General features: G+C 41.5%; 5 protein-coding genes across 7 annotated transcripts; 3 read left to right on the forward strand and 2 right to left on the reverse strand.

Annotated features, from left to right (window-relative positions):
* The first annotated feature begins 24,937 nt into the window (after positions 1-24,937).
* Positions 24,938-27,853, forward strand: LOC130265416 (uncharacterized). Its single transcript, XM_056514504.1, has 6 exons — positions 24,938-25,180; positions 25,721-25,798; positions 25,908-26,036; positions 26,673-26,801; positions 27,135-27,282; positions 27,443-27,853. The coding sequence occupies exons 1-6, from the start codon at positions 25,069-25,071 to the stop codon at positions 27,831-27,833; spliced, it is 987 nt and encodes a 328-aa protein (XP_056370479.1). The 5' UTR covers positions 24,938-25,068; the 3' UTR covers positions 27,834-27,853.
* A 33,764-nt stretch (positions 27,854-61,617) lies between these two features.
* On the forward strand, positions 61,618-65,466 carry LOC130265491 (uncharacterized). Its single transcript, XM_056514592.1, has 7 exons — positions 61,618-61,879; positions 62,738-62,941; positions 63,483-63,554; positions 63,664-63,732; positions 64,369-64,500; positions 64,835-64,982; positions 65,151-65,466. Exons 1-7 carry the CDS (start codon positions 61,618-61,620, stop codon positions 65,215-65,217), a joined length of 954 nt encoding a protein of 317 aa, XP_056370567.1. The 3' UTR covers positions 65,218-65,466.
* Positions 65,467-81,042: 15,576 nt separating this feature from the next.
* Positions 81,043-87,972, reverse strand: FBXO4 (F-box protein 4). 3 transcript variants are annotated; one of them, XM_056514105.1, is made up of 7 exons: positions 87,883-87,972; positions 86,975-87,210; positions 85,149-85,369; positions 84,057-84,129; positions 83,368-83,546; positions 82,382-82,557; positions 81,043-81,850 (listed from the first exon to the last, which is right to left on the reverse strand). In XM_056514105.1, the coding sequence occupies exons 2-7, from the start codon at positions 87,187-87,189 to the stop codon at positions 81,761-81,763; spliced, it is 954 nt and encodes a 317-aa protein (XP_056370080.1). In that variant the 5' UTR covers positions 87,190-87,210; positions 87,883-87,972; the 3' UTR covers positions 81,043-81,760. The 3 variants fall into 3 exon arrangements, with proteins under 3 accessions (XP_056370080.1, XP_056370079.1, XP_056370078.1); XM_056514104.1 differs by lacking the exon at positions 87,883-87,972 and adding an exon at positions 87,636-87,695; XM_056514103.1 differs by lacking the exon at positions 87,883-87,972 and adding an exon at positions 87,333-87,524.
* RIMOC1 (RAB7A interacting MON1-CCZ1 complex subunit 1) lies at positions 87,720-91,236 on the reverse strand. The gene is made up of 6 exons (XM_056514106.1): positions 91,143-91,236; positions 90,708-90,808; positions 90,165-90,311; positions 89,648-89,779; positions 89,333-89,447; positions 87,720-88,075 (listed from the first exon to the last, which is right to left on the reverse strand). Exons 1-6 carry the CDS (start codon positions 91,213-91,215, stop codon positions 87,786-87,788), a joined length of 858 nt encoding a protein of 285 aa, XP_056370081.1. The 5' UTR covers positions 91,216-91,236; the 3' UTR covers positions 87,720-87,785.
* Positions 91,237-103,693: 12,457 nt separating this feature from the next.
* OXCT1 (3-oxoacid CoA-transferase 1) lies at positions 103,694-188,127 on the forward strand. Its single transcript, XM_056513220.1, has 17 exons — positions 103,694-104,168; positions 108,022-108,130; positions 109,266-109,356; positions 120,669-120,804; positions 125,018-125,167; positions 126,930-127,036; positions 133,502-133,562; positions 149,174-149,281; positions 151,861-151,972; positions 152,438-152,532; positions 153,208-153,256; positions 156,415-156,487; positions 157,254-157,329; positions 171,148-171,237; positions 176,072-176,152; positions 178,126-178,227; positions 184,400-188,127. Exons 1-17 carry the CDS (start codon positions 104,097-104,099, stop codon positions 184,433-184,435), a joined length of 1,548 nt encoding a protein of 515 aa, XP_056369195.1. The 5' UTR covers positions 103,694-104,096; the 3' UTR covers positions 184,436-188,127.
* The last annotated feature ends 47,218 nt before the right edge of the window (positions 188,128-235,345 follow it).

Here is a 235,345-nt window from a genome sequence, read left to right on the forward strand (position 1 = left end):
TTTGTAACTAAAGCTTGGGTGGATATCAGGAGGAAATTAGAGAAGTTGATGATTGGCAACAAAAGGGTCTGAATGAGTGTTAAGAGAGGCACAAAAAGGAGAGAGAAAGAAAAGACTAAGACGAAGGCGAAAATCATGGTGGCAGCTGCAAGAGAAAGCCAGCAGGGGCTAGAAAAAGTGAGCCAAGGGAAACTGGAAGAAGCGAACCAAAAGGGAAAGTAGAAGAAGAGAAAGAATTAGACGGGGGAGGAAAACATCAGGAATGGATTTGGTTTACTACAATTGTAATGAAAGAGGTCATATAAAAAGGTATTGCAGAAAAAGGGAACAGGATGAAGCAATAGAAAGAGAGCAGGACGCTTTGGAGAAGATCTTAAAAGGGGAAGATTAGGGGTGTCAGGGGCTCTGCGCTCTGAGGGATAAAACTGAACATCTGAATGAGCACCTGGTAAACTTACATGTTGGCCCTCATAGCAAAGGACACCGAGCAGATAGAACGAGTATCAAAGAAATACTGGAAGGGTATAAATTGAGTGATCATAAATGTAAAATAAATGGTGCTGAGAATAATCCCTTTGAAGTATCTATTATAGAAAGGGTGCAAGTAAAATGGAACTTTAGGGAAGGATATGCAGACCTATTGTGCATGCCAGGGCTAGACAGCAATCTTTTAGGCCAAGATTTACAAGTGCGATGGAATACAGGTGTGGTGCCAGAAGGAGGGCATATGGCGGCCAAAATAATGATGTTAAAAGAGGAAGATGAAAACGGTATAGATTCAAGAGTGTGGGCAGAAGAAGGAGGTCATGGATTGTTGAATATTCCTCCCATAAAAATTAGAATGAAACCCTATATACCCCCAATAAGGGTCAGGCAATACCCTATTTCTGCAGAGAGATAACAAGGGTTAACCCCAGTAATTAAAAGTTTAATTGAAGATGGAATTTTAGAACCATGTATGTCTCCACACAATACCCCAATATCACCTGCAAAAACGCCAGATGGTAAGTATAGACTGGTACAAGACTTGAGAGAAGTAAATAAACAAACTATCACTTGTTATCCAACGAGTGGTAGGCAACCCATATAATCTGTTGAGCAAAGTATCATCAAAGCATGCATGGTTCACTGTAATTGATTTGAAGGATGCTTTTTGGTCCTGCCCTTTGGAAAAGGAAAGTAGAGAGTGGTTTGCCTTTGAATGGCAAGATGAAGACACTGGGAGAAAGCAACAATTACAATGGACCAGGTTACCACCAGGGTTTACAGAATCACCTAATTTATTTAGCCAGGCCCTAGAAGAATTAATACAGCAATTTTAACCAAGTGAAGAAACACAGGTTCTACAATATGTGGATATTTTATTAGTTTCAGGAGAATTAAAAGAAGATGTCCAAAACACCACAGTCAAATTATTGAACTTCTTAGGGGATAATGATCTAAAGGTGTCCAAAAATAAACTACAATTTGTGGAACCGGAAGTGAGATATTTAGGACATCTAATTGGAAAAGGGTACAAAAAGTTAGACCCAAATAGATTGCAAGGGATATTATCACTGCCAGCACCAAAAACCAAAATGGATGTAAAGAAATTATTAGGGTTAATTGGCTATTGTAAATTATGGATAGATGATCATACTAAATTAGTTAAATTTTTATACGACAAGTTAATAAAAGATGAACCCGTAGACTGGAATGAAAAAGACGAAAGAAAACTGACTGAACTGAAAGAAAAATTAATGACTGCTCCAGTATTAAGTTTACCTGATTTTGTAACATATTTGTTAATGTTGGAGAAGGAGTAGCTTATGGAGTTACTGCATAAGAGTGGTGTGGAGTTTGGAAACCAATAGCCCATGTTTCCAAACCATTAGACCCAGTTGTTAGGGGATGGCCGACTTGTCTCCAGGCAGTAGCGGCCCCAGTAACCGTAGCAGAAGAAGGTTACGAGTTGACCTTTGGAAACAAAATCAAAGTGTACACTCCACATGATCTTAAAAGCATATTGAATAAAAGAGCCAGCCAATGGATCTCAGACAGTAAACTCCTAAAACATGAACTGATTTTGAATAACAGTGAAAATTTGGACTTGGCGACCACAAGAGCCAAAAATACAGCACAATTCTTATGTGGTGAAGCAGAAGAGGAATTAGAACACTGATGTCTGGAAACCATAGATTTACAAACAAAAATTAGAGAAGACCTTTTGGAACATCCATTAACTGGAGGGGAGATCCTCTTCATAGATGGCTCATCAAGGATCATAGATGGAAAACGAGTATCAAGGTATGCAAGTGCTGACGAACAAAATATGACCGTACTAGAAAAAGGAAAACTCCCTGCTATTTGGTCTGTGCAGTGTTGTGAGATCTATGTTCTATTAAAAGGATTAAAACGGCTGAACTACAAGAGAGGAACTATTTAAACAGCCTCAAAATATGCTTACAGAGTTGTACATACATTTGGAAAAATCTGGACTGAATGAGGGTTTATTAATTCAAAGGGAAAAACACTGATCCATGAGGGTCTAATTAAAGCAGTGCTGGAGGCCTTGACAGGCCCCTTGGAAAGAGCAGTTGTACATGCAAAAGAACACCAATAAGGGAATTCAAAGGAAATAAAAGGGAATAACCTTGCAGACCAGACAGGCAAGAGAGCTGCAACAGAAGACACAGAAAAGGTACTTCAGTTAAATCAAGTGGAAAACAAAGATGAAGGAGAGAAAGAGAGATGAGGATATATCGGTATTTAGTGAAAAAGACCAAGAAGAATGACAATAATGTGGTGTTATTAAAAATAGCAAGGGAGAATGGAAAATGCCCGATGGAAGACAAATATTAAATAAAGCATTGACAAGAACAATATTAGAAAACCTACATGCCTCAACTCATTGGGAAACACAGGCTTTATATGATCATTTTATGTGAACATATGTGTGTATTGGAGCATTTGAAATTGCTAAAATCATAACACGAGACTGCATGATTCGTCAAAGAATAAATAAGAAAATAATGTGACAACTGCCCCCAAGGGGGAAGAGAATTAGCAATGAGACCCTTTCAAAATACACAAATAGACTTCACAGAGTTACCCCAAGTACAAAGGTTTACATATTTATTGGTAATAGTAGACCATTTAACGCATTGGGTTGAGGCATATCCAACTACAAGAGCAACAGCAGAGGTGGTCAGTAGGCTCTTATTAGAACAAATTTTACCAAGATATGGGATAATAAATACTGTCGACTCAAACAGAGGTCCCCATTTTACAGCAAAGGTTTTATATCAAATGACAAATGCTTTAAATATTGCATGGAAGCTCAATATTCCCTGGAGACCACAAAGCTCTGGAAGGATTGAAAGAATGAACCAAACATTAAAAATAACCCTTATGAAATTAATAGAAGAAACAAAGATTAATTGGCTTAAGTGATTTCCTCTAGTCTTAATGAGAGTAAGGACAAAACCAAGGGCAGACATAGCAGTTTCACCCTATGAAATGATGTTTGGTTTACCCTTTTTAGCCACCTCAGGTAACACTGCAACATATGAAGGAGAGCAATGTGTAAAGAAATACATACAAGCTACAACAAGCACCTTAGAAGAATTAAGAAAGAAAGGCTGTCTCCCTCAAACTACACCTATTGATTTCAAGATCCATAAATTCCAGCCTGGGGATTGGGTTTTAATCAAGGTCTGGAAAGAGCAACTATTAGTCCCAAAGTGGGAAGGTCCCTTCCAAATTCTATTAACCACAGAAATGGCTGTCTGAACACAGGAAAGGGGATGGACTCATATCTCTAGAGTGAAGAGACTAGTCTCTGCACCTTGTGGCTACCCAGAAAGCCGTCCGGAAGATCTCGTGCTGTACGAGGAGATAGGGCCCCTTCCTCTCCATGATGTTGACCAATCACATCCTGTGTGGTGAACCTAAGGAAGTTACGCAAGCACCCCGCGGTTACTTAAGCCGGTGCTTACGGGAAATAAACGCATTTCGCCATCCACCACATTGGTGTTGTGTGCGTTTTGTCCGGCCAGGTTGTAAGTTCGCCGTGGTCTCCCTCTGAACCAGGTCGCCCTGCCTTGTCCACCAAGGCAACATAGTGGTGCCAAAAGCCGGGACCGCTCCCCGACACATGGGTTTGAGCGGCCGGGCGACGGGAGTCGCGCTGGAGGAGGAGAGATGGCCGGAGCAGCAGGACTGACTTCAGCGGAGAGGACACTCCCGTACCGCCAGGATGGATGCGCTTGGCAAGGTAGTTACCGAACTTTATAAGCAGTGGGGGATCGAGTGTAAGCTAAAAGATTTTGAATGCGCAATCATGCGACTGTTAAAATTAGGAGCCATTGACCGTCCCGTGGACATCCTGCATCCAGGATGCTGGGAAGAATGTACTAAAGCTCTTGCCAATGATGTTATTACCTCTGGTTCTAGCAAATGTCTCAAAAGCTGGGGGAGGGTCACCCAAGCTCTGGAAAAGGCCTTGTTGGAGCAAGAGACATGGAAAGCAGCCCAGAATTGTTTAAAAATTACACCGAAAGTGGGGGTGGGGGCCGCCACTTCGACCGCATTCGGTGATCGCGTTGCGGATCCAAGCCTGTCGTCTGAAACTAACAGCTACTCATGATCCCAGTCCCCTGATTCAATTACTAAACTGAAATCACAGCTAGATGGCGATGATGCTTGTGAGTCTCAGGGTGATTTTAACAATGCAGACCCTGAAGAAGTTTGGGAAAAGCCACCACCCTATGCGCCACAAAATGGCGCTGGCCTAGAGGGAGAGGGGCGGGGCAAGCAACACTTTCCCGCCATGGACACACGCAGTTGCGAGTGCAAGGGGGAAGGTGCAGTCGGCAAGTCTCAATCAGGGAGCGTGCCCCAAAACATGTCCTTATAAGGCAAAAGGCTCCCCTGAGGGGAAGCGGAGAAGGGAAGGGAAGGAACCCACCCACGGGAAAGTCAGAGGGCGGAGATCAGTCAAAAGGTACAACTGCCCGGAAGATTCTTATCAGTCAACTTCCTCTGAGTTAGACAGTGAACATGGTGGATACGGCGGCTGCCGTGGGATGAGTGGTGGGGAAAACAAAAGAATAGAAAGCAGTACCCATCCTTTGAATCTAGTTCCGATTCCAACAGCAGCAATATGTCAACTGCACCAACCAAAATTTCCAACCCGCTCGTCCCATGCACAAATAAAAAGGGCCCTTCTAAGTCCATGCTGCTGACAGACTGGAATGAAATTCAGACGGCAGTTGCCGATTTACCTGAAACAGCGGCGCAAATATTCCCAGTCAGAAGAATAGACAACAGTCTGCCAACCTATTCTCCAGTAGACCTCAAAAATGTCCAAGCTGTCGTCAAGGCCATTGCCGAAAAAGGCATCAACTCCGCCATGGTTTCCACTTTAACTGATGGCCTTTTTGGTAATGATGATATGCTCCCGTTTGATATTAACAGACGTGCCGCATTATTTTTGATGGGGCAGGGATGATTGTATTTAAGCAAGAGTGGGAAGATAACTTAGAAAAAATGCTTGCCGGAGTCAGTGGAGACCAGCACCCGCTCCGTCATTCCAGTCTGCCACGGCTAATGGGCCGTGACCCACAAATGGTTAGCCTCCAGGCCCAAGGCCAACACCTGTGAGCTTCCGAAATTGCCACCACAACCTGCACAGCCAGAGAAGCCATCTGCACCGCCTGTCGAATCGTAGTCAAGCCAGCCCCATGGACCACCATCAGGCAAAGTGAGAGCAAACGCTTCACTGAATTCGTGGACCGCCTTCAAGCAGCGGTAGATGCCTCCGACCTACCATCAGAAGCAAAGGGCCCAGTTCTCGAAGGATGCCTCCGACAGCAATGCAATCAACCCACCAAAGAACTCCTGTGCTCAGTGCCACCTGGTGCCAGCCTCGCGGCAATGATCAAACATGTGGTAAGAGAAGAAAACTTAGCCTCAGTCCAAGCTGCAGTCGGCGCCGCGTTGGCTCCACTCCCAGCTGCGGCTAGCGCCGCCATGGCCAAGGTCATGGCTGTCCAAAACCATCATGGCCACAGTCAACCACCACCAACAGGTCCTCCACATTTAAGACCGAGAGGACCCTGCTGGGTTTGCGGTAGGAAGGGTCACATTGCCTGTGAGTGCCGAAGCCAGAGGCAGGGAAACAGGTGGGGGAGAGGGCAGATGGGACATCTCCTCCCAGATGGGACATCCGGCAGCCCAGCTACGTGAACCCCACAGGAGCAGAGCATCTCCCGAACCCGCTGCCCCCCAGGGAGGTAACCAATTTCATGGCCCAGCCGATACCCAACTCCGTGGCTCAGGCAGTGTTCCAGCAAGGGTCAACTATGCAGAAAAATACAGCAACCCAACCTCAGAACAGCTCGGCGAATGGTCAGGTGGTAGCCCCTGGTGTGACATGTTCAACCCTGGAATAGTATGGGGAGTTTGTCAACTGTCTCGGCAACCAGACAGTGGCCCCATCGCTGTTCCCTTTATAGGAGACACTGGAGCAGATGTCACCGTAATCCCCAAAGCAAATTGGCCACCAAGCTGGGAACTAGAGGAGGCTCCAACAGTAGGTGGAATCGGGGGAGTTTCGATCGCCCAGAAGAGTGTGGAATTAATAGCGATAAGTATCCACACCAAAAATGGAGCGGAGAAGACTATCAACCTTCTTGTTTACGTCCTGTCAAATGCTCCTCCACTGCTAGGATGAGACACTTTAGCTTTATTAGGGTGCAGTGACAAAATTACCCTAAGGGCCACTGCAGCGTATTCGCCAATCCCGATCCAATTAACCTGGAAATCATCAGACCCTGTATACATTGAGCAGTGGCCCATATCAGAGCCTCGAATGTCTGCCCTTCTCTAATTGGTTCAATGAGAATTAGAAAAAGGACATATTGAACCATCCCTTTCTCTGTGGAACATGCCTGTGTTTGTTATACCTAAGTGCAGTGGCAAAGGCTTCCGCTTGCTCCGTGATTTATGAGCTGTCAACAGAAAAATCCAGCCAATGGGACCTGTGCAGATGAGACTACCAAGCAATTTCCTTTATTCCAGCAAACCAGCCCTGCGCGGTGATTGATATTAAAGACTGTTTCTTCTCAATAACCTTGCACGAGCAAGACAAAGAACCGTTTGCCTTCTCCATCGTGTTCCCCAACGGACAACAGCCTAACCTCCAGTTCCAGTAGAAAGTCCTTCCCCAAGGAATGGTAAACTCGCCCACCATCTGTCAAATTTTAAGCCAAGCCTTAGCCCCAATTCGATCTGCAAACCCCCAAGCCACCGTTATTCAATATATGGATGACATCCTAATAGCTGCTCCTTTACCTAGCCAAGTAGACAGCCTCGTGACAGCAGTCTCCGAAGTCTTGAGAGCTAATGGCTTCGAGATAGCCGAAGCAAAAAAAAAGAAGGGTCCTTCAGTCACCTTCCTGGGCGTGAAGATCAATGATTCCTATGTGTTGCCGCCTATAATCAAAATCCGTCGCGACATTAAGACACTGCATGACGCACAGCAGCTGGTAGGATCGTTACAATGGCTGCACAATACCGTCCTCATTCCACCCGAGGTGATGTCTCTGTTATATGACCTCCTTAAAGGCAAACACCCATGGGAGCAGAAAACCATTTCAGAAGAAGCCGCTCACTCGCCTGACTACATTGAACAACAATTGTCCACTGCAGTCCTTTCTAGGTGGAACCCAAGCCTATCACTGGACTTGTATGTACACTTCAGGAAAGAAGGGGGCGTTGGGGTGTTAGCACAAGGACCTCCTGACTCAGCCAGACCAATACAGTGGGTAGTCCTTGGAAGACTGTCGCGAGCCTTTACCCCAGGGGTGAAATGCCTAATTATGAAATGCAGGAAACTTGCCCTGAGTCACCTGGGCTTTGAACTGGCAAAAATATACCTACCTTTTCGGAAGCAGATCTCTCATCATCTGTGGCAGTCTCAGAGTGCCTTGCATTGGCTCTGTTCAGTTTCGTGGGAGAACTTTGTCATGCTGCTAAACCTCCGTGGACTCAGCTATTAGGTATTGTGGACATTGACCTCCCTCAAAAGGTCAAGGAACGACTCCTACCAGCCCCAACTGTATTTACCGTTGTGTCTTCAACAACTTCCACTGCAGTCATCGTGTGGCAGGAGCAAAACCAATGGCAGTGTGTTAAGAAGGAAGACAAATCCCTATCGGTCCAACTACTTGAAGCCTCAGCAGTGGTAATGGCATGCAATCTGTTCCAAACCGAACACCTTAACATTGTCACTGAGTCCATGTTCGTCGCAAAACTTTGTCAAGCAATGTCCAATCCGGGCGTTTCTACCTCACCTGCTGCCATCATGATCGAAGAAGCACTCTATTCTCGTCAAGCCACTGTGTCAGTTGTGCATGACAACAGCCACGACCCAGTTAAAGGGTTCTTTCAAACAGGCAATGATAAGGCTGACGTGGCAGCAAAGGGCCTGTGGACTCTTCAAGAAGCACACCAATTACACAAATCGCTCCACGTAGGGGAGAAAGCACTTGTCAAATGGTGAAATATCTCTATATCAGATGACAAGCATAAAAACCGACAATGGGACAAACTTTATTTCCAAATCAGTCCAAGAATTCGTCACCAAGTGGGGCATCACTTTAAAGCAAGGCATCCCATACAACAGTACAGGGAAGGCTATAGAAAGGGCCAATCAGACCTTAAAATCTAAACAAGAAACTCTGGCCAAAGCAGAAGGGTTTTCTAATACCATTCCCCCACCTGATCAGCCACGTTTGTTAGCGATCACCATGCTCGCGTTAAACCAGTTTCCCAGAGGGGACCAAAACCAGGCCCCTTCCCAAAAGCATTGGGCTGTGGAAGTCACCAAGGAGGGCCCACCAGTAAGTATTAAGAATGAGCTAGGAGAATGGGAAACAGGTTGGAAGCTGATCGTAACGGGTAGAGGGTATGCAGCAGTAAAAAGAGATGATGTTATTAAGTGGTGCCCTCTAAAATCTAAGCCTGTGCTACCCAATAAACTAATGAAACCTCTGAGTTTCTTTTAATAGGCTTGCCGCTGTGACCTGCCTTTTCAGCCGTGAGTTTTGCCCTTGCGCCTCAGCATTCTGCTGTTGTTGAGCCTGCCTCCTGTCATTCAAGCGAAGGTGGGCAACCATCCTTACCAGCCCTACGTCTGGACGTTTCGCAATCTTCTCACAGGAGAGATCATAGGGTGTTCTGAAACCAATGCTCCCAGTTGGACAGTACACGTACATTGTCTCCGATGACCGAAGCGACACCGTAAGTGGTCTATATCCGAATGGTGAGGGAACGTACTGGTGCCCTAGTATTAATCCCGGGAAAAACTATTGCACTTACCCAGGCTATTGGTTTTGCGGGTATTGAGGTTGTGAAACCATTGTGAACGGCAACCGGTGGAAACCACCTAAAAAAGACAACTTCTTAGAAGTAACCCATTGGCCCAAAGGCTGTGTACCAACCTCTTTTATTGAACACGGTCGAGGAGGAAATTACCCCGGAAACTGTACCCACCTTACAGTTACCGTTTTACAGCCCCAACACCAGAGCTGGACCTTAGGCAAAACGTGGTCAGTGTTTCAGTATCGAGGCCCATCCTACCCTGATCCAGCCACAGTTATACAAATTATTAGAGCCCTTCCGCCAACGAGGTACATTGCCATAGGACCTAACAAAGCCATAGCTCCAAGGAAAAGGGTGATAGCTACCGCAGTAACACCTAGCCCTATTGCAGCCATTCCCATATCCAAAGATGATGTACCACCTTTTAGCTTGACACCTGAAGTGCCTCCTCGCGATTTGTTCACTTGAATGCTGCATGCTGCATTTGTATCCTCAAACACTTCACGCCCAAACCTTACTAAGTCTTGTTGGCTTTGTTACGACGTCAAACCACCCTTTTATGAGGGAGTAGGCTTTGTTGCCCAGTTTACTTACTCAAGGAAAACAGTCCCAAACAATGCAGATGGGACACCCTTCGCAAAGGAATTACTCTAGAAATGATCTCTTGTCGAGGAATTTGTATAGGCAGTCAACAACTTATAAGCCAAAACAAACAGCTTCGCAACACCTCAGTTACCCTGCTCCAACAGCACCAATGGGCCATTCCTGCAGTTCCAGGCATATGGGCTTGTCACACCACAGGCATTACCCCTTGTATTTTGATCAGCCACTTTAACGAGACTAACAATTTTGTGTCCAAATCATTATCGTTCCCAGAATTTTGTACCATTCCGATGACGAAGTGCTCCTCTGCTTCGGAGACGAACCCTATCGGCAAAAACAAGAACTGGTGACTGCTGTTAGCCTCGCAGTGCTCCTGAGTTTAGGAGCAACGGGTACAGCAACGGGCGTGTCAACACTGGTGTCACAAAAGCAAGGCCTATTGCAGCTGCAGAAGACTATAGATGAAGACTTGCTTGAAATTCAAAAGAACATTTTAACACTAGAGGAGTCCCTATTTTCCTTATCAGAAATGGTTATACAGAACAGGCAAGGTCTGGATCTCCTACTAATGCATCAGGGAGGCTTATGCGTTGCTTTAAACGAGGAATGCTGCACTTATGTAAACCATTCTGGAATAATCAGGAAATCCATGGCCAAACTTAAAGACAGGCTCCGACGTCGCAGCCAAGAGCTCCAGCAGCAAAATTGGTTTGATTCCCTTTTCACCCAACACCCTTGGATTACTGCCCTTATATCCACCCTAATGGGACCAGTTGTGGTTGTTATACTCGCGTTTATGTTCGGCCCCTGTTTTCTTAATAAGATAGCCCAGTTTGTTAAGAATTGCTTGAGCAGAATTGACATTATGCTTTTAGAGCAAAGGCAGTTAGCCTAAAGCAAATTTAGCCACTTAATTTGTAAGTTTAGCAAGTTAAGAGGCCAAGTTGTAATCACATTTTAACATTCAAAATAGTTTATGCCTTTATTACTAACATGTTCTGTAAGTTACTACTAACAAAAATTTAACACAGTTACGGAACCTAGCTGTTCATGGAGAGGCGGGAAATGTGGCTAGCCAAAAAGCCGTCCGGAAGATCTCGTGCTGTACATGGAGATAGGGCCCCTTCCTCTCCATGATGTTGACCAATCACATCCTGTGTGGTGAACCTAATAAAGTTACGTAAGCACCCCGGTTACTTAAGCCGGTGCTTATGGGAAATAAACGCATTTCGCCATCCACCACATTGTCCGGCCAGGTTGTAAGTTCGCCGTGGTCTCCCTCTGAACCAGGTCGCCCTGCCTTGTCCACCAAGGCAACAGCACCTACTGAACCAACTCTGCTCCCACTTCTGCTCCCACTGAATGGATATCAACCCAAGTGACAGATACCAAATTAACCCTAAGAAAGAAGTCATGTGAAGGATTTTCTAAATAAACAACATGAGAGGGTCTTCCTTCTAAAATCTGACCCATGAGCCATAAAGATATCTATTAAGTGTTTGTAATCTATTTAGGAAGGATTTAACTTACTAGGATGTCTGCCTTTTTAAAGTTTTAAGTAATTTTTGTTATTAACAGTAAAATATTATATGTTTTTAACCTCTAGTATTTCTTGTTACAGATCATAAACTCTGGAAAAGACAGAACATCCTCCCAGACATCTAGCAAACAGACCCTAAAGATAGAAGGAAAAAGTTGATATAAAGAGGGAAAGCGAGCTCCTGTAACAAGAAGTATAATAGTATACGGTAAGAACATTGCAGCAGGGGACAAGACTGGATCGGGATACACTGCTGCCACATAGAGTCGCTGACCCTCTAAATATGATTAAAAAGTGAGGGGGAAGAGACATGAATTGGAAGGTGCCCTGTACCGGACTGCTGATTGTATTAACTCTCCTATTGATAGGCATTCAAAGAGGAGGAGCTATGTCTTGTGATAAATGCTACTATTCATAGTATGCAGAAGACTCCCGGATAGCATGCTCCATACTCAGAATCCACTCTAATCTGAGCCTCAATTGTGTCAACTTTTTACAACAACTTTTGTTGAGGATGGAAAAGCCTATTGGCTATACGAAAATATAGTGAATTTTAAACAAAAATTGCTGGGAGAATGTCCTATTAAAGAAAAGTTGATTTGCTCTGATCTAATGGATCTATCTGTAAAACAAAGAACTGATGGGGGAATTTATGAACCAGATCTAATCCGAGAAAGAGAAGTAAAGGTGATAATCAAAAAGAGACCCGAGAGTCAAGGAATAGGATGAAAAAAACTTTTCTTGGATTTGGCAGAAAAGATAACCCATGAACTTAACATAACTAATTGCTGGATTTGTGGTGACATCCAAATGGCAGAAATCTGGCCATGGAAAGGGATTCCTTTAAGTCCACAGGATATGTAAAGAGTATTAGAAAAGGAAGAATCTGGACCAGAGAGGAGACCAGAAGAAGAAATGTGGAACTGAAAGTCAGAAGTAATTGGTGAAGAGTGTATATGGAGAAGATGTTCCAAACACATCATTTATGCAGGTGAGCTACATTGTAAAAGATATTATGTGTCTAATGATACCCATCAATGGTGGATTCTGAAGGCATCAAATTTACACTGGTCCAGGAAACAGAAACAGGGCTGCTTATTTGTCGAAAGAGAAAAATTATGTGAATGTGTCACCAGAGAACCTAATCCCTTCTTAGATGATATCCAGGTCTCCAAATTCTGGAGTAAAAACAGTATTAATTTGGAGAAACAACCACAATATTGGAGGGCCCCAAAAGGTCTCTTTTGGCTCTGCAGAAGAACTGCTTATGTAACACTCCCCAAAGACTGGGCAGGTAGTTGCACATAGGCATCATCAAACCTTCCTTTTTCCTACTTCCCCCAGTTCAAGGACAACATCTAGGAGAACCCCTTTATGATGAGCTGACAAGAAAGAAAAGGGATATACAAACATCGGAAACACATAAGTGGGGGGATGAGGAGTGGCCACCAAAAAGAATTACAGCTACCTATGGCCCTGCCACCTGGGCCCAAGATGGGTCATGGGCCTACAGAACCCCAGTATATATGTTGAATAGGATAATTCGGTTACAAGCACTGTTGGAAATTGTTTCCAAGCAGTCCACCTTTGTCATGGACTTTCAGCCCAATCTCAATGAATGAGAACAATGATTTATCAGAACAGACTGGCTAGCTGAAGAAGGGGGCATATGTGGAAAATTTAATTCATCAGAATGTTGTGTAGCAATAGATGATCACATCGACATTAAAAATATAACTACCAACATCAGAAAACAAATCCATGTTCCTGTCCAATAGTGGACCCCATTATTTAAAACGAAATGGTGGGATAACGTTTTTAAAGGAGAATGGTGAAAAAAGGCATTAATAATTGCTGGAGGTGCACTAATTAGTATTATTTTTCTCTCTTGCATAATCCCCTGCTTGACCCGAGTTATCATGAACCATACTGCGTTCCCTTGAATTAAGTTTTAAAATGGATTACGTAATGAAGAAGTTGAGAGAATCTGACTGATGCAAGTAGAAAACAAGAGGAGAACCACAACTCAGAAACAGCTGAAGTTTATAGGAAATACCAGAGGCTCCGAAAACTATACCACCTTTAAGAAGAAACAGTTTGATTTAAATGGTTGATGTGGGCTTAAGCCTGACCAAAGTTTTAGAATGGGGAGTTGTTATAAATGAGTTGACGTCTGGGCATGGATTTATAAGTTACTGTTTAATATAGTGAAGTTATGTATGAATTGTTAATTAATTGTTATGTGCTGTGGGAGAATGGGGCCACTAGAGGGGCTGATGAGGGTTCGGTTGGTGGAGTGAGGGAAACTTTCTGGAGCATTGCCTCATGGGGTGATGACACCGGTTTGAGTTGTGGCTGGAGGATGAGCTGGTCTATGGGATCAGAGTATTCTGGAATGATTGGTCATGACTGAATCCCAATATGGGCCAACCAGCAGCCAGAAACAGGACCAATAAAACTGAGGACTGAGAAACGCACTAACCAGGAAACACCAGAGTCTTTAAAACCCCCGGGTGCCCAGGACCTTAGTGGCTCTTCTTCCATGGAACTCAGGATTCAGAGAAGCACCCTGTGCTGTGCACAATTATTTGTCTGTCTGGTTTGTCGAGTGGGGCCTGGGCTTATCCTGGGTTCCTGTCTTCGGTGTTATTACTAAAAAGAAGTGGAACTTCCTCAGAAAGTCTGGACCTCGTTCCTTATTTCAAGGGTGATGGATGGGGTCTCCTCCAACCTAGTGGAAAAAGTGGTAGCAGAATGGCTAGACAAAACATCCAAAAAGTGTACCAGAAGCCCTAGTGCACCCCCCAGTCAATCTATCTGGGGAAGAAGACATGCCGGTAAAATCAAAGCAGGTAAACTAAAAGCCCTGTTTCCCTTAAGTAGGTGGAGGAGTGGAGGCTAGATGTGTGTTAGGCAACACACTGATAACAGCCTCAGACACATTTCATTAACAACAGTTGTCAGACCTAAAAAACAATTAATAATATTCTTAGTTGACACTGGACCTCAGATATCAGCTCTGAAACAGCCCTTGCTTATATTAAATATGTTGGTGGTGTCACAATCAACAGCCATGGCTGCAGTCAATTTTATACTGCTAGGGGAGGAAACAAGAGTCACAGTTACCACAGGAACTGGGGAGCTCCCCCTGAGTTTACTGGGTCTGGATGTTTTGAATGGGAAAACATGGTATGACAACCTGGGGCAGTGGTGGTTCTTTGGATCCACCAACCACCAAATCAGATTCCTACAGATGGCCCCAAATCTTCTTACTGAGTTTCAAAACTCAGTAATTTAAAACCATATCTGGAGCCTGAAAGGGAACTAGCCCAAGTCCTGGAGGATTTGAGACAAATGAGAAATTATTCCTGTTGTTGGAGGTTAGTTTTTCATTGACTGTGGAATTTTTCCCATTGACTTGCTAAAGAAGCACTGATGACTAAGTACTTGAGATAGGGGAGGGGAGAACCTCTCTGTTTTTTGGGAGTTTCTCTCGGAGGGAGGAACAGAGACACCCCAAGATTAGAAACAGGTAAAAGGACAGCAGGGGGAGTGGGGGAAGCTGTTCTCTTGCTCTCTCTTGGCTTCAGAGGAGGAGGGTCACTGCTACCACAGCCATAGCCCAGCCAGGAGCTGCCTCTTCTGCTGCTGTACCCCACACCCTGGCCCTGCTAGGACACCTTGCCGCTTCATGAAGCAAAGCCTCTCTCCTCCATCCCTTCCTGTCTGGGACAGAGCTGCCATTACCCCAGCACCCCTGCAGCTTCACAGGGATCATCACACTTGCCCTGCCCACCGGGAGCTTGCCAGTGTTCCCTGCCAGCGTTCCCTGCCAGCTGATGGTAACTGCACCAAAAGGAAAAGTGCCTGTGGCCAAAAGGACTGTTACTGGTTCCTAGTTTTGTTTTGTTATTAAACTCCATAGTTTTTGTTGTTCTGTTTGCCTTATTATACACACTAGTTATTCCCATCCCCATATCTTTGCCTGAGAGACCCTTAATTTCAAAATTGTATTAATTCAGAGGGAAGGGGTTTACTTTTCCCATTTCAAGAGAGGGCCTTGCTTTCCCTAGAAGACATCTGTCTTTCAAACTGAGACACCTGTTCATTCACCACTCAACTCCTGAACGTGACCAGTGAGAAAACCAAATGGCAAATGGCAACTGACTAGATCTGCCTCAATGCCAACGCAAATCCTTTGACAGTAGCCATACTTCACATTGCTATGCTCATAGCCATCATCCAGGAGTTGGCACATTAGGGCCTCATGGCCACTACTGATATTAAAGACATATTTTTTATGATGCCTTTACCTGGGGTGGGCAGCAATATACATTTACTAGGCCTCTTCAGGGGTACAAGCATTCATCTACCCTGGGTCACCATGCCAAAAGAATTGTAAGACAGGCAGTTAAAGTTTGTCAATATGTTGATGATATACTCATAGGACGGAACAAGAAGGAGAAGGTCAGGACACTATCACTCACCAGGAAGGTTTAGGGCTAGAGGTCCCTCCAGAGAAAATTCAAACTCTTCCAGAAGAAGAAAATTTTCTAGGAATGACACGCATTCCCAAACACACTCTTTCCAATTTTGAACAAGTTAAATGCCAAAGAAGGAATTACAGGAAGCTTGTATTCCGGAGAAAGCATATTCTAGATTTTGCCATTATTGCCTGTTCTCTTTTCGATCTGTTACACATAGATAAATGCTGGGAATGGACCCCTCTCCACGAGGAAGCCCTGCAGCTGCTAGTGTTCAAAGCTGCAAACCACCAAGAACTGGGTCCTACACATCCTTCTGATCCTCTACAAATTGAATAGGGGGGTTGTTCAATCTGGCTTATTGGTGCACCTCTGGCAGAAGGCACCCAAGGGCCTTCCCAGCCCTTAGCATGCTACTCGAGGAACTTCAGGGATGCAGAGAAAATACACACTATGTGGGAAAAGGGCCTGTTTCAGGTCAGCCTGGCCCTGCAAAAAGCAGAGAGCACAATACAGCACTAATCCATTGTACTGAGGGTCCTCTCTTCAAGGGTCTTCAAGTCATAAAGCAGTTCTAGCAGGGAGACCTCCCCCTGATGGGGTGGCACAGGGACCTTCAGTAACAAAATGGTATGCACAAATAGAACGCTAGTGTGACATCTTAAAGTAACAAAAGAGACCACCAAATTAACCTTTAAGGAAAGGAGCACCTTAGGTCAGGAGGGTGACACTCCTCTCCCTCCCATAGTAAAAGCTGCACCACTGTTCTCCCCATACTTGCAAAATACATGGTTCACTGACGCCTTGGCCAAGAGGGAGGGCAAAGTGCAGAAGTATTGTGCAGTCACCCTGCAGACAGATACTGAAAAACAACTGGTCACTGAGGGTGAAGGTAGTGTCCAGGTCAGAGACCTAGTAACTGTTCTTAAAAGGAGAACAAATGGAGTGTTTTTAAACACAAATCTCTGCCTGCTTATCCTGTCTATATCTATACTGACTACTTTGCTGGCTTCAAGGGCTGTGCTGAATAGTTCCCATTTTGGGAACAAAATGGCTGGGAAGGAAATGGGATTCCACTTTGGGAAAAGGAAAATTGGCAGGATATCTTAACATCTCATAAAAAAGGTGACTTTGCGGTAGTGTGGATAACCACCCACCAAGCAGGGGACAATCCAGCTGGCAGATGGATCTGCCACAACAAAGTAGATTAATTGGCCATACTTGCCCCACTACATCAGAGGGCAGTATCCAATACCCAGGAATGCCTCCTGGAGTGGCTACATGTGGAGCAAAACCACACTGGGGTAAAAGACTTACTCCTAGAGGCACATGCCCAAGCTTGGCCTATCACCAGGGAAAATTGCAGTACTTACATTTCAGCCTATAAGGAATGTTGAGTCCAACTTGAAAGATACCCCCTAAAAGAGCCTCCACCACATTTAAGAGAAGAATAAGGATTATGGCACACTTGGCATGTTGATTATATAGGACCTTTCAAGAGATCAGATGAAAAACAATGTGTTACTAGGGGTAAAAATAATTTTGAGACTTACCCAAGTCACAGCTTTTGCCTGAGCCACAGGGGGAAATACTCTTAAGACCCTGAAAGAATGGTTTAGGATTTTCCCCAAATCCCAGGCTGTCCAATCTGACAATGGTATCTCCACTTTGCAGTGAAAGTGGCACCAGAGTGGGCTACCAAGGAGGGAATTCAGTGAGTATTTCACACACCCTACTACCGCCAGGCAAATGGGAGAGTTGAGAAGACAAATGGACTATTAAAAAAGGTAACTGAAACCTCAGAAACCAAAATTGGCAGAACAATTAGGGGAAGGGTGGCGCTTCTGAACAACAGGTGGGGGGTTAATGGTTGCCCCAAGGTTAATGCTTTTTTGTCCCCACGCACCAACAACGCCACCTGTTCATACTAGCCTGGAATATTCCAGCAACCCATCCTGGACAGCCAGGGCTGGCAGAACTCCTCACTATTAGAAAAGTACCATTAGTACCCAATACCTTTCTGAACAAATACGCCTGGAGGGCAAGAGATGCTTAAGGAAAAGAGCAGAAAATTAACATGAAATGGATTATTTCCTCATTTGGAGGTTATAGTTACTTTCTCAGCTTTGGGAGGACTGAGAATCTTTGTGTTGCAGGGTGAAGACAGGAGACACTAGGCAGTGTGGCTATGTTGATGTTTTTACCCTGCATTGTTCCACATTTAATCCATTTAATTCACCATACTGTTGGGAAAATGAGTGCCATAGTTGTGACATTGACCAACACTGTTAAATATGTAAGACTGCACTGCCGCTTCACCCCTGCATCCCTTCCTGCTGATCCAGCCCATTGCTCCAATCCTCACCATGACCCTCTCCAGTGTCCTGGACCTCCAGTCCGAGCACCCGCTCACCATGTGCCCCTTTGACCGTGGTGGTGGGAACCATGCCTGTGAAGCCACGCCTCTAAGAGAGCTGGGCAGGCTAGTTTAGTAGGCAGCCCATCAAACCCTGCTCCTGTCGCATGGATGATGGATGCCAAAAGCACTCCCTGATCCGCAGATGGTAAGGCCATTTTTACTCTCCATCTCACCTCCCTGTCTCTATTTTTCTCTCATTCCCCCATTTCTTTTCCATTTTCATTCCCTTCTTTCTGACTTTTCCAGCAATCCTTCATTTGGGTAAATACTCATTCTTTTTCTTTCTCCTTACCAATAAACTGAAATACAATACTGCCTTGTTTGGCTTAATTTTGTTCCTGATCATCTAAATCTAAAAGAACTCTTTGCAGTTTCCCTCAGTGGAATGTAACAGCTGCCAAAATATTGTTAGACAAAAATGATACCAAAGAAAGGCTCCTACAGAGGGGTTTTTTAATGAAGCCTTCACGTGAGGCTTTTGATAGTGATGTCTGGGGAGCAAGATCAGAGGGCCTCTGCATTCCTATTCACAGTGTTGCCGCCCAAAATACATCCACCCTCCTCTACATGTGAACCAGAATGCTGCAAGTCGAGGAAGGCATGGTCCTGACCCACTACCTCCTGCTCCTCTTTCTTCTGGCCCTGCAAGCCCAGAATGTCCAGAGTGCTCCAGTACCTGGGCAGAGAGCAGGTAGGCAGGCAGGGGCCAGCACACAGGCCTGGCTGGTGGCAGTGAGGCCAGGGCCAGCTGAGCCTGGAAGCCACCACGGTGTGGGCAGTGGGGCAGACACACCAGGGGAAGTGTGGGGGACTGCAGCTGCTTCAGGGTGCAGCATGGAGAGAGTTTCCTAAGGAGCAGGGAGCTTGGGAGGGGTAGCTCAAACCCAGAAGCTCAGCACTAGGTTATCCATCCCTCACCACTGGCTGGCCATCATTCAGCTCTGGTTATGCGCTACTCACGGCTGGTTATCCATCACTCAGCTCTGGTTATCCAGCCTCCAGGCCAGCTTCCAGGGCTGACCCGCCCACCGGTCGTGTGGGCATGGCATGGCTTTTCACTTCATGTGAGAGCTGCCAGCTCAGTGTCCCAAGGGCAGCCAGGCCCCCTGGCAGCTGTGAGAATACAGACCTGCCTGCGCGTGCCCTCTCAGTATCTTCCATAACCAGGTCTTGAGGTGTGATGGTGAGGGCAGTGCATGTGATGGTAACTTCTTGTGGGTGTTTGCTTGTAGCTGAGGCTAGAGAGGGTTCTTCTACAGTTCCTCAAATAGATTCTGAGCAGATATTTCAAGCATTAGTAGTCAGTCTGCATTTTACATCATTGAATGAGCACTACTTTCCTTGGTGTTTTTCAGTGAAAACATGCCTTAATATGTAAACGTTCTTTTATGAATCTAAAAAAGGGAAGGATTCCCAAAATAATACCTGTGGTTCCAAACAGGCTTCTAAGAGCATTGGTGAAAGCTGCATCCGGTTAGTGTATCCCACTCTGTTAACCCTGGGACCTGGGAAGCTGAGCTTTTTGCTTCCTGTAGGGATGGGCTGTATCCTGGACAGGCAGGAGCGCTCAGTCAGAGTCTTGCTGCAGGGATGCTCCATTTCACATCTCCTGGGGTGAGCCATAGAGATGGTCCAGCACAGTGTCTGCTCCCAGATGTGCTTCCAGATGACTGCCAGGGGCATCACTTGCTGCTGCTGCAGTTGTACCACTACTGGCTAGAGCTCCTGTGTGCTGACAATGGCATCCAGATGTTGGGAAGAGGCCTGTGCTGAATTTGCGTTTGCCTCACACGCAGCACAGCAATGAGGCAGAAATCATATCATGAAATCTTGGCTGCCCCTGCCAGACCTCAGGGCCAGGGATGGGTAAAACCTGAAGGGACTCCTTGTGTGGGAGTTGTTCAAGTCTTGTGTGGTTTGGGTCTGCATTTGTTGCATTGCAGAAAACCAAACTTGGCTTCCTTTTGTCTTTGGGGACAGTGGGCTCCTCACTGCCACTTGTCAGAATGCCCTGGCCATGGTACTTGATCCTGGTAAGGGACAGTGAGTTTTAATTAAACTGTCCAGTACTCTTTCTACCGACACAGATTCTGAGATTGTGCAGAAGACCTTTCTTACGGCAGAAAAATAACAGTGTGCCAGGCTCAGATGAAGAACAAGGGACAACACAGGACACCAGCACACCTGCTGAGCATCAGAGACATTCAGGAAGTGAGTACTTGCGAGATGTTTGCTTAGGCAAATATGAGCATTTCTGCTGCATCCCTGCATTGCTCTCCATGGATGAATTGCATGGTGCTCAGCACACAGTCCTGGCCTGCAGCCCAGAGGAAAAGACAGGGGGCAGGGCTGCTCTCTGGCACACACTGGGCTCTTCTCCATGAGAACTTCAGGGGATCCCTCTTGGTCCCTGGGGCTAAGACACCACAGCCAGAGGAATGGATTTCTGAAGACAGTAACTCTTGGGCATCTGAAAGGCACTCTGAGATAACCCCTAGTGCAGAACACAAACATTGTCTCTTTCCTTGTCTTTCTTCCTGCCAGGGTCAGCTCCTGGGCAAAAAGCCAAGACTGATGGACACTGTAAGCTGACCAAGAAGTATATCCTAGGGACTGCAGCAGTCTTGGCTGTGCTGCTGCTTGGGATATGGATTGGCATCATAGTCACGTTGCATCAGCTAAGCAGACAGTTTGCTTTCCTTTGAGTTACTTATTCCTGCTGTGGACAATAAACTATTTACACCACACTGGAGTGCCAAGGCAGCTTCTAGTAGTGCTGTGTGGGAAGCTCTGCAGAGCAATTCTTTAACTGTACTCTTAATTCATATCTGTGAGGAGTCTTCTCTCATCTTTCTAGAAGAGCTCACCGGGCTGTACAAATACCTAGGTGCAGACCCCTCACCTCAACCCATCGTTCCCATGGCTGACAGTGCCTCTTCATGGGACCACTGGAATTTGGACACACCTCAGCACACACCATCCTTCTACTCCTGCTACCAGAACCACCAGAATTATTTTAAATCACTAGAAATTGATAATTATTTCAGCGCTAGTATATATCAATATATTTCCAAAAGCAGTAAGTTCTTGCCTATTGTGGCTGTTTCTCTCGGGGTAGAATCCACAGATCTAGGAGCAGGGCTGGAGCTGTGAGAGGAGCTGTAAGAAAGCTGCACTCAAGAGCAAGACTTGTTTCTGCCAGCCTCAGCTTGCTTTCCAAGCAATGGCCATGAACAAGGCTCTCCTCCAGCAGAATAGGGACATGCTGGTGAGGAGTAACGTGCAAAAACTTCTCTATGAGCGCATTGGGATTGCTGCCCTGAATCAGGATAGTCTGGGCAGAGAGGGAAGGACAGTCTGGGAAGGATTACTGTCCAGTGCTGAGCACATCAAGGAGGCTTGACATGATAGGGGATGTGGCAGTCCCCTCACCAGAGAGCTGTGAGAGGATGAAGGACAGAAAGCTGGAACTGGGCTGGGTGAGATACAGAGGGGAAGGAATGTGATATTAGTGACAGAACTGGTATTAAAAATTCAATTAATAATAAAGACAACAATTATAACAAAAATGACAGTTTTTTCCCACTCACAAGGGGAAAAAAGCCGTAAGTGGAAAAAAGCACAGGAAAAGCACTGTGGAGTTTTGCTTGAGTGAGTGGGGTACTTGTACATTTCACATGGATTTTTAATTCCTATTCTGGACTTGACATTTGGTTCTCAGATGAAAGAATGAAACAAAATACACTTTGGTATTTCCTGGTTGATTTCTAAAATGACAGAATGAAAGGTTGTGAAGAAGGAGTCTTACCAGGTGGAAAGAAGTGACAGAGTGCCTGACTCAGATGAAGAAAGCAAGGCACTGCAAGAAACCAGCACGCCAGGAAATTGCTGTGCTGCACTCACGAGACATATTCACTGTGTCCTCCAGGCCTTTCCTCTTGCCCTCTCCTCTTCAGCCATCCACAGCTAAAGCTGGAGGTGTGAGTGCAGCAAAGCTTTTGTCCAAGTAAGCCAGAAAAGCTCTCTGAGACTGACGGGGACCTGCAGTGTGTGGGGAGGACATTTCCAGAAGCAATTGCCAGAGAGATGTTTGAAGGCAATGTCTGGACACTGCATGGTTTTGAGGGGTTTTGTATAATTCTGGCTAAGACCCTAAGTCGATGCTAATCCATTTGAAGTGCTGAAGAGGAACCACCGAGCTGCTCACCCTTGTCCCTACCCTCTCAACACCACCTCCAGCTCCGTCTCTGTCTCTCACGGGACGCTCAGCAGCCTCTGAGATTTACACCTCCTAGAGGGCAGCCCAAGGCTGTTCTCTGAAGACAAGACAAGAAGACAAGATTCAAGCCTTGAATCAAGCTTCACAAATTCCTGCCATACAGACGTGCACACTTGCAGCCCTGCAGATGCACATGTGAAGTGAGAGCTGTGGGACACACGCAGGGCCATGCCCCGCACCGCCATTCCTGAAATGCCTGTGCTGCTTCTGAGGGAGCGGGCATGCCAACACACTAGAGAAGCAGCCAAACAGCTCCGGATTCAACGGGATACAGTGAAAACCGCCCCTGCTTTCTCCTTGTGTGCTGCTCCGTTCAGCTGCCAGTCTCTTGGTTTCTCGCCCACTCCCTATCTTGCTGCCCCTCCAAAGCTGCTTCGTTTCCATTCCTCTCCAGCGCAGACTTTGCTGCCTCCTGCTCCTTCTGTCTCTCTCTGTCCCTGCTGCCTCTTCCTTCATTCCTGCTCCCATCTCCTGCCCTGCTTTCACCTTCGTTGTGTCTCTGTTCGGCTTCCTGGCCCTGTCTCTTCTGTCTTGATGAAATTCTCGGCTCGGCTCCGTGCGCCACGCTCAGCTCACACTCCCAGGCGAGCTGTGCCGGCAGCCGTTCTCTGCAGCGGGACACAGCGGGGAGCTCTCCTGCAGCAGCCCGAGAGCGGCAAACCGGGCCCGGGACAGGGGCCTCGGCCCTCGGGCCGCAGCGGGGCCGCTCCGAGCCGGCGCAAGCAGCTGGAGCAGCGCCCTGGGAAGCGGGGCCCGCACGGCCCCACAGCCCCGGCCCGCTGCTCACGGCCCCGTGCCAAATGGCGGCACGGAGGAGCAGGGAAGCCGCGGGCTGCGGGCAGCGCTGCCTCCCTGCCGTGCCACACAAGGCAGGCGGCTTCAGGAGCCCCATAGATGGTCTGTGCACCGTCTGCTCCCACACGAGCCGCCAGCAGCACAGTGTTGCAGAGTGCAGTAAGGGAGAGACTGGGTGTAGGGTGAGTTAAGGAACAGAGAAGGGGAAGGGTTCATCGTTGCCTCCCCTCGGCGAGGAATGGAGGCCCCGAGATGGTGCCCAGACCCATCACCGAGGCAGCTGGGCAGCCTGCCTGGCTTCTGGGTAGGAAATGTCACCAAGTGACCCCCCCAGCCCGGTACGGCCCTCTGCTCACTGTGTGCTGCAGCCTTCAAGGTGTGCCTGATTCCAGAGGATGGCATTGGCCGAGATTTGCAGCTTGTCCACTGGAGACTGCTTATGAGCCTTGGTGACACCCCAGAGGTGGAAAGCTCTCAGTGCCTCTGTGCTTGTGCCTATAAATGCCTGGGCTTTACCTGGTGCTTCCTGGACAATTATACCAAAGGTCCTTGCTCCATAGGGCCTTCCAAGAGATCCCGAGTCTAGGCTGTCCGGCACACATGAGTATTTCCTTCTCGGAAGAGTTGCACAGCTAAAAGGCCCCACCCATGTTAACTCTTTATTGCTGGGAACTAACACCTTTGTGTGTGACCCATGGCAGTGCCTCACGGTGTCCGAGGAACAGCAAGAGAGAGCTCAGGGCCTCTGGAGGATTGCTTGAGGCATCTGGGGCGCACATAGTATTTATTTCTGCCCCTAGCAGTGAACCAGACACAGGAGGATTCTAGAGGTGAATACCTGGCATCCTGGTGTTCCCAGCAGAAGTGTGGGGGTTTTACTCTGGGGGTTTTACTCTGGGGTACCTACAGCACACCAGGCCTGATGGTGGCACATGGGCTACACCAGTCTCAAAGGGAAAAAGGATCTTTGCTTAGGAGCTAGTGAGCCTCCTTCAGAGAGCTTTAATCAGGATTAGGAGAGGAAAGCCAATAAACAAGGGTCACTTGGGAGAAGCCTGAGCAGTTCACACCCATGTGAGACTGATGGTAGCTGAGGGAAGCAGTGCTGCCGAGCAACGTTGTGAAACTAGCAGAAGTATTGGGAGAAGCAAGCTTCTTGCCACAATGCTGACCAACACAAACAGTACCAAAGAAAGGCACTTGCAGCTGGGCTGTTTAATGCAGCCTTCATACAGCACTTTTGATAGGGATTTCTCGGGAGCATAATCACAGTGCCACTGCATTCCTATTTACAGTGCTGCCTTGCAGACTGCATCAAAATTTCTCTACTTGTACTCCTTCCAGGCCTGTGCAAAATAAGGAAATTCAGTAAAGAGAAGGTGCATGAATTCACAAGCAACATGGGCGTAGATTGGGGACTTCACAGACACCATTTTGTTATGACATCACAGAGCCCCATTTGATGTGAGGTTCCAGAACCCCCTGTGCTCTTCAGTGCCCACTCTGGGCAGCATTGCAGCAGCAGCAGCAGCAGCATTGCAGCAGCAGCAGCAGCAGCAGTGGTGGAAGTGGAGGCCGCAGAATGTTGCGAGCAGGGTGGGTCATGGTCCTGACCCACTACCTCCTGCTCCTCTTTCTTCTGGCCCTGCAAGCCCAGAATGTCCAGAGTGCTCCAGTACCTGGGCAGAGAGCAGGTAGGCAGGCAGGGGCCAGCACACAGGCCTGGCTGGTAGCAGTGAGGCCAGGGCCAGCTGAGCCTGGAAGCCACCACGGTGTGGGCAGTGGGGCAGACACACCAGGGGAAGTGTGGGGGACTGCAGCTGCTTCAGGGTGCAGCATGGAGAGAGTTTCCTAGGAGCAGGGAGCTTGGGAGGGGTAGCTCAAACCCAGAAGCTCAGCACTAGGTTATCCATCCCTCACCACTGGCTGGCCATCATTCAGCTCTGGTTATGCGCCACTCACGGCTGGTTATCCATCACTCAGCTCTGGTTATCCAGCCTCCAGGCCAGCTTCCAGGGCTGACCCGCCCACCGGTCGTGTGGGCATGGCATGGCTTTTCACTTCATGTGAGAGCTGCCAGCTCAGTGTCCCAAGGGCAGCCAGGCCCCCTGGCAGCTGTGAGAATACAGACCTGCCTGCGCGTGCCCTCTCAGTATCTTCCATAACCAGGTCTTGAGGTGTGATGGTGAGGGCAGTGCATGTGATGGTAACTTCTTGTGGGTGTTTGCTTGTAGCTGAGGCCAGAGAGAGTGTTCTTTCAGCCCCTGAACGAGAGCCAGATTCCACGCTGATTCCCAGCTGGTATTTGAAGCGTGAGTAGTCAGTCTGCACTGCCTTCACAAGAATGAGCACTCCTTTTCCTTGTGTTATTCATGGGAAATGTATCTTTATAGTTAGCATCCTTTTATAAATCTAACATAGGGAAGGCTTCTGACAAGTTCTCTGAAGAATTTCCTGGAAGATTCCCTGAAGGATTCCCTGAAGCATTCCTTGAAGGAATCCCTGAAGTTCCAGATGAGCTCCTGCCAGCCGTAGATGAAGCCCCATCTGGTTAGTACATCCCACTCTGTTAACCCTGGGACCTGGGAAGCTGAGCTTTTTGCTTCCTGTAGGGATGGGCTGTATCCTGGACAGGCAGGAGCGCTCAGTCAGAGTCTTGCTGCAGGGATGCTCCATTTCACACCTCCTGGGGTGAGCCATAGAGATGGTCCAGCACAGTGTCTGCTCCCAGTTGTGCTTCCAGATGATTGCCAGGGGCATCACTTGCTGCTGCTGCAGTTGTACCACTACTGGCTAGAGCTCCTGTGTGCTGACAATGGCATCCAGATGTTGGGAAGAGGCCTGTGCTGAATTTGCGTTTGCCTCACACGCAGCACAGCAATGAGGCAGAAATCATATCATGAAATCTTGGCTGCCCCTGCCAGACCTCAGGGCCAGGGATGGGTAAAAGCCGCACTCCAGGTGTGAGTGTGAACATGAAGGGATTCCCTGTGTGGAATTTGTTGATTATATCATCAGAGGTTTGGATCTGCATTTCTTGTTGCCATACAGAAAATCCAGCTGTGGTTTCCTCTTGTCTTTGGGGACAGCAGGCCCCTCACTGCCACTTGTCAGAATGTCCAGGCCATGGTACTGTGCTCTTGGCAAGGGACAGTGACTTCTGTTTAAAGTGTCCTGTTTTCTCAGAAGAGACAGATTCTGAGACTGTGTCGGGTACATTTCCTATGGAAGAACCAATCAGCCTACCAGTCTATGATGAAGAAACAGAACAAATACAGGACACCAATACACTTGCTGAACCTGAGCAATATTCAGGTGAGTGCTTGGGAGATGCTGTCATGGGAAAAGAACAGCATTTCTGCTGCATCCCTGCAGTGCTCTTCCATGGATGAATTGCAGGTGCCCAGCACACAGTCCTGGCCTGCAGCCCAGAGGAAAAGACAGGGGGCAGGGCTGCTCTCTGGCACACACTGGGCTCTTCTCCATGAGAACTTCAGGGGATCCCTCTTGGTCCCTGGTGCTAAGACACCACAGCCAGAGGAATGGATCTCTGAAGACAGTAATTCAGGGTCATCTGAAGCACACTGTGATATTATTCCTTGTGCACATCATAAACATAGTCTCTTGCATTGTCTTTCCTCCTGCCAGGGTCAGCTCCTGGGCAAAAAGGCAAGACTGATGGACGCGGTGATCCGAGCAAGTACTACATCCTAGGGATCATAACAGCCGCAGCTTTGCTTCTGCTTGGGGCACTGGCTGGCTGTCTAGTCGTGTACGTGCTGCTGAAGAGACGCATGTGAGTTATTTATTGCTGCCATTAGCAATTAACTGTTTGCACCGTGCTGGAGTGCCAAGGCAGCTCCTGGCAGTGCTCTGCAGAAAACTGCAGTGCAATCCTTTAACTGTGCTCTAAATTCCTATCTATGAGGAGTCTTTTTGGAAATCTCTTTCTAAAGGAGGACCCAGGAAGACAAAGAAGCACCAAGACAAGTTTCCACTGACTCTTCCTGGCCATGCCATGATCAGTCTAGAGACACAGGTGAAACTGAGTCAGAAGAAGGACCAGGAACGGGCAAGAGAGCCCAAGCCAACAGTTTCGGTGACAGCTGCCATTTGTTTCCTGAAGTCTTTGCGGCAGAGCTTGCCCAGCTGTACAAGAACATGGCTGCAGACCCTTCACCTCTGCCCACGTGTCCCTCCTGTGCTCTGGCTGATGGTACCTCTTCACGGGACCACTGGATTTCCCTGGACTCACCTCAGCCCACACCCTCCTTTTGCTTTTGCTACCAGTACCAGCAGAAACACTTTATATTAGAGGACAATGATTGTTTTAGTGCTAGCATGTAAATAAATATATTTCTAAATGCAGTTAGTTCTTGCTTGTTTTGCCTGTTTCCTTAGGGCCACCTCTGGGTTATCTCTCATGGGCTCTCAGCAGTCTCTGAGATTTACACCTCCTAGAGGGCAGCCCAAGGCTGTTCTCTGAAGACAGCTTTGCCTCAAGCCTTGAATCAAGCTTCACAAATTCCTGCCTTACAGACGTGCACACTTGCAGCCCTGCAGATGCACATGTGAAGTGAGAGCTGTGGGACACACGCAGGGCCATGCCCCGCACCGCCATTCCTGAAATGCCTGTGCTGCTTCTGAGGGAGCGGGCATGCCAACACACTAGTGAAGCAGCCAAATAGCTCCGGATTCAACGGGATACAGTGAAAACCGCCCCTGCTTTCTCCTTGTGTGCTGCTCCGTTCAGTTGCCAGTCTCTTGGTTTCTCGCCCACTCCCTATCTTGCTGCCCCTCCAAAGCTGCTTCGTTTCCATTCCTCCCCAGCGCAGACTTTGCTGCCTCCTGCTCCTTCTGTCTCTCTCTGTCCCTGCTGCCTCTTCCTTCATCCCTGCTCCCATTCCCTGCCCTGCTTTCACCTTCGTTGTGCCTGTGTTACAAACGTAGTCAGAGTTTTCTCCGGAAGACTAGCTCGTTTATTAAAAAAACCACAGCTGAGGGCGGGGACTCCAGATAAGCCAGAGTCCTACAGGGAAAGCCAGAAAGCAACAAAAAGACTACAGTGAGACACGAGACTCAGGTGACAGGCACCGTCGGAAGGCGGGGCTCGGAGCCCCGAACTGTCCTTTTATAGGGCAGGTGATGTCATTCTTCGATCTCTTTAAAGATTGGTCCCTTCTTCGCTGGAGGCCCCGATAGCTTGGAGGACCGTCAAATCTCTGATCAGGCTGATGCGCTCACTAGATGACATCACTTTTCCAGAAGGTTCTAGCCAGACCTGTCAATTAACCATCCATCGGCCCTCCCTCCCAACAGAGCCACCCCCATTACAACACCCACTCTACAACGATAGGCTACCCTCTGACCCTGCCCCCACACTGCAACTCCCCAACAACATTAAACACATAACTTATCAACATCTTACAAACCATTACTTAAAATTCAGCTTACGAATTATTATTTAACAAACCTTAAGCCCACTCCAGAACTTTAACTTATTCTTAACAATTCCCCCTCTAAAACTTTGATCGGAGCTAAGCCCGCATCAACTTAATTAGTCTTATTTAGTCTTTAAATAGTCTCTTCATTAATTTTGTCAATTTTCCAGAATCTCTGGTATCGTTCATAGGTCTCGTCAGCAGCTTCCGGGCTGGGGTTTTCTTGCATCAGTAGGATGTTTTCAGTCTTTTTACTATTTAGTCCAGTTTTTTGGCTTAGTTCAAGGGAGTTTAGCACTGTTTTGGTGACGACTCGGATTAGGCAAGGTATTATGCAGGGAAGAAGAACAACACTGATTAGAGCACCTCCTGCAATTACAAGCACTTTTTTCCACCACCCTCCTTTTACAAAAGTATCCCACCAATCCCACCAGTTTGTTTTTAGCAAGGGGGTCCACCTTTGAACAGGAACATGGTTTAGTTTACAGATATTAGTTGTTATATTTGTGATTACTTCGCTGTGATCATCACTCCGAAGAATTAAATTTTCTGCAGACACCTTTTTCTGCTGCTAATAGATAATCTAAGGCCAGTCGGTTTTGATATATCATGGTTCTCATTTGTCTGGCCTGTGCATTAAGGAGGTCTATGGTGTAGGTAGATTGGTTAGAGATAATTTCTAGCAAGGCCTGTAAACGAATAATCCTATTTAACATATATACAGGTGTTTGGTATCCCCATGACCCGCCTTGAGCCCAAGTGGCCGGGCCATAAGTAGCTATGATTCTTTCGGGTGGCCACTCTTCCTCTCCCCAGGTTTGGTTGCCTCTAATTTGTACTTCTCTTTTTCTTCTCATTAATTCATCATAGAGAGGTACCCCAAGATGTTGCCCTTCAGCCCGGGGGAGAAGGAAGAATGATGGCTGGATAATCCCCAAGGTGCAACTCCCTGCCCAGCCCTTTGGGAGAACTACATAAGCTGCCCGTCCACATAACCAATAAAGCCCTTTTGGGGCTCTCTAGTACTGGGATTGTTTTTCAGATTTTAGACTAATTTGTGTCCAAAATTTTGATATTTGGGGAGCATCAAAGAAGGGATTTGGGGTCTGACTAATACATTCATACAGCTTTTCCCTGTCAATATAAGCACATCCTAATTTCTGTGATTTTGACCAATACAAATTTGGGGGTTTAGGGATCCACCCTTGGTGGGTGTTATTTAATACATAGTACCTTTTACAGTTTATTTCACCGAGGTATATAGTGTACTTTGGAGTTCTTTTCCAGATACATTCTTTCCCAATCACTTCTGACCTTAGGCTCCACACTTCTTCCTCCGGTCTGTTATCTGGTCTGGGCTTTTCTTCACTTAGCAGTCTAAGGATATTCTGGGGTCTTAAGGGGATTCCTTCCCATGGCCAAACTTCAGCCATCCGGGTATCTCCACAAATCCAACAGTTGGATATATTAAACTCATGGCTTATCTTCTGGGCTAGGTCTAAAAACAAATTTTTCCCACCCACCATTGGGATTTCTGGACCCCTTTTAATTACCCCAGTTATTTCTCTTTCCTTGATTAAGTCTAGTTCATACACTGCATTACTTGTTCTTTGCTCTTTCGGTTTATTTTCTCAGCATATCCATTTTTCTTTCATAGGGCATTTCCCCAGCAATTTTTCTTTAAAACTTCCTATATTTTCTGCTAGCCAATAGGTTTTTCCGTCCTTGATACAAGTGGTTAACAAGGCAAAGTTGATACAAGTAGGGTCTGGGTTAGTATGAATTCTGAGGACGGCCGTTGGAGTTTCCCCTGCGTACAACGGATAATAACATCTGTCACACGAACCAGCAATTCCTTTCCCGATGTTTATTAGCAAGAGGAATGTCATTAATGGGGGTCCGGTACCGGTTGCCTTCCCAATCATGTCTCCCCTCTACAACCTAGTAGAGGATTCGCAACTCACTGGTGGGACTATGTTCCGGTCCAGCCTTGCCCCCTACCTTTTTCCTTTCTTTCTTTCTCTCCTTCTTTAGAAATGATCTTACCAGCTATTATCTGATTGCAGGAGTCTCCTCTCCTCTTTGTACCAACTTGCTTTTTTTTCTTATTTTGGGTCGAATCACTGAAAGCGTGGGGGAATGCTCTATCTTCTTTCTTTAGACCTGTTAACAAAAGATACCAGAGATTCTTAGTAAATACCTATATTACTTTTATACTAAAACATTGTACAATTTAAAATCTTTTAAAGTTAAGACTTACTTTAACATTTTAAACTTTTAATAAGTACCTTTACAACTTTTAATAAATACTTTTAAATTATAACACTCTTGAACACTACTAAAAGGAGTTCCAGCATACTTCATTTAATCTTTATGTTTTATTTGGGGATATTTTTGTTGGAGGTTTCTTCCTTAGTACTAGTTTAGTATCAGTCACTTTAGTAGTTGTCCACTCAGCGGGAACAGGGGATGACTCTAAAGGTGGGGAAATGGGACCTTTCACTCTAGTCACATGGGTCCACCCTCGTTCCTGAGTTCCAACTGCAGTCTCAGTGGTTAAAAAAACTTGAAATGGACCTTCCTATTTGGGAACTAATGGCTGTTCTTTCCATGATTTTACTAATATCCAGTCTCCAGGTTGGTATCGATGGATTTTAAAATCAATAGGAGTGGACTGAGGGAGATAGCCTTTTTGTCTTAGCTCTTCTAGGGTCTTCGTTATTATTTGTATGTATTTCTTTACACTTTGCTCTCCTTCTTCATATGTCCCAGCATTACTCAAAGTGGTCAGGAAAGGTAGGCCAAACATCATTTCGTATGGGGAAACTCCCATATCTGCCCTTGGTTTCGTTCTTACCCTCATTAGAGCCAACAGAAGACACTTTAGCCAATTCATCTTTGTTTCTTCTATTAATTTTGTAAGGGCTATTTTTAACGTTTGATTCATTCGTTCTACCCTTCCTGAACTCTGTGGTCTCCAGGGGGTATGGAGTTTCCACTTAATGTTTAAGGCAATTGCTATTTGCTGTAGAACTTTTGCAGTAAAATGTGGCCCTCTATCCGAATCAATGGTGTTTACTATTCCATACCTTGGTATTATCTGTTCTAGCAGGACTTTGCTGACTATTTCTGCTGTTGCTTTTGTGGTTGGATATGCCTCAACCCAATGTGTTAAATGGTCCACTACCACTAATAGATATTTAAATTTTTGTACTTGGGGTAGCTCTGTAAAATCTATTTGTATGTTTTGGAAGGGTCTTATGGCCAGTTCTGGACCCCCTTGAGGCGGTTGTCGCATTACTTTTCTGTTTACTCTTTGACACATTATGTAATCGCGTGTTATTATTTTAGCAATTTCATACACCCCAATGCACACATAGCTCCTCATAAAATGGTCACACAACGCTTGGGTCCCCCAATGAGTTGCAGCATGCAAATTCTTTAGTATTTTTCTTGTTAGTGCTTTGTTTAGTACTTGTCTTCCGTCTGGCATATTCCATTCCCCTTTTTCATTTTTGATGGCATCTTGTTTCTGCAATTCTTCTTGTTCCTTTTTGGTAAATACTGGGACTTCTTCGTCATTATTACCTTGGCTACTTCTTTCTTTTATTTCACTTAATTACAATACTTTTCCCGTATCTTCTAAGGCCGCTTCTTTTGCAATTCGATCTGCTAGGTTGTTTCCTTTTACTTCTAATGTATCATCTCGTTGATGTCCCTTTATGTGCACAACCGCAACTTCTATTGGCCCTTTTAATGCTTCCAAAACTGCTTTTATAAGACTTCCGTGAATTAGCGTTTTTCCTTTTGAGTTGACAAATCCTCTTTCTGCCCAAATTTTTCCAAATGTATGCACCACCCCATAAGCATATTTCAAGTCTGTATAGATGGTACCGCTTTTCTGGTTAAGTCTTTCTAGTCCTTTTAACATTGCATAAATTTCACAGCACTGTGCTGACCAATTAACAGGGAGCTTTCCTTTTTCTACGACTGTCATTGTGCGCCCATCTATGACAGCGTACCCTGATGCTTGCTTTCCATTTATGACTCTTGATGACCCGTCTATGAAAAATACCTCTCCTTCTGATAACGGTTGTTCTAACAGATCCTCCCTAACTTTAGTTTTTAAGTCTATAGCCTCGATGCATCGGTGTTCTAGTTCTTCCTTTTGTTCTCCATATAAGAACTGTGCTGGATTTTGAGTACTTGTAGTTGCTAGTTCTAAATTTTCACTATTGTTCAATATTAGTTCATATTTCAACAATCTACTATCAGAAATCCATTGGCAAACTTTTTTGCTCAAAATACTTTTTAAATCATGGGGGGTATATACTTTGATCTTGTTTCCTAGGGTTAATTTATATCCTTCCTCTATGAGGACTACTGTGGCGGCAATCGCTTGGAGACAGGTTGGCCACCCTCGGACTACTGGATCCATTAACTTTGAGATGTAGGCTATTGGCTTTCGTATTCCACACCACTGCTGGACTATTACTGCATATGCTATTCCATCTTCAATATTTACAAAAAGTTAGAACAGTTTATTCAAGTCAGGCAGGCTCAATACCAGAGCAGTAGCTAGTCTTCCCTTCAATTCATTAAGTCTTTCTTCATCACTGGTACTCCATTCTATAGGTTCACTTCCAATTAGTTTGTCATACAAGAATTTGACTAATTTGGTATGTTCATTTATCCATAGTTTGCAATATCCAATTAATCCTAGTAATTTTCTTACATCTGTTTTGGTTTTTGGCGCTGGTAAAGATAATATTCCTTGAATTTGATTTGCATCTAACTTTTTATATCCTTTTCCAATTACGTGACCCAAATATTTTACTTCTGGTTCCACAAATTGCAACTTTTTCTTTGCTACCTTTAAACCTTTTTCTCCTAGAAAATTTAATAGTTTTATTGTCTCTTGTACTTGTTCTTTGTTTTCTCCGGACACTAGTACATCATCTATGTACTGCAGAATTTGAACTCCTTCGCTAGGCTCAAATTGTTTTAATAGTTCTTGTAGGGCTTGTCCAAACAAGTTAGGGGATTCTGTGAAACCCTGCAGTAGGCGAGTCCACCTAAATTGTTGTTTCCTCCCTATGCTTTCATTCTCCCATTCAAAGGCAAACCTATTTCTACTTTCTTTTGCCAATGGGCATGACCAGAAGGCATCTTTTAGATCGATTACACTGAACCATGCATGACCCGATGGTACTTTGCTCAATAAATTATACGGATTGGCCACTACTGGGTAGCGAGTGATGGTTTGCTTGTTGACTTCTCTCAAATCTTGCACTAATCGGTAGGTACCGTCTGGCTTCTTTACAGGTAAGATAGGCATGTTATGTGGGGACATGCATGGCTTTAAGATTCCATCTTTTATTAGATTTTCTATTACAGGCTTTAGACCTTGTTTGCCTTCTGCCGAAATTGGGTATTGCTTGATCCTTATTGGGGGAATGCCTGGTTTCCTCTTTACCTCTATTGGAGGTATTTCCAACAGGCTTCTTTCTCCCCCTTCTGCCCATACCTTATTGTTTATTCTCTCTTCATCTTCGGCGTTTAACACTAATATTTTCGCTATCATTTTCTTCCCTTTTGGAATCACTCCTATCCCCAATTGCACTTGTAGGTCCTGACCTAATAGATTGCGGCCTGCCCACGGTATATGTAATAAGTTAAACTTTGCTTCCCTGAAGTTTGCTCTTACGGTAACCTGCTCTATGACTGGGACATTAAAGGGTTCTCCACTAACCCCTTTTACTTTACAAGTAAGTCCACCTGGTTGACAACCTTTGGGGAATGTAAGTACGCTTGACTGATCTGCTCCTGTATCAGTTAAAAATTCTAATGTTTCCCTCTGGGGTCCAACTTCTAAATTTATCAAGGGCTCTACTTCATCTTCATCTAACTTCGTCCCCAGAGGGTAGAGCCCCTGACACCCCTAATCATCAATCTCGGTGAGTTCGGTCTCCTTATAAACTTTTAGATCTTGATGCCACTTCAGACAGTCTCTCTTGTAATGTCCTTTCTCTTTGCAATAGAAACATTCTCCATAGAAAGTCTCTCTAGGGGTTCTTTGCACTTTTCTTTCTTTTCCTGCCACCTCTCCTTTGTGTTCACCTTTTTCTACATTTCTGCTTTCCCGGGCTATGGCAACCATGATCCTAGCTTTCGACTTTATTTTCTCTTCTTCTCTTTTTCTCTTCTTAGGTATACCCTTTGTGCTTCCTTTAACAGTTCATTTAGCCCTTTTTCCTGCCAATCCTCCATCTTCTCTAGCTTCCTTCTTATATCCATCCACGACTTCGTGACAAACTGAAACTTTACTAGCACTTGCCCTTCTGGACTTTCTGGGTCTACACTCGAATACAGTTGGAAGTTTCTTTTTAATCTAGCTAACCAGGCACTTGGGGTCTCATCTTTTTCTTGGTGTCCATCAAAAGCTAATTTTGCATTACTGGTTCAAGGTACTGCTTCTTTAATACCTTTTATTAACAATGTTCTATAGTCTTTCATATTTCTCCGGCCAATCTCATCATTTGCATCCCAATTTGGCTGATTTAAAGGCATCTTTTCTTCTCCCGGGAGACCTTGCTGATTTTCCCTTTCCCATATTTTTATCCCAGCTATGCGAATTAATTGAACTTCTTCCGGTGTAAAAAGGATCCCCAATATCGAATTTAACTCTTCCCATGTGTACACACTTGGGCCCAAGAACTGGTCAACCTGGTTGGCTATTCCAACTGGATCTTCTATTAAACTTTTGATTTCCTTTTTAAAATTCTGTACCTCAGAAGCTGTCAAGGGGGCATTTACAAAACCAATACCTCCTTGGGCACCTCCCATTGGCACTTCCCTTAATGGGAACAGATTTCTTGAACCTCCTTCCTGTATACTTCTTCCTGCCCGGTATCTAGTGTTATAGTTATGGCTTCTTACACTCCTTGTTGCTTCTTCTTGGTTTTCAGTTACTCGGCGTTCGCACACTTGGCATTTTACATTGCCAGACCCTGCTCGGATATTTTCTTTTACAGATATATCTTCAGGAATGACCTGAGGTATAAGAGGTAGTTAAGGCAGTGGCATTGGGATAGAGGAGGAACCAAGGGATAAGACTGAGAAGTTTGAGGCATAGAAGTGGGGGGAAGAGGCTGAGAAAGAGGTGGGGCCGGAGGAGGGAGAGGCTGAGAAAGAGATGGGGCCGGAGAAGGTAAAGGCTGGGAAAGAGGTGGGGCTGGGGGCTCTGGGGGTTGGGGCACAGGAGGGTAAAGTTGGATCACTGGAGGAACAGGAGAGGGAGGAGGTGGAAGACACTCTAAAGGGTCCCATTCCTTTTTGGATTCTATTTTTGTTTCTTTCTTCTTTTCTTTTGTCATTTTACATATTTTAACTTCTTTATTCCAGATTTTCTCATCGAGCCAACAGGCTGCATATTGTAGCTCTTCCTCACTTTTTGCTTCTTTTAAATGCACATATTAATTTAGAGCTACACATATCCATCTTTCTCGGGACCCATACCAAGGCCTTTTATACGGATCCTTCCTGTATAATTTCTTTTGGCCAAATTTCTGTACAATAATTTATTATTTTAATTTTATCCAATTTCCTCAGTTGTTTACTTTTTTCCCAATTTTCTAACATTTCTCCTAAGGGACTGTTAGGAGGAATATTTTTCATTGAGGTCCTCCCTTTCTTTTCCTTACTAGTTCTGTTGCTAACGCACTGACCCATTGCTTATAGTCTTCTACTGAGATTTACTTACTAATGTAACAAGGATGAACCAGAAAAATAAAACTACAAGCTTGATAGAGAAAAAGTTACAACGAGGGTGGGGAGAATTAGACAGAGGGATTGGGGTAAATACTAAAGAACTTAAATGTTTCTCTATGGTGGGAAAAAAAATCAAACCGTGGGAACTATAACTGAAACTATCTAACTTTTACAACCTGTGGGAACTTATCCCAATATTCCGGGATATTCCGGATATTGTCAGAACACACTCTCAACACAAGATGGCATCTTAAAAATAACCTCACAACAACTTAAGATAGTAACCCTTCGTCTCCCCAATACAAGATGGCGTGCTCTAGCTTTTCAACACCAGATGACACACTTTGAATATCAATGCCACAACCAATTTTCCACTTAGCACCACAGCTTCACTGCTTTACACAAGCAACTATGCTTTCACAGCACTTTTCCTGACTTAAAAGGTGGTTTGGGGACTTTTGGTGGCCACCTCACCCCAAAACCTCACCTTAATAAGCTCAATTTTAAAATTAAAAGAAAACTTTAAACTGACACAACAAAGTGAACTGGCAAATAAAACCATGGAGAAAAATTCTAACAAAAGCACGGACCCAACAAGAAAGGGGAACTTAGCTAACACAAGAGGTATATCTGTATAAATTTTTAAATTACAAAAACAATTACCAATGTTAACTTAACAGATAAATTTCTAGCCCTGACTCAAAAGGCGGTTTGGGGACTTTTGGTGGCTACCTCACCCCAAAACCTCACCTTAATAAACTCAATTTTAGAATTGAAAACAAACTTTAAATTGATACAACAAAGTGAACTGGCAAATAAAACCACGGAGAAAATTTTTACAAAAACAATTACCAATGTCAACTTAACAGATAAATTTTTAGCAAATAAAATGGTTGTCCCTACTTGACAAGTTCTAATACTCCGATACACCCCCTCCTAGTGAGTGGGTGGGCCTCTCCTAGCCGGCGACTCCCCCCCCATCCCCGCGCTACGAGGTAATTCCCCCAGCTGGTTCCCGGTTGGCCACGCACACAACCCCAGCCTGGGTCCTCTTCCCCCTTAGGTGGGACACCTACCTCCCCGCCTCGCCTAAAGAGGAGCAGTCTGTCAGCCATTGGTCCCGCCCTTCGGCATGTCTCCGGCTGACCGTCTTTGTCCACTGCGGTCCTCACCCACCACCTAAGGGTCCTAGTTCCCCCCCTTCTACTGGGAGACGTCTCTCCCTGCCCGGGGAACCACCCTCCAGGCTACCTCAGTTAGACCAACCTCACTCGGGTCCCACCCTGCGTGCAAGCTTCCAAGCCCAGGGTTTCCCTGTTCCTTACTAAGGTGCCTCAAGGAGCCTCCTCCTTGGAGAAAATGGGTCAGGGCAGCTCGCCCCTACTCGTAACTTACGATGAGCCCCGCTCCCTCTCGGAGGGCCCTCTTCTGGATTACCGGGTCCTCAGTTGTCTTCGGGAATGACCAGCGATCTGTCCAAGGTCTCACAAAGACCTGGTTCCAAGGCAGCTGAAATCAGCTGGACGCGTCTTCTAAGGTCCCATCCCTTTCTGGGACCACTTCAGGGCGTGGTATCCCGGACGAGCCCCCAAAGAGTTGTTACAAACGTAGCCAGAGTCTTCTCCGGAAGACTAGTTCGTTAAATACAAAAATCACAACTGAGGGCGGGGACTCCAGATAAGCCATAGTCCCACACGGAAAGCCAGAAAGTAACAAAAGGACTACAATGAGATATGTGGCGTTCACTCGGGTGACAGGCACCGTCGGAAGGCGGGGCTCGGAGCCCCGAACTGTCCTTTTATAGGGCAGGTGATGTCATTCTTCGATCTCTTTAAAGATTGGTCCCTTCTTCGCTGGAGGCCCCGATAGCTTGGAGGACCGTCAAATCTCTGATCAGGCTGGTGCGCTCACTAGATGACATCACTTTTCCAGAAGGTTTTAGCCAGACCTGTCAAATAACCGTCCATCGGCCCTCCCTCCCAACAGAGCCACCCCCATTACAACACCCACTCTACAACGATAGGCTACCCTCTGACCCTGCCCCCACACTGCAACTCCCCAACAACATTAAACACATAACTTATCAACATCTTACAAACCATTACTTAAAATTCAGCTTACGAATTATATTTTAACAAACCTTAAGCCCACCCGAGAACGTTAACTTATTCTTAACATCTGTGTTCGGCTTCCTGGCCCTGTCTCTTCTGTCTTGATGAAATTCTCGGCTCGGCTCCGTGCGCCACGCTCAGCTCACACTCCCAGGCGAGCTGTGCCGGCAGCCGTTCTCTGCAGCGGGACACAGCGGGGAGCTCTCCTGCAGCAGCCCGAGAGCGGCAAACCGGGCCCGGGACAGGGGCCTCGGCCCTCGGGCCGCAGTGGGGCCGCTCCGAGCCGGCGCAAGCAGCTGGAGCAGCGCCCTGGGAAGCGGGGCCCGCACGGCCCCACAGCCCCGGCCCGCTGCTCACGGCCCTGTGCGAAATAGCGGCACGGAGGAGCAGGGAAGCCGCGGGCTGCGGGCAGCGCTGCCTCCCTGCCGTGTCACACAAGGCAGGCGGCTTCAGGAGCCCCATAGATGGTCTGTGCACCGTCTGCTCCCACACGAGCCGCAGAGTGCTGCAGAGTGCAGTAAGGGAGAGACTGGGTGTAGGGTGAGTTAAGGAACAGAGAAGGGGAAGGGTTCAACGTTGCCTCCCCTCGGCGAGGAATGGAGGCCCCGAGATGGTGCCCAGACCCAACACCGAGGCAGCTGGGCAGCCTGCCTGGCTTCTGGGTAGGAAATGTCACCAAGTGACTCCCCCAGCCCGGTACGGCCCTCTGCTCACTGTGTGCTGCAGCCTTCAAGGTGTGCCTGATTCCAGAGGATGGCATTGGCCGAGATTTGCAGCTTGTCCGCTGGAGACTGCTTATGAGCCTTGGTGACACCCCAGAGGTGGAAAGCTCTCAGTGCCTCTGTTCTTGTGCCTATAAATGCCTGAGCTTTACCTGGTGCTTCCTGGGACAATTATACCAAAGGTCCTTGCTCCATAGGGCCTTCCAAGAGATCCCGAGTCTAGGCTGTCCGGCACACATGAGTATTTCCTTCTCGGAAGAGTTGCACAGCTAAAAGGCCCCACCCATGTTAACTCTTTATTGCTGGGAACTAACACCTTTGTGTGTGACCCATGGCAGTGCCTCACGGTGTCCGAGGAACAGCAAGAGAGAGCTCAGGGCCTCTGGAGGATTGCTTGAGGCATCTGGGGCGCACATAGTATTTATTTCTGCCCCTAGCAGTGAACCAGACACAGGAGGATTCTAGAGGTGAATACCTGGCATCCTGGTGTTCCCAGCAGAAGTGTGGGGGTTTTACTCTGGGGGTTTTACTCTGGGGTACCTACAGCACACCAGGCCTGATGGTGGCACATGGGCTACACCAGTCTCAAAGGGAAAAAGGATCTTTGCTTAGGAGCTAGCGAGCCTCCTTCAGAGAGCTTTAATCAGGATTAGGAGAGGAAAGCCAATAAACAAGGGTCACTTGGGAGAAGCCTGAGCAGTTCACACCCATGTGAGACTGATGGTAGCTGAGGGAAGCAGTGCTGCCGAGCAACGTTGTGAAACTAGCAGAAGTATTGGGAGAAGCAAGCTTCTTGCCACAATGCTGACCAACACAAACAGTACCAAAGAAAGGCACTTGCAGCTGGGCTGTTTAATGCAGCCTTCATACAGCACTTTTGATAGGGATTTCTCGGGGAGCATAATCACAGTGCCATCTGCATTCCTATTTACAGTGCTGCCTTGCAGAGTGCATCAAAATTTCTCTACTTGTACTCCTTCCAGGCCTGTGCAAAATAAGGAAATTCAGTAAAGAGAAGGTGCATGAATTCACAAGCAACATGGGCGTAGACTGGGGACTTCACAGACACCATTTTGTTATGACATCACAGAGCCCCATTTGATGTGAGGTTCCAGAACCCCCTGTGCTCTTCAGTGCCCACTCTGGGCAGCATTGCAGCATTGCAGCAGCAGCAGCAGCAGCAGCAGTGGTGGAAGTGGAGGCCGCAGAATGTTGCGAGCAGGGTGGGTCATGGTCCTGACCCACTACCTCCTGCTCCTCTTTCTTCTGGCCCTGCAAGCCCAGAATGTCCAGAGTGCTCCAGTACCTGGGCAGAGAGCAGGTAGGCAGGCAGGGGCCAGCACACAGGCCTGGCTGGTAGCAGTGAGGCCAGGGCCAGCTGAGCCTGGAAGCCACCACGGTGTGGGCAGTGGGGCAGACACACCAGGGGAAGTGTGGGGGACTGCAGCTGCTTCAGGGTGCAGCATGGAGAGAGTTTCCTAAGGAGCAGGGAGCTTGGGAGGGGTAGCTCAAACCCAGAACCTCAGCACTAGGTTATCCATCCCTCACCACTGGCTGGCCATCATTCAGCTCTAGTTATGCGCCACTCACTGCTGGTTATCCATCACTCAGCTCTGGTTATCCAGCCTCCAGGCCAGCTTCCAGGGCTGACCCGCCCACCGGTCGTGTGGGCATGGCATGGCTTTTCACTTCATGTGAGAGCTGCCAGCTCAGTGTCCCAAGGGCAGTCAGGCCCCCTGGCAGCTGTGAGAATACAGACCTGCCTGCGCGTGCCCTCTCAGTATCTTCCATAACCAGGTCTTGAGGTGTGATGGTGAGGGCAGTGCATGTGATGGTAACTTCTTGTGGGTGTTTGCTTGTAGCTGAGGCCAGAGAGAGTGTTCTTATAGCCCCTGAACGAGAGCCAGAGTCCACGCTGATTCCCAGCTGGTATTTGAAGCGTGAGTAGTCAGTCTGCACTGCCTTCACAAGAATGAGCACTCCTTTTCCTTGTGTTATTCATGGGAAATGTATCTTCATAGTTAGCATCCTTTTATAAATCTAACATAGGGAAGACTTCTGACAAGTTCTCTGAAGAATTTCCTGGAAGATTCCCTGAAGGATTCCCTGAAGCATTCCTTGAAGGAATCCCTGAAATTCCAGATGAGCTCTTGCCAGCCGTAGATGAAGCCCCATCTGGTTAGTACATCCCACTCTGTTAACCCTGGGACCTGGGAAGCTGAGCTTTTTGCTTCCTGTAGGGATGGGCTGTATCCTGGACAGGCAGGAGCGCTCAGTCAGAGTCTTGCTGCAGGGATGCTCCATTTCACACCTCCTGGGGTGAGCCATAGAGATGGTCCAGCACAGTGTCTGCTCCCAGTTGTGCTTCCAGATAATTGCCAGGGGCATCACTTGCTGCTGCTGCAGTTGTACCACTACTGGCTAGAGCTCCTGTGTGCTGACAATGGCATCCAGATGTTGGGAAGAAGCCTGTGCTGAATTTGCGTTTGCCTCACACGCAGCACAGCAATGAGGCAGAAATCATATCATGAAATCTTGGCTGCCCCTGCCAGACCTCAGGGCCAGGGATGGGTAAAAGCCGCACTCCAGGTGTGAGTGTGAACATGAAGGGATTCCCTGTGTGGAATTTGTTGATTATATCGTGGGAGGTTTGGATCTGCATTTCTTGTTGCCATACAGAAAATCCAGCTGTGGTTTCCTCTTGTCTTTGGGGACAGCAGGCCCCTCACTGCCACTTGTCAGAATGTCCAGGCCATGGTACTGTGCTCTTGGCAAGGGACAGTGACTTCTGTTTAAAGTGTCCTGTTTTCTCAGAAGAGACAGATTCTGAGACTGTGTCGGGTACATTTCCTATGGAAGAACCAATCAGCCTACCAGTCTATGATGAAGAAACAGAACAAATACAGGACACCAATACACTTGCTGAACCTGAGCAATATTCAGGTGAGTGCTTGGGAGATGCTGTCATGGGAAAAGAACAGCATTTCTGCTGCATCCCTGCATTGCTCTCCATGGATGAATTGCAGGTGCCCAGCACACAGTCCTGGCCTGCAGCCCAGAGGAAAAGACAGGGGGCAGGGCTGCTCTCTGGCACACACTGGGCTCTTCTCCATGAGAACTTCAGGGGATCCCTCTTGGTCCCTGGTGCTAAGACACCACAGCCAGAGGAATGGATCTCTGAAGACAGTAATTCAGGGTCATCTGAAGCACACTGTGATATTATTCCTTGTGCACATCATAAACATAGTCTCTTGCATTGTCTTTCCTCCTGCCAGGGTCAGCTCCTGGGCAAAAAGGCAAGACTGATGGACGCGGTGATCCAAGCAAGTACTACATCCTAGGGATCATAACAGCCGCAGCTTTGCTTCTGCTTGGGGCACTGTCTGGCTGTCTAGTCGTGTACGTGCTGCTGAAGAGACGCATGTGAGTTATTTATTGCTGCCATTAGCAATTAACTGTTTGCACCGTGCTGGAGTGCCAAGGCAGCTCCTGGCAGTGCTCTGCAGAAACCACTGCAGTGCAATCCTTTAACTGTGCTCTAAATTCCTATCTATGAGGAGTCTTTTTGGAAATCTCTTTCTAAAGGAGGACCCAGGAAGACAAAGAAGCACCAAGACAAGTTTCCACTGACTCTTCCTGGCCATGCCATGATCAGTCTAGAGACACAGGTGAAACTGAGTCAGAAGAAGGACCAGGAACGGGCAAGAGAGCCCAAGCCAACAGTTTCGGTGACAGCTGCCATTTGTTTCCTGAAGTCTTTGCGGCAGAGCTTGCCCAGCTGTACAAGAACATGGCTGCAGACCCTTCACCTCTGCCCACGTGTCCCTCCTGTGCTCTGGCTGATGGTGCCTCTTCACGGGACCACTGGATTTCCCTGGACTCACCTCAGCCCACACCCTCCTTCTGCTTTTGCTACCAGTACCAGCAGAAACACTTTATATTAGAGGACAATGATTGTTTTAGTGCTAGCATGTAAATAAATATATTTCCTAAAGCAGTAAGTTCTTGCTTGTTGTGGCTGTTTCTCTCGGGGTAGAATCCACAGAGCTGTGAGAGGAGCTGTTAGAAACCTGCACTGAAGTGCAGGGCTCATTTTTGCCACCCTCAGCTTTCTTTCCTAGCAATGACCTTCAGCAAGGCTTTCCTGCAGCAGAATTGGGACATGCTGGTGAGGAGTGACCTGCAAATCTTCTCTATGAGTGCATGGGAAACGCTGCCATGAATCAGGATGGTCTGGGCAGAGAGGGAAGGACATTCTGGGAAGGATGTCTGTCCAGTGCTGGTCACATCAAAGAGATCTGGCATGGTGACTTAGGTCATGCGGCATGTGGCAGTTCCCTCACCAGGGAACTCTGAGAGGATCAAGGTCAGAAAGCTGGAGCTGGGCTGGGTGAGAAACAGAGGGGAAGGAATGTGATAAAAGTCACAGGAGTCATATTAAAAATTGAATTTATAACAGAAACAACAATTATAATAAAAATTACAGTTTTTTTCCAACTCACAATGGGAAAAAAGCCATATGTGGAACAAAGCACAGGAAATGCGCTGGGGAGTTTTGCTTTAGTGAGTGGGGCAGTTGCATGTTTCTCATGGCTTTTTAATTCCTATTTTGGGACTTGACTTTTGGATCTGGGCAGAAAGAATGAGATAAAATATACTTTGGTATATCCTGGTTGATTTCTAAAATGATGGGATGTGAAGAAGGAGTCTTACCAGGTGGAAAGAAGTGACAGAGTGCCTGACTCAGATGAAGAAAGCAAGGCACTGCAAGAAACCAGCATGCCAGGAAATTGCTGTGCTGCACTCACGAGGCAGATTCACTGTGGCCTCCAGGCCTTTCCTTGTGCCCGCTCTTCCTCAGCCATCTACAGCCAAAGCTGGAGGTGTGAGTGCAGAGGGAGTTATTATCCCAGAAACCTTTATCTCTTCCATAAGCCATCCCTCTTAACTCTTGGGTGGATATAGTCTTTTAAGGGGCCAACTATTATAATCAGGTGGGATCATTTTCTTTATGTCTTCTACAACCCATCTTCTGTCCTGGGAGATATCTTCTGGTAATAGGCCATTAAGTCCCTCTGCATGACTGATAAAATTACTTCATCCCATGGTGAGATGCTCCACCCAGGGGGAGGAGCCAAGTTTTTCCTGCCTAGATAAAAATCAGAGATTTAGAACACCAATATAGCCTTTTTCCACTAGATTCCCAGAGGAAAACCAGGACCATCTATACCACCACTAGACCTTCAGAGGAAAACTGCACCCTTCTACAGTATCCCTGCTTCAACAAAACCACATCTGTCTCTCCAAGAAGACTGCAGCCACTATTTAATCAGACTGTTACCAACACCCTAACCTACAAGGTGTCAACTTGTATTCTGACTCTGTCAGTGGATTCTTTTGTATTATTTTTGCATTTTTATTTTAATTTTTGTGGTGAAGAACTCTTATTCCTATTCCCATATGTTTGCCTAAAAGTTCCTTAATTTCAAAATTATAATAATTTAGAAGGGTTTATATTCTTCGTTTTTAGACAGGCTCCTGCCTTCCATAGCAGACACCTATCTTTTGAAACTAAGAGAAATTTTGGTGCCCAGTGTGGGGCCATGAAGGCATTGAGAGAAAAAGGGTAAAAAACAAGGAGCAGTATTTCTTGCGCAACTTTATTTTTTTTCTACTGAATATAGAAGCCTCGTTAAGGTGACACCATGTAGTCTAGCTTACCCTGGTTCAAGTGGCATGTGGTCGTGTATTTCTCCCACTTGCAGGCTTGTATCTAAACATGGGTCCTCTAACTAAGGCTACTGTGGCTGTTATCCACTTTGCTTTATGGGTTAATAAGGTGAGAAATTAATGGATTTTTAACTTCATCTGGAAGGCCAGCACATGGATTCAGAGCTGTCATACACTAACTGTAGGCTTTTGGGGTTAATTTAATAATGCTACCTACTGGGAGGAAATGACACCGGGGAAATTTTCTCTCAGTCCTTCACTTAGCTTTTTGGGTCTACCCCATCAGTTTTTGAAGAGTTCAAATCTTCTCTGTGTTAATGATATGATACAGTGGCTGGTGTTGCTGATATGCCTGTTCTATTAACATTCAGAGATAACAGAAGATTAGATAACCATCCTAATACCTATCCTAGAGAATAAGGATGCTGCCCCATAGCTTGACCCTGTCCCACAGCCCACCTCAGAAATGAACCATCCAGACTGGGTGGGGCTTCTGGTGAAGGAGATACATGAGATGCTCCAAGTGCTGAAGGAATACACTTTCCCAGCTGCTGGGAAACCCTCCCCCTACCTATAAGAGTGAGAGTCTGATGGTGCAGCAGTGGAACCCAAAAGATGTTACAGCTGTCCAGGTTCCAGCTGAACCACAAGGGCAATCACAGCCAGCAGCAGTTGCCCCTGAGGAAACAAAGAAGTCTAAGATGAAATCAGAGCACCCAGTTACTAATGATGGGAAACGAGGATGCTCACAACACACAGGGGAGCCAGGGGTTGAGGTCATCACCGAGTCTCTGTCATATGAGTCTTTGTAATCTGCAAAAAGATACTGTGCAATGGAGGCGTGAGGTCTACACAACCTGGTTACTTCGGGTCTGGGACCTTATGGGTACAGGCATGCAACTGGATGGTACTGAAGCCAGGAATTTGGGATCCTTGACCCAAGATTCAAGTGTAGATCAGAAGCCAGGGCCCCTTTCCCTCTGGGAACAGGTTTTAATGAGTGGAAGAAAGAGGTTTGTCCACAGAGAGAGATTGCAGGAGCACTATCATAGAATGCGCTGGAAGATCCTTTAGGAAGGGATCCAACAGGTGAGAGAAGTGGTCTTATTAGAGGTACTCATTGGGAGGAAGAGACATGATCATGACCCTGACAAGGTCAGGTGCACAGAGCAAAATGTTGTAAAATACTGCAAATCTAAGGCCATCTCCATACACTACCTTCATTGCAGCAATTACTGCCAAAGACAAAAAAAAGACGGAGAGTTCTGTTGCCAACAAGCTCAAAAATTACAAATGTATAAGCAATGGCCCAATGCATACTCATGTCCCTGCTGTAATTAAGAGGTGCCAAAAAGAAATGAGGGAGACGAGGGAAGAATTGAGGAAGAACAGTTCCCATATAGCACCAGTGCAAGTCATAAGCCCCAGAGTCAGAGCCCAACGTCCCCCAGCGAGAGAGAGAGGGTACACCTCACAAGCTAACCTGTGGTTCTTTTTGCATGACCACAGGAAAGACAGAGATGGGGATGGGAAACCTACTTCTGTCGTGGCAGCACCAAGTACATCGACTCAAGGAGGGAAACTCTAACCAAGAGACTTCCACTAAAGTAGAAGTAGCCTCAGCCTCCCAAGACCAGATGTTACAGAAGGGAGGATGACTGTCAGATTCCCTTAAAGGAACCTCTAGTATGTATGCCCAAGAAAGAGATGATAACCAGGGCTAGAGGGGCTCTGCCTCTAGTCAGGAAGAGACACAGAAAAAAACCAGGTCTTTTAGATGGTGTGGATCCAATAGCCTGGCACACCAGAGCAACAGAAATATGAGGTGTTAGTTGATACTGGTGCACAGTGTACCCTAATGCCATTGGGACATGTGGGGGCAGAACCTGTTTCCATTGTTGGGGTGACGGGGGGATCACAGGAATGGACTTTGCTGGAGGCTGAAGTGAGCCTGACAGGGAAGGGGTGGCAGAAACATCCAGTTGTAACTGGCCCAGAGGCCCCATGTATTCTGGACATAGACTTCCTCCAGAACGGTTGTTGCCCAAAGGGGCTCAGGTGGCCTTTTGGAAGCTGCTGTAGAGACAGAGGGCATCAAGCAATTGAACACCTTGCCTGGACTATCAGAGAACCCATCTGCAGTGAACTTCTGAAAGTGACAGAGCAACAAGTACTAATTGCCACCTCAACAGTGCACCACCAGAAGTATTGGATGAATCAAGATGTCGTGACCCACATCCATAAGACGATCCGTGAGCTGGAGAGCCAAAGGGTGGTCAGCAAAACCCACTCACCCTTCAACAGCCCCATCTGGCCTGAGCGCAAATCTGATGGAGAATGGAGACTAACTGTGGACTATCGTGCCTTGAATGAAGTGACTCCACCGCTGAGCGCTGCCGTGCCGGACATGCTGGAACTCCAGCACGAGCTGAAGTCCAAGGCAGCAAGGTGGTATGCCACCATTGACATTGCCAATGCGTTTTTCTCCATTCCTTTGGCAGCAGAGTGCAGGCCTCAGTTTGCTTTCACCTGGAGCGGCATGCAGTAGTCCTGGAACCGACTGCCCCAGAGGTGGAAACACAGCCCCACCACCTGCCATGGACTGATCCAGGCTGCACTAAGAAAGGATGAAGCTCCAGAACATCTGCAATGCATCAATGATATCATTGTGTGGGGGAACACAACAAGTACTTAAGAGAGAAGATCATTCAGATTCTGTTGGAAACTGCCTTCAGCATCAAGAAGAGCAAAGTCAAAAGATTTGCCTGAAAAATCCAGTTCCTGGGGTTAAAATGGCAAGATAGACGGCATCAGATTCCCACTAAAGTTATCAGTAAGATCACCACAATGTCTCCACCAACCAGCAAGAAGAAAACACAAGCTTTTCTAGGTGGCACAGGTTTTTAGAGAATGCGCATTTCTAAGTACAGCCAGACTGTGAGCCCTCCCTACCTGGTTACCTGCAAAAAACCCCGATTTTCTCTAGAGCCCTGAACAGCAACAAGCCTTAACACAGATCAAGAAAGAGATTGCTCATAGAGTAGCCCTTGGTCCAGTTAGGACAGGATCAGAGGTAAAGAATGTGCTTTACTCTGGAGCCAGGAGCAATGGTTTGTCCTTGAGCCTTAAAAGGTAAAAGATGCCTGGGGAGACTCAAAGCTGACCACTAAAATTCTGGAGCCAAAGTTACAGAGGGTCTAAAGCTAACTACACTCCCACAAAAAAAGACATCTTGGCTGCCTGTGAAGGAGTCCAAGCCGCCTCAGAGGTGATTGGCACAGACGCACAACTCCTCCTGGCACTCCGACTACCAGTACCGGTGTGGATATTTCTAAAAAAGGCTCAGTGCCACATGGAGCAAATGGATTGATCCCATCACATAGCACTCCTGTATTAGAAACCTGAATCACCCTGGGATTTTGGAAATAACTACAAACTGGCCAGAAATTGAAAACTTTAGTCTCACTGACAAAACAGAGCAAAACCAAGTAACATGGGCAGGAGAAGCTCCACAGTACAACCAACTGCCAGCAGATGAAACACGCTATGCTCTTTTCACTGACAGTTCCTGCCGCATTGTAGGGATAAACTGGAAGTGGAAAGCAGCTGTATAGAGCCCTATATGACAGATGCACAAACTGCTGAAGGAAAAGGTGAATCAAGTCAATTTGCTGCGCTCAAGGCTGTTCAACTAGCCCTGAACAGTGCTAAAAAACGAGATGTGGACAAAGCTATGCCTTTGTATTGATTTGTGGATGGTAGCCAATGCTCTGTGGGGTTAGCTGGAAAAGCAGAAAAAGCCAACTGGCAGCCTAAAGAAAAACTAATCTAGGCTGCTTATGAGTGGAAAGACATTACCACTCAGATAGAGATGCTGTCTGTGAAAGTCTGTCATGTAAATGCCCATGTCCCCAAAATTCAGGCTAATAAAGAGCACCAAAACAATAAGCAGGTAGATCAGGCTGCAAAAGAAGAAGATAGATCATCTATTTTTAGATCAGCCTATCACAAATAGATTCATATTGGCAGCATACAGAGGAGTTGTTCCTAGCTCAGTGAGCCCATGATGTCTCAAGCTATCAGGGCAGAGATGCTACCTGTAAGTAGACGTGAAATTGAAGAGTGCATCTAACCACAGACTGTGGGAGTCAAGCTGCCTGAAAGCATCAACTTGAGACTGTGGTAATCCAATCTGTATCCAATCTAATTGATGCTTAGCTTAGGGTGAGCATGATTCAAGCAGTTTTGACTTCTGGGAAATAGTATGTTCATAGTTCTGTTCATATAAGGTTGCAGTTCTAGAAAGTTCCCCAGTTCTTCCCCCTAATTGGTTATTATTTGGTGCAGTGTTTTATATATTCTTAACTGTGGTTCCCAATTGGACCTTCACCCTCAGACTGCAACCTCAACTTACTCTTTATATGATATGTATCCACTCAGACATTGCTTTTTGAAGCGTTCCCATACTGCTGTTCAGATTGTCAAGTTTGTTATTTTTGTCATTAAATCCTTTTGCTTTTCAAGTTACTCCATTGAGCCCATCCTTTTATTTCATTGCCACATTACCCTCAGCCGATGTGGTCCCAAGGTGGCAGCAGGTCAGACTGCCTCAAGTAGCACCCGAACAGGAGGCTCTGCTGGGATCCATCAGCGAAGGCTCCTCTAGTCAGCTAGGCCACACCTTTCCCTCAAAAAACAGAAGATTTTCGGCTGTGCCAGGCCTGGCAGAAGTTCCAATGGCCCAGGTGTCAAGAGGAAGACGGCCTGCGGCGCTTGGTGGCCCACACAAACCATGGGGAATAAATCCTGCAGGTAGGGAAAGGTCGACATCCACCCCATCCACCTACTCTAACCAGGGGGGCATATCCACTCTATCCAAGTGTGGCTCATTGTGGGATGGGTTGCCAGATGTACCACATATAAGAGGACGTTTATAATCAATGTAAGTTAAAATTGGTCACCCAGGGGAAGTCAGTAAATAAAAAGGAGCTCAACTCCATCATTAAAAGGATGTTTAAAAATTTTCCTGGTACTGCAGCGCTTGAAATTATAAAGATAGATTTTTGGGACTCAGTCAGAGTAGAGCTGTATGATTTTACATGAAAAAGAGCCTGTGAATCTTCAAAGTCACTCCCAATCTTTAGAACCAACTTAGAGCCCCTAAAAATGGATGGGGACTGTCAAGAGTTCATCAGTAATTCAACTGGGAGTTCTTGTCCATCCTCTAATCCCGTGAGTTGGATGAGGGAAGGAACCCACAATGCATGGAAGAGCTACTGACTTTCCACCTTTTCCGTCCCCCTCCTTTTTGCCCCTCGGACTTCCCAGTAGGGAGATACAGCGTTGCTGATACTGATATGGTGTCTGGGAGTGAAGTTAATTCTGCTCCCACTACCCTATGTCCTCCTTCAGTCCCTACTTGTGAAATCCAAGAAGGCGAGGGCCGGCCTGCTACATTGGATCTACCCAATTCCTTGCACTCTGCACCTCCCTGTTCTCCTTGTCCCTCTGTCTCAACCTTCTTCCTCACCACCAGAAGCACAACAAATGGCATCGGAAGTACAACTAACTGCCATCTTGAAATCACCACTAATATACCTAACTCTGCTGCCAGTCACACTCAGGTTACCTCCCTTTACTCCTCCCATTCCTTTCTGGGACACACCCCTTCTGCTTCAGGCCACACGCCTTCTCAGGGAACTGGAACTGCTCCCATAGGCCACATCTCTCCCACAGAAACTGGAACTCCACCCATCAGGGTTCCAGAAAGGCCTGCCTCCAATATGGCAGCACCCAGGCAACTGACACCAAGGCCTACTCTCAAGGCCTATACTGGAACATCATGGCAGCCTCATATCTAAACACCATTCTAATAAAAAGATGTTTATGGTGTCCAGTCATTCCTCCTCTTCCTCCACTTTGTCGTTGCAAGATGACCTGCGATCACATGAGCCCCGAGAAAACCACTGGGAAAAAGTACACAAGAGAATGGTAAAGGAGGAGGATTTGGACATTGTTTCAAAACTCACTGTGATGCCTGTGTGGTACGGAATGGGGGGGTGTTAAGCCTAGGTGGGAGCCTATAGCCTGTGACGGGATTAAAGAATTTTGTAATGCCTCACGAGAGTACAGGAGGCAATCACCTTATTTTAGTGATTTTGTGCTGGCCACCTTCTCCACTCATGTGCTAATCCCGCCCAAACATGAAGTATATTATGACCACGCTATTGTTTCCAACTGAGTAAGTACTACGGGAAATAGGATGGAAAAGGCTATTAAATCAACTATTGAGACGCTATGAGGGGGACCAGGTGCAGGCAGCATTGACAATGGACCATCTAACCAGAGAAGGGACTCAGACAGACTGGGACCTTACAAGCAGAAAACCTTCCTAGGCCATGACATGAAGGGCGTGGCTAGAAAGGTTCTTTTGCAGGTTCCTGATGGCAGCAAACGTGGTTGGGCTTCACTGATAAAAGACAAGAACCTGATGATACCTATATGAAATTTATGAACTGGCTAAAACTCACTTTGAATTGGCAGATCATATTAGACAGGACAAGGGAAGAGCTGCTAAAGGGATTAACAGTCACTCATGCCTACCCTGAGTGCAAAAGAGTTCTGCGCTCCTTACCACTGGAGCCATGACCTCCTATCGCTCAAATGATTGAGACCTGCAATAAACTTGTCACCCCTGAACACTCAGCTCAGTTGCACGTGCAAGCACTCACCCAAGCACTGACTGCCATCCAAATTCTAAAACATAACAAAGCAGACCATGCTGTAAGTGTGGGAAGAAATGATAGTTTTCAAGGCATTGTCCCCAGCATGTGTTGAAGCACTCCTTTAGGATCTGTAGTTGTGGAGGATGATTTCACTGCAATAACAGATTTCATCTAGACAGGAAAGATACAGCCATAGGCAGGGAAACTGCAGACAGAGTGCAGGACATTGGCACACAGGACACAAGGAACCCTGTCACCCGTGCTAGAGACCACCAGAAGCTGGGAGGTACAGAACTGCAGCACTTCCTCTCCAATCTGCCAACCATCATGGCCCCAGGTACCAGATTGGAGCTGGCTGCAGAAGTCAATGATGCTCATGGACTTCATGGCTCATACCATTTTGATAGGTCAGCTAGGGCCAGAACAACAGCCACGTGAGTTTTTAATCCTTGGCAAGTGCACATCCATGACTGAGGCATTTTTTAGTTTGCCTTCTGTCCTCTCTGTCACTTCATCTCAAGAAATCACCACTCTCACCATGTGCCCTGAAGCCCCTTGTTTTATTCCTAAAGAAGTAATCATTGCCCAAGCATTTTTATTACCACAGTGAGGCCATGGCAACGCCTTTGCTATATGGACAGAAATGATTAGACATCATCGACCAAAATTAATCTGTACTCTGGAGTGTAATAACAAAAAGATCATTTTAACCGGAATGATAGACACTGAAGAAGATGCTACATTAATTTCAAAATACCTTTGGCCTTCTGAATGGATTTTCACTCCCTCTCTTACCCTTTCAGGTATTGGAGGTAATACTGCCAGCTATGGAAGCCTCCATCTTATTAATTTTGAATGCCCTGAGAGAAGAGTAACCATTACAAAACCTTTTATTGAAAAAAACCTCCAATTGTCCTATGGGGGAGAGACAAATATCTCAATGGGGAATGAGGCTGGGGACAAATTCTTGAGTAGGGCCACTGATAAGCCTAACACTGAACCTCTCTGGGTGGATCAGTGGCCTCTTCCACAAGAAATATTAACAGCACTAGAATTTTTGGTCCAAGAACAGCTAAAAGAGGGACTACTATTCCAACCACCAGCCTGTGGAACACCACAAATTTTGTTATTAAAAAATAGTGTAGTGGCAAATGGCGACTTCTTTAAGAGCTAATAAAACTGAATGACATCATAGAGGAGATGGGCACTCTTCAGCCAAGTATCCAGTCCCCGGTTACATTACCTAAAGATTAGAAGTTAGTCATCATTGATTTAAAAGATTGCTTTATTAATATTAGATTATGTCCGGACAATGCCCCATGATTTCTTTTCTCGGTACCATTCTTCAATAGACAAGCCCTTCTACTGTAGAGGCCAGAGGGCCTACAGTACAAGAGTCCATTATGGTCCCTTGGAGGGACAGACCCTAACTCGGAGAAATTTCCTCTGGTTAGGGTGATTAAATAGAACCACTCCAAGGATGCCTTTCTATGTATGCAAATGTACCCCAGTTCTACATCCCTGATTGGCCCATTGGTCTTTCCACCCCTTTTCCCCTTATACGCATGTCTCCTAGATTGTTCTTCCTTCCCTGCCTACCCATTGGCCCCAGTGCCACAGTGCTCCACCCTCTTTACACTATTGGCTGCTACCCTTTGCCCTGCCCCTGAGCCCTCAGCCTATTGGCCCTGATACTCTGCTCTGCCCCACCTGTCTCCCTATTCAAACCTGGACCCTCCCTCATTTCTCTGCCTTCAAACCTGGATTCCTTCATGCATGGCTAGAATAAACCTCCTCCTCAAAAGACCCTTCCCAGTTCTTTGTCATCAGTGATTCCACAAGATCTATATGGTGTGCATGTGTGAGTGTTTGTGTCTCTGTGCCTGTGCCACCTAGTGGCATCATTACTGGAGACACTTTCAGAAAGTTGCAGCACCATTGCCTCTCGCCCCACCAGTGAGTGGCTAGCACTCTGCAACACTCTACATAAAGATATCATTGGGCTGTTCTACCTCAGGGCATGAAAAATTCAAATGCAGTAATAGCGGATTCACCATCACAGATGAAAGGATTCAATGGGTCTCCCCATGCAAGTATCTAGGATTCCAAACAACAGAGCAAAATATGCAATGACAACACATACAACTGAGTGATAATCCTAAAACCCTTCACGACATCCAGAAGCTATTGGGCATTACAAATTGGATTAGACCCTTATTGGAGATTACAAATGAAGATCTGACACCATTGTTTGAGTTATTAAAAGGAGACACAGCTTTCATCTCACCAAGGCATCTAACAACAGCTCAAACTGCTCTCAGCAAGTTTTAACGTGCTATCCAGATGCATCAAGCCCATCAGATTAAACCTGAGATACCTTATTTTTTTGCTAATTTGGGAGAAAGTCCCCAAATTTATGGTTTAATTTTTCAGTGCGATCCTTGTGCTTATGACCTTGTATTCATTTTAGAATTAATTTTTTAATCACATCAATTAGGGAAAACAATAACTACCCCACCTGAAATTATGTCTCAGTTAATTATAAAGGCTAGGTCTCTTTTACTTTCCATTTTCAGTAAAGATTTTTCAGTTATCTTTTTCCTGTGACTTCTACGTATTTAAATTGGCTAATACAGCAATCTTAACACCTACAATATGCATTAGTTAACTTTGCAAAGCAAATTTCAGCTTATTATCCAAAGCACATGCTATTACATTCATGTTTTGAGTTTCTTTTAAAGCTGCTTAGAAGTTTGTTCCTCTTAATGCTGTTAGTTGGGGTCAAGCAGGACAAAGAGTTTTACGTACAGCCATGGGGAAAATCCCCTTAGTTATGGCGAGGAGAAAATCACCTGCATTGCTCTCTGCCAGTTCATATGTTAATGTTTCTAGTAAGTTCTTTTGTTCCCCAGGTGTCATTGGTTCATTTTGGTGCATAAATTTTATAATTCCTAATTATTGTTGCCCATTGGACTCTCATTTTCAAACTTCACCTCTAACCTACTTTATGTAAGTTACTGTTTCACTCCTGCCCTCGCCCTTTCTGGTGCACCCTACGCTGTGATCGCCCTCTATGCATGTTAGTTGTTTTCACTAGTAACACCTATTTTGCTTTTGGGTCACAGAATTGTGCCCATCTCTCCTTTCATTCACTGCCTTAGGTGTTTCACGGGTCCGAAGGTAACACTGGCTGTGCCATCCAGGCCTAGGCTGTTACAGGCGGTGCCCAAAAAGGAACGCCTGATATTCAGGGGACTTGCCAGGATTTTTTGGTTCCCTAAGCCACAGAGGACTGTTCTCAATTTTTGCATCCAAAGCAGACCTGGTAAGCAGCCAATGACAAAGCTTTAGTGGTTTGAGTGTTCAGGGAAGAGTAGCTCAAGTGATAGAGGAGATATTGTGCCCTTCAAATTCCCTGCAGAGATGGGTGGGTTACAGCTTAGCAAAGACACAAAGCCAACTAGATGCGGTTTCTGACAAGCCAGACCTTGGTTTCAAGTCTTGGGAGGCATTCATCAAGCTCAGGCTGAGCCAGAGATCTTCTCCCAGGAGCCTTTGCAGTTACTATGTTAATAGCTCCAAGTTCTGTTCCCCTATTGGTTGCCTGTGTTCCATATTTGGTAATCTTTCCAGAATCATCCAAGTCTGTATGTTGTCACTCCTCATTTGTTTCTAGTCTTTGGAGTTTTGTCCTCATTCAGCATGCAGTTTCTGGGCACTGTCCCTAATTTTTTTTTTCATTAAAGTGAATTTTCTTTTCCAGGCACTCCATCATACCCACTCCTTTCTCTTTGCCTCATTTGCCCTGAAATCAGGGAACTCAAAAGACGTGTCATAGCCACCCTCACTGCAACAACTGGCAACCAAACAGCGACCCTGATATTCAGGGCTGCCTATGTCACTCACGTCAGCTAGGGATAGCTGACGAGTAGGCTAGCATTCCCCGGGATTTTGGATTGTGGTAGGCCCAGCAGAATTGTCATCAAGAAGAGGGATGTCAGCCAGGATTGATGAGGACAACAACGATGGCTTCACCTGTGGAGGATTGCCATGTTTAGGAAAACACAGGATATTTATAGCCCATTTTGCCACTGTGGCTGAAAATCTGTGCCCAAGTCTCATCACTGATTTGGAGCATCCCAGTGACTGTTCTCCCTAAGGAGGTGAGAGAGAAAAATGGATGGTCAAATGTCCAAAATGCAGAGGAGAGTATATGGATACTTTAAATTCTATTTAATTGTTAAATTCTATCTAAATGTTCTAACAGAGCAAGACAAAAGATTCTCAAAGAAAGAACTGAGGTTAATTGTGAAGTGGATTTCTAAAAATTTTCCAGATGCCTCTGCTGATGAAATTTTTACCATCAAATTTTGAGACACAGTGGGAGTTAAATTATACAATGTCTCCACCAGAAAGGATCCCTAATTTTTGGCTCCCTATTTTCCACACCATCCTTGAAACCCTTCACCAGCAAGCACAGCGTAGATTCTCAATTCATCAGTCTTCTTCGACCCTCCCTCTCTTGGAGGGAGGTCCACCTTCCCCTCGTGGACCCTCAAAAGTGATCCAAAATGGGGCTGGCCATTGAAAAGCCCAGTACCCCAGAGATTCAAGGAGGGAAACACAAAGTGGCTCAAGAGTGTAGTTGTTCTCCCACCATCTTGTCTCCTTCACTTCCTGCCTCTACAACCTTCTCTTACTCTCCAAACCGATCCTCCAGCTCCACCCTGTCAACTATGATTCAGGCCTCCAACATCAATCAGCCAGCTCCACCCTAAGCCACTCCTCTGGAACTCCAACCTGGAAGTCTGCCATTTCAAATCAAGCCTCTTGTTGTTCCATGCCTGACAAAATGGCGGCATCCATGACCCCATCCTCTAGCCACAAAAAAGTCCTTATAAACAGATTGGAAAAACTTTGCTACTCCAATTCTAATCCAAATGCTGTTTCCCTGAGTTGCCTTTCTTCCTCAGAGAAGGATTTAAATCTCCCATATGCCAATGAACCTCCTCACCCTTCTGACTCAGGAGACTCCTGGGAAAAAATCTGGAAGCCTGCAATTAAAAAGGGGGACTGGAAAATGGTTCCAAAGTTCACTGTTGCCCTGGAAAGGCACCAAAGGGGGAAGGAATAAATTCCAGGTATGAACCAATTACCTATGGGAAAGTTAGAGAACTGTGCAAAGCAGCTAAGGACCATGGAAGGGACTCACCTTATTTCAACAACATGATGAGAGCTACAATCACTGTGCATGTACTAACCCCCATGATTTAAAATATGTAATGACCAAGTCACTGTCACCCACTGAATACACTCTGTGGGAGGGGGGAATGGAAGTGTATGTTGAACCACCTTTTAGCTGAATATGCAACAACCAAAGGCAGCATTAATTATCACCTGGCTGGAGAAGAACAATACAGTCATCCAGATGATCAAGCAACAAACATTCCCAGGCAGTGCTTCGTACTTCAGTTGAAGTACAAATTATGGCTCACAAGGCATTAGTTCAAGTCCGTGATGGTTGAACCCCTAACCTTGAATATGCTAATATAAAGCAAGAACCTGGAAAACTTAATATTAAATTTATAGATCACTTTGAACAAGGATTAGAAAAACAAATTTGGGATGAAAGAGCAAAAAATGTGTTGCTAAAATCACTAGCAGTAGCCAATGCAAACATGGAATGTAGAAAAGTGCTACGTGCCCTTCTACCAGAGCCAGAACCAGCCCTACTATAGGTGATCAAGGCGTGTAATCATATTGGGATAGCAGTACACATAGCTGCTGTGCAGACCATGGCCATTGGGCAAGGAGTTAACATGCCCTGACAGCCAAGCAATTCCCATTTAGAGGGCCCCAGCAACATCTGCAAAACCAAATACATGTTTTTGATGTGGCCAACAAGGACATTTCAGGGAAAATTGTACCCAGAGGAGGGGGTGGTATCCAGTCGCAAACAGAAATCAGAATAATTTCAAAACTAATAACCCGAGACAGTTTCCAAAAAACTACCAGCAGGTCTCAAGATGGGCTCGCACTACGACAAAATATTCAAGCTGACAATGCCAACCATTGCCAAAGGCCAAGTGGCGCAAGTGTCCATCTAACACAATATGAAACTGAACTTCAACACCGTCTCTCCAAGCTGCCAATCACCCTGCTTCCAGGAGCCAAGTTGGACATAGTAAGTGCGAAATCTCTTACGTTAACTGTGTTCTATGCACATAATCTTCACAAGACAATATGGGCCCAAGGACCAGTCTCATGAATTATTGATTTTGGGACATTATTGAGCAATTACAAAAGGATTTTTTGTAATACCATCCGTGTTGTTGGTAAATTCGACCCAAGAAATCAAAGTTTTACTAATGTGTCTGGATCCACCCTGTTTTGTACTCCAAGGACTAATAATTGTGCAAGCTGTTTTGCTTTCTGAGGATACTGATGAGACCTCCCATTCCTCTGTGTTGTTGGACAGGCAGTGTCCACCAAAATCGACCTAGAATCACTTGCAACTTACAGCTTAACAAGAAGAGAATTGACTTAAAGGGACTTACAGATACAGGCGTAGATGTGTGGGACTCAGCTTAGCCAGTATGCCAGGCCAGGCAACCATCACCAAAGAAGAATTATATCCTAACCCTAAACCTTGGGAGGCATTTGTTGTGATGATCCCAAAAGAAAGTTATGAAGAGTTATGGGATTGCCTATGTTAATGCGTCATGCATATTCTTGACTCTCATTTCCCAGTTAGTTATCATCACTCCCAGTTTCTAGAATGTTCTCCTTTCCTTGTCCATTGGCCCTCGTTTGATGCAGTGTTCCACCCAACCTATCCCATTATTCCCTGCCTTCCCTTACTCCACCTCTGCACCCCTTTCCCCTACACCCATTGAACCCTAAACTCAACTCCACCTCCTCTCTCGCCTCATAGTTATATCCTGCACCCTCCTTTGTCTTCGACCACTGGCTTCTGAAGAAAACTTGTTCCCTCAGTTATTGTGTTTGGGTTTTTGGGCCTCGTATCACATTTGCTTTCCTTATTATTAAAGGATTTTATGTTGTCAAGTTGTGGTCGTCATAGCCGCTCTTCATTTGTTTTCGCCATTCCTGCCCTGCTATTGGGAAACCCAAGATATCGTTGGGGACTACTCTCACCCTGATACAGATGTGACTGTCCTCGCCTAATGTAAGTGGCCTCCTGACTGGACTTTCGCATCTTTCTCGGGAGCATTGCTGGGAATTGGAGGTGACAGCAACAGTCTCCAAATCGCAGAACTAATTACATTCAAAGGATCAGACAGTTTAATCTTTAACACCAAATCTTTTGTGGTAAGGATGAGAACACCTACAGTTTTATGGGGGAGAGACCTTTAATATGGCAGGGAGACTGATTTGTATTTGGGGCCATTGAGCAGTGCAGCACTCAAGTTAACATGGAAGACTGATGACCCCGTGTGGGTTGACCGATGGCTCCTTCTAGTAGAAAAAATTGGCTGTGCTAAATTCCTTAGTAACAGAACAGGTCAAGAAGGGACATGTAACACCTACTACCTGTCCCTGGAATACCCCCATTTTTATTGTTAGAAAGTCCAACAACAAATGTCAGCTCCTACGTGACCTCAGGAAAATCAACAAGGTCATGGAAGACATGGGCACTCTCCAACTAGGTCTTCCCTCTCCAACCATGATCTCCAAAGATTGGCACTTAATTATTATTGATTTAAAGGGCTGGTTTTTGGATATCTCCCTACATCCAGATGATGCTCCTTGCTTCACTTATTTGGTAACAACCATTAATAAACAAGATCCTCTCCAGAGATATCATTGGACCATACTTTCCCAAGGAATGAAAAACAGTCCCACCTTATGCCAATGGTTTGTAGGTAAAGTTTTAATTCCTGTCCATGAAGTTTATCTGCAGGTCATCATGTACCATTATATGGACAACATTCTTCTTACTGCCAAAGACATCCCGATACTAAACACAGCATTATTAGATACCATCATAGCCATTCAAAGAGCAGATCTGACCGTCTCTGCGGAAAAGGTACAGAGGACTACACTGTGGAAGTATCTAGGGTACCAAATTACATCACACACTGTACGGCCACAACATCTACAGCTCAGTGAAAGTCCTCAAACTTTACATGACATGCAAAAGCTCCTTGGAACCATCACATGGGTGGGAAATCCTATTGGGGATTTCAAATGAAGACCTAGACCCTCTGTTTACACTATTAAGAGGAGATTCAGATTTGGACCAAATTCCCATTCACTGCCCTAATCATAAATTGTTATACCCTAAGTTTAATTTAATTCCTAAACCCTTAAAAAGCAATAAACCCCTTAAAGCTCTTACCCTGCATGCTGATTGGTCTGGAAAAATATATCAATCAGTAATAACTTGGCAAGACACTAAGACCAGTAATTGGCAATCAGATATCTAAATTGTTGAAGGTTCTCCCCAAATTGTAGAATTGGCTGCTGTTGTTAGAACAATCTCTAAATTTACCTCCCCTTTAATTACATAATTTTACCTAATATTTTTGAGCAGGTGAAGTTTAGTCATGTATTTTTCCATGAAAATAGCCATGCATTATAAAGAACATTTAACATCATCCTAGACCAAGCAAAAGCAATTGTAAGTACATGCCCTAGTTGTCAAAAATTCTCTCCCTCACCCATTGGAATGGGAATCAATCCCAGGGGACTCCATAGCCTGCAAATACGTCAAAGCGGTATAACGCATTATTCGTCTTTTGGGCGCTTTAAATATAGCCATGTATCTGTTAACACTTTCTCTGATGCCATCTTTGCCTCAGCCCACACTGGAGAAGTGGCTGCTGATGCAGTCAAACATTTCCTTCAGGCCTTTGCAACCTTAAGTATCCCTGAAGAAATAGAAACCAATAATGGGCCAGCCTATGCCTCTTGTAAAATAGTAAACTTTATTAATCAATGGGGAATTACCCATAATACTGGTATTACTCACTCCCCCACAGGCCAGTCTATCATAGAAAGAGCCCATGGTTCTCTCACATGACATTTGGATAAACAGGAAAGAGGGAATAAAGACCCTGTCCACAACAGAAAGATTAAGCAAGGCAGTATATGTTTTTAATTTCCTTCATAACTCATTTATGGAACCCAACCCACCCATTATTTGGTACTTTTCCAACACCTCACAGCCCAATTAAAATAAAGACGGCCAGCATTAATCAAAGACCCCAAAACAAACCAAATTCTCGGGCCATTTCCATTAATCACCTCATGGATAGTCATGAATTAAGTCAAGAGTATTTCCTTCTTGGAAGAGCTGCCCAGATAAAAGGGCACCCATGTTAACTCTTATCTGTGGGAACTGACACCTTTGTGTGTGTCCCAAGGCAGTTCCTCATGGTGTCTGAGTGTCACGATCTGCTCAACGCAAGTGGGAGTCGTGATGGTTCGTTTGAACTCAGGGACTAAAGTTTTTATTCAACAGCAAACAGCAGTGCACCTTTATTGAGTGCCAATAACTCAGTTTTGTGATAGAGGGGAGAGATATAAAGGAAACAAAGTAAAGAGAAAGAGAGAAAGAGGGGGATGGGCAATAGCTAGCAACAGAGACCTTGTGGTCCAGCCAATGGATGGGTCTTCCTTCTGCGGGGACGTCCCGGAGGTTTCTTCCAGAAAGTCACTTTCAGAGTCTTTTTCTAAACCAAGTGGATTCAGGCCAAAAGGTGGGGAGATATATGGACTATTGTGCGGAGGTCCGAGAAGCAGGCGCAGAAACACGGCGCTCCCAGCTAGTGCCTGTTCGAGAGCAGCGTGCCATGACAGTACAGCACAGCGCAAACACTCCCTTGGAAAGCATCCACCTCAACAAGAGAGAAATGCTGTCTGAAGCAAGTGAGGTCCCGGGGTCTTAGTCGCTGAACTTGGACGGCCATGAAGCAAATCAGGGAAACTTCAGATCATCTCTTACACTGAGGACAAGCAAGAGAGAGCTCAGGGCCTCTGGAAGATTGCTTGAGGCATCTGGGGCGCACATAGTATTTATTTTTTCCCCTAGCAGTGAACCAGACACAGGAGGATTCCAGAGGTGAATACCTGGCATCCTGGTGTTCCCAGCAGAAGTGTGGGGGTTTTACTCTGGGGGTTTTACTCTGGGGTACCTACAGCACACCAGGCCTGATGGTGGCACATGGGCTACACCAGTCTCAAAGGGAAAAAGGATCTTTGCTTAGGAGCTAGCGAGCCTCCTTCAGAGAGCTTTAATCAGGATTAGGAGAGGAAAGCCAATAAACAAGGGTCACCTGGGAGAAGCCTGAGCACTTCACACCCATGTGAGACTGATGGTAGGTGAGGGAAGCAGTGCTGCCAAGCAACGTTGTGAAACTAGCAGAAGTATTGGGAGAAGCAAGCTTCTTGCCACAATGCTGACCAACACAAACAGTACCAAAGAAAGGCACTTGCAGTTGGGCTGTTTAATGCAGCCTTCATACAGCACTTTTGATAGGGATTTCTCGGGAGCATAATCACAGTGCCTCTGCATTCCTATTTACAGTGCTGCCTCGCAGAATGCATCAAAATTTCTCTACTTGTACTCCTTCCAGGCATGTGCAAAATAAGGAAATTCAGTAAAGGGAAGGTGCATGAATTCACAAGCAACATGGGCGTAGACTGGGGATTTCACAGACACCACTTTGTTATGACATCACAGAGCCCCATTTGATGTGAGGTTCCAGAGCCCCCTGTGCTCTTCAGTGCCCACTCTGAGCAGCATTGCAGCAGCATTGCAGCAGCAGCAGCAGCATTGCATTGCAGCAGCAGCAGTGGTGGAAGTGGAGGCCAGCAGAATGTTGCGAGCAGGGTGGGTCATGGTCCTGACCCACTACCTCCTGCTCCTCTTTCTTCTGGCCCTGCAAGCCCAGAATGTCCAGAGTGCTCCAGTACCTGGGCAGAGAGCAGGTAGGCAGGCAGGGGCCAGCACACAGGCCTGGCTGGTGGCAATGAGGCCAGGGCCAGCTGAGCCTGGAAGCCACCACGGTGTGGGCAGTGGGGCAGACACACCAGGGGAAGTGTGGGGGACTGCAGCTGCTTCAGGGTGCAGCATGGAGAGAGTTTCCTAAGGAGCAGGGAGCTTGGGAGGGGTAGCTCAAACCCAGAAGCTCAGCACTAGGTTATCCATCCCTCACCACTGGCTGGCCATCATTCAGCTCTGGTTATGCGCCACTCACGGCTGGTTATCCATCACTCAGCTCTGGTTATCCAGCCTCCAGGCCAGCTTCCAGGGCTGACCCGCCCACCGGTCGTGTGGGCATGGCATGGCTTTTCACTTCATGTGAGAGCTGCCAGCTCAGTGTCCCAAGGGCAGCCAGGCCCCCTGGCAGCTGTGAGAATACAGACCTGCCTGCGTGTGCCCTCTCAGTATCTTCCATAACCAGGTCTTGAGGTGTGATGGTGAGGGCAGTGCATGTGATGGTAACTTCTTGTGGGTGTTTGCTTGTAGCTGAGGCCAGAGAGGATTCTTCTCCAGCTCCTCAAGCAGATTCCATGCTGATTCCAAGCTGGTATTTGAAGCGTGAGTAGTCAGTCTGCATTTAATATCATTGAATAAGCACTCATTTTCTTGTGTTTTTCTTGGGAATTGTGCTTTCATATGTAAATATTCTTTTATGTATCTAAAACAGGGAAGGATTTACAGAGGATACCTGTGGTTCCAAAGGGGCTTCTAACAGCATTGGTGAAAGCTGCATCTGGTTAGTATGTCCCACTCTGTTAACCCTGGGACCTGGGAAGCTGAGCTTTTTGCTTCCTGTAGAGATGGGCTGTATCCTGGACAGGCAGGAGCGCTCAGTCAGTCTTGCTGCAGGGATGCTCCATTTCACATCTCCTGGGGTGAGCCATAGAGATGGTCCAGCACAGTGTCTGCTCCCAGATGTGCTTCCAGATGATTGCCAGGGGCATCACTTGCTGCTGCTGCAGTTGTACCACTACTGGCTAGAGCTCCTGTGTGCTGACAATGGCATCCAGATGTTGGGAAGAGGCCTGTGCTGAATTTGCGTTTGCCTCACACGCAGCACAGCAATGAGGCAGCAATCCCTCAACATGAATGCCATTTCCAGAGCTGTGAGTCAGGGATGCGTTGAAGTTGCACCTCAAGCATGAGGTTTAAGTTGAAGGAATTACTTGTGTGGGTTATTTAGTTAACTGAGTGTTGGGTGGTTTGGGTCTGCATTTCTTGTTGCAATACAGAAAATCCGGCTTTGGTTTCCTCTTGTCTTTGGGGACAGCAGGCTCCTCCCTGCCACTTGTCAGAATGTCCAGGCCATGGTACTGTACTCCTGGCAAGGGACAGTATCTTCTATTTGGAATTTCCTATGTTCTTTTTGAAGAGAGAGATCATGAGATTGTGCAGAAAGAGATCTTGCCTATGGAAGAAAAAAGCAGTATGCCAGGCTTAGATGAAGAAACAGAAGCAGTAACGGATACCAGCACACTTGGTCAGCATGAGAGCTATTCAGAAAGTGAGTGCTTGGGAGATGCTGTCATGGGAAAAGAACAGCATTTCTGCTGCATCCCTGCAGTGCTCTTCCATGGATGAATTGCAGGTGCCCAGCACACAGTCCTGGCCTGCAGCCCAGAGGAAAAGACAGGGGGCAGGGCTGCTCTCTGGCACACACTGGGCTCTTCTCCATGAGAACTTCAGGGGATCCCTCTTGGTCCCTGGGGCTAAGACACCACAGCCAGAGGAATGGATCTCTGAAGACAGTAATTCAGGGTCATCTGAAGCACACTGTGATATTATTCCTTGTGCACATCATAAATAATAGTCTCTTGCATTGTCTTTCCTCCTGCCAGGGTCAGCTCCTGGGCAAAAAGCCGAGACTGCTGGACAATGGCAACTCAGCAAGAGGTACATCCTAACATCTATAGCAGTCTCAGCTGTGCTGCTGCTTTCAGCATTGATTGGGTACACAGTGATGTATCAACTGCTGAAGAGAGACGTGTAAGTTGGCCTTTCTCTTAAGTTATTAATTGTTGTTATGGTCAATGAGGTGTTTGCACCATGCTGGAGTGCCAAGCCAGCTCCTGGAATTGCTCTGCAGAAACCACTGCAGTGCAATCTTTTAACTGTGCTTTTATCTCATATCTGAAGAGTCTTTTATTTCTACAGGAAGAATCAGGGAGACGAAGGAGTATCAACAGAATGCAACACTTTCTCTTTTGGGGACATTGATTAGAGTAAAATGAAAGGCGAAGCAGACTGAGGAGAATGCTGAGGAGGGATCAAGAGAGTCCAAGCCAACAAGTTCAACAGCAGTTTCCACCTGTCACCAGAGATCTCTGCGGCAGAGCTCACCCAGCTGTACAAGATCATCTCACCTCTGCCTGCCAGTTGTCTGATGGTGCCTTTTCACAGGCTCTACGTGACCTATGTTGTTTTTATATATATTTGTATAATTATTATATTTCCTGTATGTCAGTCCATGTAGTCTGTGTCACTGTGTGTTTCAGACACAAAAACCCACATATCGGAACTTGTGTGTCTTGTCCTGGATTCATGGAGGGGGTATATGCTGGGTGCCTTGTAAAAGAGGGAATGGACATACATAGGTGCTCTTTTGTTTCTCTCCAGGCTCTGGAGGGGATTGCCTGGCACAAGTCTCCAAGTAGTGACCTGAGAAACTGCACTCTGCACTCTGTAAGAACTTGCACTTTGTAATTAGAAAATCAAAATCCTCTGGTACCTGTTAGATTGCCTTGATAATTTTAAATCTTCATTTCATCAATGGAGAAAAGACAGAAAATATAGGAGACCACGAGGGCTGACTTTCTGCTTCTGGGAAGGCTTTGATGCCTGATTCAAAAATCCTTTCATTGTTTCAAGAGTTTCACAGTATTGGAGGTTTCTTCCTGGAGACAGTGTCATTGCAGATTTCTAATTGCTGACAGAGGAAGGGGGATGAATGAATTCAGTCATTTCTGAACACTGATTTTTTTGTAAGTACATGCAGAATGTAAAAGCTGATGATAAGATGATTTGATTCAGAAGAGCTTTCTGTCATTCCTTTTGGTATCAGCACTCACAGAGGCAATGGTCATTTGCTTTACAATAGTATTCTGTAATTTACATCTACTTTTCTTTTTAAAATTTCATTTATTCTCATTTCAGAAAATTGGCTTTTTTTCTAGTTTTATTTCAGATTTTCTGATGGCCTTCAGAGAGGGAAAGGGAAGCTTGAATTTTCTGAACTCTGACAGCACAGGGGGATGGATGACCACTGTCTTGGTCTTTCTGGCCAGATGATTGCTGCTCTAAGCCAGATGCCTTTGCCCTTCTTGGCCTCCTGAGCACACACTGGCTCATGCTCAGTTGCTCTGGATGAGCACCCCCACGTCCTTTTCTGCTGGGCATCTTTCCAATCATTCTGCCTCCATGCTGTGCTGCTGCCTGGGATTGTTGTTACTGAAGGAGTTGGAACTTCACCTTTTTGAATTTCTTGCCACTGACTGTGCAGCCTGTCCAGAGCCCTCTGCAGAGCCTTTCTGCCCTTCAGCAGATCAGTGCTCACACCCAGCTTGGTGTCATCCATGTGCTGAGGGTACACTCAATCCCCTTTTCCACATCATCAATAAAGATATTAAACAAAACTGGATGCCAGGTACACTGACTTGACATTCGTGTAGTGAATTTCATTACAGACCCAAAGACATAAACCAAGGAGGGTCCTCTTGAGAGAGCAGAAAGCCACCACGCCTCTTGCCTGATATCTCTGTGCATTTTCTTTCCCAGTAGTAATATCATAGGGCACCTCCATCCCTAAAAGGTCAGAACAAAACAGCAGAAGAATAAAATGCAAACCAATCAAACATCCCACTGTAGGTAGGGAATTCCTTTAATTCTTCCTTCCTCACGAGAAGGGTTGACTAATTATTTTCTCCTCCTGTCATCTGGTGGTGAGACCCCACAAAGTAGAGTAGCCAAAGCTGTATACCTTGAACCACCTAACAGTTCCAGAAAAATACCAGAACCCAACAATTCCAAATCATTTTCTATCCTTGCAATCTGGTCATGCTGGATCACCCAGACCTAAGGTGATGGTAAAAAATATTATGAATAAGTGGGAAGGTCTATGGTGCGGCCACTCAGGGTCCGGCCTGGATGGACATACCCCTAGACTGCCTGGGAGATTGGTGAGAGGTCTCCGAGTTTGGTGATCAAAAATCAGGGATGGGCACAGATTGGTGACCCAAAAATAAAGAGACTTTATTAATATGAAAATAACAAACAGGACAAAGGCAATCACAGTGCAAAGGGGTGCAACAAAAAGGCCAAGGACAAGGGTAAACACAACTTATAAAAGGTAGGATAGAGGTGAAGTTTGAAGGTGAGGGTCCAATAGGAAAGAGAGATTAGGAGTATGCAAAATGTTGCAGCACTTTTAAATCAATAATCTTACAGAGAACAGAGAACTTTCTGGAGGTAATTAACTTGTACACACAGGGGATGTTGGGAGTGAACTATTCTCCTCACTGTAACTGAAGTGGGTTTTCCCACGCCCTCTGCTTCAGTCTTGACAACTTTTTTTCACCCCAGCACCATGGGACCTTGTTACATGGGAACGTGGGTACGAACGTATTTCTACGGACAGCAGAACACAGTGGAAACCTACCAGGTATGTTCATCCTGCCCTACAGTCATGCTCAGAACCAGAGACAATATCCTCATGATGAACTTCCAGCAGATGTTAAGGAGCAGTGACCTAAAAAACTTGCACACTTGCATGAATTTCTTGAGATGATAAACCTATTGAAGGATTTTGTCTGTTTCGGGCACCAAGATTTTATGTATATTTAATAGTGAGGACTTCACTTGAAGACTTTGAGACAGATTGTTTTTCTTGTTGGTTGTTTTTCCCACAGTTCTGAAACTTTAAAAGTTTCTCGTTTTTAGAGGTAAGCTGTAAATTTGTAAGCTTTAAGATTTAAGCCTGCAGCATGCCAATATGATAACTAGTATTGTTAGCGGTTGTGCCTGACAGCTCCCAAAAATGAATGTTACAACTTCAAGGGTAAATGGAATATATCACCTACTGAAAAGGGGCTGGGCCTGCCGAATTGAGTTGAAGGACTCATTCCATCTTTTCAAAGCCTAGGCCAAGGTTTTTACACTTGTTTGCAAGGGCGCTGCAGAGTATGACAGACGCTGCTTTTGTATTTTAAAAATAAAACAAAAAGAGGGAACTGTGGTGATCTGGAGGCCTCACAGTTATAAATAATTCCAATTTCATAACTGAGATGTGACTGATTATATAATTACCTTAGTTATATAACTTGTCCAGTAAAGCCTGCTGAAGAGCAGGCCCAGGCCATAGGGGATTCAGGCTGCTATTGGCTGTCTGGCCAGGTGGCAACTAGCTTGATCAATGAGGATTGGCCACATCTGCCTTCTGATTTATATAAGGAGATGAGGTCTCAATAAAGTTGGCTGTTGCTGCATGACTTTTGTGGTTGTATTGTCACATTCCTGCCTCCGACATATCATTGACATGGCATTGACCAGGATGGTTACAGCAAGCAGGAGTCCTTTAGGAATCATGTCTGATCGTGATCTTGAATCTGTCTTCTCTTTTGCAGGAAGCTGGGGCTTCCTACGGTGTCGTGATCTCCTGCAGCGGCTGCTAGGTGAGGCTTGATGTCCTTGGCAGGAATCCACTTGGGCCCTGTACCTCTGGAAACACAAGCTAATCCTGTTCCCCGATGGTAAGAGGGAAAGGCCCTGAAACTTATCCTTTATTAATATTGATGGTCTTTCTTTCAGCTTTGCTTGGGTAGTATTTGAGAAGGGTCTAAAAACTGGTGGGAAAATCTCCATAAATGAATTATTAAAAAAAAGAACCCAACATAAATTGCTTAGCACAGTCTTTCCACTATAAATAGAACCTCTACTCCCCCTTGTTGTTTTTCTAAGACACCTTTTAATGATCTGTGTGCCCTTTCAAGAACAGACTGGCCTTCAGAGGAGTGGAGTATGCCTGTTGTGTGTTTAATGCCCCATAAGTTGATAAATTCTTGCACTTCTTGAGATATATATCCTGGCCCATTGCCAGTTTTGATTTCTTGAGGAATGCCTAAAAATGAAAAGGGTTGGAGTAAGTCTTTTATTGTATCTCTGGCCTTTTCCCCATTATGGGCTGATGCAAAGGCTCCTGAAAACGTGACATATGATACATGTAAATGTTTATATTGCCCAAATCATTGGTAGTGATTTACGTCAGATTGCCAGATTTGTAAACTGTTTAGACCCCAGGGATTAACCCCACCTCCAGCTCATGGTATTAATTGTTTCTGGCAATCAGGACAGGAGTGGACAATCATCTTTGGCTGATCTTTAGTAAGATTAAACTGTCCTCATAAGTGCAGGGGCATTTTGATGAAAGAAGGAATGGATTATAGAGACTTGTTCGGAAAAGTTTGGCAATGTTGTTTGTATTGTCATTGCTAGATGGTCTGCATGTGTGTTGCCTTCCACCATAAATCCTGGGGGAGAGGTATGAGATTGAATATATGCAATAAAATAAGGTTGCTTTCTAAAAGAAAGAAGAAAAATTAATTTTTAAAGTAAATTATATTGCTTATCATTAGAGATAATTTTAAGCAGGGATCCCTCTGCTCTTTCCACCACACCTGCAACATGAAAGGAATCAGTAATTAAATTAAAAGGAAATGTAAATTTGGAAAAGACATGAACAATGGCTGCTAGTTCCACAACCTGTGGCAAGCCTTCTACTTTTTCAATGTCTGACTCCCATTCTTTTGTGTCCAGATCCTGCCAGGTGAGTACTGATTTCTGAGACTTCCCTGAGTCATCTGTGAAAAAGGTAATCGCATTAAGAGGCATATGGCTTCTAAAAGGTTTAAAATTAACTTGAAAAAGGAATGCAATAACTTATGTCTGGGACAGTGAACTGGAATTTCTTCCATAAAATTTACTAGAGCAAATTGAAAGTATTCAGATGGTTTAATTAATTCACTGTTTAAATACTTTCGAAACAGTTTGTCTTAAGTTTATTCTTTACTTTACAGAGTCCCCACCAGGTTTCTGATGGCGGCCAAACCATCATCCATTCATCATAATATTCTGGGTGCTCCTTGCCGTTCCACCAGTAGCAATGTGGATTGTCCCTCAGTCAAGACAAAACATCTGAGTCACCTTGGCAAAAATATTGCAAGATAGTCTATGCATGTCTATAGACAGCGTAAATGATCCTTTATCAACGTGCCTGGTGGGAATTCCCTTGACAGCAAACAATTACCCATATGCAGGTAAGAGACCCAACCCAGTGGACACCTGGAATGAGTGGACCAAGATTCTCCTGCATGCATCAAAGGAACCCAAAGAACTGGACTTACTGGGGTCCTCCCAGGCTATGTACTGTGTCCAATTTCACCATAGGAAATGAAATCAACACAGTGAAATTGGTAGAGCTAAGGCAGGAACCATCAATAGGAAAAATATAACACCCAATAATAAGATGTATACTCCTACCAATTGGTGCAATTACACCAGCCCCATTCTTTCTTGGTCCTCATTTCATCCCCAGGTGTTGCCCCAGTGGGTGTTTCTTGTCTGTGGAGATCCAATTAACAATTGGAGTAAAGGAAAGAGGGTCGCGGTCTCTGTCTTTTTACCCTGGGTGGCTGCAGCTAAGGCCTTTGGTGAGCTTACTCACCTGGGGTACTGGCTTGTAAGCAGGCCAACCCAACTTGTGCTGCCCTCAGTGATCTATTAGTTGACGAAAAAGCTACCAGGCACGCGATGCTACAAAACAGGGCAGCCATCGATTATTTACTACTTGCCTATGGACATGGATGCCAAGACTTTTAGGCACTTTGTTGCTTCAACTTGTCATGGCACAGTGAGTCAATACACATGAACATTCAGAAGATGAAGGAACAAATAAAGGAATTGAGAGAAGAACCCAGATGGAATTACTGAACTTTTCAAAGAATGGAGGCTGACAGGATGGGCTGTATGTTCTGTAAAAAGGATGTTGCGGATTTTAGTTGTCGTAGTCATAGTCTTACTTATGTTTTCCTGTATAGTTAAATGAATCTACTGGAGGATAGACAATTAGTGATGTCCTCAAAATGGCCACCAGTGTTAAAACGGCGGTCCTCTTTAAGACGACAGTCAGGGTTTATGTTGGCGGACTGCTTGTTGTTAGCAGGGTAAGAGGGATGAGGAGAACACGAAAGTTTGGGTACGATGGAGCAGGAGAGATCCAAGACGGCTTCTGCAGTGCCATCCTGGGCCTCAAGTGAAGAAGCTGGAGGTGGACACAGGGTGGTGGAGTCATCAGCTGAACCATTATTCCATCTAAGCCCACTACGGGATTATGCTTTACTAAGAATCATGGCCCCGTATCTATGTCTGGGATAGACTGAGGGGTGAAGAGCATAGGATAAAGGGGTAGCAATCCCAGGTTTTTCTGAATCATTTAATTTTTCCTTTTCTTCTGAATTTAGTGTCTCCAAGATTAGACAAAACATTGGTAGTAATTTTTGGATGGAGCTGTTTCTTTTATAGGCCAAATTACGCAATTTAACACTTACCAAGTCCCAAAATGCCACTGTTGTAAAATTGGATGCAGTAATGTTAAAAGAATTTTTGAACAATTTTTGAAAAACATTTTATGTTTTTTGGTTCTTGTTTTTGGAATTCCTTTCCCTGGGTCATCAACTTTAAGGGTCCATATATGTCTCTCTGCTCTAATGATATCTGCGAGTCCATCCTTTCGTAAACTACAAAATCGAACAACCAAACTATACTGCAAGCTATAGGATGGGGCAGATGAAAGGTTTCCCTTCTCCTACCTGCTCTGCAGGTCTTCCTGCCATACTTTGCCATCCCACTTTACTTTGTCTTCCTGCTGTCACCACAGAGACCTTCACTGGGGCCCAACACCTCCCCAGTTGCTTGGGCTGCTCTGCTTCAAATACCCAAGCCGTGGGCTTTGGCTGTTCACTAGGCCTGGCTTGGATCCTCACCCGATCCCAAAATTGAGAAAGGAAATTGGCCTAGTCAGCTTAAGGGACTTTCGCTGACTCCAGCAGGTTGCCTGAATACCAGGTGTCCCTGTTCAGGCACCACCTGTAGCACTTCAGGTCTGGATGGTATGGCCATGTGCTACCTTGGAGCAACCGGCAAAAGTCTGAGGGCAGCAAATAAGAAGAAGGTGGGTGTCACGAACCCCAAAACAGAACTCCGAAGTCAGTCAAAAGAGTGCGCTTTATTCAATCACAAAGCTTGTCTTTTTATACTCTTATTCGATCAGTAGCATTCTTGTTACAATGGATTCTATTGGTTACATGAAAAAAGTTTATATGCATTCTAACATACAATTGGTTAACCTATGATAAGCTATTTTTACTTTAACAATTAAGCAAAATATTCTTTGAAGTTTCATGCTCTGGCAATCCACCAAGGCCCTGTTTCCTCCAGATGTCTTCTTCTTTAACCCTGAGCGAAATTTATGGTCTTATTCTTTCCTGCTTTATCAGTCCAAGGATGCTCTGACCTTGCTGGTTTAAATCAAGGCACTTTACGGTAAATCGGAGCAAGATACAGAGCAGCTGCAAGGCCTCCAGCAGCTGCAAGGCCTCCAACAGGTGGGCACAATTTAGTGACCAGAAAACAAAACAGGCTCTAACATTCAAAACAATAAACATACAGAAGCCAAACAGTATGCGGTGAGCTAAAAAGGTGAGGGCCAGGGGGATACAGTGCATTTATAAGGTAGGCTGAAGGCACAGTCTGAGGGTGAGGGTCCAATGGGGACAACAATCAGGAATATTAAGATTAATGCAGCAAACATGAACCAATAATAACAGGGGAAACAGAGAACTTGCTAGAAGCATTAACGAACTCCCAGGGGGCAATGTGGGTGAGTTTCTACTCACAATAACTAAGGGGATTTTCCCCACGGCTTTAGGCAAAAGCTTTCCTCTTGCTCAACCCCAACACAGTACCTTCCTCAAGTTATTCCCATGCCTCTGGCTGAGAACAGTACACACTGCAAAAATTGAAAAAAAAAAAAAAAACCCAAAAAAAAACAGGTACAGAGAATTTGATAAAGAGAAACCAAGATTCACCTACATAAGGAAATTATAGATGAGCGGGGCTTTTAAAATTTGTAAAAAGAAGAGAGACAGCCACACAAAAAAAGACAAGGAGAAATTATTAGTCTGTTTCAATAAATGCAAGATATCATGACTGCTTTCATATCTGAAAAACAAATATGTTACAGGCCCAGAAAATATATTTCGTGTCCAGTCACTGTAGATGTGATGATCAGTCAGAGAAGGGTAAGGAGACTGGAAAGTCTGGAAAACCAGGGAAGGTGCAACTTTGAGAGGTACAGGTAATGGAAGAAAGTGAGAAAAAAGCAGCTGTTGGAACTGGCAAACAACCAGGATATGAAGCATATGAGATATGCCTCTCTTCATTCTGGTCAAACCCCTTGCAAGCGAGGTTGGAATTAAGGAAGAGGAGAATGACAGATACTGGAAGAGGTGTCCACATGCAGATAAATAAAAATGCATTTGGTTTTTTAATCAAAGTAAATAGAGTAAATAATCAAAGTAAATGGTCACTGTCACTGGTTTTGATTGGCGTCTATTTTTTTTTTTTTTTTTTGACTGGAAGTTAAACTGCTAATTCATTTTTATTTAATTTTGAAATCAAATTCTTCTAGCTTGCCCTGGTTACAGATATTCTTCATGCTGTAGATTGAGTTATGCCAATAGCCAAATAACAGGATTGAAGCAATTTGCTAAAGAGAGAAAATCACTGCACCAACCCCAAAGTAAGCAAAGAGTGTTTCTTTTTCTATCCAGAGGGGAAGTGATGATTAGATGTATTAGATGAATTGTTGTCCTCTGTTTCTGACATTGAAAACAGGTATACAGTCAGTTGTCCATACAATCAAATAAACCTAGAGCTTCAGCATCAGCCTGACTAGAACACTTCAACTGAATAATAAACAAATTCAATATTATATGAATTACTATATCTACATATATATATACATACAAATGTATGTATGTATTTTTATATGTATCTATATGTCTTCTTCATAATTTCTAAAGGAAAGGTAGGACTCATTTTGCAAAGGTTCACATGCTAAATTTCTAAATTTCAGGCATGTGAGTGTTATTGGGTTGGATGATCCTTCTCACATGTGGTACTTGAAGGGTCTGAATTTGGAGTCAGATTCTACAGTACATTAGGCCTATTAAAGGACTAGTAACACAAATTTTATTACATTTTTTGCAGAAATGCACTCTGATTTCCTAAACTTTAAAATAAACAATCTGTACAGGAACCTCTTACTATTCTCCAGACTGTGGGGTAGTTTGCCAAGAGAACAGCACTATGACCTCTGTGTATGACTGACAGCAACAAGCAGAGCAGGATATTACCAGTATCCAGACAAAGGCAGAGTATAAGCTGGGAGTATAAACTGAGCACTTTTTTACACAATTTTCAGTCTGTCTCAAACAGCTAAAACAAACAAAATAATCAAATATTATAAACCAAATTCTTACAAGCGGTGGTGTTGCAACACGCTAAAATAGCACAAAATCTTCAAAATGCTCCCTGGTGATCTCTCTCATTAACTATATAGGAACTTTGGGTCTCTAGATACTCTCAACAACATCCTACTTAAGTATCCTTGAATAGTTGTGCAATGAAAACTTGTCTTTAGAAACCTTGGGAACAAAGACAGGGGGAACTTTTTAGCAACTCCTTGAGCTACGTAAGTGAGTTGGAGGATCCCATCCTCTCTTGATTTGCACGAACGTATTTTAGTGGATTCAGGCTACATCTGTTCTCTACTTAGGAACTGATTCTGGCTCTTTATCAATATGACTGGGAATAAATTTCAGGATTTGGCCAGGTCCAGTGCTCTGGAACCTCAGAGGAGATGAGGCTGCATTGTTATGCACTCCTTGTTATGACTTGCTGCCAGCTGGGATGGACAGTTGAGCTGTAACCCTGTGCTGCCAAGGTACACACACTATAGTGAATCTCTTTGGGATGTGGTGCACCTGAAGTGCTCTGAAAGCATGGCCCACAGCTTGCTGAGGCCAGGATGTGTTTTTCACAGAGGCCTTGCTGTCACACTATGTCAAACAATGATCCGGAAGAAATAAAAAGACTTAATTCAAAGATTTAGCTAATTGCATCTCTATTTTGGAAATACAATATTTGTTTATCTTACAGGACATTTTAATTTAAGGCTTACCTTCTGTGAATTTACTCTGGGACTCTTTTACAGTACTTCATCCCAGAGTATAAATCCAGTGCGCTAGTGGTCTTTTCCCAGAAAAGGCATATGTCCTTCCGGCATAGTTTGACCCATTTCAAATTAACAAAGTACTCCTATTTTTGAATAAGGTTGGACTTTCTTACAGTTTTTCAAGAACAGCTAATTTTTTTCTGAACTCAGTATCTAATTGGAGACAACTTTCAAATGTAGGCAGTCTGGTTAGGTATTTCAGAGGTGTCAGGAAAATGATACCCGTTCTAATTGTTGTGCCAGCTTCTACCTGTACTCAGTATGAAGCTTGACAACCTCTGGGTATATTGCAAATCCCACACGGAAGCAACCTGAGCCTTCTGGCTGTTGAAGGGAATACTGTATCAACAGTGACAATCCAATATCCTTTTCTTCATTCTACTTTAATGTGCACAAAACAAAACCAAATTATCAACATAGAAATACACAGAAATATCCAAGAAGCATTTTCACTAAGAATGCAAGACCAGACTTCATGGATTTCACTGCATATTGCACCAAAATAATTGGAATTCTGTGGATGTGTTTCAAGCATTCCAAGACCTTAATTTCTTCTGGTGTATGCAACGTTCTCAAATATGAGGTAAATTTATATGCCCAGAAAGTGATTACAATTAGGATAGGATTCCTGGCATATAGCTGCACCTCTGAGTGCAGGATCTTACATAGTCCAGCTGAAGCACAGCTCTGCATTCTTTCTCACCCCTGACTTCACAGTCATCTACTCAGCTAATCACAAATCAGGCCAATGAATTTAGTCTGGTGCACAGACTAGAGAGCAGGAAGGAAACTGCTCTACTGGAGTGCTTGGAGACCAGAGATGCATGGAAGGTACCGCTGGGGGAGAAGAGAGACAGGAGCTGGCTCACAATGTTAGGCTTGAGGAGATCACTCAGGTGGCAGTAGGGACACCCACAGACAATAGGCTCTGTGGAAACATCAGTGTTAGGTAAATATTGAATGTTAGCCAGAATTTCCTGTGGTTGTTGATTTCAACTGTGTGCCATGAATCATGCTGGATACTCTGGCAGCAGTTTCCAATGCCTCCTTTTCAGCTGAGGCCCTCAAACTATTTAATCCTTCAGGCATAACAAGAAGTACCAAAAAAATCTTTACAACAACATGTCCTTTTAGTCTTTTATTTTTCAGTTTATTTCTATATTATTAGCTTCTTGTGACTGGAACAAGTGATCAGAGAATAGTGGAACATCAAAATCTGTGTTTGTACAGCACCTGATTTATATCAATCAGTTCCTGTGTTAAAATTCAAGTTGGAAAACATAAATACTTGGTAGGAATTTTTTGTTATAGTGAGTCTAAAAGCAGTTCAAGTCTCAGCCAAAAAGAAGGATATTGATATTGACTCAGCAGCAATTCTTTCCAACAGAAGACTGAAAAATGCTTGAATTCAAGTCCATAACTCAACTATGCATTGATTATACTCAGAGTTTCTTCTCTTGGTTTAGAGGAATATAGCAGTAATCAGGTAACTGGGTTCTTTGCTTTCAATAACACATATTTTACAAAATTTGAGTCTCTAATTTTGGAAAAAAAAAACCCTCCATAATATTATTTTAATATTATTGTTAGTTAAACTTGTAATTTGCATATATTTTCTTGGAGATAGGTTATGGTTTTTCAAAGAAGCTTAATGTGTAGCTGTGTCAGTGCATCCTTCCTTATGCATCTGCACAAGGTCTGGATGTGTGATGTGTGAAGGTTATAGTCTTAAAAGTAGTTTCTCAGGTAATTCATTTACTTAAATCCTCATTATTCAGATTCAATAAAAAATCTAATTTATCCCACCAATTTAATATTCAGCACACATGCAGATCAAATTTAACCTATTTCTTTCATACGAACTGAAAGTATGAACACTGTTTCAAATCTGCACAGAATTTAAGATGAAGCCAGCTGTATTTTTAAGGGATTTGGCTATTAACACCATCAGTCTCATAAGAGAAAGTTCTAAGCAACTGGTGTTTCTAGTTACATTTAGGAAACTTGTGTAAAAACCTTCTACAAAAGACCACTTGATTCAAATAGAGAAAAAGGCTTTGTTTTCTTGATGAGTAGCCCTTTTATGTTCACATTTATAGAATGTCTCTCCTATGGTATCAGGCATGAACTCTTCATAATTCAAGTCTGTGGGGAAGACATGAGAGATGCCACACCAAAATTACATTCCTTTATCAACACAGCACTACGACTAAGAAGTACAGCCCTTGGTTTCTGTGTAATGACATCAGTTCATTTATTCTTATGTGAGAAAAGTGCGATGTATTGTAATGACTTTGTAAAGAGCAGTATAAAATAATTTCATTAATATTGTAGGTCTTTCTGGATGTCATCAGGATTACTTCACAATGAAACATTTCACAGAGCTGGGTGAAATCTACTTCTGGAACTACATCAGAATTTCATACTTACAGCTGTTGTGTTGTCTACCAGTAGTTTGCATCCTACAGAAGAATTAATTTTTAGACTCTTAAGACTACTCTTGTTCAACTTTCTTTTGACGGAGCAAATGGCCTGATTGATCTTAGCCTTCAGGAGAAGAACGAATGCCTTTTTTTCTCCCATTAGGTGACTCATTCTGTGTGCTGTCACATGTAGGCTGGTGCTCCCAGAGACAGAAGGCTCCTTGCGCAAGGACAGCCAGAAATACTGCAAGGGAGAATATAGTTAGCCCATTCAGTGGGCTAACAGGGGATTCAAAAACTTCCTGATGCAAAGTCCTGCCTCCAGTAGGGAGCACTCTGTGCACATGTGCAGGACAGGTTTGGGAGCAGCTCTGCAAAGAGAAGCCACACAGTGTGTCCACACAGTGATAAAGGCTACATTGAGGACAAGTGCTCAATTCCCCTCTGCCCAGGACTTGTATGTCTGAATCTGGAGCAGGGTGACCAGTTTTAAGCCTGCACTATTTGAGATACAGACCAGAGAGGATCCAGAAAAGGGTCACTAAGACACTTAGGAGGCTGGAGGAAGGAACCCTGAAGACTGGCTACCCAGGAACCTTGGCCAGTAATGCCCAGACTGGTACCTGCAAACAGCTACTCAGCACAGATGGTAATACAGGAGCAGGAGTGAGCTGGTGCAGGAGATACCTAATCTCACTGGTCCTTAAGTATTGCCCTTATCCAAACCCATCATGTTCTGTTGTTTGCTACGTTTCTGCTCTATGCCTACTACCTTCATTCTTGGCTGCAGTTTCATCCTCATAAGACCACTGAGGGTAGCGTTTGTTCAGACATCCTCTGAGGTTTAGGCACAGGCTCTAGCTATAATATACCTTCAGTAACTGAACAAAGAATGTTATTTCTCTACTCATGTATTTGAGGGAAGTAATTTATCCAGTAATTTTACCGGTAAAACAGACTAAATCACAGACGTCAATCACTTTGCAATAATGCCAGCAATTATTTCCTGACAGTGACACCATCTATTCTTTTTAGCTGCAATATTCATGCTACCATACAAAGTGATATTGACAATACCCACCAAATTAAGAGGCAGCATATTCCCCATCTATAAGTCTTTGAAAAGCATTTCAATTTTTCCACAGGTTTTTCTATAACTACACTTGCTTCCTGCACCTCTGAGCAGGGAATGCAATTGATTACCTGTAACAATTTTGGCAAAGGGTGTAGGGATGCTGCCTGGAGAGCATCAGTGCACAATGACACACAGAGAGTCACAGCTTCCCTCTGAAGCTGCAGCTAGAGGAGTCCTAACACTCCTGCTTAGATCCAGGGCTGCTGCATTATCATAATAACCTGCAAGACCTCTCACCAGTGACAGTGCGCTGCCTCTGTCCTGAGAGCCTGACAGGTACCCCAAGGCACTGCTCTGGACCTGCAACAGGCATTTTTTGTTATTCAAAGTTTCAAAGAGTTGAAAATTAGCATCCCCATAGACACCTACTTTTTTGGAAACCTGCTCAAGTGAAGCCTCAGTGACTGAGTTTTTTTATAAATCACATGTATTGTCATTTTAACCTTTTATTTTGTGACCACTGTTTAGATAAATATCCTGCCTCAGTGGGCAGGAAAGTAGTATTTTTTCTAGTGCTGTTAGAATTCTTCATCCCTAGGAAAGCAAGATTCCCGAGATCCAGATCCTGGTTTGATTTTTCACAAATGCATCACAGTTGCATCTACTCTGATAAATACAAAACCAATTAGATTTTTTAAAAGTGGTTTTCTTTTTACATTAAAAAATTTTAAGGTACACTTAACTCATGTTCTAATATCCCATACCCAACGATTTTTGAATTTCTAACAATGAAAGACCCAAGCTTAAATGATTTTAATGCTTCTAAATTCAGGAATTTAAATAGTAGAAATTGTCAAATCTAAATTTGCAGTGCATTTCTGCAACTGTTTGCTGTATGTATGCTCAACAAGCTGGTTGTCTCCTCTACAGCACATCTCTTTGCACCTCAGCTGATCCTCTGGACAGTGTACATGCTCGTCTTCCCTGCCTGTACCAATCCACCATGGAATTTAGTCATGGAGCTCTGTGACTGCACTGACTTCTCATTCCCACTGTTTGTTTTCAAGACAGCACCCTTTAAACCTGTAATTCTGAAAGGTATCCTAGCTTTAAATTAATCTAGCTGATGTTCTTTAAGAAAAATTACATACTCTACATTATTCTAATCTTTTGAAATGACAGTGACTTAATTAAACTGGTAACATACAAAAACCTTGCTCATTAATAACTATTGATGACAATGGTAATTTGTTATGACAGTATGATTGCAGTGCGTGAGCACACGTGCACATGTGTAGGGGGCTTAACACACATAGGAAGACTCTAAATATCATTCTTTTAAAAATTATTTATTCCTTATGAAGAAAGTAAAAAGAGGATCTTCCATAACTCCCCCATATTTGAAGTAGCTAACACAGAATCAGGTTGCTGCATTCAATCCCCTACATATATACCACTATGAAATTAATGTGATTAGGATGAAAATCACATACACCCAGTCACAAAGCATGGAATTTTACCCCAAACACGCATAAATCCATTGTGTCTGCTCTATTTTAAAGGGCAAAACACACATACACTATTGGGGAAAAAATAAAAGGATAACCCATAGAATTTTCATTGTGTGTGTATATATATATATATATTTTCCTTTGGATTTTCCCCAGAAACACATAGGAAATACCTAGAAAGATGAATCAATTGGGCATAAAGATGAAAAAAAAAAAAAGAGATACTTTCTAGTTCATTAAAATATCCCAAACATCTTCTCCAATGGAATGTTTCTGACATGGCTGTATTGATCATCACTCAAGTATGCCAGATTGAGGGCAGTTACAGGTGTATGTGTGCCATGCAATCATTTATCTAGGTACCAAAAAAAAAAAATTGTGAAACACCTGAATTTTCATGAAGATAGGAGAAAAGAAAAAAAGGCCCAGAATAAAGCAAACAAATGGCCAGGCAATAAAAACAAGCAAAGTTTCTGAACATTATAAAATACAGTAATAAAACCATGAAAAGGTAGACGATTACAACTACCCCAAATACACCAATATGGAAAACACAATTACAACATTAAAATGTTGCTTTACTTTTCATAAAACTACTTGCAACTGTGTAGGAAATTGCAAGACAGGTATAATTCACAAATGGCCACAACTATTTGGAAAACTTGAAAGTCTGTGTGCAATAAAGTCCTCAGTGATCCTATTTAACATTTGTTTGTGGCGTCAGAGCATATCCAGTTCAAGCTAATGATTTCAGTGCAACAGAAAGCAAAAGATGCTGAAGTCTGTCATGATTGGTGAACAAGTAAGATCACAACAAAGAAACAACAATTCATACACAGCAGTGTTAGTTTGCTTCTAAGAAATTTGGTCTGGGCTGAAAATCCCCCCCACTCTTTTTTATCTAGACATGTTTTCTAGAAAAATACAGGGGAACTCACTTCCCTGAAATCAAAAGTTACTGTCTTTCTGTCAACCTCCTACTGTACAACCTACAGCATGTTTTCTTTGGTCATGAAGTGTCACTCTAAGGGACTCCACTGCATATATAATGACAATGTAATGTAGTGTCACATATATATTTACAGAATATATTAGACCATCAGATATATTGGGAAAGATTGTACTCTAAGCATCTGGTTGAAAGAAGAGAAAAACAACAAAACACACAGACTGACTCTCTAAATCACTTTTCATTGCAGCTGGAATACAGGCAATCTACTTGTACTTCTAATTCAGGACTATAGCTGGAAAGATGTTAAGGATTTAAGTATGTCCAGTGAAATATATGCAGGTTTGCCTTTTACTTTTCCCTTCTGACAGTACTCTGGCAGGAAGGACAAAATTCTTACTTCAACTGAAATGGAAAACACCAAAGAGTTTATATAGTGCAACAATAATGCCTAATTCTATTACTGAGCACTTTTACAACTTGCTTCTTCCAAGAGCCACTCAATTCCATTTAGCAATCCATCTAAAGTTGCAGCTACAGTGTCCTGCATCTGTGAAAATAACATTAAAAATAGTTAATGTATCAGAGATAACAGTTAACAGGATCTAACAGTACTTTTATATCACTCTGTGTCTATCTGTAAAGTCAGAAACACTCATATATCAAATCTAAATTTTTATCACTATTGCAAAGGTTCCTTAGACAGAAAAGGTTTTATAAGATTAAGAAAAGAAACAAAAATTATTGTAACTCAATAAAAATACTAAAAAATAAATGTGATTCAGGAAATTCACATTTAAATGAACTGAAGCTTCTTAACTCCCTTCAAGATCATCATTTGTCCTTCCTGACATTCTAGCTCAATCTGAAGACTCTTGAGTGCTTTTGGGCAAGTAACTTAGCTCTCTGTGTTCAGACAGGATAATGATTCATCTTAGAGGACAAAAGAAACAAAATCCTTCTCTTAAATGGAAAGCTCATGTACTAGTATTGAAAGCTGCATACTTGCTTAGCTAGGTATAGTTAAGGAACTTGAGAGCCTAAATTAAAACACAGAGAAACAGAAAATAAGAGCAAGTACCATCCAGGGCTGATGCAGCAGATTTAGTTGCAACTGATGTGCCACATAAACACACGGAATTCTTCTCACACCAACGTGAGACACACAGGACAAAACCAGCAGAGGTCTGTTTGGAGGCCCGAGGGCTGGATCAATCATTGCCAAAAAACGAGCCACCTCCTCCTGACGATCGTGCTCTAAGAAACAATTTTTAATATATGAGTCTGAAGTATATGCAAATACAAGGTGTTTTGGTTTTTTGACTTTTTATTTCAGAGACAGAGGGCTGGAGGGGCCAAATGCTCTTGTTTAGCTTATAACAAGACTTACACACCTGCCCTTATGTTAATTAAAGATCTCCATAGATTCTACAGGCAGCCTATTTCAGTCCTAACATCAGAGTGTTTTCTGAGTACCTCACAGAGATCAAAATTATAACAAGCCATTCAGAAATACTCATAGCTGCACAGTCAGCAGCTCTTCCCTACTGAAGGACTTTTCTCTTAGTGTATCCCTTCAAAGCTTTTTGCCTCTTCTCTAAGCTAGCCCTTTTCCTGCATTCAAAGCTTATGAATGTAAAGACAATTACCATAACTGTTATTTGGATTATCATTTTACAGAACTAAACTGATTTAGACTAATTGTGTTTTTCAGTGTTTTCCTGGTGAAGGTTATTTCCAGACTATTACAGCACAATGCATTTTCAAGTTTCCCCTATGCATACCCAAGGTTTTGTTATTTTTTTTTTATTTTGTGTTTTAATCCAGATAATTTTCCACATGTAATTTAGATAGCAACTGGATCAGTTTGTGCCATAGACAAAACAAGGGGCCATAACCCTTAACAGGTTGATGAGAGAGCATCTAGGATAGGAGACCTCTCCAACAGGATAAGCCATGAAGAAATAGCAGATTTTGAAAGGATCAGAATGTGGATTTTGATGTATTGCATATTCTTTGTAATATAACACTCTAGTTATTCACAAAATATAAAGAGAAACCCCTTACCTCTATGAGCTTCTGCATTAGCAACATAAATGAATCCATCAACTACTTCGCACACCTTCTTCACTTGAGCTATTACACTGTAGTGTGTGGCTTGCTGATTACCTACTGTGCTGTTCTCTTGGTAAAACATCTTATTCACAGCAACAGCTTGCTCCTCCCTTGCTCTCCTCCTTTCCACGCTGAAAGACATTTCAGTTGTCAGGTCAACTGAGAATGCCAAAACTGAATCTTCAAAGTCTAGCGCAGGAAAGGCACAGGGAAATGGGCTGAGCCAGAAAAAAAGTTTCATTTTTCCCTGCCTCCTCCTGCCCTCTATTCTTTCTGAGTGCACATACAGACATGGTTAGCAATCTGCAAGATGCTTATGAAAATATACTCCAGGATGAGTTTATAGAGGGTTTCAAAAGGGACTCAACCAAGGTATGAAGAGGGATAGAAGCACCTGTAATGTACCTGTCGTACACCTTTGGTACATATACTGTTTGGAAAAACTTTATTACTTCCATGTGAAAACTTAGTGGTTGAAAAAAGAAAGGAAAAACAAAGGCATGCATTGAAACTTCCATTTATAAGGGATATCCATGCATGAGAAAATGCACATGAAAGTCATATGACAAGAATATGAAGAAAAGTTGGAAATAAATGAGAAACTGCACTTTTTATTAGGTGGAGAACAGATCTTATCTTACCTCGTGGTGGAATACAGTGTTACAATATTGAATTTTTGATTGTTAAACTGAAAACTGACTCCTGATCCAATTCCTACAGTGGAAAAAATGAATCTATGAGATTACAGCCATTTGGTCACTGAATACAATTAAGCTGGAGTTCAAATATTCTACTGTTGCCACAAAATTAATATCTTCAAACCTAGATACTGCTGTTCGGGGTAGCAGATTTACTATTTTATAGTTAAACTTTTTACATGGTCCAATTGATTAGACTTTTAATTTTATGAAAAATCAAGTCAATGGTATTAAAACCATTTCCATATTTCTGATCAGTAAACTTGAACCTAGAAATCTAAATCAGAAAGGAGCCAGACTTGTTTATTAGCTGAAATGGCATAGAACAGGCTCCAGGTCAGCTTATGACGAGCTGCATTTGAAAAAAACATATGAAAACTTATGAAAAAAACATATGAGAGAAATAAAAAACCCACTAAAAATCATTGTCATGCTTCCTCGAAACACAATATTCAAGTTCTGCTGTACTGAAATAACCATTAGTTAAAAAGTAACACATTTTTGTCTCTGGCTTGGACTGAAGTCAAATTAGACTTTCAAAGCTACTCTTCTAAACACCAAAAAAAAATCCCTCACCTCCTCCCGTAACTCTTCTAAGTAAAATTTACATAATTTGATACCAGAATACCAAATCATATAAGAATCAGCCTTGAGTTCCTGTGTAGAATCACAAATGTGTTTTTTAGCCACTTACTGCAAGCAGTACTGAAAGAAAGGCCTGTCTGCATGTATCAATTACAACAGCAGCAGTAACATTGAATTTTGGATGGAAATAGAAGTACAAGAAGCAAAATTATTCTTCTGACAATGTCCAAATTTAATTGTAAACTCACTGAAGCTATTAGTTTGTTCCAAATGTTCATTGCATTTATCCTTCTGAACAAAGCAGAGAGAAAATGGTTTGTTTTTACCATGATTCTATGGAGTTTTAAGGATAGCAAAAAAATCATTAATTTTCTTCATTTCTTCCTTGGAGGTTTTTAATGTTATATCTATTTACAAAATAAGAAGTCCAAAATCCAAAACCATCATTACCATGAATTTGTCTATGAGGTAGGCCAGCTACCAGCAGAATTTCTGGGCATGTCATCATCTTTTGTACTAAAGAGTTGTCCAGCTCTTCCAAACCTGGCCCAAACATAGCAAAGCGAGGTTCCACCTGAGTGACCAGTGATTGCAAAAAGGAAGTCACAGTCCCATACCGGGGACGGCTCGATTTCAAACTTCTTCTACCCCGAGGACAGCTCCTTTTATATCTGTGTAAAATAGATGCAACTAGAAATTAAAAACAAAATACAAAAGATGTATTAATCAAACAAATTAACTTAGGTCCTGCACTTCTTATGCTTTGCTACTGCTACAACTCAAAGCATAAGTCAAAAATTATAAAGTTCCAGCCTGATGGTTTCAAGCACCAGTACAAAGCAGGCAAAAGCATCAGCTCCTTTGAAGTCCAAATACTGACTTTTTGGACCTTAGTACACTTCTATCTAAAAAATCTGTTTATTTAAAAAGAAAATAAAAAGGACGAATTCCCCATCTTCACTGAATACACAGTATAGGTAAAATAGCATCACAGCAGTAAGAGTCACATTACAAATAAAATTTAAAAAATGAGCCTTGTGAGTGCACTTTAAACCTTAATTAGACTGCTTTTGTGTTTATAACAAGTAACCACCTGAAAAGAACCTGTAGGTATAGAGCATGCAAGCTGTGGAAGGAGTCAAGTGCTGTCTTCAAACTTATATGCTCGTTTGGTGCAGATGCTAGAAGGCGTGGAAAGCCTGGTAATTGGGGAGAAGAATAACAGTCAGACAGACATCCTAGAGCAGCAGCTTCAGTCTGCTTCTGGAGTCATGGTAGGCTGCTGCTGGACAAACTTCTTCAAGAAACAAATGTGGGCTCCTTTATACCCACACTGAAATGTTTCAGTCGAGATCAGCAAAACTGCCAACTGCACGCGGACACGACAGAAATCAGTGACAGGTGGTTTCAAACAGGTGATTCAGACCCGAACAGATTTAAATCCAATATAAAAATCAGTATATAATTTGCACGTCAGATTCTGGGTGTACAGTTCCCATCTTTTAAGAGGGGATGAAAGGCATAGAGATTGCAGAAGTTAGTGCATTTATCACAAAGCAACGCGTTAAGGATTACCTTTGGAAAATGTAACTGCAAATGAATCAAAATTCCCAAACAAATCCACAGACCAGTACTGCAAACTAATGGAATTGAATGAAGTTTAGAAAAGAAATCGTCACAAAATAATCTATTTGTTTTAAGAGTTCTTCTCAGTCACCCAAACATATTTATTGTGTTGCTATGCTTTTCAACTATACTAGCTGAAACCAGTTTTGTCTTGCAGCCTTGGACAATCAGAGCTAAAACAATACAACTTGTTATTTTGTGCCCACTCTGTGCAGTTTATTATTAGGTCTTTCAAATAAGATGAAAAAAATGAAGAGTAATTTCACTTGCTGTATTTCGAAGACTTCTTGGTACTTTTATGAACTGTGGCACTGAGAGCAAAGAACACTTCTTTATCAAGATCAACAGTACACAGTATTTCTGTGCCACAGCAGACACACGGTTTACAAATAGCTTTAATTTTTTATACCATTAGTGTTGGCTTTTTTACAATTTTTTACATTCTTGTTGAGTTCCAAACAGAAAGAGCTTACCAGACCATGGAGCAACAGGAAATTGTATTTCTAAAATAAACAATGGATTTGAGACACAACGAAGTTTAAACAGCAGCTTACAGCAGTTTTGTTTCAGTGAATATGAAACATGCCTGTGGGCTGAATATTATTGCTGAAGGCACACTTGAAGTCATGTAAGAGAATACAGATACTTACACTGCCATGTAATCATACAGTGCATTGTCGCTGTCCTCGGAAAAGGCTTTATTAAAAATCTCCTCATCTGGAAGTGATTTCCAATCAACAGATGTCCAAGAGGGGAGATCTCGGAGGAGAAAATACCTCCACAACAATGGGTCTTGCACAGCTGCCCTCCAGTAACAACTCGTGCTTCCTAAGCGGCACAGGTCTTGGGGCGAGAGGAAGGACATGATGCTCAGCTGCACGTCGATCTGAAAACCATCGAGAGCAGCGCTTTAGCGACCCCCGGATTCAGCTGCGCAGCAGGACGGGGCGCGACGCAACGCTCTGCCCCGCCATCCCTGCCCCGCCCGTGCGGCCGGGCCCCGCTCACCGGCAGCGCCTGCAGGCCGCTCTCTCCCTCCGCTCCGTCCGGGGCCGCGGGCAGCGCGGCGGGCGCGGAGCCCCGCTGGCTGCCCCGCATCCAGCGCTCCCGGAGGACGCGCAGCCCGCCCCGCACGGCGGCCTCCAGGCCGGCGCCGCGCTGCTCCGCTCCCGCCGCCATGGCGCCGCCCCCGCGCAGCGCAGCGCAGCGCCGCGCACGCCCCGGCCCCGGCCCCGGCCCCGGCCCCGGCCCCGGCCCCGGCCCCGGCCCCGGCCCCGGCCCCGGCCCCGGCCCCGCCGCGCTGCACCGCACCTCGGAGCGCGGGTCGGGAGGCCTCCGAATGCGTGCTTTTAATGCGACACGCGTATACATTTAGGTCGGAAAAAGAAAAAGGAAGTCAGTCACGGAAGAGCGTGCTCTTGTGCCGCAGGATTTCTTCTAGCGCAGACAACGCAGTGGATCTTAGTTGTGGGATTTCACAAAGTAATGCAGCAGTTGTTTTGCAGTTGTTGTGTTCCACCCTTGACCTTTTAAGGGTCCCTCACATACGGCCACATACTTTGTTAACATGATTCTCCCAGTTTCTTGAAAATCCAGCGGTATGCTCTGTGGTCTGCTGTCCAGGTCACTGTTAGACACAGAATCTATGGACTCAAGGCTTTCCTGCTTCCCTTCTCCACAGTGTTTCAGTCCCCAGTAGCACATCTCTCCACTGTACATCATTGCCAGTAAATGAGTGTCACTAAATATACCTGCAAAAATAATTCAGATCAAGTACTTTATTGTTCTGCTATAAGCAAGTACACAGCTTGTTTTAATTTTTTTCAGTAGCATGAGGGAAAAAAAATAAAAAAAATCAGTATAAGTGTATAATTATATAACTATATAATGCCAAGAAGAAAACCTGGATAAAGACCATGGTTATTTTTCTGTCCAGTCTGGCCCTTCATAATGCTAAAATCTTTTAAGACTGCCATATATATATTATTCCTATGATTTTGTTTGCCTAATTATCTCATAGAATTTCAGTATTTCTTTACAACCTCTTTAGCACAGGCATGACTGTACATATATACTTTAGAGTATTTCAGTGCTTCCCACAGTTTAAGTCAAAAAGATACTGTTTGAGGTCATCTTAACTCAGGTTAACCAGCAGCAGCTTTATATTTAAATTCCAGGACACATGTGTGTCTTTCATAAAAAGAAAAATCCTGCTAAATAAATCCAGAACGTGACTTTGCACTATGGAGCTATATAGCAGCAATGCCACTTTCAGATGGAATGAAACAAGAAGGTGGTGCATCCTGCTACAGTTAAGAGTAGAGCTGTTTTTCAGTGTGCTCAACATGAGCATTATGTCCTCAGCATCAGCTGTTTTACTTTACAAATCCCCTCCTGCTGTATCACCCTACCTGCATTGCACTGACACAGTCTAAGATCCTCCTGGAAACACTTAAAAGGAATGAAACTTACATAAAGCTACCTCAAGTGGTAACACAGAGCATTTGCCAAATCTAACCAATTCTGCACATGGTTTTAACCTGCGAGAAGTCTGTAATTGTGTTTGTACCTGTGCTGTCCTAGAGCTCAAAGGGAAGATCAATTGGTGAACCTCTGGCACCCTCTGCAGTCATATTTGTGCCTCAAACATCTGTCAGTTGTGAACTGGATGGGTGTAAAATACTGTGTATAAACATTGCCAGCATAAAACACTACTGTGCCACAAACACTCATTGCCTCAGTTTACCTCCCTCCAGTGCACTCATAAAACACCAGGAAAATGAGCACTCACACCTCCTAAAATTCATGAGTCAAAAAAGGAAAGGGGGGGTGGGACTGTTGCCTACTTACTTGTCTCATTTATTATCTTCTTGTTCCAAAAAGTGTCAAGTCTTGAACATAAATTAAGTCAAATGATAAAAACACACAAAAAAGCATTTCATAAAGTGAAGCAGTTATTAAGAGAAGTGGGTTAAAAGGTATTTTGGAGTTGTTTTTTGTGTTTTTACCTTCACTGAGTAATCTAGCTGTGTCTTTATCTTGAAGAGAGACATCTTCATCTACCTGAAGAGGGCATCTGAAGCTAAGCATCTTCATCAAGTAATGAACTCCATCATTAAGACACTGAGTACAGTCAAAAATGAGGAAAAAATAATTTCTTGTTAAAATAATGATAGGCAGAAATACTTCTTCCTATGAAGTCCCCAAAATCCTAATTAAAGAAAAAATAAAACAAAACCAAAATCCCAGCCATATTTTAAAACTGAAGAGTCAAACTTTAAAACTGTATTCACAAGCTCATAGAATATTTCCATCTCCTTTACCTTTTTAAATATGGCAATGTTTCCTTGTAGCCATTCACTCCTTTCTTTAGCTGTGTGGCAATACATGTAAAGCAGGGCTCCTTTTCTCCAGTAAAGACATTCTAACAACTCTGCACCAAGGATGTTGATGGGCTGAAATAAAATCCAACAAAATGGTCTAACACAAAAATAAACCACCTGAACTATTCATATGCACATGCAGATACTGTGTAAATCTCTCATTTTGGGGCTGTGCTTGACAACAACACTCAGAGAGATAAGCCTAGCCTAGCCTAACACTGTAGGTCAAATAGAATTGCCAACTGCTTGTGGAATCATGAAATGTTAGCAAGAGAAATTCTGAGCACACAACAAGGCATTTGAAACAATATTTTCAGGAATCACTATTTAAATACCAAAAGATTTGAAAATTTTTCAAAATACTTCAAATTCTGCCCATCAAAAATACAAATACTACTGTCCCATTTTATATTTTTTGTTTTTAAATAGTAAAATAATTCTCCCTCTGGCTACTCACTTCTTCTTTTATGCTGCATTCCCTCATTAGGTCTTCTGGTTCTGAAAGAACACAAATAAGTTCTTTAAGTTTTTGCAAGGAATATTCTTCCGGAAAATCTTCATCCACAAGTTGGTTTTCCTCAAAATATGTAATGTCTAGGACAGCCTATGAAAAGAAGAACATATACAAAGCAGAAATGCTACCATCAAAATAATCAAACGGTGGTGTGTTGTAACATAGAAAACATGTTAGTTTATGAAACATTGCAACTTGAAGGTATTCTTTAACATTTAGTTTACAAAAGGTGCAAGTTAGAATTATTGAAGGATTGGTGATGGTGAATGTAAAGTCAAACTCCCTTCTGTCCCTAAAGTAACACCACAAAAGACTCCAAGCTATTCAAGTCAAAATAAAATATAAAAGTCTGCTTCACAGACACTCACCACACACCCCCCAAGTAATACAGGCGCCTTTCTGCCCCACCCTCCTTTTTTACCAAACCGTCTCCCACACCCTACACACATTTTCTTGAACGGGAGTTCGATGTCCATAACAAAGTACCTGGGTATAGAGCTGAAAAAGCGTGGAAGGATGTTCTTTCCCTTCGTTGCAGAGGTCCTTCAACTTGTCCAGATTAGCAGAGCCTTTCGCTAAGAAGGTATCTGAGGGAAGAAGACAACGCTCCCTTAGCACCGACGAGCACTCAGCAGAAGCCTTACTCACACTGTTTTCCACATGACTTTATCATCCATGCTTGGGGCTTCTACAAGAGCGGCTGAATAGTACAGCACTCAAGCAGGCCAGTCATGCTGACGGACCGCACCTTTCGTGGTTATATTAAGGCCATCCGCGGCCAGGCTCTGATGCTCCCAAGCGCACACGCCGTTTGCGAAGATACCCTGGGGCCGCCCGTTCCCCCGGGTCAGCCCGCGCCTCCCCCGCTCCCGCTCCCGCTCCCGCTCCCGCTCCCGCTCCCGCTCCCGCCGCGCCGCTCACCGCGGGCCCCGCTCCCTTCCAGCCGCCGGCCCAGCGCCGCCACCCGCGGCCGCAGCGCCGCCATGGCCGCCATGGCCGGCCCGCGCGCGGCGCTCCGCGCAGGCGCAGCAGCGCGGGGCCGGGGGGGAGAGCGGCTCCGGGGGAGCGGGATCCGGGCCTGCCGCTATCGCTATCGCTCGCTGCCGCTATCGCTGCCGCTCGACCCCCGGGACACCGCCGCCCGCCCTACCCGCGCCCATTGCCGGCTGGGACTGCAGCTCTGCGGGGCTCCTGTGGGCGTAAAAGCTCTTTCATAACAGACGCGTGTAGTGTCTGCAGTGCCCTGTCCGTCCCCGGGTAGAGTCCCTAGCGTGGACCTGTGTTTACAGAATTTACGGAACCGATTTACGGCTTGGAAAAGACCTCTGGTTCCAACCTATGGCTGAATATCACCATATCGACCAAACCATGGTACTGAGTGCTATGTCCTTCCTTAAATATCTCCAGGGACGGTGACTCCACGACCTCCCAGGGCAGCCTATCCCAATATCTGATCACCCTTTCCGTGAAGCAATATGAAACAATACTTTTTGAAATATTTTGTGAAATACTTTGTGAAATAGTATTATGTCCAGCCTAAACGTCTCATGGCACGGTTTGAAATTATTTCCCCTTTTCCTGTCGCTGGTTGCCTGGGAGGAGAGGCCAACCCCATCTGGGCACAATCTCCTTCCAGCATTTGTGGAGAGTGATAAGATCGTCCCTGAGCCTCCTTTTCTGCAGGATAAACACCCCCAGCCCCCTCAGCTGCTCCTCACAGCACTGGTGCTCCAGACCCTGCCCCAGCTCCACTGCCCTTCTCTGCACTCACTCCAGCCCCTCAGTGCCTTTCTTGCACTCAGGGCCCAGAGCTGGACACAGCACTCGAGGTGTGGCCTCAGCAGTGCCCAGGACAGGGGGACAATCCCTGCCCTGCTCCTGCTGCCCACACCATTGCTGATCCAGGCCAGGATGCCATTGGCCTTCTTGGCCCCCTGGGCACACCCTGGCTCATGTTCAGCTGCTGGCACCAGCACCCCCAGGTCCTTTTCTGCTGCAAAAATTTGATTGGAGTTTTGCCCCATCAATTAATGCTTTCCAGCCTCACTGCAAAATAGGTGAAACTGAAAAAAAGGCAGCAGAGATCAAATGCACATTTAATTTTCAATAAAGCTTGGTTGGTGTTTTTTTTTTAAACTACATTTTAGTATTTAGTTACTTAAAATGTAGAAGTAAAACTGTGAAAATATATTAAATCATGCTGAAACGACATACCTTTGATTAGAGAATTGAAGCACTTTCTCCAATGTTTTTCCATCTTTGAGTAATAACCTTCATGAACTTCATAAATAACAAAGAGTTTCCATATATGAGGGGGAAATGTTTTTATTTTATTTTTAACAAAATCTTGCTACTATTTGGCAGTCAATCATCAAGTATTTTGTTGTTTAGTTGTAAAAGTTTTACATTTCACTATATTGTTTCCCTAGCCTTCTCCATAACTTTATCTGCCTGGAAAAAGCTAAAACCTCAGTGCTATTGTTGTAATGTAAAACAAACTCAAACAATATTCAGAATTTTGTCAACTTGAATATTTTGAAAGAATAATTGACTAAAGATACTTGAGTCAATTGGGCATTTGACCTCCCATTTTGAGGTCATATGCTGTTCATTCTGTCACTGCCTGTGTTCCACCAAAGTACCTAAAAAAAACCAACCAACCAACCAACCAACCAACCAACCAACCAACCAACCAACCAACCAGCTAATCAAGCAAAAATTCACCAAACCTCCACCTCCCTGCTTCCCCTGAAAAAAAAAAAAGTGTCGTTTACTGGAGTACTTTAGAGGTGTAAAGCTGTCTTACAGCCAGAGTTATTTTTGCTGTTGTCTGCCTTATGTCTTATGGAAGAGTTGCCAAACAGATTAAATACAATAAAAAAGTAGAACCTGAAAAGAAAAATTGTGTTTTCTTCCCAAAATAGTTTGATTTATAGAAGAAATCAGTGTTTTTATTGGATATGTATTGTTGTTCATTCCTGCATAGTTGACATTCAGATACAATTTTTCATCAAAGTATTCTGGTAGCTAACCTGTGAGTGGAGGAGATGGTGCTTCATGCCTTAAGTGAAATACACTTTCCATGTTGTCAGCTTTGGGACTGAAAAAGGCTTGTGAGATTGATCCCCTTCTTCAGATCCTTTGCTTGCTTGGTTCTTATTTCTCCTCTTCAATTCCCAGCTATGATTTAAGTGTTCTTTTTTTCATACCTCATCAAGTGGACGGGTTCATCAGCTGTTAATAGTGAAGGAGATGTCACTATCAAAATGTCTCCTATTAAAAAAAAAAAAAAAAAAAAAAAAAAAAAAAAAAAAAAAAAAAAAATTAAAAGCCCCAAACAACCTAAACCGGAAGAAAACACCAGATGATTGTAAGTTGACTCATCTGATAAAGGAAGTGGTATTTTAGTTTCCTGTGCTTCAGGCACAGCTGCAACTTACTTTGGTTGTATCTGTTTTAAAAGCTGGATGTAAATATGCAGTGGCTTTTTTTTTGCCACAGAAATTGTTATCCTCTCTTTCTGTAAATATCCAGTGAAATTGATTTTGACCTTATCAATTGCTGAGATGAAGGAGGTGTGTTTCTGTTAATACCAAGCTGGTAAAATCGAAGCTGCTACAAAGGTTAAGAAAGGTGATGACATACGCTTCTCTTGGAAGATTTGTGGTGTTTGGTTCCCCGTCCCCCCCCCCCCCCCCCCCACTTGATTTTATCATTAAATCTGTGAGGGAGCAGAAGGCATCTCTAGTGGCATTTTTCTTGGTATTTGTTTCTCTCATATCCTACATACTCCCACTGGGATCTCTTTTGTGAGGAACAGAGATAACAGCATTTGTGGGTAAGTAGCTGAGATACTGCAGAGCCTGGAAAAGGGCTGAACTGGCATGGGGTGCTGCCTCCTCACTGCTATTGGTAAGCCTTCATCCCAGGCAGCCACTGCCTCTCTCCTGCCTGGATTGGGCTCTGAGCAGCCTCATGCCCATCCCTTCCACAAGCTGTATTCCCTTGGGCACTAAACCCCCAGCTCTGTTTTGTAGTTCATGGAGCTGTGCTAGCCTTTTCCTCACACCTTGCAAGGTGCTTTGGTCTGAAGTCTGGTGAAAGACGAGGTGCCTTATTTTTTGCTTTTTCTTAGAACCTGTTTGAATAAAATTCCTGTCAGTTATTTCAAGGACAATGGACTGGTTTGGGGTTTGCTACCTCTCACCATTCTTCTCAGAGCTCGGGAAACAGCATTCAAATTTCTAGAGTTTCACATGAAGGTGCATCAAATATTTTTCTGAATATTTCCATTAAAAATAAACCTTTCTGAGTGACACCATAAATTATGTTGAAGCAAAAAAATGTGTCACTTCATATTCTAGGAAACAGTTAATGGATAAAATGGTCTCTGATGAGGGAATTCAGGTAGGATTTGTGCTCTTTCAGTGCATAGCACTACCTGTTTTTAAGGCTACTGTTACCAATGTGGATGGGGTAAGGTGTTTTCTGTTTATAGCCATGCTCTATTCCTAAATTGTTGGAAGAATAACAAGAAGAGCGTTGCTGTGCGTCAACAGTGCAGTTGATGGAATAGGGAAAGCTGATATGATTTTGTCTATCAGGGGCGTTTCCACTACAGTTCTTCTGATATTTTGGGTTTGTATATAAATGTATCTCTATGTATATGTGCATATATGTGCAAATGTAAAGTTAATTCTGTAGATTGCTACATTGGATTCTGTTGCTTCTTTCCTTCCAAACCACATACTCCTCTTGTCCTTCTGATGTGTGTGCATAAATGTGTATGCTGCTAGAGAGCAGGCTGGTTGTAATGATACACTTGGGAATTATTTTTGTCCTGTGATATTCCACCAACATTTGCTAATTGGCCTGATATATGTAACTGTGAAACTGGGCTATCCCGACATTTCCAAATACCTAAAAACTTGAAGCATACAAGGTAAGTAATGTCTTGGATATACATAGTTACTCTGCTTTAGTAGTAGGGGCCATATATTATTTATATTGAAAGTTAAAGAAACAATGCTTAAATACAAGAGAGTTGTTAATTTGTGTATTTAATATTATTAAAACTAGGGAAATGCCTTTAGCTTTATCAAAAATACAGTATCATCTGAGAAATGCAGATTTACACAGCAGTGATTGATAAATTTTTAGCATTATTAGCAGCTTCAAGACATTTTGAATTGTGCAAATTTTCTTAAACTTAAGCACTTACAAATAGGTAATCTTTTTAATAACCTCACACAAATTGTTGGGGAAGTAGCCAAGAGAGGAATTTTGGTGGGTTCAAGTGAACTGTATTTTTTCATAAAATCACAAAATACCTCAGGCTGGAAGGGACCCATAAGGATCAGCGAGTCCAACTCCCTAATGCTTAACCTGAACTTCCCCTGATGCAGCTTCGTTCCATTTCCTCATGTCCTACTGCGTGTCACCAGAGAGGGGAGATCAGGACCTTCCCCTCCTCTGCCTCCCTGTGCCTGGTTAGGACGGTGCAGATTCCTGTGAGGTCACCCCTCAGCCTAGAAAGAAAGCTAATTTGCTTCCAGTTAATTAGTCCTCTGACCAGAGGTTATGAAGCCTGATGATCACTGCATTTCTTACTGCTTGTTTTGGTTATAAATTGACTCCTAATGTTAAAAAACGAACAAAAAAACCAAACAAAAACAAAAACAAAAACAAAAACAAAGAAAAGAGAGTAACAAAATGTTGTGTGCAGGTGGAAGCAGTTAGTAATGGAAAAAAAATTAATGGAATTAGAGAGAGAGAGAAAAGTTAGATCAGACCTGGTTAGACAAAACTCAGAAGTTGTTAGGTTTGTTTCTTAAGCAGCAGTTTCCTAATAGTTTTAGGGGTCAGGTTTGTTTTTTTTTTTTAACTAGCAAGGAGGGTATCATAGATGCTAATACAGATGTATTTGGCTAGTTTCTATTTGTAGCAAATAAAGCAGTATAGTATGATTCAAGTCCTATAGAAACTAGCAGAAGGTATTAGACTGTTTGTGGTATAGCATCTTAGAAAGACACTGAATTATTATGATTTCAAAAATAAGTACTTGCCCTTATTTTGCAAGCATGAATAATTAGTAGAAGAGTACAAGAAGAGTTGGTTACAAAATACTTATAAAAGCTAAGTTTATTAAAATGTGTTGCAGAGTATTTGGTACTCCACCTGTCTTTCATCAATGTATTTTTTTTTTTTTTTTTTTTTTTTTTTTTTTTTTTTTGTTTCTGCTCTAGAATATACATAAAATAAATATTTGTATTTCTGCCCAGAAAATATGAAACAGAAGTCTTTATTTATTGTATGTGAGCTTCATGTGTTTGTAGCTACTAATATCTGTAATAATGTCTGATGGTCAATAGTATGGTAACCACCTTTCAGACCCTCTTCAAGTTCCAAAAAGGAGGTATACATTCTGCCTCTTTCATTTAGTGGCTTTACAGGGAAGTGCAATTACCAGGGAAGGGGAGTAAAAGTGGAATTTATTCAGAATAATGCTAAGGAAGTGGAAAATCATTACCAAAGATTTCCTTTATGTTTATGGGATTAAGGACTGTGAAATTATTTCTAGAATCTAGAGTCATACGGAATAATGTCATGGGATTATTCAAAATGTCATTATTCATGATATCTTAAAGGGCAGTATCAAATTCAGTCATCCCTCTTTAAATTAGGCTCTGTATTTAGTCTGAAATATATCCGGGAGAGAGCATTTGATATTGATATTGTCGATGCCAAATGTAAAATCAGAGAATAAGGGTGATCTGTAATGGAATTTTTCCTTTGTATCAATAGATGTGAAATGTATTTATTTTGGAGAGGCATGTAAATGCCAAGGATTAGTAGAAATTGTAGATGTGTCATATTTCTGTTTGCCTGATCTTCTACGGCTGTTCTTTGTTCTACCTGGTTTCTGTTTTGTTTATAGTTCAGGTGGTGCCCTGACAAAATATGAGCCAGCAGCTTTCTTACAGCCTGCTACTGGAACAATGTGGTTCTGGATTTGAAATAGGTTCTGAACATAATTCAACAGTTTGACATCTGGTCGTTAGAGTAGCATGCACTGAACTTTGATGTTGGAACTGCTATCCTCTAAAATGACCTCCCTAGAAGAGGGGAGTATTAAAGATTGACAAATAGGAACTTTTTGCTGTTTGAGAGAGATCTGAAGAAATTTCTTTTAAAAAGGAATCGTAAATCCTCTGTACAATCTGCAAGTAATGAATTGGTTTACTGTCAACAGGCAAGGAAACCTAGGTTTTTCTATTACATGGTTAATGAACAAAGAATGGTGTGTACATGGTATGCTTTCATCTAGAGGAACGCTGTGCCTGCCACATCTCATTTATTACCTTCTTTTAGTTTTGGTCTTGCAGAACTTGCTTACATCAGTATTCATCTGCGTCTCTAAATGTTACAGATCACTGTGTTTGGAATTTATGGTATTATTTCACAGTCAACTTACAGCAAACACAGAAGTAACATTCTTTGGTCAAACCGACTTTTGTCAGTTACTGCATGTTCCAGTCTTTAATTGTATTAATTCTAGAGTCTTGTGATGGTTTGGTTCACAACATCAGCTCTCTTGTTTGACTGAACGCTACTAACTTCTTGCACAGACCTAGTGTGCTGCTGAATTATCAAGCTGATCTGAATGTCTGTAATATGACTGTAGCTTCCATCTGAAACTGTTACGTATGGCATCCCCAGAGAGAATCTTTATTTGGCTTTTACTGAAGTTTTTTGCCTCAGTAAGAGGTTTTATACAGTTAATTCCCTTGGATCATAGCAATATTAAATCCGCTAATTGAGGTGTTGTATTAATCTACATAGCACTTGGCACTAAAGCTTTTCTTCTGGGGTTTGTCTTGAGGGAAAAAACCCAAACCAATCAATCAACATTCCTGAAAGGATCATGCAATGGATAAGAATAAATGTTTACCTGACATGCACAAGAGAAGAAAACTAGTTTAATCAGCTACTTTGGTCTCTTGACACTGCTTCCTGCTCTCTATGACACCGACTTTTAACTTGTGCTTACGTGATTGCTTCTTTCAGATGAATGTGGCTGGAATGCTCATCTGTGTTAAAAGCCTCCTGACCCCTTTTCCAGTACTACAGTTGGATGTTCAGCTATGCAAATCGATGCACTGCCCTTGTTTGAGCAAGAAGTCTGTGTTTGTTGTATGTTAAGTGTGAAGAAGACTGTGAAGTGTCTGTGGTATTCTGGTCGGCTTGCTGGAGATCTGCTACCTGTGAGTGTGACTGCTGACCCTCTTGAGCCTATGTTCGACTAAATGCCCCATCTTTCGAAGTTATAAGAAAATAAATATAAACGTACTGATTTTGATGACCTAATCTTGTCACAGATAATTCCTCTGTATGCAGCTGTTGAAGTTGAACTATGATAATGATAATCAAGCTTTTACCCTGTGACGTAAACAAAAAAATTCAAGATTGATGACAAATTTCCTGATTCCTGTTTGCATAACTTGCAAGCTAAGTGAAATTCTTCAAGTCATTACTTGAAATTATTAACAATATAAATGTGCTACAAGCAAAAGCTATCATGTTTATCGCTTGGATCTAGTCATGTGAATTTTACATTCTAAAATTATGTGGGAGCCTTGAGATGTTTTCGCCACTCCCATAGCAATTAGTTTGCACCCAGCCTTACTGGTTACTGTTGCTACTTAATGTTCTCTATGCCAAACTTGCTACAGAAGTAGCACTTCATTGGTGCCTGCTAGCCTTAAGTGGGGACAGGTATTGGTGCTGAGAAGGCAAGTGTCAAAGACCTCAAATGTCGAAGCCAGTTGTATTAGAGTGTTCAGCAGGATACCACAGGGTGTCACCAACGTGCTCAGTACAGTCCAGCTTTTAACCAGGTAATCTCAGGAAGTGATGCCAATATGAAATTATTGTGTTTACTGAAACTGCAAAACTTGAAAACTAAAGCGTGGAAGTCTTCATCAACCTGGCCCCTGAAACAAACTATCAGGGTTTCTGATGAGACGGTAGATATGCTGAAATTGAGAGCAAGAAGCCCAAGAGCTTTGCAACAAGCAACGATGTGCTTGTAAATCTGCTGCTTAGGCTTAGCAAGCTTCAGAGCAGCTTTGAGTGTGTATTTGGTAGAACTAGTTTTAAAATCAGACAAATTTAGTTTACCAAAACCAGGGAATAGCTGAAGGAAAACATGGCACTCTCAGGCTAATGGATTCTAAGAGTTCTTCTAAAAAGATGGAGAAGTGAATTGTAAGAGTTAATTTTAAACCACCTTCCAAAAAAATTAAAAGCAAAAGTTCATATTTTGCCATATATCTTGTGTGCAAGTCATTATATTCCTTACTAATTCTGTTAATTTGTTTGTGACTGAGAAATAAAATGTCATGATAAAGGACTGTCTGCTTTTAGACATGGAAGTTTTGGACTGTTGAGAATACTAACCAAGCCATTAAAAAGCTGCCCACTGTAAAGGGGAAGCTGTTCTGAACTCCAGACAGCTGCTCTTTCTGCATTTGGATGGACTAGAAGGATTAGGCAAACAATTAGCATCCAAACCAGTTGGAAAATGGATTCACACTTGGTTCTTTCAATGCATGCATGGAATTGTCTCCCATGTCAGTAGATGATAAAGTAATTACAAAGGCTCAGATTATATGCATGAGTTTGCATGCTAGATTCTTGTAGACAAGGAATGGTGCTTTCTAATTAAGCTCCACACCCATGAAATAGATGGCAAAGTCCAAGTTTCAAAGAGGAAACCACAGTTGCAGGTGAAACCTGCTGACCAGGCAGGTGTTGCCTTTCTTCATTTACAGCTCTGGCAGCTTGGCTCTGTAGTCTTATTGTATACACTAGTGAGATGTGGGACAGGGTGTGTGCATGTGATCTGTTTACTGTGTCCAACCTCTGCAAAAGAATACCTGCATAATCTTATAAAGGCTTTGTATTTGTTTTATATGTTGTGTATCACATGGAAGAAATAAAATTGGTTCACTCTAGCAGTTTTACAAAATCCACTTCAGTTCTGTTTTTATGGTACATTCTGTTGCTCTTGAGGTTTATTTGGAAGAACCCTCTGCAGCTTATTAATGTAATGTATTGCAAAATCCAGAAAAGCCTGTTACAGCAGTGCTACCAAACATGAGCTGACTTGCCATGTGACAGCTGCTCAGGATTCCTCTTTACAATTTCTTGGTTCTGTAGCCACTTTTGCTATGTTTACCCTTACAGCACCATTGGTATGGTGGTAAAATGGGGGTAAAAACCCCTATTCTTCCAGTTTGACCAGAGGGTGTGGGGGAAAAGACTATTGCGTTCTTGCAGCAGAAAATTCCTGGCAAACATGAGGAGTCAGAGGGTAGTAGCATTTTCTAAATAGGCATTTATACCATCCATATATATCAATACAAACATACAGAACTTGTGCAGCTGATGTCTCCAAATATCTGCTGAATGGACATTTTGGGGTTTCCTCACTCCTGCTGTGAAGGAATGATAAGTCACTTATCCTTTCTCCAGAACTCTTAGACTTACTGACTATCCCTGTCAAAGCTTATTGCACTTAACCTATTTACACAATACTAACACCAGTTACTAGATGAGCAATATATAATTGTGAATAGAAGTGCCAAGGATCATGCTGAGTAACAGACTCTGTGGTTCTATCTAAAGAAAAGTGACACCTTAATTTTAAATGCTGTATAATTAGGCCTTGTAAGTACTGTGATTTTGAGCTGAGATGCAACATTTGCCGTGGGGAGAAAGTTTGAAGTTCTGTCATTTTTTTAAGACTACCAAATTGCAGTAACTACTTAACTGTTGATTTAATTGCTGATATTTCAGTGGCTGTAACACTCCATTCTCACAGTAATATGAGGATGCCATGAAATAATGTTTCAATTTTCTTTGACTTACCATCACATACCAAGGGAATCAGGTTCATTGCACTTTTCAAAGATGAGTTGCAAGCACTCTTAAATGAATAATATAAATAATACTTTATTATTTTGAGTAATAATAAAAAATACTGAAACATCAAATTATTGTTTCAGAACTGGGACCTATTAACATGTTGAAGATAAGTTTAGGTGTTGTCTCTGTGTTCTAATTGCTGCGTAGTTAAATGAGCTTTCCCTTCTCTGGCTCTATATGTGGTTTTCATGCCTCACTAACTGAATTTTCCTGCCATGTTCCAGTGGGTCTGAAGTAAAGGTAAATTGCTAAATTTTAATAAGCTAAAGCCTGGGTCAAGTATAAATGAATTTAAGAAATAAAAAAAAATTGAGAAACAAAGTTCTCTACTTCAGAATTCCAGTTCTTTCTCCTGTACAGGCAAATCAAAACTCTGAACTACCTGCTAACTCTTTGGAGGCTTATTTGGACAATATTATTCCACAGTATTGATGTGCTGACTTTGACATCTTATGCCTGGTAGTAGTATAAGTAAGCTGGTGTTATACAGTTTATATAATGATTAACCTGTGGTAGCTCGAGAATGCCTACCTGCTGACTTGTTTTTGGGCACCAAGGTCTCAAACTCTCCTCACTTGTAAATGCTGTTGAATTTGGAAAGTGTTTTGACTCACATTTACTACTGTCATGTGATTTACTTCACTAGACAAAAAAAATATTGAAAAATTTTTCATCATTTTAGAATTTTGTTTCACACCTGCTGCTTAGTGGAGTTCTCATTGTGTGAAGAGCTTTCAGACATCTTAAAAAAAAAAAAAAGTTGATGATCTACAATCCTTTCTAAGCTACTCCAGAACAAAATATTTCATCTACTTTTCCAGTTGTGTTTGAAGCTTTTCTAAGCCAAAATAAAATGCTTGCAGTCCAAAGCATGTGAACTTTGCAAATTTTTTTAAAAATTGGGTTAACATAATCTGTAGCACCTGATAAGGAAAATGTAGCTCATAAACTAATGAGTAAGTAGAGTAACAAGTTTTGCAAAATGGATAGTCCAAGGAAGTGTTAGTACTCATCACTATACCTACAGGATGCAGTCAGCTGCCTTCCTTCAGTCTGCAAAAAGGAACACTGTTGGAATCCCAAATAGTACCAACATTGTTGGAGTCCCTAACTCCATGCAAGAGAAATGCTAGCTGGTTATGTAACAAATACTCAATGCTGAACACTTTGGTAAGTTCTAGAATGCACACTGTTGGTTTAAAGGAAGATAGCTTACTGAACTGAAGAGAATAAACTTTCTTTAGACAAGTTTTTCTATGCCTTGGGAAGTTTTGTCATGAAAGGAAATATGACTTAAGGATTTGTCTTGTTTATACAAGATTTAGGTAGAACCAAGGTTCAGAAATCCAGTTAAACTTTTATACTAATGCTTAGTCCTGGAAGAATACAAGCTGTACTGCTATTTTGGTTTTAGTTCATTATGCCCCTGTAATTTGTAGCTTTTTTGCACATGGAACCATCCCAGACTTAACTGACTAGCTAAATATGGTAAATAACTAGAAAAGAAAAAAACTAGTAAAAACCTTCACAATAGTGAAGGTGTCCTTACCAGATTGCACTGGTATCTGCAGGTTTGCCTATAACGGGAACTTTACGAGCAGGAGCCAGCACTTTTCAAAATGCTTATATAAAAGAGTTGCATGCCACAGGCCACGGAACACCACCAGAAAGGCAGCACCGGTGTTCTGAATAAAATGGGCGGGTTCTGCAGAAATGCTTTGTGGACCAGCAGCACACTCTGAAGACCTTGTTTTCCTTGTAACTTGTCCTTCTGCATGTTGATTACCACAATGGCAAGCTACAGTGAGGCTGGCAGCTGCGTTGGAAACTGCCTGGAAACAAGACAAGGGTCAGCATGACCTGCCAGAAGTGTGACCCCCTGTCACGTGCATGAGGAGAATTTCTCTTTTCCTTCCTCTAAACGGCTTGTCACTTTTTTTAACCCCCCCATGAGTCTTTCTGTGGCTTTGGGCATTGTTAGAGCATGCACTGATCATCTAGGGTATTTTTAGGAAGGGTAAATAATAGCAGAGGCATACTTTGAATTTTCCTTCCAGTAGCAGCAAAAGGGCCAGCAGTTCACATTATGTGGCTGCCACTTCAACAAGTATACATCTATTCTAGTAACATTTTCCCACCTAAACATAGTATCCCGGCGCTCTGTGGAGACCACGTGCTTTTTGGAGTCTAGGTCACCCTGACATCTATGCACTGGAAACTTAACCACTTAGCCTCTGCCCTTCGCTTAATTCTTGTGCTGCTAGTCCTTGGTCACAGAGTGACAACACAGAAATTTAAGCCACCTTAAGTTTACAGGGGAAACAGCTGAGATGGCACATTAGAATTGTCCATCTGTGGAAATTGTGGAAAGAAAACCAGGAAAAAAGGAAAAAAACCCAGGAAATGCTTTTGTTTCCTGAAGTGATTATAACATTGTAACACTGATGTGTCGCTGGTTGACACAGTTCACCCACCCGCGTTTTGCGCTGGTTCCGACGGTTTTTATGAACAACCCCGCTGACGGCGGAGCGGAGGAATCAGTGGGAGCTACAGGAGTGGGCGCTGCTCCCTCCCGTGGGACAGCGCCCGGCCGGGCTGCCTGTGCCCGGCAGCCACGGGGCGGCTGGACAGCTCTCCCGGTCCCGGACGGAGCGCCCGGCCGGGGGACACCGGAGCGCTCAGCCCCGCGGCCCCCCTCGGTCGGCGGCCCCGCCTCGGGCGCACCCACGTCAGCGCACGTCAGGGCCGAGCCCCTCGCCCTCCCTCCGCCGCGGGCTCCGCCGTCCCGCCGCTCCTGCTGCCCCGTCCCGCCTTGGGCTCCCGCATCCGCCGCACCCGGCCCGGCTCCGACCCCGCTCCGCTCCCCGCCAGCCGCGCAGCGCGAAGATGGCGGCGTTCAAACTGCTGCTGCCGCCCCTCGGCCGCCGCATCCTGCTCCCCGCGGCGCGCAGGGCTGAGGTAAGGGCGAGGGGCGGCGGGCAGGCGGCTCCGAGCCCCTCCGCCTCCCGCCGACCTCGGCGGGGACCGCGCTCGCCGCCGCCCGCGCCGGGACCGGCTTGCGCGGCGAGGGGTGGGCGAGCCCCGGGAGGGGCGGCCGAGCTGCGGCCCCGGGGAGGCGCTTCCCGCCCGCGAGGGAGCGATGGCTTTGTTCTGGAGGGGTTCGTCCCGCCGCAGCCCCGGGAGGAGGGAAGGCAGAGCGCGGCCCCGCCGCAGGCCCGGGCCCGGAGGCGCTGGGGATGCGGTGACCTTGAGAGGCTGGCATGGAGGGTTGGGTTTGAGGATTTTTGTTCTTGTTTTTATATTCAATTTATTATTATTATTGTTTATTTAGATCCCCATAATTTCAAAAGGCAGCACAGTTACGGTGTTACCGTGTGCTCCCCTGCTGCTCTCACCCCCTCCTCTCCCGGAGGTGGGCAGCAGGTGTGCGCTGCTCGCTGGTAGCCCCGCCGTCTACTGCTATCCATAAACGTGTGCTGTGCCGCTGTGCAATTCCCTTCCTATGGGAAGCTTCTGCCAAACCTCACAGATTTAATGGTTTCCAGCCCACATGTAACCATAGCAAAGTTATTTTTTTTGTCTCTTCAGCCAGAAGTGTCTCTGTGGCTTTTCTTAATTTATTTAGTTGAAACAGCTCACCTTCTCATGCTTGTGTTTACTACTCCTGATATCCTTATGGACAAATGTTAGCACTGTCAGGTTTTGTTCTACTAAGTCATATTTTTGCTTTTCCAGATAATTAAATTCTGTTGATTATTCTAGGAAGGAGCTCATCTGTCCCCATGCTGCTTTCTTAAACCTGCCAGAATTGCTGCCAGTTCCAGAGGTTTTAGCTTGCTGCATTGGTGTGTAGGGAATCTTAGGTGATCCCTGGTGCCTCAGGTCCCCGAAAGCCCATTGCTCTCAAACAATGGGGTGGGTCAGAAAGGGACTATGAGAGGAACATATTTAGGGCAGATACACTCATTAGAGACATCCAACCTGTGAATGCACACTTGTGTAACTCGTTCCACTCTGTTCACCACCGTTGCACACAGACAGGAAGATTAAATAAAAGGTACCACGTGGCCTCTGATACATTTTCCTGTGCGTGGGTACAGGGACACAGCATAGGCCTGGCCTCCCTCCAGCCCTGGCCCTCGAGCCTTCTTGCAGCACTGTTGTACTGTGATTCCCAAGGCTGCCAGCATTAATACTCCTCTGGACCTGCTCTGACAGGTTCATATCTTTCCTGTTCAAATGATGCCAGAGCTGGATGCAGTGCCCCAGGTGGGTCTCAGCAGAGCAGACCAGAGCAGAGGGGCAGAGTCCCCTCCCTCAGTCTGCTGGCCACACTGCTCTGGATGCAGCCTAGGGCATGTTTGGCTCTCCGGCCTGTGAGTGCCATGACTGGGGCATGTCCAGCCTCTCATCCACCAGCACCAATTAGTCAATGAGTTCCTCTCCCAGTCTGTACTCAGGCCTGGGATTTCCCTGATGCAGGTGCAGCACCAGGATCTTTTGGAATCCTTTAAGATTCCCATGGGCCAACTTTTTGAGTTGTCCAGGTCTCTCTGGATGGCATTGCATCCCTCAGGGTTATCAGCTGCACTGGTTAGATTGATGTCACCTACAAACTGGCTGAGTGTGTAGTTGATCTCTTTTTGTCATTAATGAAGGTCTTGGTTGCAGTACAAACCCCTGAGGAACATCATGCATCACTGATATCCATCAGGACTCTGAGCCATTGGCCGCTTCCCTCTGGATGTGGCCATCCAACCAATTCCTCGTCCACCAAATCCATGTAACCTAATCCATGTCTCTCCAAATTATAAACAAGAATGTTGTGGGGGACTGTGTCAAAGGCTTTACAGAAGTGCAGATGAATCCATAGTGTTGTAATAATAATCAGCTGAGACTCAGGTTCTTCATGCAGAAAAGCCTATTCTTTATTCATGTAATGCATTTTTATACAGTTTTTACAGACCTCGTGTTGAACTCCTTTTGGTCAGTAGTTTTCTTGCTAATCAGTTCATTGGTTAGAAGGTGTTTTGAATGTACCTGCTAAGATACTCTCTTTCACTCAGATGTTTGCATATCTTCTTCAATGATTCTCAGGGGACGTATCAATTGTTTATGCAGGTGCAGAACAGAATAGATTGTTGACTAACTTTTCATTCCTCTGATTCTTTCTTGTGGGAACTTACAAGTTACTTCTAGCTTAGCTAGCATAGCAGGGCCTAAACCATATTTTCTAAGACCTTTCTTTTACAATACCTTGTATCTGTCTGCAACATCTGTAGCTCTTCCCTTGTCCACTGTTGTGGTCACTCCATTGCAGAAGGTCACTAGTATGATCAGGCAGGGTTTGCCCTAAGTGAAGCTGTGCTGGCTGTCCTGAATCATGTCCCTGTCCTCCATGTGCCTTAGCACAGCTTCCAGGAGGAGCTGTGCCATGGCCTCCCCAGGCACAGAGGTGAGGTTGACAGGCTGGTAGCTCCTGGGGTCCTCCTTTTTCACCCTTTTTAAAGATGGGCACAGTGCTTCCCTCAGGGAAATCTCAAGGGACTGCACCTGACTCCGTGACTTTTCAAGTACCATGGATCAGTGGAGAAACATTCATGGTATAATTTGGCATGCAGAAGGTGTTGGAAATTTCTTCGCATGACATTGTTTCCTATGACCCACATACTGATTTTTTAGTTGAGTCTATCAAAGCAGAGGAACATCAGTGTCTCCACTGGGAAGGAGGTAAGCTTCCATTCAGAAAGGTTTTCTTCATATTCAGTATAAACTCTTGCAGCTTTAATTATCAAGAGAACAGCTTGTGTGATATTAATATTGAGCTAAAATTTGTTGCCCTGGTTGTAACTGTGGGTAACTCTTAAAGTACTTCTTCAGGGAAGAACTGGACTATTGTCTTCAAAATGTATAGATTGCCTTGTTTATTTATTAATTTTTCTCCCTCTTTCACAATATAAATTTTTTTCACTCCTGCTATCAAGCTAGAACTTGAAACACCAGTAGCAAGTACTTTAGCTTCCAGATTTTCTGAATTTATTGAGACTGTTTCAACACAGTGACATAGGTGTCAGTTTTTCTTCTGGTATCTGAACAAATACTTGAGTAGTATTAATGGTAAATGCTTAAAGAGAAAAAGGGTAACTGTGACCTAAGTGCATAACAATACATACAAAAGTTATGATGACTACTGTGTAGTGTCTTTGCACTATGAGGTCCAGGTTTGAGGGTGGGATTTATATTGGTTTTCCTCTTGCCCTCCCTATTTCATGCATTTCTTGGAGTGTCCTTGATTCTGGGCTCTTCTTCAACAACATGAGGATCTCTAGGGCTACGTTAGAAAGCTCTAAGACTGCACAAGGAAACTGAGGGAAGGTTGACTCTGTGGAAGAGTGACCCTGCATTCCATACTGCCAGTGCAATACTATCCTTTCTCTTCAACTTGGTGGTGTTGTCATTCTTTCAGCAGTTTCTGTTTATGTTTAGTGTTTGGATGTCCCCGAAGCTCATGTAGCGATATACAGGTTTAAGAAATCTGTGGATGGCTCCAACTTGTGCTGAGGAATTTCATTTGTAAATATCTTCTGCGAGAGGCACAATTTATCAGTAATTCAAGAATGGAATTCTCTTGTTTTGGAGACCTGCACTGTACTTCCCTCCTCCTCCCCCCTGCTCTCCCTTTAGTATTTACTGCAGCAATATCTTTTTGTATCTGTTTCCCCCCCTATCTAGCCAGAGGCATGGTCTTCATTACGAAGCTACTATATAATGCCTTTTGTTCATCCACTTGTTTCTTTTATTATTGTTGCAGATTTGTGGATGCTATTTTTCTACCAGCTGTCATCGCAACACCAAATTTTACACTGATCCTGTTGAAGCTGTAAAAGATATACCCAATGGAGCAACTATACTTGTTGGTGGTAAATATTTAAATCCTTTATGGATGCAATCATGTTATGTTATCGAGATACTTTTTACTCATTTACTTTGTTTCTTTTACTATTAACTAATTTGAGAATCCATGGAATTCCACGATTTTTTAAACAAGTGGTTTCCTACTCTGCTCATGAGGGGCATACTCTTTCAGTGAGAAAATCCAGGTTGTGTCCTAGAGAAGGGAAAAAGCCTCAGAAAAATAGGGTTTTTTCCCCACTAGCAAAAACTCTATCTGTTTGAATCCAGAAAATGAGCTTGGAATTTTCAAGATAGCACTATTGTTTCACATGGTGAATAAATGGATTTTGGTTTGATTATTTTATTTTACCATTCTCTATACCCTTTGTTTTCCTTGTCTCTGTGTCTTTGTGACCTTGAACAAATTGCTCAACCTGTTTCTGTGTTAGGAAGTGAAGATAATACTTATCTATGTTACACTTAATGCTTATATGTGACATTTCCAGAAGAGCTGAGAAGTTGCATCATACTAACTTTCACTGTGACTTGAGCTTTTGGATATTGTAGATGCTATTCACAATTTTATGCTGTTCAATATGCATTTTTTAAAAAAAAAGTGATTTATCTATTTCTTAGGTTGTTTTAATATTGCATAAGTAATGAATGTAACATTGTAAAACACTTCAATGGAGATATGTAATGAGGCAAAATTACTTCTGCAGGAATTTTCTTTCTTTGTTTGTTTTTGTTGTTACTGTTGTTGCTATTTTGTGAAGAAAAAAAGATTTTAGGCCAAGATAGGTTGACCTTGATGATCTCAGGGGTCTTTTAGAACCTATTTGATTCTGTTAAGAAGGTTAAGTGGGTAGAAAGAGAAGGAGGAATAATGGGTACAGGGTTGAGGACACATATAAGGAGAGCCATGGCCCTGGAGTGCTTCTCTAAAGGCCCACTCTGATGGGTAAAGAACTTTCATCCAAACTGGGAAGTGTCTGGGGAGATTCCAGTGCTAGGGGGAAACTCTTTCTGGAAATGTTGATTTATTTGGTTGACTAAAGAACTTGTTCTACTCAGAAAAGATTTTTAGTTCCCATATTTCTGAATATTCTATGTTCTTTCAAACACTTCTTACGCAATCAATTTTTCTTTTATTTTGTGTAGGTTTTGGATTGTGTGGGATTCCTGAAAACCTCATTGGGGGTTTACTGAAGACTGGAGTGAAAGGAATAACAGCAGTCAGTAACAATGCAGGGTAGGTATTCATATGTCTGTGGTTTAATAAGTACAGACTAAAGATTCCAATTATGTGAAAATGCTGATATATATGAAAGAAATCTTTGTTTTCACCATTATAATTTTCATATTAACCAGACAACTTGATTTGAAAGTGTTATTTTTGGAAGGAGCCCAGGAAGTTCAGTACTATTTGTATACTCGACTTTGTCAGGGACCAGTTGTCATGCTGTAGAGAGTTGCAGTTATATTACTAAAGATATTTATGTTTATGTATATTTAACTGGTTGACTGTAACTGGAAACTGTAACTTAGAGGCTTTAAATGTAGTGTCAGTGATTTTGTGTGTATGTGTGTGTTTTGTTTTTGTGAAATTCCAAATAGGGATATATTTTTTAAACTCAGTTTGGTGCTTTCTGGTCCTCTTACTATTTCTATTTCTATAAATTTAAAAAAAACTCCAAGCAACACAAAAACAGCAGAGAATGTCTATGATGAAAAAATGGAGAGTCTCTTTAATGGGTCTTCAGATTTTTGATTTATTTATTAAAATATTTGCCCCTTAAGAAATTCGTGTGGGGTTGAAATATATTCTTTCAGATATAATTTCTCATCTCTCCTTCAGGCTAATTTTTACACAGTCAAATTTACAACAATGTTTACTGTTGATTATAGTGACCTCCACAATACCTAATGGTCACCATATAGAGAAATAACTACAACCACTTCTGTTGAAGTGCATTGATAAAAATGTAAGTGAAATTAAATAAAAATATTAATATGCATAATATTAATTGCACATTCATTGGATAACAGATGATTTGTATTTGTATTAGGTACATACACAGTCAAACTTAAGCTCCTTAGAATCTTATGGGAAACATTTTCTGCTGGGTCATAGAAAGGAGAAAGAGATGGAAATAATTCTGAATGGAAAGATCAAGCACTAGAGTAGAGATCATTAACTTTCCTCATAGTCTTCTTTTTGAATAACAGATTATATTTGCAGATATAGCAATTGCACAGGTGTTCCTGAAGGGCAGGTGAAAGTCTGAATATGAGAAAAAGTAGAAAGAGGAGCCCTGTGGAATAGAATGAAAAAGAAGACATTTTGTATTGTGTTCTGAATATAGTTGCTGTTGTTATTGGTTAGAATTAATTTTTGTTGAAATAATGTTAACTTTCCTGAAAGTTCTTTGGATTTTGATGTGGAAGTGATTTCTGTAAAATTCTTGGCTGCTGGGCAGAAAAGCAAAATTTAATTTCTGTTGTCTTGAAATTCATTTTGTATGAGCATTCATGAAAGCCGGGACAGTTTCTTACAGAACAGTGTAAAAATTTGAAAATGCTCAAGGGCATCTAGAGCTTTTTTTAAAAGTCTAGTTTGTAAAAATACAAGTTTTTACTCTCCTGTTGAACAATATAATTTATTCTGGAATTTAATTAGTAATAAAATAACTTTCATCTATCTTTTTATTTACTGTCTTACTACTGTGTGGAACTTAGCCTGCTATAGTTCAGCAGTATATGGGAACCAGGTTAAAACACAAGTGTCATCAGGAATAAAGTCAGAATTCTCATCAAGCAATTGATACCAATTCTAATCTTCTAATTAGCTTGTCAAAAAGCATGCTTTTCTAATACTATGCATCTTCTTAGCATCTTCTAATACTCTGTCCAAAAGTATAGTGTATTATCATATATTGCAAAACTAATAAATGCCTTTATAACTGAAGTAGCACAGCAATCCTATACCCTACAGCAGTCGAATTCAAAGGGTCAATTGTTCCTGTAATGTTGAGGTGTCAGGCACTTTGTGGCATGAGTAATTGGCCACTTTCAATTGCCATCTGGTTTAGCATGCTTTTCTTTGGTGACCTTGTGCTACAGTTGATGCCTGGCTGTGTTTCAGTTTTTTGACTGCAGCTGCTTTCTTTTCTCCAGCTCTTCCAGCAAATAGGAGGTAATTGGTTGTGGTCAGGTTTTCTCATGCTGTGAGGTGTAGCAGGCAGCTTGTAATTGGAGCAGGGAAGGGGCCAAGTGCACAGACAGACAGCCTGTTCTGGAGAGCAGTGCAGCTACATGGGTTGAGTCACATGCCTTTCAACATGCCAGAGCCAGGGAATGGTATACAGAGCTGTCTGTTTATAACTAAAATAGCAGCAATGGAGACAGCAATTCACTTACATCTAAGGGAAAGCAGTAATTAGGAAGTCCTGAAGTGTTCTTGCCAATTTTTCTAGCTGGAAACAAGGTTCAGCGGAGCCTAGAAATGCTTGGCAGTGCCTGGAAACAACTTTACAGGGGTAGGATATTCACAAGTTCACACCCTACTTACTGTTCTGTGCTGCAGTGTAATTGGGAGGAGATTCCTCCTGCAAAAGCTTGTGCAAATAATGTGATTGCTGGCAGTGAAGTCCTGTTTTTGGCCTGTTTAAGGCTTTTCAGTGATAGGTTGTACAGTAGTGTATGGGGTGCTCTTTGTCACACTGCTCAGCTTTCTGTCTGCTGCTGCACATTATCCTGTGCTCATGCTGTGTGCTAGCCAGTGAAACAGCTCCTTTAAGAGCAGTTGCTCTTTTGCCAAGCCAAACAAGGCAAAGTGTTTGAAAGTGAAGCAGTTCAAATATCCAGTGCCTCTGGTATTTACACAACTTGCTGGGGGGGGAACTGAAGCTTGTGAACCAGGCCAATAGTGCAAGATAACCACGACAGATAGTTGTGCTTCTAAAATACAACCTCTCTCACCTTCTCTTTTAACTGTTATGCTTATATTCTTCATACTGTAAATACTTTATTTTCACTGTGTTTTTGTAAGCCCTTTAAATTGAGAGTATTCTATCTCAGTAGGCTACCAAAATCCATTTTATTACAGGTTTTCTTAATTCATGTTTTAATTTAGTTTGTTCCCCATTTGCCAGTATTAAAATTAATAAAAATATATAAAAATTAGAAATAAATGAAAGTGAATGTATGGATAAATAAATAAATATTTTCTTTAAATCTTGTTTTAAACACTGATTCAGTAAATTACCAACATAGCTCTGATTAGTATACTGTACCTTTTTGGCCGTTTTCTTATCTCCATGTAACTTCATGGTATCTTGTTGCAACTGATTTCAAGTTATTTGGAACTTGGGACTTGGATGTTTTGGCTCAGCCTATGCTAAGGCTTTCCTAATGCAGGCTACCTGTTGTTTCAGGATCTTTGTTGCAACAAAAACTATCAACATAGCCAAATATTTAAAATCAAAGTTAAAAAAAGTGCGTGGGATTATTACTTTTAATTAGTTGTGCTTAATAAAATGGATATATAATTTTGGCTATAATCACATACTGAAATCAACATTTTTATTGTATCTACCACCTGAATAGGCTGAATTTTTCAGATTGAAAATGAAGCTCATTATTTGTGATAACTGTGTATATGGTCAGATCTTTTATCAAATTTGTGTTTTCTCTGCTTTTGAGACTTAAAAATGCATCTTTTCAATGCAGTTGTGTTGAACAAAAGCTTTTCACTTACACTAAAAATAGAGAGGTCACAGTTAAGATCTTAATTGCTTATCACCTGGGTGGTCATCTGAAAGGAGGTTGACAGCATCTGTCAGATTATCTCTGGTTCAGACTGTGTTAGCCATTAGCAGCTTTTTGAACCTTTGGTCTCTGTATTCTTTCTGAAGGTCTCTTAATGTTACAATGTTACAATACATTAGGAAGAAGAAGATGAATTTGAGATAAGCATTTGCACTTTTGAGCATGATGCTTGGGTGCCATTATTTAGCTCTGTTAAATGTAATACTCTCGTTTTCCAAATTGGTTGGGCTATTAATGGTTCCCAAATCCCCAAATAGCAGTACTCTATGGGATCAGATGCACTGGTGAACTTACTGGACCCCATATTCTAAAGCACAAAAGGTATCTTTATATTCTTAGCAATTAAATAATTTGGATTTAAGATAGGTTTGATAAAATAAATGTTCTGCAAGTTAAAGTTTAAGGTTATCTCATTTTTCAGTCATTGCTTTGAATAGTATATTTTGGTTAAAACCAGAATGTGTCTGCCATCTTCACTGTGGATTCCCTGGTTCTTCTTGCTTATAACTCATGTGGCTTAATTCCACTGCTATTGTTACTAAAATATCTATCCATGTATCTGTCTGTCTGTCTCTCTGTCTTCATATTGCTTACACTTATTAAAAACATATTCAAATGTAAATGTGTACATAAATAATAGCATCATGTGGAAATTGCATTTTAAATTTACAGAAGGCTGTAAAGTTCTTTCTTATAGTACTAGGTACTCAGTGGTTTTAGTGTAACAAATTTAATAATATCTTGATTCAGAAAGTTAAAATGTAACTGAAAATGTCTGTGGAACTGGCAAGGAAGCTTGTAGGTACACAGAGGTGTGATCAAGGTGGCACTCAGTCTTATATCATGTGTGTCATTTTTGTATATTCATAAGAAATTCTTCAAATATCCCAAATTAAATATACTTTCAGAAATAAAAAAAACAAGGTCACCAGTGGGTCTTGGTAGAGAGAGAAGAGTGAAGAAGTTATGTAAAATCCTGCACATGGCAAGTTGCCAAAATCAGGATGCTATATATTTTTAGTGAATTTAAGTATTTGAATTTGATTTTTAAAAAATTTTCTGCATTCTTTATAAAGAATCTAATGAGATACTTTATTACAGCTGTTAAATTCCTGACACTGTGTGAACTACAAATCCCTGAAAACCCGCCTAGGTCATATAGCTAATTTTAGTGTGGAGGTTATTTAGGATTTTGGCATGGCAAATTGTACTAACTTTGTACTACGTGTAACTATTGAGAAATCAGCTGTGGAGATAACTTTCTGGTTGGGATGACAAATGAGGAAAAAAAAAAATAGATGTAGAACTCAGCATGGTTGAGGAATTGGTTCTAGAAAAACAACAATGAAAGTTAAACCTATATTTCCACTAGGTGACTTTCAAAGTGTGATGCATTCATGATGAAATGAATGTATTTATCAGATTACTGCTCTACTATTTAACTTCTCTGTGAAAGAAAAATATGGTACATTTTAAAAATTCTGAATAGAGTTGATTTACTTGTTAACATAAAAACACAGTACACCATTTCATACCAGAAAAGAATGTGGAGAGAGGAGACTTTGCTGCTGATGTAACCATGCAATATACAGTATTTCTCCTCTTCAGAATTTATCTGCCTTGCATGGACAGCCTATATGCCTGCACCCATCATTTTCACAGAAGATGAGCATTTTTGGAGGAGGATGGTGGAGGAAGAATACTGCCATTTTGCTGTGAGACTCAAGATGAAGTTATGAGAGCAGAGAGGACAGAGTTCCCACCAGAATAGTGCAGTAGCAAAAGGACAAGGATTCAGTGACACACTGCAGAGAAGGAGTAGAGGGAGATTAAGGCTCAGGCACACCTGTTTGCACACAGGCTTTGTGATTTTTCAGAAGTGTGGCTTTCCTTTCCTTTCCTTTCCTCCCCTTTCCTTTCCTCCCCTTTCCTCCCCTTTCCTCCCCTTTCCTCCCCTTTCCCCTTCCCCCTCATTGTATCCTAAACAGGACTGCCATAGCATATGGCAACACACATACTACTCTCTTCCCCCTCTTTTTTTCAGTCTTCAGAGAGCTTCTTTTCTCTTTCTTCAGAGAGCTTTATCCTCTCTTTTTATGCTTCCATTAAGCATTTTACAATCAGACATTTGGAAAAATGCCCTACAAAAAAAAGGTGCCTGAAGATAGTGTCAAGACATTTGGCTAAAGACAAGAAAAAACAAGGCAAATAAGCATTACACCTCTGAATAATTTGCCTTTCTGTGAGGTGAATCTGTTTTTCTCTCTCTTTTAGTTAATTCCTATTCCTCATCTTGTTCTCATTCTTGATGCCCTTCTGGAGCTGAGGGACAGAGAAGGAGAAACACTTACAGTGTAACACATGGGGAAATTATTGTGAAACATAATCTCATTGTTATGAGCCAGCTGTAAGATTGGGGAAGATGAGTTAAAAAGAACTGTTACATGACTGATTGTCTACATTAATTTTGCCCTGGGTGTGCCTGCACTTTTGTTCAGTGTTTTCCAGCAAACACCATCTAGTAGGTGTTCACTAATTTTCTGCACACAGGCTGTTAAGGATCTCTCTGGTGCCGCCAGGATTACACTTCATTTTTGTTGACCTAAGAATGTGTGTCCCTACGAACTCAGGTGCTACCTCTACCCACATAACTTTCATGTTGTTAAAGTTTCATGCTATAGTCAGGCACCTTTGTGAGCCTGGCAGCTTAAGACTTTGTTACCATGAAATTCCGTGTAGGTAGTGATTGGTGCATTCCTTTTAAACGGGAATCATATCTGGTATTCCTGAGGAATTGTGGATCTGTCAGAAGGCATAATTGCATGTAACTTGGAGCAAATCCTTTTGAAGACTGAAAAGCTAATGTTGCAAGTAAAATCAGCCTCTCGTCCTCTACATGGAGAATGTCAGAGGAAATAGTTTCCTTTCCCCACTCCTAGCCTATTGCCAAGAAAATTTCCAACTCTGGAACAAGTCCATCTGTTATCAAGTTTCATGCTTCACTATGTAACACTTGGAGCTGAAGAAAGCCTAAAAAGACTGCTTGTCTATCTCCAGAAGCTGACTGGTGTCTTTACATAAAACGTTTTCCAGAAGTAGAACCAGCCATATACGAGCATTTTTTTGTAGGAACAGCTAGGTGCAGAAAGTTTAGTTTCTGCCTGAAATGGAACCTTGCCCCAGGATTCTTCTTGCATGCTTTTCCTTCTCAATCTATAGTCTTCAGGGATGATGTAGTTTTACCCTTCTATCTCTCCAGTCCCAAATTATGAAAGGAGAAAGATCAGGTGTGTATCATGCTAGGTCCTTGGCCAACACGTTTTAATTCTCCAGAACTCAAGATATTCATGTTAGTGTTTCATAACTAATGATTTCTGGTAGTCTGTAATCTTTCAGGAATATCAGCTTCTGGGAAGTCTTTGAACAATTAGTAGAGGAATCCATCTCTTTACGAAATACAGAAGGAGGCCCTCATTCTAATTGTTGCTGCCTTCTATCCAGTAAGGGCAGCTAGTCTGTTCTGACCACACCCACATTTTTTAGAAACAAATGTCTTTGCAAAGGCAGAGAGAAAGAACAGTTGTAATTGTCTTGTGATGTCTCCTTTTACTCACTGCCCCCAACAATAATGCATTGTATGTTTTGTGCCCGGAGGGTGTGGCATTCCAACTAGCCATTTTTTTTTCTGCATAAGAATGCAAATTTCTACTTCCTGCTTCATCGAGCTATGAACGGCTTGTTGGTGTGTGAGGCTTTTATCAGTTTGGAAACTTAGCTAATCTCTTCTTCTCTGTGATGTTGTAGAATGTGTTATGTTTGAGCCACTGAAGAGGTAGGGCTGAGAGCAGCAGATTGTTGTTTATCTGCAGTGAAACACCAACATGTTGCCTTTGACTACTTCCAGTATACTGGAAATGTGTGGACTAGATCTGTCTGGGAGTCATATTTGGCTAATTTTTTAAATTAGAAAAGGCAGTCAGTCTTTGGCAGGAAGTTTTTATAGATCTGAGAGGGACAAAACAATAGGAATGAATGTGTTGCTAGACAATCAGAGCTCCTTAATTTTTCTTGTCTGCATAAGTAGTTTGGGGAACTTGGGTCACCAACATCCTTGATGAGTGCCTAGTTAGATCTCTTTTCCTATATGCATTGCATGTATTCTGTTTATTCACTTTTCATCTTAATACAGAATGTTGAAACTTCTAGAAATCCAAACATTTCTGAGGGTAAAAGAATGCATTCACTGTCTAGCACTAATGTGTACTTTCCCTTTTCTGACTGCACACATAGCAGCTATGTCAACTTCTACCACGCCTTCTTCCTTCCTATCTAGGGCAGCACATTTTTATTGCATTTACCTTTGTTTTAATTTTTAAAGGACTGAATCTAGCTTTTGAAATAGGTGTATGAGGTATATTCTTTTCATGCACTCAGTAAAGATTCTTTTTTTCTTTTTATGGTTGCTGTTTGATAGGTGGAGCATTGCTTGCAATGAAAATATTTTATAGGGAACATTTTGAGGGTAAACATAATTAAAGGTGAAAAGTTCAAAAAGCTCTTGTGCTTAAAAAAACACAATCAAGAAAACAATACATAGAAGGAGAACTATCACTTAAAATTGCCATAAAACTGTTATATTGAAGGAAATATCCATAAACCAGAGGGCTTTCAAAATTTTTAATCTGGGGTAGAGATGTTGCAGGAAAATCAAAGGATAGGAAAATGTGAGTGAGAAGAGTATTTTCTGTATGAAATACATGTTTCTTGGGACATTGACATGTAAGAGAAAAACATAGGAAATATAGAAAAATAGGCTGAAGTGCTCAAAATGGATTTTTGGAGGGAGATGAAAACTGATGTATGTGAAAGCAAAAGGGTTATTTTAGCTGGAAATCTGAATACAGATTGCATCCTCAAAAGAGAGGGACGGCAGTGTATTTTTTTTTAAAGAAATGTACATCTAAAAAAACCCCCTATGAGTAATGGCAACAGGATTTTGTGCTGCTGCTCCGAAGATTAAATGCATGTGGGAGTTGAAGTAATTTTGTGTTACCAGGCAGGCAGAGCCTCCTGCCTGGTGCATGACTTTTGAAAGGTGGAATTCCTGTTCTCCTTGTGCTAGGGAAATAACATTGTATATGACCTGTGTGCTCAGTAACAGATCCTCACAGCAATTTTGTTTTTGAACAAATTGGCTACATTTGAGGAGAAGAGAAAGAAAAGTGACTTAAAAGGTGAAGAGCAACTTGGCATGACTGTGGCAGAAATACCTTTGTGCAACTTTCTGCTTAATTTCTTCATAACTACTGAGTTTCATTTGATAGAAGATACCTCACAGCGGTAGATCAGGAAATCAAGTTCCACATGGAATCCTGAAGGATGATACGCAGAATGCTGTTAAGGACAATATGCTTCAGTAGCTGCTTCTGAAAATGTAGGAGGAAGGATTATGGATCTTAGTGAAATGAAGCAGAAATTTCTTTAACTGTTACAAATCTGCTCTTGACCCTCTGTTGCCATCCTTTCTTACATCAATGCACACAGTATTTAATTGTCTTCATGCAGAAAAGTTAGTTGCTATTTGGTAACTTCCAAGTTTTGTAATGATAAAAGCAGTGTTAACCACCTGAATAATACATAGAAATCGTGAACTCTGGCTTGCAAGCAGTTCAGGAAGCTTCCCATTCTTGTACTAGAAAGCACTGAAGTTTTGTTTAAATTCTATACTTTTGCCACACATTGCCATAGTTACACCAACCCCTTTAATTGCCATCAGGTGTTGGCTGGTCTTTTACATTTGTTTATTACCTTTTATAATGAGAGGCCAGGATTTGATAGTTTTCGTGTAAGAGGAATTTTCTCAATTGCTTTGAATTAATCTATGCAGGGAATTCTGGCTTTGTAATTTCTATTCTTTTTTTGTAATCTTTTTTGCCCACTTTCTTCTCTATTTTCAGCTCTTCTGGTTTCAAACTGGATGACATTTTTTCTTGTGGGGAGTTAGAAACACAGGTTGTTTCTAAGCAACGCACATTTTAGTTCCAAGGCTTTGGCACCAGAACATGTTGGAAGTTGCATCACAGTTAGATTTTTAACTTTTTTTTAATCAGTCAGAGTTGGAGAGCGGGGCCAGCTTTTATAATAAATAATAATTAAAATAAATAATTCTTTTGAGTCTAGAGAACACAGAATAAATTCAGAGAACCAGATCAGAGAAGCTTGTTTCACTTCCTCTCATCCAGTTTCTAAAATGCTTGAGTGTGCACTGAAGTGGGTCATCTCCTTAAAATAGTTCTAACCTTAAAATAGTACTCTTGATGCATGCAGTTGTGAAGGCATTGGGACTGCATGTCAGTCCATGCAGCTCTTGGAATATTGTGGTTGGAGATGAAGAGCTGGTGCTGGTCCTTCTTGCTCAGCCCCTCTCCCTTCACCTGCAGCCTGTGCTATGGCTGGCAAACACTACACTTTTATACTTGAAAATGAATACTGCATAATAGTAAAGTCTTTTAGTCTGGTCTTTTTTTGGAGCTCTTCTTCAGGAAGGGTGTTTACAACAGGCTTAATATATTGTGACCATGTGTTAATTACAAAGTGCTGAATAATTGATATATTAAAGGATTATTTTAATATTTTTCGGTATTTCTTATCCTGAAATATCAAGCTATTGTGTGGGTAATTAGGTAATTTTGAATGGAGCCAACTCATGGCACAGGTACATCATTTTTTGTGAGGTAATTCTGGATTGTGGCATCCTTTGTATAGAGAGACTGGAAGGTCTGAGTTCTCTGCCTATATGATGCAGACACAAACATAAATGTGGAGGAGTTTCACACACATATACCAGTCTTCTGGCATTCTGCATAGTGTGCTGGAAAAGTGAAATAAACATGTCTTTATAATATCAGCTATGTTTATTTCCATATTTATATACTAACCTCATATTTCCTTGAATTGAAGTAGTATTTTTTATAGAGCAACCTTGGTTGCAGAAACTCCTGAAAAATGTTCCTAATCCATTATACAATATACAATTACAATCCAATATACAATATAGCATAACAAACATCATTAAGGATTAATGATTAAGGATATCAGAATTTTAGAAGCACTGGCACAAGAAAAATGTTGTATAATATCTCTGACATTCGGTTTCAGCTGACATAGACAAGAAAATCTTGTCTGTAGTGCCCAAATACTTTATTGGAATAGGTGGTTATTTAGTAAGGGATTAAATTATTTAGTATAATAAAAAAATTTAAATACAAACATTCTCTTACCTGGTATAGAAACTAGCATTATAAATCAATGTGCCTTTCTCCTTGGGCTGCTAAGCAATCACTTTTTCCCAGTGGGCAGGAGTGCAAACAAAAATATGTCTTTATTCACTCAAAGTCATGTCTAACTTTTTTTGTCAATCTGGCAAGGCTTTTTAAAAGAGCAGATATGTAAAATAACACCACTTGTCAGGATGATTTTTTTAGCTGTTAACATGTGAAAATGCTTTAAATGGAAGTTTTGGATGTGTTCAGTACCTTGGAAGAGATGAAGTCTGAACTCTGAAATCTTAAATTGCAGTTGTAGCTTTTATGCTTTACTTTCTAAAAACTGGAATTTACTTTTTGTTTTCAATTCCTTATGTGTGGGGAGATAATTATTCTTTCTTGTTAAGTCACTACAGCTTATCAAGTGCTTTGTTTACAACAAAACTGTATTGTCTGGCATTTTCTACAGTGTTGACAATTTTGGACTTGGTCTTCTGCTTCAGACAAAGCAGATAAAACGCATGGTGTCATCATATGTTGGAGAGAATGCTGAATTTGAACGCCAATATTTATCTGGTGAGCTTGAAGTTGAGCTTACACCACAGGTAAGGAGTGTCTCTAAGAGACTGGTGATTTCTTTTCATCTAACATATTGAGTAGAATAATGCTTAAGTGGTCATATAAAATTGTTTTGCAATCTGAATGTTTTGCTTGTGTGCAGAAGGCACTTGCCATCTGTGGTGGGCTGACCCTGGGTGGTCTCCAGGCCCACCAAAGCCTCTCTCAACTCCCCTCAGCTGGACAGGAGAGAGAAAATATAAAAAAAGACTCATGGGTTGAGATAAGTAACGGGAGAGATCACTCACCAGTTATTATCATGGGCACCATAGACTCAGCTTGGGGAACTTAATTTAGTTTATACCAATCAAATCAAAGTAGGCCAAGAGAAGTAAACCCAAATCATAACACCCCATTCCCCTACACACGCTTTACTCCAACCTTCTCTTCTTCCTGGCTGTAATTTTATTCACAATTTATTCCCTGCTAGTGGCACAGGGGGAGGAGGGAATAGGGGGATTGTGGTCAGTTCATTACATGTTGTGCAGCTCCTTCCTGCTCAGGAGGACCCCTCATGCTCTTCTGCCATCCAGGGTGGGTCCCTTACACAGGGACAGACTGCTTCAGCACAGGTCCCTTCCACACAGTGTGGTCCTTCAGGATCTGCTCCAATGTGGATCCCCTGTGGAGTCACAAGTCCTGCTCCAGCAAACCTGTTCCAGCATGGACTGATCCTTCCATGGGGACACAGGTCCTGCCAGGAGCCTGCTCCAGCACCAGCTTCCCATGGGGTGACAGCTTTCTTTCAGGCATTTACCTGCTTGGGTGTGGGCTCCTCCAGGGGCTGTAGATGGATTTGTGTTTCCATGTGGCCACCATGGGCTCCAGGGGCACAGCAGCCTCACCATGGTCCTGCTATGGGCTGCAGGGAAATCTCTGCTCTGACACCTGGAGCACCTCCTGACCCTCCTCCTTCACTCACCTTGGTGCCTGCAGAGTTGTTCCTCTCACATATTCTCACTCCTCTCTGCCCTGGATGGCACTTATATCTCTGCAAGAGGTTCTCCTTCTTCAATACACTGTCCCAGGGGCAGTACCACTGTTGTAGATGGGCTCAGCCTTGGGACCAGCTGGCACTGGTTCTGTGGACACTGGGGGAAGCTTCTGGAATATTCTCAAAATAAAACCACCCCTGTAGTACCAAAACCTTGCAAAGTCAATACACCATCTTAGGGTCATGCATCTGTTCAGAACTGACTTTTATTTCTGTAAATTCCTTTAATGGAATTAATAATAGATTATATTAATCTGAAGTTTACACACACACACACACACACACACACACACTTAGATTTTATTGAAGATTGTAGAAAATGGCATAAGGTATGCTCAGTACTGTGGCCCCATATAAAGGGAAGGAAGTCAAGGAGCTGCTCTGCTCCCGTCTTGGTGTCAGGTTTTGGGCACGTTGCATGTGCAATGCATGCCATCTAGTGGACAGGAGATTTTGTTCATTGTGAGACAAAACCCTTTTCTGCCTTGCTCATTACCTCTTAACTAAATTAATCTGTCATACTGTTACGAGCAAATGTAAAACTTTACTTTTTAGTCTTTTAGTACTGCCAAACTATCCAAATAGCATGAATGCAATGAAGTTCTAAAATCATCAATATCAGTTGTGTTCTATTGAGATCAACTTCTGCCAAGTTGGTGCTCTAACTTTAAAGCCTACAAACATGTTAGTGTGTGGCATTTTCAGAGGTGACACATAAAATTTGGGCTTTAAACAGCTATTTATATAAGTTTCTTGGAAAAACAACTGTGTTAATTTTTTATTAAGAATACTCTCTTGAGCTCCCTCTCTTGTGAAACACAGAATCACAGAACGGGTCGGGTTGGAAGCACCCATGCTGAGTGATCTGGTCCAACATGTTTGCTCAAGCAGGGTCATCCTGGAGCACACAGCACAGGTGTCCAGATGGTGCTTGGGTATCTCCAGTGAGGGAGACTCCATGACCTCTCTGGGCAACCTGTTTCAGTGTGTGGTCAGCGTCATAGTAAAGAATTTCTTCCTCATGTTCAGGTGGAACTTCCTGTTCATCAGTATCTGCTCCTTGCCTCTTGTCCTGTTGCTCAGGACCCGTGGACAGAGCCTGGCTGCCTCCTCCTGGCAGCCTTTCTTCAGACACTTTCAGACAGAGGCATTGATAAGGTCCCCTCTCAGTCACCTCTGCTCAAGGCTGAACAGGCTCACTCCCTCAGCCTTTCCTTGTAAAAGAGATGCTGCAGGCCCTTGATTGCCTTCTTTAACTTTCACTCCAGGACCCAGTCCAGGAGTTTCATGTCTCTCTTATCCTGAGGAGCCCAGAGCTGGACACAGCAGCCCAGACATGGCCTCAACAGGGCTAAGTAGAGGACCAGGGTCAGCTGCCATGACCTGTTGAAGATTCTCTGATGCACCCCAGCACACCACTGGCCTTGGCCACAAGGGCACTGCAGGCTCATGGTCAGCTTGTTGCACACCAGGACCTGCAGGTCCTTCTGCACAGAGCTGCTTCCCAGCAGGTCAGCCCCTGGCCTGTACAGGTGCATGGGATCATTCCTTGTCAGGTTCAGGACCCTGAATTTTCCCTTTCTGAATTTCATATTGCTCTTCTCTGATCATCTCTCCAGCCTGTCAAGGGTTCTGTAGGGCTGCACAGCTCTCTTGTGTATCAGGCACTCCTCCCAGCTTTGTGCTGAGGAGGCATCTGCCCTTCTCCAAGCCATTGATGAATAAGTTAAACAATTCTGGGCCCAGTATTGGCCCCTGGGGGGCACCACTAGTGGAAGGCCTCTTACTAGATCCTGTGCCACTGGTTTCAACCCTCTGGGAGCAGCTGTATAGCCAGTTCTCAATCCATCTCACTGCCCTCTCGTACAGTCAGTCCACTCTTCGTGAGCTTGCCTATGAGGATGCTGTAAGAGAATGTTTCTTAGAATTTCAGACTTGAGTGGAAAAATTCCTTTTACACCCAGTCAGCAGACCTGAAAAGAGCCAGACACTTATCATTTCTAATGCTTCAAACATCACAAATCTCACAATGCATTTTTTTCCTTCCTATTTAATGTTCAGTATTTCCATCTAGAGGACCACGAACTCCTTAAACATGTAGTTGGCTCTGTGGACTACAGATATGCTATGCAGATCCAACATGGAAATAATGGGTCTGCAGTACATAATGTGAAACAGTAGGGTGAATTGCTTGGAGAGGTGGGGATTTGAAATATTTGTGTCAAGAAAATAGTTTGGTATAGTTGGTATAACCTTAGGCAAAATGGAAGACATTTGTATTATTGTTGCACAGTAAGGAAGGGGTCACTGTGAGATCTGAGGCTTCTTAGAACACAGAACTCTGTATCACTCCATCTGCCTCTTGCCACCATTTTGAAAATAAACCAGAAGCCACTGTGCTTCTTGCAGGATAACTGGGGAAAATAAAATCCATGTTGAAGAGGCTGTTAAACTGGATAATTGACCATGATGTTCTTGTCTTGCTTTGAATCCAGGAAGCTATATAAAAGAAAAAAAAATAGGGAAATTACACTAATGAGAAGCAAACACACATCTTTGGCCATAACTCCATAATTAAGGCAAATTAGGAATTTTTGCTGTTAGTATCTTGTACTATAGCTGGATATAGAGAAGACTGGAAACAGAGTGGTCAAAGATAGTATAAAAACTGCTCTTTTAGCTTTTTGGTATTCTTGGCACAGGCAACCCAGATAATTTGACTCCCTCTTCCTTTCTCAATCTGCCATGCTTGGCTGTTTCAACTAGGAGTGGGTTTGGAAGCTTTTCTTACAATGTTGAAGAATGAACATCAATGTTTAAGACTGTTAGAGAAGAAAAACCTTCTAGGATATGTTGCCAGGTGGGAAAGAGAAAAAGAACTCTGTTCTCAAGACTAATAGGTTGGGAAACAAACTGAAGGAAAGGCGATATAGCCAAGTGCTGGGCCCTGGTATTTGGGAGGCAGTTGTATAACAGTACATGAGCAGTTAATGACTGTGTGTCAAGCACTTCTTGTCATATCTTGCACTAGTCCCATACAGGAAAGCTAAAATGTGAGGAAGAAATAGAGGATCACATCTGTCTACTGTGTATAGAAGGAAAAGCTACAAAAGACAGGATATAAAATAAAGTTAATTCAAGCCATTCATCAGAGTTTGATTTGTTGTTCCCAAACAAAGATTTCTTAAATTTTTTTTTTCCCATAGGGTACACTTGCTGAACGTATTAGAGCAGGAGGAGCAGGAATCCCAGCGTTTTACACCAGTACTGGCTATGGGACACTGGTCCAGGAAGGGGGTGCACCCATCAAGTACAACACAGATGGCACCATTGCCATTGCCAGCCAGCCAAGAGAGGTAAGAGGTCTGATTGCCATTAGGAAGCCTTCAGCATTGAAAAATTACTTTCTAACATATTTACAAGATAAACAGAAGTTTAAGAAGGAGTTAAGTTTAAGCTTCCGTTATTAAGTTAACTGAGTGTCTGTGGTACCAGACACATTAGCTTTGCTTCCACTGCTTACTGCTGTCCTCTGTGAAGTTTTTACAGTTCTAGAGTGATTTATCATCAAGACCTGGTCTGAGTTAAAGCCTGCCTTGATGAATTACTCCTCACTTAACTGTCTTCTGACCAGGAGGTCAAACAAAATTTTGTACCATGCCACTGAAGTGCATAGAGCTGTTTGAGAGCCATCTCCTGTTAGTGGGGCAGATGCTCTTTCAATACTGCACTATGCAGCAAGCAGCCCTGCAGCTGTACATGGAGCTTCAGCCTTATAAGAAACGGGGCATTCTCATGTTAAACTGGCAAGATCTCAGCTGACACAGATTTCAGGAAATGCATTTCCCTACATCTGAAATACAACTTCGTCTCAGATTTTACAAGTGCAAAGAAATAAAAAGACTGTGGATCTCAGGGGAGAAACAAGGGATTAATTTTGAAATTGGATGTAGAATTTGGAGAAGGGAAGAGATATCTCAGTACCATTATTTTTCTTGAAGAAATGAATGGGGCTAACTAATATTGTGTGTCCAATTAGGCTGCATGCAACATTAAATTTACCTCAAGAGCATTTCTGGGGTAAAGGTAATTCCACTCTAACCCATGGTTTTCATGTATTTTATACATGACTATTTGCAGTATCTAGGCATTGTCTTAGTCTTTTATATTTCCTTAATTTTTTTACTGCATACATCATTATGATGTTTTACCATTTGAAGGAATGTTTTACCATTTGGAGGAATGTTTTGTTCATTAAACAGCTTATCATTTTAATAATATTTTTCTTCATTTGTTTTTCTTTTGACATTTGTGGAAAAAAGTCTCTTACTCTTCTCAGTCTAATAACCATGGGGTGCTGATAACTAGCATGATTTGTTCAATTCCATCCTCCACATCCATTTTTCAAGGAAGTATCATTTTATAAAGGCCCAGATCTCCTTTTATGGTACTGGCAAACTGATGTCTGATACACTTACCTCATGCTTCCTTCCCTTTTCAGCAATTTTAAACCCTCTCAAGTAATATTTATATATCTTACCTTCTACATTGTTAAGAGAGGTAGTCTTTAATCTCTCTCTGTAGGATTAAAACACTAGCTCTGTCCCTGTTCCATATTTTGGCTTCAGACACAGTATAATTCATTGCAAATACTGATCATAAATGCAGGGAAAGCCAAATGAAACGCAGCCCGTTAGATGACATGATTTGAGTAGTCTATCTTGAATTGACTTTGTTTTGGATTTGGGGTTTCTGATGGTGGGCAGTGCTTATGAACCTTTTCAGTAATTCTGCTTCAGCTCTTCAGTTTTTGGTTAGCTGGTAGATGTGCAGGACAAAGCACGTCTAATTCCAGTAGATGGAGCAGAAGGAATATGGATTCTCATGATGTTTCACTAGAGACACTACGATAAAACTGGGGTTTATAGCCTTTCCATGCCTCTCTGTACTCATTGTTATCATAGTTTTTCAGTTAAAACTTTACAGAGTACAAAAAGAAGTTGAAATAGAATAACTAAATAATAATAAAAGAAGCTGAAATATGATAGCTGAAATAAGTATCACACATGAAATCTGTTGGAAGAAACCAATGTCTCAATTTTGTACTTTTTTCTGTAGGTGAGGGAGTTTGATGGTCGTCACTTTATTCTGGAGAAATCTATTACAGGAGATTTTGCTCTTGTGAAAGCATGGAAGGCTGATCGTGCAGGAAACATAATTTTCAGGTATGACTTGTTTACTGGTGGGAAAAGATTATTTTACAGTTTAGGTAATGAATGAGAAGGCGAATCCTGTCTCCTGTGTTATGACAAAATAATGTTTTACTGATTTCACATTCTTTCATATTGCCTTTCCCTACTGTAAAATTACACTGCTATAAAACACCAAAATATAATTGCTTTTTCTAATGACTTTTGAGAATTCAAACATGGCTATGAAATAAAGCATTCATAGTTAAAAATGAGACACAGCAGACCGAAGTCATTATGATGACTGTTGAGAAATTTAGTGACATTCTCTTTCTTTCGATTTTCATGTTAGTTTGGGTCCTTTTTCTTGAGCGATTAAAGGCTGACCCAAGAAATTAATGTTCATGTACGACAGAAGAGAAGGGAACTGAGTCAGTCTTCTGGCCAGTCAGTGATGGGAAAACTGATTATGTTTAAAGAAAACTGTGTTTAAAGTTGATTTCATCTCAGTGGCATAGGGAAAAGCATCACATGAATTTAAACATCTTTGCAATGAAAAGTTTCATGTTGCACTACTGAGAAAATCTTTTCTATGACTTGCTCTGTGTTCTAGTTTGTCCTGAACTGAAGCAGGAGAGAGGTTTGCTTATATTTAATGCCCGGTTTTTTATTTGTTTGTCTTATGGCTATCAGATGAAAAGGTATGTGTTTTAGTTGTCACTTGAAGTTTATTACAAGCACATGTTGATTGAGAGTCTGTATTCAAACAAACACGGAGTTTGGAAAAGCAACTGAAAAATATGTTTGTGAAATAATGCCTGTAAAGCAAGGCTTTTCATTATGTATATATGTGTGTGTATGCGTATATATTTATATATCCACATAATTAACGCTAAATTAAAAAAAAAAAAAAAAGTTTTTATTTTGTCCAACTCATGACATCATGACTTTTGCAGTGGCAAGACTATGGTTTCTGATTGAAAGCTGAACTTTTTGTGTGGGTGCAGATGAATTTGATGGCTGATACTTTCCTTAAGCTCTGGTACACTGAATACAGGAAACACTCTTCCCTCATGGACTTGTCTTTGTTTGATCCTGAGCCACTATGCTCTGTGTTTTATCCTGTGTCTTTCTACTGATGCTTAGAAGATGCCTCTCAAAAGTTCTTTCATCCTCCACAGAAACAGACTGGTTGTGTTCTCCTTTTACCCTCTTCCTTTATGTCCTGTTGTTTTCTATGCCTTTCCTTCTTCCTGTTTCTTTCAGAAGTCTTCATTATGTCTCCCACATTCACATAATATAGCTGATAACAGATAGCACTTCCATCTGGAGTGAAGACCTAAAAAATCTTGACTCCTCCCTTCAACTGTAACTAATTGAAGATGGAAACTAATCATCGTCTGGTGTCCTATTCCATATAGAATATTGCTAGATCAAAGGAATTTGCTTATGATAAGCAGTGACCTATTCTGTTTCTGGATAAGACATGATTATTTGCTAACATAGAACAGAGAAATATGGGATCACCTTATAACTTGCTGTCTGCTACCACCTTCACAGCAGTGTGGTACTATTCATAGTGTGTTTCCTGTGACTCTGCGAAGCCAGTAGCAATGGTGTAAGTGTCTGCCAAACTGTTAATCACCTTCAAGCTAAGAGCTTTTATAAATTCAGAGGATGTACTTTAGGTACACTTACTTGGACCACATGCTGGCACTAATATTTTTCCTATTCTCATACATCAAGCTATATTATTTTCTTGGAATTCCAAATGGCACCAACTTCTTTAGAAAGTTGTTTTTAAAACGGCTTGTTTTGTTTGTTTTTTGGGTTTTTTTTTAAGTTATACTTCATGAGCCCTAGATCCTTTGTTCCATACAGCATGTTGTGGTGGCTTTCATTTCAGTATTTTGCACCCCTTAGCAGTGGTTTACTTCTGTCTAACAAAGATCTTAACCTCCCTTGGGGCTTTGCTCATTAGGGACAACATCAGAGAATGCCACTGCTTCTGTGGATAGTCAGATAATCCCAAAATGGCCTGGAAGAGATTTTAAATATCATCCAGTTCCAGCCTCTTGCTGTGGGCTGGAATATCCTCCACTGTGTTGGGTTGCTTAGAACTCCATCCAGCCTGGCCTTGAACACTTCTGGGGATGGGGCATCCACAACTTCTCTGGGCAACCTGTTTCAGTTCCTCACCACCCTCAGTAAAGAATTTCTCCCTAATACCAAATTGAAACCTTCCCTCTTTCAATGTGAAGACATTCTCCCTTGTTTTGTTACTACGTGCCCTTGTGAAAAGTCCTTCTATATTGAATACTCCCTTCAGGTACTGGAGGGCCACAATCAGGTCACCCTCAAGCCTTCTCATGACTGAACAAACCCAGTTCTCTCAGCTTCTCCTTACAGCAGAGGTTATCCATCGGTCTGATCATCTTGGTAGCCCCTGGGCTGGCTCCAGCAGGTCCCTGTTCCTGCTGTGCAGGGACCCCAGCTCTGGCTGCAGTGCTCCAGGTGGGTCTCACAGAGCAGAGCAGAGGGGCAGAATCCCCTCCCTGCCCTGCTGCCCACGGGCTCTGGATGCAGCCCAGGACACGTTTGGCTCTCTGGGCTGTGAGTGCCATGGCTGGGGCATGTCCAGCCTCTCACCCACAGCACCCCCAAGTCCTTCTGGGCAGGGCTGGGCTGGGGCTGTTCATGCCCAGCCTGTGCTGATATCAGGGGTTGATCTGACCCAGGGGCAGCACCACACTTGGCCTTGTTAAACCTCATCAGATTCCCATGGACACACTTCTCCAGCTTTTCCAGGTCCCTCTGGATGGCATCCCATTCTTCAGAGCTGTCAACAGCACCACCCAGCTTGGTGTCATCTGCTAATTTGCTGAGGGTGCACTCAATTCCTTCGTCTGTGTCACTAATGAAGATATCAAATAACATAGTCCCAATACAGACTCCTGAGGGACACCTCACTGCTGTCCACTGGGACATCCCTCTGAGCCATTCACCATTAACCTCTGGATGTGACTGTTGGGCCAATTCCTCATCTACCAAACAGTCTATGCAATCAAATCCATCTCTCTCCAAATTAGAGACAATGATGTTGTGGAACTATAAAGCCATGTCAAAGGCTTTACAGAAATGCAGATAAATGAGATCTGTAGCCGTTTCCCATCCATTGATGTAGTCACTCCATCTTGGAAGACCACTATATTGGTTAGGCAGTACTTGCCTAGCTGATGAGAAGTTTTGCTGGCTGTCCTGAATCACCTCCCTCTCCTCCCCTGTGCCTTAGCACAGCTTCCAGGAGTATGGCTCATGATCTTCCCAGGCTCACAGGTCAGTAGTTCCTGGGGTCCACCTTTATATAATTTTTAATGTTGGGAATGATTTTTCCCTCTTTCTAGTCACCGAGTACTTCACCTGACTGCCATGACTTTTGAAATATCACAGAGAGTGATTTGTGTACCTCCTTTGGCTCCCCTCCCTTTTCATCTGGTACCATTGTGCTAGTTGTTCTGGCTCAGTGTACTTTGACTTTACAAGCAAATGTGTGACTTGTTGGTGATGAGAATAGACTACTGACAAAGAAGCAGAAATGAAGGAATAACCTGAGTCGGAGCCTCTTCTGCCACAGTCATGTCAGGTCATGCCTTCATGCTTCAACTGGTTCTGCAATACATAAATTCGGCTCCTACCTGAGGTGTCTCTGCACCTTCGTATCATTAGGTATGTCGTGGATGGAGTTTCTTGATTTAGTCTGCTATGAACTAGTTTGCTATCTTTTGCCTCTGGGTGAAAAGATGTCATGCCTTTGGGTCCAGTGGAACAATAATTTTGTAGATGTTGCTGAGTCTAGATGTCCAGAAAATTCTCTTAAAATAAAAAGGCAAAATTCTCTAGTTAGTTTTTGAATTTTCTACTGCTAATCTCTTAATATTATTCTGTGTTGGAAAATAAATGTAGTGCTTCTGTTTTTTTTCCTTCTGGATGATGTGCTCTTTAGAAATAAGGCATTTGATCCCATAAAACTTCTGGATGGTGTGTTCTTTAGAAATAAAGCCTTCGATCCTGTAAAAGACTGCTGAGTCTGAAACAACTAACTCAAGAACAGTTTAAATGGTAGAAGCTTTTATAAATTATGTCAGATTAGAGTTTTTTAAATGTCAAATTAACATTGAAATGCTTTCTTGTAATTTTTTCCCTATCTAAAAATAATTTTTATCAGTTTCTTTTGCTGGCAGAGTAGCCACTACAATCTTGAGAAAGTGTCTCAGAAAAGTAGTTACATGAAATGAGGGGGATGAAATACTGAATTGTTAGTTTTGTCATCTTCCTTTCCCCCATCTGTATCCATTTCTCAGCTATTTTAATTCATCTTTTATAACTATTTTTCTTCTCATTTGCTACTCTGCCTAGTGCAGGGTAGTTTTTCCTGAATCAGTACTAACTAGTGTTTTGTTCATCTCTCAGAGTTGAGTATAAGTTCATGTTGTGGGGTTTTTTTCTTTTGTTCCTTATTGTTACATCCTTCTTTTGGGTCTATATAGCCACCAAGAAGACCCATGGGCAGAAAATATCATAGAGTCATAAAACTAGAATCATAGAATTATAAAATCATGGAATATGTTGAGTTAGAAGGGACCCTTGAGGATCATCAAGTCCAGCTCCTGGCCCTGCACAGCACCATCCCCATGTCACACCATGTGCCTGAGAGCATTGTCCAAATGCTTCTTAAACTCTGTCAGGCTGGTGCTGTGACCACTGCCCTGGGGAGCCTGTTCAGTGCCCAATCACCCTCTGGGTGAAAACCTTTTTTCTAATAGCCAAACTTTTTCTAACCCTCCCCTGACATAACTTCAGGCCATTCCCTTGGGTCCTGTCACTGGTCACACAGAGATCAGTGCCTGCCCCTCTTCCCCTCACAAGGAAATTGTAACTGCAGTGAGTGTCCCCTCAGTCTCCTCCAGGCTGAACAGACCAAGTGCCCTCAGCCACTACTGATTTGGCTTCCTCTTAAGGCCCTTCATCATCCTTGTGAACTTCCTTTGGGCAATCTCTAATAGTTTAGCATATTTTTTATGTTGTGGGACCCAAAGCTGCCCCCGCCACTCGAGGTGAGGCCTCCTCAGAGCAAAGCAGAGCAGGACAATCCCCGCCCTTGCCCGGCTGGCGATGCTCCTGATGTCCTCAAGGCAGGCTTGGCCCTTTGTTAGAGGCCTCACAGCTGCTGTATGTTGGCGCTACCACGGCGTTTCCCCAGGATACGTGTCTCTGGGTGCGGGCTTGGCAGTGTCGGTGCTCGGGATCCTGCCCGAGCTGCGGTGCCGCGCCCGCCGCGGCCCCGCGGGGGCAGCAGCGCCCCGGGCTCGGGCTCGGGCCCGGCGGGGGCGGCGCGGAGCGGCCGCTGGGCCCCGGCCCCTGGGGGCTTCTTCCCGCTCAGATGTTCTGTGGGCCTCTGAAATAACCAGGGCGGGCGCGAAACATTGCTTCTCTGGAAAAACGATGTGGGAAGGCGGGTTTTGACTTCTTTTGAAACCTGGTTTCATGGATTTTGATGAAAAATTTTCAAGGATTCTGCTTTATGACAGAGAAAAATGCTGAGGAGCTAGCAGTGGAATACCATGAAAACCTTCATGGTATTTCTTAATTATTAAATGTACCACACGGTTTTGTTTTTTTTTGTTTTGTTTCTCAAAACACATAGAGTGGCTGATGCAGGTCACTTATTTCCTCTGTGCCTACTAGGATCTTGGTGCAGTTCCCAACACAGGTCAAGCGTTGCTTTTGTTCTCGAGAGGTTCTTTTTCCTTGGAACAGAAATGCTTTGTGGAAATAATTAGGGTGAATGCCAGAGTCTTACAGTGAGTGCCAAAACTGACACAGGTTGTTTTTGTTGTTGTCGTGGTTTTTTTTCTTTTTTTTTTTTTTTTTTTTTTTTTTTTTTTTTTTTTTTTTTTTTTGTTTTTATTTGTTTGTTTTTTGTTTTGTTTGTTTGTTTGTTTGTTTGTTTGTTTGTTTTTCTAAGATAATTTAATTACATTTACTACTAGTAAAGTGTTATCGCAAGTCCTAGTCTGGGTTAGGAAAGCACACTTGAGAGATTGTTAGGCCTGTGGAGATGGTTTTTATTCTTTGTGTGGTGAAATGATGGAGTCCAGCTTGCTGCTGCTTTTGGATCCAATAAATGAAAATATCAGTAACATACCCAATTTCAATTAAGCAGTGTGCTGATTAGAAATCAAAAGAGCTGTAATGAATACTTCCTAATGCAGCAAAATGTGATTTCATTTCAGATGCATCTTATAAAGTTCCATAATGCTTTTTTATACCTTGTACTTTTTTTCCATTAGTTCTCCAGCTATTTGGCAAAAAGCTTTGTGATGCTTAAAATACAGACATTTCTCTAGCAGCTGAAGTATAAGTTTTAGACTTTTCCTCTGAAAAGTCTTTTGTTGTACTGTTATGTCCTTTATTATTTATTTTTTTTTCTTTTTTCACCAGGAAAACTGCAAGAAACTTCAACCAACCTATGTGCAAAGCTGCAAAGACAACTGTAGTAGAGGTAGGAAATGATATAGCAGTATACCCTATACTGATATAGCCAACAGACCCCTTTATCTTCTATGGCATTCTGGAGACAGACTGGGGGGATTTCAGATCATTGCAGGATTTCAAATCAGGGACCGTGGTCTAACCTCTCTCCTTGGATTGCCTTCTCCTGCCACTATGCTCTGCTTTGGTGATTAATTCCTTGGTAGCTGTACATGTGATGCTGCCAGGACTTTGTGTTGATTGTGATCAGTCTTTGAAAGGGAAACAAAGCACAAGCCTTCAAATTTATTAAATAAAGTAATATGTGAATGAAAGAAGGAAAGAGTAGGCTTAGACTGTGCTTCAAAAGATTCACACAAGACTTTATGCAAAATTTCTTGAAAATAAAATCATGTATGTAACAACACCAATCAGGCAAACCATAGAGCTATCACATTTGTGGTCTCTAAAATTTAATACATTACATAAATATCAGTCCACAATGAGATACAGACATTTCGTGTGTCTTGAGAAAGGGGATGAATTAGCTGATCTAGAAGTTTCTTCCAGTCGTTTTGCTCTTTTTCTTTGTCTGAAATGATAATATTTAAAAACATGAAGCAGCCTACACTGGAAAAATATTGGTGCCTGGAGAGTTGCTAAGGCATAGCAATATGTAAAAGATAGACTCTTCTATTAACTTTTTCTTCACTCTCTGGTAAGTTTTTATATATGCCTAATAAAAGCTAAATACAGTTTGGCAGTATGATCAAGACAAACTCTTCTAGATTATTTCTCGTAAATGGTTTATGGAAGGGGCTTTTATTTCTTCAGGGTTTTTTGTTTGTTTTGTTTGGGGGTTGGCTTGGTTTTTGTTTGTTTGTTTATAAGATGTTATTTGGAAAATATATTTGTTATATAAGCATCTCTGGATAATACATTTGGGAACTTCAGTTATTTCTTTGTGCCTTACAGAACTCTCACAAAAAATACCATGATATTTGCCACATGACTTATAGTGGCAATGCAGCAAAACATTTTCCTGTTTTGTTTTTAAGAAAGGTTTCAAGCATTCTTCTATTTAAAAATTAAATAAAGAATCTTTCCTTCTAGACACTTGTCCTTTATACCTTGTTCAGTCTGGCATTTAAAGAATTTAAGTAAATCAAAGCCTTCCACCTACATTCCATCTCATTCTATCTTTCTGCTCTTCTATCCATGTATGATAGGGTAAAATTTTCTTGTCAGTGAGCAACTGATGTGACATCGTTCTTGCTGTAATTCCATTTATCAGTTGTTAGTAGATCTGCTGTGAACTGTGTCCACTTTGAGGCTTATTGCATTTTTAATACCATTTGAAAAACTGTCAATCTTTCTTCAAGAAGCATTATTAATATTACCTTACAATTCTGTTCTTTTATGGACAAATTAGATGAAGATGCAAATCCCCAGTTTTAGGACAAATATTTTGAACCATCCTTGACGTAATTTTAAATATCATTCTTTCAAAATGGAGTTCAGAATGTTGTGTTTGGGTTTAAGAGTTAAATCCCAGGGTAGCAGGAGGAAATATTTCTGTATGATGTCTAGTACATCCCCAGTACTGGGCACTATAATCTGTCTTAGCTCATCAATAGGGAACTGAGGCAACTAAAAATTTGAGCTTTGCCTGACTCCTTAGTTAATGTTGTTCAAGGCTGAAGATTGAAATTCTCAGTCCCATTTACAGGGAGAAGAAAAAAATTTGTGTAGGGTAGTATTCAGATCTTTCTTGGCAGTGGGGATTTCTAAATTCTGGTGTTTGTTCCTAGTTTTGTTTCTGTTTTTCACTGACTGAACATTTAATTGTATTTAAGCAGACAGTTTTAGTCTCTAGTAATAGAGACTTGAAGCCAGCCCTGCTCCTTTTCATCAGAAGAGCCACAGGCCACTCTTGAAAGATAAAGTGCTTAACTGGGGTTTTCAGGATTGTTTCCCACTTTCCTGAGATTTACTTTAGTTTCTAATCATTGATACAAATATGGAATGGCATTTGGCATAGCAAGATACTGATTGTACTAATGATGAGATACTAATGAAATATAAATTGGAAATCAAATCTCAATGTATCTGTGAACTTATTGAAAATAGGAATTTAACTGGAAATAAATTACATTTGTTAACATGTTCTGCTAAGTTAACCTGAGGAGCTGTGAAATCTGACATGCATACACAGCAAAAGACTTTTTTTCTTTACTTAATGCTGCTGTTCTCTAGTTTTAGTCTGTGTGGTGTTTTAGACACTCTTATCTGAAGTACAGACAGACAATAATTGTAACAATTCAGAGGCAGACAAATTTTGTGGATGTGAAGGTTAAGAGAAAAGAAAAAAAGACAAGAGATAAAAATCCTCCACTTCTCAAACTCAGACTGATAACTATTGTTTGCTTAAAAATTCTCCTGTATTGTGAGAAGATTGGCTGTGCATCGAGGCATCTGAAGAAGGAGAAAGTCAGACTGTACCATTACCTCTTATGTTTGGGACACACAGTGAAGAATTACTGATTTTTTAAATGTCAGATTAAACTTTGAGTCTTGTTTATTTTGAACAGGCAAATAGTCAGAAACAGCTATTCAGTACTCATTTTGGGATCAGAAACGCATTGATTGTAAGCTTCTAATGAAATGCAAGAAGTGCTTACTGATCTGCACAAATTTTTTGAACTGATGGATGCATCTCTTTTATTTATCTGAGTGAGAGGGAGTAGAACCTGATATCAAGATAATAAGGATGGGTTATCTGAGGAACAGATAACTGTCTGTAAAAATCTAACTGTGCTAAATCCAATGGAATTTCTGCTTTAATTTGAAGATGACCCATTATTAAAGGTCAAAAAAAACCTTTCATCTGAATTGCATGATTCCTGTTACTTGGACGTTAACCTTTGCAGAGACAAGTGCTAAATAATGTTGGGAGCATCAGTTGTTTTGACTTTATTTATATATAAAAGTGAAATGATGCAGGGAGTTCATCTGTTTCTCACTTCATCTTGCAGAACTTGCAGAAGCTAAGCACACAGTCAGACCTGTGGCTTTGTTTGAACCTGAGCTCTCACGCACACACTCAGCCTGAGGCTTTCAGGTTTTTTTTCAGATCTATAATCACTTTCCTGCTTCTGTAGCAAAGATGGGAGAGTTGAGATATTGGCCGATACAAAAGAAACTTGATGGTCAGAAGTTACATAAAACCTCCAGCCCTTGTAAAGATTGAAAGGAAGAACATGGCATGTGAAGTAATTGGTGTGGTGTTACAGATGTGGTAACACTTCCAACACTGTTGAGTGAAGGTCAGGCTGAATTGAGGAGGTGTCACTGCTGTCAGGACCCTCAACAGAGCCCTTGAATTTTGTGATGGGAAATGAACTGCGAGACGTCTTGGGTTTGCAGGGAGGCCTCTTGGATGTGTGCTAGACTGCTAGGGTGAGGACTGTGATAACAGGGTGCTTCTTAATGTGTACATCTCCCTGTAGAGACACCTCTGAGCAGAGCCCCACCAGGGCTTTTGGTCATGACACCTCTTTTTTGTATGGAACTGGGGCTACCCAAAGCCACAGGAGAAAACATGGTGTGACCTTGCCAGGTGTGGTGTCATGACGGCAAGGGAAAGGGTGATACAGGCATGGGCTCTTGCTTTCTGCCACAAAAGCATACATAAATGTCTATAACTGTCCCAAATGACCCTGGGCTCTTGTCTGTTTTCTTGTTATTCTCTGCTGTGAGACTTACTGAATATTTTTCCCTGGTGAAGTGGTTTGGGATCTCAGCCACTGCCACCGTGAAAGTGTTTGGTAGTGGCAATGGTCAATATGTTTAGAAATATTTATTGACTGGCTGTTTGAATATCCAGTTTGAATAATTTTCTTGTTCAGATCACAGAAGATGGCTAAATATATCTCCTTGGGTAAATAGCATTTACACCTCAAACAATATCAGGGGAGGGAAAAAAAGAGAGTGTACTTTCTCATAAAAATGCATTAAATAAAAATCATTAAGCCCTGCATTTTATCTCTGGTTGCCTAGTAACAACACAGCCACATCAGTGAGCACCATTTTCTCAGGTACAATGAACTGCGTGGCACTAAGGGACAGAATCAGACTGAAATAAGCTATTTGTATCCTGTTATCTGTGCGAAATCATGGCATTTGGTTTTATTGAGGAAACTGGAAATGAACCTTTTTTGTGTGTGTATGTCTATTCCTCCAAATGCTTTAACAATGGCAAAACTTTCCTCACATGCACAGCTCTGTTCTGAGGAATTCTTCAAGATTTTTGCACAGTGACAGTTTACTATAAAAAGCCTGTAAGTACCACTTCAAAGTGAAACAATTCACTTTATAGAATCACTTTAATATAAATTTTTTGTCACTTGGATCCTCCAGCCACGGAACTCAAAAGTGAACCCTGGTGGAGGATTGCTTTGGGACAGGCACAGATTTTATATTAGTGTGTGTTTCTGTGAAACCACAGATCAGATGCAGGACATAGAATTGAAGTCCTTCTGTGCAACCACTGAGCTTTTGTGTTGCTATAGCTTTTGTTGATATTATTTAATTGCTCAATGATGAGTCTGTGTGTGCTTAGGTGATAGTTGTGAGAGAGTGTCCTGTGGATCTGCAATGGGGGAAAGGCTTTTTTTGAGAATCCTATTTGTCACAGGATGGACACTGAACTCCTTAGTCCTACCACATTACCAGCTGCTTTTGGTAAAAGTGACAGTAGAATTCTAGTTGCCATAATATGTTCATATAATACATTTTATATATATATATGTAGATATATATATATATATATATAATAAATATAGAAAACTTTGTATCTTGAACATGGAAGTAGTTAGTTGGGGATTTTGACTGTGTAAGTGTATTTACATGCCTAGGCCTTGGCTAAATCCTGAGTCACGGATGCCGGTGAATCTGAATTTAGAGAACCCAAATATAATGTATAGACATTACAGAAAACTTTACCAGAAGAATCTTAGTTGAAAGACTTGAGTGAACACTTGTGGGAGAGCAGCTTTGAAATATGAGCTCATGATTCTTAGAAAGTATAGAAGGGGAAATAGCAAAATATCAGGAATGTCTCTTAAGAAGGCTGATGTCATAGGCTCAAAGACTTGGATTGATGAAGCTTTCTGGGAGGTACAGCAAGGAAAAAAGGAAGTTAGGAAAAGACTGTGTTAATAAGTTTCAGAATAAAATTTTCCAACATGGGGAAGTATTGAAAGAGCAGTAGGAGTTTGACCTTGATCACAATCATTGTAATCTCAAACACAAAATAGAAACATGATAGAAAGTGTGAACCAAGGTCAGATGTCTGAGGCTATGCATTACAAAGCCAAGGCAAAGCAAAAAGCTTAATCTTCTAAGAAATATCCATCCCAGTACAAAATAAAGAATACTTGAATGTAGCAAGAAATCTTTTTAAGCATGCATACATACTGGACTGGGAGACCAAGAATACTTCACCACTCAATGAAGGGAATAAAACTATCAGTGCAGATTACAACGAAGAATGAAGTGCTTAATGCCTTTTCTTGTACAGTTTTGAGCAAAATTAAATAGCAGTGTGGTGGCTGTAATGATGCCAGAAAGTTAAAGAACAAAACAGAGAAGGTTTGGAGTTGAAATTCAGGGACTACTAGTATCATTTTGGAAAAGCAGCTCTGAGAAATATTTGCACACCATTGCACCAACAATTTTAGTTTTCCAGAAAGAATCCCACTCCCAGACTTGAATACTCTTTTGTTGGTTTTATTTCCCTTCATTGTATTTGATTCCTTGCTTCTGTATATGCATGTGCTTGTCAAAAACAGAATAGAAAACCAAAACATTTGTACAGTTGTGGTACAGACTAGCTTAGAATGATTATAAAAGTACTAGAATATGAGCAGTACTGGGCTAGAAGGGAGCTTGTGTCACATGTTCATGTTCATGTTAACTTGCTTCTGACTCATGGTGTGATTATTGGGGTGTCTTCTGCTGGACCAGGAGTTGGACTTAATGATCCTAATGGGTCCTTTCCAGCACAGCATATTCTATTCTATGACTCTGTTCTTTTCTATGATTTTCAAGGAAGTAAACTTCTTTATTAGTTAATTTTGCTGTGTGGGGTTTGTTGATGTTTGTTTGGATGGGGTTTTTGTTGTTTTTTTTTACTCTTGTTCTTTTTTTTTTCTGGTTGTTGGGTATTTTTTCTGTACAGTTGCTTTTCTTTTATTTATAACATCTAATTAAATAGCTTCAAATTTGGCACTTCATTGCTCAAGTTGTGAATATTAAGTAGTTAAAATTCATAGCAGATCAAATTATTGCTGACTGCTATTCAGGTAGTTTTACCTGCTCATAATATACTGCTGGAATTTGTTTTTTTACATCTTTCTCTTATATTTTATTCCTTTCTAAATTATACTTTCTTGAATGCATATCATGAGTTTTCTCAGCATTCAGCATTATAAGTTCATTGCCAAAGTGAATATATTCTTCAATTAAAAAAATTCTTTTTTCCTTGCCACATATGTTAAGAACAAATATGATATTCAAAAAGAACAAGAAAAAGCAAGCTCCTGGTTAATCAGCAGATACTGTAGATTGCCAGGAAGTCTGTGCTGGAGAAACTGATGGGAAGCCTCTGTTTGCTTCTAAAGCTAAATTTAGAGGGTTTTTCATAATATTTTATGGAAAGCCTCATAGACTGTGCATTTGAAGTATATTTCACTAACAGTACTCATGTCTTCTATCATGAGAATTTGAAAATTAAATTTTCAATGCTCTAAATTTAACTTTTCAACTCTGCTTTGTGTATAAGATGTTGAATCAATCAATGATTTACCTGTCATCGCATTTAAAATCATGCATTTTTATAGCACTGAAAAGATGGGAGAGTTTTAGGCATGATTTAGGGAATCTACAAACATATATCCTGGTATCTTAAAGCATTAATTTGTTTTCTGTGCTATTAACATATTTGATGAAAATTTCTAGTATAGAATGAGAAAGATTTAACTTCCAAACTGAAAATCTTCCAAAAATTTGCTGACATGAAGCAAATGTATCTTTTCAGGTGGTAAACATAAGAGATTTGAAAAGCTGCAGCCTCATAACTCTTGCTAGAATCAAAATTTTTGAGTGATTGAATTGGTAGCTCAGATTTTAACAGCATCTTTTTAACACTTGCAGCATACCGCCCCTGCAAATGCTATTGAATTACTCAGTAAAAAAAGTGACTATTTAAGGAGAAGTAATGGGTTGAGGTACCACGACTGTCTTGACTTAAATCATGCTGATTTTTCAGGCTGCAGACAATGGCAAAAGTAAATGGAGTAGATTTCCTTTTCTGTGTCGTGAACAGTTTCCTAGGCTTCCTTTTTTTTTTTTTTTTTTTTTTTTTTTTTTTTTTTTTTTTTGTGTGTGTGTGTGTGTGAGTTTTTGGGGGTTTTTTTTGTGTCTGTGGTTTTGTTTGTTTGTTTTGTTTTGTTTTGTTTTGTTTTGTTTTGTTTTCTTCTCAAAACTTTGTTAAATTCTATTATAGAGAAGTCGCACTCAGGCTGTCCAGTGTATGCACTCCCATTTAAATCCCCATGAATTATATACTAAGATCCTTGGTTTGCCACTTCTAATTCATGTGGAGAAAGCAGTAACTAAACAAACTTTAAAGCAACTTCATGTTTGAGCAGGTGTTCCTGGGATTCTATTACGGAGAAACAAGCGCACTCCTCCTTCTTGATAACCTTTGGAATAAGTCAAATGTATTTTATTAGCTTTCTTCTTCTTGTTGTAAGAAGCAGAGAAAGTCAAAGACAGCATCAGATTACCTCAGCTGGTCAGACTATGGTGCTGGTAGTGCCAAAGTTGTGGGTTTGATCCTCATATGGGCTATTCACTGAAGAGTTTCCTTCTGTGATTCTTGTGGGTCCCTTCCATACTCAGATAATTCTGTGAAATAGTCCTGATTTGAATGGTGGAGATATGTAGCCAATTTGATGTGTAAGCAATGGGATAAGGAGCACTTGAGCTCAGGACAATATTTCACCATTTCTAGTGAAATAAAAATTTTCTCATTAGCCTATCATTAGCAAAAATTTCCAATTTTATAGTTTGATTGACTGATTTAAGTGTTTCTCCCAGCTTCAAATAATAATCAGAAAATGCTTTTATAAAGCACTTTATTCTTGGTTGTTTTTTTTAAATTTTCATATGTGTCTATTGCTCTTTTCTCCAGGCATCTTTTGGAAAGGATAATGATTAAGTGCAAGAAAACTTTATTTCTCCTTAAAACTTGTTACTGACCATCTTTTTATACACACATTTCTGTGGTCTTTTGAAAGTGTCTAAGCCACATAAATTGTTTTTCTTTCAAACTTTTCCTTGAAGGATACCCTGACTACCTTCTTCCTCAAAACTACGGAGAAGTTTATTTATCTTGCATATTTTGGGGAGTTGGGATGTCTGCTATAATTCTGAAGGTGAAATGGACCACATAAATTCTGTGTTGAGAAACAAAGCGGTAGCATGTTCTCATTTTCAGAACTCTTTGTAAATTACCATGGTCTCTAATGAACATCTGAAATAAGGAGAACTAAAAAATGTTTGCATAGAACATGCCATTTTGGGATGAAGTTACCTTTTTGATACCTTTCTTGAAATACCTGCATGGTTTCTTTTTCATACCAGAGAGAACCATCAACATAATTAGCTACAAACCAGCTACTAATACTGGCATTACTTTACTATATGTCTTCTGCTAACCATGCTCTGGTCTGATCCTTAGTTAGAGACTTTCTTTGAATCTGAGGAAGGTTTATTTGCACTTAAATAGGCTGGAGAGTACAAAAATCATCTTCTTGGAGAGTGCAATTTTTTTTTTTTTAAATTTTTATGCTACTTTTCTACTGCTCGCTTCAGCATTTAAATTCCACTTATTTAATTTTTGAAAGTAAAGCTTAAATTTATCTCCTGGCCTTTAAGTTACATTTCTTGGAATGTGTAGGATATAAAAGCTCTTCTAGTCTCTTTTCATTTGTCATTTCTATGATATTAGTAAGAAAATAAAATCTTTTGTTGTGATTGTTGTTGGGGTTTTTTGGGGTTCAGTTATTGCTGGTAAAATGCAAATAATTTTAATAAAAAATGTCAGTTATTTATTTTTACCTTCTAGTAAGTTCAAAGGCTTTCAATCTAAGGCAATTTGAAAATAATTGACAAAATACAGCAATAATATATTTAAAGCAACGTATGTTTTGTTTGCCAAAATTTTCAATTTTATCCCAGTAGAGTTAATATTGCTAGCAGCTGTTCTGTTCTGGAGTGGAAGTATGTGGGATGAAGACAGTCTCCTAATTCAGCAGAATATGGATTAAACAGGTTCTTCTGCTATTAACTGGCCCTTAGCAAATGAAGACGTATTCACTGATTGTGGGAGTTTTGTTTTTTGTCTTCTGGCTCTTTTCCCATTATTTAATTCTATGATAATGATTCTATGTAATCTAAAAAACTATTTCCAAAATTTCCATCTCCAGATGTGAAAAGATGATTTTTTATATATCCCACATGGATGGTTATGTTTTATTTTGAGTTCAGAGCCTAGGTATTGAATACAAATTGTGTGCTTTATCACCTCATTTCATCAAGAAGGTAGAAGTCACAAAATGTGATCACAGCCAGCAGGAGTTCCCTGATGGCTTATATCAGAGCAACCACAGGGTTTCGGAAGGAATCACTGCCTAGGTGTGCCTGCAGGAGGAGCCTGGTTTGTTTGGTAATGCTGGAGCTGCTGGACTGCCTGATCTTAAAGTAATCTCTCATGCTTTCAATTCGGGTAATTTTACCACAAAATAATGGAGTAAAATCCAAATGAATGAATTTAAGAAAATAAGAAGACAACTATCTTACTTTCACTTTTTAGTGGATACAGAACTGTGTAGACATTCTAGTGCAAGTCATCAAACAAGCAATCAAACAACAAACATTCCATCAATTTAAAGAAGGAACTTCTTTGAGAAATGTCAGTACCTTCAGACTTTGAACAAGTTCTTGAAACTTAAGACTATTGTGTATCCTCACTGTGCTAATATGTGACTAGCTTAAAAATTTCTGGAGTGTAATTTTATGCACTTTTATGGGAGAACCTCTTCAGAGACTGGTGGTTGAATTTTTCATATTCTTCCATTCATGCACACAGCTTTACATATACATACCTTTGCAGATAGTCAAGTATGCTTCCTTTTTTCTTTGTGGTATTTTTCCTGGAGCTGCTGTGTGTGAATACCTAGAGCAGGTAATTTACTGGTATCTGTTTTCTTCTCTGCTGTTGGCAGTACAACATGGAGGAAGATGTCAAATGCGTGGAATGGAAAGGGGTGTTGGAGGAAACAGGCAGCAGGTGCAGAGAGGTGTGAGAGGGGATTAAGCCTGAGGAAACTACAAGTGGTGGTGGTAATTGAGGAGATTTAGAACAGGGAAAAAAAAGGTGAATTGAGTATATTCTAGCAGGGGCTCCTGATTTAGGAGGATCTGTAGCCGCACGACAAAAAACCTGAGACAAATGTCGGAGATTTATGTCAGTTTTGCTTTCCTAATCATCAGGTACAACACACTGGCAACAGATCTCACTGTTTTTCTCTGTGATGTTTACGGAGGATAACAGTCCACTAGAAAGAAGGAAAACACATAAAGGTACATAAGATCTTCAATAGCATGAAAGAGACAAATAAAGAACGGCTGTGTGCTGTTCCTATGTGGCACAGAGAAGGGAGCACACAGTGAAATTACAAGAGGTAATAAGAAATGTTTTTCATAATAGTTACATTGAAGAAGTGCAGCAATAGATTTCTCTCTGAGAAAACAATTAGTTCCTGGCTCATCAGAAGCTATGAAGAAGGTGATGTATGTCCAGCCTCTGTCTGAGGACATCCTGCAACTGACACATTGCTAGCAGCTGGGAGAATATAACCAGAAATACCACACTGCCTTTTAAGATCCCATTGCTAAGAAGGGCTATTTGGCTAAGTGGACCTTCATTGTGACCCAGACTGGCTCACTGTGTGAAAGGTTTTCTAGCAAATATGAACTTTACAGGTTTTTACTGTTCTCTGCCCTGCAGTATGCTTATGAAAACATTTATTTGAAGTCTGATGTGACCATAATGTAATTGTTGATCAAGATGTGCTTTTATAAGGCTATTTCGTAGTTTCTTGGTTTTAAAGTTATATAAGTCTCTTTTTCGGGATGGATATTGACTGGCTGACATTCCATTGCTGTAGAATTTTGACAGGAATAGAAATTTCATGGTCTATCTGATCTTACAAAAGGAAAGAATTGAACTCAGAGGATCCTCTATTTCATTTCCCTGCTTGCAGTACTCAGTAACCTGCTTTGCTTTTTTCTGTAGTTAAGAAAGTTTGTATAGTTTGTTCTTAATTTCTAGTGAACTGTTTTCAGAGTGTATTTCACAGTTTTAAGATATCAAAGCTTTTTGAGAAATTTAGTCTAAACAATTAATATTAACTGTTTTTCCCCCTCTTGTTTGTCATTAACCGTCATGAATGGCTGATCACAGTTTCTCTGACCTTAAATGCAGATACATAAAATTTATTCCTATAGCTCTTACTCTCTGTTTTAAGTTTTCTCAAAAGATTTTTTTGTTATAATGAATTTTGCTGTTACATCCTGACTGTTCCAGTAGTAAACTGAAGATATGTACTGATGAGTTTGTCTTAAGCATCTAAATGGCTAAATTTTATTTCATTCCTCTTGTTGTCTTGGACATTTAACTGACTGTAATGTCTTATTTTACTAGCATTCTGCTAGGAATTATCATTATTTCAGTTTGAAGAACTGAAGTGAACTAAGATAATTAAGACAGTGATAGGGAGATTTAAAAAAGTTAGTGTAAAAATAAGCTACTTAAAAATTCATAGGATTGTTAGGCTCTGATTCTCCCCCATCGCTTTCTTTCTTTCTTTCATAAGCACATGGTTTTGATTTTTTTTTTCTGTAATAAGGAGTTATATTGTAATTTCTGGTTATAGTTTAGTTTTGTGAAAACTGAGATTTAAAACTAAAACAGCTGAAAACATTTAGCATATAATAAAGCATATAATTAGGCTGCAGAAATAGATAAAAGGAACATTTTGAAACAGAGGTTTTTTTATTTTTGAGTATCTTGGCATGAATAGTTTGTTGTTTTACTGGTAAGGAACCATAGTTTTTAATTTTTGTTACTGGAAGTCCATAACTATCAAGGTTCCCTTTTTTTCTCTGGAATCCTTCAGAAATTCTGAAACAAAACTAGAATAATAGCTGAATTTCTGTAATGAAAAGGAATTCAAATTGCTTTACAAAGGAAAAGTAGATGTAAATTACAGAAGGAAGTGTTATTGTAAAGCAAATGGCCACTGCCTCTGTGAGTGTTGATACCAAAAGGAATGACAGAAGGCTGTTGTGAATCATAGTGGAGAACGGCTTTGATGTTCTGGGTGTACTTACAGATAAACCAGTGTACAGAAATGACTGAATTCATTCATCCTCCTTCCACTGTCAGCAATGACGGAAGATCTGCAAGAGCACTATACCCAGGAAAAAACCTCCAATACTGTGAAACTCTTGAAACAATGAAAGGATTTTTGAATCAGGCATCAGAGCCTTCCCAGAAGCAGGAAGTCAGCCCCTGTGGTCTCCCAAGGTTACATTTTAGAAAAACGTAAACATTTTTTGTCTTTTCGCACTTTGATGAAATGATGATTTAAGATCATCAAGGCATTATAAAAGGATTTTGATTTTCTAATTACAGAGAGTACAGGAGGTGGTCTGCCCTGATTAGTTCCCTCTCTATGCCTTGTCAGACTTGATGTCTCTTGGGTGAGATGACATAATGATTTTTGATGTTTACAAAGATTCTTCTGTATGTTACAAAATAAAGCCTGAGGCAGGGTGAGTACAGAAAAGAAAGAACAGAAGCTTAGGTAAGATGAGATCAGAGCAGGAGAAAAACTCACACACATCCTTTGAATTATTAATATGGATGCACTCCTGCCTTTCTCCTTGAGGCTTCGTCTGCAGAGGTGTTACAGAGCCGACTCATAAAGAAATATGAAACCTGAAAGGGAAGTGAATACACCTAGTGATGAGACTGTTAAATTTGCAGAATCATTCTTGTCTAGGAAGACACTCGGACAATGCCTTGTGGTGGTCACAGGCACTAAGGTGCTGATTCCCATAGCAGTCAGATTTTCTAGGGTCGCTTCAGCTGGCACAGCTCCATCCCTGGCAGTGCTGATGGCAGACAGCCTATGTACCATGCCTCATCACCCAGTTCCCTGGGAGAGAGACCTGGAGCACTCAGATGCCCTTTGTACTTCCTCCTAGTGAATTCTCCCTTCTCTGTGTAAACTGGAAGACAGTTAATTTTTCATATATCACATGCAAATTCTTAATCCCTTTCCAAAATTCCTCTTTTCTGCTGTAGAGATATTTGAACATATTTAACTTTAGTTACATTTGATGCTTATTCCACATAATGGTAGAACATGGAAAGGTGTCCCAGTCATCAGGGATACTTACCTGAAATCCCTAGGACAAAATACAGTTTGCAGTGTTATATTCATTTAAAATAATATTTGGAAATAATAGAGTAAAACTATCAGGCTGACTGCTGTGTCCCAAGAGACAAAATACAAACCAATTAGCGGAATGGCATGACTGATAACAAAATCCAACAATTTATTGTTGGATGAATAATTTATTCTCTATATTCTGTGGGGGGAGAGACTCAGTGTGTCAAGTTTTCTGACAGCCTAATTCTGTTCGAGTTTGCTGAATTGTGCCAAGATTTTGGTTCTATAATCTCAGCTGCTGCAGCAAATAAATGCAGTTATTCTGTCAGAAAGTTCAAATCAGGAGCCATTAGTATTCCCCAGGCCTAATTTTCCATCTGATAAGTGAAGGCAAATTTAATTAGAAAGGGTGAATTTGGGAATTCTGCTGGTAGCAGATCATCTGCTTGCCTATTGCTTCATTGGAAAGTCTTGTCTCTTGCTTCTCCTCCCTTTTGAGGATGTTCTGACAGTAGTCACTGCACCAAAAGTCCAGCTGTGTGCTTCAGGGCTTTTTAATTTTACCTGTGTTTGACCTGGTCTCCATATAAATCTTAAAATGAGAGTATAAAATTAGAAACTTCAAGTGTGATGGATGAAACTAGCATTTTTTCATGAATACCCACAGCAGAATTTTCAAGATCCTGATTTGATTGTCTCTCCTTATATTGTGGGTAAAGGCTTTCTGGATGTGGTGCTCTCCATGAGCACTGAGACTGGTGTTGCTGTAGCTGTTATTGCCTTTTGCTTAGGATGTTTGCCTTGCAGATTTCACAGCACATCCTTTCTATCTCTTTAACCCAGGGCCTTTTTTAGGGATCATCTACACCTGATCCTCTGATTTTCAGTTTTTAAATTTTTCTTCTCCCTCTCCTTCTTTAGGGTGGATTGGTTGATTTCTTTGTTTATTGCCACATTTCAAGGCACAGTAGGAGGGTAATTGTCCATCAGATGTACTATAGATTTTAGTATTGATCATATTGTCCAGTAGGATGTCAAATTGAGTTTTAAACTCTCTAATGTTGATTCACTGGTGACAGATGTTATGAGATTTACCCTTACCATACCCCAGGTCTTGTTTTGAGCTTATTAGACTTTGGACATCTCTAAGAGTTTAATGAATCCCTGGTGATAAAGAAGTTTGGAAAATGTCTTTTAATCTTTGAGTACATTGTTATGTCCTGTGTAGCAGCTTGTTGTAGGTTACCTTTGACTGTTGCTCTAACATTGCATGTTTTCCCTGTGGCTGGATGCGACTGCAACAACACTAATATTGGTCTCTTTTTTGTGGCAGAGTGAGATTTGCTCTGTGTAGCTCAGACTTGTCAGGGAAAGCTCCAGCCATGGCTGAAGGTCTGTGTTGCAGGTATCTGTCTATAGCAGAGTCTCTAACAGGATCACTCCCAACTCAGGCCTAGAAGGAAGGAAACCTCTATTGCCTGTGGTGCTCCTGATAGGTGACATTTCAAATGTACTACCTGTGGATGAGTGTCATTTTGTGCTGGATGTCTGTTTCACAAACTGTAAAGACTTCTCAATCTTCATCTTTTATCTTCTTTCTTACAATCCATTATTACAGTTCAAATGTTTTCTATTATAGTTTTGAGTACACAATGGAAAATTTTTCAGCTTATGTGTTTGTATCCTCTAAATTAATACTTCTGCCTATGCTCTATTGTAGAGCATATTGTTTTCCTCTGTTTGGGCAGAAATTTTTTGTGGTTACAAACAACTCTGATGTAACTGTATACAGTATATTTCTTCAAGCTGGCCGTAAAAATAGACCTGTTAAAACATAACTTATCTTCAATTTGTATGAAGAAATATACTTTGAAAGAAGAGGACAAATCAGCATCTGAGTTAATCTGTTTTAAAGACTATCTATTTTGTCCCATTCCTTGGTTTTCTTGACGTGACCTGCTGTATATTTAATGTTTCATTTCAAAACTTCATTGGTATTAAAACCCCTAATTTTTTTTTCTAAATATTTTCTCTTTTCCCTTTAACTCTGTAGGTAGAAGAAATTGTTGATATAGGAGCATTTGCTCCAGAAGACATTCATGTTCCCAAAATCTATGTTGATCGTCTGTTACAAGGAGAGAAGTTTGAGAAGAGAATTGAAGTAAGTAGCTGAGGTTCTCAGCCACAACATATTTCAGATTGGGATGTTTTTAAAATTGGCATGATTTTTAGTCTAGCCACCAAGTCATAGCACTGAGAAAATAGTGTGAAAAAGACCCATCAAGTTTTGCTAAAAACTGGAGCTTAGATAGGTACTTATGGGGGCCTGAGGATTGAGCCTTCTTTCTTTCACCTCAGACTCAATGGTTCAGTTCCTGAATAATTTAGAGCAACTGCCTGTAGCTGTGGATGACTTCACTGCAGTTGAAAATCTAGTGGAAAATGCTACTAAATTTCGCTTCCCTCTCTCAGTTCACCTGCTGTAGACAAAACAAGAGGAATACCTAGATAAGGATCTGACTTTGACAAATGGATACCTTCTTTTTCACTGGGAAGCTTTTAATGTGGGCACGTGGGGCCAGCCTCAGCCCCTTTTGTGCCATGCATTGAATTACGTTGCAAAGGTCTTGGAAACCTTTGTTCCTTTTTTTTATCAGGAACTTTTTTAACTGGTGGACTTTCTGGTCTGAATAAAAGATATCAATAGCTATTACAATTGCTGCAATAGTGTTCCACCTCTGAAAACACCCAAGAAAATTATGATTATGTAATTGTTCTTTGTTCTTTCTGTGGCTTTGCCACACTCAGGCTATGTCCCTATATTCATTTTTGTGATGTGACAATGCTTTTAAAGTGCAGTTGAAAATTCTGTATTTCTTTTCTGTTTCCATACCCTGGAGGTGGAAGTTGTTCAAAATGTCATTAGAAAAGCTGGTAGAATGGAAGATATATGACACAAGGAAAAAAATCAGTGAGGAAAAACTGCAGAAAGGAATTGTAATAATTAAACTTCTGTTATTAAAATCAAGTCACAAAGACCTAGGAAGTTGTACAAGACCTTTTCTCTGAGCATTCTCCTTTGTGGATGCTAAGGTTAAGAAGCTTTTTTTTTTTTTATTATTATTCCATCTGTTCATTCTGTAAAAGCATGTTACATGTTTCTTGACCGCAAACAGATGTGTCAAACCTTTTTTTTTTTTCCCCCTATGGTTGTGTTGGGTTAGATTGTAATTAATGGCCTGTTTTCTTCTTCTAAATGGCTGCATTATCTCCCAGAAAAGCTTTTTTACCTTTTGTGACAGAAATATTTTTTTCATTTATTAAATTATTACTTCTGCTGCATTTTGGCTGCATAAGTGAATACCTATTTAGTCAATACCTACTGAATACCTGGTGAATACCTACCTAGTCATCTGTCCCCTTCCCTATATGCTTCAGAAAAAAGGTGAGGCAGGGGTGAGGAAGAAAGCTACTATAAAACTACCAAGGAAAATTGTAACAGAGATTCATTTCAATTATGCAATTCTGGTAATGGCACCTCTCACTAGGTATAGGTATAGGAAGGAAATGCCAGATTTATTTACTCTTCCATTAAATTTTATAAATGAGCTGGCTGTACACAAAAAAACATTGATTATGGTAAGTGGTGAGAGAAGGTGAGGAATATAAGAAATAAAAAGAAGCTAGTCTGTCATAATTCTTACTGACTTTAAATAGCAGTTCCTGCCTAACATGGCTCAGAAGTGGTCTCTCTAGAGCCAGCTGTAATTTCTATTCAGCCTTCTCTTTGCTCTGTAGAAACCCTCAGTAATTGTTCTTACTTTATCCATAATCCACAAGTGAAGCAATTCTAGGGAAAATAGCCAAGGCAAGAAAAGGAAGTTGATGGGAAATGCAAGAGGATTGATACTGACTGTTTCTGACTGCCTAAGGGGAAAGTGACTCTGCAAAAATTCTTTTGTGGAGATGAAAAGTAACAGGATAATTTTTTCTGATCTGTTAATTGTTGCCTGAAGTAGGAGAGGATATGAAGACATATGGAGGTGCAGGACATGATGTTTCCCAGAGGGATTTTATATGCATAGGAGAGATGTGCAAAGAACATAATCTATGTAGACAATAATTTAAAAGAAGGATGTTATGAACTTCTTGAATGCCATGGCATTTTCACCTACATGTGATTTACAAAACATGAACTAAAGATGAGAAAATATCAGGAAACAACTTCATGGGGTGTGTAAGATTTTAGAGAGTTATGTTTGAAAATTCTGATTCTTAGCTCCCAGTATCTTTAGATGAATGGTATTTGTCTATCTTATCCTTATAAATCTAGAATAGCTCATTGAATTGAATGAATGAAGAAAGAGAGCAGTATTTGTATTTTCAGCTGACATTTTATGAATCTATTAAGGTGTCTCTGGGGTAATGAATCTCAGACTTGCTAGTATTTGCACTTATGCTTGGTGCCTTCTTCAGCAATTCTCTATGTATCAGGCTTGGCAATACAGAAAAAGAAATAATATTTTGCTATAAGGCTGTCATTGGTGATATTTGATGACTCCATTGGCTTAGCTAAGCTCGAATGCATAAAATAAAAGGTTGCTTTTTTTTATAGAAGATGAATAAATAACTTTATTCTTAGACCAAGTATCTCAGTGCAATCACAAATCAAGCTTTTGTGTCTTGAGAAGCAAGAATCTGGATTCTAATCTTTACTTATGATTACTTCTTATTTTGCAGCGCTTATCAATCAGAAAGCCTGAAGACTCAACAGCCAAACAAAAAAAAGGAGACAATGTGAGGGAGAGGATCATCAAACGGGCTGCCTTAGAGTTTGAGGATGGAATGTATGGTATCCTTCAGCTCTTGCTATTGGTTCAAGTGATTGCTGACTAGAATATGAAACCCATCTGGTTTGGTTAGAACAAGTCGATTAACGTGCTTATTGTCTTTATTGGACCATGTGATTATCTCATTTTATTAATACTCAATTGAAATAGAAGAGATGCTAAGACAAGAAATGCATGGAGTTTTTGTGTCTAGTAGCTTGTCTAGCAGTTGAATGTGTTGCAAGGATTTCTTGGAAAAGTTCGAAAAGAAACTTTATTTGTACTGTCAATTTTTTTGCCATGTAAAAAATTGACAGAAAGCAATTAGACAGTCCAAGGCAAAATCATTCAGCACAAATCTAAGGTATCTAAGTAAAAATAAAAGTGGTTGTGAAGGGGATAGTTCTAATCTACTCTTGGTATAATAGTAATTTTTAGAAATTTGCTTGTTTACAGGAAGTATTTCTGCCTTAACCACTTCTTTTCAGCTAATCTGGGTATTGGAATCCCATTGCTGGCCAGTAACTTCATCAGTCCAGACATAACTGTTCACTTACAGAGTGAAAATGGAGTCCTGGGTTTGGTAAGAATATATCTTGGTTAGTTATTATAATGTTTTTATTTTGCTGTGGCTGGGTTTTATATCCTGCGCACCTCCAACTTCATTATTATATTACTGAAAATATATGTGCTATATTATGTCATCATAATATTCTCACTGTGCTGCAGGGAAGTTTTTTAGGAAATGCTCATTTTATGGTTATGGTGCTACTTTGCTAAGGATGTCCTTAAGAACATGTGTTTCTGGACTCAAAACCATCAGGAATTTGCAAGACCAGGCACTGTGAACCTTAGCAAACATAATTTTAAATAAAGCTTAAAGAAAATATTATTTTTACTCTTGTATGGCTTTATGAGGTTGTAGTTATGACCTTTTTCTGAAAAGTATCTGTCTCTTTGGTTAAGAACAAAAAGAAACCTAAATCAAACAAACCTCTTGCTTTATGGTATTTAGTAATTTTAAGGTCCTTGAACAACATGTCCATCAGCCCTGATATGTTACGTGATATAAATTGTGACTTGTAATGTCAGGATTTTTTTCTGATAAAATTAGAATTCTGTTTAAAAATATATTAAAAAATGCATGTCTGCCATTATATGTTTTTTGTAATTAGCATTAGAAATAATATGGCAATTATTAATTGTATTTGAAAGGCATTTTATTATAAAGCTTGACATACATCTGTATTGTTGTCAGGGTCCTTATCCACTTGAAAATGAAGTAGATCCAGATCTGATTAATGCAGGTAAATACTTTAATTAAATTTAATTAATGGAAAATGACTAACCATGTTAATTTAAACATTTTCTTTTGATACAGTATTTGAACCTAGACTCCTGTGTTATTTGATAATAAATATTAATGTATTTGTCTTCTTTTAAGTGATAGTCTTCTTCAGGGAGAGACTCTCTTCCAGGCCCACCAGTGAATTATGAAATAATCCTTTTCAGAATTGAGATTGCTTTGTGCAGCCTGTAAGGGAATATGGGTTTGTTTTCCTGCCACTTTTCACCTTGAGTCTTCTAGAAAATTGTTTTCAATGATTTATGCTTGGGACATGTTTTAAAACATCCTGTGTATAATGGCCTGGTTTATTCACAGCCAGGAATATAATTCATTTGCATTCAGAGTAGGAGTGGTAGCCAAGGCAGGGGGAAGGAGCTGCCCGGCTGGCACCTGGCACACGAGGACACTGCTGTGGGTGGCTGCTTTTACCACTTTTATCAGGGAATGGTAGTTCTCACATGCTGTTGTTGCCCAGCTGTTTTGGGGCATTTCACCTCAGAAGATGCTGTTGAATATAAAAATGTAAGTTTCTTATGATTTAGTGCACCTGTTTGATCTCTGTTTTTTCCATGAAAAAGTTGTGCCTGTGTACATTCTGTCTCCATGTAAAAATACACTTAAATATTGCACTATGACAAACAGAAGTAGGCTTTGTAACTTTGTTATTGATATTAATGGTATAGGTTGTAGACCTGACATTTTAGACTTGTTTTTTTCATATGGAAAATATACACATTTAATTTTTTTTTTTACAAGTATACACATGCATAGATACAAATACACGTATAGGTGTCTACATAGGTGTCTATACAGACAGTACCTTTCTCAATGACTGTTACCAAGTGCAATTAAACTTGAAAAGTCAAAGGAGATAAAGCACTGACATAAAATAATTTTAATTTAGTATCAGTCCAGCACTGACTTGAAACATTTGCTGCTTGGTTCAGCTAAATTATACTTATCATGGTGCTAGGTAATTGCCTCTGTTAGTATATTTTAAATGTTGAGTTATTTGAGGCCATTTTCTGATTTGAAATAAAAAATTATTTAAGAATCAAGTCCAGCATTTCACCAGTATATATGCAATTGTTTCAAGAACTGCACGAAGGAATATGTCAGAGGAATGATTGAAAAAAAAATTTAGAAGAAAAATATATTAAGAGTGAAATTATATGCATGCGCATTAGAACTTAAGTTTTAATATGGGTGCGTATGACAAATGAACATATTAACAGAATGACAAAGAAAAAGTATCCAAGAACGTCATAAATTCTCTGGAAATGTTGTGCTTTAACATGGAAATTGAGATGATCTTGAATTGATGAAAAGATGATCTTAATAGCTAATAAATATTTTTTAAGAGTTAATCTGGAAGGGATGAAGCTAACATGGCAGGTCAGAATGCAACATGAAAATAAGATTATTGTAGTAATGTTAATTCAGTGTTAAGCATCTTCATATGTCCCTCTGAAACTGCAGTAAACAGGACATGGGATAGACAAGCATCAGACCTACCACCAAAATAATTATTACTATAATTGCTGAAACATTCACATGGTTGGATTAGGACCATTCTATCTGCTTTCCAATCAAATTTGTAAAACCATGTGAAGAAAACAAAAGCTAAATGGCAGAGGAACAGAAATTAAATTTGTTCTCATTCATTAACTGGAATGATCCAACCTTAGCCCCTAAGTCCAGTTTAAAGTTTTTAACATATATTCTTAGCTTGGGCTTTTGCGAAATTTCTCTCTGCAATTGTAATTGTGTTGCTCTGAAATAGGTACGGTTTTTTTCTGTTTGTCCTATTTTCCTAATGTCTCACATGAAGTATATCTTGACTGCAACTGAAAGGTAGACTACTTGGTATTACAGCAGAAATATTTAAAAGAACTGACCTCCTGAGGGCATTTTAAGAAGTGAGTAATGTGGTGCTCTTTTTACATTATTTTGTGGTCCTAAGCCTTTGTGTCTTTCTTCTCATCAGTACCTTGTCACTTTATCCAGGCTTCTCTCTCCATGTTGCTGCCTGCAAAACCTGTTTTCTCTCTCACTGCCTTGGGTGGGTGCCCTGTAGGGGAAGATAATTCCGTCTGTCTCAGCAGGTCTGGATGTAGCACGATGAATTCTTGAGAAGTGTGCAAGACCACTTGAATGACCTTAATTCGATACTATTCTATTTAATTTCCATACAAGTGGCATAAAATATACTTCAGATCAGTTCAATTAAAACGCGTATCTTAGATATCTATGTTAAGTTTCATGCTCCGTTTCTTTCCCTTTTCTCTTTCTCTTAGTTAATCTCATTGTCTTTTTTCCTCTGTTTTCTGGAAACTCTTTAATGATACTCCCCTTTGTTGTTAACGCTGTTTCTTCATTATGTCAAATGTCTCCAAAATATTTCAGTTTGGTTTTTTTCTCTCAAATTTGCCATACTTGTTTTATAATTTTACCTTAATCTGTGTTTCTTCTGCCTTTTCAGAGGCACTCTGTGTGAATGTTTGTTGCTTAGACTGATTCAAAGAGCAGGCAGAAGAGGAAGAAAAGGGCCCTGAACAGTGCCAAAATAAGACACTTTCAGGTGTGCTCCATTGCTTGACTCAAGCATTGTTCAGAGAACAGTGCAGCACACACAGAAGCACATTTTCTCATGCGCTTTTAAAAAGCAAGAATAGACTAGACCTGTCTTTTTTTTTGTTTTTGTATTTTTCATCATTAGAACTATAAACTGTCCAATCTGACCTGCTTGCTTTTCTTTGCAGCCTCTCTGTGTCCTGAAGACTTTATTTTTCTCTCTTTCAAAAAACAGTTACTCCTCACTTTTTCTGTGAATGGAGCAGAAAGCTAAAGTCCATAGATATTTCACACTCCAGTGTTCGTGATGCCTGGAACTGCTGGTGGTCAAATAGCAGGCAATCCTATCATTAGAAACTCTAACAAACTGCTTCACAATTCAATAGGATTGATTAGGTTTACATGTGACGTAGTAAGTGTAATCAGGTCTGTAGCTGTACTGAATCCAAAGGAATTTGATAAAATGTCTTTTTTCTTGGTAAATAGCTGTGACTTCATTTGTTAAAAAAATAAAATGCATCCTGTATCTTATTTCTTTTACAGGTAAGGAGACAGTCACTGTTCTTCCAGGTTCTTCCTATTTCTCTAGTGATGAATCATTTGCAATGATAAGAGGGTATGTAGCAACACTAACTCTGGTCTTTTTGAAATAGGAAAAGAATAAACTGCGTCAGTGGCTGAACTCATTAGTATTTCTTCCAAATGTGGTTAGCATTTAACAACCTGCGAAATTATCATGGACTTATTCAGTGATAGTTTATAGAGGGTTTAGGTCTAGCTATTGGAAATAAAAAAACACTGAGCTAATAGATACCATGGTAATGTTTGTGCCTACCACCACCTGGCCATCTGTAAACACATTTATAACGATGTTTTAACAACTATTTTTTGGTCATTTCCAAGTATCTAATCTGTACTTGCACTTAGGATATTTTCTTTGCTCAGCTTGCAACTGTGATCCTCATTCCACCTCCTTAATGGAAATTCAACGTCTGCACCTGTCTTTTATTTGTTTTTCAGAAAAGAGGTTGGATGCAAACAAACACTAAATCCTAATGGCTCTGAAAAGATAATGGGTGCATGTAAATATGTTAAGGAGTGCACTAAAAAGTAGGAGTTCAGAGATGATTGACTGCACATGCAATTAACCAAACCAGACAAAAGTAGGAACATATTTGAGGCTCAGTAAGCATAAAGAGACATTTGCATCAGTGATACATCTAGTGGGGGGAAAACACGCAACTACGTGTGTGACAAATGGTTGCTACCTTTGTCATATGCCACCATTTTTAAATTGATATAATGAGAATGAACAAAAGCTTATTAAGTTTTGTGGGCTGTTACTTAACATAATATGCTAATTACACACTTTCTATTACCAGAGGCCATGTTGATTTGACAATGCTTGGAGCTATGCAGGTGTCTAAGTACGGTGACCTGGCCAACTGGATGATTCCTGTAAGTAGGTTTTTGAACTACTGTCAGTGTACTCTGTTTAGAATAACAAAAATGTAGCTGAGGACCAGGTAAAGGAAAAAGGGCAGAAGTAAAATGGGCGGTTGTGAAGCTAAAAGTATTAAAATAGAGGATATGTGTATTTTTCCTGCATACTGCTGGCACCAAGCAATCCGTTATCAAAAGTTAGCGTTTTAAAATTATGTTTGTGCATTGTGAAAAGCAAAATATTATTTAATAAGCCTTTTTTCCTGCCTTTTATGTCCATGCCTTCCCAATGTAATTTTTTTTTGCCTGAGGGCTGATGCTTTTTCTTGACAGTAACGACTTTTGTATGGTTATACCTGGAGCAGTGAGTTGAAGGGAAGTGTATACCAGCATGTAGTTAATAAAAAATTATAAAAAGAGCCTGCATTATTTTTCTGTGTTTCTGTCAAAAGATTGCAGCATTACTCTTTGAAATACATTAAGAAAGAAACAATAATACTGCATTTAGCCAAACAGACCTTCAGGTTTCAGTGATAGAAATATAAGCTAATTCCAGCATTGTTTAATCAGCTGATAACATTTAGCCATTCTTTGAACTTTGTGTTCTAACATTAAACATTAGTAACTTTCATACTGTTGACAACTTTGATATTTTCAATGGCTTTCAATATGGTGCTTTGAGGTATGTTTTGTATCAGAGGTGTCTAGAAGCAAATTTTCTTATTCGCCTTGTTTAAAGTAATGAGATATATTTGTATCTGCCTGAACAGTGTTAAAGGCCTTGGGAAACTAAAAGACGATTAGAAGTGGACAAAAACCCAAATGCAGGTTCTTGTGTCTTGCAGAAGCTTTAGTTGAACCCAGCAGTCTGTGACTTCTACAGCAGACCTTTGAGCATGGAAGTCATGGATCAGTGGCTGGAGCATAAGGTGCTTTTATTGAGAGGGTACAGTCTGACATGGGAGCCATACAAGCAGATGTGGGAGAAAGGGTTACGTGAAGGGCTGGTCCAAGCGTCTGTGTGAGTAATTGTGGGGAGTGAGAAGGGTTATGGCTAGGTTGAAATGCACCTTTTAAGATCTGAACTATCAAACGATGAAGACAGCATTTTGTACTAATAAAAAGATTCATTTAAGCATGCATTTCTTGAAACATTGACACTAAGATTGATTGTAATCTTTCTCAAAATGGTGCAGATTTTCATGTTCTTCCCTCAGTGCCTTATGTTCTCTAAAAGTTAGCAATTTTAGTTTTGCATTCATATATAGCGAGATGTTTATTTTTTATATTTGATATTGCTAATTTTACCTGTCAATTTGCCTCTCAGTTCTATTCAACCCCAAAATTATGAATAGCAGGTATGTTTTCAGAACAGGAAAGTATAAAATACAACTTTCAATACTGTGACTTTTTGCTAAGTTTGAGATATATCTTGTTACTACATACTGCAGTATACATCAGATGGATCCTCATAACTTTTTGCTGTCTTCATTTTCCCCTCTTACTAATCTTTGTCTGTTTGCAAATTTCCTCTGCAGTGAGTTTGTATTTACTTGTGAGTAAATTTGCCAGTGACACTTCGTAAATCCAACCAGGAGCCTTTTCAAGCAGCAATAATTTCTCTTTTGTTACTTCTATGAAGATCTGTTGGATGGATGATTCTTAATCTACTTTATTGATGTGTTACTACTATTCTACAGTACAGATTTTTTAAATGGGATTAACAGCCCATGGATATACAGATCTTCCCGCTTTTCCTGTAAATAAGATGATATATTATTGTCAGTTAAATTTAATTATGAGCAAGATGTGTTTCTTTTTTAGTCAAAAGATTTGTGTGTGGGTGAAACAAAGATTGACTTTGCTGAAAACTCATAGTGTAAGGAAATTTCAAGCTCTATTTTGTTCTAACATTTTTCACTTTCATTTGATTTTGGTTAAATACTTCTTATACACTGTAGCTTTTAGATTCTTGTATTGATAGTATTTGCCATTATTTCAGAGGCAAATGATAGCTCTGTATGTTTTGAGCAAGTACCATTATGAAGCAGTCCCTTCTGTTCCATAAGAGCTTGATAACACTTGAGCCCTAGTGTGTGCATGTATGTGTTTACTTGCACTTATTATTAGGAAGTGAGCTGAGGAAGTCTCATTGCAGTAATTACTGCCCTTTCTTTGCTCTTATCTGCTGAGTTTTAATGGAGAGAAAAATCCCGTGAGTAAAGGAAGAAGAGGGTGTGAATATTTTAAGCACATGCAGTAAACAATGCTGTTTGCTTAGGCAGAAGTTACTTCCTAAATACTGACATTTATTGGTAATTTTATTCCATTAAGCACTACTACGTAATGGCTCTTTGTCTTCCTCCCTTTGGTATTTCTCCAACTGACAAGAGGGTTTCTGAAGAGGGAAAGGAGAAGGAGGAAAATTTCTGTGAATCCCCTGGGAACAGAATGCAGTTGTGACAAGCTGGCCGAGAGAAGTTTTAGGAGAAACACAGGGGTCATGGTCATGGAGTAGGGCAGATAAGCCAGAATAGATATTCCATGGCTGCTGGTTGCAGCTGAATGGAGCCATATTTCATTTCATGGGTGCAGGACACTTGTGACCTATCTGTGTGTCTCAGTATCCGAGATTGCTGCCAGCAGGGTGGCTTCCCAGCATGTATAGAGTGGCAGCATTAGTTCTCTCACATGTGTTTTCAAAAGTTGTGGGATTGACTGCACATATCCCTGCATGTACTTGCTTTGTTTCTGTTCTTTTCAACTACTGACTTTTTGAAACCCTGAGAATAGAAGCATTTATGGAACAGTTTCTGCTGCCCTTCTGCAAGGGCAGAAGTTTGCTACGAAGTACTGCAGCTGCAGCTTGCACAAAATAGTGCTTTATTTTCCCCATCCTTCCCAAGAAAAGGCACATAACCATGTTGTTGTTGTGATGTGTGTCAGGGGCTGAGCATAGATCAAAACAAAATACCAGAACTTCTGCTATGTTCCCCTGTGACACCAAGACCTCTGTCTTTTTAGTAAGCGTTTCTGAACAACCCATAACATTAAACAACCCTGATATAACTACTGATACAGCTGATACACTGTACCAGCAGAAAAATTATTGAAACAATAGTGGAGGGTCCCAGCAGCTGGAAGTTGATGAATCTGAAAGCACAAAATGGATGAAATGTCCATGGCATCAGATTTCACTAGGCAGAAACTTCTTGCAGGGGAAAAATATGCAGTAAATCATTAATGAGAAAGTATCATACTTAGGAAGACTACAAAGATGTCATGAGGTTAAGTAGGGTGAGTATCAAAAGAGCCAAAGTCCAACTTAATTTGGCTACTGCCATAGAAGACAGTAAAAAGTCCTTCTATAAATACATCAATAACAAAAGAAGGGCTAAGGAGCTTCTCCATCCTTCATTGGAGGCAGAGGGAATCATAGTGACAAAAGACATGGAAAAAGCTTGCCTTAGTCTTTTATGGTAAGATCAGCTGTTCCCCAGGTACTGAGCCCTCTGAGCTGGAAAACAGGCACAGGGAGCAGAATAAAGCCTCCACACTTCAGGGGAACTGGTCTGACCTGCCACATACATAGACAAACATGTCTAGGGACCAGATGGGAGCCACCCCAAGGTACTAATGCACCTGGTGAATGTGCTCACTGAGACACTTCCTGTCATTTTCCAGCAGTCCTGGTTAACTGGGGAGGTCCCAGATGACTGGGAATTGGCAGGTGCGATGCCTGTCCTGTATGCCCTTTGGAAGGGCCAGAAGGAGGATTGAGGGAGCTGCAGGTCTGTCAGCCTGACCTCAGTGTCAGGGAAGATCATGTAATAGATTATACTGAGTGCCATCACTCAGGGCATACGGGACAACCAGGGGATCAGATAGTTGGGTTTAGGAAAGGCAGTTCCTTCCTTGAGACACCAATCTTCTTCCATGACAGGATGGTCCAGCTTAGTGTAGGGTGGAAGGGTTGTGTATGTTGTCTACCTGGACTTCGGTAAAGCTTTTGACATCATTTCCCACAATATTTTTCTGGACAAACTGGCTGCTCATGGCTTGGTTAGGGGAACAGTTGGCTGGGTAAAGAGCTGTGGGTGGCTGGGTCCAGGGAGTGGTGCTCAATAGTGTTACATCCTTCTGGGGCTGGTCACTGGTAGAGCTCCTCAGGGCTCAGTACTGCCCTGATTAATATCTTTATTGGTGATCTGGATGAGAGCATTGAGTGCACCCTCAGTCAGTTTGCAGGCGACACCAAGCTGTGTGGGAGTGTTGATCTTGCTGTTGGGCAGGAAGGCTCTGCAGAGGGATCTGCACAGGCTGGATCATGGCTGAGGCCAGTGGTGTGAGGTTCAACAAGGCCAAGTGCAGGGCCTGTGCCTGGATCACAGCAACCCCAGGCAGTGCCAGAGGCTGGGGCAGAGTGGCTGGAAAGCTGCCCAGGTCTGGAAAGGCTTTGCGGTGCTGGAGCGTGTCCACAAAAGGGCGACAGAACTTGGGCAGGGTCTGGAGCACAAATCTTGTGAGGAGCAGCTGAGGGCGCTAGGGGTGTTTAGCCTGGAAATAAGGAGGCTCCAGGATCACCTTACCACTCTCTACAATTCCCTGAAAATTCCCAGGTGGAATCAGCCTCTTCTTCCAACAACTGACAGTACAAGGGGAAAGCACCTCAAGTTTTTTTTCAGGGCAGGTTTAGATTGGATATTAGGAGCACTTTTCTCGCCAGAAAGATTGTCAAGCATTGGACTACACTCTCCAGGGAAGTGGTGGAGTTAGCATCACTGGAGGTATTTAGGAGATGTGTAGATACAGCACTTAGTACCCACCATCAAAGAGGACTGAGGGCTGTTGAATAAACTGAATTTAAGTAAGTTCACAAGGGCAGACAGCATATATCCAAAGGTGCAAAAGAAGCTGGCTGTTTCCTAAAGCAACAGGCTCAAAGCCTGGAGTCCAGAAGTTAACATGCAGCAGCCTCAGAGCACCTGACTATTTAGCATGCCTATTCTCTACAAACAATACAAAGAAAAAAAAAATAAACTTTAGCTTTGTATATTCTTCAACTGGAGTCTAAAATTCATGTTTAGATTGCTAAGGTAGTGCATTTAATTAAGTGAAGAAGAGAGTGATGTAATTTGTGCAGGAGGTGCAGTTTGGATACATAAATCTGTATCATTCTTTGGAAAAAGAAAATCCTTGTATTTTAGATTTAGCAGCGTGAGATTTCAGTGCTCTAACATGGACTAGCCAAACCAAAAGGATTAAAACATTAAGAATTAAAATTACAAAAAAAAGTCTAAGCTTTATCAAAGAAGATTATCTGAAAAGAAGAAATGACAAAACTCATTCAAATTCAAAAATAAATCTATTAATTTACAGTCCATAGAGCTTAGTATTACCTAAGGCATTAGGAATATAATTTTATATTTTATTGGTAGTTTTTTTACAGAGCTTCAAAGTACATATTTTGCACAGTTTTGGACACTTTAACCTCATTAGTAAAGATGTTTTAAATGTAAAGGTAAATTGGCAGAGACCAGCCTGCTCTGTGTCTCCATGAGGGTTTTATTTTTGCCTTTAACTATTTGTAGTGCCAAACCTGGCTCCATACCAGGAGTCTTTCTTATACAAAAATTGTTAATTTTAATGATGGAAGAAGAAAGGACACGTGACTCTGAATGCATCCCTGCACTGTGGGTCTTCTCTGAGGAGCCCTACTGCAGCCTGTTTGTCCCTTTGCTTGAGTAGGCGTGCCTTTGCACAAGGCATATTTTAAGTTTGAATCCAGACACATTGTCTATTTACTTTCCTAGTATATCTGTGACACTGAATGCATTAAACTCAGTGTTTCGTTTCAAGCTGTACAGCATTGCAAGAAAAGTATTTTACCTATTAACTAGAAAATGTGTGAAGGACCACAAATGGACTAAAATCTGTATGAATAGAAAATATGCCGGTTAAATATGCCCAATGACTGGATTTCTCTCAGTAGTAATATCAGGTTGTCTGACGTCTAGGACATGAGTAGAGCTACATCAGTAGTTTAACAGAGGAAAAGGATGGGACTTGCAATTACCCAGAGTCCTTTTGGAAATCTACTTTTCAATGGGACATTGGTTTAGTATGAAGATGTATTAGGTTTTTGCAGATGCACATCTTGAAATTACGCCTACAGTAATATATCAGCTTACTGCTTATCTCCAAAAAAACATGTGCCTGAAAGCCCTGTAGAGACTTTGGAAAACAAAATTATCACCATTGCTAAAGTTCTCCATCCAAAGAGAAGAAACTGACTGTATTGTGTTGGCACTACTTCTTCCATCTTTTTGAGGGCTTTTTCTATCAATTTTCTTAGTGTTTATTTCTCTTCAGACTTCATGGAAGTAAAGTAGGATCTCCCTATTGGTATTTTATTCATACTCTTAAATTTTCACTGTAGGAAGAGTGGCAGCTCTGCTTTCTGTACAATGAGAGCAGCTGAAGAAATTCTGCCTGTCTCAAAAATACAAGCATATGTCAAAGGACTTCTGATCTGTGGGTTAGTGGTGAGAACTGTTACTACGATATGGAACCATCATTTTCAAGTGAGACTAGTATTATGCTGGTGGTAAAATTTAATTATTGCATGCTTTGCTGTGTGTTTTGGAAATGGTATGCAAAGGTAAATGGACAGCTTAATTGTCCCATTAGGCTGAAATAACATTCATCACTGTAAAGCAAATCCATTTCAATGAAGCATGTCACAGACTGTTTTGCATTACTCCTGAGAGGCAGCATTTCAGTGTATTCATTTGAATTTTACTCTGTCATTCAAATTTGTTACCCATAGTTATTTCAAGTTAGGTTTATGGGAGAATAAAGGAATTGTATTTGCCCAACTTTTTATGCATATGTTTCATGCAGCCCTAATTTTCTGCTTATGGAGAATAAAAATATAAATATAGTTAGTGCACAGATTTATTGTATGTTAAATTTTAGGGAAGAGTTATTATTACATTTTTGCAGGAAAAAGAAGTAATTCAAGAGCTTATACTCCATTCTTTTAAAAATTAAACTTACTTTTTAATTTTGCATTTCAATATATATTTGTGTATGTCTTGGGAGACACACTTTTTTCAAAACAGGTTAACTTTTTTCAAAACCAGGCCCTTTCATATATGGGTAAACTATACAATAATGGTTTTTTTTGTATCTTAAAAAAAAATACATTTACTATGTTGTGCATGTAGAATGTGCTTAGTTTTGTTGTATTCTGCCAGTATTAACTTTTTGGTTTTTTGTTGTTCCATTACCCGCACTTCTGATTGAAAAATCCTGTTAATGATTTCTCACTTCGTTTTTCCTCAGAGTAAAATCTAATCTAGCTGTCCTAGTTGACAGTATAATTACAATAATTCTGTAAGTGGGACATACGTAAGGACATAAAATCAGTGTAAAATAGAAAGTTCAGAATACTTCAGCTTTTTCCATCTTTTTGATGCAATCTTCATGCGGTCTTTTTCACTGGAAAAATGGAAAGTGAAATCTAGAAGAGTTGTAACATTAATTTTAGAATCAAGTATAAATATACCTGTCCTTTAAATGCAGGACAGGACTGTTAGCAAGGGGCAAAGGAAACATCTACCATTTTATGAATTTAGCAGATTTATACATCTGGGTTTTTTTAATTGTTGTAATAGTTTTAATTTGTTTTAATTTAAATTTTAATTGTTATAATTAACTATTATGTAATTGTTGTAATTAATTGTTCTAACCTTCTTGTAATTGTTTTTTGGAGTTCTTTTATTTTGGGGTTTTTTTTGGTGTTTCTTTTTTTTTCTGAAACAAAGTTTTGAGCTAATATGCACTCTCCCAAACCGACGAGGTGTAACCCCACAACCACTGATGAGTCTGTTAGGTATGGATCTGATGACCTCTTTCACTGTGTTGGGCTGTTTGATGCTGACACATCTGTGCTGGCAGACAGTGCCTGTACAGAGGGGGAGAGCTGTGTGACCCATGTGTGTTTGCAGTACTGCAGAGAGGGGCAGAGATCTTTGAAGGGGCCCTCAGTTTATCCTTTTGACTGCAGCATTAGCACAGCTGATGGTTGTGAGGCAGTACCTTGTATCCTCTGCATTATCTTAGCTTCTGCTTTTCTCTGTGAAGCTCATATTGTTCCAGTTGCTCTGAATTTTAGTGTCTGTCCCTGGCATGATAAAGTAACTTCTTTTCACAAGGATGCCTTTCATACCTTTTTTCCTTTCATACCTGACGCCTTGTCTGTGTCTGTGACCATGAGAGACAATGCTGGCACTTTTGAATTCTTTGCTCTCTCATCCTAGGCATCCTGATCACAGTGTTCAGGGGGATGCCTGAAAGTGGAGGTGGAATGGGAAGCTTGCAGTTTAAACTAGAAGCACTTGTTATCTTCTGTAAGACTTTTTGAAACAGCAGTTTCACTGACTTTGAGCATAGTGTGAAGCACACATATTCTTTTATCTAATGGAAGGAAAGAGAAATTTCAGACTGAATGCTATTTATAGTATTTGTTTAATACTTAGGGCTGGGAACATAGGCAAGGACTCTTAGGAGGGAAGTGGCTTGATTCCTTTCCAAGCAGGTGCACATTTTCACCTTGCCTGTGCTTTGATATTCGGTTTTAAATGGAATTATTCAAGATGCATTTACCACTGACAAGTTTTCATTGTTTCTTGAACTCATCATTATCATCTGGGCTGCTGTACTGTTGATGCAATAGCTGTTTGTCTCAAAAGATCATGTTATTTTAACATAAGCATAGCAGCCCAGGTGCATTTTTCATACGATGTTGGGAGTAGTTATAAAATTCAATTTCAGAAGAAAAGTCTATCCCCCTGGGAGTATAGAGGAAGGTTTTAAGGCACCAGCATGTATTCAAGACCTTAATAATATTAGAAGGCTCCAGAAATTTTCTCTTTTTTCTCGGCTATCTCTTCTTTATCTGTTTGTCTGCTTGGATTTTCTTATAAATTGTTTCCTGCTTGCTGTAGCACCTTTATAGCTTGCTTGAAATACCATTTAGGCAAAATGTTATATTCTCTTGAAAAATATCTTGACTGTCTGGCCCACATTGGATTACTCACAAGTTTCCACTGGAACACCAGGTTCTCTTGGATGCCACATGACCAAAAAACCATGAAGGTTCCTGTTTAGGAATTACCATTAGGCTAAATTAATTCCTCTTTCATGTTATATTTTGACCATTCAAATAATGTTCAGATATAAACACATTAAATGAGAAAATACATACCTTTCTCTCATATTTTCTTGAAGATACCCCATTACCACAATAACAAAATAATTAATTTTGCAATAAGTGGGCATTATAAGAAATTCCACTAGTACTGTGTAGGTTTATGACCTACACAAAGAAGCAGGAGAGCTGATGACCTCAATTTAGAAAACCCAAAGCACCAGGTCTGAAATTTCTATGTCTTGCACTCCAGTATTATTTGGACTGAGACTTAGAAAAAACTGCTGATGAAAGCACAATGGGAAAAGAAGAATTCACACCTTGTATTGTAACTGAGAAGTTGCAAGGAAATTGTCAGCTTGTGTCTGCTCTCGACCCATCTACCTGTATAAATAACTGCCAACACTGGACCTCTCAGAAGTGCATAGCTAATTCAAAAATCTTTTATTCTTACTTCAAGCTCTGTCTGATGAAATGGATTTATAACAGTTCTTCAAATTACCAATGCTCTACCACCAGTGTCTTTCATTCTGAAAGGCTTCTTGAGCTAGCAGCACCGTTGTAATTAAGAACTAACAAAAATAATCTTAAATAAATGAATGGAGGGAGCAGGGTAGGGCAAAAATAAGCAGAGTGTCTTTTTGGAATCACCTTTTAGTCTTGAATATTTTAATTCAAATTTAGCATTCAGCTGTCCCCTTTTTCAGTATGGTCTGGGGAAAAATGCAGATTGTGGTAGTATAGAAGATGCGCTGAGAGTAATGTAAGTCTCTCATGCTTTGGATATTCCTCAAAATAAAAGCATGTAATTACTTGGCTAGTTGCATTTAATGCTGAATTGATTTGCTTTACCAGGAACCACCCTATAGTGATGAATATGTTTTCCTAAATAGGAAGAGCAGATGGAGCAATTTAAAATCCCTAAGTTCTTCTCTTCAGCTTGCATTTTCCTCTTCACACAAAAAGGGATGGTGTCTCTTCTCTCAGTTCTCTATGACAGCTTCTTCAGCAGTACATTTGTTTTTGACCTTCACCAGCACTTAGTTCCTCTGGAATTTACTTGTTTCTGTAGGTCTTTTGTAGTTAATAGAATGAAAAGTCCTGGAAAATGAGCTAATGGCACTGTCAGGATAGATGTATTGATAGCCTGATTGTCAATGCAAACATATTCTGAGTTACTGTGGAGATCATATGTCATCTGCAGCTGCCCTGCATTATCTTGTCATGGGGTTTCTGGCATGCAGGTTAGGGGTCACTGCAGTCTCTGTGAGAGCTGTGTTTTTCCAGGCAGGATGGAGAATGATCTGAGCAGTGCTAGGAAGTTAAGGACAGAGATAAATCCTTTTCACATTTGTATTTGCAAAGAAATATTTGGTAGTTATGATAATTTATGTGATAAATATTTAATATTAGTCTGACTGAACAATGCCAAAGGGCTTGTTTATAGATTTCGGAAGATGCGATTTATTCTTCACTATGCCAATAGTAGGAAAATAGGAATATTTGCGTGTGTGTGTGTGTGTGTGTGTGTGTGAATACTGCTGTCATGGTTTGACACTGGCTGAATGCCAGGTACCCATGAGAGTTGCTCACTCAATCTCCCCTGCTATGGCTGGGCAGAGGAGGGAAAAAAATTAACAAAGGATTAATAAATTAGATAAGGACTGGGAGAAAACATTTCAAGGGCAAAACAGGCTAAAGTAATGTTGCAAAGTGAAATTTATTACTAAGAGAATCAGAGGAGGATAATGAGAAGTAAAATGAGCCCTTAAAACACCTCCCCGCAGCCCCTCCCTCCTTCCCAGGGATGGGGCGTGGGGGTTTGGTCAGTTCATCACCGAGGTTTTCCTCCCCTGCTCTGGGAGAGGAGTCCTGCCCCTGTGAGGCTTTGGGGGTCCCTCCCACGGCAGACAGTTATCCCTGAGCTTCCCCAGCGTGGGTTCACTCCCATGGGCAGCAGCCAAACAGCACCAGCTGCAAATGTTAGTCCTTCCACAGGGCACAGAGCCCTCCCAAAATGCTGTGACATGGGTCATTCTTCACGGAGTACAGCCCTCCAAGGACAGGCTGCTCCAGCCTGGAAGCAGGGCCCTTTCTCCACGGGATCACAGCCCCCTCCAGGCATCCATGGGCTTTGCACAGGCACCTACCCCATGGCGAGTGGATCTCTGCATCCCCATGGATCCCATGGGCTGTGTGTGGATCTCTGCATCCCCATGGATCCCATGGGCTGTGGGTGGATCTCTGCATCCTCCATGGATCCCCATGGGCTGTGTGTGGATCTCTGCATCCCCATGGATCCCATGGGCTGTGGGTGGATCTCTGCATCCTCCATGGATCCCCATGGGCTGTGTGTGGATCTCTGCATCCCCATGGATCCCATGGGCTGTGGGTGGATCTCTGCATCTCCCATGGATCCCCATGGGCTGTGGGTGGATCTCTGCATCCCCATGGATCCCTATGGGCTGTGGGTGGATCTCTACATCCCTATGGATCCCCATGTCTGCAGGGGCACAGCAGCCTCACTGTGATATCACCATGGTCTCACCACAACCTGCAGAGGAATCTCAGCTCCAGCACCTGGAACATTTCCTCCCTTCCTTTTCCACTGACCTTGGTGTCTCCAAGTTGTTTCCCTCTCATGTTCTTACCTCTTCCTCTTCTCTGACTAGAAGCTAAAACCTTGTGACTTTGTTCAGATTTTCTTCTTAACTGTGTCATTACAGAGGCTTTACCAGCCTCTCTCATTGGCCCCATTTTGGCCAGCAGCATGTCCATCTTCAGAGCTGTCAGGGTTTGGCTCTGTTGGACATGAAGCTTCCAGCACCTCCTCACAGGAGCCATCTCTGTGGCCTCCCTGCTACCAAAACCAGACTATGCCAAACCCTCATTGCCTTCATTACATAAGACACCATAATGATCTAGAGGCTAACATGTAGCTGGTCTGCCAGTTCAGTGAGACAAGTATCTTCCATATGTTTTTTATCATGGACCATAGGTACTGATACTTGTAAGATATTGAATCACATAGCTGATGAGAGGAAACACAAAAGAAAAGCTTTGTACTAGGAAGTTTTCCAGGCATTTAATAATAAACTTTTAGTTTTTTTATCTGTAAGAGTAAATGTATTACTGTCCCTATAACCACTCAAAAGCAAATGCAAGCCATTTGAGGCAGAAATTAATTTATTTTAATCTGTAAAATTGAGAGAATCACAGAATCAGAATATTCTGAGTTTGAAAGGATCATTAAAGTCCAACTCCTGGCCTTGCACAGGACCCCCCAAGAGTCACACCATGTGCCTGAGAGCATTGTCCAAATTCTTCTTGAACTCTGTCCAGCTTGGTGCTGTGACCATTGCCCTGGGGAGCCTGTTCCAGTGCCCAAACACCCTCTGGGTGAAAAACTCTTTTCTGATATCAATCTAAACCTCCCCAGACACAATTTCAGGCCATTCGCTTGGGTCCTGTCAGTGGTCACACAGAGAAGAGATCAGTACCTGCCTCTCTTCTTCTTCCACAGAGGAAACTTAACTGCAATGAGGTCTCCCCTCCTATTCTCCAGGCTGACCTCATCTCACTCCTCATGTGGCTTCCCCTCAAGGCCCTTCACCATCCTCTTTTGTGTCTTGTTTCCTACTAACCTCTCTTCCTTCCCCTTTCTTTCCTCCTTGGCAACTCTTAATTGGTATGTGAGGTTGTTGCTGTCTTTGGTTATTGGGGTGTAGTCCTTGTTCGAAAATGTTGCTCTGCTCAGACTCATAGAACTTTGTACTTCTGATCATTTCCTGTGAGTAGTGTGTCAGGTCTAGACCTCTTTACCTTCCAAGATCAGATGCATCCAGTTTAAGGTAATGGAAGCAAGCAAGATTGTGTACCAGAGCATTATGGAAAGTAAAAATAGAGGTAACTGAATACCAAGCCACAGGATGCTTGCCGTGGTAATGTGCAAGTTGTAACACACTTTAAGAGAAGAATGAGTCCAGAAGCTGAAAGCATTGCTTGTTTTGAGGGACAAACAGAAGTGAATACTGAGCCACATTTATATATTTGCCCATACTCTGAAATGACCTCTACAGGCATCTGGAATAGAACAAAAAACATTGGTTTATGCTGATATAGTGATACAAGGCATGGCTTTCTGAAGTGGCAAGAGACTTTCTAAACTGTCAGGTGGATGTACAGTATTCAGATATTCTTGTTGCTACATTTCATAAATAGATATTTCTTTTGAGGAACCAGTGACTTTTCCATCAACAGAAAGATGTACACTTTGCTTTTCAAGGGACAAAACCATTGGAACTAAATCCATTGCTCCTCAGAGCTTCCACTAAGCCAATGATACTACTCAGATTTCGGTTACCCCAGGGAAACAGCCATGGCTGTGTCTCTCCTTCTACTCATCACTATTTGTATCATAAAGAGCTGATAAGGAGACAGCTTTTTTCATTCTGTTGGTGTTTGAATACTGTGGGTATGAAATAGGTGGGCTTTTGATACAGGAAAAGTTGACCATCTTGTGCTATCACTTGCAGCCACAATATTGTCTTTTATTTTCTAAAATAATAATAATACTACTAATAAATAATATTAAATTTTCATTAAAAATTTCATTTTAGGGTAAGATGGTGAAAGGAATGGGGGGTGCCATGGACCTGGTATCCAGTGCGCAGACCAAAGTGGTTGTCACCATGGAGCACTCAGCCAAGGTAAGGCTCTGCCACTTCTTTCTAAATCAGTGTTTTGTGATGCACAAAAGACAAAAAATAAACAGGAAAAGAAAAGACATATTAATTCTTCTACTTTGTGAGGATTTGACAATTTTGCTGTTGGTTATTACGGTGATGCAACTGGAAGCTAGGTTAATATGGTTCCTTTCCTCTTGTAAGTGCATCATTCATAATGGGGAAAAAAATGAAATATTAACTTAATGTTTAAAGGCTGCACACATTTTTTTAGCTACTTCATGCAAATTTAATTGGAGTGGCCATTGCCAAAGCTACAGTAGATGCTACTCTACTCTTTGCCCCAGAATAATTTGAAAAATGAGGTTTCCCATAGTTCAATACTTGTTATGATGGGAAGATATTTACTTTTGAAATTGCCAGTCAAATTGGTACTGACAGTTTAACAGAATATATTTTTTTAGCATGATGAGATACAGGCTGTCTTACATCATTATGTGTAAGTGGTTAATCTAGAGACACCTTTGTGAGGGAGTTATATAGGTATATGCTATAGATGTAAGTGCCTCACAAAAGATCATAGGAAACCTTTAATTTGAAACTTCTGGCACAGGAGAAAAAATGTACTGAAGGAGAAAAATCTCTATCCTGAATGTTTAATTTTTTTTTTTTTTTTGTTTAATTTTTGTGTTTTTTCTATGCCAAATTTATTACATGTCTGCAACAATAGTTAATTTGTTCAAAGTAATATCTCTTGTCAGAGTTTGCATGGCAACTATAGTAAATATGTAAATATGAGAGTAAATATATTAACAGCTATGTGTTTTTTTCATGAGATTTGAAGAATTAATTTTCACTTGAAAATAAAAGCATATATGTATTGAAAAATGTAGTAGTTTCACATTTTGTACTGAGCTGTGATCTCAAGAGGCACATTTTGACTAACAGAACTGAGTTTAACCTGATAGTTTTTATGTTCATATGCATAAATAAGTAAATTAAAGTATAAAATGAATTCATCTTTATGACTTGCATCACTAGCAAACAGCCTCCTAAAAACTGCAGCAGCATAGGGAGTTATCTATTTGCTCAGCCACGCACTTTAGGTATTAATGTATTTATGTAGTATATTTATAATGTATTTAGGTGTTAATAAATATTTATGCTATATGTCTACTTACTGGGGAATTTGGTTAAGGCTTAGCATCCACACACAATATAATTATTCAAATGAGTTTTTCTCCTAAAGGTAGTATTACTAAAATATTTTTCCACAGCAGTGTTAAGAAATTGTTCGCTGGGTTGTTTTTGTTTTGTCTGTAGGATTACTGAATCAGGAAATTTATGAAAACAGAGATAGGTTCACGGTTATGAAAAAGGTCAAAAATAAAATTATTTATTTTGTCATATGTATACCTACTTTGGGCACTTATGTGCATGTTGTACCTGGTATACACTTGTGGAGAGCCAGTTGCAGGCTTTCATAAATTATTTCTTCTGCATTTGTGTAAAGACACTGCCAAATTAACAATATGCAATATTTTAATTTTATTCTTAATTTTAAGTGGCACTTTTTCCTTTTACCTAGCCTCTTTCTGGGGTCTTCATATCGATGCTTCTTGCTTGCTCATATGTGAAGATGATGCAATATAGAAATCTATTATTTAGCAATCAAAACTGCTGTTAGAGTTTTCAGGTGTTCTTCCTTTTTTGTTGTCGCTGTTGTTGGGGTTTTGTTGTGTTTTTTTTTTTTAATAGCCAAGTAAATATAACATCCATGAGTCCAGTTCTGAAAGTCAGAAGCCTTTTGTGGGGGTGTCTGTATCTTCCAGAGTTGATTTTCCATTCATGGCTTTTCAATTCTTTACACTAAATATTTAATCAGAAACTTACTGCATCTGAATGTCTGCATCAGAGGAGCAATCCTTCATCCTGCTCGAAGCCAATGTGCTAACTGAGGGAAAGGGCAGTCTGCATGTACTGAGACAGTCTCTTGTACCTTCTGTCTCTTTTATAAAGGGACGTTTCTGTAATCTTATTCTCCAAGTAAATAAGAAATCTACCATCAGACATAAAAATTTCCTGTAAATCAGCAGCAGTCATGATTTGATGAATGGCAATATAGTGGAAGACGTGTATGGGCAGTGCCTTCAATGGATGTGTTCAAGAGGTGCTGCAAGAGGTAGTTCTTGTGCTAGATTTCTCTGATTTATATCTTGTGAAGGATCTTCTAATCCTTTTCAAGTCTAGTTGTTGGTTTTCTTTTAATAATAGTGATGGCTCATTACACATTAAAGAAAGTTTTCTAAGAGTTTAATAACCCATCTCATTTCAGTACACATGTTGCAGTTTTTAAACATAGAAATAGGCTGAGTCCTTGCAGCACAGGCAGAATATAGTTTGCACTGAATTATGATGGTAGAACTAGTAACTGCTTTACCACTGAAATAAATACTCAAGGAGTTTTACTCTTTTAAAACTCTGATATGCACTATCTTACAAATATAAACAAATATGCTCAGTGCCAAGTTAATAACATTTTTATTACTTAAGTTTTTACATGTAATGAAAACCATAATGTACAGAAGATAGATAAGAAAACATGAAATCAGCTTTGTAGAAGAATCTCCAGCTTAAGAACTGCTATTGAGTTCTTAATATGAGGTAACAGACAAGTACACAAAATGATGAGAGAATGGAGAAGATGGATGCAGAATTGCCACTGCCTCATAAACAAAATAGGGATAACTAACTGAAATTAGTTGAAACAAGAAGAAACATTTTCCACAGCCAGCTAGTGAAGTTGTGGATGATAGCAGAATGATGCAAAAATCTCAAGGTATTAAGTCTATATATAAGGGACTAAACTATTTTTATGAGGTTGAGCTCATCAATGACAATTACGTGCCACTGCCTGGAAGCAGTCTCTGCCTCAGAAAATGTGTGCATTACAGCATATGAGGAATAAAGAGGACATATCTGCAGAACAATATTTCAAATTTTGCTCTGTATGCTTAGGCCACTGAGAGACACTTGGCAAATGGACCTTATGTCAAATTCATTAGCTTTTCTTAATGTATTTTTTGCTAAATTACCTCTTCTTTCATAGCCACAAAGAAAATAATAATAGAATGTAAGCTTGCTATTTAATGTCTAAACAGTCCCTGTGCATTTGTGTCTAATTCACTAAATACTGCCTGAGAGAATTAGAAGTAAAGTTCTTACCCCTATAGCATCATTGACATGTTTTGCAAAACACGGTGAAGTAACAGCTGGTAATTGTTCCATGTTGTGAAATGAGTTGTCTATACTCTTCAGAAAAACAGAATGGAGATTGGTTTTAAGCGCTTGATTTGGGCATGACTGAAACTTGAAGCACTGAATTGAAAACTCTTTCCTTATACTGTGAAAAGTTCTGATTTTAATGTGTTGTGGAAGACTAAGGACATTTTTGTTCTTCAACAACAAAATTTTTTATTGAAAGCAGGCTGGAACACCTAAGGTTTTATGGATCTAGACAATAGTATTTTCCTTTATCTGAAGAAATCCTGAATAAATCTGAATAAATTCAGATGGTAAAAATCATGCATTTCCATTTAATTTGCTCTTCTTACACTGCCCTGATGGATGTCTTCTAAAAGTCACAGAATCATTTAGGTTGAAAAAGGCCTCTAAGATCATTAAGTCCAAACCTTTGTAAAGATCAGGAAATGCTTTTCATCTTTAAGGATTGCTAGTAATACAAGAATCTTCAGCTCAAGTGTTAAGAAGCTCAAATGTATCAGTTCTCAGGGTCACAGGAGCTGTTCAAAGCTGTCACCTCTGCAAGTCCCTGCGTTTCAATCTCAATTAGGTACCACGAAGAGACACTTCATTTCACAGGGCTGAAAAGTGTATCTGATATGTTACTGAAGATATTACAAGTACCACAGATTAATCTTGGCTCTTAGACAAATTACACATTCTCGTGATGGGCAGAATATAAGTAGATCAATTAAAAGTAACTAGAATGAAGAGATAGCTCCTCACAGAGAAAGACAAATTCAAAAGTGCATGGATTGCTCTTTGTGTTATCACTCAGGAGTCAAACTGGCTGTGAGATGGCCCCTGATTAAGCCTTAAGGTAAACTATGATTCTAAATGGTTAAATGAGACATGTTATACTCTGAGAGTTTTGAAGTGCATAACTGAAAATTGATAATTAGACAAAAAAAATAAAAGCATGGGGTAATGGGAGAAGTGTGCACTTAATGCTACTTCTGTAAAACACTTACAAATACTGACCAAAAAAGTAAGAATCCATCTGCCTTATATCCATTCGGAGCTCTTGCAGCCTACATTAACTTGGTATGATCCAGACCCATTTTTGAATTACAATTTTTTAAAAATGAAGAAAAAGAAAGAAAATAAAGACAAGGACTTTCCCAGAGACAATATGGGTAAATAAACTGGATTTACTGTTTTAAGAGCATGACTTGAACTCTGGGGATTTGACGTTCCTCTGTGTGTGGCTGATCCTGCCCATCCTGTTTGTGATAAAATAGAAGACAGGGAAATATGTTGCCTGTGATGTTGTTGCTTAATTTTTGTCCTTCATGTGTCATCAGTGAGGTTTTATGTGTCTCTTGTCCTCACAATGTAGCAGGAAGGGCAGATTATTAACCAGCAGTGTGCAGGACTTCCAAACTCAAGAGTCCACTCAGTGGTGAAGTAAGATTCTTACTAGTCAGCCATAGAAGTGAATTTGAAGAGTATTATGAGCACCTTGAATGTTTAAATAGCACTGGCTACATCTGTGATTTTCATGAACATATCTGAATTTTTTTTAAAGCTAATATTTGTATATTGTTAAACACAGGGCAATGTCCATAAAATCTTGGAAAAATGCAGTTTACCACTTACTGGGAAACAATGTGTTGACCGCATCATTACAGAAAAGGTAATGTACTTTTCTTGAATCCTTGTTAAAATTTTCCTCCTCTATTGCTAACAACAATAGCAAAGCTTAGCAAAAATTAAGAATGTCTTTTATATCTGTTGCCAAAGGGAAAAGATGGCCTTGGAGTACAGGCTCAGAGGTCTTGGGACTCATATTTTTACTTTAAAAGTTTTGACATGTAGCATACTGAACTGTACCCTTAGATACCTTCAGAACAAAGTTGCCACATATGAAAGGCATGAAAAGTGTGTATCTTCTTGTTTCCCCCCAAAGTATTTCTGAAAATTTGCTGTGATATGCAGATTTTCAAATATGGCTGTAATCACAGCTTGGGAGGTGAAGGGGCATTGTTATTTGCTTCTGGTAAGGTTTTTTGATTGTTTTTGTCCTTTTGTTTTGTTTGGGATATTTATTTTTTTTCCCAGCAAAGCCCACATAGGTTGGACAACTGGCATCTTTCATGTGTACTACATGCTGTTTCAGAGAAAACTGTGGCTGTAGCAGAGCTTTAGTTCTTTGTCCTTACTTGATTCCATTTGTGAAGCAATTTATACTCCAGTGGAAGCAGCATCTCGTACTGCTGCTCCTCAAAATACATTAGTGGATCTTTTCAGCAAAGGATAAGTGACTTAAGGTTTTTTGCTGTGATCATACTCCTTTTATTTTTGGTGTTTATTTTTTAAGGACTTAGAGTAGTCCTTCTGTGAGCCATCTATCACGCCAAGTAGAATGCATCAAAGGTGCTGATGAAGAATTTGCTTTCTCAGGGTGGGATATTGCTACATCTAAAGGATTTTTCTTCAAAAAGAAAGGGAAAATATATTAGAATATGGAAGTTTTCTCTTTTTTTAGTCTTCTACCAACTGGCCACATTCGAATGTAAGGTACAAAAAAATGAGAGGGAACAAAGACTGATAGAAAATAAGCAAGTAGAAATGTCTGTAATGTTTATCAATTACCAGATCTTGTGACTTTATTAGGAAATTATACAAATTAGCAACAACATTTAGATAGTGTTGCAAATTTTTTCCTCACTAGCATCCAGTTTTCCTTATGCCCAGCTTCTCTTTTAAGACTTAAGGAAGCTGTCCTTTTCCAATCCTATTAAAAGCAGTTTCATGTGTCCAGACAATGACTAGACTTTAGGACACTTCTTTGATGAGCTTAAGACTTTACTTTCATTTCAAGTTCCAGCTTCATTGGTCTTTTGCTACTAAACTTTTATTTTTAAGGAAAATTACTTTAGACCTTATGGTTTCCCTGGAAACTAGTTTGCAACCTGTGTATCTCCCTCTGGTAGGCATTATTAAGGTGCACATTGTTTTATTTATTTCTATTTGAAGCATTTGTAAGTCTCAGAGGTCGAGTGCATATCTTATGAAGACATCAGACAGTGTTTGCTCCTTCAGCTTCTTCCTCTCAGGCTTTCTTTTAAAAATACTGCAGGGAGTCTTGTCTTTCACCACTAGCTTCTAAAAATTCTAGCATTTCCATTGGATACACAATAGCTGTTGGAGAAAATTACGGTCAGCCAAAAATGATCTCTCTACTTGCCATGAAATTAAATAAAAGAATGGGGGAGATAGTCTCCTCCCTTTTTCTTTCTTGGTCTCTTGGTGGACATTTTCTTGCAGCAAAGAATATCTCAGCTGTTTTCTTTGAACGTCACCAGATTGGAGCAGCAGGCTTGGTCCACATCTCCTTCAGTTATGAACGATTGTACTTTTTCCTCACAAAACTAACACCTACTGGATTCAAGATAGTCTAACACATTCTAGATTATCTTTCTTGGTACAAATAAATGTAGCAGAAATCTTTATTGCACAGTTATGAAAATGAAAAGTAGCTTCTCATGTTACTGAAGGAATGCTATCTACTTCAGAGTATTATTTTGTACAGTGTTACTACATTTACATCCTCATTTTCTCTTTTGATAATAAAAAAAATAATTATGCACTTTTTTGACTTAATAGGCAGTGTTTGATGTGGACAAGAAAAAGGGATTGACCCTCATAGAAATCTGGGAAGGACTGACAGTAGATGATATCAAGAAAAGCACTGGCTGTGACTTCGCAGTAAGTAATTTTACAAACCAGTACAGTTTGGAGTCAGAACAAATATTCTGCACAAATACTTATCACTTAAAGGCTTGTAGTTGAAGTAAGTTTCATCTTCATAGGTGAGGACTGAAAATACCTGGGATATTTACAATGAAAGATAATTTGGGGCTAATATAGTGTGATGGTGTTGGAAGCATCAGAAGCTAGGAAAACCAGGAGAGATGGAGAAATAACTAAGAGTGAAAAGACAAGTGGAAAGGAAACTTCTGTGCTTTGGAGATGGGAACTGATTCTTCTTGGAGAGATGGATAAATAATTTTTTTTTCACTGTATAATTTAGTTTACCTAACTCTCTGTAGCTAAGCTTCAATGCTATCTTTAGGTGGAGTTGTGAGTCATCTTGACAGGAGTGACCACAGTTGTCCCCTCTGTGTTAGTAGTGTGAATTAATGAACTGCTCTAACACTGCATTGTACAAATGGAACTTATGCTCTTCATTAATTCACCTGCCTTTTGACATTCACATTCATTCTTAAGTCTCACCTAATGCAAACACAAAACTGCCGTATTAATGGAAAGCTATAGCATTCTAGAGTGTAACTGAATGCATGTGTGGTTTCATTTCAAAATATTTTTCTGTTTTATGAAATCTTTTGGGGCAGTTCAACCCTCCTTTGGCCAGGACAGCAAGTATGACAGTGTAAAAATTGTGCTGTAAAGATAGTTCAGGAGTATTTAGTAATGAAGTAAAATACTCATTTTTACAGAGTTTCGTGATGTGCTTATGGCACCTAATTAACAGTCTGCTGAGCATTTAATATGTGCAAAGGTTTTTTATTAAGGCTTTGAGCATATTCTTGGTAGTAATGAAAACTTCTGGAGCAGTGAACCTATGAAATTTCCTTTACTTCCTGTGTCCATAAGAGAGCATTTCTGATAACTAAATATGATTATGTTTCTCCTTAGATTTTTTAAATAAAAGTCTGATACCTGCTGAAATTACCTTTAATTACCTGAAAAAATTATATTGGACTAAAGACTAGTGGCCTACAGCTGCAGAATGCAGGAAGCTGCTACAAAATCAGTTTGCTGAACTTAACTATGCCAGATTACTAACATTCCATGTCATATTTTAGGGAAGTAATTTTTTTTTAATTTCTTAAATTTTAAGTAGAATCAACCTTTCATATACAGAAGTTCTGTGTGGAAATGAAAAGATTCGTTCAGCTTCTGACTTTGATCTAGTAAAAAATTATTAATTCTTTAGACGTTTTAATATCAGGACTTTTTCTTGGGCTGATCTGCCTGTCAAGCAGCTAGAATGCAGAAGTAAAACATAAAAATGAACTTTTTAGGTTTCTATCTCACTCAGTCACTTTGTTTTGTTCTTTCGGATTTAATTTGGTGAGTAACTTCATTATGAAATTGAAAGTGCAATGTTTAGTAAGCATTTAAATAGATGTAAACTACAGGAAAGGACTTCTGTTTCCAGGAGACATTGAAAACACTCCTTACTTTTTCCAAACCTGCTTGTTTGAAAGGACCTGGAGTTTTTTTGGTTGAGATGACCAAGAGATATCTATTCAATTAAGTAGTGTGTCTCAAAGTAGAGGCCAGCTGCCTATGCTCAAGGCAGTGAAAGCAGAAACAAACAAAAAATTCAGAGAAAGAGGTGATAAGTTTAAAATGATGGGCTATGAGATTAAACTTTGCAGCAGGTATGATAGGGCAAGACAATTAGGTCTGAAGAAGAGATTAACACCACCCGCTGTTCCTTGGTGCTTTCCTGGAAATGTTACAAAAGAGTGATAGAAGCTTCAAATCTTTGGTGTAGCCTGAAGTTCTGAGTTAATGAGAGGTGTTGGAACAATGCACTGTCTGGCTCCCTGGGATATGTCTCTCTAAGCTCAGGAAGGGACCCTTCACAGGCACCATTTCCTAGTTCTCGAGGAGACAAACTCCAGCACAGTCTGCTTTGTTGGGCTGCTGCAGTCATGCATGAAATCACGAGCTATGGGCATGAAAAATGTAGATGCTTCTTGGTTTATGCATTTTCATGTACTTACCTTGAAAGCAGTGGCTTGCATAAATGCTTGCAAAGCAATGCTTGTTTGCAAAGCATGTACCTCTGCCAGAGCATGTGCAGGTGTCAGCATGATGTACTGATGGCTCCTTACAAAAGTGCCCACAGTCCCTACAGATTGAAAGCATGACATGAACCTCAATTATTTGTTTATTAGACCTTTGGCATGGAAGCTCAGTAGCCCTTTCTTTCTTCCCCAACCCCACCTTGTAAAGAATGTTTCCAGGCCATAGTGTCTCAGTCCTGCTGTCATTGCTTGAAATCCCGACCAAATCTTCAGTTGAAATCTTTGTCAGAAAGACTGGGTTGCTGTTGTGTAATATTGGACCCTTGATGGCCTGAATTTCTTATATAGCAAACAACTCCAGGTTCTTTGCTTAGTTTTTTATTTTCTGAAATAGGAATTTGAGCATAGTGATAGGCAGTTATTCAGACTGCAGGACCATCCTTGGTCCTTTTTTTCTCATATTTCAAAACTCTGCCTCAGGCTTTCTTGCAAGAGTAACAGTTGTGCTTGTGATTATTTGTGCTCACTGAGTGCGACATCTTGGGTTTATTTATATCAATGACAGGAGCTTTAGTGATATTGTATTACCACAGTAAAAGCAGGATCATCTATTTTCCTAGTTTGAAACAGAACTAATCAGGGGAAAATGAGGAGCTGACCCCTTTTTCTAGTAGCTTTTTTTCAGTAGATGCAGTGTATGATCTGAACTAAAACAAATGTCTTTCTAAGTTCACTAGAAATGAGATTTCAGGAGATGGCTGTATCTTTATACGTAACTGCCTCACCCCATATCAGCTTCTTCTCTTTGGAGAGGAGAACTTCATAGTCTATAGGGCCATATTTGAGACACATTTGACTGTACAATTCTATTTCACAGCCTGCTTACTTACTTCGAAAAACATCTCCTAAAGAACATTTGCAAAACAAAATGCCAGAGGAAACATGATTTAGAGTCAACAATCTTCATAGTAGACTGGCATCATTTAAAAAATAAACAGTTCACCCTCAATTTTACTGTGCTGTGAAGACAAAATGTTGGCTTATCTTGCATGCTTAAATAAGATTTGCTGTAGCCGAGCATATAGATCACCTTGGCAGGCAATCTGTTTGGGCTTGTACTGCCTTTTACCATTGATGAGACCATGGCAGAACATACTTTGCAGATGTATTTAATTATAAAAATTATCAGGATAAGTCACAAATCCCCACCACAATCTTTTTTTTCCTTAATCTTAAAGCTTGTTTTTTCAAAATTTTCTTCAAAGCTAACATGGAGTATAGAAAAAGCATCTTCCAAAGCTAGTGTATGTTTAAAAAGGAATTGTCTGTCTAAGTTCAACCACTGAGCTCAAAATGATATAGGATATAGATTTTATTTTCTGGAAGTACATTTTACTTTGAGGAGCATTTTCTTTTGAAGATGTTTCAAGATTGAGTTGATTTTTAAATGGATGTTGTGGGGTTTTTTTCCTAATCAATCACCCCTGCTGCAAAAACAATTAAGAGTTTTTTGTACCAAATATATACATAAATATTTGATGTTAGGATTGTGGTTTACATTTCTCTGCATTGAAAAAATAGGTGGTAATAAGAGAAAAGCAACTATTATTAATTTAACAAATACTTTTTTTTTGAGGGGCTCATTTTGATGAAATTTTTGAACAGCAACTTGTGGCTTACTTCTTAAGGTCAATGGTACTTAACAAGATACAGCCTTACTCAGAATCAGAACCTGAAGGAATGCTCACTACATAGAAATTCAATTAAATAAGCATAGGGATGTTTGTGTAGCTGAAAAGAGTTCTTTGGGGTTGGGAATCAGAGATTCAACAGGCTTGAACTGCAGCAACCCCAGAGCCCATGTGTCTTCTTACCAGTTGAGAGGCCATGTACTGGGCTGCAAAGGCAAACTCCTCCCAGAATACCTACTTGTCCAACACTGGCAAAGTGTTTGAGGCTTCCAAGATAAGGTGTCCTTCCTGCAAGTGAAGTAATATTAAGAATGTGTTGTTTAGCAGATACTGTAAGAAAGCAGCAACTCTAAAGCTGTGCACTACGAGTACAGTCTGCATTAAACCCCTTCAGCCCTTACTAAATGCTGCGCTCTTAGCACAGGGTAACACTGGATTGACTGTCTCTAGTAGGATTTAAAGCACTGGACTCAGGGAGCTTTCTACATTTCAGGCTTGATTACTCCTTGTTTTCCAAGCACAAACAGTCTGTTTTGTCACATTGGCATTTTTCTGCTTATTTAATCACATTTTAGTTAGAGCAAAAGTTGCATTTGGGTCCAATTCTGAGTGGTGCTGGGCTCTCACCACCTCCATTATCTTGAGCAGACATTATGGCACATCAGGCTCACAGGCATCAGACCCATCTGAAGTGGATACTAGTACAACAAATGACAGCTGTTAGCATCAGATGTGCAGACACCACATTAAACGTAATGTGCTCATCAAATGTAAAACGCTTGATGTTTTGAAGGTACTGAAATCTACAACATCAGAAAAAATAGAAATCTCTACAGTAATTGCCTTTGTTGTTGTTTGCAGAATACAGATTTTAGTGCTTCTATTTTCATCCTCTAGTGTTTAGCTTTACTTCAATGGAACTATCTCTGGCTGTGGCAGAAATAAGCCCAAATAAAGTGAGACACATAGTAACTTGGACTCTAAAATGCTGAAACATTTCTGGAACTAATCCAGGAAAGCTGATGCATTTTACCTATTACATCTATTTATTATCCTAGTTCACACACAACTTTGAAAAAAATCAATGAATTGTTGCCATCCACTAAAAACATTTCATTAGCATTTGATACAGTAAACACATTCTTCATGAACTAAGTTTTCCTCAGTGGCTATTCTCATAAGGTTATAAATGATGATACATAGTGGCTGGAGGAAAGATCACATAGAAATCCAAGTGGTACAGAAAATACAGCTCTGTACCTCTAAAAGAAAGCAGCATTAATGCTTGAAAAGGCACTTATATATTATTCTTCCATGAGTTAGCTTCTTGACTACTGTTAACTGAAAAAGATGGGTTAAGGAGGCAGGAGGATGAAGTAGTGATGCTTCCATGGGGCACATTAATCAACTACGAGTCAGATTATCCAGGGAACTGTTTTTCATCCTGAAAAAGTAGGATCACATGAGTTATTTCTGATCTTCATCCTGGGGCATCAGGCTGGGAACAGGAGATGATTAAAGAAACTTGGATCTTCTGTGGAGACCTGATCCTCAGGGGTTTTGTGCAGACCTGGAGTGAGAGTTCAAGCAAATGTTAAGCACTTCTGCTCTACCAAGTCTTCTCTGTATTGTTTCTACTTACATCTTCTTTCCTCATATACCTTCCTATTTAAGCCTACTGTGTTTTATTTTTGGTCTGCTGTACATCTTATAATATCACTAATTGAATTTTGTGAATGAATGAATTAAAACAATAGAATGCATAAATGCGTCCTTACACAAAAATTAATGTGAATGGGAAAATGCAAGGTTTTTATTAAAAAAGTAAAATTGAAATTAATTAACTATATAATCATTAAACAAATGAAATTGAATGTGAACGGAAGAAAGACATTAACAAAATAGGAAATATTAATTTGATATTTTATTATACCATCATCAAACAAATCATCCTATCAAATGTATCCATATACAACAGTTGCAGAGTGTTTATTTTATATATATACCTTTGATTGCATATCCCCTGCTAGCATGCATGTTCCAAAACTCTATTGACTGTTTCTGACTGTTTCTGCGCAGAAGACTGTGCAAGGGCAAGTATGGGTTCATCTGTCTGATAATATGCTTGCATTCTTACACCAAAAACCTACCTGAAAATAAATGAAGCTGGGAGTCTGGCACCACACATATCATGTAAAATCAGAAAATTTAATTGTGGTGGTGTTTATCTCTGACATACTGTGAATATGGCAGTTAAGTAAATACAGTGGCTCCAGTCTTCAGTGGTACATAGTTGATGCAGGTGGAAGTGCATGGTGGGTTGTACTGCTAGATCTTATCTATATGACAATCTAAGTTATTTATATGACAACTGTTGTGGGTTTTTTTTCCCCTCCTTTCTGCTAGGTTTCACCGAAGCTAATACCAATGAGGCAGATTTAAATGTGAATTACAGACTGGGCTGAATTCGCAAGAAGGCTTGTTTCCAAATGGAAGAAATTGATGACTGTCTTGCAATTTTATTTTTTTTTTCCTTTTTTTTTTTTTTTAAGGGCTCTGTAAGTAGTTTCCATATAGTTAAACTCAGGCTGTGGCTATGAGCCTAATTGTATTCTGCTTTCATAACATTATCAATTTTAATGGAATGATGAATATATTCTCTAAGTTTTGAATCATGTTATAGTATAATGTTAATGATCATTGTGAAAAAGAAAAAATAATGCCTTGTAGTCTCTCTGCCAAATACTAGATTTTTTTTTACACTGAATTAGAAAAAACATGCAAAACTTATGATTGCCTCAGTGTTTCCTGATATCTGTTGCTCTGGAACTACAGCACTTATCATGTCCATTTTCCTGTAAAGGGGTGGGTTTTCTTTTCCTGGAGTGGCCTATAACAAATATATGTATCTATAGAGAGATATTGGGAATACAGACGTTCCTTTTCCTGAATCTTTTCATCAGTCCATAACAAAATTGTTTAATCTGGTGAAAATAATTGGGACCTAAATATATCTGCTTTTCCACAGTGTGTGTCTGTTGATATTGAGAAGCCTAAGCCTCCCAAAGTCCAACTGTGACCCTTCCTACTTCAGTCATACAAACTAGAATGGGGCTAGTGTGAAGGCGGAAGATGAAAAAGTGTCCGTCCTCATGCAGAAAGCTGGTAGCCGCACAATTTCCCACATGAACTGCTCTTATTCTCACCAGGTCCCAGTCAAAGGCAAACAAATATTTTCTCTGGAGTCAGGTCTGTCCTTCCAGTGTCTCATAGAGAAACAGGGGAAGAGAAGGTCGTGGACACTTTGAAGATTCTTTTGAAGGGAATACAGATAGTTAAGGGTAAAAGCATTATGCACCACTTGTCAAATCAAGGCACCTGCAAAATCGAAAGAGTTTGGAACCCAATTTTGACATAACTTGAGACAATCAAAATGAAAAGACATTATCTCAGATTCATTTTGATGAAGGCCTTCTTTTCCCTCTTAATTACAAAATCATTTTTATATTTTGTTACTTTTGTAAACAGATAAAATGGCAGCTTTGGATCTCACATACCGAATCAGTACAATATGGCTTTATCATAAGAGCATGAATTGACTGGAAATCGACATTTACTAAAATACAGTGTTCTCTCTAATATAATGGTTTCTGTCATTTCTGTCATTCGTATAAATAGGAGCATGTTAAACACTTCAGTTAAAATAATTCCTGATATAAATGTGTGACATCAGGACCGGAGCATATTAACTGACTGAAAAATAAGTAAAATGTAGGTGCACAAGAAAAAGTTTGCATAATGCCTATCATACATGTAATAAGCATGTTAAGCACATAACATAGAAAGGCATTCTAATATTAAGTGAATATGGGATTCACCGTGGCCAATGTATGTTGTGGAAGGAATGTAACACATTTCTTGGACAACTAGACAGAAAAATTGTGCAATATTTAGCTCTTGCACTAGCCTTCATACAGCATTTTTCCATTCTAAAATTCAAAATGCTTCTCTTTCATGGAACAGCTACAAAATTTTTCTTGATCCACACATGGGTTTTACAGCAGTAAAACTGCTTTGATTGGAGGTATTATATTGTATAGTTGCACTTACCCTAAACAGTTCTTTGATAATCTCTTGTCAGTACCATAACAGGCTGCCCTTCATCCCAGAAAGAAATAAACAAAATGCCTTTGTAAACACTGTTATGCCAGTACAAAAGTATTCCCATAATGCTAAGCTGTGGCTTGAACTCGCGGCTGCTAGTGGGTGGTAGGCCATTGTGTAGCCTCAATCTGTAGGCAAGACCTGATGCTGAGCCCATGGAAAGAAATGTGTTGTACAAAGACCAGTGCTAATTTCATGATTAACGTATACAAGTGATTTGGTTGATAGGTAATTTGCATTTATTGTAGTGCTCGAGGATATCTTAACACAGCATGTTAGCTTTCACATGTTTTCTCTGTTTAGGCTATTTAGCTATATTCCCTGTGTTACTCACTCATTCCACACAAGTTAAGTTTGACCATTTTTTTGCTGTGGAGGTGGACTCAAGTTCTGATCACAAAGGTTTTGAAAGTTAAGAATCTGTGTATAATAAAACCTGACAATTTTAGCTCACTGTAAACAGTTTCACTTTTGAATAGAGCAGCCCAGAGGCCCTTTCCCTAATCCTAAGACACTTCAGTGACAATTCTGACCCTTGTGGTACTGTACACAGCAAAAGGTGCCTGTCTTTGCAGAGATGGGTGAAGAGCTACTCTGAGGGGATGGGTGTAGTCCATGAAAGTGTTGTGTTCGTCTTCACTGAAAGCTCTTGTATAGAGTATCCAAAATGGGTGATGGCTTTAGGTGAGAATTATAAAAACTGTTATACAGGGGAAGGCAGTTACTCTTAACTTATCCAGAGTAAAGAAAACCCCACAAAAACAAAAAGATCAAAGAACACAAACATTTAAATAAATGGGCAAATCTTAAAGAAATCAATAAATGAAAATGTTGATCTATTGCAATTATTTATGTTACATTAGTTGTAGGTCTGATTAGTTAATTACAGTGGACATTTACACATCTATGAAGTACAGGATAGGTGTCTGCAGGCAGGATGAGGTGTACACTGATTCTGCCATAGAATTCCCTTTGCTGGTACACGCACAGAAGCCATTGTTGTCATTGGTACATGGCTCTAAAAAGACTAATGACCTGGTAATATCTGGGAGTTTAGCACCTTGGTTTCTGAATCAAAGAATTAGGACCCAAGAACTCCTGATTTCCAGTTCTTCTGGTTCTTCACTTACTGCCTTGTGGAATGACAGCTGTGTTCTCTGCCTTGTCTCTTGTTGCTGGAAAAGGGGATGTTTTTCTTCCTACCTCACAGGGATGTTGTGAGGAATAAGACGCTAAAGTCTGTGCAAAAGGTTATTTGTTTCTTTTCAACTTGGGGATCACACTTGATCAAGAGTGTGGAAGAGTACTTGAAGACTGTCATATATGCTATACATTTGAGTTCTCTGTCTTATTTGTGTCAGTTTTAAAGCAAGAGAGCAAAAGTATATGGTGCTGAAAATTGGGGATAAAAGGAGAACACGCTCTCTCCAAATAGAGCAATGATGCTGTAGCAACAGGAGACAAGATAAATATGTCACACTTGAATTTTTTATCTTGAGGACAAAAGATTGTAGTAAAATATTGGTATTGGTATGAAAATGTCGTGAGTCCGCACAAGCTAATTGCAACAAGCTTTGAATCCACTTTTTTAATTCATTTGTTGAGCAAAATAAAAATTAAAGCACTCCTAGGTATTTCCCTCTCTGTGGACACAAGTGTGGTTCACAGGTAAGGTATACTCTGAGCAGTAGTTGCAACAGTTGGTATTGCAGGGTTGAAGGTTTATTGGGATTGAAATCATTCCCTGCTTGACAGCACTTCACGAGACAAAGACAGTTGTTACTCTTTGTCCAGAAGAAGATGATTCTACTATATTATCACATTGGACTTCACCTTATATGTAATGATTTTTTTGTCCCTGATAAAGTAAAAAAAATAGAAAATATAGCTGTGCTGTAAAAACTCTGCAAACTAAACATCAAGTCCTTCCTATGTATTTGCAAAACATTCAATAAAGGTTTAAAATCACAGGCTTTCTCTATTAATTTATCTGTTACCATTTTTTGTAGTGTTTTGTCCTGCTTTTGGAAGAAGTAAGAGTTCAGCTGGTGTTCACACCAGCATGTCACACCTCAGTACACAGCAAAACCTCAAGGTTTTGTCTGAATCTGGATGGGTTTGATAAACAGAAATAATGAAGCTCAAAAATCAGTTAACAGCTGGATTCTACATGTTCTCTCTTCTCACTGATGTCTCTGTTGGGTCAATCTCAAACATAATTATCACATTCATTTTTGAAATGACTTGTTTTTCAATCAAGTTAAATAATGGACTGCATATGTAGTCCTTAGAGAAATGATTTTTTACCTTTTGATTAAAACTGCTGTAGAACTGATCACATTTGAGATGTTAATCATCGATGTTAGCGTGTGGCTGCACTCTGAAAATTGTACTAGATGGCACATGAAGACAAATTCCATTAACCACCTACTGAATGATAGAGTAGATGATTGCAAAGGGATGAAAATGTCTGTGTGTAGTGGGGTCATCCTTCCATACCTGTCATAAGGTCATGCATAAATGTGTCATAGAATCGTTTTCTCTACAGTATCATCAGGAAGCAGGTTGATAAATGTGAAGAAAAATTTTCAGAGTAATTTTTAAAAAAACACTGATGTTTTTCTCTGAAATGAAACTCTTCAGTAATTTATATGTGTGGTCAAAATCCAACATCTCTGTGAAGGGAGATACAAGGTAAGTGCCAAACCCCCAGAGATAATGCAGCAATCTTGCAGCTCTGAAATGCACTCATACAGATGTGCAAGGTTATGTTTTTCTCTGACAAGAGGAGAAAGTTAGTTACAGACATATCTCAGAAGTTCTGTGGTACCTTGTATGTCTTCCATTTTGCCTATTGTGCTGATTTGGGTTTGGGTAGACTAGATTTTCTTCACAGTAGCTGGTATGGGGCTGTGTTTTGCATTTGTGCTGAACACAGGGTTTGCAACTCAGGGATGTCTCCTTTATCTTGAGCAGTGCTTGCACAGAGCCAAGGCCTTTTCTGCTCTTCATCCCATCCAAACAGTGAGGAGGCTGGGGGGGTCACAGGAGTTGGAGTGGGCTCAGCTGGGACATCATTTCTTTGCACACCTGTAGCCTTCTGAGAGCAGAATCCCACTTCTGCACGTAGCCATGTGCTCCTGGAGACCTTAACATACCCATGCCACAGTGTATTTGGCAGCTTTAAATGGAAGGATTTTGGAGAACACCAGGATGAGGAATGAATTCCTTTTCTGAATGTATTTACAAAACATCAGGTTTTGAGACTCTAGCAAGAATAAAAGTTAGCTATTGTGTTTGTGTTATGAAAATTTGCTATGTCTGGTTCACATGTACACATTTTTGTTTATGTACACATTTAGAAGTAGTAAAGGCATGGGATAAATCCTTGCCTTCAAGGTGATTGGGTTCTCTATCTGCCTCCCATGATACTTTCTATTGATTTTATTTTATTGGTGTAATGGTTTGCGGAAGCAAGCAGAACATTACTTATTTGTGGGAGCAGTAGAGTCCAAAACTGGAATTTTTATTTCAATGTTCTTAAAACTGTCCCCTGAGCATGTAATCTAAAGAAAAACTAGTTAATTTCTGTAAATCTTTAATAGATTATTAGACTGCAGCTGCTGTAGTGCTGTTTGGCATTGCCATTGCTGCTACTGCACAGGTGAGAAATGCTGCCTTTGGTGCAGTGCAGATCATCATGCTTCTCAAACCTGTGCCTATAGGAGTTTCACAAGCCAGTGTCCACCCACCTTGCTAAAGGTTGCTAAAGGGTCCCACCATGTATGTAGGTCCTGTTTTCAGCACAGAAGTGGCACAGCCCCAGCTTCTTTGAACAATTGTGATGATGTTTCTTTCCCTGTATTAACTCAGCAGGGAGAGTTTTTGCAAAGGTTCAGCTCCTAACCCTGTCCATAGGATTCAAAGTACATCTTTCTTGTCCCAGGAAAACACCTAATGAGCCATGCTGCCTGGAGAGCTAGGTGAATAATGTCCAGGGACATTATTGTCCAGGGAATAATGTCTTCTTTTGCAGAAAGGATTACAAAAGTCACAAGGCTGTGAATGAAGTCAGGAAGGAGCAGGAGATGTTTCTGTAGTGTGCAAGTCATTCATCCACCAGTGGCAAGACTTGAATTATCCTTCAGAGTATGGCTCTTCTTTTTTTAACATGCACTTGCAAATGTGTAAGCAACTCCCTTCCCCTGCTTTCTGGCTGCCCTGTGTGTAGACACCTACCTGCAAGGTGTTTCAGGGCAATCAACAAAACTGTGAAATCTCTTAAAGAACTGGCAGGTCAAGTGATGTGCTGCTATGGCACCTCAGCATAGTACACAGAGGGGTTTTCTCTTTTAAGATTGGATTGTCTAAATGAATCAAATTTGTATGCAGATGCCCATGCCAGTTACTTTTATTATTTGGATAAATTCCTAAATATTCAATTTTGTTCTGTGGCTGAAAAGTATATAATAGACAGGTAGAAAAAGGAACTGAAAACTTCTCTAAATGGAGGGAAAACCTGTTTCAAGAAGAGCAAAAACTGCAGCCAGGAGGAGAATTAGTTGCAGAAACTGAATAAAAACAACATGAAAAGCAAACTTATATGTTACCACCCAAAAAACCAAAGGCAAGCCACGGAAGCAACGCATTCATGCTGCTTAAGAAAGCATACATTAATTTAATACAATTTCAATATCATCTGTTTAAGCAGTGAGTGAATAAAGACTATAAATTAAATCTCATGCCTATGTCCTGCAAAATCATTTTTCCTCCACCCGTTTGGAAAATTGGCTGTATGAGCAATTAACACTTTCACTCCGATTTGTCCAAAAACAAGGCAAGCTATGTGATGTTACAGAAGGCAAGGCTGTCTTGTCCAATAATATCTGTAAAAATCCAAGCTTTATGCAGACACTCTGGCTTGTCACTCTTATTTGTCTAATTCCATCATGCATTTGCTCCAATAAAACCCATTACCCATGCTTTCCTCTTTCTGGCACCCTACTAATCCTAAACAAGTAGCTCTCTCTGCTCAAGGAAGACTGTTCAAATTTCATGAGTTTTCCTGCTTGCCTGGGCTTGCTCTTAGGGGGAGGAGAGGAAGTAGAAATGTGTGTGCTGTGTTCTGCTGGGCCATGCCAGCAGGTGAACAGAGACCAGAATAGCAGAGGGGACGTCATGGGCAGAGATGGTGCTGGGGAGAGGTGTTAGAGAGCCACTGCTGAGCATCAGCACCTCTGGTACTCTGACCAGTTTCTTATCTATTCCCAGAGATGCTGAGTGCTGTACCCTGGCTTGGGTGGCCACACCTTAAGGCTTTCTATATATAGAATAATGCTTCTGACATGACAAATTTTGGAAGTACCTGACAATTTTACCCAAAAAGGAGCCCAGTTCTTAGTACAAGACAATATGCACAGCATGATGCCTTAGCTGGGGCAGGTGTGGTGTAGTGGAGGTTGCTCAGAACAATTTTAGCTACTTAAGCTTTAACTACTAAACATGTATTAATTTAGTGACATTGTGGCCTAAGATCCCAGGATTACTGCTCCCCAGTGTGGGCTTTCATCTTTGAGTACACAGTAAATATTTTAAGTATGTGGTTTTCAAATATTAGGAAGGATTGTATTAAAATCTAGAAATAATCTAAATATAATATAATCTGAAATAATATAATAATAACAATATAATATAAAACTAGATTTAATGTAATACGTTCCGCAAAAATCTAGTAAATGAAGGTGGTAGGAAGAGAATGGCTTTCCTGTTAATTTCTTGCCACTTACCACTCCAAATTTTGTATATTCACATAGTGCTTCACAGTTTAAGAGAACTTTGTCAAATCAAACCCAGCAGCAGACATTCATCTTCATAATTACTGGGGACAGAGAAGAGGAAGCAAGCTCTAATTTTACCACCACTATTCGCAGGTAAAGCTTTCAGTAATAAAAATGAATACAGCTGGAGTCCCAGTAGTTATACTGAATCTTTAAAGTGGGAAATGAAAAAAGATAACTGGGTTTGCTAAATCAGCACTGTCATCCCTGCTGGGGAATGTGCTTAAGTGTGTCACAGCAGGAGGAGGTCAGCGTCCTGCGCTCAGGCTCCTGCAATTACCCAGGGGAGTGGTGGGGATGCAGCTGGAAATGGGCACTCAGCACATCCTCACCCACAGGATAATATCCAAATGCTCTGAAATGACAGGAGGAAAGGTCAATTCTTAACTGGTTTCTGTCACTAAAGCCAGGTCTGCAGAGAAGGAAAGCTGTTATGCTCCCTCAGGTGACTTAAGTTGGTGGTCTAACATGAGCATTAATTCCTCCCCAGAGCTGATTTGCTGGACTGGTGTGAGTCCCAGGGTTTGGTTGCTGCCTCAGCTGTGAGGCTCTGGGTGGCAGGGTGCCAGCCAGCCCCCACTAGCACCTGCTGCCGGCTTTGTTGCTATGGCTAATTTTTAAGGCATCATAAAACATTAGAGGTCCTTAAGCATGATGTGGAGCTGTGGCTGAGATATTATTCAAAGAAGAGGGCTCTTATTGCTATTTGAGTGTTCACAGTAAGACTGCAGAGGTATTTGCTAATCCTAGTAAACAAATATGCCTTCAGCTAAGAACCATCTCCAGAAAGCACAGGCAAGCTTGGCTCTCCCACATTTTTCTTTCCCCCCAGTCATGTACAAATACGGTATTTTTTCACCCTTTTCCCTGTGTGAGGAAAAAAAACGAAAACTTTTTCTTATATATAAGAATATATATTCTTATAAAAAAATTTTTTAAATACCTCTTTTTCTACATGATCCTAGCTGGATCCTCACCATGTGCACACTTGTATGAGTGTAAGATGGAGAGGAAGAAGATGGTATGCAAACATGTTACAGTGATATTAAGTGGCATGGGATTAGAAATGCCACAGGATCATTTAAGCATAATTTAAAATCTCTTTTGGCCAAATCACTGTCTTGTTGCCTGTCTTGGGAAAGCTGCTGTGCATCTTGTTAAAATCTGTATTGGCTGAAAATCCTGCAGCCACTTAAAATGAGGGAAATTGACAGCAAATAGGTGAAAGTTCAACTTTCAGAATCTGAAACCTTTTTAGACCACTGAAGTTTAACAATCTGTATTTTGGACAGTGTTAGAACTGGCAAAGCACATGAAGTGCTGGCAGGGCAAGATCTGACCTCAGTAGTGGAGATGTGTATTACTTCCCGTGGGTTGTTCTTGGACAGGTGAAAATAAATATCTCTGATTACAAAATGGGGAATATGTGGGCCAGGGCCAGGGTACTGATGTGAGCCTGAAGCCACTGCTGCTCTTGGGGCAGCTGAGCCTCCAGGCAAGGACCTGCTGGGAACCAGGGCTTGGGATAAGGGTGCTCTATGTGTGCTCAGTTTGGACTCTGGCTTTTAATCCGGCTTTGGAATGGTCCCCAGAGGATCTTGGTACAATGAAAGACAAAGGAAAATATAAGACTTTTTAGAAGAGCCAGCTTGTTTTAAAAATCACAAGTTTTAGAGAGGAGGAGTTGCTGTACTCCAAAGCAGAGGAATAGAATTTGTTCCTTGCCTATGCACATGGCTGGGAAAAGTCCTGTGAAACTTGTTTTAAACAGAAACTTTAGGCCAATAATGGTAGCTTTCCTCCTACCAGAATAGTTACTATTTTTCCTGCCATGTGACAAGCATCATTAGAAGCTCACTCTTTCCCTTAACCTTCATGTCAGCCTTTACTGGGCATGAAGCAGGTTTGACCATTTGTACGTTCCCCCTATTAAATGCCCTTTTCATAATTAACTATACAGTAACTCTCCCAGGGTGATAAGTCTGGCAAATAATGGTGTATTCCAACACAAACATTCTTTTGAAGAGGGTAAACCAAGAGAGCAGGCACAAGGCACTGTGCAACCTTCACCTATGCCTCTACAACAGGGCTGTTTCTCTGATGTTTGTGGCTAAATGGACTTACAGGATACTGTTGTTCAAGGCAGTTTCTCAAATAAACCTAGAAAAAGATGAGGATATTACATGACTGTTTCTTGTGATTTATCATGCTGTGTAAGTACTGTGGGGCCAGTGGGAAGTGCTGCATGGAACATGGGTAGAGGTGTGTGTTCCTGAATTATCAGCAGGGCAGGTTTCCTGCTCTGCCACAAGGTAAAATGAGAGGAAAGTGCTTTAGTCTGGCAAACGAGACTGCTCTCAGCAAGAAATGCAAAAAAAAAATCACGACTTTTTACTTTTATCAAAGCTGAAAGCTGTGCTGCTGAAGCTGTGCTGCCAGTTTTGGTACCCACCCACCCCAGCATGCCTGGGGCCCCTCAACCCTGGCATCTCACACCACTCCAGCCAACACTCCAGCAAAAGAAATATTCCCCCTCAACACTGGCAAAAGCCAGGGAACAAGAACTGGAGGCAAACAAATGGGATTTCAGACCGGTTTTTTTCCCTTTAAGTAAGGGTCACTGGAGTGGCTGAGCGCCTCCCACCAGCTTTCAGAGCAGCTGCTCCAGGACCCTCCTCCATCACCCTCAGCAGGGCTTCACCCCCTTCACTTCCGCCCTTGTGCCGCAGTGGTGCTCGGTTCAATTTCTTCTCTTGGCAACCTTTCATGAAATGATATTATTTATAGTCCTGTGTCCATTCACATCATCATTACTCTCTAACAATAAACTTAATAATGCCTTTGCAAGCCTTTGTTATTTGCTGAATGCTGTGGGGGGCTGTGTTTCGGAGCTATCATGCACTTTACAGAGCCTGTGATTTGTCTCTTGGGTATGTTATCTTGCTATTAGCTGTAAATAGGGATCCAGATAATGTTTTACATCTGTACCATTAAGAAGCAACAAATTAGACTCTTCCCTAGCCACTTCTGCTAGCTCACTAATCTTTCTTAACTTCAGGAAAAATGGGGGAAAAATAATCACTGTTTGTAAAGATACTGAGAAAACTCCACAGTTGGTATACTTGAGACTATAACAAGTGACATTTTTTTAATCAGATCTGGTTGAAATGCAATACTCCTTTTCCTGGGAAAGCCACAGATTGTTGCTATTTGTTTTCACAGCAAAATGAAAAGGAAGCCCAAAACGTGAAATTTCCTTTACAAAATGAGATCAATATTAATTTCAAATCCACAATTTAGTTCAGAATAAACATCCAGTTTAAACAGTTCAGAATAAAAACCCACTTAAAAAAGAAAAAGATAAAAATATTCCTTCTTAGTGCAACATAAGCATTTCTTTTCAATGTATTTGCAAAATAAAATAAATGTTCCCTGGGAAGTTGTTTTCGAAGGCCAACCATACAGCAGCTTTCAAGATGCAAATAACTGAGCAAAAAATGCTGAAGTTGTTCATCCCCAGTGCTGGCGAGGTTTTAATCAACTCCAAAAAGGCAGGGGAACAAAAGCCTTTTAAAATTTCTTTCTACATTGAAAATTAATCAGCCTTTTGGGTTTTTGAAAGTAGTGATCCTGTAGCTGAGGTTTTGAAGCTTAAACAGCAGCTTACTTTTGGAGAAAGGAGCTTTCCAGATGGTCAGCCCATGCTGGACAGTGTGCTGAGGTGGTAGGACAGAAAAACTGCTTGGATCCCTGCTGGCCCCTGCCCTCCTGCCTGATTTGCCTGGGCTCTCTTTGAAGGGTGCATCCTGCTCAGTACAACACTTCCAAAGTGATGTATTCAGAGGTTTGAAGTCTTGGCTGAACACTCTGAAACACCTTGAGTAGTTCAGACACCCAAAAGGGTCAATATTACATCATTGCCTGGACACCAGGAAACACCCCACAGGCGGTGTTTTGCCTTTTTCTTACACAATTTGATTTTTCATCTTGAGTTTCTCCTTCCTGGGAGCACTGTCAGCAGCTGACACTAATGGAATAGAATATGGGAATTCACTGCCACCCCAAATGCATGAGGAGACCATTGGAGTGCACAAAATATGCTATTTCTTCACCAAATTCATGTTTTTCCCACTTCTTAAAATATTAACTAGCCTCATGAGCCAGCCTATTTCCTTACAGAAAACAGAGTGATTTGTTTGGTTGGAAACCATCACCAGGATGGAGAGCAGACCTGTCCACAGCTGAGCAGATAATGATGACTGTGAATTTGTTTGTGGTGTTTGGAGTAAAGGGAAATCTTTTTATCACAGGATCAGTGAAGTAATATGAGCAGGGCTGTGATTGCCTGATGAAGCTTAGTGCACTTTCACAAGATCAAAGTAACACAGGGGAAGCACAGAGATTGGGAGGGATGTAGCTGCAGATGGGCACCACAGGATGAAAAACTGCAAAACACTGATCTCCTGATTTCTCATGTGAAGGTATATGGGGCTCAGCACAGCTTAGCAGCACCTCTCAGTGGTAGGCACTGTCCTGCAGTAATGTCATGTTGCAGCCACATCACAAAAAAATGTCATCTGGTGGTGTGTAGGATAACATCCACTGTAGCAATGACAGATGGAAGCAAATCAAAGTTTTATGGAAAATTCATGGCTTTCTTAGCTTCTCCCTTTCTACCTTGAAGGGATGTCTTGACACACCAGGCTAATTTTACAGTGCTGGTTTCACTCCCTTCCAGTTCTCACTGCTGAATTTCACCTGCTCTTTCTGTGACTCCACAGCTGGGCAGTGATCCTGGGATCAATGGGAGCAACATCCCAGGCACCTGGTGAAGGTAACTGGCTGCTTCTCACTGAATACTTGCTAAGGAGACTCAGCCCCTTTTCTTTAAATTCTCCATCTTCATTTATCTCTGGGGTGATGGGTGATTTTTGCTACTTGGTTTTCAGTTCATAAAAGCCAGCAGTCAGAGGAGTTATCTGTGATTGCACTCTCTTCATGTGCTCAGAAATGTTTCTAGGAGAATCAAGCTAACATTATGATGTTACATATCTGAAGCAACGAGAAAAATAATTTTTTCTTATTTTTCTTCACAGAAATATGGGCTCTTATAGATCCACAAGATGAGTTACTGCACAGTAAGAGACTTGTGGAACCAGGTTTGTAAATGTGGAAAGAGAAACAGTAAGCTTTAGATCCTAGAGGAACTCAAGCCCAGCTCTGGATGTCAGTTTGTAATTGCTGAATGTGTAAGAGCAGGAGGGACTGGACAAATGCTTCCTTTATTTTAATACATCCAAATAGCCTTCTTCAAAAGGATGCCATTGTCCTGGTATATTCAAATTAAGAGATATAAATTCTTTCTGTCCTTTGTCTCTTTGTGTGTCTCCCCCTGCCACTTTTACTCTTCACCCCAGCTGGTAAGGCATTAAAACATTGCTGGAACATCAGGGAAGCAAGTAAAATTACAGCAAATGTCAAGGCATCAGCTGGAGGCTGGACTGAGCTGGGATCTAATGGAAGTGCTGGACCTGCCTCAGCCTCAGAGGCCTGTGAGGAGAGAGGCAAGCTGTCCCAGGTTTTACTGCTCCCCACCAGCCTTTACCCCCAGTCCCTGGCAGGGACTGCTTGGCAAGCCAAAACAGCAGGAGCTACCCTAGGGAAACAGGTCTTTCCAGTCCTGCATGGGCCTCTTGCAGAAGGCATCTGCTGTCCTCTGTGTCAGGCAGAAAAAGATCCTTTTTTTAAACTTAGACCTAAACCTCAGCACCTTTATTCTCCAAATCAGGAGCTGCACACTCCTGCACATCCAGGGGTGGTGAAACAGCAAGGAGATGGTGCTGTTCCCTGGTGTACTCCTCAAGGGGCTCACAGGTGTACCCAGGCTGTTAGTGTTATTAGTGAAATTAATGAACACCAAAGAAGGATTCAGGAAGACCAGCTGTATAACATGAGGGTAGTGATGGCATTGAGTAGTGGAGAAAGATGAATGTCCTGCTGTACTTCCTGCAAGCATCCCTTTCTCTGCTGGTGAAAAAGCCAAGGAAAGGGAAGCAAAGACTAACCTAAGCTCACCATCTGAGCTCATCACCTTTACTGGGCAGCACACACTGCCAGGGCCATGCCCAGGCTCTGCACTGACATCCTGGCTGCAAACTTCTCAGGCTGCACCATCCGAGCAGCTGCTCCCAAGGGCTGAGCTGACTGGTGGGGAAGGGACACAGTGGCAGGCACCTGCTGGGAACAGTGTTAGATAACTTTCCCAGTGTTTGGGGGAGTTATGCTGCAGCAAACTCTGAAATCTCAGCCAGTGGTTCCCCATGGGGCGGTCCTGTGTGCTGTGGAAAGCCGACAGGCTTTGTTCCACTGCAGGTACAGATTTATTGGAGAGGACAATGAGGCTGCAGCCATCAAGCACACTGCCAGCAGTGGGAATGGAATGCAGCAGTGCTTGAGTGCTCCTGCTAGCCCCTGGGATGGAAAGGCACCCTGCAGTGGAGGTCAGCTGGTTAGCTGGCTCTCTGTGCTTGGTATTATGACGAGTGTTTGCTGGCATTGAAGTCTCATTGTGAGACAATTCACAGAAGCATTAGTATTTGGAAAGAGCGAGCTCGAGCAAAAGACAAGATGATGTGTATGTAGTCTGCTAATGAACTACAGTCAGAATCTCAACTGGTCAGGATGATGTGCTCAGGCACTGCAGAGCCTGCACAGGTGAAGGCAGCTTCCCTTCTTGCCCTGGGGCTTAGCACAGGTGTCAAACACTGCTGAAAGTACCTTCACACCAGAGGAGTTGTGGATTGCTCACAGCAGCAAGCACTTTCTAGCTCTTTGTAGTCTTTCACCCATGTCTCTTAGAGTTGGCTCTTTCAAAGCTAAATGTTCCTCTGATTCACTAGTTGTGCTAAGCATTGATCTGAGAGAGAGAAACTACTTTCTATGTTTCTACATGTTAGAAAAAACTGAAATATTTATGATTTTGATGTCGTGCCTATCAGCTCCTTCCTCATGCCTTGGGCAGCCCAGAGAGGGTGTGCAGCCTCCATCCTTGAGTAGGTTCAAAACTTGAGTGTATGCTGCTCTGAGCAGCCTGCCTCTGAGCGACCTGCTTGAGCAGGGGACTTTAGACAAGATGCCCTCCAAAGATGCCTTTCCAAGTCACACAGCCTGTAATATTACAAATCTTGAGCTTTTAGAACCTTTTTCATTCCTTCTATTTCTTGAGGTCATTCATATTGCCTTTGTATGAAAATGGAATGGTCTATGGACAGATCCCCCTTTCTGACAGGCCTCCAGCCAGTGCCAGCTCTGAGGGCAGCTGCAGCATCACTCCCTTGACACAGTTGCCAAGGACACCAAAAGGCTTTGAACCCCAGGGTCTGAGCAGCAAACTGAAAGATTGATGAAAAACCTCGACGTGAGACAGAATAGAAATGAGGGTTTAAAAGAAAAATCAACCAAACAAAACCTCCACCAAAATCCCTTTAGTCCCTACTGCACCCTGCAGTCTGGTCCTTCCAAGGCTCAGCTCATTCCATAGTGGCTTTACTGGTTTTCCACAACCTACCCACCCCTTGATGGGATGGGATCAGCTTGACAAGAACTTTTCTACTGAGGACAGGACTGTCAGCAGATAAACCCAGGTTTTTGGAAGTGGGCAGAACTGGGACTGTATTCCTGTCTGGCAGTGTGTCTGCCTTTGCACATGTACTACAGGGAAGCTGTTTCCATTAATTGTTTTTCTGTCTCTCACCCACAGCTCGCAGGCATGTTCGTGGGCAGGTGCTGCAGGAGGATGCTCATGACAGGAGACCTAAAAAACAGGGGAAAGGGGAGAAGGAGACCTGCCTTCTGGAGCAGCATTAGCTGCAAAAATCAGGCTATCCCATCTAAGGGTGTATCTAATTTAAAAAGAAAACAAAAATATTAAGAAAATAGATGCATTAAAGACTAAAATATTGACAGTACAGAAGATTGAGCTTCAGTCCTTTAAATGAAAGAAATGTAACAATTTGTGCCTGCCTTGCTTTAATACTGTTTTAAATCACCTACTTGGAAAATAAATTAATGTATTGCAATTTCCCCACAGTGTGGGGCACTGCTGAAAATATTCTTTGCTGAGGGAAAGGATGCCATTAACGTGTAGAAAGAAAACAGTTTGATTGATTTTTTTCTAGAGCCTGTTTTAACATGCCTAAATTACAGTGTTTTCTGGTCGTTTCTGTCATTTCTTAGAGGACGACCAACAACTGACATTTTTAATCATTGATTTTTCTCCTAAGCTGCCTGCTCATAAAAACTCTGCTTTTATCAGGAATTTGCTTTGAATAATGTGGAGTTTTAGCCTGTTTTCTCTAAATTGCACATTTTCTTGGCATCATCACATGAGGGAATTCCTCTATTATAGCACCTCTCCCAGATAAATCCCTTTGTGGCTGAATAAAAGGCAGATAATCTTTTTGCTACTCCAGGATATTTCTTCAGGGATTCAGGAGCTGCATAAAATTACAAGCTCCTCCAACTGCAAGGTCTTGGTTGGCCTTTCCTACTGCTGTTGGGTTGTTTTTCAGCAGGAGTGAAGGGGATGAGAATCATCCTCAGCCACACAGAAAATGGTGCATGTGAAACTCGCATGTGTTCTTGTGTTGTCTGGCAATCTCAGGCTGCTCCTGTTGTGGTGAGGTGCTGGGAGGCTGCACAGAGCTGTGACCATGACCTGGGGACCTGGTGGAGCTCAGCGGTGAAACCTGGGTCTGCATTTGAAAATCCTGAAATGGAAAATATCATTCAATGCTGACAGTAAAAATGAGGCAGAAGGAAGGTTGTTCCCTTTTGGAAAACAATTTCTGTTCTTCATTTATGAGCTTATCCCTGACTTGCCATTTGAATTTTTAATGCATTAATTGTGCTATGTATATTGTTGGAGACTTTTGAAAATGTCAGTGAAATTAGATTATGATTAGAACAGAATATAAAGGCTAATTTAATTTAAAGTCATATCATCTTCAAACTGAAGTCCTGTGTCCAGGCTATATCCTGTTACTACTCACTGCTTATACTGTCAAGGTGCCTTGGAGCCCAAATGCTCACTGTGTGAAGGACTTTGGGAGCAGGGTCTTCTCTGCCTCTTTCTCCCCATCTCTTCCTCAAGGACCTGAGTTTTCTTTCACCTATGCATGGTTTATGAGCAAGACAGACACCACATCAGCTGGAGGCAGGATTAGCCCAGTGAGGAAAGAGCTGCAGGGATGTATTCCACAACACACAGGCCAAAGAGGCTGAAAGAGCTGGGGGTTTTCAGCCTGGAGAAGAAAAGGGTCTGGGGAGATTGTAGAGCACCTTCCAGTATCTATGGGGGACATCTACAAGAACATTGGAGAGGGACTTTTTACAGGGATGTGTAGTGACAGGACTCAGGGGAGTGGCTTTAAACTCAAATGAGCTAAGTTTAGATAAGATATTATGAAGAAATCCTTCACTGTGAGGTTGGTGAGTCACTGAAACAGGTTGCCCAGAGAAGCTGTGGGAGCTCCATTCCTTGAAATGTCCAAATCATGCTGGATGAGGCTCTGAGAAACCTGGTCAGGTGAAAGATTCCCTGCCTGTGGCAAGAGTGCTGGAACTAGATAATCTTTAATGTCCCCTTTTATTACATCCCCTACCAAACCAAACTATTCAGTGAGTGTATGATGAGTGACCAAAGCCTGCCCCTGGCACGTCCTCCTGGGCAGCTCTAGCACACATTGCCTGGGCTGTCCCCTTCCCAGGAGCAATGGTGCCCATCAGCTTGGGCAGCAAGCTACAGTGAGCCACCTCCCCTTATCTGCACAGCACCCTTCAGCCATGTGGTGACATTTGCACCTTCATCTATCACTCAGTAAATGAGAATACTGCATTTGTTTTGCTGCAGCACTTCTCTTCCATGAATGTCTTGACATTTATATACCACCAAGAGACATCACATTGTATCAGGATTTTATTCTTGTGGCATTATCTAACTAATTAAAGCTGTCACTGCCTGGCTGAAGCAGGTAGGAAAGCAATAAAGTTGCTTGAATTTCTGTTTCTGTTGCAGTTGCAATGTGGGCTCCACGTCCCTGCAGTCGGCCTTGAGCCCTGCACGATGCCTTGGCATGCAGCAAAGTGCTCACTGCATGTTAGCAAAGCTGTGTCCTCAGCTCTGGCTGGCACCCAGGCTGTGTCCAGAAGCTCCAGCACTGGAATGGGCACTGTTCCTGAGCACATATGCATCTCTTTCATAGATCAGCAACTATAAACCAAAAGAATCATTCTTTTGAAAACCTAGGAAAGACCAGGCTTAAATCATCCTAAGCAACACGAGAAAAACTTGCCATACAGATGAATGCAGGCAGTATCCATGAGTACACAAGCTTTTTTTTTTTTCCTGCCCCATCTCCCTTTTCTGGAGTGCAGCCTGGGCAGGCAGTGGGGCAGGCAATCAGTGAGGCAGCTCTGGGGTGATGCCCTAGGCTCTTGTGTGATTCAAGAGTCTCAGCACCTCCTGCAGACAGCCTAAGTGTCATCTGGAGCCATTTGCTCACCTCCAGCTTCTGCCAGGAACTTTTAGCTGTGTCCTCTCTTGTGGCCTCCCTGAGATGTACCAGGACTGGGCCAAAGGCCCAAAAGGCCATGCTCAGGATGTAAACTGTGGGTGGCTGTCAAAGAGCTGTAGTATTCCATTAGCACGTTTTTGCTCATGGATGAAAATGTAGCAGTTTGGGAAAAATTAACTACAGATGAGGAAGAGAAGTAATCTCCTACAGCTTTTACAAGCTTTATCAGACTCCAGGGCAAAGATATTTTTCTTCCTCTGTGCAAATGGAAGCAGTTTCTCTATAGCATTTATCAAATAAACTTTTTCCTGGCTTTGACTGGGACAATATCTTCTTTGTAGTTGGTACAGTGTTGTGTTTTGGATTCAGTATGAGAATCATGTTGGAGGCACAATGGTGTTTAGATTACCCTGTGTTGAGGACATTTCAGTGTCCTCAGGTGCCCAAGAGGCTGGGGGAGCATGGCCAGTAGAGCTGGCCTGACCTGGCCAAGGGGTATTCCATGCACAGGATGACATGGCCAGCACATCAACACTGGGAATTACCTGAAAAGGGGTCAATCAGGTACTGGGGACAGGGTTTGGCATTGGTCAACAGGTGGTGAGCATTTTATTGTGCGTAACTTGTTTTCTTTTTGAGTTTTATCTCATTTTATTATTATTGTTATATTTTGCTCCTTTTCAGTTATCTCAACTACAAGTTTTACTTTTGATCCTCCTTCCCATTCCACCAGGGAAGGTCTGGGGTGTGGAGGGTGAGCAAGTGTCTGTGTGGTGTTTAGCTGCCAGGTGGGCTTAACCCATGACAGGGTTTCACACAGTCACGTATTCTCTATCTACATATGATACATTTCTTGGACACAGAGAGATGTTCTAACACTCTCCATGATTTAGGCACATGTAGAGAGGGTAGAGGGTTCAGCAGCTGATTAATCCTCCTTCTGGAGTAGGTTTTTATTAGTGATGTGCCCATCACCTCTGCAGGGCTCTCATTTGAACAAAGAGACAAATGCCTTCAGGATGCCTTCCCAGGACACCTCTTCCCAGGTGTTGGTGAGCAGTGCCATGGCTCAGGCACAGCTTCATGTGCAGTTAGTTCAGCCACTGACTTCTTGGAGGAGATTGTTATTTAAATCAGATTTTTTTTTTCCTTCTATTCTTTCTTGGAAATTGAGTGTTTGGCATATGGACTGCTTCTGGTTTAATGACAGGCCCCTTCCCCAGTGTGGGGTCGGATTTCCCAGTTAATTTTTAGCTGCCATACAACTTCTGACACACCAAAGTTAAAACATAAGTGTCTTAACATCACAACTTGGCTAAAGCAGAAAAATTGGGGGCAGAGAAGAGACTCGATTGGACATAAAGCCGGGTGGGTCTAACAGCCTATGTCAGTGGAAAACAAATTCACCAACCACCTGTGGAACAGTGCTGCTTGGCACAGCCAGCATTGTGCCTCCTGCCACAGCTCATGCCCTCCTTGGCTGGAGGCACCTCCTGAGATCCACGCTGGCACAGACCAGAAGATGTGCAAGGTCCTGTTCCAGCTGGAGGCTGGCTGGATGCTGCACAGGTTTCACATTATGGAGTGTAAAGTGAACTACCCTTACCTTTAGTAGAAGACTTGTTCATTTCTGTGTCTCGTGGGGAAACACGTATTTGGGAAATTAATGATTGTGATGGCTGGAAAGGCTGACAGAGACTAGGCAGAGGAAAAGGAATAAAATAGGTGTTTATTGAAAGGATAAACCTTGGCCAGTGCATAAGTTTGGCCAGAGCTAAACCCAAATCAAATCCAATATGGATCCTGGTCAGGAATTTTTACACTTTTATAGGTTTTGGTTCATCTACATCTTGGTGTCAATTATCCAACCACAGCCCCAGGCTATGAAGTCTCAGCCCCCTGGCTTGCCCCCTTCCCTTAGCTGCTGTTTATGGTTTTTGGGTACTGCTGGTCCTTGATTCTCTAGCTGGGAAGGGATTGTTTTGTCTAACTACCCTGTGAAGAGACCTTCCTAACACCTAATAGGAAGTTTCAGAGTTACACACTAAGCAGCAGAGATTCTGAAAAATATAAAAGCCAAAACCCAAGGCATCAATTGTCTCCAGCTAAAACCTCTAAGGCACTTTCCAATTTTAATTGTTACTACTGAAGTCCCCTGACTTTGTAGTCTCTCTATTCTCTCTTGTTAGCAGAACTGGTAATTGCATTTAAAAACAATTACAACATTTCCTCTGATGAGCTTAGCTCCTTTAGCCAGGTCGCACAAAGGTCAGCGGAGATATAATATCTCTTAATAAATATGCTTGCTGGTAAATGCTGAGGAGAGGAAAAAAGCCTATTGGGCTGAATCATATTATTAGCTCAGGATCAAAAGACTATGTGTTGGTTATGGATAAATTTAGCCTTTCACACAGAAGGCAGTTTCTGGGTACCTGAAGAGGCAAGATGTGAAGAGCTGGTTTGGTGACAGAAGTGAAGGGCTTGGGCTTGTTTTAAGGTGGAGCTTCATGGCCCCATGTGAGGGGCAGAACAAGTGGAGAGAGGAGCTCTGAAGAGAAGGGATGAGGTTTGTGCCTCTGCTGACACAGTTTTTGTGCTGTCATTACTCATGTTTGAGCTCTCTGGGATTCTGAGAAGGACATTTGTCTTTGGCTTTACCCAAGACAGTGACTGGTGAGCCAGAGCAGAGAAACATGCACTGCTGCTGCTGGGGCTTTCAAAGGAGTCTCAGTGCATGTTTCCTTGCCTTGCTCTGCTTAAACCTGTGTGGTGGTTTAAACAATGGCAGGAAATAGTAACAGCTGCAGTAGAACTTCAATTTGCAGTTACTGGAGAGCCGCTGATATTCCCAGTATCTCCTGTTCTCTCCCTATGGGTGAATCCTGGTTTATCATCATGGGCTCTGAGCTGGCTGAGTCTGTGGCAGATGGGTGGATGTCCTGGGGTCCCTCTAAATTTGTCTGTTGCTGCCTGACACTTGGTCGTCATGACAGTTCCCCTGGCTTGGCACTCTTGTCTGAACTATCTGACCACTGTCCATTGCCCTGCCAATACCCCTGAAAAGTAGGAGATGCTGCTTTGTAAAATTTTTATTCCAGGCTGAATCTTCACAAAACGATCATCACTAAAATCACCCTCCCATGTCCATCTGCTGTGCACTTTTTTCCAGCCTTCCTTCATGAAACCATGAAGTTCTATTTAAGTGAAGTTTTTTGCTTAGAAACAACTTTCTCTTCAAACCTGTTCTCTCTTGTCAACTGGGCCTGTGATACTCAAAATATAACATCCAACAAGTGGGAATTGTTTGCAAGAAAGCTTCTTGTTTAATCATCTCACTGATGTTCAGCAGTGTGTGGTCTTTGCTTGGGGCAGAATTGTGGATTTTAGACTTCTCCCACAGTAAGTCATGGGACCTGCTAAGTGCAGTGTGTATAGCACTAATTGTGGAAGCTCTTGGGAGCAGAAAAACAAGTTTTAGCTATCTTCTTCTGTTATATTCTTGAAGGGTAGGAAAATGCCACTGAATAATCAATTCTGTGGGAAAAAAAAAAAGGGCTAATTTGATAGGATGGTGCACGCACTGAAACGATGAATTTTTTGGGAATTAAGGACTCCTGGGAGAATGTGATGCAGCATTGTCTAAGGGTATGGTCTGTTCTAGAAAAGTACATTCTTTTTGTTTGGTTCTGCACTGTTTGAATGTCTTCTGAAAACTTCCTAAGTAACCCACTACAAATCGACTAAAATCTCAAGAGGGTAGGGGTGCAGCACCTACAAATTCTAGGACCATGAAGGAAGGTAAATGAGGCAGCATGTGCATTTTCCTGCTACTCATGCTGCTGCTGTGTATGCTTTGCTTTCTCTGTATGGAAAGCAGACACAGGAAATATGTGATACTTCCCATGTGGCATCTGCAGCAACCCTGCTTTTTTATTTATTTTTTTTTTAATTTTTATTTTTTTTTTTTTTTTGTGCAGTAGTAGGAGGATGAAAATAAAAGCTTAAATGTGAGCAAAAATATTGTGGAAACATTGACTCAGTATCTGAATTTCAGGTCAGTCAATAGGTCTTCAGATCCTCACTGCCTAACTCTTTCCTTCTCTGTTGCAAGCAGGGTATCCTAGTGATCAGTTTTGGTTAACAAAAGATGAAAGACCAAACTAGTTAATCTGTCAGGGAGATTTCTTTGGAAATTTCTTTGCAAATGCCAGCAGGGTCAGGCAGAAGTGAGAGCAATGGCCCAGCAAGGAGACAAGTCTCTGAGCAATTCCAAAGCCTGGAACTGAGTAGATATATCTGTATATGTGCAGGCAGGTTGATGTGGTGTGGCAGTGGCAGTGGGTGTCCTTTTTTCAGAACAACACTTCCTACTGATGTTTTTATCTTTCAGCAGGGAATTTTTGTTTTTGTTTGAAAAACATTGTTAGGAAATAAATGTATTTACTTTACAATACATTTTTGGTTTTAAGCACTTTACCATGGGTAAGCTGGTAAAATAATAATGGCTAACTTAATAAAGAAATCCAAAATGTCGATAAATTGTTTATAACTATAGTTAATAATTATTTATAGTCATAAATGTCCGTAAGGACCATCTTTAATGGTAGACATGGGAGTCTGGCACGTTGTTTAGGGATCCTTTACAAAGAGTCTGCAAAGAAATTGTGACCAAGGATTATTAAAAGCTGCTCATTTCACAACCTGCCAGCTCCCTAAATGAGGAGCATGTGGATCTGTAATGTCAGCACCTTCTGCAGGGTGCACCACACTTCCATGTGTGCATGGAACTCCTGTGCCTTGGAACAGCAGGAGTTGCTACGTTAGGTGAGGTTTTCTGGACAGCTTTGTCATTGTCCATAAACAAAATTAAATCAGTCTGAATTGTTAGGAACATTTTCGCCACTCTTCCCAGTTTGCAGAAATCCTACATGTTCACTTCTTGCAAAAGGAATAATTGCCTTGTCCTTTGAGGGCAGCCTTTCATTTCACAGGAGCTAAGGTGTCTATGCTAGTAACCCCTAAGATGTAACTCCCTCTTTCTTCTCAGAACGTGCAGCAGTTGTGCTGATGGAAGAGCACAATCAGTGCCCTCACTCAAAGTGAAAAACTAAGACTTCTCTGGACTATCCAGGCAGTGAATGCACCCATTGTCACTTGTTTATTATTCAAAATCATGCAGTGTTCATGGATGTTTAGTCTCCCACACTCTAGGTCATGCATGCACTCTCAGCTGCTGGTGCTTTTAACCCTAGAGACCATGGCTGAGCAACAGCCTTCTGCCTTGTTATAAAGTTTTGCTGGTCCCATTGAACACCCTGACTCTCTCTGGACACCAATGCAGCAAAATCCACATAGTGCCCAGTGCTGGGCCAAAGCAGGCTGTGAGGACAGTGCTAGGAGACACCAGCAGCTCTTCCAGTGATGTGGCTGCAAAGATATTTTAAAAAGCCCTTGAGTCTACAGAGTTGGACTTCTTTGCACAAGGAACAGCTGACTTGTAATTAATTCTTTTATAATATTAATGACATTAAGCAGTGTTTTCCCAGATGATCTGAACAGAGAGTGCTTTTTCTTTCGCCACATTTAGATTTACACTAAAGAATAAACTTTAGAAGGTGCTACCAAAAGCAATGCACAGTGTGCCCCTGCAGAGGCTGTAATGCATGGTATTAACATCTCCCTTCTGTGTATGCATTTCTAATCAGGATTGTACAGATTTTATACAGGCTTTTACAGAGCCCCCATCAGTGTAGTATCTGGAGGGTTTCCATGGTGCTTCAGCCAGTTAGGGGTCATTCTGTAGTATGTCATCAGAGAGAAAAATGCAGTTGCAGAAAAGCATTTTGCTTTGTTTAGATTTGTACTGTTTTGAGTTTCGGGTTTTATTAAAGGCTACTAGTAGTTCTGGTGGCCTTAATAAAAAGTTGTGAAACGTGTGGTTGAGTTGCATGTGATGATGGGACTGAACCTCTTGCAGAGACAAGGATAAAAGCACCGTTCTTTGATGCCAATCCAGCATCAGCACCATGAAAAACAAAGTGAACTTCAGACTGAACTCTGCCTGCCTGCAGATGCGCAAATAGAAATCAAGTCTTCCTGAGCTATCAAATATATCTCCCACTATCCCTGTCTGTCACTTCTTGTTTTCCTATTCACATGTCTACCTAGCCTGCTTCTGCATGTCATCTCGCCTGTTGTACAGGCTGAGCGAGTGCTCCAGAGACTTTTGTGGCTGACCACCGTCCTCCCACTTTCAGCCTGACACTATTATTGGCAGTTTGCAGCTTTTGCTGGAGTGCCAGCCCCACATCTCTTACCCTTAAATGCCTCTTTCTGTTGTTTAGTTTATCCATCCTCTGTTTCAAGAGAAAAATTCCACTGCTCTTTGCCAATAGTTTCCAATGGCTAACTGCTCCAGAATACCCTCACAGGGACCAGATTTTGATGTATGCCTACTCTAATCCACATTAATTCATACTTCAGGCAAATTACTTTTGCTGTAATCTAAAAAAAAAAATAAAAATTCAGATTATATTACAACAGCTTTTTCTATTTTGTAATAATATTGTTTAATGTTAGCCTCTGGATGAGGTAAGACCATAACCCAATGGATATGAGCTCCAGTCATACTTCTGAGCATGGTTACACTCACCTCCTCCCCACCCTCAGGAGTATTTCATTATCCTTTGCAAAGTGGTGTTCCAGGTGAGTCCTTAGCTGGTGGCCAGGACACTCAGGCAGGTGCTGTGTGCTCACACCCTTCTAGGTCAGATTTCCTAGTGCTATGAGGATCTGGGCAGGCTCTTGTGGTTCACAGGGTCTTTACAGCTGACAGCAGGGACACAGAGTGCTGATGACCAAAAATGGTAGGTGAGGAGAGAATCACAGGGTTTAGATAGGTGACTGCATCCTGGAGTGGTGACTGGGAAGTTTTAGGGCTCCAGTGATGCAGTGATGCTCAGTGATGCCTTGAGCTGTTCCTGGGGCTCGTGGACACCAGGCCAGCCACAGTGACCTGGGTATCATCACCCACCTCTTGTGCAAAATGGAAGAGTGAAGGGAGCTCAACCTGTGGCTCCCTGACATGGAGTGGAAAATCTCCAGCTGAAAGGCATGAATGCTAGGGCAAGTATTTTTGTTGCAGCATCGCCATCAGGAGGGGGAATATCACTGAAACAGGATGAGCAAGTGGTTTGATGCTACCTGGAATACTTTTGTAGAAACCATGGAAACAGACTTTCTCAAAATTAACAGCAGCTTTGCTGTCTGGGAACCCATTCTGCACCTGCTTAAGCTGTTACTGTTTGCTAATCCCTTTCCTGTGGTAAGGCTGCCTGGGCAGGTGAAGGCAAGCATCTGAGTACTTGTCTGAGTTTGGTCATTCCACCACTAAGGCTTCAGAGGAGCAGCAATTTTGTCAGTGAAATCTCTGTGTGTACTGTAAGTGTGTGTGTGTAATTTCCCACCAGATAATTTTAATTTATTCATGCATAAAAGCTCCCACAGTTTGCTGTTTGTCCTGCATTGTTCTTGTACGTGGACAAATCACTCTTCAGTGCCGTGTCAGAAACAATTATTTATGGCCTGGTGAAGGTCCCATTTTTTCATTATATTTTATCATTCTGCTTCATACTAATTACAAACTGGAACGGTTTATTTACTCAAACCACAGGGGCTCAGCAGTATTGCTAGGTACTCTGCATGGCAATGTGAAATGCAAAGAAGAGGGTTGCTCTCTGAGTGGGCTTGTTTTCCCTGTGCACAGGCTGCCAGCATTAGGGATGCGTGGCAGAACCCACACTTCACTTATTCTGCCAACTTGTGTGTATTAGTGCTATTTAATATTCACTGTGAGGAGGGTATTTTGGAGGTCTTCTAGGGATCAGTTTAGTCTCAGACCTGTTTTACTTGATGAGGTCTGGTTCGTTGTGGTTTTTTTCATGGGGTTGGTAAATAACATCTTATCAGAAGCTCTTTCAAGAGCTTCTCTAGTTGTACCCCAGGGCTGTTTTGTACCTTGTGGGCTGTGGCAGAGCATATGCTGCTGCATGGTGCTGCCAGGCAGATGTGGGGGCAGCTGGGCAGTGCTGTGACAGCTCCTGTTTTGTCACCCAGCTCACACAGCAGGACCAAGTGCAAGGTGAAGCCACCAGGTAAGGGGTTATGATACTTCCTCCTTTCTTTGCTGCAACTTCCCAGGCAGCTGATCTGCTCTGCTAGCCTGAGGGTGAATAACAGCAATTGTCATAATATGACATTCTTACCAAAGATTTCTGTACTGCACTATCATATTCTAAAGGGAGAATAATTAATTAAAAAAAAAAATCCAAGCATTGAAGGCCTATACTTCTTGAGGATTTTTTTTACTAACATGAATCACTGAACACTGTTATTAAAATAAAAACCTTTGTCCTAGCTGCTGCAAACAAAGCCAATGTTTTATGGTGGAAGTTCTTTTTAGCTGCAGCTGCATAGAGCCTGATGCTTTTTATTGAGTCAGAGAGAGAAAGAATGTGAACAATACATTAGACAAAAGGAAAATCTCATAATTTTTTGGCTTGATATGGTGATCCATCTGTAATTCAATATCAGTCATATATCAGATGGTAATAAAATCACTGTGAGACAAGGAACAAATCTGATGGCTATTTTTTTTAACTGAATGGAGGTCTTTTCAGCCTTTTTAAGGGGCTCTCCCTGCTAAGAGTACAGAAATTGCTTTTACTTGATCCAATTTCACATTACTACAGAAAGTAAATTTCATGCTACATTTCATTTTCAGATGTAGGATATAAAATCATGAGCTACAAAAAGAAAGTTGTGTACTGCTCCTGTCCTCTGTCTCATAATACAAATAAACAAACAAAAAGCATGGAGAGAAACAGAGAGTTTCCTATGGAAAAAAGCCCTACCACACAGGGGCAAAATCGGGATTCTGTGTACCTTCCTATATCATATGTGATTCTATTTTTGAGGGGCCGTAATTTGCACAGTGCAAGGTCAGGAGTTTGCATACCCTGCCTGCCTGGGATCCTGCCTGTGGCTCTCACTGGATGCATGACCTGTCATTCACTCCTCTGGTCAGCTGATTAATCAATATAAACACTGGAAGACACCTTTAGTTACTTAGTCTGACCCACATGCCACATGCTATAAAACTTCACCCTGACTCACTGATCTATGTACAATTTATCTTCCAGAAAATACACAGTCTTGATTTAGAGAGACCAAGGGACAGCTGAACATCAGTGTCTCTTGGTGCTTTGTTCCAGCTGTCAGCACCCTCACCTGCCAGACGTGGTGTCCCCATCTCCCTAAGGTGGAGATGTCTGCCAACCATTCTTGTTTTACTATTGTCTGTGACAGAGATGGCTCATCTTTACCCATGTTTGAAATCCAGCAGGTGGCAAAGGGAGCCCTCATGCACCTTCTGAGCTCTGTAATTCTGTGAAACCCTGCATTATTTTATCCAGCCCAAAAACACATAGCGATTTTTAAATTATATAATGAATATATTATGCTAAGGCATCTAGCTGAGATCAGAAGTTTGCCCCTTATTTTTGCCTGAAGATTAAGCCTCAGAAGCAGATCTATCACCTAGTAAAGGACAAATCAAATAATTGACCTTTTATTTGAAAGTCTCGAGACACTACTTTGCAGGGAAAACATAACCTGAGAATTTTCAAGCAAAACGGAGATTAACATGCTGATATACCAATGAAATACCACAGAACCTGACCATATCAGATCAAACTCAGCTTCATTTCTTCAGGTATTTGTTTTACACAACCTCATTTTGATTGGGTGGTGTGTGGAGGGGGGAGGGTGGGAAGGGAAGGGAGAATTATAAAGATGTTTTCTGTGAGAAGTTGCCAGAAGCTTCCACCATGTCCAGCAGAGCCAATCCCTGGTGGATCTGAAGATGGATGTGCCACTGGCCAAGGCTGGGCCAACTAGAGATGGTGGTAACACCTCTGTGAGACTGTATTTAAGAAGAAATCTAAACAAAGCTTGTGGAGCAGTTTTAACTTCGGGGAGAGCAGAGCAGGGAGAGAACATGTGAGAAGAACATGGAGACACAAGGTCAGTGAAGGAGGAGGGGCAGGAGGAGCTCCAGGCACTGGAACTGAGATTCCCCTGCCCCTGGTGCAGCCCATGGTGAGGCAGCTGTGCCCCTGCAGCCCAGGGAGGTCCCAGGGATGCAGAGATCCACTGCAGCCCCTGGAGGAGCCACACCAGAGCAGGGGGGGCCTGAGGGGAGCCTGGGAGCCTGTGGGAGACCTGTGGGAAGAGGGCCCCGCTCCAGGAGGAGCAGCCTGTCCTTGAAGGATTGCACCCCATGGAATAATGACCCACTGCTGCTGCCCATGGATGGACTCATGGCAGCAGCTTGCAGGAGCTGCTGCCTGTGAGATGCACTCCTGCTGGAGAAGTTCATGGAGAGCTGTCTCCCACGGGAGGGACCCCAGGGTGCAGCAGGGCAATGACTCCTCTCCCCCAGCAGTGAGAGAAGCCCCGGGTGATGAACTGACCACAGCCCCCATTCCCTGTCTCCTTGCACTGCTGGGAAGGAGGGAGGAGTGAGGGAACATGTTTTTAAGGGTTTATTTTACTTCTCATTATCCTGCTCTGATTTTGTTAATAGAAAATTCATTTCACATCTCTAAGTTGAGCCTGTTTTGCCCATGATGATATTTGATGAGTGATCTCTCTCGATCCTTATCTCAACCCATGAACTTTCATTAAATTTTCTCTCTCCTGTCCAGCTGCAGCAGGGAGTGAGAGAGTGGCTTTGGCGGTGGCCTGGCATCTGCTCAGATGTTGTGGTTTGACATCAGCCAAATGCCAGGCACTCACAAAAGCTGCTCACTCACCCTCCTCTGTTATAGCTGGGCAGAGGAAAGAAAGTTTAAGAAAAGGTCCATGAGTTGAGAGTGGGAGAAGACACTCCAAGGGTATGACTTAAGAGATATGATGTGAATTTTTTACTAACAAAATCAGAGCAGAATAATGAGAAGTAAAACAAGCCCTTAAAAACCACCTTTTTCTCCCCAGACCTTCCCCCATCTCATGGACAACTCAGGGAGACAGGGCTGGGAGTTTTGGTCAGTTTGTCTCTCAGGCTTTTCTTCCTCTCGCAGCCTCCTCCAGGCACCCACCCTGTCTGGTGGGGCACCTCCTCCATGGGCTGCAGTTGGGTCTTTGCATTCCCAAGATCCTCCAAGGGCTGCAGGGTCCCAGCTGCTTCACCATGGTCATCACCACTGAGGAATCTTGGCTCTGGCACCCAGAGCACCTCCTCCCCTCCTTCTCCACTGACTTTGGTGTCTCTGTGTAGGTCTTCCCACATGTTCTCAGCTCCTACTCTTCTCTGGCTTCTAGAATTAAAACTGCATCACAACCTTTGTTTTGATTTCTTCTTACATATATTATCATGTAGGCATGACCACCATTCCTAATTGGCCCAGCCTTGGCCAGTGGCACACCCAGATTTGGAACCACCAGGGATTGGCTGTGCTGGACATGGTGGGAGCTTCCAGCAACTTCTCTCAGAAGCCACCTCCGTGGTCCTCCTACTCCTGAAAGCAGGCTGTGCAAAACTAATAACCCACAACAGTCTTTTTGGTGGAGAATGCAGGCAAGCGTGAGGATTTTAAGATAAGGATACTAACTGGGAGAAGTAAAAGGCAAAACAAGTACAGAGTAGAGTTATACAGTAGAATGATAGTGGGGAATTTTTGTTGTCATTTTGGTGAAGGATCAAGGGGTTGATTTTATGTAAATTGTTAATTTTTGATCTGTGTTATGTTATTTCAGTTTTGGTGTCCGGATTTTTTCCCTTTTGTTCAGTTTGATAGTTTTTGTTAAGAGAAGCATATGTGATGAATGTGGATTTTAATGATAATTCTTCAATACATGACTCACAGAGGCAAGGGGTGGAATGTATTGCCTTTACATGGCCTGGTTTTGGTAGCGGAGAGGGATTACAGGGGGTCTCCAGGGTCACCACCCTGTGGGCACTGGAGGGGTTTGATGCTGATGAGGGGTCCATGATGGTCTCCAGGGATCCTGTGGTCCCCCTTCTCTGGCCACAAGACTCCAGAGGAAGTTGCTGATAAAGACTTGCAAGTGCTGACCCTCATTAATGTCCAGGGGCACTGTGATTTCGGGGCTGTAGTGAAATGTTGGTGGATGTGTGTCATCCTTGTGCTCCTGGTCCCATTCCCACCTTTCCTGCAGCTCCTGACAGCTCCATCCACCTTGGCTTTGACCTCATACGGACCCTCAATGATGCCCTGGGCCTTTTCCTGTGTCTCCAGCTGCCACATTTCGATCTGCTCCAGGCTCTTGAGGCTGCAACCCAGCAGCTCCTCAGCCCCACTTGATCTCAGCACTGGGAGCAGATCCTGGATGAACTCTTCCAGCTCCTCCATCTATGGGGAAGCCTTTGCCCATCCTGGTTGATGGGCTGATGTCCATCCTGATTCCAATGCTGATGCAGCTGATGGGATGTTGATCATGGTTCCAGCCCTGATCCAGCTGATGGGATGTTGATCGTGGTTCCAGCACTGATCCAGCTGATGAGATGTTGATGGTGGCACCAGCACTGATCCAGCTGTGTTTGTCTGGGTGATGATTCAGGGTCCAGGGGATGCAGAGCTCCACCTTCAGCCCTTAGAAGAGACTCATACCAAGCAGGAGGCTGTGAGCCTATGGGAGACACATGGAGAGATGAGCCCAGTTCCCATGTTGGAGCAGCCTTTGCAGCAGCTTGAGAGAGCTGTTGCCTTTGAGATGAAGACATGCTGGAGAAGTTCATGGAGAGCTGTCTCCCATGGGAGGGACCCCAGGGTGCAGCAGGGCAATGACTCCTCTCCCCCAGCAGTGAGAGAAGCCCCGGGTAATGAACTGACCACAGTCCCCATTCCCTGTCTCCTTGCACTGCTGGGCTAGGAGTAGAGCTGGGAAGGAGGGAGGGATGGGAGAGGTGTTTCTAAGAGTTTATTTTACTTCTCATCATCCTGCTCTGATTTTGTTAGTAATTAATTCACTTCACATCTCTAAGTCAAGCCTGTTTTGCCTGTGATGGTATTTGGCGAGTTATCTCTCCCAATCCTTATCTCAACCTATGAACCCTTCATTAAATTTTCTCTCTCTTATCCAGATGCAGAGGGGAGTGAGTGAGAAGCTTTGGTGGGGGCCTGGCATCTGCCCAAGTTAATCCACTACACTTAAATGGCCCCACAATTCTTAATTGTTTTGTCATAAGTATATTAAAAGTAGAGGGCAAAAAGCATCAGAGATCAGCATCCCTGAAGAAAACTCATTTTGGCTCAAAATAAGCACAGCTGAAAACTCTTGATGTCTTTCTGTGTTGCCATTGCAACAGGCATATAAATAATTTCTCTCTGAGGCACAACTGTATCAGACAAATCCTAACTACTCTAATATCTCTGTGTGGCACACACAGAGTGATTAGTCCTGCCTGACAGTTATGCCGTCAGTGTTCTCTTCTTGTTTCTAAGGCAAAATTACAGTGATTTTTGCTCAGATGTAACAAACTCAAGAAATGGCCTTACTGAAACTGAGATCTGCCCTCTCCCAACAGAAATGCAGAAGTTCATGGTCTGCTGAATCTCTGTCCATAGCATGGGAAATCAAGAGTACCTACACCTCCGTGGAAAGCTGTGCCTGACCTGCCATCAGCAAACCTGTAATATCAAGGCGTGTAATGGACCATAAGCAAGGACTTTAAGATCTCCATGCACAGAGAGAAAACTTTCTGGATCCTGGTTAGACAGACACTTCTGTTTACGTAGGTCTATGTATTAGTGAGTCACTCAGGCTCTATTTTCCCCACTTTGTTCCCTCCCTCCTGCCATGCATTGTCAGGGATGTGAAGCAAGATATCTATGCCATACTTCTGCAAAGATTACAAATAGCTTTCCATCCTTTCCTTTTGGCAGAAACCCCAGAGCTTGGAAATTCTAAACCTATGGGAAGAGAGCAGTTGATGGAGCTTTTACCTAGACAAGACTTACGTAAGCAGTAGTAGTTTTGTACCAGTGTTAGGAAACCCTTAAGGATCCAAATTTTGGTCTCACCAGTATCTTCAGCACCTCAAAATGGCTAGTGAAGTAAGGATATCATTGTGTTCATGTTTTGGTCAGGAGGTTTTCATGTAGTCCAGAAACTCTCTTCTTATTTTGTTTTTCCAGGAAAGAAACATCTCTATTGATCCTTATTCCTGTCATGTCTAGTATAGGTTCTCACAACTTCTTTTTCCTATGTCTTAGCATGAACTCTGTGAGGAGCCTGTGATTATATAGCATGCAGCTAATGTCTCAAAAACAATGACATCCAAGGTGAGCAATTCAAAATCCTCATCTTCATGGACAAAGTCATTGCCAGAGTAATCATAAGCTTTATGCTTGAGGGACTTCTCCACCATCCAGAAAATTCCATCCTCCAGGTAAGATAATACTTTTGGGACAGGTTCTTGAGATGGAAATCTTCAGTTGAGTCTCCCTGTGGCAGAGGGAGGAGTGGGCTGAACATGAGCCTTACTGTGAAGGGTGTAGCACATTCTTCTTTAAGACCAGGGATATGTATTAAAATCAATACCATGGCAGAGGGGTTGGAACTACATAATCTCTAAGGCTGATTCCAACCCAAACCATTCTGTGGTTCTTACACATGCCAAAATCTACAACAACAACAACAAAATCACAAAAAGCAAAAAAGCCAAGACACCAGACCTCCTTCTACATACGTTCACACAGTAGGTCAAGGAAGCAGGCCAGGCAAGCAGGAAGCAGATCTTGTGATCAAGTTACTGTCCCCAGGCTTTTCTTGTTCATTTTCAAAATCTTTCTGGACCTTGCTATCTCATTTGTAAAATTACAGCTTGAAATATTGCTTTTGTCTTTTATTCACAGGAAATTAAATTATGTCAATAAATCATTGTTAGGGACTGGGATAACATAATGATGGGAAAAGTACCACTAGCTTTTGAATCTATAGTCTACTCAGATAAAATCAAACTTAATGCGTGAACATCAAAGATTGTTTTCTGAAATTACAAATGTTGGACAAGTAAAGAATTCAAGATACATTTAATTAAATCCCTTGGAGCACCTTGGCTGAACATCACCATAGAACTGTTCATTCTCACACTTCTATACTAGGTTGGGGAGTAGCAGCTTTCCTATTTTTCTCATTCAGCCCGTCTTTCTCAGGAAGGCACATTCAGTGCTTTGATACTCTTTCTTTCGTAAATGATAAGACCATGACTTCTAAAAAATGGCACAAGTCCAGAGCATATGCTGAAAGGTTACCACAATGGTCTGTGTCACACTGTGCTGACAAATGTGACCAAGCCATTGTTGCCAGTAATAGTCCATGCCTTGGTTAAGCCTCCAGTAACAACTGCTGCTGAAAAATGCAGAGCTGAAGAAACCACATGCTAAAGCTACTTGTCACAAAACAAGCCATTAGCTCTAGTTTTAGATGTAATAGTGCTATCAATGTATTTCAAGTCTGGGGATATGTTCAGCTACTTTTATTTTGTCTTGGAAAATCATGTTGCTAGAAATTACTTAGTCTAGCTGAGATTTAACAAAGCAGTTCTATTATATTTTATGTTGTAGAAAATCATGTTGAAGGAAAAACATATTCAGCAGGAAAGAGGCTGTGCCCTTTCCTAATAGTGGTTTCCCTCAGGAAAGAGGCTGTTGACTGCAAGGACTTGCCATTCCACAGCTCTCCGGGAGCTTTGGGATCATGATTCTTATTGCTGTTAATTAATGGGAGACCCTTGTCTATGTGAAAGCAAGTCCTGCTGGCAACAGGAAAATTCAGCTCATTCCTTTTTTGCTCTTTCCTCTTCAAAGTTTCTGTAATTTTGCAAATGACTGCAATTACTATTTTGAAATCAGCAAGCACCAAAGATTTCAGGTTCCATATAGACCAATGTTATTAAAAAAACCCAAAAAAAACCAAAAAAAACCAACCAAACAAAAAAACAGTACAGTAGTGAGAAATTAAATCAGTCATGTTACTACTAGAAAATCTGTTATGATTATTGAGCAACTAGAATGTCTGGGGATTATTCTCAATTAATATAGCATACATAACATTTGACATACATGACTTTCATCCCTTTGCTGTACTGTGGCTATTTCCACAGTAGCCAATAAAATTAAGCTGTCCATACACCTGCAGGCTCTGGTCCCATATGCAGTTTAATTTGCCCATAAAAATAATGCAGTTTGCTGAGGATGAATCACTCAGGGCTTGCTGGGTCAAGGTGTGCACTGACAAAATCACACCCTTCTGGTCATTACTAGCTGGGATCAGCATGTTCTGATTATTACTGTGTAATTAGTTAATAAGGCCCCTTTCAAAGTGGAAGAGAGCTGCTTTCTCTGAGCACAATGTGCACTGCATCTATCATGGCTTTATTCATTCTGGGAGAATCTGATTCCCATTTAAGAAGATGTATTCTGGGAACGTAATATCTCTATTGTAATGTTTCTGTTGTTTCCAACACTTAAAAAATGAAAGATGGTGACAATTATCAATTATTTTAATCTGAAGAAAAATTTTAAGAAGCAACTTACATTGGGCCCAGTGTTTTAGCTTGAGCATAAAAAAATAGAGGTAAAGGAGGAAATTGATATTTCAGAGTAAGAGATTTGCATGTGGGACTCAGAGAAGATGACACATATATAGAACAGCATATTTTCACTTTCTGTTATCCTGAAATGGAGATTTGATTTAATTCCTATTTACTATTAAATGCATTTTTTAAATAATTGAAGAGTAGATAATCGTGAAAAGTAATTATCTTGAGTTGTTTCAATATAATGCATATGTTGCATGTCATTTAAGTCTAAGCTGTCATGCCAAAGGTTTTGCAACTCCAAGCACCTTAACATTAATGCTTTTCTTGTCAGACTAAATTAATTAATTAGAGAGTAAATTAATTCATTAATTTATTTAATAAATATATTAATTAATTGTATAGTAAATTAATTTAACAGAATACCCACAAATATTGTATTCATAAATGCAAAGAGACCCCATTGTGGTCAGGTGAAATTATTGTACAATCTTAAATGAATATTCACACATAGGCTGGTGATGGTGGTTGTTTTTGGTTGTTTGTTTTGTTTTGCTGGGATTTTCTTCTCCTTGGCAGCACTTGGCCCAGAATAACTGATCATCTTCCCAATTTAGAAAACAGATCTTACTCATTACTCTGAAAAAAATTGATAAATTTATGTCCTGTCCAGCCAAAATTGCCTCTATCCATAATTAGTTGCAACCTGACCCTTTTCATTATTAACAGGGTTTTTTACAAGAGATCAAGACCAAAAATTGTCAGCATCCTAAACTGGAAATGATGACTCCCTAACTGATGCTGCCTGACCAATGCAGCTGTTACAGGTTCATATAAGCAATGAACACAATATCTCTCTCCTAACACTATCAGAACAACAGTAGTCTATTTTAGATTATAAATCTCTGAAATTAATGGGAGGACTTTTTGGCTTTTTATGGAATAACAAAACCTGAAGAAGAGGGTGAGTAGGGAGAATGAGCCTGGCAAGGGGAGCCTAACAGACAGGACTGCTTTCTTGCTGGAGAAGGAAAGGCACCTTAGAGCCCTTCTGCCTTTGGGCAGGTCACTGAGAAGATGGAGCCATGCTTCCTGCAACAGTGCAAGGCAGCAGGATAAAAGAGTGTGTGTCTAAGCTGAAGCAGGAGGAGTCCACATTATATACAAAGGGAAACCTTTTTCCCTGTAGAGACAATCCAGTTTAGAGCAGGTTGCTAAGAGAAGCAGTGGGGTCTGTGTTCTTGGAGCTTTCAGAACTGGTCTGGAGAAAGCCCCAAACCACATGATCTGACCTTCTTGCTGCTGCTGTTTTGAGCAGATGGCTGCACTGGGTACTGTCATCTCTTCCAGACTGGGTTACAAAAGCCCTTTAGAAATCAGACCAGGGACACCTCTGTGGCATGACTATTTGCTTAAAGCCATGCAGTCTTTTCCAGTTCTACCCATGTAATATTCTTTTCTATTTATTCACTCTGTTTTTTAAACCAATTTATAGTTTAAAAACCTTGCTAGCCCATTTTCCATTCAATGTCTGACTCATACTGTGACACACTCAAGTAATACATTTTGGTGTCTCAAAACTTCCTTAAGGGACACTTCTCTCTCAAAAGCTAAGAAATTCAAGGTGTACTGCAAGCAGTCTTTCTTTTTACATACATATATACTTATACATATATATATACGCATACACATATACTTATGTACATATATGCATATATATACAACCACACGCATAAACTGGCTAACAATATGTTCTGCTTTCTTTTATCTGATCAGAATGATCAGTCTTCAAAACTCAACTGGATCCCTGTGTGCCACAGAGCTCATATTGTAAGGTTGCTGCAGTATGTATTTGCATTTGTAGTTAGGTCAAAAGAGAGTTTCTTCTTTGATTGAATTTTCACAGCTTGGGGATTACCTCAGTGAGGATTCTGCTGTGCATTTCTGCTCTCTGCTGATTTCTCAAATGCACTGTATCTTGTTTACAGCCTTCTGCTGCTATCATGCAAACTTGCTCTGTAATTGAGTCTGTTTCATGTTTTAGCTCATTGCTTAGGTGCTGATGTGCACTGGAGCTCTAGCGACTGCAGCTGATGATGATATTTTCAACTTCAGGCAACATTTTTCCTGTTTTCTTAAAAGAAATATCCCAACACATTAGCCAGCACTTTGAAGATATTTTAGAACACTCATTTTTCAATTGAGACTTTACAAAGAAGAGCCAAGCACAATTTACCACCACCATTCAAGACTTCACGTTATCTTTACCTTCTGCCATTCAATAATTAAATCCACCGTCTTGTTTTCAGAGTTCAATGGATAAGCTGTTTCTCCAGCTACAGCTAAAGAGCATTGACTCTGGAAAATGGAAGAAAGAGAGAAAGGAACATGGAGAATACAGAAAGCTGGGGATAACACCACAAAGACCTTAACCTTTGAGATTAGCTGTAGCTTCTTCTTGTCTGCAAGGCAAAAAACCTTCACTAAGCATTTGGGCAGATTAAAGAACAGCAGTGGCAGATGTGTTGCCATGGTAGATGCAAGATGGCTCATTTTCTGTCGGCTGAATCTCCTACAATTGATTATTTGATTTTCCACTATTTTGCCTGTGATTGCTATCAAATTAAGCCACCATCTGTCATTCTATTTTCTCAGGCTGAAGTGTGGACAATGTTGCAGATCTTCCTGGCATCAGACATTTTCTCTGGCCTCTGCTAGAACTTGTTTTCTATGTGAAATCAACTGTCTACAACATTCCAGAGAAAATTCACTTCATGACTTGGGAAAAAGTTACCTGGCACTGTTGTATCAAGATTAGTGTGCTTCTTCTGCTGGCCTTTTCATCTTTGTCAGGAAAATACTTCAAGTATCTCATCTTGCTTTTTTCCAGGTACAAAGTAGTAAATTATTTTATAAAGGTTGTTCCTAATTAGATAGAAAGAAGCATTCATTAAACAGTTGCCCATCTTGATCTCATTATTTTATTTTTTTTCTTAAAACATGTAAGTGGAAGTTGTTTTGTTCTTTGCAAGGCCTGCCACAAATCTTTATGTAACATACTAACTTCTCTTATTACACCTTCCTATACTCTGAGCTAGACAATATATTAATTGTATCTATACCTCCTTGTCTGTTTTCTTGTATATATAACTTCTACCTGGTCTGTATTTATTTAACAGGACTGCTTGACCAAAAAAATTCTCTGCCTTGTTTGTAGCTTTTTTACCATCTAAAACTCTTCTCAAAGAATGAAAGAACTTTTTCTTGTTCCTTCTATTTTTTTCTGGTCTTTTCTCTCAAATGAAGGCTGCCTAAAACTATCCTCATATGCAATAGACGAACTGTCTTCTTTTTATCACTGTCACGATCACTAATCCATGAATCTTGCCTTACAAGATTCAGAAAGAACTAGAACAGCTAACACTGTTAGACCTTGAAGACTTCTGAGGAGGAATCTATACAATGAAACTTCGGGGAGAAAAAAACCAATTTTTTCTCAGTTACCTTCTAACACGAAATAAAGTGTGTCAACATTTACAGAAAGCTTAATACCACCACTCCCCACCAAAAAAACCTAAACAACAAAACAAAACCCAAACCCAGAGAAATACCACTTAGCAGTCTGAAGGGATGAACAGATGGGATAGGAACAGAACAGACAGGATCCAGCAGCACCAGGTAGCATTCAAGTCAAAGATGCAAATTTCAGTATAGCAATCTAACAACATTTCTTATTGTCTACATGAGTACTCTTCTCACTACTTTACAACCAATCTTCTCATGTGTGTCAAACATGGGGAAAAAAGAGCTAAGAGAGGAAAACCAAACCAACTCATAGGTAATATAACTAATGTTCAGTCCTTGTCTCTGTTTGTGTGTGTGTGTGCGTGCGCATGCTCTGGGTTGTAGTTTAGTCTCTAAGGTGAGCAATGGTTCCTGTGACACATGCTGTAATTGTTCCACCTATGTTATACCCATTTTATTTCTCTTAAACAGGTTAAGAGCAATGCTTTTAACATTTTAGACATGCAATTCCTCCCACTAGTTGTCTGTAATGTCAATTATATTAAGTGTCTTCTCTAAAATAAGAAATTTCCAATTCTTTTAGCTTCTTGCTGTAATTTCTATCAATTGAAAAGCTATTTCTTTGCACTTTTTCTGTTATTGTAGGTCAATTTGTTTGTGATTTGCTGAGTTAATGTCTATGTTATATTTGTCTCATTTACATATTCCTATTTTTAAACCACCTCCTTCCTTAGTGCTTCACTTCCCTCCATTCCCAATAATTACTGCTGCAACACAGGAAATACTGGTCACCCAGTCTTAAAAAAAAATCCTTCTGTTTAGGAATCTGGGAAAACCCATACACTCAATTAGTATGACTAATGATGTGCCTCCATTATTTCTATCATGTTCCTTTCTCACTCTTGGGGACAGAAAACATGGAGCAAAGTTTTTTTGTCACATCTGTCTGGTTTGATATGGTATTGGCCCCAGAATGGACCATCACTGCACTGTTTTTCTGGATATCTTCATAATACTGTTGAGTTCCTGGAGCTCAAGTAAAAGAGTCAGTTTGTGCTTTTCTTCTCCATAAAGACTGCATACACTATGCTATTTTTGAGCCACCAAGAGGAAAGGATGCCCATTAGGTAATGTCCTGAGTTGTTAACTGAGTTTTACTTCTTCACAGACAAGTTTCTTGACAGTTGACTTACCAACAACCTGGTAAGCATTTGATTTCTCCAGCCACATTGAAAACTGTTTCTACTTCTCATCTTTTCTAGGAGTCTCCAGTCAGAACTGTATATGATTATGAGTACTGGGGCATGTCAGAGATCAGTGTGGTTTTCAGCCAGTCTTGTGGAAATGTCTGAATACCACCAAGAACTTGAAGTGACTTTATTGTGACACTTAAGTCACCTGGTTTTTGAAAGGGTTATTTGATCTGGACCAACGCTACTATCTGCCTAGCCTTGTTCAGCAAAGGATTCTTTAAGAACAATAAAGGTTTTAGCTGCAACTCCCTTGGTCATATGGTTGAGGACAAGAATGTCACAGTTTTTTCCTACAGCTTGAGAAACATAAGGTGCCAGTAGGGTTCCCCACTTGAAACTGCAGAGAACATCTTTGTTATTTATGCATAAGCAAACACAGAGATGCTAGTAGAGTTAAAAATCAAATCATAAGATGCTATAGTGTTCTTAATATTTTGTTCTTGAAAGTGGATAAACCACTGCAATTGAAGGCATGAAAAATACTGTTCCTGTATTTCAGTTCCTATATTTGAGTTCCTATATTCCTATAAATGAGTTCCTTTACTTGGACAATGACTGCTAAATAACCTTTAGAGAAAATACTTCCTTCAGATGAAGGGACTTCAGTAATTGCTTTTAAGATCCATGCAGGGTCTTAATTTTGATTTTAGTTAATCTGATGACATCTTCATTGAACTCTGAGTGTATCTGAGTTTGTGAGAAAAGGCTGGAACCATGATTATTTTGTAAGCCAAAGGTAATGTTGTAGCACTATTTATGAGTTGTGGTCTTGAGCAGCAGAGAAGTGAAAGGGAAAGAAAAGAACAAAGCATAAGTGAGTATAAAAATGAGAGAATAAAACCGGAAGAGCCCAGAAATACATCATTACAAGTTACATTTCAAGCATGCAAGTCTGTGCCGTGTATTTTGAGTGATAGCCTGTGTTCCCTTTCACACAAGGGAAGGAGGGAGCCTGTACACCTGATTCTGTAACTACTCTAAACCCAGCATAATCTTCTTGAGCTACACGGCTTTTCTGCCTGCTTCAAAGCTCCCAAAAGTTTTGGGGAAAGTGGATGAAAGATGAGAGGAATTGAACTAGGAGAAGGAAGAGGAGGGGAGGCGGGGGAGAAAAACCAGGAATTCTTTAAGAGCTTGAAGCTTATCCTGAAATGCCAGTATGAAGACTTCCTCTGGTGTTTGCTTAGGAACAAATCACGAAGCAGCCTCTACCCAGCTTGGGGTCCCTCCTGGACCTCAGAGCCGGAGTGAGTCACATCCCTGCGCCTCAGGACACAGAGCAGGCAGAGCTTTCCTACCTGTCGGGCCCTCGATACTGGAGCAGAGACAGGAACCGCGGCGGGACACGGTGGAGCCGCTGCCCAGAGGAGCTGTGACCGCGCAGGGAGCGCGCAGGGAGCGCGCAGGGAGCGCGCAGGGAGCCGCTCGCACAAGCAGCGCCGGGGCGCGGAACAGCGCCCGCAGGGAGCGCAGCAGGCCGGCGCTGAGCTCGGATGGCGGTCAAGCACCGCCCAAGGAGCTCAGGCTTGGTTTCCACTCGCGCAAACTCCACGGGTCCGAACTTGTCCATTTTCCAGAAGTGACATCCCGTGCGCGCACCAGAAAGGACGCGGCGACCCAGAGCGAGCGCGGGGCTCCGGGTCTCGGTGCAGGGAGTGCCAGAGCCTGGCGCTCTGATGGGCAAAAAGTGCCCAAAAGTGCGGCTGCAGAGCTGAGGGGAGAAGTAGAAAGGCAAGAGGTATTAAAGGGGAGTCTGAGAAGGAGACTGGCTGGTGGAGCCATACTGTACCATTCCCTAGACAGGCACACCCACCATCCACAACTCAAGAAGCAATGGATCTCCAACTCTGTCACCATCAAGCTGAAGGAGAGAAACTCAGAGAAATTTATTGGTTCTAAACTTTTGGAAGACATAGTCACCAGGAACAATCTGTTCAGTCCATAGTATTTCATATTAATTCAGTTTTTAATGTGAATATGATTTGATAAGCTATTTTTTCCTTTGTGCCCAGCAAATTCAAGGTAATTTATCAAATAAAACTAGTCTTAAATTCTTCTACATATAATTTATCTGATTTCCCATTTCCGCTTAAATGTTGATTTGATGTAACAAAAATATGAACTTTCTTAGAGATGGGGCACACGGTGTTTACATTTTTGTAGGCAGCTATTGAACTAGCTTAGTAGAGTTAGGTGGCCTTATTTAATCTTGTGAAGACATTGTATGGATACTTCTGTTATCAAGATTTATAAAATCTAGTGAGTGAACTAGAGAAGCGAAAGACCTATAGTGGATGAAAATTCATGAATAATTATAGCTTCACAACATAAATCAACTTTTTACTAGCTAAACAAAAAGAGAAGAAGAATAAAATGCATAACATCAGGAATGAATAGTTCCTTTGTCATGTTGGTATAGTGTTTTACGTCAATTCATCCTGAACGTACCATGTAGATCGGGCTTTTGACTCCATCTGGTGTAATTCGAGCACTGAAGAGTGTTGTATACAGTAACACCAGCACGGTGGGTGTGTCTTTGCCAGGTAGCAGTGAAACGCACTTAACCATGTAAAACAAGCCAGAGAGTCGCAGGAGAAGCAAACATTGGAAGCTGCGGAAGAAAGGTGCTAATGAGTGCATGTCTGTTTTCACCAGGACGTCCCACACCCGGGATGCGCTCGTCCCAGGAGCGGCACAGCAGGAGCAGCGCCCGTCGCCCGAGCGCAACGGGACGGGAGGCACAGCCCCTGAGCACTGCTGGGCTACCGGCTGTGCTGGAAACCACGGCAGCTCGGAGCCACAGTGACACCAAATTGCTTGGAACAGGCAGTTCTGAAACTGTGTGAATGTACAAGCAGCTGTAACCCCGAGCGCGGCCAGGGTCCGGCAGCCCCCAGGAGCTGATGCAGGGGATGAGCCAGCAGCGCTCCCCTCGCCTTCGAGTTTAAACCCTGCAGGGCTGACTTGGGCCGAGGAGCGGCACTGGTAATGGTATAACACACACAGCTTGTAGTGCTGCTAACAGAAAGTGTATTCTGCCTGCTCGTGTTCCATTTAGGGAAGTTAGATGTAAGTGGCTTAATTCTGGGGTCTTTGGCATTAAAGCTGTCTCTCACTCCAAGGAAAACTCTGCTTCCTGAAGAGTGGCTTTCTGGCCTTTTCTGGCATTAAAGCACTGCTCCCGTCGCAGTGGGATTAGCCTGATTCTGATTAGGTGCCTATAGTAGTATCAGCAGTCAAGAAAACAGAACACAATGTAGGGGAGAAAAGGAAAAGAAGGAAAACTTATCAGAGTTCCCACCAATGTATTTTTCCTGTCTTTATACATTTAAAGCACTGTGGCTTTCCAGCAAGGTTACCAGGTGAAAGAAGGAGTCTGGCACTCAGTTTTGTTGCTAGCACTGAGGGCTGTGCCACGCTGTAGGGTAGTTCAGTGTTGCACCACGACTCTGTTTGTTAGACCCTGCCAGAGAGATCAAGAAACGAGGGGCATCAGGGCCCACATGCTGAGAGGATGGCAAATGCCTTCACTCAGCCTCTTCATGTCCACAGCCGGAGATAATCACAGGTAGGATGTCTGCACCTAAATATTTTCAATGAAATGTTGCATTAAAGCATGAGAATTTTGCACTTCAGATCTAACTCTTCTATAATGTCAAAAATCCTCAGTGAATCTATTCAGACTTAACCAGAAACATCCAATGAACAGTGTTTTAAAGTGTTACAGAAACCTATGTAAAATATATTTGCATGCACCTTCTATCTTCCTTTTCATCCATTTTCCTTTCCAAACCCAGAGAGAAAACAACATTTCCCCTGTATTGTAAAAGCACAACAGCCCTATCCTGCAAGACGTAGAGTACTAGGACACTGTTTGAGGTATTTTAAAGGAGCCCTTTGCTTCTGCATTTGTGTGGATTGCAGAACATGTATTTAAAGGCAAGGATCAGTGCCTGCATTTAGGCTGGTGGTGAAGGTTGTAGAGAGGGACAATGCAGAGAGGGATGTCTTGAGATAAGCTGTGCAAAGAATAAAGTGGGTCACTTTTTATTTTCTGTAAAGTAAAAACTAAAAGAAGTTTCTTAATTATATGAGTAGGGGTATGCATATCCATAAGTAAGTACATAAATAAAAGTCTTGAAACATTCTTAAAAGCCCTTCTCAGGGAAGAAGGACTTGACTGGAAGTTACTGGATATTAAGAAGGAGGAAAGTTACTCAGGCTCTTTAAAATCCTAAATCTCATTTATGGTCCCTTTTAAAACAGGCTGATTGAATATGTGAATTTTCCTCCTAATAAATAGATGTATTTTGTGGTGCTGTCTGATTATCTCAAAGGAAAGATAGCAGAATCTTAAAAGCAATCCCAATCTGGTTATCAGCTGCAAACTCTATTGATTTATTTTTAAAATGAAAATGTAACTGGGAAGGTACAATATTTGCTTTTAAAATATGACAATTTTACTGTCTTGTGTGGGCTGAGAATAAAAGAGGCAGCTGATGGAAAGTCTGCAGATCTGATTGAAGAATCAAACAGAAAATTATTCCTACATGAGCTGAAGCATAGACAAATAGCCCAGTTTGCTGTGTTTATGATGGCTGTTAGTTGATCTGAGACCAGAGAGGGAGTAGGGATTAATAATGTTTTATTGCTGTTTAGGGAAATTTTAAATGGAGCCATTGTGATCCTTTACTGGTTAAAGCTTCATCAGGGAATGACAAATTACTCTTTTAGATAGTGAGTAAAGAAGCAAGAGTTTGAAGATGAGTTTTGCATATCAACTGGGAACTGGTACCTCTAGGGCTAACGTGTGCTTATGGTGCAGGCACAGAAGACTATTTCATTAGGCACTTTTTCAACTCACATAGACTACAGAAAAATATTCAGGAAAGAATGTGTATGTCATTGAGAGAAATTTGCAAATCTGCAGCACAGTTCAATGGAAGTTAAATTAAAAGGAAAAAAACAAACCAAACAAATCCAAAACCTTTCCCCTCCCACTCCAAACATACATACTTAACTGCTGCTAGAAGAGCTGTAAACTCGTCTCAGAAATGTCAAGCACAGATATTTTACAGATGCTTTTCATGGCTACGACAATGAAAAATGAAGGAAAAGCATAAAGAATCCAATGTTGAGCTGCCTTGAAGGATTCAGAAGAACAGCCTGCTCACGGTTTATTTCCTGAGGTGTACTGAGTCATTCTGGGAGGGGGAGTGTTTGTCTGCCATCATCCCATCTTACCTTTTTGGTGCAACAAAAAGAGGAGACATAGGACAGTGCTCTTCTCTTGAAATCTCCCCTCATTGCAAACCATGGCTTTGTGGATTTGTGGAGTGGGATGTGCCTGGTGGATCTCAAGTTTGGGAGAGGAGAGGAGAGGAGAGGAGAGGAGAGGAGAGGAGAGGAGAGGAGAGGAGAGGAGAGGAGAGGAGAGGAGAGGAGAGGAGAGGAGAGGAGAGGAGAGGAGAGGAGAGGAGAGGAGAGGAGAGGAGAGGAGAGGAGAGGAGAGGAGAGGAGAGGAGAGGAGAGGAGAGGAGAGGAGAGGAGAGGAGAGGAGAGGAGAGGAGAGGAGAGGAGAGGAGAGGAGAGGAGAGGAGAGGAGAGGAGAGGGCTATGGAGAGCACGATTTTTAGAGTGGACATCCACCAGTCTGGAGTTGCTGGCTTGTGCTTGGGATCCCCTGACTGCTGCTGTCCAGACTTGTAGGCCACAATTTCCGTACAGACTCGTGGCTGTATTTGGACTGCTTTACACTCATCTTCCTCCCAGGCTTCTCAGTTAGTCATTACTCTTTTGAAACCAACTTGCTCCTAGAACTGAGGTGGTATTGCAGCATTCTGAAGGAAAAGACTACCTCCAACTCTTCTAAGATAACTGAAACATGCACACCTGCTGACAGCCTGCTTCATCTCTAAATTTAATTAGTTCTACAAGGACTGGTATAAGGCAGTGTAGAAATCAGTCTTTTATTATCCCATAGTCAGACTTCTGGATATGCAGCACTAAATATAGACTGAAAAGCCTCACTAGGACACTGAAGAAATTTGTATTTATCAATAAACGAAAGGGTATAAGATTAAGATAACAATTTAGCTATAACAATCACAGGGTGCATATTTTAATTAAAATAATGAACAAAAACAAACACATGCCATTTAAATGACTTTCCTAGAAGCAAGTAAGCGCACATGAGACATAATAGCTAATGAAAAGGATAGCCTGCTGATGAATAATAAAAATTTTGACACTTCTAACTCATCCTTTAAATATTCCTGCAGGAGGGACTATCAAAGCAAAAAACTCCAACCATCCAAACCAAAAATTGGGTGTCTTGAAGCACTTCAAAAATTCTTTTAAGTATAAGAAACCACAATCCATGGAAACTATAAAAGAGAGTTTTATTTCCATTTTGCTACTTTCAAGTCTCATATTAAAAGTATATAAAATTTTGTAAAAATACATTTACAAATAATAAGCAGATAAGTATTAAAACATCTGAAATGGGTTTGTATTTTCCACGTTTGGCTGTCCTTTTGAAGTGGTTTTATACCAGAAAACCTTATTCATGTCAATGTACTTATATATTCAAGAGGGACATTCACATTTTTCACTTTTCTTGAAGGACCTAAAGACATTTTGGGGACCATTTGGGAGACTTGGTAGCTTTTCCTTGTGTTTTAGAGAGAATCATCTCAATTTTTTCACCTTGTGTCATGTTACAATGGGAAGCAGCCTGCCTCACCACAGAGAGTAGGAGGCAGGTGCATGCTATAAAACTGAATCAGAATTTGCATTTCAAATTAAAGAAAAAGTTATTTGAGCTTATTGACAGCACTAGATGTGGAGGTAGTCCCACAGATTTGGTGATACTATTCATACGATTAAAATTCTTTTGTAGTTCATAAAAGAAATAAGACTCATGTTTACTATTTTTTACTGATAGGGCCAGTTAGCATTTCTTGAAGCTCTTAGGGATTGCTTTTTGATGTAAAATTCCATGTGTGATTATGTTGGGTGAAAAGGGGAATGGGAGAACAAGCCTGATTTGGTACTGTATCATGTCTCAATGATGTAGTGTATTTTCTTTTTAAATATTGAGACTTGCAGTGAGACCTGATCTACAGAAGTAATGTCAAAGGGAGTGTGTATGTGCAGACAGCTAGCAAATCCTTATGGTATTTTTAATCCAATATTCAGCATAAATCCAGGCTTATACAATCTATCACTTCAGGTCAAAATGTTATTAAAAAAAAAAATCAACATTATGCATTACAGCTTTATGCTCTTTTTAAATTAAGGAACAGCTGCCAGGTGATGAGAATTTTGGTATAGTATCATAAAAATGCTTCAGTGAGAGCTCTTCTAGAGAAGGTCTACAGAAACATGACATTTAAATTCAGGACAAATATATGAAGTAAAGGGAGGTGGTCTAAAAAGTAGGAAATGCTCCAAATGTTCTGCTGTAAGACTGCTGTTTCTTTTCCTAAAGGATGAGGCCCAAAAACAAGACACCCCGCAACACCCCCCCCCAAAAAAAAAAAAAAAAAAAAGAAGGAAAGAAAGGAAAAAGGACCAACATTTAGCACAAACATATTGAAAAAAAAACCCAAGCAATTTTCACAAGTGCAAGGCAAGCTGGGTATTGCCTCATGTGCTGAAATTAGACAGGTTGACTTCAGAGCTCAACTGCTTAGGTAGAAGCCCAGGAATTGAAAACTTGTGAGTTTGAAGGATGATGGTAAATGGATTTCTGCCTGGGAAAGGCAGAAACTGTGCTTAATTGGTTACCAGGCTGGGATGAGCCCTGACCAGCACTGCCAGTAGTGATACAAACCTGGCCCCAGCAACCTGGCTCTCAAGAGGTCTTCATGCCATTTTGAAGCTGGTCCCTAAAAATGAGGGCTGCTCTAGTGGTCTCTTCAAAGTCTTCCCCCTCTGCTTGCTGGTATTGTAAGCCATGGGCACTGGTGATTAACCCAAGTGGAGGGCTCTGGCCTGTGGGTATTTTCCATTTGGCAAAGGCCGAAAGAAAACAGTAAATTCACACTGACATGGCAGGAGAACTCCAGGGAGGGGTGATGCTCTCTCCCAATCCTCTTCTGCATCCCTGGCTGGCACTGGACAGCATGTGCTCAGGGTGAAACATGGGTGCACCGTCTCCAGCACCTGGGAAATCCCAGAATTTCAGAGGTTTTATGGATTTCCAGTATGAGTAAGATAGCAGTGGGGATGAAGTGTTTACTCAAGGGAGGGCTGCTTGCTTTCTCACTTTCAGCCACAGGTCTTGGCTCTGCACCTGACAAGCACCTAAAAGGTATTGGCTTGTGGAGACAGTTGCACAAACTGCAGCTTTTGCTCATAAACCCTCAGATTCCAAAGCAAATTTCACCTTAATGGAAACTGCAATTTTTTTCAGGAAAACAGTGTTATCTGTCATGATTGCATTTGGCAAGCCTCACTAGCTTTAAAGTTGTTATTTAGAGACACAGTGTTTGCCAACATGATACAATTGTAGATGCAAGCCTCTTGACTTCAAAGAGGAAACAGCTTTGAAATGGCAAATTAAATTTGGCAAATTTTGGCAACTACTTTAACAGTGAATTATTACTGATTTTTTTTTTCCATGCAATTACTCTGTTTTTCATGAGAGCTCTTGCTGTGTAGACTCTGAGAAGTCTCCTCTGAGCTCAGAGACAGCAAACACAGTGGTGCCACTTTCATAAGCTAAGGCAAAACCTTAACATTGGTAAAATGTTAACACATTTACATCTGTCTCCTAAACTTCGAGTGACTTAAAATTGACTACTCTTTGCATACTAAGCAGTTGTCAGGCTGAGCTGATACGTTTAGAATATATACATTTTTCTAGGAAACCTCCATGTCTGTTCAGTCTTCCCTCCTGTTTGATGCCAGGGATAGGTATTTGGGCTCCAAAGTTTTCCCTCACCCCCCTCCATACATTGTGCCTACAAGAGTTGGCATTGCAGTTTGTTTTGTTGCTTGGAGACAGCTGCAGGAACACACAGCGGCATAAATCACACCTGTACTCGGTTGCTAAGGAAATAAGACCATCTCCTGTTTTTTCTTCAGACCAAGTAGTAAGCGAGGAAAGAGAAATTTATATTCATGATATTTAAAATATTGCTTTAACTTAACCAAAAGAAAAAAGAAAACTAATGCACATCTGTAACAGCTTCCCTGGGGAAAAAACACTGAATTTTCATTCTTCTGGAGGTGATCACTGGTAACATAGAAATTGAAGAGGTTGCATGATAGAGGAAAATAATTAGACACAATCTGGACTTGGGGCATAAAAACTCCATAAACTTTTTGGAAGTCTTTTAAAATTGCAGAGCAATGCCTGCTGCTCACCATAATATTGATGCAGTTTCAAAGGAAGAAAAAAGCAGCTTTTGCTACTAAAAACTTCACTTTAGTGAAACTTGAAACATTTGTAATGCATGGGGTTCACTGATCCATCCCTGGATGGATCTTCATCTACTGTGCAATTTGCCCGCCCCTTAAGTTTCAGAGCCTTATAACAATTGTTTTAGAAGCGCCTGGGAAGGCAAATCCTGGTAGGGGTTTCTCTGTCACTCTGCGACCTGTTTCCCTCCAGCACCAGCACAATCCATGACTAAAGTCAATCCCTCTCTTGATTCAGTGAATGATGGTGTGGTCACCCTCTTGCCTCTGTGGTTGTAAACAGAGAAGTATTATGCCCCATTTATAAAATGAATGAAAATTTTGATCAGGTTACCAAGATTTGTTTTTTAAAGACCTTTTGGAACATGATAGAACAATATTATGTGAGGAGATGCATGCAATAGCACTAACTAACATATGAAACAATATTTAACAATAAGCTTGGCATGACAGAAAACAACAAAATTATTGATAGTGTGCAACACCAGATTTAGAATTTCTGCTGTCGGTGGTGACCAGCTGAACAAAGTGTCCCACCAGTGATATCACTAATCTTCATTCTTCCCAGGGTATGGTGTACTCCTCTTTACCAGGATAAATGGTGGTTAAGTTCTGTGTCCATGGTCCATTGCCTCAGATGCATTCCAGCAGCCAACACACATTGTTGGTTATGGCAGTTTTTTCACCAGTACAAGATTCACCCAAATGGGGGTGAGCAATAAATCTTGACAGGATGTGTAGCTAGATTGCAGCAATTTGTGGGTTGTGACAGAATCATCTAATTTAGGTAAAATTATGAAAAGAGGTGTTTATTTGTTTCTGAAGAGATGTTGTCTCTCAATATGGAATCAGAATAATTCTCATATAAACACATCCCTTTTCAATGTATATAAGCACAGTTCCAAGGGTTTCATCAGGATGGAGTTCAAACCGACAAAAATTTTTTTCAGTGTCCAGAAAAATGTCTTGATGGGCCTTAAGGGTGTTCCACCAATAAATCCTTGTTGTTCTCATGCAACACATGCATCAACATGAACGGTTTGTTATTTGTTCCCATTTTGCTGGACCCATACTCTGTGCTACATCAGATAGGGAATAATTCCACAGTGCAGTGACTGGGTGTGTGATGTATTGGGTAGGTGAAATTAACTAGATGCCACCAAAATGGGAATTCTCTTTGAAATTTATTTGCATTATCTCAGGTTACTTTAAGAATTTCAGTGGGCAAGGTACACTGCCTTCTCTCATAATTGCTGCTACAGGAAGTCGTATCCACAATTGAGTTTGGATACAACTAATAGGTATTGGTACAGGCCTTACCTAGAATAGTCATTATATAAGCTGGCAATCCTTTTCATCAATCCTTTTCCATTGAGGTAATATACCTGATAAGAGCAATTGGTTTCAATTGGTATAAAACACTTGGTGCTAAGTTTATTTTGTTTACTAGGACTTCAGCATTCATGCTCTATAATAGTCCTAATGCTGTCCCCAGGATACCAGTCACATCTCTCCTTGATCATTTTGGAGAGGTGAAGGTTAGCCCACAGAACAGTGAATACCATCCTGTTAAGCTGTGCTCCAGAATGATGGGTGGCATGTTTAATTGCAGACATCAATCTGTGCTGATAATTCCATTTTTTGGGGGATCATGAAGGCTTAAATAGCACTTTTTGTTGGCCTATATCTTTGATTACACAGGGTTCAGTTTGGAAGTGTGTGGAGATAAGGTTTCAACAGTCTTACTGGGAGGCTTGAAAACTTTTACTTTCCAGTAAGACTGGTATGAAGAGGAGCTTTGTCAAAAGATAGAAGTGATCCAAACTTTGATTGGATACAAACTGTATTCAATTTTTGTCCTCGACTCTATGCTCTCTTTGTCTCATTCCATTACTAGGACTACCATGGAGCAGAAGGATGAGGATGCTGCCATCAAGGAATTCACA

Source organism: Oenanthe melanoleuca, chromosome Z (genome assembly GCF_029582105.1).
Source record: "Oenanthe melanoleuca isolate GR-GAL-2019-014 chromosome Z, OMel1.0, whole genome shotgun sequence".
Lineage (NCBI taxonomy): Eukaryota > Metazoa > Chordata > Aves > Passeriformes > Muscicapidae > Oenanthe > Oenanthe melanoleuca.

Bases quoted from the DNA above. Each gene is read 5' to 3' on its own strand.
- RIMOC1 (XM_056514106.1), bottom strand. From the start codon at position 91,215: ATGGCGGCCATGGCGGCGCTGCGGCCGCGGGTGGCGGCGCTGGGCCGG. The intron at 89,448-89,647 runs GTAAAGGAGATG...GACTGTACTCAG, and splicing joins ACATTGCCATATTTAAAAAG to TGTCTTAATGATGGAGTTCA. The intron at 88,076-89,332 runs GTAAAAACACAA...TTATTTTTGCAG, and splicing joins AGCTAGATTACTCAGTGAAG to GTATATTTAGTGACACTCAT.
- LOC130265416 (XM_056514504.1), top strand. From the start codon at position 25,069: ATGTTGCGAGCAGGGTGGGTCATGGTCCTGACCCACTACCTCCTGCTC. The intron at 25,799-25,907 runs GTGAGTAGTCAG...AATCTAACATAG, and splicing joins TCCCAGCTGGTATTTGAAGC to GGAAGGCTTCTGACAAGTTC. The intron at 26,802-27,134 runs GTGAGTGCTTGG...TCCTCCTGCCAG, and splicing joins TGAACCTGAGCAATATTCAG to GGTCAGCTCCTGGGCAAAAA.
- LOC130265491 (XM_056514592.1), top strand. From the start codon at position 61,618: ATGGGTCTTCCTTCTGCGGGGACGTCCCGGAGGTTTCTTCCAGAAAGT. The intron at 63,733-64,368 runs GTTAGTATGTCC...TTCTTTTTGAAG, and splicing joins ATTGGTGAAAGCTGCATCTG to AGAGAGATCATGAGATTGTG. The intron at 64,501-64,834 runs GTGAGTGCTTGG...TCCTCCTGCCAG, and splicing joins GCATGAGAGCTATTCAGAAA to GGTCAGCTCCTGGGCAAAAA.
- FBXO4 (XM_056514103.1), bottom strand. From the start codon at position 87,503: ATGGCGGCGGGAGCGGAGCAGCGCGGCGCCGGCCTGGAGGCCGCCGTG. The intron at 87,211-87,332 runs GTGAGCGGGGCC...GATGGTTTTCAG, and splicing joins GCGGCCTGCAGGCGCTGCCG to ATCGACGTGCAGCTGAGCAT. The intron at 81,851-82,381 runs GTACTTGCTCTT...TTATTTTCACAG, and splicing joins TGCTGCATCAGCCCTGGATG to ATGCAGGACACTGTAGCTGC.
- OXCT1 (XM_056513220.1), top strand. From the start codon at position 104,097: ATGGCGGCGTTCAAACTGCTGCTGCCGCCCCTCGGCCGCCGCATCCTG. The intron at 104,169-108,021 runs GTAAGGGCGAGG...TTATTGTTGCAG, and splicing joins CCGCGGCGCGCAGGGCTGAG to ATTTGTGGATGCTATTTTTC. The intron at 133,563-149,173 runs GTAGGAAATGAT...TTAACTCTGTAG, and splicing joins CAAAGACAACTGTAGTAGAG to GTAGAAGAAATTGTTGATAT.